General features: G+C 62.4%; 5 protein-coding genes across 10 annotated transcripts; 1 reads left to right on the plus strand and 4 right to left on the minus strand.

The window, feature by feature from the left end:
* Positions 1–553: 553 nt before the first annotated feature.
* On the minus strand, positions 554–15,968 carry PWWP2B (PWWP domain containing 2B). The gene is made up of 3 exons (XM_062214234.1): positions 15,844–15,968; positions 10,003–11,634; positions 554–1,317 (listed from the first exon to the last, which is right to left on the minus strand). Exons 1-2 carry the CDS (start codon positions 15,966–15,968, stop codon positions 10,014–10,016), a joined length of 1,746 nt encoding a protein of 581 aa, XP_062070218.1. The 3' UTR covers positions 554–1,317; positions 10,003–10,013.
* Positions 15,969–23,936: 7,968 nt separating this feature from the next.
* On the minus strand, positions 23,937–63,586 carry LRRC27 (leucine rich repeat containing 27). Its single transcript, XM_062215154.1, has 10 exons — positions 63,377–63,586; positions 62,388–62,518; positions 59,128–59,186; positions 50,789–50,947; positions 42,430–42,796; positions 38,377–38,574; positions 37,763–37,853; positions 32,909–33,027; positions 31,883–31,934; positions 23,937–24,110 (listed from the first exon to the last, which is right to left on the minus strand). The coding sequence occupies exons 1-10, from the start codon at positions 63,584–63,586 to the stop codon at positions 23,937–23,939; spliced, it is 1,560 nt and encodes a 519-aa protein (XP_062071138.1).
* Positions 63,587–65,472: 1,886 nt separating this feature from the next.
* STK32C (serine/threonine kinase 32C) lies at positions 65,473–135,350 on the plus strand. Of its 6 annotated transcripts, none has more exons than XM_062214052.1 (15): positions 65,473–65,548; positions 65,651–65,754; positions 67,874–67,927; positions 78,927–79,001; positions 113,296–113,351; positions 125,797–125,948; positions 127,998–128,171; positions 128,504–128,541; positions 128,635–128,724; positions 129,069–129,172; positions 129,552–129,668; positions 130,679–130,804; positions 130,886–131,017; positions 134,336–134,403; positions 134,797–135,350. In XM_062214052.1, exons 6-15 carry the CDS (start codon positions 125,830–125,832, stop codon positions 134,939–134,941), a joined length of 1,113 nt encoding a protein of 370 aa, XP_062070036.1. In that variant the 5' UTR covers positions 65,473–65,548; positions 65,651–65,754; positions 67,874–67,927; positions 78,927–79,001; positions 113,296–113,351; positions 125,797–125,829; the 3' UTR covers positions 134,942–135,350. The 6 variants fall into 6 exon arrangements, with proteins under 6 accessions (XP_062070036.1, XP_062070037.1, XP_062070035.1 ...); XM_062214053.1 differs by adding an exon at positions 68,781–68,866 and having other exon boundaries at positions 65,534–65,754; XM_062214051.1 differs by having other exon boundaries at positions 65,534–65,754.
* Positions 135,351–135,786: 436 nt separating this feature from the next.
* Positions 135,787–146,803, minus strand: DPYSL4 (dihydropyrimidinase like 4). Its single transcript, XM_062214198.1, has 14 exons — positions 146,731–146,803; positions 143,949–144,037; positions 143,295–143,479; positions 142,561–142,725; positions 141,440–141,501; positions 141,272–141,352; positions 140,319–140,387; positions 139,967–140,087; positions 139,191–139,347; positions 138,868–139,009; positions 138,405–138,575; positions 137,904–138,083; positions 136,493–136,658; positions 135,787–136,071 (listed from the first exon to the last, which is right to left on the minus strand). The coding sequence occupies exons 1-14, from the start codon at positions 146,767–146,769 to the stop codon at positions 135,980–135,982; spliced, it is 1,719 nt and encodes a 572-aa protein (XP_062070182.1). The 5' UTR covers positions 146,770–146,803; the 3' UTR covers positions 135,787–135,979.
* Positions 146,804–165,670: 18,867 nt separating this feature from the next.
* Positions 165,671–221,220, minus strand: JAKMIP3 (Janus kinase and microtubule interacting protein 3). The gene is made up of 22 exons (XM_062214034.1): positions 221,086–221,220; positions 212,048–212,545; positions 205,334–205,549; positions 204,025–204,144; positions 192,422–192,568; positions 191,939–192,070; positions 190,817–190,852; positions 190,057–190,116; positions 187,116–187,244; positions 186,408–186,536; positions 184,144–184,227; positions 182,693–182,755; positions 182,283–182,381; positions 180,651–180,749; positions 180,515–180,568; positions 177,872–177,937; positions 177,233–177,301; positions 177,068–177,145; positions 168,562–168,765; positions 167,781–167,846; positions 166,245–166,317; positions 165,671–165,727 (listed from the first exon to the last, which is right to left on the minus strand). The coding sequence occupies exons 1-21, from the start codon at positions 221,218–221,220 to the stop codon at positions 166,267–166,269; spliced, it is 2,535 nt and encodes an 844-aa protein (XP_062070018.1). The 3' UTR covers positions 165,671–165,727; positions 166,245–166,266.
* Positions 221,221–279,582: the final 58,362 nt, after the last annotated feature.

The following is a 279,582-nucleotide window of genomic DNA, read 5'->3' on the forward strand; positions in this document are numbered from 1 at the left end:
CGGTGGCCCAGAACCCAGAATATTCCGGTAAAGTCAGGAACGAGCAAAGCCACGCCACCACCAGGGTTCACTGCCAGCGTTCTGTGGGAGACAGGAGGGCTCAGCGGTGGGAGGGAGGGGCCAGCACCCTCCACGGCAGAGGCCTGGCCCCTTCCCCGGAAACTAGCAGGGCGGCCCCTCTGCAGCTCTGCAACCTGAGCGACCCCCAGCACAGCAGCAATAGCAGGGTACCCGGCCCTGTGCCCTCCCACGTCACCCACGGGCCCCGGGTGGTGACAACAGGGTGCCCGGCCCTGTGCCCTCCCATGTCACCCATGGGCCCTGGGTAGTGACAGCAGGGTGCCCGGCCCTGTGCCCTCCCATGTCACCCATGGGCCCCGGGTGGTGACAACAGGGTGCCCGGCCCTGTGCCCTCCCACGTCACCCACGGGCCCTGGGTGGTGACAACAGGGTGCCTGGCCCTGTGCCCTCCCATGTCACCCATGGGCCCCGGGTGGTGACAACAGGGTGCCTGGCCCTGTGCCCTCCCATGTCACCCATGGGCCCCGGGTGGTGACAACAGGGTGCTTGGCCCTGTGCCCTCCCACGTCACCCACGGGCCCCAGGTGGTGACAACAGGGTGCCCGGCCCTGTCCCTCCCGCGTCACCCATGGGCCCTGGGTGGTGACAGCAGGGTGCCCGGCCCTGTCCCTCCCGCGTCACCCATGGGCCCCGGGTGGTGACAGGAGTGCCTGGCCCTGTCCCTCCCACGTCACCCACAGGCCCTGGCTCCGCCTTCATGCCACTGCCTTTTATTCTTCACATCGGAGCAAAGAGCCGAAGATTGATTTCCTTCTTCTCTTTTCTTCCTTCTTCTCTTTTCTTTTTGGTCTTTCAAGTGACAAAAGGGGGAAGATGGTGCTGTCAGAAAGCCCGCGTCACCCCCGCACGGTACTGGTCACCTGTAGCAGCGTCTCGGGGACAGGGTGGCCTTGAAGGCGGGGACCGGGGGCTGTGCTCTGCGATGGGTGTGGCGGGGAGGCGGGGAGGGCCCCCCAGGCGCAGCTGGGTCTCCTGCAGCCTGCGGGGTGGCCTGAGTGGAGCAGCTGTGACGGCCGTGCCCGGGGGGACGCTCCATGCTGGGCGAGCGGGGCGGAGCAGCTTCCCCGGGAGGACAGCAACAGCCTGAGTCAGAGGACAGCCGTGTGTGTGCCCTGGGCGTGGCCCTACCTGGGCCACACCCATCCTCCGGGCCTTGCGCCAGGCCAGGAGGGTATGGGGTCCTCGCACAGAAGCCAGGGCTCCAGGAGAGCTGCGGCACCCCTCATCCTCGGTGACCTGTGGACAGAAAGAGGCAGAGGTTACCGTGGGTCAACTGTGGTGCATCCAGCGCCGAGGACCACAGCATCCCGGCATCCTCTGAGCCGCTTCCCTCGGGGCTGGGGATGGGGGACCCCCTTAGCTGCGCCTTCCCTCGGGAAGAGGATCTCAGTGGCTGTCACAGCCAACACCCAGCAGTGTCCAGGACCTAGATGCGGTGCAGAGGACCTGGTGGGCGAGCCCTCGCGAGCCACTGCCACCCCTCTGGGCAGCTGAGCCTGGGCCCACCCTCTCCAGGGCACACAGCCCTGGCCCAGGAGGTAGAGTGGACCCTGAGAACGGAGGCGGGGGCAGCCAGTGAGGGCAGTCCCCAGGACGTGGCCAGAGCACACGGTGGGAGGTGACACTTCAGCCCTGTCCCCAGCCACTGTGTGGGGGCTCTGCCGGCACGGCCACGGCAGCAGCAGGGTCTGCGGGCACGGAGCGGGGGGCTTCGTGCCCAGGGCCGCTGTGAGCAGGCATCGAGGCTGCAAAGCCGCTCTGACCGCATAGAAAGTACGGCCCGGACCCGGCAGGGAACACAGGGCTGGGTGGGAGCTCAGGGACACTGCGGTCACCGCCACTGCCACGGAGGCCGGCTGAGGTGTGTGGGGAGGAAGCGCCCGCAGCAAGGACAGAGACACCGATCAAACCAGGTCACGAGGGGCTGGGCCGGGACACCTCAGCTGTCCCCAAGGACGGCCTCTTCCCCCTGCACCCACGGAACCCTGCACTTGCAGCTGCTGGCAGACACAGGGGCCGTCGGGTCCGGGTTGCCTGACGTCAGCCCAGCAGCCGCTCAGGGGCCTCCGGCAGATGGCGGGAGGAGCAGCCCCCTGCAGAGGACAGCCTGGCCCAGGCCTTCAACCCGAGGCCAGGCTGGTGACCGGACGGCCAGGCAGGGGGCAGGCACGGGTGGTGCTGCCTGTCGGGCTCCTCGGGGGCCCGGAGCAGACCCTGGGCAGGACAAGTGAGGAAGGTCAGTGCCACTTCCTGGAACGTCCACCGTCCTAGGTGCTGCTTGGTCCGAGAGCCCTGGCAGAGGTGGGCGGGGTGTCGGTGCCTGCTTGTCCACACAGGTCAGGTCTCCCGCCCAGAAAGGCCCACAGGCCACAGCTACAGCCGGGCACACTCAGGCTTAGGACCCTCACTTGGAGACCACCAGCCTTGGGTTTCTCAGAGCCAGGAGCTGGGACCGGGGACACAGGAAATCCTCCCGCCCAGCTCCCAGCCTGGAGCAGCCCCCGGCCCGACCCTGCACTGCCAGCAGAGGCAGCATGTGCTCGGCCGTCTCCCGAGGGACCCACACTGGGGACACGGGGGCCGAGGGGCCGGCCCTCACCCCACACAGCAGAGCAGACATCACGAGGGGACACAGAGGGGACCACTGACCCCGGAGCGTTGGAGGCCCAGGATGATGGGCGGGTCCCTCAGGACACCGCATCTGGGGCCTGCAGGGGCTGGGCCCACCCCCATTGCTCAGGAGCCCGCAGCTGGGTGGCCGCAGGGTTTCCTGGGACACAGCTCACTGTCTGCATAGAAAAAACTCCAATAGCAGAAAACCCTCAGCCTTGGTCTCAAATCCCAGGCTGAGAGCCTGCACCAGGGGCGCTGTCCCAGACGCTGTAGGCTCCTTCCCTCTGCAGGGCCAGGACGGGTGGACACATCGGTGCTGCCTGGGGCACTCCCTCCATGCCCCCAGGGCAGGCAAGGTTCGGACACACAGAGCTGGTAGTGCCTCAAGCTGTCCAGGTGCCCACAGAGCGCAGGGAGGGGCACGAGACTGGGGTGTCCAGCTCCACAGGTGCAAGAGCAGGGATGTCCAGTCCTGGGGGCCCAGGGAAAGCTGGAGACAAGGCCATGGCCATGCTGGACCCAGGGGAGCCGCTCTGTCAGAAGGGCCAAGCCCGGCCCAGCCTGAGAACAGGACCCCACGAGGCTGGTGGGAGCGAGGGTCCACCCAGTGTCGCCCTGGACAGTGCCTGGGCACCAGGGGAGGTGCCTGGAGTGGCCAGGATCCGCTGCTGATCTGCCTCAGCCCACACCTGACCCCACTGCCCACAGATGGCCGGGGCTGCGGATGCCTGGGTAGGTGAGGGCCGAGGCCTGGAGCACGCCCGGCTGCCCACGCACCCCACGCGCCCCACACACTGCTTTCTGTCCCTGTGCCGACCGACCTGGACTGAGCTCCCCTGGGTTGAGGGCGTGACCGGCGGTGCCCTCCCCGAGTGCACCTGATCTGTGGGGGCTGCAGGGACTCCTGGAGCAGAAGCCGCGGCTGGGACCTGCCTGTCCTCAGCCTGGGCCCCTCCGGCCCCTGCAGCTGGGGATGGGTGTGGGCGGGGCTGCGGCAGCCCGGCAGCAGGACCTGAGGCTCCCCTGGCCCCTCTGCAATGACACCCAGGGCCGTGACACCCCACAGACAGTAGGGCAGCCTGGACCCACACGGGGGAAGATGCACTGGGACGGGAGCCCAGGCCTGGCCCCCTGCCAGGGCCTGGGCCGGGGGCTTCCATCTACGGCCGCTCACGCCCAGCTCCCGAGACCCGTACATGTGCGTGCATGTCCAAATTTCCCTCATCTTACAGGGGCCCCACTTGGCAGCTCGGATCCGCCTGTAAGGACCTGGTTTTCCAGGCACTGTCGTGTCCACTGAAGTTCTCGGGGGACAGTTCAGGCCACGACTGCTCCCAAGATGGGACAAGGGCAGGTTGCACAGGCGGACTTGTGCCCAAGGCCCAGGACTGCATCACAAGCCAGCGCCTGACAGGTGACGGGTGCACGTGCGTGTGCCAACGTGTGGGCGTGCTTGTGTGCACAGGAGTGTCCCTGTGCCCTGTGAGCATCAGTGTGTGGTCAGGGCTCCACAGAACGGAGGACTTTGCTCCCTGGGTCCCCAAAGGTGTGCGAGGGTCGGAGGCAGCACTAAGCCCACCGTCCACTCTGACCTCCCACGTGGCTGGGCCTGTCTCTGGAACCAGAGCCGGGGCCCAGCACACAGCATCCACGCAGCCCCTCAGGGCCCACGCACCTACAATCCCCACGCAGGCAGACAGGGCCCCAGCAGACACCCTGCTCGGCCTGGCCCACCTGCCTCTGCTGGGGCAGACGGAGCAGACCTGGGGGTGGCAGGGAGCCTCTCTGCGCCCTGGTGCCTGCAGAGGGTCCCCTCCAACTGTCCGAGAGACCCTCGGGGCTGCCAGCAAGGCCTGGCCGCAGGCTCGGTGCCAGCCACACCGGGACCCGCCCTTTCCAGCCCAGCATTTGGGATCAAAGACACCCACCCTGCACGCGGACCTGGCCAAGGGGGACACCGGCCAAGCCCCTCGCCAGCCACTCACAGCCCGGCTTCAGAGGTATTGCTGGGCACCTGTCGGCCCCCACGTGCTGTGGGAAACGCCCCCTGCCCCAGCAACGGTGGCCTCCCAAGATGCCCTCTTACCCCAGTCCACAGCCTTGGGGCACTGTGGGGCCCTCCCCACCTAGCAGACCCGGGGACCCCGCTGGAGCAGGGTCAACCCTCAGACCTGCCCCTCCGCTGCACACCACTGTCCCCTGTGGGACCACACCTTCTCAGCAGAGAGCTGGCAGCTCACACCCTCCAGGGGCAGCTCTTCCTGGAAGACTGGAGCCGCTCAGAGCCCGTGGAGGGTGTCGGGTGCAGCCACAGCGTACAGTGGGGAGGGCCGAGCTGTCCCCGAGCTACCCGGCCCCTCAGCCAGACGTGGACCCAGGGAGGGAAGGGCAGGCAGCCCAGTGACAGTGTCTAGAGAATCAGAAAACACTACCGGATCCCCCAAAGCCGGGAATCTCTAAATGGGAAACAGGAGACAAAGGAACCCAGGCTCTGTGTGCAGAGAGAAGAGCTTGGCGGAGCCTGGGCCCACTCTGCAGGGAACCAGGAACCGGTCCTGAAGCTGCCACACTGTACCACATTGCAGTAGGGGAGTAGCAGCAGGTGTGTGTGACGTGCATGTGCTTAACCTCCACACCCTCAAAATCAGCAATTATGTTCACATCACTAAGACCCAAGACTTTGGCAAAAGAAAAAGTAACAAACAACTCGGAAACAGCAGCAAAGCCTGAGCCAGGAGCACCAGTAGGGCCCGGTGGGCAGCAGCTGCGCCCCGGGCAAGGCCCCCAGCGGCCATCGCAGGGCTCAGGCCGAGGGCCGGACGCGCTGGCAGCGGGCCGGGGTGGAGGGCGGCGTTTGTCTCGGGGCAGAGCCGCTTCCTTCGTGGCACGCGTTCCTCGTGCTCTCTGCAGACCCCAAGCGCGTGCATCTGCAAGGGGCACGCGCTCAGAGTGGCGCTCAGGGGAGCCCAGCAGACACCCCTACCCCAGCCTCTCGCCATCGGCCTGGGTCTGTGAGCGACGCTTCCTTCTGGAGGAACCCCAGCGAGGAGGTGAAGGAAGCCGGTCAGCAGGCCGGCCCCTACTGAGTCTGCCCCGGTGGTGGGCAGAACCCGGCGTAGAAGCTGGGGACCTCGACGGCTCAGCCTGGACCCCGGCCTGCCCGGCATCACCAGGACAGGGTGGCCGCCCGAAGGCCTACGGGGGAGCTGTGGACGGGGGTCCCACCTGAGGGCTCTGGGCCGGGGACTGGGGTAGCTGACCCGCGGGGTGGGAGACGGGGAACTCAGGACGACACAGGGGGTCGGCAAAGCGCGTCTTAGGGAGGGCCTGGAAGGCTAGGGACCGACTCTCCACGAAGGGCGGCCACAGACCTGCCCCCCTTGTCCTGCTTGGTGCCGAGCTGGGGCCTGCGCGAGTCAGGCGCAGAGCCCCAGGCCGTGGCTTCCACAGGACAAAACAAAGATGATGACGGCCTTCCTGGAAGCCAGACGCCGAGAGGCACGCACTCACTTGGAGCCGGAGACACAGAAGCGCCGGCTTGGGGCACGCGGCTCGGCAGTGCCAATCCGCAGGGATGTGATGGACACCCGGACACAGGTGAGCAGCCGGCGCCACAGGCACAGGAAGTGGGGAGGCGCCTGCTGGACGTGCCAGCGCCGGCGACGGTGAAGGTTTCCCGAGGAGTGGAGAGAAAGCCACCCCACGAGGCTGGCAGCTGGAGGGGCCCTGGTGCCTTTGAGATCCCCAGCTCAAACACAGCCCCCCCCCCCCCCCCAAAGCAGATCTTCCTGGAACAAGGGCTCCTCCTTCGCTCACAAACCCAAGGCCCAGGGCGGGTGCAGCTTCCCCTGCGGCTGACCCTGTGGCCCTGGCCCCAGCCTTGGGTCAGGCGGGGGGCCGGGCGTGGCCTCAGCATGGCCCCTGGGGAGTGGGAGGATGACTCAGTCCTAACCCCAGAACCTTCCATGGCGACGTCTGCCCAAACATGTCTGGGGTGACCCTCCACGACCAGTGAGCCCCAAAGGCTATCGCAGGGCTTCGGCAGGGGAAGGGCCACCAAGGACCAGGGGCGGCCACGGGGCCACACAGCAAGGGATGCCCCGACCACCAGAAGCCAGAGGGGCAGGCAGGATCCACCCAGAGCCCTGGTGGGAAGTATGGCCAGAGCACGGCCCTGCCAACACTCAGGTTCTGACCTTGACCCTGGAAACGAGGGAAGAACATCCTGTCTGACCCCGGATGGCTGTGTTTGCTACGGAGCAGCAGGAACCAGGCGAGGGGCTGCCGTGGGGATGCTGATGGCATCGGCAAGCAGAGGTCCAGAGCTGGGAGCTGCAGTGCCAGGGGCCGGCTGAATGCACCCCCCCCCCCAGGAAGGCCCCAACCAGTCAGCAGCCCAGCCACTCACCAAGGGAGGGAGGGAGGCAGCCAGGGCCCCCGACTCCACAGGAGGCAGGACCCTGCCCGCTCCTGCGGTTGGGGGCTGTGAAGTTCCCCATGGGCCTGAGGGCTGGGACTCCAGGGCCACTCCAGCTGTCCTCCAGGGAGGTTCTGCCACTTCAGCGTCCGTGGCAGCCAAGCCCGACACCCTGGCCACAGGGCTCTGCCCCAAGGGGGATTCAAGGCTCCAGGACATGGGCAGGCCCGCGGTGCCACTCTGGCTGACCCTAGGCAGCCCCTGGCCATTCTGATCAGCCCTCACCCCTTTCTGTGGTGCTGGGGGACAGGCAGGCAAGATGCTGTCTCCCCAGCGTCGGTCCTGTGGCCTCCCCTCCGGTCCCCGGGGCTGGCTGGCTGACCCCTCCAGCCCCACCCTCCTCTGCCCCCTGCCACCACCCGCCTCCTACCTCCCACACTGCCACTCCACTGGCTGCTGCAGAACAGCCACCCCTCCCCCACGGTCCTCATCCCAAATGCTCCACTCAGGCCTCCAGCACCAGGGGCTCTGAGACCTGGGCTCCCAACCCTGAGCTGCCTTCAGCCAAGTCCCAGCAGCCCCCACTGCCCAGGAGGCCTAGTGGGGCTGCCCAAGGCCCCTTCCAGTTCCTCGCTGGTGGGGCAGGGGTGGTTAATCTCCGCACAAGCAGGACCTGGAGGTCACCATGGTCCCTCTCCCTACCCCTGCAGCATGCCCTGCAGTACTGACCCACGGCCATGCTGCCTCCCCCAGGAAGCCCTCCTGGGTCCCGGGCCTTGTCAGGGTCACCCCTTCCTTCTCAGCCCTGTGATAAGTCACTGCCTGGAACTGTGAGTCACTGTAGTCGGCCCCTACCTCTGCCCCACCTCCGGCCCCACCCAGCAGAGCGTCTGGCCTGAGTGGGTGGAGGGAGGGGCCAGGACAGCAGAAGCCAGGACTTGGGGCTCCAACCAACCCTCCAGGGACAGTTGCTGTTCCGTTTCAGGCACAGCTGGCCAGGGTGCTGTGTGGGGGGCAGGGCCCCGCGTTGTGGGGAACCCTGGTCCACACCTGGGACATAGCCTGGCCACTCTGCTGCTGCCGGCCCTGGCCTTCCAACCAACCATGGCCAGCCACGTGCAGAAAGCACCTAGCAAAGGGACCTCCAGGAGCCCGGCCTCACAGCCCACGGCACCCATGCCCTGCCACGTGCCCCCTGCAGGGGCCCTGGCAAATAGCCCTGCTGGGAGCCAGGGGTGAGGGTCACTCACAAGCCCCTAGGGTTTCCCATGTGTGTGGCTCACAAACAAAGCAGGTGGCACTGGCACGGCCATGACAGTGGAGGACACTGGGGCCACGGCAGCTGTGAGCCATGGTCAGGACCCACAGGGGAAGCACGCTGTCCACAGGGGTGGACACTGCATCACTGGCAGCTCACTGGTGCCTCTGGCCGCCGTGCCCAGCTTGTCACCTGCTGGTCAGCGGGATGTCCACGTGGAGCTACCTCTCAGCTGTGGCCACATCACCTGGCAAGACCCTCCAGCAAGGGCCCTGGAGAGCGAGATACCATGCCTGTTGGCGCCCCTGAGGGCAGGGACACCTGGCTGACCAGAGCCGAGGGCAGCACAGGCACAGCCGCCACACAGCCACACTGCAGCTGCAGGGCTGGCCTGGGCCGGGCAGGGCAGCCGGACCCTGCGGACAACTGCTGGGCCCCATGCCGGCCCCCTCCTCCCAGGAGCAGCCCATGTGCCAGCGGTTACGCCCTGCTCTGGGCAGCACTGCCCACCCAGCTTCTGCCGGCCCCCAGGTTCTCCTGCGAAGAGCAGGCCTTGCGACCACCCCCAATAGCAAAGCCGACCCCTCCAGGGAGCTGGACCCACACAGCACCAGGACCCCTCTCCCTGACCACAGCTGGCAGATCAACCTCTTACATCCTTAGGAAACAAAACCTGAAAGCAAACCGTGCAGCTACCATGCGGGGGCCTGCCGCCGGAAGGCTCCGGCACCCACACTTCGGGCTGTGCCTGTGTCAGGCTCGGCCCCACGGGCAAGCAGCAGCCTGTTGGGTGGCACAGCCCCCTGCACGGGCAAACCCGTCTGGTGAGATTTTTCCTCTGCTTCCGGATAAACACAGCCAGCCCAGAACATGCAAGGATGCTTGCTCCCAGAGTGGGGCTGTCGAGCCTCCAGGGTCCAAGCGTCCACCTGGGCACACCCCATGGCTCACAGCCCTAGAGACCCAGTGACCGGAAATCCAAGGTCACTGCACAAGGCCAGAGCCTGGGGCCTCTCTAAACCCCTCCCCGCTGGGCAGCCTGGGGCGGGAGAGGCCAGGCCAGGGCAGGAGACTCTCTGAACCCCTCCCCCTTGGAGTCTGCTGCCTGCCCCACGTAGGGTCCAAACGCTGGTAACCCCTCCCCCCATGGTGATGGAAATGACTGGTTCTGTGGCAAACAGTTTGCCCCTGGTCTTGGAACGGTCAGAGCCTTGGTGCCCAGCTCGGGGCAGCCCCTCATCACCACTTCCTCTCCCCTGGGACCCCCAATGCATGTGGCTCAGCAACGACCCCTCCCCAGCCAAGTGTCAGCTGGAGCTGCTGAGCCCAAAGGCACGTGACCAGGAAACCCTGATGCCAGGCCACAAGGTCACTGAAGGTCACCATGACCAAGGCAGAGGCCCAGCTGGGGGTGGACAGCAGCAGAAGACAGAGCCCACCCCCCAGCTCCCTCCCCGGGTGGCCAAACTGTCCCCTGCCCCCCAAGGGAGGCTCTCGCCCCAGCTCCTCACAACCAGGAATGCTGAAGGCAGAGCCTGTGAGGCTATCAGGCAGCACAGCCGAGTCCCTGTGGCCCCTGCAGGCAGGGGCGCCGAGCATGGGGCCCAGGGCACAGCCGCAGGCCCACACTCACCTGGCGCCGAGCTACGTCTCAAACTGCGTCAGGAGCTCCCGGATCTCGGGGGCCACGTGCTGTGCGGCGTTCGCGGCCTCGGTGATGGCCTTCCGATACATCCCCTTCTTCTTCCGGTTAAAGCGCAGTTTGAAAAACTCCGAGAAGGGGGCCAGCTTGGAGATGGACAGGAATGACGTCGTCGGGGAGCCAAACCACGAGACTTTGGCTTCTCGCCAGAAGGGCTCCCCATCCTCCTTCCGGCCCAGGCTGAGGTCGAGCACGCGCGCCGGCCACCAGGGAAAACCATGGATCTTGCCCCACACGATGTCCCCCACAGCCACCGTCCTCCCATCCTCGGTGACGCACTTGGACACGCTCTGCGTGTGCAGCCTGACCGTCAGCGGCGGCACCGTCTGGCCCGCGGCTCTGGAAGAGGAAGGCAGGGGGGCCCCATCGCCCGACGACAGGTCTCCCGTGTCTGCCGAAGTCACCTCCGAGCTGGACGACTTGGACTCGTCCAGGCTGTCGCTGCTACAGATGGACTCGCTGGCGCAGTCCATGGTGCCCGGAGCGCAGCTGACCAGGAAGGCCAGGCCCCCTCGGCCCTGCTGGCCCCGGGGGCAGCCCTGGCAGTCTTCGTCCTCGCCCGAGCTTCCCGAAGACAGGCCCCCCAGCCCGTGGGCAGAGCCATCCGCAGAGAGCGTGGGCGAGCCGGCGCGGGGGCCTCGCTGCTGGCTGTCCAGTGCCCCCACCAGCTCCGCCCGGTACAGGGGCCCGCGCTCGCCAGCTCCCCGGCGGGGCCGCAGGCGGATCTTGGGGGGTGGCAGGTCCGGGCCGGGTGGCCCTGGCCGCGTCAGCTTCAGTTTGGGCAGCTTGTCCTCGCCAGCACCGGGCTCAGTGTCCTGGGGGAGCTCAGTGTCAGGGCTGCTGTCCTGCGAGACCCACGGCGGGCAGAAGGGCTCCAGGGAGCCGTGCACCCGGGAGGGGATCTTGACCACTTCGCCCTTGCCCTGGGGTGTGCTGTAGGAGATCCTGATGACAGGGCTGCGTGGCACCTGCCCCCCTGGGGGCCTGGTCTCCTCCAGCCGCTCCCGCTTGCTCCTCCGCGGAGTGGCTGGGGCGCTGGGCTCACTGTCCCCTGGCCCCTCAGGCCTGCGCTGCTCCTGGTCGGGGCCGCTGCCCAGCCTCCGGCGGGCCCTGGGGGGTGCTGGGGGGCCGGGGCTGGCCTGCTGGGGGCTCAAGGTGCTCTTGCACTTCTCACAGAGGACTTGGCGCGGCCGCAGCCGGATCGTGCTGATGGTGAGCCGACCAGGGTCTCGGTTGCGTGAGAGCCGCCGCCGAGTCCTCTTGATGCTGCGGGGAGGCGGCTGCGGCACCCACTGCTGGTAGGAGCTGCGCAGCCACAGCGGGTGGGGGAAGGGGGCCCCCTCGAAGTAGGGCGGGTATGGGGGCAGGCTCCCAGCGGGCAGCGGCGGCATGAGGGGCGGAGGCGGCTCAGGGCCAGCACTCTTGGGAGGAGGCGGGGAGCCCGCCCCCGGCGTCGCTGCCTGGCTGTGTCCCTCCTCTGGGGCCTGGTCAGGGCAGTGGCTGGCAGGGGGCTCATCGGCGGGAGGTGGTGGAGCCCACGGGGGCAGCCCGAAGAGGCCAGACCTGGAGGGAGAGACAGAAAGTGGCAGTGAGGACAGGGAGATGGCCCAGCCACCTCCCCCCTAACTCTGTCCAGGGAGGCACCTCTGGACCTTAAGCAGGTGGACACCCTGTGTGGAGACACACACTCAACAGTCATAGGACGGAGTCTCGGGGCCACCGGGTGGGCTTCTAGCTGGACCTGACGGCAGGACCTGTGGCCTGAGCCCCAGGCCCCTGCTCACCCGTTCCCTCCCCTCCTCTCTGAGGGCAGCACCCAGAGGGGTTGGGGAAGATCCCCAGGGGGGTTCCAGGTAAGCATCCCAATGCCCCAAGGGTGCCCCCAGAGGGTCCAGGGTCCCAGGTGTCTGTGTCTGGGGTAGGGGCTGCACGGGGCCAGGCCTGGAGAGGACAGAGGAGGCCGTCCTGCCAATCCACTCCAGGCCGGGACTCCTGGAGGCCCAGGGTCCCGTGGGAGGCCCTTGCTGCTCAGTTGCCTCCTTGAGGCAGGGGTGGGTGGTGGGGATGGGGGCATCTCCAGCCTCAGGGAAGACCCCACAGGACGGAGGGAAGTGACCAGAGTCTGGCTAGCCTCTGGGCTGCCGCTGGACCGACCCCACTCAGGGTGAGGACGTAGCAGAGCAGGTCAACCTTGGAAGCAGCCTGGGCCTTGTATGAGCTGGCCGGGCTACCAGCCGCCCACCAGCCACAGAGCCCAGGGACCGGAACCGCCAGTGTTCTGGCACAGCCACACTTCCTTCCTCCTCGGCCACACCCACCACTCGCCTGGTGGGTAAACATGGGACCAGGTCACCCCCAGGCAGGGACCCAGTCTGGGTGCTGCCAGGACCAACAGCAGTGGCCAGGCTGCTGGGACTGTGCTGTTAGCTACGGCTCACACAGACCATGGCCACACACCTCACTCAGAGAGGCAGGCTAAGCAGGACCCCAAGTCCCGAGGGTGCTGGTGAGGCGGGTGTGCTGCTTCCGGGAGTGGAGGTGGCAGCCCCCTGCTGCTGCCCAGGGCCCTGGGTCCCATGTGCGGCCCTTCAAAAACATGGAACACACCTCTGCCACCCACGGCTACCCTCGAGGCCTGCCCCTTAGCGACGCCTGTCCCCAGAGGCCTGGCAGAGCCCCAAGGTGACGCCGTCAGCCTGGAGCCAGGGTGAGTCAGCCAGGGTACACCCTGCACCCAGACACTCATAGGGGCTCAGCCTAGGGGTTGCCAGGGCCTAGGACAAAGGACCTTTGCTGTGGGGAGACACAGGCAGGAACGTGCTGCCCAGGAGGCTCGGCAGGGGCCAGGCACAGAAGCATCGCACCCACAGGAGGTCCTGAGGACACAGTGGCCACGCCCCAACTCACCCGTCGCCAGGGTCTCACCTTGGGGCCCTGGCCTGGCCGCCCACCCTGAGCAGCCCAGGCCCAAGGCTGGCCCACGGCCAGGAGGAGCCAGCCCTGTCTCCTCAGACACAACCCCCAGGGCTTCCCTTCCTCCCTCACCCTGTGCTGCCCCCCCCCCCCCCCGGGAAGGAGGTGAGGAAGCATGACTCCACGGGCTCTGAGCTGCTGGGAGCCGGCTGCCCACCCGGGGCTGGTGTAGGCAAAGGCACCGTCCTTCCCGCAGCCCTGCAGACAGCTGGCCACCCGGGGCAGGTGCCGCACAGGAGGCATCCCGGGAGCGCCTGTGCTCTGGAGCCTGGGCCCAGGCCAGGGGGGAGCAGCAGCCTGGACCTGGCAGCCCCTCCTCCAGGGCACCAGGGCACGCGACAGCAGCTGCCCCACTCCTATGGGCACTGACCCCGGGCCTCCCCAGCATCCTGGACCCAGAGATGGTCAGCCGGTGCCTCCCTGAGCCTTCAGCGTCCCCCCAACAGCATGGGGCTGGCCTCACGCTGTGCCCCCTCCCCGGGCACCGAGTCCTTGGAGAAGCTCTCAAGCCCACCAGTGCAGCCAGGGCCCTGTGCACCGGCCTGCGCCTCCGTGGGCCCCTCAGTCCCTCCAGGTCACTACTGCTGCCTCTGGACCAGGTGCTCGTCCTCGGTCAGCGAGCTGGGGTCTGGGTTAGGGAGGACGGCACGCTGACCCTTCCAGCAGGTGGGTCCCGGGTCTGTGTGGCAAAGGTACCCCAGGCCATTTGCAGCTGGGAAGTCTCAAAAGCACAAGTGTAGAGGCTGAGACTAGAGGCCTTGATCCAGCCCCCAGCATGCCCCTGTACAGGGCTACCCAGCCCGGGTCCTCCATCAGAGGTGCACCCCGAGTCACTCCCAAATGTGGCCCACTCCCACGTTATTGTTTTGGGGCGTGGCCAGGCCTGCCACAAGGAGCCACAGCAGCAGGGGTGGGCCCCACGCTCCTGAGGGTCACACTCTGGGCTCCAGGGCCCCGGGCAGTGTGCAGGGCTGCAGGGGCACAGCCCAACATCCCAGGACCCTTCTGGCTTGGGTCATCACCACCCCTGGACCTCCACTCACTCACAGAGACCGGGCGCCCTGGGGTTCCTCTGGCCTCGTGAACAGGGAGGAGGTGCAGGGCGCTCGCCATTCCTGACATCGGCCCGGCACTGACAGCCGGGCCCCTCGTGCAGCCCCCGACCTGAGCTGGCCTGCACAGGCCTGAGCCATCACTTCCACCCCAGCAGCAGGAACAGTGCACTGCCCGTTAACAGCAGGGGGGAGCTGGGCCACCAGGGAGAGTCAGGGGGGCAGGTGCCGACAGCTGCCAGCACTGCCCGCAGACGCACTCAGGGGCTGTGGCCGGGTCGCACGCAGCACAACAGCACCCGCAGCACGGGCAGGTGTCAAGCACCAAGGAGAAAGGTGGCACCCAGGGAGGGCGGTGCCCCTGGCCCCTGTGACAGCCTGGCCAGTGCCTGAGCTCCCACCGCACCCTGCCCAGCAGCAGAGCTGTAGACTTCAGCGCCGTGACTGCTGACACAGTGGCTGAGACCTGCAGATGGACCCAGGGAGCCAAGCGCAGGGAAGACTCGCGCAGCCCGAGCAGGGCAGCGTCTGCACCACACCTGGCAGAGCAGGGGTGGGGGGCAGGCGTAGTTCAGGGTCCCTGAAGGGCCCAGGGTCAGCCTGAGGCTGCAGAGCAGAGCTGTGCCCCTCAGGGCCGGCTCCTGGTTCCCTGGCGGCCCTAGTTATGGCGGAACGTGGCCATGGCCGAAGGATGCCCACGGCCTGCACCTGCCAGGGAGCCTGGCAGGCCTGCTCCTAGCCGGCACGGAGGGGAGGGGTGTGGCCTTGCACACCTGGCTGGCACCCACTGAAGGCCTCTGCAGACTCCCGGGCACCTCGGGCCACAGGCAGGGGATGCCCGCCGCTGCCAGTGCCTGCAGTCAGGGAGCCCGGGAGAGACTTCTCCAGGGAGACCCCGGCCCAACCAGAGGAAGGAGGGGTCCCAGGAGGTGCCCCTGAGTGTCCCCAGCCGCCGGGCACTGCCCGCAGCAGCCAGCACGGAGCAGGGCAAGTCATCGGGGAGGCCATATGTTACATCACATGACCGTGCATAAATGGCTTCTGGCAGCGAGAAGCGCCGAGCAGAGAGTGTCACAGGGTGACTGCGGAGGACGCGCCCCCTACTTGCTGGGGCGCCAGGGGGGAAGTTGGGCCTCGGAGCCAGCGCTCTCCTCCTGCGCGCTCCTTAACCAAGGCCCGCAGGAGCGCTGAGCGCCAGCTCAGGGCCCGAGGGGCGACGCCGGCTGCCTGCCACGGGGGTCCCCGCGGGTGCGCAGGGGCGGCCCGCAGCCCGGGATCCCCCGGGTCAGGCTCCCGCAACTCGGGTCCTCCCGCCCCTCCGCGGGGCTCCCGGCGAACGGAGCTAGCATACCCGACCCTCGAGCCCGGGGGCTGCGGCCCCAGGCGGGCGACCCCGCGCGCGACTGCGTGGCAGGGCAAGGCCGCCGCGCACCTGCCCGCGGGGGTCTTGCCGGCGGGCGGGCTCCGCCGCGCGTCCGAACAAAGAGCAGCGCGTCCAGGGTGCGGACGCGCGGAGTTGGGGTCCCGGCCCCGCGCCCCGCGCCCCCGCCGGGCCGGCGCCGCTCTCCCGCCCCGAAAAGTCGCGGCGACTTCGGGAGCCACTTGGGCCGCGCGCCCCGAGCCCCAGTCCGGCGGAAACCGAAAGCGGGCGCCGGGCGGCGCCGCCCCGCCCCGCCCCGCGCCGGTCCCGGGCACCGGCGGGCGGGGCGCCCCGGGGGCGCGGGGTCCCGGCCCGCGCCGCGCTCACTTTTTCGTGCAGTCCAGCAGGACCCCGGCGAAGCTGCGCTCGCCGCAGCTCACGGTGACGAGTAGCGCGCCGTTGACGACCTGCTCCACGCGCACGGGCAGCCGGCAGCCGGCCCGCGGCTCCATGTCCCGGCCCCGCCGCGGCCGGCGCGTGACGCCGCCCGCCGTGACGTCACGGAGCTCGCGGCCGGCGGCCGGGGGCGCGCGGACCCTGTCCCGCCGGGCGGCCGGGCACCCTGCTCGGCCCGCGCCCCGCGCAGGCTCGGCGGCCGCGGGCTCTGCGGGAGGAAGTCCCCGGGCGCGCGCAGGAAGCGACCAGGCGGGCGCGCGGGACGCGGCGCCGGGCTCCCCGCAGCGGCCCCGTCCCGCCCCGCCGCGTGGGGGCGCAGGGCAGCCTTTTGGGCCGGCGCCTGCAGGCGGCCTGGGGGAACGCGCCCTGGGGGAGGCACCGGGGGCGCGGGGGTGGCGGAGTCCGCAGGCCCTGGCCACGACCCCTCGACTTTTGGTGAAGGAACCGTCTCCCGCGGGCGGACGCGGACGCCGGGCCGGGGATCCCCGTCTTTTCCCCGCCCCGCGCGGACGCCCGGGGCGCTCCTGGCCGCTCGGCGCCGCCGCCCCCAGCCCCCGCCCTGGCGCCGCCAGGACAGTCGGGGCCGCCGCGGCGCCGCTCGTCCTCGCCCTCGGGCGGCCGCGCGGGGAGAGGCCACGCCGGGCCGGGCGGAGCCTGGAGCGCCTGCAGTCCCGGGTCGCCCTGAGGGTCCGAGGCCGAGACCCCAGCAGACGCCGGCCCGCGCTCCGCCGGGACTCGGGGGTGCCGACGTCCGCCTGGTCCAGGGTCGGCGGGGCGGACTTTGGGGCAGCTGAGCGGACGCTGCTGCCCACCGGATCAGCGCGGGGACCGGCGGGCACCCCTCCCTGGGCGCTGGGGACGGCCGCGAAGCTCTCAGGGCCCTCGGGTTTCCTCCGCTGCGGGGCGGGGGTCGATGCGCAGGGGCTGCGGGGCAGCGCGGGGCCCAGGCGGGCAGAGCTGAGCGGGGACACCAAGGCGATGTGTGGGGGCACCCCTCCCCGCAGGAGCTCTCCAGGGTGGGGGAGCGAGGGGCACAGCTGCCGAGTGCTGGGCTCCCGGGCACAGCGGATGCGCCTTTGCTGGCTGCGCACGGGAAGGAAGCAGCACGCGGCCCGTGGTCCTGTGGTGCCCGTGTCCTAAGGGAAGTTGGAAGCCGTGACCACCGCCGAGAGCCAGCAGGCCGCGGCCAGATGGAAGCCGTGCCATCCTGGCCGGCGCACGGCTCCCCGTGCCTCCTCCTCCCCCACCTGCTGGTCTCCGGAAGGCCGTGGGTGTCTCAAGTCCGGACTAAGATGCAGTTGTCCTAGCGCTGACCTGAGCTGGACGGCCGGGACCTGGTCCTGCCCATCAGCAAGGTCCAGCTGGCCCTGGGAAGCCCCGCCCCATGCTGCAGCCTGCTGTGGGCTGGAGGGTGCCCCCAGCAGGGCGGTGGGAGAGGAGCCTCTTCGCCAGGCCATGGTGCAGAGCCAAGCTCTGGAGCCCGCAGTGCCCGGGCACAGGCACCACGGCCGCAGCCAGGCCTTGGAAGCACCAGAGCCCTCACCGGGCTGAGCTGGGGTGCCAGCAGGCTGCTGGAGGAGGCGGCCAGGAGGGAGGAAGGCAGCCCACCCCCACCCCCACCCCCGGCCCGGTCTCTGTGCCGTCCTCCAAGGAGCCCCACGAACACTCTCACTCATGCTTCTGCAGGCCCCGGCCTACGTGGCCCGTTTTCCTGCCCCCTGGTCCCAAACTGCCAGCACCATCCCCATCCCCACCCCCAGGGTCGCTCGCCCACACTCCCTGCCTGGGCCCTTGATGGCCTCACTCACAGGCCTCGCCCTGGCGCCGACGGCTGCCCGGGCTGATGCTCACCCAGGCCTGCAGCATGCCCTGGCTCCGCCAAAGCAGGTGCTTCTGCGAGGGGGCAAAGGTGCCCGGTCAGGTGGAGGTCTCGCAGGCCGCAGCCGTGAGTCAGAGGCCATGGGACACCAGTGGAGGGGACGGGCCCTGATGTTGGGCCCAGGCTGGCTTGGGCAGGTCTCATGCTCTGCAACTGTGGGGTGGGTACAGGAGGAGGCCCTAGAGAGCGAGGGCCATTACCACGTGGTGGCACGCGGCACGGGTGCAGGGGAGAGTGGGGGTGAGCGTGGAAGGGAGTCCAGGCTTGCTCGGGGCCAGCCTCCAGCTCTCTGGTGGAGATCTGTGAGGCAGGGGCTCGGGGAGTCTAGCCGGGGGCCTGCTGCAAGTCACAGGCCTCCAGGAAGCTTCTGTTTTGTTCTCTTACAACCCGAAAGGGACAGGTGGATCTGCAAGACCGGTTGTGTCCTGTCTGACCACCTTGCAGAGCCTGGTCTGGGGCTCTCTCCCTGCCCAGCGGATCACCAGGAAGACGACAGGGCCCCAGGAGGAAACAGCTTGAGCTCGGGGCTATCTGTTCCGGAGCAGACCTCAGCTGGGGACCGCTGGAGGTGGTGCAGAGAGCTGGCCAAGAACTTGGACCCCAGGGCCAGACCACTGGGGTGCTGCTCTGCAAGCCGGGTAAGAGCGCCTGGCCTCCCCTGCAGAGTGGGAATCATGGCACTGCCTACACATAGGCTGGTGGTGCAGACTGAGGTAATATACGCGAAATACTTGGGATAGCACTCTAAGGATCCTGAGTCAGCTACCATTACCACCACCACCACCGTCACCACCTGCCATGATTGCCTGACCACCACCACCACCACCACCACCACCACCACCATCTCCACCACCATCTCCATCACCATCTCCATCACCATCTCCACCACCACCACCACCTGCCATGACTGCCGTCACCACCACCACCACCGTTACCACCTGCCATGACTGCCTGACCACCACCACCACCACCACCACCACCACCATCATCACCACCATCTCCACCACCATCTCCATCACCATCACCATCATCATCTCCACCACCACCACCACCTGCCATGACTGCCGTGACCACCACCACCACCGTTACCACCTGCCATGACTGCCTGACCACCATCACCACCGTCACCACCTGCCATGACTACCATGACCACCATCACCGCCATCACCACCACCATCACCATCACCACCACCCCACCACCACCATCTCCATCACCATCATCATCCTCTCCACCACCACCGTCACCACCTGCCATGACTGCCTGACCACCATCACCACCACCACCACCTGCCATGACTGCCTGACCACCATCACCACCACCACCACCTGCCATGACTACCATGACCACCATCACCGCCACCACTACCATCACCACCACCCCACCACCACCATCTCCATCACCATCACCATCATCATCATCCTCTCCACCACCACCGTCACCACCTGCCATGACTGCCTGACCACCATCACCACCACCATCACCATCACCACCACCCCACCACCACCATCTCCATCACCATCATCATCATCATCATCCTCTCCACCACCACCGTCACCACCTGCCATGACTACCATGACCACCATCACCACCATCACCACCACCACCACCTGCCATGACTACCATGACCACCATGACCACCACCCCACCACCACCATCTCCATCACCATCACCATCATCATCATCATCATCATCCACCACCACCGTCACCACCTGCCATGACTGCCGTGACCACCATCACCACCACCAACGCCATCACATCGGTCACCTTTTTGCTGCTACGACAAAATACCTGAACAACCCCACTTTCCGAGAACAAAGGTTTATTTAGTTCACAGTCCTGGAGGCTCATGGTCCGGGCTCAGACAGTCCCACACAGAGAGAGACAGGGAGCACACGTCTGTCTACACCTGTGTGGCCTCCTTAAAGCCACAAGGATTCAATCATGGGGCTCCACCCAACAGCGCAGCCACCTCCCAAAGGCCCTGCCTCCAACACCTGACTGCGTGGCGTGTCCAGAGGGTCAGGTGGGCCGCGGGCAGGGCGGCACCGGCCGTGCTCCCACCTGCAGCAGAGTGGAAACCTGGGGCTGGCCTCCCAGCCGGCATAGACCCCCTGGGGGCCACCCTGCAGCCCCCCCCCCCCAACCACAGGCTCCTGTGCTGGAACCTGAGTCCCTCGGCATGGGGCATGGTGACGATGGTGACGATGGTGAGTGTCAGGCCGGCTTCCTACCTGCTCTCCTAGCCTGGAAGGAAGCCAGGATGACAGCTGAGTGCTGGGGGCTGGTGCTCCCCGGACTGCAGGCTATGCAGGGCCACTGGCAGCTCTCCTCCACCATGAGTGTGCCTCCCTGGGCACCTGGGAGAATGCAGGCTTGTAACATCCAGCCCCGCCCAGGCCCGAGCCCAGGGAGGCCTTACTTCCGCACCTGCGACTCCGGCTGACAGTACCAGGGAACGGCACAAGTGCCCAGTGTCTGCCCAGCCACAGGAGGGGAGGCCAGGCGCCTCCAGAGCTATAGGCCCTGCACTGGCGGAGCATCTGTGGCCAGCGTGTGGGTCCACCCAGGGTCCCTGGGCCCCATTGCCACCCTACATGCCCAGGCCCCACTGTGGGTCTTCCTGGTGCTGGGAGGGAGCTGCAGGGGGCTCTGAGCAGCCCTGGCTGGTTCTGGCCGTGGCATTGCTGGTGCCGGACTCAGAGGAATCCAAGAACAGAGCACCAGCGAGGCCTCCCTGCTGAGGCAGAGCACGGCCCCTTCTGCTGAGCAGTTTTGTCTGCCTGGACGTTGCCTGGATGTTGCTTGAGGCGCTGGCTGGCCTGCACGGCGGCCCAGGTGTGCCCCGTGGTGCTGGGCAGCTCTGCCTGTCCACACCACGGCCGGCCTGGAGGCGCCACCTGCAGGGGAACTTGGGTTGCGAGGCTGGCGGCTCCCACAGGCAGGTCCACTCTGCTCTGGCCGCTTCTGCCGGCCACCTGGCTGTCTTGGAGGAACGTCGCTCAGGCTGTGTCCCTGGGGGCCCTGCCCCCCCCCCCCACTTCCCAAGGCAGCTGGGCTGCTGCTAAGGCAGGAGGAAGACAATACGAGGGGGCCCAGCCCGGCCCAGGTGGGCGTCTCCACAGCAGGAATTACCCAGGTGGCCATCCTGAGCAGGGCCTCTGGGGCCAGCAGAGCCAGGCAGGCGTGCTGAGGGCCAAGGAAGAGCTGGCGGTCAGAGGGGCAGGGCGTGAGGGTCCTGCTTTGGTGGTCGTGGAGAGCGAGTGTGTGGAAGCAGCCTGCAGAAGGCGACAGGCAGGCATCGCGTGCCCCATGCTGTGCCGCACCCGCTGCCACCTCAGCTGGGAGCCGCACTGGCCCGAGTCTCCTAGGAGACGCTGTCTCCTGCACCTGCTCAGCCTCTCCACAAAGCTGCCTGCGCCACGGGCTTTGATTCCACGTCCTAATCGGCCTGGTGGGGCCCAGGGCCCTTCAGCCAGCACGGGGTACGCGCTGCACTTCAGATTACCGTAAGAAACATGAACAAGATGGGCAACGAGTCCCCAGCCGGAGCCCAGCGGGTGAACATCCGATAACAAACAGGGAGTCCACGAGGTCAGGGACGCGGTAGCCCCGAGAGGCCGAGCCCCCGGCCACCCCCGCCGGAGAAGGGGACAGGGCCCTGGGAGCAGAGCTTGGGGGGCAGCGACGCACCTGCGAGCCACAGGTGTGCAAAGGCCCTCACAACCTCCACCAGAGCTCAGGACGACACACTGTCCTTAGGAGACAAAAGTCTTCCCTTGAAAGCCAAAGGTGCAACTGTAACAATGAAAGTTGAATTTTTAAAAAAGTTATTTATTTATTGGAAAGGCAGAGTTATGGGGGTGGGGGAAGGCAGGGAGAGGTCACTTCCTAAATGGCCACAACAGCCAGGGCTGGGCCAGACTGAAGCCAGGAGCCAGGGCCTCCATCCCAGTCTCCCACGTGGGTGCAGGGCCCAAACACGTGGGCCATCTTCAGCTGCCCCAGTGCATCAGCAGGGAGCTGGATAGGAAGTGGAGCAGCCGGGTCTTGAACTGGCGCCCACACGGGCTGCCGGCTCTGCAGGCGGCAGTTTAGCAGTGCTGGCCCCGAGAGCTGAATTTTTAACAACTCACAGGAGCTAGCGGACAGCGGAATCAGGCCTCCCAGCTGCACCCTAGAATTCCATCTTCAGCAGAAATAAACGGGAGTGGAATTTAGCTCCAGACAAAAATGGAGCCGACTTATTGCTGGTTTTGGGACCGGTACTGTGGTCTGCAGTGCTGGCATCCCATATGGGCTCTGGTTGGATTCCCGACTGCTCCACTTCCAATCCAGCTCCCTGCTAGTGCACCTGGGAAAGCAGCAGAGGATGGGCCAAGTGCTTGGGTCCTGCACCGATGTGGGCAACCCAGAAGAAGTTCCTGGCTCCTGGCTTCAGCCTGGCCCAGCCCCAGCCCCAGCCACTGAGGCCATCTGGGGAGTGAACCAGTGGATAGAAGACCTCTATCTGTGTCTGCCTCACTCTCTGTAATTCTTCCAAATAAATAAGTAAATCTTAAAAGGGGGGTGGGGTAGCAAATGCTAACCAAAGCAGCAGTGGGAACCCACATTAAACCAGACAAGACGTAATGAGTTCAGCAGGAAAACAGGACAACCCTCCATTTGCAGGCGTCTGCTAAGGTAGCTCTAAAATACACAGCGAGTGAACTCTGACATAACAGCGCTAATACACAAGTCCACGATCGACGCTGGAAACATTAACACAGCTCTCCCAGTAACGGATAGAACGCGCTTGAATCAGTAAGGCCGTGCAGACGTGAGTGGCACACACGTGTTGTCCCACGGCTGCAAAGCACATTCTTCTCAGGTGTGCTCGGGCCGTGGACTGTGGCCCAGCTGTCCTCTGGGTGGCCACCTGTAGGGCAGTGCAGATGCAGGCCCTCCAGCCCCGGCCAACGGCCCGACCCCAATCCACGAGAGACCCCAGCAGAAGCCGCAGCTGAGCACCCCGTAATCCCAGCCCCTCAGAGACCGCGTGAGGTTGTCCCGGCTCGGGCACACAGCAAGAGAAACCAGTCCACTTCCCAGCCTCTGCTAACACGCGGCTTACAAGTCGTCACGGTCTCTCTAAGCGCTGATTCAACTCAGAGAAAGCAGAAGGAGGGAGAGGAGTGTGAACACACACTGAGGGGGGAGTGCAGCAAACTCTGAGGATCCACGGTGGACTGAGCACAGAGAGAGGGAGCTCCCACAGGAGCAAGGTCGGGAGCGTGGGGTTGGCGCTGTGCTGGGGTTAAGCTGCGCTGGTTCGAGTCCCGGCTGCTCCACTTCTGACCCACATGCCTGCTGACATCCTGGGAGGCAGCAGTGATGGCCCAGGCGCTGCCCACATGGGAGACCCAGGAGAAGCTCCTGGCTCCTGGCTCCAGCCGGGTCCAGCCCTGGGCGCTGCAGCCATTTGCGGAGTGAACCAGCAGATGGAGGGCCTCTCTCTCTCTCTGCCCCCCCCCCCACCTCTCCCTCTCCCCCTCTCTCTGTAACTCTTTCAAATAACTAAGTAACCCTTTAAAGAAAGAATGAGACATTATTATAACCAGCAGAAAGAGGACACTACAAAGACTTCCACAAGAGTGAGCGATGAGCTGGGTGAGACAGAAACATCGACTGAAAACTGACACCGAAAGAAACCAGATTCCGCGTGTCCTAGGTCTCAGAAAGAAACCACGCCAGGTGGAGCCGAGACGCGGCGGTGCCCTCCCTGCAGGACACTCTGCCCCCCAGAACCTGGGGAGCCCCAGAGCCAGGAAGGGCCAAGGCCACGGAACACAAGGGCTGGGCGGGCAGCAGGGTGGACGGTGGCCTCCCCCACGCTGAAGCTACTGAGCGTGCAGCTCAGTCTAGGGCTGAAGGCGTTGTGGAGCCAGACGGGCCGGTGGGGACAGAAACGGGGACACAGGAAGAGGATGCGGCGTGTGTGCAGCATATCCTCCTTTTAATGCAGCTCAGACCTTTTCCAGACTCAGAAGAGAATGGATTCTTCAAAACCAACAGGCTGTCTGAGGGGTAAACCCCAAGAGTAACCCGGATTGCAACTGCCCCTCCACGGCCACACTGGGGCGGCGTCGGCACAGTCGCCATTGTCATTAGTATCCGTAACCATTTCCCGATTCTTCGTATTTCGTGTTAAAAAATATATTTTGCGGCTGGGCGGCTGGAGGGTGGAGGGAGAGGTTTCCCGAGAGGGCTGAGAGCCGGCGCTCTTTGCTCAAGGTGGACCCCAGCTTCAGCTTCATCACCTCGTCCTGCAGCTTTCTGGCCTGCGGACAGGAGGGGAGGGGCCGAGGTCAGAGCGGCTGCAGCACTGGGGCGGCGATGGGCCCAGCAGCTCCCCATGTCTCAGGCACCCGCCAGGGCTGCACTCAGCGTGGCCCCCTGTGGGGCCCCCACAGGCCCTGCCAGGCACCGGGTGCAACTGTTGGGGTCTGCCTGAGAGGCAGAGGAGCCGCCTTCCCACCCTCCCACCACGCTCACAGCAGGGGAGGGAAACAGCCCAGCCTGCTCCCCGGTCCCAGTCCCGCCTTCCCAGCCACCCCACTGGCCAAACAGGCCCCAGGCAGGATGAGGCCCTGGCAGCCACCTCTGCCCAGTGGACCCTTGCTGTGCCCACCTCCCTGTCTCCGGGTCCTCCCTGCCTCTCCCCCTCCCTCCATTCCAGCTCCCCAGGGCGGCAGCCGGGCCTCCACCCCCAGCCCAGGCAAGGCCGGGCAGCGACGGAGCTGGGGCTCCCGGGGGTAATGAGTGCTGACTCCGTGTGCCTGCTGTTGTCCATGGCACTGCCAGCCGCCTCCCTCTCCGAGCTGCTCCTTGCTGTCAGCGTTCCTATCACGCAGCCTCCCGCACGGCACTGCCTGACTGCTCCGGGCCTCAGCACGCGGCCTGGGCTCTGATCCCCGGGGCACCTGCCCTGTCCACGGGAGCCCGAGGAGGGAGAGGTCCTGAGAATGTCTGAGAATGTCTTTCTTCTGCATGACCCCGACACTGACCCGAGGGATCTGAGGGTGGCGCTGGTGGGTTGCTGGCAGCAGGGCTCCTGCGCACTGAGCCCTGCTCTGCCCTCGGACCCTCCCTCCCAGCCCCCTGCGGTCCTTGCCCGTCCGGGTCCAGGATGCCAGGGCCAGTAGGGGCCATGGTGGTCACTGGACTCAGACGCAGGTGTTGGTGGAGCTTGTGTCTCTGTTCCCTCCTGATGACTCCGCCTCTCGGGTGCCCTGCGATGCTGTTCGCTATGTCAAACCTCCTGTCTCAGCCCGAGGTGTCTTTTCAATCTCGCCTCGCTCCATTTTCCATCTCTCCTTTCCTGTCTGCTCTGCTTCCTAGGGGATTTAGATTAGAATTTGTGAGAGTCCTTTGGCCACGTTCTCGGCTCGCCTGCCAGGCTCCCGTGGCCCACGTGTGCCTTCACAACAGCTCGCGTGCACAGTGGGAGCCGCGTCTCCCGTTGTCGCCGGGGCTTTGGTTCAGCCTTGCTCCCAACAGTCCCTGGCACTCTGCTCACCTTTCTGTCGCTTTGCTGGTGCTTCTCCTCCCTGCTGGGGCCCCTCGAGGCTCCCCATGACCCTTAGGACGATGACTGGACACTGTGGGCGTCCCCACGGAGGCTGCTTAGCTGGGAGATGCCCACTTGCCCTTAGGCTGGGTCAGCTGACTCCCCCGAGAGCACTCGTCCATGTCAGCGCCCGGAGGCCACGCCCCAGGCCTTCTGCCCATGGGGTCTGCAGCCCCAGCACCCTCAGGAGGGGACCCAGGGACCTGGCTTTGTCTGGCATAGACCAGTTTTCATATCCCATGTTCTCTGGGCTCTGTGGAGGGAGCCATCTTCATCTGGCTGCATCTCCCTCGGCCCGTGTTCTCACGAGCCCACGCCAGTCTCCGCTGCTGTGCCCCAGGCCCAGAGGACCACAGCTGATAATCCAGCTGGGGACCGGGATTCTCTCACAGACCTGCGGCTCGGGGCCTGACACAGCTGCCCCAGCTCCCGCGATCACGTGTGATTCCAGCCAGAATGGCTTGGAGGACAAAGCTCAGGATGTCTGCACTTGTCTGCTCGCGCCCTGCGGCCAGACGCAGTCACGTGCTTTTGTCCGACTGCAAGGGAGGCTGGGAAATGTGGTCTTGAGGGGGTGGTCCGTGCCCAGCAGACACTGAGGACTCTCGAGGGAAAGAGCAGGGGCGAGGTCTGCTCCCGGTCCTCTGCCCCGAGGAGTTGCTGCTGGTCTTCTCCCCGCAGCGACCCCGGGGAGGACTAAGCCGTGGTCCAGGCAGGCCAGGCCGCCTGGTTCATTTCCGACGCTCCCGTCCATCCGCCTGGACTCTCTTCGGCTCTCTCTGCTGCTCCATCCACTCCAGCCCTGCAATCTACTGGCAGCTCCCGGCCAAGGGGCCACCGCCAGCCCCTCCGCTTGCTGTCCAGCTTCTCCCAGTGGCTGTGTCGCGTGGGGCCGAGAACGCCGCTGCCTCTGAGGCTGCTGGGAGCCTGCACCTCTCTCTCTCCCTTGGCCGTGCAAGCTGTGCGCCACCCACCGCGTGCTCGCCTCGGGCCGCAGCAGGCCAGCCTGCCGAGGGGGCAGTGCTGCTCCACGCGTGCAGGTGCTGCTGCCCTGCCCAGCACAGGACAGTCAGCTCCGGTTGCTGGAGGCCGAAGGAGGGACTCTCTCCACAAGGGGCCGGGGACACTTCCTGCAGGCAGGCCGGGACTGCACACACAGGTTCACGACCGCGCCCGGAGAACATGGCACTTTCCTTCCTGTGAGTGGACCTGGTGGACACTAAGTGGGCAGCTTAGGAAGTGGTGGTCGTCTGAGATGCACTGGGCTCAGGAAACTCAGGTCCTTGGAGAAAACGTTCTCATTTCAGAAAAATGCCGTAAGAGCTGCTCTTCTAAGGAAGCCACAGGCAGCACTGCCACGCCGGCCGCCCCGTTCAGGGAGCCCCAGACCCCACCTGGCAGCCAGGCCCCCGAGGAGGAGCCGGGCGCCAGCCACCGCCTGCACACCACAGCCATTGTGGGCACAGAGGAAGGGGCAGGGGCGTGAAGCAGCCACGTCCATCCGGTCACAGCATGAGAATCTTCCGGGCATGACGGAGGCGGGCCGGCAGCTGGAGCGCTGAGGCCAGCCAGGGCTGTGGTCAGAGCAGCCGGGCACTCGTCCCCAGCTCCGCCTCTACATCCAGCACTGACTCTGAGCCGGGCCTGGCACAGCCCAGTGGCGCTGGCTGGAGCTGCATGTGGAGTTTGCAAACCGCACACAACACAGAGGTGCGGATCCGAGCACGGAGCAAACGCCGGGTGGCCCGGCCCTGGAGGCCATCCTCACTCCCTGGGTCCTGGCCTACTGACCCGTGGGACGAGACAGCACCACCCCCTCCTGAGGCACTAGAGGAGCCGACAGAGAGGCCTCTGGGCTGGGACCGGTGCTGGCACTGCCCGTGTGGTCCTTTCGGTCACTCTCTTTTGGGAAGGGGACACGAGAGAACACAGAGCCCAAGTCCAGCTCTGAGACGCAGACTTTGTGGTTGACAACAGCGTCCCCTGTGGACGCCCATATCACATCCTCACCAGCATCCAGTGCCCAGAGCAGGGGGCTCCGGGGGTGGGGGCAATCTGTGGTTTACAGAGAAACCACAGTGGGCACCAGTGTCCTGGGGGCCTCCCTGCCCTCGCTGCCTCTGTGCTCTGCTGCCTCACCCTCTTCTCCAGACCCTGCAAACATGGTGGCCACTGCTTCGCAATTTTCCAGAAGGTGCTGTGGTCGGGGTCTCACAGCCTCTTCAGACGGGCTGATTCCATCTGGTGACACGCAGCTCTGCATGTCTGCGTGGCTCCTTTAAGATTTATTTATTTGAAAAGCAGAGAGAGAGAGAGAGAGAGAGAGATCTGCTGGTTCACTCTTAATGGTCACATGAGCTGGGGCTGAGCCAGGTTGAAGGCAGGAGCCAGGAACTCCATCCAGGTCTCCCACGTGGGCAGTAGGAACTCAAGTACTTGAGCCCCATCGCTGCTTCCAGGGCAGAGAGCTGGACCAGAAGCAGAGCCACTGGGGGGTCGGCCAAGAGGGAGTGCAGCCCGCCGTGCCCTCACCGTTGATGCTGTCGTGTTCATTTTCATCTACTTATTTGAACAACAAAGAGAAGGAGACAGAGATCTCTCCCAAAGCTGGTTCACCCTCCAGATGCCCACAGCAGGCAGGGCTGGGCCAGGCCAAAGCCTGGGGCCAGGAGCTCCATGTAGGCAGGGAACCGAGTACCAGCGACACCACCAGCTCCAGTCAGGGTGCAGATTGACAATGGCTCGACGGCACCTTTCCCTGCGCTTGTCCGCTCGCCCCCGAAGGGCATCTTGCCGGCTTCTACCCTCTGATGCCTATGAACAATGCCGAGAGAAACCCTGTGTGCTGTGTGGGAAGACCCACGGCGTGGCTGCTGGATCTGTGAGACAGGACGTTCAGCTCAGTCAGGAGCCGCCTTGGTCCTCCGGAGCGGCTGAGCCGCGTCACAACTGCAGCAGGGGACGGGCGCTCCGGCGTGGTGGCCAGGGAGCGCGAGGCCGCGGCTGCTCCGCTGAGCTGCTGAGTCCTCTGGGCTGAGATCCGCTCACGTCGTTGGCCTGTTTGTCAGTCAGCCATTCATGTTCTCATGGTTGTTTAAGACTTCTTTGTGTGTCTTAGAGAACAGTCCGTTGCCAGGTAAGGGTTTTGCAAACACTGTTCCCAGTCTGTGACTTACTTTCCCATCCCTTTCAATCACTTTCACAGAGCAGACATTTCTAATTTTTTTTTTTAAAGATTTATTTATGCTGGCGCCGTGGCTTAACAGGTTAATCCTCCACCTTGCGGCGCCGGCACACCGGGTTCTAATCCCGGTTGGGGCGCCAGATTCTATCCCGGTTGCCCCTCTTCCAGGCCAGCTCTCTGCTATGGCCCGGGAAGGCAGTGGAGGATGGCCCAAGTCCTTGGGCCCTGCACCCCATGGGAGACCAGGAGAAGCACCTGGCTCCTGGCTTCGGATCAGCGAGATGCGCCGGCCACAGCGGCCATTGGAGGGTGAACCAACGGCAAAAAGGAAGACCTTTCTCTCTGTCTCTCTCTCTCTCTATCCACTCTGCCTCTCAAAAAAAAAAAAAAAGATTTATTTATCTATTTGAGAGGTGGAGTTACAGAGAGAAAGAGAAGGAGAGACAGAGAGAAAGGTCTCCCATTCCCTGGTTCACTCCCCAGATGGCTGCAATGGCTGGAGCTGGGCCAATCAGCAGCTCGAAGCCAGGAGCTTCATCCGGGTCTCCCATGTGAGTGCAGGGCCCAAGCACTTGGGCCATTTTCCACTGCTTTCCCAGGCCATTAGCTGGATCGAGGTGTAGCAGCTGGGACTCAAACCAGCGTCCACACGGGATGCTGGTGCCAAAGGTAAAGGCTTAGCCTACTGAGCCACAGCACTGCCCACGGAAGTTTCTAATTGTAATGAAGCTCCACCCTCCAGTTCTTCCTGCTATGAACCGTGCTTTAGTGTTAGACCTGGGGCTCCGGCCAAACCCCAGGCTGCCGGGTTCTGTCCTGTGTTACCTCCTGGGAGCCATAACCTCGCATTTTAAATTTAGGTCTCTCTTGAGTTTTGAGTGAGTTTTTGTGCGCATGCTAGGTCCGAGGCTGAAGTATAAACTGTTGCTTTTTGCAGTTACTCCAGCACCATTTGTTGACCGAGGGTACTCTCCACAGACGCCCGTGCCTCCGTGAACGCGCCCTGGGGCAGGGTGGTCCGCTCTGGGTCTCTAGCCAGTATCCAGTGTCTGTTCTTTGGCCACGCCACGCTGTCTCCTCTGCAGTAGGGACCGGGGGTGGGAGGATCACCCGTGGCTCTCTCCTTCCCCTTCAACGTGGGCTGGGCATCCTGTGTCTCCTATGTCTGCACACAGACTTTAGAAACCACGGTGAACAGCCACGGACTAGCCGGGATTTTGACTGGGTTTCTGTTGAACCTAAGGATCGCATTGCAAAGGTCTTCAATCTCAACAGTGCTGAGCCTTCAGACCCACGGATACGGAGTATTCATCCATTATTTAGCTCTTCTTCAATCTCTTCACTAGAGCTTCAAAAAGTTTCCTGTTACGGACAATTTGTAACCTTTTGTTAGACTGACGCCTCGCACCACTTTATTTTTTGGTGCTAAGTCTTTAATCTCAAATCCCACTTATTAACAGGTGCTGGACGTCTTGTGTCCTAAGTCCTTTCCATAGTCACTTCCTGGTTCCAGGAACTTCTGGGTCGATGACTCGGGGTTTTCCACACAGGACGTGATCCGGGAGCACAGCGTGTCTCCTTCCGTCCCAGCCCAAGCGGCTTTTCTCTCCTTGTCTTGCTCACTGCGGGAGCTGACGTCCGGCGTGAGGGGCCAGGTTCTTGCCGCTGTTCCACCAGCAGCTGTAGCTTTTTCGTAAATGTTCTTGATCAAGCTGACGAAGTTTCCCCGTATTCCCGGTTTCTGTTTTTATTATGACAGGTGTCCCGTTTTGCCTTCTGTGCATCTTCTGACAGCCAGGCGATGTTGCTCCTCCAGCCTGCTGGTGTGACGGATCCCATTGGCTGATTTTTGAATCGTGAGCCAGCCTTGCAAACCCTGAAGAGACCCCACGTGGTTCTGGTGTGTAATTTTTATAGACTGCTGCACGCGACTGTTGAGGATTTCTGTGTCTGTATTCACGAGAGAAGATCTTTCTGGTGACGTCTTCATGTGGCTTTGGTGTCAGGGCAGTCCCGGCCTCACAGGGCGGTCAGGAAGTGTCCCCTCCGTGTCTGTCACCTGGAGACCCTGCAGGGAACCTGCGCGGCGCCTTCCTGAAGCAGAGCTCACCCGCGAGCCCACCTCGCCGGTGCTTTCTGCTTGTTTTTGGGTTAATTATAGATTCAGTTCTGGAGTGAATACAGGCACACCCAGACGATCTATTTTTCCTTGAGGGAGTTTTGTTAGATGTTGTCTTTCAAAGAACTCACTCATTTCAGCAAAGTGATCAGATCTGTGGGCACAGAGCTGTTCACGATTCCAGATGGGCTTCTGAGCCCAGTCTGAAGCCCTGGGGGGACACGGGTGCTCTGAAGCCCCATCCACAGGACAAGGCCACACCCACAGCAATGCAGTCAGACAGCACACAGGCTCAGGTGAGGGCCCATACAAATTCTCTGGGGAGGAGAGCCTGGGAAGAGGGACAAATCAGCCTGGGTGAGGGTCTCCGTGGAGGGCCCCCACCCACCTTCCTCGCTCTCTCTCCCACCCGCCCCAGGCTCCCGGAGAGGAGAAGCTGGGATGGAGCCCATGAGAGGCTGGGAGGGAGAGCAGGGAGCTCCTGCCCCGTGATGGTGCTGCTTGCTCTGGGGGCAGCCTGGACACAGCCAGAGACAAGGTCGGGGCGCACTCGAGCGCAGAGGTCCTGGGCGGACAGGAAATGTTTCCGAGGCTGGGACAAGGGCGGGGACAGAGGTTTCCAGGTGTTTGTGAAGGAGGGCAGCTGCTGCCTTCACCCACGGCCCCGCGGGCCATACTCCAGCAGGGCGGGGCCCGGCAGGGCCTCTCTCAGCTCTGCACCGTTTGCACAGTCTGCGGCATCGCCAGGCAGAAGCAGGCACTAAGCAGATTTGTGGAAGGGACAGACGCCGGCAGGAGATGGTAGCCATGCAGAGCAGCCCCCCAACAGCAGCACCTGGGCCCCCAGGCACATCGCCCTCACGTGCTGGCCGGGGCCCTACAGACTCGGGGTGCACTGGTCCTTGTTCCCCATCCCCAGCTGCCGCGCTTACCCTCAGACAGGGCTGGGGAGCCAGGGTGCTGTCAGCTGAGGGCTCCCACCTCTTACCACCTGAGCGCCCCGGCACGGCACACGGTGCTCAAGCTCCCACAGCTTTTGAGACCACATGCCCCGAGACGGTGAGCGCGTCCCCTGTGGGGTATAGCAGGTGGCATCTCCTGAGTGCCCAAGCCCCGGCCCCCTCCTCTCCATCGGCGTGGTCCCGCCCCGCCCCGCCCCGCCCCACCCCCGCTCACGCACCTGCTGGGTGTGCTGCTTTATCCTCTCTTCCAGATTCATCCCTCGGGAGGTGCTGCGCAGGGAAATGATGTCATAATGATGTCACACGCCACGTCCCCGCCTGTCCCCTCCCCCACCCCTTCCTCGGTACTTTAGAAGCCATTGACCCCCTGCACTTTAAAGTCCTCAAGTTCAGCTCCAAGGCGGCACCGTGGGGCCCCGAGCATGGTGCCCCGTGAGGGAGAACGCGTGTCTTGTTTGCACACAGCACACATGGTTTCGCCCGACCCCAACAGTCTGGAAACTGTGCTACCCGAGGCTGGCACACGTGCTGCCTGCGAGCACTGGGGCTGCGGCTGACGCCAGATGGCAGAGGCCGGGGGCACAGTCCACCGCGGTGCAGCCCGGGTGTGGGGCCACCTCGGGCGCCAGCTACACGCTCCCCCTCAGACTCCCAGAAATCGCCCAGCCCAGCAGCAGGGTTTGTCCTGGTTCTGTCTGCGTGACACAACCCTGCAGAACAAGACCAGAGTCAGGGTACCGGTGCTGCCTCGGCTCTCAGCCTGGCTCTTGGTTGTGCCTGGGCGACAGTGGCCGCTTTGGTCGGCCAACGACAGTAGGATGCAGGAGATTCGGATGCTGCCGGCTTGAACCTAAACTGTTCTCACACGACTGGAACTCAATCCAACCCGCAGGGCCTCGTGAATTCCCCAGAATGTTCCAGGCCTCAGCAGGACCACGGGAACAGAACGTGGCATTGGCTGTGTGACCCCGCACCATGGCACCACAGCACCACAGTAACCCTTCTGCAGGCTCTCAAATTGCATGGGGCTCCGGGGCCATTAATAGAGGGGGTGCGCAGGCCGGGCAGCTGGGCCACGGCCGCCCACAGTGGGCCTGAGTGGGGGGTGGCCAGGGAGGAGGGGCTGACCCCTTGACCACCCTGTGCTTCCCCGGCACACCCGGGAGGTGCCCAGAGGAGCAAGGTGGAGCGCCGGTGGTGGCCGACAGAGCCCAGAGGAGCCAACCTCAACCCCCGTCACCAACCTGGAGTCTCCGGTGGCTTGCAATGATTTCTCTTTGCCTTGTCTCATTTTCCCGAATGGATTCAGGGTCATTTTCCTATGATCGGTTACATCTGTGGCAAAGGGCATCTTTGATGGGACCTAGGAAAACACAAGTTGTTTTTAGGAAACCAAGAACTTACTCCTTTGCACACAGAATGTGCGTGCCCGGTGCGTCAGCCTGGCCAGGGGGTGTTCCTCACACACTGGCCACCACCCTGGGGCCTTGGCTCCCTCTGGCTCCCACCTCTGGTCTTGGTTTGGACGGGCGGAGGGAAAGGGGCAGAGCCAGGGGCCCGGGGCTCAGAGCTGCTGCCGTCCACGGAGACAGTGAGGCCAAGCACAGCATGCAATGCGGACCCGGCCCCTCACACACGGACAGCGAGAGCACCGCCTAAACCAGGCCAAGACCTCCACAAAGATGTGACTGTAATTTAATGACCGCGTTTCACACTAGCACATCCGTGCCGAGACAACAAAGTGAGAAAACAGGAGGGGCCTCGCAGTCAGAAAACCTGTCCACGACGCCCACTGGCCCTGGATCCGTGGCATGATTAACCGGCACAAAGTGGAAGCGCACACGGAGGGTGTCTGTGCGTCTTCGGGCGAGCACCACCGCGGTGTCGAGGGAAGCCAGTCCCCGCCTCCCTAACAACGCCGGAGCCACTGCTGACTGATTTCTCATGGATCCCGGGCACCCTCGGGCCACAACAGGTCTACACCGCCGGCTGCATTTCAACCCCCCGTTACAGGTGCTCCTGTAACCCTTCACACCAGGCCTGTGAGTCAGGCGGACGTCACAGATGTCCCTGGTGAGGCAGGCACCAGGAGGGGCAGATGTCCGGGAGGGGACTGGGGCACCGGCAGGGGAAGGCACTGGAGACAGGCGCCCCGCAGAGCCACTGTCACTCGGGAGAGCCCACGGGGCTCCGGGCCCACGGAGGAGACACAGGCGCCCCGCAGAGCCACTGTCACTCGGGAGAACCCACAGAGCACCTTGCTCATAGGTGGCGGGTGCCCCTGGACTCGGTCCTGTGTGGCTCCTCCACCCTCACTGTCTCTAGACAGCTGTGCCACCAGCGCCTTTCTGGTCACGGTGTGGGGCCGTGCCTGATCCCTTCCCTGGCGGCCCCTACCCTGCGACCCCATCCCTGCTCAGGGGTCACGTGGACACCTGCTTGCACCCTTTGCTCCTTGCCGTCTCTGGCCCCCACACCCCGGAGCGGGTGTGGGCCCCTGGTTCCGGGTCAGTCCCTCGCCGTGACCTGCGTGTGCCGTGCGCCCAGCTGTCCTTGCTCTGCTCCCTGTGTCCCTGGGGCTCCCAACTCCTGCAGCACCAGCCAGGGACCAAGGTTGCTCGCTGCTGCCCCCAGTGGCTGAATCTGGGACAGACGGACTCCCTTGGACCTCTGACCAGAGCTGTTGGCCCGTGTGTGTGTGTGTGTGTGTGTGTCAGTGCACACTAGCACTGACACATGTACATGCTTATGCATGCGTGCACGTGAGCTGTGTACACACCTGTGTGTGTGTGTGTGTATTGAGGGTTGTCAGGAATCCCAGGATGACTCCAACAGTGTGGCACTGGGAGGTGGGGAGGCAGGCGGGGTGACCTCCTTCCAGGCTCCTCCTGCAGCCAATCTACCTGCTATTATCTGCCGCTCTTCCTCTAAGTGGATTAGGCTGAGAGCCGCCTGTGTGCCGTATCGGTTTAACCCCTGCCACGCTGGACACTGCGAAGGCACTCAACAATCAGGGAAGAAGATGTGTGGGAGGGGCAGAAGACCCCCAAACTTTTCCCTGTAAACCCCCCCACACAACAGACTCCAATCTGTTTGCTGAGAGCTGGTGCAAACGCAGGATTCTCCTCATGAATTAATCCAACAGGAAGAAAACCAAAAACGCAAAACCTAGTAGGTCGCTTTCCCTTATGAAAGTCAAACATTTAATTTTAATCCTTAAAAACATAGGCCAGCGCCGCAACTCAATAGGCTAGTCCTCTGCCTGCGGCGCCGGCATCCCAGGTTCTAGTCCCGTTCGGGGCACCGGATTCTGTCCCGGTTGCCCCTCTTCCAGGCCAGCTCTCTGCTGTGGCCCGGGAAGGCAGTGGAGGATGGCCCAAGTGCTTGGGCCCTGCACCCGCGTGGGAGACCAGGAGAAGCACCTGGCTCCTGGCTTCGGATCAGCGCGGTGCGCCAGCCGCAGCGGCCATTGGAGGGTGAACCAATGGCAAAGGAAGACCTTTCTCTCTGTCTCTCTCTCTCTCTCTCACTGTCCACTCTGCCTGTCAAAAAATAAAACAAAAAACAAAACATTAGCAGTGTGTATCTGGAAAGACGCCCACTTGGCCACATCTGATCACAAAACGCGGAGCAGGAATCACGGATCCCCAGTTCTGTCTGCTCCAGAACCGGTCCTACTCGCGGAACACACACCCCTGTGATGAAGGTAACTGCAGTGCACGCGAGGTGTGAGCGTGGGCTCCCGCCACGGTCCACACGCTGAGCAGCAGAGACGCCACGGGTCTAGAGGTCAGAACTTGGAGGCCGCGGGTGCCGCAGCTCGCCCAGGGCTCCACGGGAAGCAGGGGTGGAGTCAGGGCCTGTGGGTCCTGTCCGTCTGTCCTGCAGCTGCTCCGGCGCTCAGATGGACCTGAGGGCCACCTGGTTGGCTGAAGCCTGCCGCAGTCCTGTGACTCCCCAGGCCAGGGCCGTGCATGGGGCCAGGGCCGTGCATGGGGCCAGGGCGCCCCCTCCTGTCCTCTCGCCCTACTGCAGGGAGCGGGCGTGGACAGCACCCCCCTCCCCCCTCCCCGGCTGCTCCCCTCAGCTCACAGCAGGGAGCCACTTTCTGTCATAGTATTTCCCCATCACTGACTCTGACCACAGTATTTTGGGCCCCACGAGGTGTTTTCCCGGGTCTGAGTGTGGTCCAGGCCTCATGGCTTCCACACGCCCCGCTGCTGCTGCCTGGCCCCTGTGGCCCCTCAACTCCCACACGTGGGCAGAGGCCAGGCCCTCAGTGCTCACTGACTGTACTCGCGCATGGTCCATGAATCTAGAAAACGCAGGGATGGCGCGCAGGGGTGAGGAGCACGCGCCCCTCCCCCAGGCCGCCAGCATGGTACACGGTTTTGGAGGCCGGCAGTTTTGGGGTGCTGTTCTGCGGCTTGTGTGGTCCTAAGTTTAGGTCATTTCTGCTCATGTCAGCAGGCATTGGGTCTGCGGCCACGTGGGTGCCCGCGGCTTAGGGCTAATCATTTATTTGGCCTTTTCCATCTCTCGACAGATGGGCTCAGAGTTCTGTCTGTTTGCTGTGACAATTCTCTGAGAGTGTCCTTAAGATCGCCCGATCGTGCGAGCTTTTGCTCCTGAATGCGTTGAAACTTTCTTGGATTTTTAAGTATCTGGGGAGAAGCGGAGGGGAGGTGACAGCAAAAGGAGCCTGGCCCATCGGAGGGCGCCCAGGGAGCAGCGACCAGCGCCGTCGGGGAGACTAGAAGGTAGGCCACCCCGTTTCCACACCCAAAGACAGCGAAAGCTCAAAGCTCCGGGGTCCAGAGCACCTGGGAGAGGACGAGGTGTGCGACCACATCTCCAGGGGATGGTTCCTCTCCTAAGAGGCACATGTGGCACGAACAAGCAGAACCAAGTCCCCGGGCTCGGCCATCCCAGGACGGGGCCGCACGCCCCCTCCTTCAGCCCGGGGCCCCACCTGGGCCACTCCTATCCCAGGCTCCGCCCCGAGGCACGGACTGGGCACCGGGGAAGAGCAAGTGCAGGACAGAGCCCAGTGGGCAGGGCCGAGGCCGGTGCAGAGCGGACACCAGGCGTGCAGGGTGCAGGGGCCAGACGCTGCTGTGGAGGTGTCCTGGGTGCAGGAGGCGAGAGACAAAGCCAGCCGGAGAGACGGTCCCCACAGGGCAGACACAGAGCTCCGGAGGACCGGTGGGGCAGGCTGGCAGAGGCCGACCGTAATCGGTTCCCACCACGGCACCCTGTGAGGTGTAGCGAGTGCGGGAAGCTGGGTGGGGCCACATCAATGCTCTGGACTCCCGCGCTGTCCAAGTGGCCTCGCCCTCGGGCCAGCGTTCAGCACGCCTGTGGGAGGCAGGGGCACACGCAGGACATCTCTTAAAGGGAGGAGATGGACACCTGTGGCCGCAGTGGACAGCACGCACGCCTGTGCTCTCAGGGCCGGGCCGACCGGGCACGCGTGGTGTAGGGGCAGCCTGCCTCGTGCCTGCACCCTTACCCGCCCCGCCCTGCAGCCCTCGTCCTGTGCCTGGCTGCACTAAAACCCCCAAACGGCTCAGCGGGAACAGGAAGGGGGCTGCTCTCAGGTGCCCCGGGCCACACAGCTGAGCGCGCAGCTCCTTGGCTTCTGGGGTGACAGCCCCCCGGGGGGGCAGGGGAGGGCGTGCAGAGCCAGGGAGATGCGTGGGCACACCTCCCCCTGCTCAGCGGGTTTTCTATTTCAGTCTGTTCACCTCGATGCCCTTTCTCTCCTCCCACCTTCAGAACCTGGCTCCTAAGACAGAAATCCAAACAGGGGCCGAGGGCGGCACTACAGGCTGAGGCTGGTGCTGCCTGGCCTCCCCCTGCCTGGCAGTAGACAGCTGATCTGCTCCAGCTCCAGCCCCAGCCCCAGCCCACCCGGTCAGCAGCTCTCAGTCCTCCACTGGTGCACTGGCCATGCGTGGCGCCCACCTGTTCCGCAGGGTTGCCCCGGGCCAGGCGTGCAAGCACCACTCAGGTGCTCAAGCATGGCTAGTGACCCCCGGCCCTGGTGCCTGCCTCCCCCCTCCAGATGGCCCCGGCACCCTCCCCCCACATCATACCAGGTTCCTCTGTGGGGACAGCAGCTGGCTGAGCCGGTCCCTGGCCAGCACCTGGGCCCGCGCCCTCCACTCCTGCAGCACTTTCTTGTCTCTGGGGAGAACAGGGGGCATCAGGGTCACATGGTCAGAGCAGCTCCAAGCACAGCTCACCAGCAGCCCAGCACAGGGGACAGCCCGTGGTCAGGGCAGACACTGCTGACAGGCCCGAGGGGCTTGGACAGTGAGTGACACCATGGTCCCATGGGCGTGGCCTCGGCTGGTGTGGCCAGCGACACGAGAGTGGACACTACCGATGACCACATTCTTTCTAAATCATACTCCTTAGATACACCTGCAGGTCAAGTGATGGCCAGGCCAGGAGGAAGGGTTAAGGACGAACAGATCGTCAGAGCAGATGAGACTGAGGGCAGGTGTGAGCAGGCCAGGCCGGAGACCGGCAGAGGCCCCACAGGGAGGTGGCCTCGGGGGCTATGGGGCAGGAGAGCCCAGGCCAGCTGGCTCGCCGATGCCGGAGAAGCAGATCCTGCCGGCAGCAGCAGGCAAGGGTGTCACTGGGGCCGCTGGCCGAGACCCCTGGCCGAGACCCCTGGCCGAGGCCGCTGGCCGACACCTACCGCCTGCACTGCTGCTCCAGCAGTGCCTGCCTGTCCCGCAGCTCTCTGAGGGCCAAGGCTCGGCTCTCCTCACGCCGCCTGCCCGCCGCCTCCGCCGGGTGGGATGAGGAAGACGGGAGGCTGGGGAGCAGCCCCGGGAAGGAGGGCGCCTTCCTCCGCACGTCACACAGTGCTTTCGGCTGGGTGCTCGCAGGGCCTCTGGGGGGACAAAACGCGAGACCGGCGCTTATGGCCGCACGGCAGCGGGGATCGGCCGCACAGGGCAGCGGCCTCAGGGGCACGCCCTCGGCCACCCAGCGTCCACCCGCACCAACTCCAGAAAATGCAGTGGGCGGGGGGACTGTGGACACCGCGCCCCAGGCGGCACCGCGAGCGCCAGCTGCTGTCTCAGAAAAACCACTCCCTGGGGTCCCCGCTCAGCAGCAGCTGCAGCTCCGACAGCGGCCCCCAAGCAGGCCCGGGCCCTGTGGGCGCTGTGGGCCCCCAAGCAGGCCCGGGCCCTGTGGGCGCTGTGGGTCCCCAAGCAGGCCCGGGCCCTGTGGGCGCTGTGGGCCCCAAAGCAAGCCCGGGCCCTGTGGGCGCTGTGGGCCCCCAAGCAGGCCCGGGCCCCTGTGGGTGCTGTGGGCCCCCAAGCAGGCCCGGGCCCTGTGGGCGCTGTGGGCCCCCAAGCAGGCCCGGGCCCTGTGGGCGCTGTGGGCCCCAAAGCAAGCCTGGGCGCCTGTGGGCCCCTGTGGGTGCCTGTGCCGCCATCCCGGCCGTCCTGGTTGAGGCAGAGCGGACCGCAGGGAGGACGGCCTGGCCAGCAGCTCCGGTGGGCTCGCCGCAGGGCTTTGGCGGGTCAGAAATCTCTTGGCAGGGGGGTTGTGGACAGGGACATGAAGGATGCATGAAGGATGGCTTCTGTCACACACACAGGTGGCGTCAGCTACCCAGAGGGAAGGGAGCAAGGCTCCCAGGAAGGCGCGGGCTGGCCAGGCCACAGTGGGTCTCCCAGGGCTGGGGGCACAACCCACTGTCCCCTCTCTGAAAACAGCTGTTGATGCCCAGGCGGAAGTGGCAACTCCGAGCTACGTGAGCCACGAGAGCCGGCCACGGGCAGGAAAGACAAGGTGTTCTCAGCACGACCGTGCCACGCACGAGCAGCTGGAGCTGCCGTCCCCTCTGAAATGAAACCAGGCCCAGCCCACTCTGCAGCCTCAAAGTCTCAGAGCAGCCGCACTGGCGGGAGGTCACACCCTGGGGGCCCTGTCCAGGCGGCTGTGGCCCCCCCTCCAGGTCTGCACACCGCTGGCAGAGCAGGGACGGCAGAGGCAGCTCCAGTTCTCCGGAGACAGCGTCAGAGCGCTGAGCCGGGGGGAGGAGCCGGCCAGCCGCCCTGGGTGAGAATCCCCCACAGGGACACCCATCACGCGAGCGCCACGTCCGACGTGCTCAGATGGCTCGCCCCCTGCTCCAGCGCAGCGCGGGGCTCAGTGGTCCCCCTTTCCGTGAGGTGCTTTGACGCCCGCGCTCCTGACCCACGCCAGCCTGTGGCGTCGGACACACCCTCGAGAGCCGACTGCGTCCCCAGGGATGAGAGTGTGTGAGGTGTACTCACAGGGGTTATGAGGTCACAGAGACCCCGTGCACACGCACACCACACCATCACATACACACACTAAATACCAGCACCACACATGCATGCACACACCACACACCAGTGGCCAAGGACACTTTCCTGAGAGCGCGCGCTGCGGCGCTGCCAAGCCCATGCTCCTCTGCGCTCTGCGCAGCAGCGGCGAGCGGCTGGGGAGGGGCCCCGGGGGCCGCAAGCTCCTCCCTCACAACTCGAGCGGAGCGGTCACGTCTGTCCAGCAGGCACGGGGAGGACGTCTGGGTGGCCAGCCCACCTTTCATTATTCAGGCCCCTTGGCTTCCCAAGGCCTTCCCTGAATCCAAGGGACGCCTGAGAGGACAGGAGGCCAGCTTCTGGGGGGGGGGGGTGGAGCCAGACGAGTGACCTCCTGTTCCCTGTGCCCCCTGCCCCTTGGCCAGAGGCCTGGAGCAGCACTGGCCTCCCCACGTCCACACCAGGAAGGGCTCTGTGAATGACGAGCACTGGCGGGGGCGGGGCTGAGGCACAGAGGGGCTTCCCACAGGCAGTGGGAAGCCAGGGCCCCACGGGCCACAGGACACGGTCTCAGTCTGGGTGCCCTGCCGGGGCTCTCCTTCTCTGCCCCAGCTTTCCAGGACGCCCAAACACATCTTCGAAGCCAGGGCTGGTGCACTGACAAAACCGATGTCCTAGTAATGGCCCGCCACAGCACCCCGGGTCACGGCCGCTCACAGCGACACACGGCAGGAAGAGAGAGGGAGGCGGACTGTCCCTCACGCGGCTGGGAGACGGCTGTGAGCTCTGCAGGGCTCAGACCACAGGGCACCGACCACGTGTCCCACCTGCTGTCAGCGCGCCCACTCAGCTTCCTCAGACAGAAATCCCCACGGCCTGCACGGCCTCCCCACAGCCTGACGGGGCTGCCCACGGCCTGCACGGCCTCCCCACAGCCTGACGGGGCTGCCCACGGCCTGCACGGGGCTCCCCACGGCCTGCACGGCCTCCCCACGGCCTGCACGGGGCTCCCCACAGCCTGCACGGCCTCCCCACAGCCTGACAGGGCTGCCCACGGCCTGCACGGCCTCCCCACAGCCTGACGGGGCTGCCCAAGGCCTGACGGGGCTGCCCACGGCCTGCACGGGGCTCCCCATGGCCTGCACGGCCTCCCCACGGCCTGACGGGGCTGCCCACGGCCTGCACGGGGCTCCCCACGGCCTACACGGCCTCCCCACGGCCTGACGGGGCTGCCCACGGCCTGCACGGGGCTCCCCACGGCCTGCACGGCCTCCCCACGGCCTGACGGGGCTGCCCACGGCCTGCACGGCCTCCCCACAGCCTGACGGGGCTGCCCACGGCCTGCACAGCCTCCCCACGGCCTGATGGGGCTCCCCACGGCCTGCACGGGGCTCCCCACGGCCTGCACGGGGCTCCCCACGGCCTGCACAGGTCGCCCACGGCCTGCACGGGGCTGCCCACGGCCCGCACGGCCTCCCCACGGCCTGACGGGGCTGCCCACGGCCTGCACGGCCTCCCCACGGCCTGACGGGGCTGCCCACGGCCTGCACGGGGCTCCCCAAGGCCTGCACGGCCTCCCCACGGCCTGCACGGCCTCCCCACGGCCTGCACGGGGCTCCCCACGGCCTGCACGGCCTCCCCACGGCCTGCACAGGGCTCCCCACGGCCTGCACGGGGCTGCCCACGGCCTGCACGGGGCTCCCCATGGCCTGCACGGGGCTCCCCACGGCCTGCACAGGTCGCCCACAGCCTGCACGGGGCTCCCCACAGCCTGCATGGGGCTGCCCACGGCCTGCACGGGGCTCCCCATGGCCTGCACGGCCTCCCCACGGCCTCCCCACGGCCTGCACGGCCTCCCCACGGCCTGCACGGGGCGCCCCACGGCCTGCACGGCCTCCCCACGGCCTGCACGGGGCTGCCCACGGCCTGCACGGCCTCCCCACGGCCTGCACGGCCTCCCCACGGCCTGCACGGCCTCCCCACGGCCTGCACGGGGCTGCAACCAGGCTCATGGCACCTGGGGCCTGCTGTGCTTTGCAACCTCCGAGGTTTTCACCCTCGAGAGCCGACTGCGTCCCCAGGGATGAGAGTGTGTGAGGTGTACTCACAGGGGTTACGAGGTCACACACACACTACACCATCACATACACACACTAAATACCAGACACCACACATGCATGCACACACCACACACCAGACACATGCACCACACACGCTCCCCATACATGTAGCATACACATAGCAGACACACATATACTTCATACACACAGCACACACCACACCACACACACACTCACCGTGAGTGGAGTTTTTCTCTCGTAGCCTCTCCCCCGAGCTCGTGTTTGGGCCCCCATCCTGGGAGCTGGCGCCCACGGTGACACAGCCACGTGGGGGAGGTGACTGCCCGCCGAGCCCAGGACAAGCCACACCGCTGCCAGCCTTACCTGGCCACAGGCCCCAGCCTGGCACGGCCCCGGCCCTTGCCGGCCAGCGCGGCCCTGAGGTGCGGGGGCAGCTCCACGGGCAGCAGCTGGTTGGCGAGAGCGTCCGCTTTCTCGTTCTCCACGATTTCCTGCCTCAGCTTCCAGAAGCGCTGCAGCTCCTCGTCGCTGGGCCAGTGCTCCGAGGAGTCGGTGGACCTGCTGGGGTCGCTCAGGTCCAGCCTCTCGATGGGCGGGAAGGCGTCCGCCCGCGCCCTCAGCAGGGCCGCCCTCGGCCCCTGCGCCACCATCATGGCGGCTCCCGGGAACACAGAGTCTTCCGGCAAATCCAGGGCGGGATTCAGAGACGTTTTCTTAACCGGTGAGCTCTCTAGAACGAAACGGCATTCCTGGGGAGGGCCTTGTGCACGCCCCCCCCCCCAATGACTCCTCACCCAGCAGTCGCCACGTCCAGTTGTGTTTAATCTACATTTCTGCCCCCACCCCCAGCCCTCAGAATCTTTGCAACTGGTGGCTTTGGGCTGTCCACTGCTGGACACGGAAGTTCTAGCTCCAGCTAAATTCTCTGAGAGCAAATTGGCTCTTAAGGTCTCCCCATGCTGTGTCTGGAGCTGCACACGGCCCACAAACACTCAGGACCAGTAGCAGCCATGGGAGGCTCGGGGGCCCTGCCGGGTGGGGTGGGGGCTGGCGTGTGTGTGGCCGATGCGTGTCCCACTCGAGACACGGCCTGCCTTCTGTTCAAACCTGAGCGACCCTGACCAGCAGAAGTTGCCTTTGTGAACAGCACAGCCAGGCTTTCAGCTCTCCACGTAGCTGCCCATGGAGCGCCCCGAGCCGCCGTCTCCTTCTCAGAAACCAACGGTGGGGCCGGGGCTGCGGCGCAGCGGGTAAAGCCCGGGCCTGCGGTTTGAGTCCTGGCTGTTCCACTCCCAATCCAGCTCCCTGCTAATGGCCTGGGAGAGCAGCAGAAGATGGCCCAAGCGCTTGGGCTCCTGTACCCGCATGGGAGGCCCGGAGGAAGCGCCTGGCTCCTGATTGGCTTAGCTCTGGCTGTTGTGGCCATCTGGGGAGTGAACCAGTGGAAGGAAGCCCTCTCTCTGCTTCTACCTCTCTCTGTGACTCTTTCAAATAAATAAAATAAATCTTAAAAAAAATAAGAAGGAAATGTCAATGGCCTGACTGTGGTCAAGAAAGAGCACTGATAATCCTCTGTCATTTGCACGTGGAAACACCGAGTCCTCGGGGCGGCCTTGTGGCCACAGGTTAAGCTGCTCTCGCAAGGCCAGCATCCCACAGCAGAGCGCCAGTTCAAGTCCCGGCTGCACCGCTTCTGAGCCAGCTCCCTGCTAATGCCCCTGGGAAAGCAGAGGATGGCCTGAGTGCTTGAGCCTTTGCCACTCACTTGGGAGACCCAGATGAGGTTCCTGCTCCTGGCTTGGGCCCAGATGAGCCCTGGCCATTTAGGCCATTTGGGGGGTGAACCAGCATGCTCCTTTTCACTCTGCTTTTTAAATAAACTAATATAAAAAATAATAAATTCTAAAAAATATTTTTCAATCAGTGGTTTGGCAAATTTCTTTGTCTTCAAGTAGAAGCCGTTCTCTAAACACAGCATCAGGAGGACACCAAACTCCAGGTTAGGGCTGTCACCAGTGGACCTGCCCAGAGCCCAGGGCTGTCACCAGTGGACCTGCCCAGAGCCCAGGGCTGTCACCAGTGGACCCGCCCAGAAGCCAGGCTGTCACCAGTGGACCCGCCCAGAGCCCAGGGCTGTCACCAATGGACCTGCCCAGAAGCCAGGCTGTCACCAGTGGACCTGCCCAGAAGCCAGGCTGTCACCAGTGGACCTGCCCAGAGCCCAGGGCTGTCACCAGTGGACCCGCCCAGAGCCCAGGGCTGTCACCAGCGGGCCTGCCCAGAAGCCAGGCTGTCACCAGCGGACCTGCCCAGAGCCCAGGGCTGTCACCAGTGGGCCTGCCCAGAACCCAGGGCCGTCACCAGTGGACCTGCCCAGAGCCCAGGGCTGTCACCAGTGGACCCGCCCAGAGCCCAGGGCTGTCACCAGCGGGCCTGCCCAGAACCCAGGGCTGTCACCAATGGACCTGCCCAGAAGCCAGGCTGTCACCAATGGACCTGCCCAGAAGCCAGGCTGTCACCAATGGACCCGCCCAGAGCCCGGGGCCGTCACCAGTGGGCCTGCCCAGAGCCCGGGGCCGTCACCAGTGGGCCTGCCCAGAGCCCGGGGCCGTCACCAGTGGGCCTGCCCAGACCCTGCGCCTGCTCTCCCCTGGTAAACCCAAGCATCAGCACAGGCCCCTGATGCAGGCACAGGTGCGTGGGACAGCAGGTCAGGTGACAGAAACGTGTGTGTCTGACCAGGCTGCTTGTGGACAACTGACTGGGCCAGAGAGAAACAGAAATAGGGAAGATGTCGCTGAGCAGGAAGAGGGCAAGACGCCAGGATGCATACAGCTGCCCAGGTCACTTCCCGTGGCCTGGACACGTGGACATCTGAAGTCAGGCACACGCATTCCGGGTGATTCCCGGCGCTGCCAACGTCCTGCTCTGAAACGGCCGCAGCCTCACAGCACGGTCACCCCGCCTGAACCCCAGAGGCCGCTGCTGGGCTGTCCCCCGCTCTGTCTCTGAACACCAGAGAGGAAGCCAGGCACCGCCCTCCACCCTCAGATCAATGGCGCTCCCCAGCCAGGAGCCACATGGAGACCCTGGCCCCACCACGGCCCCTCCTCCTGTGCCCCCAAGGCCTACAGCGCCCTCCCTGCGGGGCCAGTGCAGGATGGGGCAGCTCGGGCGGCCTCAGCCCCCACCCCTGGGGCGCTCAGGCACGGCCCAGCAGCTGCTGTCCCCGCCCTGGCTCGGTACACCTCCCTGCTTCTGCGGGACACTCCCTGCCTCCACGCTACCACCAAGGGCTGCTCTGCTTTTTCTGTCCTTTCCTGAGCCTGGGCAGCCTCCCCCGTGCTCCCGGCTTCCTGCGTCCCAGGCATGAAGGGCCCACCCCGCCCGGGGCGCCAGCCGCCCTCACGGCTCTGAGCAAACTGGGTGGCCTTGGAAGTGCAAGCCCTGACCCAGCGACAGGGCCGGGTCTCAGGGACTGGGGTGACAAGAAAGGGCTGGCAGGAGGACGCGCCAGCTGCCCTCCCCCCAGCCAGCCCCGTGGCTTCCCCCGTGTCCCGGCCACCTGCCTCCCTGTCTCAGAGCCGCTCCTGGGGACTCACACCCGCCTGAGGATGTGGCCGTTCAGAATCGAGCATCCTGGTGCCGCGTGGTCAGGGCTAACTCCTCACTTCTGAGCACTTCACGTCTTTAAACATGCTGTCTATTTTTAAATTCCTACAGTTTTTATTTATTTGAGGGGGAGGAAAGCAGGGAGAGAGATCTTCCATGCTTTGGTTCACTCCCCGAATACCCGCAACAGCCAGGGCTGGACCAGGCCAAAGCCAGGGGCCTGGAACTCCATCCAGGCCTCCCATGTGGTGGCAGGGACACAGGCACTTGGGCCATCACTGCTGCCTCCCAGGTGCACATGAGCCGGAAGCTGGAGACCTGAACGGAGCTGGGACTTGAACCCAAGCCCCTGGATGCTACGGAGGAAGGTGTCCCAATGGCGTCCTAACGGCCGGGGCCATTGCTCACTCCCCTGATAGCTTCCACGGGGGCTTCCGGATGTCACCCACTTCCTCCCCCCAGCCCCCTCTCTTTCTTCCACTTTCCCTTGAGCTCTGGTCTCTCTGCAGCCTATCAGCCTAGTGCACTGCCCCTCGGGGCAGCAAACAACAGTCACCAGGGTCGGGGCAGGTGTGGGCTGGGGGCAGGTGTGGGCTGTGGGGCAGGTGTGGGCTGTGGGGCAGGTGTGGACTGTGGGGCAGGTGTGGCCTGTGCGGGAGGTGTAGCCTGTGAGGGAGGTGTGGGCTGTGTGGGAGATGTGGGCTGTGGGGCAGGTGTGGATTGTGGGGCAGGTGTGGGCTACGGGGCAGGTGTGGGCTGGGGGCAGGTGTGGGATCTGTGGGGCAGGTGTGGGCTCTGTGGGGCAGGTCTAGCTGTCTGGGCAGGTGTGGGCTGTGGAGCAGGTGTGGACTGTGTGGGAGGTATGGGCTGTGTGGGGCAGGTGTGGGCTGTGGGGCAGGTGTGGGCTCTGTGGGGCAGGTGTGGGCTGGGGCAGGTGTGGGCTGTGTGGGGCAGGTGTGGGCTGTGGGGCAGGTGTGGGCTGGGGGCAGGTGTGGGTTGTGGGGCAGGTGTGGGCAGTGTGGGGCAGGTGTGGCTGTCTAGGCAGGTGTGGACTGTGTGGGAGGTGTGGGCTGGGGGCAGGTGTGGGCTATGGGCAGGTGTGGACTGTGGGGCAGGTGTGGGCTGGGGGCAGGTGTGGGCTGTGTGGGAGGTGTGGACTGTGTGGGAGGTGTGGGCTGTGGGGCAGGTGTAGCTGTCTGGGCAGGTGTGGCTGTCTGGGCAGGTGTGGCTGTCTAGGCAGGTGTGGACTGTGTGGGAGGTGTGGGCTGGGGGCAGGTGTGGGCTATGGGCAGGTGTGGACTGTGGGGCAGGTGTGGGCTGTAGGCAGGTGTGGACTGTGGGGCAGGTGCGGGCTGTGGGGCAGGTGTGGGATGGGGGCAGGTGTGGGCTGTGTGGGAGGTGTGGGCTGGGGGCAGGTGTGGGCTATGGGCAGGTGTGGACTGTGGGGCAGGTGTGGGCTGTAGGCAGGTGTGGACTGTGGGGCAGGTGTGGGCTGTGGGCAGGTGCGGGCTGTGGGCAGGTGTGGGCTGTGTGGGAGGTGTGGGCTGGGGGCAGGTGTGGGCTATGGGCAGGTGTGGACTGTGGGGCAGGTGTGGGCTGTGGGCAGGTGCGGGCTGTGGGGCAGGTGTGGGCTGGGGGCAGGTGTGGGCTGTGTGGGAGGTGTGGGCTGGGGGCAGGTGTGGGCTATGGGCAGGTGTGGACTGTGGGGCAGGTGTGGGCTGTAGGCAGGTGTGGACTGTGGGGCAGGTGTGGGCTGTAGGCAGGTGTGGACTGTGGGGCAGGTGTGGGCTGTGGGCAGGTGCGGGCTGTGGGGCAGGTGAGGGCTGGGGGCAGGTGTGGGCTGTGTGGGAGGTGTGGACTGTGTGGGAGGTGTGGGCTATGGGCAGGTGTGGACTGTGGGGCAGGTGTGGGCTGGGGGCAGGTGTGGGCTGGGGGCAGGTGTGGGCTATGGGCAGGTGTGGCTGTCTAGGCAGGTGTGGGCTATGATCAGGTGTGGGGTGTGGGGCAGGTGTGGGCAGTGTGGGGCAGGTGTGGCTGTCTAGGCAGGTGTGGACTGTGTGGGAGGTGTGGGCTGGGGGCAGGTGTGGGTTATGGGCAGGTGTGGACTGTGGGGCAGGTGTGGGCTGGGGGCAGGTGTGGGCTGTGTGGGAGGTGTGGACTGTGTGGGAGGTGTGGGCTGTGGGGCAGGTGTAGCTGTCTGGGCAGGTGTGGCTGTCTGGGCAGGTGTGGCTGTCTAGGCAGGTGTGGACTGTGTGGGAGGTGTGGGCTGGGGGCAGGTGTGGGCTATGGGCAGGTGTGGACTGTGGGGCAGGTGTGGGCTGTAGGCAGGTGTGGACTGTGGGGCAGGTGTGGGCTGTGGGCGGGTGCGGGCTGTGGGGCAGGTGTGGGATGGGGGCAGGTGTGGGCTGTGTGGGAGGTGTGGGCTGGGGGCAGGTGTGGGCTATGGGCAGGTGTGGACTGTGGGGCAGGTGTGGGCTGTAGGCAGGTGTGGACTGTGGGGCAGGTGTGGGCTGTGGGCAGGTGCGGGCTGTGGGCAGGTGTGGGCTGTGTGGGAGGTGTGGGCTGGGGGCAGGTGTGGGCTATGGGCAGGTGTGGACTGTGGGGCAGGTGTGGGCTGTGGGCAGGTGCGGGCTGTGGGGCAGGTGTGGGCTGGGGGCAGGTGTGGGCTGTGTGGGAGGTGTGGGCTGGGGGCAGGTGTGGGCTATGGGCAGGTGTGGACTGTGGGGCAGGTGTGGGCTGTAGGCAGGTGTGGACTGTGGGGCAGGTGTGGGCTGTAGGCAGGTGTGGACTGTGGGGCAGGTGTGGGCTGTGGGCAGGTGCGGGCTGTGGGGCAGGTGAGGGCTGGGGGCAGGTGTGGGCTGTGTGGGAGGTGTGGACTGTGTGGGAGGTGTGGGCTATGGGCAGGTGTGGACTGTGGGGCAGGTGTGGGCTGGGGGCAGGTGTGGGCTGGGGGCAGGTGTGGGCTATGGGCAGGTGTGGCTGTCTAGGCAGGTGTGGGCTATGGGACAGGTGTGGGGTGTGGGGCAGGTGTGGGCTGGGGACAGGTGTGGGCTGTGGGGCAGGTGTGGGCTGTGGGGCAGGTGTGGGCTCTGTGGGGCAGGTGTAGCTGTCTGGGCAGGTGTGGGCTGTGGGGCAGGTATGGGCTGTGTGGGGCAGGTGTGGGCTGTGGGGCAGGTGTGGGCTCTGTGGGGCAGGTGTAGCTGTCTGGGCAGGTGTGGCTGTCTGGGCAGGTGTGGCTGTCTGGGCAGGTGGGGTGCAGGGGTTAAGCTGGGACGTGCGATGCCCACATCCTACACCCGAGCGCTGGTCTGCGTCTTGGCCACTTGGCTTCCTGTCCAGCTCCCTGCTAATGCACTTGGGAAGCAGCAGTGGTGGCTCCAGCGCCTGTTCCTCTGCCACCTGCCTGGGCGACCCGGACGGAGCTCCTAGCTCCTGACTCCCGCCTGGCCCAGTTCTGGATGTTGGGACCACCTGGGGGTGACCCTCAGAAGGAAGGAAGCTCTCTCTGTCTCTGTACAGGGCCACACGTTACCGACACGTAGGTAACTGTGTGTTTTGATCTCCCGTGTACCAGTGTCTGCCCTCTCCGGCTGCTGCAGGTGCTCCAGGCCGAGGCTGCAGCCCGTCGCTCCGGGCGCCTCCTTTATCCTCACTTCACTCCGCCCTGATGCAGACGATGCCTGTTCACCCCCAGAACATCAGAGCGCGTGCACGGACTGGACACCCCCCAAAGGGCACTGACACACACGTCTATAAGGACATGAGACAGCCTCGACTGTGGAATTCCAAACTTAGCAGCGACACTCGACGGGCAGGGAATGTTCCCACCCACTGGTTCCGTCCCAACTGCCTGGGAGCCAGGAACTCATGCAGGTTTCCCATGTGGGTGGCAGGGACCCCGCTACAGAGCCATCCCTGCCACCTCCCCGGGCGCCTGCTGGCGGGAAGCCGGGACCAGGAGCAGAGCCAGGACTTGAACTCAGCACTGGGGTGTGGGCGCAGGTGTCCCCAGGCCACACGCTGGCCTGGAGCCATCGTCACGCCACTTTCTTGTGCCGACTTAGAAATACTTCACTGCTGCTGCTGCTGCTGCTTCTTCTTCTTCTTCTTCTTCTTCTTCTTCTTTTTTTTTTTTTTTTTTTTTTTTTGACAGGCAGAGTTAGACAGTGAGAGAGAGAGACAGAGACAGAGAGAAAGGTCTTCCTTCCATTGGTTCACCCCACAAATGGCCGCTATGGCCGACACCCTGCGTCGATCCAAAGCCAGGAGCCAGGTGCTTCTCCTGGTCTCCCATGCGGGTGCAGGGCCCAAGCACTTGGGCCATCCTCCACTGCCCTCCTGGGCCTCAGCAGAGAGCTGGACTGGAAGAGGAGCAACCAGGACAGAATCCGGTGCCCCGACCGGGACTAGAACCTGGGGTGCCAGTGCCACAGGCAGAGGATTAGCCTAGTGAGCCGTGGCGCCGGCCCACTGCTTCTTTCAAACAGACCTCAAGGGACCCCTGGGGCAGTGGCCTGCTGGTGGCCTGGAGGCAGTGACTTTTGATTGCTTTATCCCAGTGAATTTTTTTCTTTTTTCAAAATCCTCCCTGGACAGGCTCTGTGACAACACTGAGGATGTAAACCCATGAGCATGGAGCCAGGAACAGGCCCTGCTGTGACGGGGGCAGCGGGAGGCCTGCGTGTGCCACAGTCAGCTCTGTGTTCCTCATGACATCACTAAGATCAGAGCGCCTGGGGGCAGCGTGCTGGTGCAGTCGGCGAAGCTGCTGCCTGCCATGGCGTCACCCATATGGGTGCCGGTTCATGGCCCGGCTGCTCCACTTCCCATCCAGCTCCCTGCGGTAGCCTGGGAAAGCGCTGGAAGACGGCCCAGGAGCTTGGGCCCCTGCACCCATGTCGGGGACCTGGAGGAGGCTCCTGGCCCCTGGCTTTGGTCTGGATTTGTGGCTGTTTGCAGAGTGAAGCAGCGAGTGGAAGACCTCTTTTACTGGCTCTCTTTATATCTCTCCCTCTCTCAGTAACTCTGACTTTGAAATAAATAGATAAAAAAGAAAGAGCAGACAGGCGGTGCCATTTCACGCCCGGCCTTCGGAATCACGAGCACAAACCTTGCGACGCCGACGCCGACGCCCCGGGGAAGGAGTGCTCCGTGGCGCAGATCCGCAGGAACGTCAGGATGGCCGCCAGCCCCCGCTGCACGATCAGCTGTGGGGGGAACTCCAGTGGACAGTGCCTCAGGTTCAGTGCTCTCAGCGTCGTCACGCGCCCTGCAGGGGACAGTCAGCACCCACGTCCACGCCCTGCCCCACAGGGTGGACACGGGGACACAGCACCCACGTCAATGCCCTGTCCCACAGGGTGGACACGGGGACACAGCACCCACATCCACGCCCTGCCCCACAGGGTGGACACGGGGACACAGCACCCACATCCATGCCCTGTCCCACAGGGTGGACACACGGACAGTGCCTCAGGTTCAGCGCTCTCAGCATCATCACGTGCCCTGCAGGGGACAGTCAGCACCCACGTCCACACCCTGCCCACGGGGTGGACACGGGGACAGAGTCAGCATCCCACGTCCACATCCCATCCCATGGGATGACACGGGGACAGAGTCTCAGGTCAGCGCTCTCAGCATCTTCATGCGCCCTGCAAGGGGACAGTCCGCACCCAAGTCCATGTCCTGTCCCACGGGGTGGACACGGGGACAGAGTCAGCACCCCACATCCACGTCCTGCTCCATGGGATGACATGGGGACACAGTCAGCACCCCATGTCCACGTCCTGCCCCATGGGGTGGATACAGGGACAGAGTCAGCACCCAGGTCCACGCCCTGCCCCACGGGGTGGATACAGGGACAGAGTCAGCACCCACGTCCACGCCCTGCCCCACGGGGTGGATACAGGGAGTCAGCACCCACGTCCACGTCCTGCCCCACGGGGTAGATACAGGGACACAGCACCCACGTCCACGTCCTGCCCCGCGGGGTGGATACAGGGACAGAGTCAGCACCCACGTCCACGTCCTGCCCCGCGGGGTGGATACAGGGACAGAGTCAGCACCCACGTCCACGCCCTGCCCCACGGGGTGGATACAGGGACAGAGTCAGCACCCACGTCCACGCCCTGCCCCACGGGGTGGATACAGGGACAGAGTCAGCACCCACGTCCACGCCCTGCCCCACGGGGTGGATACAGGGACAGAGTCAGCACCCACGTCCACGCCCTGCCCCACGGGGTGGATACAGGGACAGAGTCAGCACCCACGTCCTCGTCCTGCCCCACGGGGTGGATACAGGGACAGAGTCAGCACCCACGTCCACGTCCTGCTCCATGGGATGACATGGGGACACAGTCAGCACCCCATGTCCACGTCCTGCCCCATGGGGTGGATACAGGGACAGAGTCAGCACCCAGGTCCACGCCCTGCCCCACGGGGTGGATACAGGGACAGAGTCAGCACCCACGTCCACGCCCTGTCCCACGGGGTGGATACAGGGACAGAGTCAGCACCCACGTCCACGCCCTGCCCCACGGGGTGGATACAGGGACACAGTCAGCACCCACGTCCACGCCCTGCCCCACGGGGTGGATACAGGGACAGAGTCAGCACCCACGTCCACGCCCTGCCCCACGGGGTGGATACAGGGACAGAGTCAGCACCCACGTCCACGCCCTGCCCCACGGGGTGGATACGGGGACAGAGTCAGCACCCACGTCCACGCCCTGCCCCACGGGGTGGATACGGGGACAGAGTCAGCACCCACGTCCACGTCCTGCCCCACGGGGTGGATACAGGGACAGAGTCAGCACCCACGTCCACGCCCTGCCCCACGGGGTGGATACAGGGACAGAGTCAGCACCCACGTCCACGCCCTGCCCCACGGGGTGGACATGAGGAAGGAAACAGACGATCCCGCTCAGTGCCTGAGGCAGATGACACAACGAACGTCTGGATTTGCTTTAAAAAATCCGCAGGGAGACAATTCTGCAGATTCCAACCAACCAACCAACCAACCAATCAAAAACACAGCAAACAGAGGCAGCAGAAGCCACCACCTCCAGGTAGAGTTCAGGATACGTCACTACAGCACAGGACAGGAAAACCACAGCAGGCAGAGAAAGGGAAACGCAGTCCACGCTCAGCAAACCAGCCGCCCACGGGGCCATCTCTGTGGGCCCAGATGTGGAGACAGCAACGTCTCCCACGTGACCGCTGTTGTGTGACCGCTGTTGTGTGGCCGCTGTTGTGTGACCACTGTTGTGTGACCGCTGCTGTGTGGCTGCTGCTGTGTGACCGCTGTTGTGTGACCGCTGTTGTGTGGCCGCTGCTGTGTGACCGCTGTTGTGTGACCGCTGTTGTGTGACCGCTGTTGTGTGACCACTGTTGTGTGGCCGCTGTTGTGTGACCACTGTTGTGTGGCCGCTGTTGTGTGACCACTGTTGTGTCGCCGCTGCTGTGTGACCGCTGTTGTGTGACCGCTGTTGTGTGACCGCTGTTGTGTGCCCACGGAAGTGAAGAGCACGTGCGGGCGCAGAGGCGAGCACCAGGAACGTCAACAGAGGTGGGAATTACACAGAAGTCCCCAGTGCTCCTAGAGCTGGAACTCAGAAAGATAAACCAGATGGGCGCGACAGCAGCGTGCAGGGGAAGCAGACAGGGAGCTTGAAGACGGAGCCGTGACGATCACTCAGGCTGAGCGTCACACAGTAGAAAGACGGAACAGCAGCAGAGCCCAGGGACTTGTGGGACGACACATGTGCCGGCACATGCGTACAGAGCAGGAGAAACACCCGAGGAGACCAGGGCAAGACACCCAAGGGAGAGGGTAAGCGTTAACCTACGCATCTAAGAAGTAACACGCCCCAAGGGAATCGCACTGAGACACAGCACCGGCAACCGAGGGATGACAAGGAGGGGTCCTGCAGACAGCAAGGTGCCGGGTGCACGACAGCCAGATGGGCGGCTGATGGCTGTGAACACAGCCAGAGGACGGCAGAGGGCAGAGAGCCGGCGCCCCAGTGCCCCGCATGCAGCCACGCCATCCTCCTGGAGCAAGGATGGGGCAGAGGCACCCCACGCTGACGCACAAGAACATGGCGCCTGGCCCAGCAACTTCCAAAGTGTCATAACTAGAAGCCTCCTTTCCCTGCCGAAACCGTGAGGCTGAAGGGCTGGGTCGGACAGCAGGCGGGCTGGACACGCTGAAGACAGAGCTTGGGAGCCCAGAGGCAGGGCAGCAGGACACAACAGGCAGAGCAGGGAGAGCGGCGCACAGGCGCGGAACAGTCAACAGCGCGACACCCCTGGAGCCCCAGACCCAGCAGGGCGACAGCGCAGCGTCAGAAGTAACGTCAAGGACCGGGAACGTTCCAGATCCAACCCGAGGCGCCAGAGAGCAGACACGAGTTCACCAGGACCTCGGCCTCACGGCCCAGCTGGAGAAGGGCGTCAGGAGAATGCCTGGAAAGCAGAGGGAGGACGAATCGTCAGCAAAGGAAACGTGACGGCCGGCCGCCGGGTCCCACGGAAGGGACACAGCCGGAAGGCCCGAGGACGATATTTATTAAGTGGGGAAAATTCCTGAGATCTAGGATTCTATACTCAGCCAAAAATATCCTTCACAACAAAAGAAAAATAAAGGCCTTAGAAAGAAGTCATGGGGAATGTGGGGCAGAGGGCTAGGACCCGAGCTGCCGCCCCCGTGTCAGAGCTGCCGCCCCCCACCATAGCTCCTCCATATCAGAGCTGCCGCCCCCACCATAGCCCCATCAGAGCTGCCGCCCCCCCATAGCCCCCCCAGAGCTGCCGCCCCCCACCATAGACCCCCATATCAGAGCTGCCGCCCCCCCTGTAGCCCCCCCATCAGAGCTGCCGCCCCCACCATAGACCCCCATATCAGAGCTGCCGCCCCCCACCATAGACCCCCATATCAGAGCTGCCGCCCCCCCTGTAGCCCCCCCATCAGAGCTGCCGCCCCCACCATAGACCCCCATATCAGAGCTGCCGCCCCCCCATAGCCCCCCCAGAGCTGCTGCCCCCCACCATAGACCCCCATATCAGAGCTGCCGCCCCCCACCATAGACCCCCATATCAGAGCTGCCGCCCCCACCATAGCCCCATCAGAGCTGCCGCCCCCCACCATAGCTCCTCCATATCAGAGCTGCCGCCCCCACCATAGCCCCATCAGAGCTGCCGCCCCCCACCATAGACCCCCATATCAGAGCTGCTGCCCCCCTGTAGCCCCCCCATCAGAGCTGCCGCCCCCACCATAGACCCCCATATCAGAGCTGCCGCCCCCCACCATAGACCCCCATATCAGAGCTGCCGCCCCCCCTATAGCCCCCCCATCAGAGCTGCTGCCCCCCACCATAGACCCCCATATCAGAGCTGCCGCCCCCCACCATAGACCCCCATATCAGAGCTGCTGCTCCCACCATAGCCCCATTAGAGCTGCCGCCCCCACCGTAGCCCCCCATCAGAGCTGCCACCCCCCACCATAGTCCCCCCATCAGAGCTGCCACCCCCCACCATAGACCCCCATATCAGAGCTGCCGCCCCCACCGTAGCCCCCATCAGAGCTGCCACCTCCCCCATAGCCCCCTCATCAGAGCTGCCGCCCCCCACCATAGACCCCCATATCAGAGCTGCTGCCCCCACCATAGCCCCCCATCAGAGCTGCCGCCCCCCCACCATAGCCCCCCCATCAGAGCTGCCGCCCCCCACCATAGACCCCCATATCAGAGCTGCCGCCCCCCACCATAGACCCCCATATCAGAGCTGCCGCCCCCACCATAGACCCCCATATCAGAGCTGCCGCCTCCCACCATAGACCCCCATATCAGAGCTGCCGGCCCCCTCCATAGCCCCCTCATCAGAGCTGCTGCTCCTGTATCAGAGCTGCAGGCCATGTGGGGAGGGAACCAGCAAACAGGAAGATCTCACTCTGTCTCTGTTTCTCTCTGAAACTCTGACTTTCAAGTGAGTAAATGTATCTTTTTAAAAAAAAAAAAAAAGCATCCATTGGATTCATGAAAATAGTAGCAAAAAATGTAAGGAGGAATGGAGCTAAAAGTTGGTGAGGTTCCTCTGCTCCAGACTGGTTAAAGTACTCATTTCAAAGAAAATGTAACAAACCCAGGATGCAGTCTCCAGGCCCATCACTAAGTAACCATTGTTGAACTTCTGCTCCCAGGAGTGCTGCAGCAGCTCCGCGCCAGGAGAGCAGCGGGAGTCAGGCGGGCTGGGGGGCGACAGCTGCAGGGGATGCTGGGTCGAGGTCAGGGCAGCGGTGGCCCAGAAGGAAGCCGGCGGGGCCTCATGGGCCCAAAGGCTACAGCACAGGCACAGAGGCACTGCAACAGCCGGGGCGCAGGGGGAGAGCCAGGAGGCCACAGTGGTAGGAGGCACAGAAATCCCACATGCAAATCTTTGGCTGAGGCCTGAACCCCATAGACCCAGGACAGACTGCAGAGGCCCAGGCACGGCTGCAGGAGCTGGTGGGGATCCCCGATGTCTCTTGTGCCCACGGCAGCAGGAGAGTGTGAACTCTGTCCTGTGAGTCTAGCTACTTTTCTTTGTTAGATGAGGACTATCACAGAACCCAGCATCTCCACGACGTCTCTGTGACGATGTCCAGGACACAAACCACAATCACTACACACAGAAGAAACCCAAGGATGCTCCCACAGTGAGAGGAAGGGAAAGCCACGAGACCCCGAGACAACACGGACAGACAGACGCTGCCCCCGCCGGAAGCCCACACGCTGGGGAGAACGTGCCTCCGCCCAATAGGGCACGAACTCCCAGCACAGAAACAGAAACCACTTAAGATGCGCAGGAAAAGCTTAGGACTAAAACTCAATATCTGACCAAAAAACACTAGGTCGGGAGCCAGCTCCATGGCACAGTAGGTTAATCCTCCACCTAAGGCATCGGCATCCCATATGGGCGCCGGTTCTAGTCCCGCCTGCTCCACTTCCGATCGAGCTCTCTGCTGTGGCCTGGGAAAGCAGTGGAGGATGGCCCAAGTCCTTGGGCCCCTGCACCCACATGGGAGACCTGGAAGAAGCTCCTGGCTCCTGGCTTCGGATCGGCACAGCTCCGGCCGTTGCAGCCATCTGGGGAGTGAACCAGAGGATAGAAGACCTCTCTGTCTCTCCCTCTCACTGTCTGTAACTCTACCTCGCAAATAAATAAATAAAATCTTTAAAAAAAAATACTAAGTGGGCTTCGTAGGCCATTGGAGATGCAGGGAGAAAGAGGCTCGGTGACCGTGGAGACGGCCGCCTAAGAACAGAAAGGTGGTTCCTGAAGACGTGCAGGCCTCGGTGAGTGGCTCCTGAAGACGTGCAGGCCTCGGTGAGTGCGGGGAGGGGACAGAGGCCCGGCGCGCAGCAGAGGGGAGGAGACAGACTGGAGCAGTGATGACGGGAAGCGTCTCGAGCGGGGGCGAGGCAGGACTGTACCGCTGAGTGAGCTCAGCAAATTCTAAGCAGACCAAGCATGAAGGAAAGCACAGCTGGGCGTCTCCGCCCGAAACAGACAAATCCTGGAGGGCGCCCATGGTGAGCAACACGCCCCCCACGGCAGGACAGAGCCAGCAGGCACGCGGCGACGGCCCGGGGCACGGCGTCGGCTGAGAAAACCCACCCCACCCACGGCTCCCTCCAAAGGGACATCATTGCGGCTGAGAACCGAAACCACGTGGCCTGGGGCATTGCAGAAGGCAGCAGCGGGGAGCTGGCTGGTTGTGGGAGCCCTGAGGGAGCTCTTCAGCCAGACAGAAAGCAGGGGTCGCCAGCGGGCCGGACACTGCTCTCGACTGAAGGCGAGAAGTGTAACAGCGCGCTGCGGGCTCACACGGTACGCAGACAGAACGCACGGGCCAAGCACGTGTGAAGGAGTGTGGCTCAGTGTGACCCCGGGACCACGGGTGAGCGGTAGAACCCCCATGGCAGCCACTGCGCTGCTAGGGGAGCAGGAGCTACACCTGCAGCTACTCCTACAGCTACACCTGCAGCTACACCTGGAGCCACACCTACAGCTACACCCAGAGCCACACCTACAACTATACCTACAGCTACACCTGCAGCTACACCTGGAGCTATACCTGGAGCTACACCTGTAGCTACACCAGGAGCTACACCTACTACTACACCTGCAGTGACACCTGGAGTGACACCTACAGCTACACCTGGAGCAACACCTACAGCTATACCCGGAGCTACACCTGCAGCTATACCTGCAGCTACACCCGGAGCTACACCTGCAGCTGAAATGGGAGTGTCAATACGCATTCAACACACACTGAACTGGAAAGTAACAGTGAAACTGGCCCTGGCAAGACACCCAGAGAACCAGCAGTGACGGGCGACCTCAGTCGCTCCCGCCGACACGCTGCTAAACGTGGGGGCCTGAGCGCCCCCAAGAAAAGGCAGAGACTGCCAGCCTGGATGTAGCGATGGACCGTGACTCCAGACGGCTCGGGTACAGAGAGGTCACAGGGCAGACGGGAAAACGTCTTCTCTGCACATAATGAGCACAAGATGGTTGGCACAGCCACGCTGTCCTCAGCGAATGATCCCTGAGCACGTGGCCAAGCCACTAAAACCACCATCAGCCACTAACACCACACAGAGGCGCTGCCACGTCACCAGAAATGCAGGGGCGGGGCTGTGGGCGGAAGGTAACAGGTGCAGCCGCCCCGAGGAGCTGCAGGGACCACGGCATGTTCACTCCTGGGTACCTACGTGCAGGACATGAAAACGTCCACACGTGACAGCGACAGTCGGACAGAAAGCCAAACCCACAACATGAAGACTGAGAGGTGGCCCAGCTGTGAGGGACAATCAGGCACAGGGAACAGCACGCGCAAAGGCCGCAAACGGGACTTGGCCTCAGCCATACAGACAGACGAGGCGGCGCCAGGCAAACGCGTACCAGAGGAGCGGAGCTCACAGCGGCAGGAGGAAACCAAGCAAGCAACGTTCGGTTCAGCCAGCGACTTGGTGCCAGATTCCATGGGAACTCCTGTTCCCCCAACAGCGCAGTGCCGAGTACACGAAGCAAAATCTACAGGTGTAAAAGGAGGGTCGACAAATCCACAATCACGCGGGAAGACTTCAACACAGTTCTTGGTTACTGACGCCAGAAAGAGGACGGTATCAGGACTGGAGGTAAATCCAGAGAAACGCTAAGTGAACTCTGCCCGAAACCCAGACCATCACTCCAGCCACGACTGCGCTGGGTGCCGAGCGCCTGCTCCCTCCCCCGCCCCCACCGTCACCACGCTGTGCGGCACCTGTTCCGCCTGACAGCCGAGACCCCTGTGCTACCCCCAGCCCCTCCCAGCACGGCCCATGGCCCCCTCCCCAGGTCTGCTGGCTTCCAGGGGCAGCACTTAAACCTCACCACCTCCAAGGATTTTGTGGTTCCCACACTCACCCAGCTCCACCGGCAACATCTTGATAGGGTTTCTCTCTAAGAGCAAAGTTTTCAAGTGCCTTAAAAACAAACAAAACAGTTACTTAGGCAGCAGAAAAGCAGTGGCCCCCCAAGTTCACAACTCTCGCTTTTCTGCTCTTTCTGGGTGACATCTGCAGCCGGGCACGCTGCAGCCAACGGGGCTCTGGGTGTGAGGATCCGGGCCAGGCTCTGGCACTAGGACCAGCAGGCTGGCACTCCCAGCTCTGCAGGGCACCCAGTTGCATCCCCGGCCTCTCCCCACCTCAAGCCAGTGGCCCTGCCCCATCCCCCCGTGGTGACAGTCACAAATGTCCTCAGACACCACCAACAGCCTCCCGGGGACAAACCACTGTCCTGGGTTCCAGCTTCCTGAGAAGCCAGGATCAAGGGCCTGCAGCTTTCTGTGCAGGACACTGCCCCTCTCAGACAGGACCCAGCGCCGGGGCTTGGGGAGGTTTCAGAGTCAGGAAAAGGCCAAGGCACATTTCTGGAATGTTCGTGACACCTATCAATCACAGACAAGCAAAAGCTTCAAATCAAACCCTCTCGCACCTCTCACTGGACTGTGGTCCTTGGGTCTCACCGGTGATCTCAAGGTTACTTCGTGTGTGTGTGTGTGACCCATCTGCCCCTCTCCCTGTTCTGTCTCCCAGCTGAGCCCGGCACGCAGGGGGCGCCGTCCTCCTGCTCCTCTGCTGCCCCCGGCTGCTCCTGCCATGGGCTCGGCTCACCCAGCCACTGCCCCACTCAGATGTCAGGGCGCAGGGACGCTGGGGATCCCGGTCACAGGTGCCTGCCACCAGGAGACAGCCCCGCAGCCGCAGCAGCCCAGGCCCGGGAGAGCCTGCGCCTGCCTCCTCGCTTGCTGCAGCGTTGCCAACGCCACGCCCAGCAGGCAGGAGCAGTCTCGGGGGAGCGCCTGGCGGGGCCGACTCCAGGCTCACACCTGCAGCTCTCCTTCCGCACCGCGGCTTCTCAGTGACCAGCGCTTTGGAGGTCCTCATCGGGGCCACCAGGGTCCCCACAGCTTCCCAGATACGAAATGAGACTGCCGGCGTTTCACGAGAGTTCGACTGATTGGCAACGACCCCGAAGGAAATGGGGCTTCCTTTCCCCAGTGCTGGGGGCCAGGCCGGTGGGATGGGCCAGGCGGGGGTGGGCTGGCAGCCAGGGGCTGCTCCACCTCTGACCCCAGGCTCAAAGACTCTCTGGAACGTTCACCACCACCAGGGCTCACCGTGCTGAGCTGAGCTGGCCCTGCCGGCGAGCAGACGCACCGGCTCCTCGGCTGCCCGTCTCTGCCGGCAGCCTGCGCGCCCCAGACACGGAGAAGGCCCGCGCTAACGCTGCCATTGTCTTAATTACACTTTCTGAGCATTTTAAGGCTTTTTAATAAGCCCATAATTACTTAAACTTTCTAATTAATATGTTTCAGCTCTGCACTAAGCTGATCTAATTTTAAAGCTGTAATAGGTTATAAATCATAGGCAAAATTATATCGTAAACAACATGAAGCAGCTGGCTTTGACTGGCAAAATCAAAGCATTCCAAAAGTTGAGCACGGCGCGCTTGCTCCGGAAGCAGAGCACCCCCGGGAGCAGGCCGCGGCCGACTGTGCCCGGCCCGCGCGGCCACTCGCAGCACCGAGGCCAAAACCTCTTGTGGAGGAGAAGCACCCAGTCACCCTGAACGCTGCACGCCCCTGTGAAGGAGGTGGCCCCGGAGGGACGGAGGCAGCCCTGCCGCGGGGCCCTGTCACCCAGCCAGCGGCCGGGCGGGCACGCTGCCCTCTTCCCCAGACTCCGTCCAGGACCCGCCCTGCCCCTCTCAAAGCCACCAGAGGCCCTCCCTGGCCAGCCTCGTCCAGGTGTGATGGCCCCTTGTGTGCACAGCTGCGGCTCCTCAGCCGCCTGCCAGTCCCACCCCTCACAATGAAGCCAGGCCAGTCCCACCCTCCCCACTCGCGCAGCCTGGGACTTCCTGTCTCTTTCCAAGTAAAAGTCCGGGATGCGACCGAGTCCCACGGGTGACCCTTGAACCCTGCCTCTCAGCACAGCCCTGCCGTGTCCTCACTCAGCCCCCCGCCACCCCTCGGCCTTGGTGGGAGCTCTGTCTCCCCATGGGACACGTGGGATGCGGCCTAGCGCTTCCCCAGAGGCTGCAACAGGAGCCAGTGGCCTGCAGGAGAAGCTCAGGAACGCCATGCTGCTCCTGGAGGGGGGGGGGGGGGGGGCTCAGGCAGGTGTTCCAACCAAGGGGGCGGGGGCTCGGGCAGGTGTTCCAACCAAGGGGGGCGGCTCGGGCAGGTGTCCCAACCACGGTGGGGGGGCTCGGGCAGGTGTTCCAACCACGGGGGGGGGGGGGCTCGGGCAGGTGTTCCAACCACGGGGGGGGCTCGGGCAGGTGTTCCAACCACGGGGGGGGGGGCTCGGGCAGGTGTCCCAACCACGGTGGGGGGGCTCGGGCAGGTGTTCCAACCACGGGGGGGGGGCTCGGGCAGGTGTTCCAACCACGGGGGGGGGCTCGGGCAGGTGTTCCAACCAAGGGGGGGGGGCTCGGGCAGGGTCCCAACCACGGTGGGGGGGCTCGGGCAGGTGTTCCAACCACGGGGGGGGGCTCGGGCAGGTGTTCCAACCACGGGGGGGGCTCGGGCAGGTGTTCCAACCACGGGGGGGGGCTCAGGCAGGTGTTCCAACCACGGGGGGGGGGGCTCGGGCAGGTGTTCCAACCACGGGGGGGGGGGGCTCGGGCAGGTGTTCCAACCACGGGGGGGGCTCGGGCAGGTGTTCCAACCACGGGGGGGGGGGCTCGGGCAGGTGTTCCAACCACGGTGGGGGGGCTCGGGCAGGTGTTCCAACCACGGGGGGGGGGGGCTCGGGCAGGTGTTCCAACCACGGGGGGGGCTCGGGCAGGTGTTCCAACCACGGGGGGGGGGGGCTCGGGCAGGTGTTCCAACCACGGGGGGGGGGGGCTCGGGCAGGTGTTCCAACCACGGGGGGGGGGGGGGCTCGGGCAGGTGTTCCAACCATGGGGGGGGCTCGGGCAGGTGTTCCAACCACGGGGCGGGGCTCGGGCAGGTGTGCGTGGGGAGAGCCGCTTCCGTGTCTCTTAGGTGGCTTTGGAAACGCTGTTAAATGCTTGTGTTCCGAAGTAAACATGCAGTGAGGAACGGGAGCCGAGCGTCAAAGGCACAGACCCACGTTTTAAGAGGGAACTTCTGGGAACAGACACACACTTACTTGTGAGCCCCGATCCCGGAGGGCAGCGCCTTGATCCTGTTGTACCGGAGGTCGAGCCAGGTGAGGTTGGGCAGCAGCTGGAAGAAGTCCTTGGGGATGGCGCAGAGGGCGTTCCTCTGCAGGTGCAGTTGCTTCCCAGGAAGAGGGGAGAGGCACAGGCCGTCACCAAGCACAGCCATGCACGCCCGGGCCGGAAACTCCCCGGCGCTTTACCCCTCAGGAACCTGGGCAGCACACGGCAGGATCGGCAAGGGCAGAGCCAGGGCTCCCGCCTCCCTCGGGGCTGGCAGAGCGGCGGCCGTGGAGCAGAGCCGGGCTCGCAGCAGCCCCTCTCTCAAGCAGCCTTTCACACCAAACGCAATCCCGGGGTTGTCACAGGTCACCTCCTCCTTCCTGGCCCCCCACTCACTGGCCCAGCACCCACTGCCACACCGGGCTCTCCTGCAGCCCCGGGACGAGGGCCAGGTGCGCTCCCAGCAGCTGGGCACAAACTCAGACAGAGGCACCAGGACCGGAGCCGTGCCCGCCTACGGCACAGCGGCCGCCATCGGGAGCACCAGCTGGGGGCAGACGAGACACAGGGGGTAGTTCAAAAAGTTCATGGAAAGTGGAGGCGAAAGGTGCATTCAGTTCGGTGTGAAAGTTACAACTATCTGGATGCTGACTTCAGCCGTGCAAAACAGAGACACACCAGTGTTGTGGTCAGGACAAGACCATGTCACCAGGGCCGGCCTGCGCACGGTAAACCCAGTGTGCATCACTGGCAAAGGGGCCGGCGAGAAGAACCTCTCTCCACAGCCCCAGTACTGCCTGGGCGTCCCGGCAGGCGAGCCCACCACGTTCGGCACTACCGCTGCGACCTGAACTTCCCACCCAGCCGTGATCGACCTCGTGAAGCCACAAGTCGGCCCCCCTCCCTTGGCCCCAGAACCCACGACTTGAGCAGGGACGGAAGCCTGCAAGGTGAGCTGGGCTGAGCCCCCGCTTACCTGCAGGCTGGGGATCTTAAAGAGCTCCCCCAGGTGGCGCAGGCCACTCTGACTCAAGTCCAGCACGGGCGAGGAGCAGGAGAGGACCCCCTCCAGCCCCCGGCAGACATCCTGGGAGAGGGGCTCGGGCAGGTCCTGTGCCGGGGTGGCCGTCTCCTTAGGGCCCTCAGCTGCAGCCGAGGGGGCTCTGTGGGAGGGGCTTCCCTCCATCTGTCCTCCCCCGGGGGCCGCAGAGCATCCCCCTCGGTCTGGAGTCACCTGGAATACAGCAAGGGCAGAAGTGGCACCGGGCAGCACAGCTGTTTAAGAAGTTTAAGAACAGTTTAAGAAGCCATCATGGGGCCGGCGCTGCGGCACAGCGGGTAAAGCCGCCGCCTGCAGTGCCAGCACCCCATAAGGGAGCTGGTTTGAGCCCCTGCTGTTCCACTTCCCATCCAGCTCCCCGCCATGGCCTGGGAAAGCCGTGGGAGATGGTCCAAGTCCTTGGGACCCTGCACCCACGAGGGAGTTCCTGGCTTCTCTCTGGCCCAACTCTGGCCGTTGAGGCCATCTGGGGACTGAACCAGAGGATGGGAGACTCTCTGTGTCTCTCTGTAACCCTGCCTTTCAAATAAAATAAATAATAAATCTCTTTAAAAATCTCGACTTCCGAGTAAAAACTGGAATACAAGAAGGTTCCCACTGCCACCCTCCACCCTCCCTCTGAACCACGGAGCTCCAGGACGTGACTGTCACCTCCCGGAACACACAGGAGCACGGCAGGAGCGGTGACGTTGGGGGCCAGCGGGGACCCTGCTGTGAGCCGGTGGGGGCCTCCTGGCTCCCCTAAACCCGCTGGGTCTGCAGCGCCACTGGGTCCGGCCAGCACATTGGGCCCTGGGGAGAAGTCGAGACGTCAGGATCCGAACTCGGCCTGCCTAGCCATCCCGGGGCCACCGAGTCCCTGAGGCACAGGCCACCTGCACTCCAGAGGTTCGCCCAGGCAAGCAACGGGCCAGCGGTGTACACGTGTGTGGTGCGTGTATGAGCACGTGTGTGTATACGTGTTATAGGCACCCGGGTGTTATGAATGCACACCCCCAGGTGTGTGTACCCATGTGCAGCACCTGTACACATGATAGGTGCATGTGTGTTGTGTGCACACACTGCAGGGTGTGGTGCATGTATGTGTCATAGGTTCCTGTGTTATGTGCACACACTACGGGGCATGTACACATGTTATGGGTGCATGTGTGTTATGTGTGCACCCGTGTGGGGCCCGTGTACGCGTGTTATAGGCACACGCGTGTTATGTGCCCACACCACGGGGCTGTATACATGTTACGGGTGCATGTATGTTATTGTGCATCCGTGTGGGGTGCATGTACCTGTATTATATGCACACACGTGTTATGTGCCCACACCACGGGCGTGTACGCGAGTGCCTGCTCCACAGCCCGGCCAGGTCGACCCAGGACACAGTCAAGGGGCCGGGGGCTCCCAGCCACTGTGACGCCGAGCGGTCCCCTTGCGCCCGCGTTCCACGGGGACCCCGGCCCCAACCTTCCCCAGCCCGGGCCAGGGTTGGGCTTGGCCACTGTCGCTTCCCGCCCCCGCCCAGGGCCCTGCTCCGCGGATCCCGGTTCTCCGCAGCCCCGACCCCAGCCGGTCTCGCGCGCCTCACCTGCGGGCCGGCGGCTGACAGACACGGCCGGCAGCGGCGGGGGCGCCCGCGCGGTTGCCATGGAGACGACGCGCTACGGGAAGCCGCAGGCGCCAGGCGACCTCGGCGCGCGGGGCTGACGGGCGCCTGCGCAGGAGGCGCCGGCCGGCCCGCTCCTGGGCGCGGACTGTGGACAGCGGCTGCTTCCTGCGCGGGTGGCCGGAGCTGCGTCCTGCGCACCGGCCGGGACCTGAGGGCGGGAGTGCGCGGGGGCGGCCGCCGCGGGGACGCCCTCCGGAGCCCCCACAGCCCTGCAAACTCGGTCCGGCGGGAGGTGACAGCGAGCGACACTACGACAGCCACTGAGGAGTTCAGGATGCTTTTAAACAATGTTCCTTCTGAGAGCGAGTTTCCGTCGGTGCGCTCACGGCCGAAGGCCTGCGCCGCCGGGGCTGGTGGAGCCACAGCCGGGAGCCGGGAGCCGGGAGCCGGGAGCCGGAGCTGCTCGGCCTTCGCCGCAGCCTTCCAGGGTGCGCACTGGTAGGAGGCTGGAGTCGGGTCAGACCTCGCACCCCGGCGCGGTGTGGACCGCAGGACGCCGCCAACGCCTACACCTGTCGTTTCTGAACCAGGCTCACCTTGGGAGACAGCTCTGGGTGTGGCCACTCGCATCTGCCCGCCCGCTGAAACCCGGCAGCAGAGGCCCCAGCCCCAAGGCGGCCAGGACTCCAGAAGGGTGAGCTTGGCTGTGGGGTCGCCTTCCCCCAGAACCACCCCGTGTCTAAAAGCGCTCAGAGCCTCAGCTGCCCAGCGAACTCCCCGCAGACCGATACCCAAAGAGCTAAGGCCTCATCCTGAGGCCACCCAAGGAGAGGCAGGGGCTGGGCTCCACCGAGGAGTCTAGGAAAGAGCAAGCCCTTGGGTCCGGAAGCTCAGTCAGATCCCGTTGAGCCGGGATTGCCCTGGGGTGACCTGGGGCTCGGAGCTCTTGTCACTGCCTTCTGGGGAGGCGGGAAGTGTCTGGGGTCATACCCACGCTGTGTTGTGTGTCAGTGTGTGGCACACGCGGGACGGCAGGAACACCTAATCAGGTCTGGGAGAAACACCCGGAAGCGGAAGCCGACGCTGGGAGGACCCAGATACAGAAGTGGGCAGTTTATGTGTAAATAACGCATTTATATTAAATAACGGGCAGTTTAATTATGCTGAACAGTGTAGGCAGTGAGGCAAGATTGACACCGGGGACTTGGAAAGGACCGACTGAAAGGCCAGAACTGAAAGCTGCGATAACAAATCTGAAGTCAGTGGGGTTGGTCTACCAGCAGATCGCTTAGAACTGGAGGGAGAAGGCAACGCCAGCAAGCCAGAGGTGGAGGTCAGAGAGTGCAGGGGGGACGGGGAGCGAGCGTAACACACGCGGCCGGCGCTGCTGCAGGGTGCCGGCAGCCCTAGGTTGCTGAGCGCCTCTCTGTGCGGCCGTAGGTGAAAACTACTGACAGAGGCTCCCACGGGGTGTTGGGGAGGCGGGAGAGAAAGAGGGCTGTTGGTGACTGACAGCACGTGCACGTACAGGGGGTCTTCAGAAAGTTCATGGAAAGTGCCAGTTGTGGGAGAATGACTTGGAATTTGTTTATACGTTTATCTCCATCTACTTGAATGAATCAGAAAGAGATCTTCCACCCACTGGTTCACTTCCCCAAATGCCCACAACAGCCATGGCTGGGCCAGGCTGAAGCCAGGAGCCTGGAACCCAATGCAGGTCTCCCCCGGGGGTGGCAGGGCCCCAGGTACTCGCATCATCGCCTGCTGCACATAGCAAGAAGCTGGAAATGGAGGCAGAGCTGGGACTCCAACCCAGGGACTGTGTGCGGTGTCTGCTGGGTCTTAACTGCTGCACGAGACACTTCTGAGGGGCGGCGCTGAGGCGAGGGGGTTAAAGCACTGGCCTGCAGTGCCGGCATCCCATACGGGCACCGGTTCGAGTCCCAGCTGCTCCTCTTCCAATCCAGCTCCCTGCTAATGCTCCTGGGAAAGCAGCAGAAGATGGCGCAGGTGCTTGGGCCCCTGCACCTGCGTGGGAGGCCTGGAAGAAGCTCCTGGCTCCTGGCTTCAGACCGGCCCTAGCGGCCATTTGGGGGAGTGAACCGGTGGGTGGAAGATCTCTCCCTGTCACTCTGTCTCTACCTCTCTCTGTTACTCTGTCCTTCAAGTAAATAAATCTCTTTAAAAAGACGCTTCTGAACCCAGATGAGGCCTGCACTGAGGACAACAGCAACGAAGTGGGGAGGCAGTGAGTAAGCCAAGGGCATGGAGGTCCCTGGAAAGGCTGTGTTGCTGCTCTTCTCTCTTAACAGAGGCTGACTCCTCCCAATTCAACTCCCCCACCTACAGGCAAATCTGAGCCAGGTCAGAGGGCAAGAGACGTTTTTGAGAAGGAAATGTTTTTAAAAGGAAAAGAGGGGCCTGTGCTGTGGCACAGCAGGTTAAGTGCCGCCTGCAGTGCCGGCATCCCATATGGGCACCAGTTCCAGTCCCGGCTGCTCCACTTCTGATCCAGGTCCCTGCTGATGCTCCTGGGAAAGCAGCGGAAGATGGCCCAGGTGCTTGGGGGACCCAGATGAAGCTCCTGGCTCCTGGTTTCTGTCTGGCCCAGCCCTGGCTGTTGTAGCCATTTGGGAGTGAACTAGCAGATGGAAGACTTTCTCTCTCTCTCTCTCTCTCTCTCTCTGCCTCTCCTTCTCTGTAACTGACTTTCAAAAAAATAAATCTAAAAGAAAGAAAAGTGATGGGTGAGTATTGCGCCAGTTGACTGGTAAGATGCCTTCAAGCCTTGTTTTTCACTTTAATTACTACAGATGAGGAAACCCACGCTCAGAGAGCGCCAGGAACTCGCCAAGGCCACCCAGCTGGTAAGTGACCGGGTGAGGCCCTGCACCGACCTGCACTGAGACAGCTGGGAGCCCCACGCAGACCCTTTATAAATCACCCAAGACAGGGTCTGGGGGCTCATCCAGCCACGGAGTGGTTCCCATGTGGCAGGCAGGTGGCCTGGGGCGCGTGTCTATCCGTACCCTAACTGCGTGGCCACATCAGATGCCTGACGCCCTCCCGGTCGTCCTGGGCCGTCTTGTGGTTCTGTCCCGGGCGGTTCCGTCTGGCCTGCTGCGCAGCTGTGACGCAAGCTCAGGCACAAGCAGCCCGTGGCAGCTCTGCACGCTTCGTGATCCCTTGTCAGCAGCCGGCGCCCTGGGGACCAGGGGTGCCTGTGGCCTCTGGGCTCCTCCTCAGCCCTCTGGCACCTGCGTTTTGCCTCTGTGCTGGGCATACGCTGTTCCCATCTTGGAATGAGCTCCACCCAGCCCCAGGTGCTCTCAGTCCCCCACCGCGCAGTTTCCTCCATCCCGTGGTGACACGTCCTTGCCTTCCTGTGGGTGGGCCCAGGCGCCAGCTGCTCACCTCCGCTGCTGTCCAGCTACCGTACGCTGTGTGGGTCCGTCAGCAACTTCAGGCCTGTCTGCTCATCGCAGGCCGGGGCGTGGGCCGCGGGTGTGGCTGGCCTACCCTTGGGTAGTCTCTGGCCGTCCCCATCACGCGTTTGCATTTTTTCACTCCCAAGAGCATTTTCATTTCGCAGGGGAGGTGTCCAGGATTCCATGGAGCAGAGCGAGCCACGTGATTGGCCAGCGGGATGTTGCGGGGGGGGGGGACGGGACAGCAGAGCGAGTTCTGGACGCCTGCAGTCACCCCCTTGCACCTCTGCAGGTGCTCGGGAAGCACAGGGTGGCCTGCTGGTCCCAGAAGAACGAGAGACCCACAGTCAGACCTGAACTGAACCCAGGCCTGGCCAGGTGAGCCACACACAGCCAACCTATGAGACGCAAGCATTTGGTGCTAAGTTAGGGTGATTCCTTGCACAGATTTTGTGGAACTGTCCAGTAGATATTGTTCCCTGTACCCAGAAATTGCCCTCTGGGAGAAGCCCCAAGATACCGCAAGACTGGCTCCCTCTGGAGGTCCCCAGCTGGCCCCAGGCACACGTGGGCCTTTGTCTACCAGCATAGCCACTTCACTCCCCTTCTCTCCTGTAATCTCTTAACTTTCTCTTGAGTTGCAGTGTGTGAGTTGTATGGTGTGGTGTGGTGTGGTGTGGTACAGTATGGTATGATATAGTGTGGTGTGGTGCTGTATAGTGTGGTATAGTATAATATAGTATAGTGTAGTACAGTGTAGTATGGAGTAATGTAGTATGGTGTAGTGCAGTATGGTATACTATAGTATGGTATAACATGGTATAGTACAGCATAGTATGGGGTACTATAGTAGGTGTAGTACAGTATAGTATGGTGTAGTGCTGTAGAGTATAGCAGGGTATAGTACACTATGGTATACTGTATGGTACACAGTATGGCATGCTATAGTGTGGTGTAGTACAGTATGGTGTACTGTGTGGTGCACTGTATGGTGTACACTATGGTGCACTGTATGGTATACACTATGATGTACTGTATGGTGTACACTATGGTATACTGTATGGTACACAGTATGGTATGCTATAGTGTGGTGTAGTACACTATGGTGTACCGTATGGCATACACTATGGTATACTGTATGGTACACAGTATGGTATACTATAGTGTGGTGTAGTACAGTATGGTGTACTGTATGGTGTACACTCTGGTGTACTGTATGGTATACACTATGGTGTACTGTATGGTACACAGTATGGTGTACTATAGTGTGGTGTAGTACAGTATGGTGTACTGTATGGTGTACACTCTGGTGTACAGTATGGTGTACTATATGGTGTACACTATGATGTACTGTATGGTGTACTGTATGGTATACACTATGATGTGCTGTATGGTGTACTGTATGGTATGCACTATGGTATACTGTATGGTACACAGTATGGTATACTATAGTGTGGTGTAGTACAGTATGGTGTACTGTATGGTGTACACTCTGGTTCACTGTATGGTGTACACTATGGTGTACTGTATGGCATACACTATGGTATACTCTAGTGTAGCACCTTGATCCTCAACAGAGAAGTCAAGGTGACAGGAGGGAGGACAGCACAGGCCTGATCACAGCCACTCATGAAGATTCTGCTCAGTGGCTCCAGGGCACTCCTGCCAGCCCTGTGTCCCCGAGTCAGACAGTCCTGTCCCCACCCACCCCTGGGGAAGACTGACCTCCTTCCTGTCCCTCTACCAGATGTCCCCTTCTGGAAGTTTTCACAAATGCAGGTGTGCAATTTGTTGTCTTTGCTTCTGCCTTCATTTGTTTTTAGAGTGAACTCGAGGCCCAGCCGTGTCGTAGCAGTGTCAGCATTTCACTGCTCTCTGTCTCTGACTGGTCCTCCATGGCGTGGGGGCGCTGTTAGCACATCCGTCTGCCGGAGCCAGACGTTCTGACCACGTGCACTTCGGGGGGCTGATGGAGTCACGTGGCTATTCTGTGCGTGTCTGGGTTGGCATACACTTCGTCCTTGGGCAGACTCCTGGGAGGGGAACTTCTATCGCGCTTCCCTCAGCAGGGTCTGAGTGCCAGCCCGGCCCACCTGGCGCTCGGGGCTCCTGCTGAGCCGCCCAGCGCGCGCGGGTACCTCCCTGTCCACCTGTGCTGCTCAAGCTCTGTGTGAGAGCCCGCGGCTGCGTTCGGGGGAGCTGCCTCCCAGGCCCGGGCCCGCGGCCGTGTTCGGGGGGAGCTGCCTCCCAGACCCGGGCCCGCGGCCGTGTTCGGGGGGAGCTGCCTCCCAGGCCCGGGCCCGTGGCCGTGTTCGGGGGGAGCTGCCTCCCAGGCCCGGGCCCGCGGCCGTGTTCGGGGGGAGCTGCCTCCCAGGCCCGGCCTCCCTAGCTGAGCCCTAGAGTTCTTTGCATGCTCTGGTGTTAGTCCCTTGCCACAGCCACCCTTGGCAACATCTTCCCCAGTCTGTCTTGTCCTTTCGCTCTCGTGATGTTTTTCAAAGCATCCCCGGTTTTCACTTCAGTTAAGGACAACGTATGACATTGTTTCTGGCTTGTTATTTTGTTGTCACAGCTGGCAACTTTTTGTCTAACCAGACACCTGCAGCCTCCCCTGTTTTCTCCTGGAAGTTCTGCCTGTTGGCTCTCACGTGTGGGTTCCTGCCGAGGTTCCCACAGGGGCTGTTTACCGTCCCCATGGAAACGCTCACCTGCCCGGCACCGCCAGCTTCTTTTGTGGAGGAGCTTTTACTTGCAAATTCAATTCTTTTTTTTATTTTTAAATGTTTTTTAAATTTTTTAAAATATTTATTTATTTGAAAGTCAGAGTTACACAGAGAGAGAAGGAGAGGCAGAGAGAGAGAGAGAGAGAGAGAGAGAGGTCTTCCGTCCGATGGTTCCACCCCTAGTTGGCCACAACAGCCGGAGCTGCGCTGATCTGAAGCCAGGAGCCAGGAGCTTCTTCCGGGTCTCCCACGTGGGTGCAGGGCCCAGGACTTGGCCGTCCTCCACTGCCCTCCCAGGCCACAGCAGAGAGCTGGATCAGAAGTGGAGCAGCCGGGACTAGAACCAGCGCCCACATATAAGGAATGCTGGCACTGCGGTGGCAGCTTTACCCACTGCGCTGCAGCACCGGCCCCAGCTGTACTAACTGAAGGGGCCGGCGGTGTGCAGTGTGGACGTCTCCTGGCCGTTTCCCTGGTCTGAGACGGGGGCTGCGGTGCTGAGGCCCACCCCTCCTCTCCTTTCTACTCAGATGTTCAAACTGCGCTGCTTCACTCTCTGCTACTTTGACTCAGTGATTTTAAAGTCTGTAACTTAGTATTATTTATCACATTTTAACTGAAAATTGTGTACATTTATGGTGTACTTGTTTTGAAATATGCATACCTTGTCAGATTTATTTTTTATTTTTATTTTTTAGCTTTTTAAGACAGAACTTATGGGGGCAGCGCCGTGGCTCACTTGGTTAATCCTCTGCCTGCGGCACCAGCATCCCATATGGGCGCCGGGTTCTAGTCCCAGCTGCTCCTCTTCCAGTCCAGCTCTCTGCTGTGGCCCAGGAGGGCAGTGGAGGATGGCCCAAGTGCTTGGGCCCTGCACCCGCATGGGAGACCAGGAGGAAGCACCTGGCTCCTGGCTTCAGATCAGCGCAGCGCCGGCTGCAGTGGCCATTTGGGGGTGAACCAACGGAATGAAAACCTTTCACTCTGTCTCTCTCTCTCTCTCTCTCTCTCTCTCTCACTGTCTAACTCTATCTGTCAAAAAAAAAACAAAAACAGAACTTAGGTCACTGATTTTAAAATTCCTTTTCCTCTCTCATCTAAGCATTCAAAACTAGCTTCATTCCTCACATTTTATTGTGCTGGTTTTCAGAATCACCCCACTTAAAATCTTTCCTCATTCCGCTTGTGATTTTGTTACTCAGTCCATGGGTTGTTCAGACACCTGGTGGTTACTCTCCACGTGCTGGAGTATCTCTTACTGTTGCTGTCTGGTTTTGTTGTGCTCAGACGATACATTACGTAGGACTCCCTCCCTGGAGACACTGAAATCCGGTGTTCTGCTGTCCCAGGACAGGGCTTGTGCTGGTGACTGGGGACAGAGCCGTGGATGTGACTGGGCCAGGATGCTCAGTAGGTGGTCCAGACCTCCAGAACCAGGACTTGTTTTTCAGCTCCTGAGATGAGAATGGTAAAGTCCCTTCCTGTGACAGTGAGTTTGTCTGTTGCTGGGGGCATTGTCAAGCCTTGCTTCATGCAGCTTGGAGGTTTCTTGTTGGGTGCACACACTTTTGCTATGCATTGTTTTCTTTCTTTTTTTTTTTAAGATTTATTTATTTTATTTGAAAGAGTTACAGAGAGGCAGAGGCAGGGAGAGAGAGAGAGGTCTTCCATCCACTGGTTCACTCCCCAGATGGCTGCAATGGCTGGAGCTGTGTTGATCCAAAGCCAGGAGCCAGGAGTGTCTTCTGGGTCTCTCATGCAGGTACAGGGGCCCAAGAGCTTGGGCCATCTTCTACTGCTTTGCCAGGCCATAGCAGGGAGTTGGATTGGAAGAGGAGTAGCTGGGACTCGAACCTGCGCCCATATGGGATGATGGCACCGCAGGTGGTGGATTTACCCGCTATGCCACAGCGCTGACCCCAAGGTATACCTTTTAAAACCAGCATATATTAGGGTCTTGTCTTTGTTTCTAGCATGATGGTCTGTACCTTTTATAGAAAAATAAAATTTAGGGGCTGGTGCTGTGGCGTAGCAGGCTAAGCCTCCACCTGTGGTACCAGTATCCCCTATGGGCGCTGGTTTGTGTCATAGCTGCTCCTCTTCCAGTCCAGCTCTTGTTAATGGCCCAGGAAAGCAGTGGAGGATGGCCCAGGTGCTTGGGCCCCTGCACCCACATGCAAGACCTGGAGGAAGCTCCTGGCTTCAGATAAGCCATTTGGGGAGTGAACCAGAGGATGGAAGATCTCTCTCTGTCTCTCCCTCTCTCTCTAACTCTACCTTTCAGATAAGTAAAGAAAACCTTACAAATATTTTACTTACGTGAAAGAGTTTCAGAGAGAGGGAGGGAGGGAGGGAGGGAGGGAGGGAGCTCTTCCATCTGCCGCTTCACCCCAGGGGGCTGCAGTCTTCAGGGCTGAGCCAGGCCGGAGCCAGGAGCAGGAGCAGGAGCTCCATCCTGGTGCAGGGTCCAGGCACCTGGGCCTCCTCTGCTGCTCTCCCAGTCATCATCAGGAAGGCGGATGGGAAGTGGAGCAGCGAGGCCTCTAACCGGTGTCCACATGGGATGCCAGTGTCGCAGGCAGCGGCCTAGCCCGCTACACCACAATGCTGGCCCTGGTCTCTACCTTTTAATTCTTTACTGGGATATTGTTGACGTGGCTCTACCCCTCTGCCTTCACTTTCCATGGGTCTGTTTGTCCTGTGTGCTGTGTTTTCCATCTTCTGTTAGGCGTTGGGGTTAACAGCGTTTTAGTGTTACACTTCATCCTCTTTGTTTGCACTTTAGCTGGGCTCCCTTTGAAGGTGGCAGCTCGGGCTAGGAGAGTTCCCCCGGCACCGCTCCGGGACTTCCTGCTCTCCCCAGTCTGTGCTGTCGGCACGCGTCTTACTTGCACATGAGCCACATTCTCAGGCCAGTGTTAGTGGTGTTTTTCTTGGGACGATCATCTATCTGTTAAAGACATAAAAGCTTTTCCTTTACGGATGTGCAAGTTTCCAAATGGCACAGCGTCCTTCTCCCTGAAGCACCCCCGCGTCTCCTCGTGGCGGGGACCTGCCCGTGTCGGCCTCGCAGTGTCCTTTACCTTAGAGTGTCTACGAGTGCCTTCTTGTCTGGAGGACATTCTCCCTCCACACCGGGTCGGTTTCTCTCTGCGTGGGTTGAAGGCTCAGGCGTGGTTCATGTGTGGGTCCTGTGTGGTTCATGCATGGTTCCCATGTGGTTCCTGTGTGGTTTGCATGTGGTTTGTGTGGTCCATGTGTGGTTCCAGTGGGGTTCATGTGTGGTTCATACATGGTTCCCATGTGGTTCCAGTATGGCTAGCGTGTGGTTCATGCGTGGTTCCCGTGGGGTTCCCGTGGGGTTAGCATGTGGTCCCCCTGCCTTCAGGCTCTCTTCTGCTGAGAGCTGGTGCCGTTTGCCACTTCTCAAGCCTGTTTTATTCCAGCTTTCCCCGTGTGTCCTTGATGACTTCCGTCGCCTGTCCTGCGTCTTCACTGCTTCTCCCTTGTCCGGGGCGTCCCTGAGGCCGTGTGTTCTTCCTGATGCCGTATTCTCCGCGCTGGCCTCTCCGTGCGCCTGGTTTTCAGTCTCCTTCTGCCCTGCAGTCGGCTCTCTCCACATGCTGTGACCCTCTTTTCCCGTGACTTCGGACCCGTGTGGCACAGTTGAGGTCCTCCTCGCCCACCCACGTGGTCTGTCTGCGAGCCTGCTTCTGAGGACGTTCCCCTCCTTTTAAACAAGTATTTGTCCATTTATTTAAAGGCAGAGAGGGAGAGACAGGGAGAGAAACAGGAACAGAGACCCTCCACGGGGCTCAGTCTCCCAACACCCACTGCAGCCAGGGCTGGGCCGGGCCAGAGCTCTCTCCGGTCCCTGTGTGGGTGGCACTCGGCCGTTTGCTGCTGCTGCATCAGCAGGGAGCCGGGCTGGAGCGTCGTAGCCAGGACTGGCCTGGCGCTGCGGCGTGGGTCGCAGGCCTTGCACGTGGCGGCTAAAGCTGCGGTGCCTCAAGTCGGCCCCTGAGCGGTTTAAGCTGAGCCACAGGGCTGCACACCGCTGTGGGGAAGGCCGGCCGCCCTGACGACTCTCCCCAGAGAAACCCTGTTTGGCGTGGTGCTGGACGTAAGACTGGGTCAGTCGCCCACGTCACGAGCCCTGCGCAGGTGCTGCAGCTCCTCCCGCCGGGCCATGTTGGGAACTCGCCGGAAGCCTTTCGAGAAGGCTGCAGCCATTAGGGTTAGGGTTAGCGGGGCCTGGGAGGGAGCTGGCTCCCTGGGAGACCTCGCCTGAGTCAGAGAGTGAGTCTGCTCGGGGACGTCCAATCCTAGGTCAGCAAAGTGAGAGGAAGGGAAGGGAGGCAGAGACTAGGCAGCCATGTGAGGCGATTCGCTGCCGTGCCGGCCCGGGCTCCCGGCCACAGGGACTGGCTCGGCCGTGTAGGACGTCTCCAGGTGGGTGTCTCCTTGCAGCTCCCTGGGGACGGAGGAGGCGAGGCGCTTCACCCACTGGCCAAGCTCACCGCACGGGTACTTAGGGGACCCACTCAGGCAGCTCACGTTCAGGCCGCGCTGGAGCCAGTGCCATGATCCTGTCTCTCTGCTCCTTGGGCCCTGCTCCGGCCAGAGTCCTTGCCTTCGGCTCAGGCGTGCATTGCCGTCCCTTCCCGGGGTTAGGTGCTGCTCTGGCTGCAGTCTTGGCAGGGCCTTGCACACCTGTTGCCTTGACCTTCAGCTGCCCCGGTGGGGTCGCCTTGCTCTTGCTCTGTGGAGGGCCGGGGGCCACGGTCTCATGTGTGGTGGAGGGTGTCAGCAGCCAGAAACCCACGTGCCCAGATTGGGCCACTCAGGGCGTTTTATAAAATCAGGCAGAGGGCCGTGTCCTGGGGGCAGCTCATGGGGGTGGGTGGGCAGGGGTGTGGGAGACCCTCCTTCCAGGGCCTTGCTGACCGATGTTCTGAGACCAGGGAACAACCCACAGGGTGGTGTGTGGCTCATGAGACCCACCTTGTGACCGCCTTGAGCTGTCACTCAACCTGCAAAATCCCTGGCTGCCAGCACTCCCGTGGCGGCGTGCTGGGTCTCTGGGAGACTGTCAGGGTCTGACAGTCCCTGGTCCGGTCAGCGGGCAGATGGGATCCACGGTGCACACCTGGGCTGCACAGCCAGGCTCTCATCACAAGGCAGCAGCGAGCTGTGAACCGGCTCCAACCTGGGAAATGGGGAGGAGGCTGCCGGTCCTCGTGCCACAGGTAGCTCTCTGTAAGCACATCCATTGCCAAGCCCCTCTCTGGGCACCTGGGTTGCCGCAGGTCCCTGTGGGGCAGCCGTCTGATTGCAGCTCTGTCCTGAGCCGCTGGCGTTGGCCTTGTCACTGTCAGATGGCAACTGCACCTGAGCCTCCCTTAGGGATCACTGTTCCCCTGAGGTCAGGGAGCCCAGGCCCCTGCAGACCTGTGGTCCTCTCCAGTCTGCAGGGGACAGAGGCGTGGCCGTCCAGATGCTGGGGGAGCAGGGGTGGAGAGGGCGCCCATCCCCCACTTCTGCCTCCCTGAGCCTGTAGCCCTCTCCCCCTCTGGGGGTGCCTCTCAGCCACTGCTGAGTCCAGCCTTGCCGTTACACACCTGGCCGATGACCAGCCCCCTACAGGTGCACCACGCCCTGGTGTGGCCTGTGGAATCCCCTCCCGGGCCTGCTCCTTGCTTTGGAGAGGTGGGGTCTGCTACCTCTTTTGGCACAGAGGCTCGCTCCCCCCATCTCCTGAGCCTGTTTTGTGCTCTGTGGCCATCTGGTCATGTGACTCATCTGGGCCTGGAGGTGATGAGGGTGTCAGAGGTGGCCCTGGCTCGAGTCGCACCTGCCCCGGATGCCGTCACGGAAGGCTATTCTGCAAGGGCAGGCCCATCCCTGCGGGAGACCTGGGGTCCACCCAGACGCCTCCCTCGCGTCCCCTCACTGCTTCCTCACACGGTGGAGGAGTCTAGGTACGGATGTGCGGGTATTTTGTGAATGTGGCTAAAGCTACAGTCAGGTACCCTGAAGTAGAGAGGACCCTCGTCCAAACGGCCAGAAGGCCTGGAGGACAGGGGTTGTAGCAGCATGGGCCCAGATGGGGCTTCTGGGGAGGGCTGAGTCGGAACTGAGTGCTGTCAGGACCGGGAGGAAAGGTCGCCACCCAGTGATGAGGCAGCAGGAGACAGGCCTGGAGGGCCCCGCCTCGGTGAGCAGCGGCTGGAGGGCTGGCCCAGCCCCAGCTGCAGGTGCGTCTGCGGGCTGCTGCTCTCGGCGGGAGCCAGGAAGACGTTAGGCCAAGTGCCCGTCCCTGCACAAAGGACACCCTGGCTCTGAAACCGCCAGGAAAGCCGTTTCCAGAGGGGGGTGCAGGGAGCCCAGGCAGGTGACTCACGTGGCCCCCTGACCACGGCAGCAGCTGGCGGAAAAGGTCTCTGGCCACACGGACCCCTCTGCACACTGAGCAGCCCCAGGGCTCTGTGGGAACCCCATCAGCAGCTACATTGCCGGCGTTGGCTGAGAGGGACAGATTCAGGACCGGCGGGAGGGGGGGTGGAGGCTGGCAGACTTCCCAAATTCCACAGCAAGGAACCCGGACAGGAGCACTGAGCTGCAAGCCTGTGCTGCCCCCACGCGACGGGATGAGGCTTGGACGGCCCAGCAGCCGGCAGCCTCCATGGGCCCAGAGGAGCCGGTGGGGATCCTGCTGGGCTGAGACTTCCGTCTGGGCTCCTTTATCCCCCGCATTCGCATTCTCCCTTTGGGGAGGGGAACTTGCTGCAGTGTGGAAGCCAAGAACATGTTCTGCAGTTCACAGGTCCGGAGGCCAAGTCCCACCCCCAGGGGACGCCTGGCACCAAGGGCAGTACAACCCTGGGAGCAGAGCTGTGTTCATATACACGTGTGCACCCAGACACCTCACGCCTGCACACACGCGTGCACGGTGAGCGCCTTCTCGTTAGCCAAGCACTTAGCACACGCCGGGGCTGTTGCAGTTTGAGGTGTGACAGCAAAACCAGCGTGAGTTCCGTTTCCTTTCTCCAGTTTCTGATTGGTGCTCGCTGTAGGGCTCAGGACCCACGTTTCCCTTTCAGCACTAGGTCAGCGCTGCCTCCGCTTCCCACGGCAGCCCCCGTCTGGCCTCGCCCAGTGGCCAGCGTCACTGCCCTCGCCCAGTGGGGCTGTTACCAAGTCACAGGAGGGCACAGGGACACAGGGTCTGGGAGGCTGTGCAGCCGATCTGATAAGACAGAAGGGCGTGGACACGGCGTGGACGCACCAGGTGCAGGGCCGGCTCGTGTCCCAGGTGGGATGGAGCCATCTGTGAGCTTTCACCCTGCTGCTCGGACGGAACAATTCAGAACTTACACATGGGGGCGGGGGGGGGGGGATGCCCACGTCTCATATTAGGGTGCCTGGGCTCCAGTCCCAGTTCTGTTTCCGATTCCAGCTTCCTGCTACTGTGGGCCCTGGGAGGCAGCAGGTAGTGGCTCGAGTGCTTGAGCCCCTACCCATCCATGTGGAAAACGAATGGAGCTCCAGGCACCTGGCTTCGGCCCGGCCCAGCCCCAGCTGTTCCAGGCATTTGGGAAGTGAACTAGGGGATTGGAGACTTCCTTGTCTGTCGCTGTCTCTCTTTGCCTTTCAAGTAAATAACATATTAAACTTACGAATTGTTTCTGGAATTTTCCATTTATTTCTTTCAGATCTTGGTTGATATAGGTCACTAAGACCCAGGGAAGGCACAGTGGGGCTACAGCAGGGCTCTGCATCTGACTCAGGTGAGACTGGCACTTTGGCCTGAGAGTTCATGCTTTTGGGGATGCTGGGGTGTGGAGAGCAGGGGTTTTGGGGGCCAGACAGTGGACCCCATCCACCAAGCTAGCAGACCTGGACCTGAGTGACCGTGTTCAGGAAAGGGCTTTGTGGACGTGCTGCTCTTGCTTGCCGTGGTCCCGCTCATGACAAGGGGTGGGGAGCAGAGAGGACACTGATGTGTGTCAGGTCAGGGGCTGGGTGGACGCCCAGGGGGCCGGGGACCGCCAGGACCAGAGAGGGCTGGGGCCACATCCTCAGGAGCCAGCCCTGCCGCCGAAGCCCTGCCAGGCCAAACACCTGCTGTTAGAAGCCACCACATTCGTGATTTGCCACAGCCACTCTGGGAACCGGTGTGCAGCTCGGGCTCCCACCCCAGTCGTCAAACCCTGGGGCTCAGCCTCCAGGCTCTCTGGAGCCTTGGCCGCCACACGCACACGCCTGCATCCTCTGGGGTGGCTCCGATGGCCCCACAGGCAGGGACGCCAGCTTCCCTTCCTGCGGGAGGCCAGGTGTGGGCAAGGTCAGCCTCACCTGTGTCTCGGCCTCTTCCTGAGACCCCAGCCTCGTGTTCTGACCCCTTTCCTGCCACTCGTGGAGGCCGCCTGCCTGGGAGGACTCCCAGGCTCCGGCCGGCTGAGTCAGTGCCCGTGGCTCCCGCACCAGCGGAACGCGGGGCTGCTCCTCCGAGGCGTTCGGCACGTCAGGGGCTCTCACCTGCTTCTGGGTGTTCATGGAGGGCTGGGAGCCCAGTGGGGGCTGGGAACCCACGCCATGTGGGTGCAGTCCATCCTGAGACATGCACAGGTGAGCCTGGGGGAGGGTTCCTGCGAGTCCCGGTCCCAGAAGCTCAGCACCGGGGCAGATTCCTCCTGTTCCCCCGGCCAAGCAGCTGGGCAGGGGCTTCCAGTCATTGCATCCCCCAGTGATGGGGAAGCCGACCCAGCTGTTGGGGAGGGCGGCGGGGGAGGGGAGGGCCTCCGGGGCAGGCACGGACCAGCAAGGCAGGTGTGGGAATCTGCCTTGGCGGGGGAGGGCGGCGGAAGACCCGCTCAGGGAACAAAGGGCCCGGCCGCTTGACAGCAGGGCCTGGGGAGGCCAAAACTGATCCTCGGCGACACGGCAGACGCGGGAAGCTGCGCTCCCAGGCGATCAGGGCGCAGGGGCTGGAGGTCAGGCCGCGCCCCGCAGCTCGCAGTGCAAAGCCTTCTGTCGGATACTGCGAGGCCAGAGGACCCGGCCGACTTGCGCCCCCCACCTCAGTCAGGCCTCGGGCGCGGACCTGCGCGGGAGCCTCCCTTGGGAACCGCGCTCGTCGCCGCCCGGGTCCGTGAGCGCGCCTGCGTGTGCGCGCGTTCGCGGCCTCGCCCCGCGCGGGCCGCAGCCGCAGGGCGGGACCGCGTCCTGAGCCAACCCTACGCCGCTGCCTTGGCTACCCCGGGCTGGCCTCGAGGAACGCAAGGCCGCGGACTCCCAATTCGGGCGGCAGAAGCCGCAGGCGGCTCTTCTCGGAGGCTAGGAAGGCACAAAAGGACCCCCGAAGCCCCGCTGGCCACGTCGGCGAGGGGTCCCCAAAGGTGCCGACCAGCGTCGCTCCCGCCTCCGAGACCCCTGTCTTTCGGGGCACAGCCGAGAGGACTCTCACCTGTCTTCCTCGCTCCTGGGCGGCCGCGCGGTCGGAGCGCCCCAGGCCCCCAGCCCGCATCCGGGCGGCAAGCACCGGGCACCGGGCACCGAGCAACGCGCTAAGCTCCGCGCAAGGCTCCGCGCAGGCCCCGCCCCGACCCCGCCCCGGCGCCCCCGCTCGCTCGCAGCTGCGGGGCGGGCTCGGCCGCCTGCGAGCCACGAGAACCCGGGCTGGGCGCACGGCGGCGCTGCCGGCCCCTCGGCTCCCGCGCCCGCCGGCCCCGGGGCCGGCCATGCTCCGGCCTGCGGCCGCGGCGCACACCCCGGGCCGGCCATGAGGAGCGGCGCCGAGCGCAGAGGCAGCAGCGCCGCGGCGCCCCCGGGCTCGCCGCCCCCTGGCCGCGCGCGAGCCCTCGGCCCCGACGCGCCCCTCGCCCAGCCGCTGCCCGCCGGCGGCCAGCCCCGGGCCCGGGACGCCGGCGATGCCCGCGCGCAGCCGCGCCCCCTGTTCTCGTGGAGCAAGTGGAGGAAGAGGATGGGGTCGTCCGTGTCGGCGGCCGCGGCGCGCAGGCCGGTGTTTGACGACAAGGAGGACGGTGAGCGCGGCGCCGGGTCGGCTGGGGTCCGCGGTTCGGGTTCCCCTGGGGGCCGCGCGCGGGAAGCGAGACGCCCGCCCACAGGTGGCGCGGGGCCGGCGGAGCTGGAGGGGCCTCGTCTTGGTGCGCGAGGCCCGCGGTTCTGGGAGCCGGTGTGGCTTGAGGTCCCGCATGGGTCTTGGAGGGTCCGGCTCGGACCCGCGCACGGCGGCCGGGCAGTGCCCGCCGTGGCTGTGGTCACGGAGCCGCGGCCAGCGCGGAGCTCTTTCCCCGGAGCCACAGGGAGAATTGTAGATGGCACTGCGGTGACACACAGGATGGTCCTGGCGTTTCCTTCGAGTGGCTGAAATGTGCGGGTTTGGCTTGCGGCGGGAGCGCTTTCGGGACTTCAGAGCGCGGCTCCTTGTCACTCAGCACCAAGGGGTTACGTCCTGGCACCTCGCCCGCACTCCTCGTGGGCGTGCGGGGGCGGGCCAGGTCGGCACCGGCACGGGGAGCCCTGCGTGAGTGCGGGCTTCCCGCGCAGAGGGACTGGGCTAACCCAGGACCGTCTGAGCTGTGCCAGCCGCAGGCTGAGATGCGATTCTGGCGCTGGCTGGTGCCCGCCCGGAGCTGGCAGCTGCCCCGTGTCCTGGTTCGGTCTCCAAGGCAGCGCCCGGCGCCTCCAGCTGGTGAAGAGGGATTTTCCTGCATGCCGCTGAGGTCCCAACACCCCAGCACCTTGTAAAGGGGCAGAGTCTGCCCGTGGTGGCCCTGTCCCTCGTGCCTGGGGTGGTCCTGGCTGGCTTTGGCTCAGAGGTGCTGGTGGAGGGAGGCGTGTCACCATGGCAGGCACCGCCCCTGCTGGATGCTCCCAAGGGACCTCCTGGGTGGCCTGAGGCAGGAGGCCAGCCCCAAGGCCACGCTGCCCCAGGGCCCAGGGGCTGAGGCTGATGTTGGGGTGGGCAGTGGTGGCCAGGCCAGGGCTTGAGTCCCAGCGAGCGTGGAGGGTCGGCTGAGGGGTATCTGGGTGAAGACCCTGAGGTTCCCGGGAAGGGGGAGGGGTCTTTTGGGAAGGGGCGTGGCCGCCCCCCACAGCGCTAGCGTGAAGAGGTGGCTATGGCGCTGCTGACTCGCATTTACCGGCACTGCACAGTTGCTACAGCAACGGGAGACCTTCTGATGAATCTTTTAGATTAAAGCACCTAATTAATATTTCAAATTTGGTTTTTAGAGAAAGGATGAAAAGAAACTAAGAGGGCAGTTTAACAAAGTGCCCGGTAGATTTCAGCTCCGAGTACCGGCCTGCATTGCGAGCCTGGGTGCCCCGGGACCCTTTCCTTGCTCAGCAGTGGTCTGGGGCACACCCCCACCCAACGGCCCCTGCAGTGGTCCGGGGCACATCCCCTCCCCATGTCCCCTTTGTGGGTCTGGGGCACACCCCCTCCCCACGGCCCCTGCAGGGGTCTCGGGCACAACCCCTCCCCATGTCCCCTTTGTGGGTCTGGGGCACACCCCCTCCCCACGGCCCCTGCAGGGGTCTCGGGCACATCCCCTCCCCATGTCCCCTTTGTGGGTCTGGGGCACACCCCCTCCCCACGGCCCCTGCAGGGGTCTCGGGCACATCCCCTCCCCATGTCCCCTTTGTGGGTCTGGGGCACACCCCCTCCCCACGGCCCCTGCAGGGGTCTTGGGCACATCCCCTCCCCATGTCCCCTTTGTGGGTCTGGGGCACACCCCCTCCCCACAGCCCCTGCAGGGGTCTCGGGCACATCCCCTCCCCATGTCCCATTTGTGGGTCTGGAGCACACCCCCTCCCCACGGCCCCTGCAGGGGTCTCGGGCACAACCCCTCCCCATGGCAGAGCCAAAGCTCGTTCTGTGAGATTCACCGTGAAGGCTGAACTTGTAAGGGGGCTGCAGAGCTGCCTTGGTCCCTGGGGGATCGAGAGGCGTCCCCAGCACCTCGCACTGAGAACCAGCCTACCCCTCTCACCCCATGTGGGGCTAGCATGCCAGGAAGGAACCCCCTTTGCTGAGAAGGTTTGGTTTTGGCGGGGGGGCCCTTGCAGGAGGGGAGAGACTCGCTCCAGGAGCCACGGGTGGACTGGCACCAAGGCAGGTAGGGGCTCCCAGAGTCTCTAGTTACTGCTTTGAAATCTCAGTGACCTGAACTCTAGTTTCAACAGCATCGAGGTATAAATTTCAGAAAATATTGCACCTCAGTGGGAGGCCCCGGCAAGCATCCGTGCACCCCGTGTGCGTGTGCCCAGCCTTGCAGGAGTGGTCACCCATGCAGCTGGGAGGCACCTCTGGTTGGCTCAGTGGCTGTGCTGGGTCCTCACCCGCAGTGTGTATTAAGCTCGATGGACACTGCCTGATAGAGCTGCCCGGCCTTGTGGGAAGGGGTGGGGTTGTGTGGGGGATGGGCTCGGGCGCCTGTGTTTTAAGCCCCTGCTTGGCAGCCCTGCTCTGGCAGGGTGGACGGTACTTCACTTCCTCTGCTGGACATCATGGTGAAGTTTTTCCATTTGTAAAAATCATTGAAAATTCAGCTATGGACCTCATCGCGTACTCTCCCCTCTACGCTGGGCATTGCTTCCTTGGGACTTGTCTCAAGGCATGATGTTGCGACCCAAGGGTCTCCGTGCAAGATAAGCCCCACACTTAGTGGCTCAGGGAGATAGGAGCCGGTCCCTCTGAGCCAGTGGCCATCCTGCTGCCCTGGTCTTCCCAGACATTGGGGGCATGGGTGGCTGGCACTGGAATCAGCGCTGCAAGTAGGGAGCTCTGTGTCACACGGAGCCGGGCTGGGAAGGGAAGGTTCATCTCCTGGAATCCTCCCCAACTCCCTGAGCGACCGTGCTTCTGCCAATCCCACAGGTAAAACAATGGCCTAACACTGTTCCCTCCCTCTCCCTCTCCCCCTCTCCCCCTCTCCCTCCTCTGCCTCCTCTCCCTCTCCCTCCTCTCTCCCCTCTCCCTCTACCCTCCTCTCCCCTCTCCCTCCTCTCTCCCCTCTTCCTCTCCCCTCTTCCTCTCCCCTCTTCCCCCCTCCCTCCCTCCCTCCCTCCCCCCTCTTGCCTTCTCCCTTCCTCTCTCTCCCTCCCTCTCTCCCTCTCCCTCCTCTCCCTTTCCCTCCTTCTCTGCCTTCTGTCCAGTTTCTCTCAATTCTTTATATATAAAGCGTAACCTTTCACAGCCTCCCACCCGTGTCATTTGTCCCGTAATGCCGCCGTTATTTTTGGTGCGGATGTGGTTAATATCCGTGTGGTCAGCTTCAGCCGTCTGCGCCGTCAGCTCGGCCGTGAGCGTGCGCCTGTGCTTTCTGCTCCGGTCTCTGTGGTTTCACGTTCACCTCGAACCCTTCAAGCCGGCTCGGAAAGTTTCCCTCTTGTGGGTCCTGCACTTCCTGGAGGATATTTCTGAGTTTGAAGTCCTGGCGCTGGCTGCCCCCAACTGCAAGCTGGACTGCGTTTTCACACAGGCGCACGCTGGCATGAGGGGCATCATGGCTAGGACTCTCGCTGGCTCACAGTTCCCGGTCACTTTTGGGGCTTTCTGGGTCTGTGGCATCACCTATGTGCAATGCATGGCCCCGGGTCTCCAGCCATGCATGATGCATGACGCCGGGTCCCCGGCCGTGTGCAGGGACGCGTGGCCCCAGGTCCCCGGCCGTGCACAGGGTCGCGTGGCCCCAGATCCCCGGCTGTGCGCAGGGTCGCGTGGCCCCAGGTCCCCGGCCGTGTGCAGGCATGCATGGCCCCAGGTCCCCGCCGTGTGCAGGTATGCATGGCCCCAGGTTCCTGGTCGTGTGCACAGACACATGGCCCCAGGTCCCCGGCCGAGCTTCTGCTCTGCTCATTCCCTGTGTTACTGCCGAGAGCACGGGGAGCCGAGTGGCAGCTCCTCATTTCAGAGCCGCGTGGGGGGTGGATTTGAGTTTCAGTCGATGCCTTTGTCCTTGTCTCCTGACCTGGAGGGGGTGGGGGCAGTGGCTCACAGCCCTCCCCCACCCACAGGGACTTTGGGGGCCAAGGTGCTGGCTACAGATGACTGGGGCTCTGCCAGTGGGCGTGGGAGTCTGGGGTCCACTTGGGCAGGGGGCGTGTGGCCCTAGCCCACCGCACAGCTTTCCTTGTGTGTTCCTTCAGGGCCGCCTGGGTTCCAGGCCAGCACTGTGGGTCCCGGGCAGGCCTCTGGGCAGCCATGGCGCTGGACACATTGTCACCCCACCCCCACCCCCAGCCGCCAAGGCTGCTGCAGGACGGACTTGGGACCAACTGTGGGACTTTTTTATGTAACAAATGTCAGCTCCGCGTGTCTATCCATCTGGTTGTACATTTTACAGTGCTAAAAATAAGCTGGCTTTTCTTTTAAAAATTTAACCACCCAGCTTTCTGGTTGAGAAGTAAATGGGAAAAGGCATCAGAGGCAATTTTTATCCTCTGTGCGGATGAAGCCTGCAGAGACTCCGAGACGGTCGGAGGGGCCGAGCTGCGGGGAGCAGGCGCTCGTGTCCTGGAACCGTCCTGGCAGCTCCTCACTGTGGCTGGCTCCCCGCTCCCAGGGAGCTCGGAATATGCAGACTGTGAAGGGGAGGCCTGGGACTCTGCATTTCCAGCCACAATGTCGGGGCCGCTGGTGCTCAGATGCATTAAGTGGACAGTGGTGCCCATGGCTAAGTAAGGCTGGGAACCCCCCAGAGCCAGCGGCCCCGTGCTGGGCACTGCCGGGAGTGGCAGCCATTCCTGGCTGTCGGAGGGACCTGGGGCTTGTATAAAGTTGCCGGATAGTAGCCTGGCGTGGCACATTGAGCCGGGTGCTGCACCTGTGTAACTGCTTTGTTTTCTGGGTTGGGTGTGGCCAGCTTAGTGTCCTGCACTGTCCCAGGCGCCAAGGCCTGAACCTGTCCTTAAAGCTGGCATCCATGGCCGGTGCTGTGGCTCAACAGGCTAATCCTCCGCCTGCGGCGCCGGCACACCAGGTTCTAGTCCTGGTCACCCCTCTTCCTGTCCAGCTCTCTGCTGTGGCCCAGGAGTGCAGTGGAGGATGGCCCAAGTGCTTGGGCCCTGCACCGCATGGGAGACCAGGAGAAGCACCTGGCTCCTGGTTTCGGATCAGCGCGATGCACTGGCCGCAGCGCGCCGGCCGCGGTGGCCATTAGAGGGTGAACCAACGGCAAAGGAAGACCTTTCTCTCTGTCTCTCTCTCTCACTGTCCACTCTGCCTGTCAAAAAAAAAAAAAAAGCTGGCATCCTCTGACTCCCATCCAGGTGCACGGGTGCCAGCGGCTCTGGCAGGGGGCGTGGCTCACCCTTCTGGGAGCTGAGTCCCTTGTCCCAGAGCCACTGCTGGAGGGGCTCGGCTTCCCTGGCCCTGTTTGCTTCCTCCTTGGGAAGCCCGGAGCTGAATTCGGGGTCACCTGGTGTCATTCGCCTGAGCGCGGTGGAGCTGAGTCACCACTGTTGCTCTGGTGACGGACACTGGCAAGTGGCGGGCCCTGGCGTTCCCAGCCCCTCCCCCTAGGGGGCGCACAGCCTGCCTGGTGCCTGCCCTTGGAGCCCCCCCATGGGTGCCCCCTTCCTGCCCTGGATGGGTGTGCCCCCAGCCACCCCTCCTTCCAAAGCAGACGGAGCCCAACCCACTGGGTGATTATGATGGTCAAAATCTGAGACAAATCGGGAGAATTATTGTAATTAATGAAATGACGGTTATTTTGAAAAGCTGAGATGCCTGCTTCATCAGAAAACAACTTTACCGCGGACTTGGAGCCTGTTGTCTCGCAGAGCAGCTGCGGGGGCGTGAGGCCCGCCGGGGCCCCTCCGTCCAGCTGAGCGCCGCCCCCCACGCCCATCTCCCATTTCCCCGGGCGCTGAGACAGCCTCCTTCCCAGCTCTGCTGCGCTCGTGAAAACCCAGCTCGGTGTCGTTGAAGTTCTGAAGCCAAGGAGATGGTGTAGGTGGGTGCTGGTGTCGCCCCCAATTCATTAAAAATAGGAGCCGAGCACATTGCATTTCTCACAGATCTGCCCCTTGGCTTGCGCTCGCCAGCGGGTAACCATGGCAACAGCTAGGTGCGCCCCTGGCCTGGGGGACCTTGTTCTGAGTTTGCTGGGGGCATGGGGATCTCTCAGCACCCTTGGAGGTGTGGCATGGGCTCCGCCCCACGCCAGGGACACTCTGGCAGCTGCGCCTCTCCTTGGGCCTCCCCTGCTTGGTTTTGGGGCCTGGCACCGCCTTTCTGCCCAGGCCCTCTCTGTGCCCAGGGGTCCTGCAGTCCTGTCCCCTGTTGCTGGTGATGCACCACGCCCAAGCTTAGCGACAGTCTGGGTCTGCCACCGCGTGGTCCCGCCGTCGTGGGTCTCTGGGCACGTGGGGCCTCTGTGGCATAGAGCTCCCGGTGGCTTTCTCGCCCCTGTGCGGGGCTCAGAGGCCGGAGGCCAGGGCCCTGGGTATCCAGCATTGCCTAATGAGACGCTCGGAAGTTTGCTGCTCGCGGCCGTGACCGCAGTCTCGGCGTGTCCACCACAGGCACGGCGGAGTCACATGGCTCCCGTGGCTCCCGCTGCCAAGCGCTTCCTGGGGCCGCGAGCCCTGTGTGGTCAGCGTGCCAGGCGGCTTCTCACTGTAGGCCTCAGCCCCGCCAGTCCGGAGCCCCTGTCCAGTGGCTCAAGTGATAAGAAGCCACAAGGCCAGCTCCCACCGGGGCAGGGACGAGGCCCCCGCCTGGAGGGAGTGCCTCAGGCTCCGCGGCTGCCCATGGCCTCTGTGGCCTCCGTGGTGGCCAGGCCTCCCTACAGGTGCCCAGGCCTTGAGGAATCCAGGTGTGGGAGGTGCCAGGCCCTCTCCCTGGCATAGGGTCACCTCGTCACTCTCAGCCAAGAGCAAATTCAGGTGGGCTGGGGGTGGGGCAGAGCAGACACCTGGGGATGATGGGGCCTGTGCTGCCTGACCAGAAGCGCTGGACGAGCTGAGGTCTACACTGCCCCGAGGGCCTGCCCCATCCACCTTCCCTTTGCTCACATTCCCCTGGGCCAGCTCGGACCCCAGGCCAGGCAGGACATCAGTTTGGCTGAGTTGGCCCTGCTCCAGCCAGCACACTGGGCAGTCGGCTCCCGGCCCAAAAGCCCCAGGGAGATGGAGAGCAGTGGGTGTGGGAAGGCAGCAGCCCTGGGGGATGGGGGGAGCAGGGGGCATGAGGCGCTGCCACCAATGTCATGGTCAGGCCCTGGCCCCGCTGACCAGGGCTCGTCCGGGAAACTGCAGCTTCCTGGGCTGGGCCTTCCCTGGGTTGTGGGTTTTGCCCCCAGCTTTTTCCTTCTTTTTCTTCTGGAAGCCAAGGTCATCCACGAGTCTGAATTCAGGTTTTCTCTCTGTAGGCAGAAAAGTTACTTTGTAAATGCATTGGGAGGGTGGGGTGGGGGGTGGCAGGGGAAGTTAAGAAGATGTGGAGAGAAGCAGGCAGCAGGACCTGTGAGCTGGAGTCGCTGGGCCCCGGAGCCCATGCTGTGACCCTGCCTGGCTGGCTTGGCCCCCGGGGCCCAAGCAGGCCCGTCCAGCAGCGGTGGGCAGGCCACTGGGCACACAGGGACAGTCCCGGGGAAGGGGGTGCCAGGCGTGCCTCTCAGACGGTACAGGCCTGTGGTTGGGTCCTGGAGCCTCTGCAGTGAGGACAGGCAGGAGGGGACGGGCTGGCTGGGTGGAGTCAGCGTGGGGCTCCCTGGGGAGTTGCTTGTGAGGGGCATTAAGTGGCAGAGGGGGCGGCTGTGGGTGGAAGCCATGCTCAGGACTTGGTCTCACCCATGCCTTCTGCCTCCAGCCGCCCCTCTGCCAGCCCCTGGCCCAGCAGTCCTCCCCAGGGTCAGGGGAGCAGGTGGGAGCCCGCCAGTCCCTGTCCTCAGTGGCCACCCAGGGCGCCGCTGACCTGGCATGGCTATTAATAGTGTCCCCTTTCGCTCACGCTGGTGTCCTGGTTGGATGATGGATTACCGGGGCCCCACCAACGCCGGGCGCTGCTTCCAGAATGATCTTTCTCCCTTTGTAGCGTTCTGTTATGTAATGGAGGTGGCAAGGAGCGATGCTAAGACACCAGCTCATGCATTCGTGGTTCCTCGGGCCACCTCCCGTTCTCACTCGAACGCACCCAGGGAGTACACGTGGCTTCCAGTTTTTCTGGGGAAGCGGCTGAGGTCTGAGTGACAGCAAGGAGGGTGGCGCCGAGCCCGTCCGGTGCATCCATCAGAACCGGGACCGATGGTGGCGCCACCTAGGCCGGCACCGAGCCTCAGGCCCCTGTGGGACCCTGGGCTGGGCTGTGTTCCCTTTTCTTTGGTTTTGCTGACCCGAGGACACAGCTCAGCCAGGTTTCTCTGACTCTGACGTGTGGGGTGGCGTGTGCGTGTGCGTGTGCCGTGAGAAACGCAGCCTGCTCCGCTGTTCCGGGGCACTGTGCCTCTGTGCCCGCGGCACCTCGGAACTTTGGGGCAGGTGTTGCCTGCACGTTGTGTCCCCCCTAAAAACTGGGCGAGGGGAGAGGGTGGGGACCGGGCTCTGGGGGCTCTTGGACAGCTCCAGACGGTGGGCGTGGTCAGCCTCATGTCCCTCCTGCCTCTCACGAGAAGGCTCCAGGACACAGCAGCCGACCTCAGCGGGGGACCCACCAGGTCCTGCCCCCAGGAGAGCGTGGGGTTCAGCTGAGTCAGACTCCGACCAGCAGCTCCCCCCTTCCTGTAGGGCTGCTTTCAACAGGTGGGAGGGGCCGTGGCCTTGGGCTGGGCACAGGGCGGCCCCCCCCCCCCCCCCCGGGCAGGAGGAGCCCGGGGCCCCTGAGTGCTGCTGCCTGGGCCTGCAGACCCAGCCTCGCCTCCCCTGAGGGCCGTGTCTTCCGTTCCAGCTGTCGGGAGTGGTCGGGGCTGCAGCGGAGAGGAATCGTACAGGCCACGGGGGAGCAGCTGGAGGGGTGGCGGTGCCTGCGGGCTGGACGAGGTGGGGGCGTCGTGGCAGCGGCAGACACAGCTGCCCGGGAGCCCCCTCTGCACCAGGTGGGAGCTGCGTGTGGTCTGCTTACGAAACCGACAGCAGACCCAACCTGAACGTCTGGCTCGGTGCACCGGGCCAGCGGCCTCTCTCTAGGTGGTTCTGGCAGCTCCTGGGCTGTGCCTGGGGCGGCTCTAACTGCAGGGTCCCTGACTTCCACCGGCTGAGTCAGGGTAGAGCCTGGACAGAGGGGCCACCCCAGCTGCCTGGGCCCCATGCCGTCTCCGCCTGGGCTGGCTCAGCCTCAGCCCAGGGGTCCCGGGGTGGGGGGGCTTCCCTGTGAAGTGTGGGGCTCCAGTCCCTGCATGCCAGTGACCACTGGGCCTGCTTGTCAACATGGCCACCTGTTACCCCCAAGAGCCCTGCTCTGGCCAGTGAGGACCCCAAGGCTGGCTTTTCTGCAGCTGTGGGGAGGGGGTGCGGTCAGGCCATGGCTGAGGGTCAGGGGAATGGATGCTGCCTCCTGAGCCTGGGCCGGAGCTGGGGGCCCGGGTGGGGCCTCTCAGCTGTGGAGGAGCCTGCAGAGCCTGGCCAGGACAGGGACCAGGGCTCCCAGGGCCCAGGCTTCACGGCCGCGTGCTGCAGGCTGCCCTCACCTGGCCGTGCCTTTGGGACACCTGGGCCGTCCCTGGGGGTCTGCAGGTCCCCCTGTGTGTGCGGGAATGACCTGCAGGCTTGGGTGTGTGCTTGCATGGATGCGTTTACATGCACCTGTGTTTCCTTGAGTGTCTGTGCCTGTGTCTGAGTGTGCATGTGTGGGAGCTGTGAGTGTGTGGACAGATGCAGACCCGGCCTCTGAGGCCCTGAGCCTCTGCCAGGGACCTGTGTGTGACTGACGGGCGCCTCTGGGGAGCACCCCACGCGGTGATGTCCTGATGTCTCCTCCCATGGAGGAGCCTGTGTGGCGCTGGGTGTCCAGGGCGGCAGCTGCTCTATGTGTTACTAAGAAGTAGCTGCAGGCCGGCGACGTGGCTTAACAGGCTAATCCTCCACCTTGCGGCACTGGCACACCGGGTTCTAGTCCCGGTTGGGGCGCCGGATTCTATCCCGGTTGCCCCTCTTCCAGGCCAGCTCTCTGCTATGGCCCGGGAAGGCAGTGGAGGATGGCCCAAGTGCTTGGGCCCTGCACCCGCATAGGAGACCAGGAGAAGCGCCTGGCTCCTGGCTTCGGATCAGCGAGATGCGCTGGCCACAGCGGCCATTGGAGGGTGAACCAACGGCAAAAAGGAAGACCTTTCTCTCTGTCTCTCTCTCACTATCCACTCTGCCTGTCAAAAAAAAAGAAAAAAAAAAAAAAAAAAAGAAGTAGCTGCAGAGTTGGGGCCTGCAGCACTGGGGTTGAGGCCAGGCCTGCAAGGTGCCGCATCCGTGTAAGGCCTGTGGTCCCGGGGAGCCTTCTGGTCTAGAGAGACTGCTGCTGTGGAGGGGAGCAGGCTGGGACTCGGGGCGCACGGGGCTCATGGCTGTGCTCGGCCTTCCCTGTGTGTCTGAGATGGAGTGGGGGCCTCGCCAGGGCTGGTTAGCTGGCCATTCACACACTGGTGTGCAGGGGTGTCAGAGCCGGGGCCAAGGTGGGGTCTCTGGGCACCTGGAGCCCAGGAGCTCCTGCCGCAGTGATGTCTTCGCCCTGCTGTTGGGAAGGGGGCTCCTGAGTTAGCTGATCCCTGAGGCTGGATGTGCACCTGTCGCTCTGCCGGCCTGGGGCTGCCCAGCACGAGGGACAGCTGACCAGGTGGGAGTTGTGCTGCTCTGAGCAAAGCTCGTCCCTGGCATCCATGTGGGAGGCTAAGGACACTGAGGGGCAGGAGGTGCCCGGTGCACAGTCGGACTCAGGCTAGCGGGGGCCTCAGCAGGCCCCAGGACTCCCCAGCAGCTGCTGGCTGGAGTCTCGGGGCCACAGCCCCCTCCTGCCCTGGTGACCCACCCTCAGGCACACTGCTGAGCCATGGGCTTGGTTCAGTGCAACCTCCCAATGGCGACAAGAACGGCATCCTGTCTCATGGGCTCCTGGCCCCACCCTCTCGCCAGCACACGCCTTGAGTCCCCCCGGGCCAGAGCGTTGTGGCTGAGAGACCACAGGGACAGTGGCCCCCAGAGCCAGGCAGGGCCGTCCTGGCTCGGGACCTACGTCCGTGTTCCCAGTGGGCCTCAGTGCAGAGGAATTTCGTGAAACCTTTTCCCAAAATGAACTTGAGATGCTTCTAATTAAAAAAAAAAAAAAAGTGCTGCCCCAGAGGACGTGAGCCGGCTCATCTGCAGAGTGGAGTAATTGGAGTTTCTGTTAATTACACCTGCCATCCAGCGCACCTGCCGTCCAGCGGCGGCTTCTTTCGGCCGCCTCTCCCCGTAGTGTGGTGAGCGGCCTGGCTGAGGGAGTCTGTGTCAGATGGAGGAGCGAGGAGCAGGCGTGTGGTGAGAGCAGGGGACACGCAGCCTTTGTAGACCGCTCCTGCTCTGCTGTGCTGCTCCACTGGGGTCGCCCTGTGAATGGTGGCCGAGCCGTGGACCCACGGGGCAGCAGTGTCCAGTGTCTCAGGACATAGATGCTGGGTGTGCGTGTGGCCTTCGGCACCCTCCTGATGACTCCTGGGGTCTTTTGGTTCCTTGTTGGGCTCTGGGAAGCCACGGTCACAAATATCAAAACGGGCAGTCCAGCCTTGAGATTCTGGCTTCTGTTTGGAGTTAATACTCTCACGTGCACACTCAAGTCATGTCCGTACTCACAGCCACGTGCACACTTGTGTGTGCACAATCACAGTCATGTCTGTACTCACAGCCACGTGCACACTCGTGTGTGCACAATCACAGTCATGTCTGTACTCACAGCCACGTGCACATTCGTGTGTGCACACTCACAGTCATGTCTGTACTCACAGCCACGTGCACACTTGTGTGTGCACACTCAGTCATGTCTACTCACAGCCACGTGTGCACTCACATGTGTGTACATGCACACACAGAGCCACGTGTGCACTCACATGTGTGTACATGCACACACAGAGCCAAAGTGCACACTCACATGTGTGTACATGCACACACAGAGCCAAAGTGCACACTCACAGTCATGTCCATACTCACAGCCACGTGCACACTCACATGTGTGCTTGCACAGAGCCACGTGCACACACAGCCACGTGCACACCGTGGGCACACTCACGGCCACGTATCCTCAGCCACGTGCACACTCACATGTGCACACAGCCACGTGCACACCGTGGGCACACTCACAGCCATGTATCCTCACAGCCACATGCACACTCACATGTGCACACACTCGGCCACGTGCACACCGTGGGCACACTCACGGCCATGTATCCTCAGCCATGTGCACACTCACAGGTGCACACACTTGGCCACGTGCACACCGTGGGCACACTCACGGCCACGTGCACACCGTGGGCACACATCCTGGAACAGGGACCGGTCTGCCTCCCGTGCTGAGGAAGCCTCAGGTGGGGGCGGGTCAGGTTTGCTCTGCTCTGGATCCCACACAGCCTTGCCCTGTGGGTTCGGGAGCTGCCTGTTGGGTTTCAGTAAGCTGGGCATAAAGAGACAGTGGGCAAACCCAGTGTGGACAGGGCCCATGAGGGCGGCCTGGGGTCTCTCTTGTCTTTCCTCATATCGGTGACCCCACTTGACTCTTGGTTCTTGTTAGCTTTACAGTAAGACTTAACGTCTTCATTCTCCAAAATTGTGTTGGCACTTGTAGGTCCTGTGTATTTCTCTACCAATTTTGAATCAGCTTGTCAATTTCTATTAAAAAAAAAGCCTGGGTTTTGGGGGTGGTTGTGTTCAGTCACTTTTGGGGGTCCTGGGTATTCGGCCAGGGAGCCATCCCGTCGGAGCCCATGGCATGGCTGTCCATTTGCTGGGGTCAGCTGTCGGTCTCAGGCCTCAGGGTACAGGCATTAAACATCTCTTGTTAAATCTCGCGGAGCGCTCTGCGTGTCCGATGCTGTAATAATGGCATAATTTTAGAATTCTACTTAAAAGTTTTTGTTGCTGGTATGTAGAAACACCGGTTGTGCCAAAGATCAATTTAACGCAATTCACCCCGTTAGGTGGGGTTGACAACGCACTTCGTTGGGAACCATCCCTGCCTCGGGCTCCCCTGGGAGCTGCTCCGGTCGGCAGCTTGTGCCGGCGCTGGGTCCGCCTGTGCGTGGCGCTCTCCACGGCCCTTCAGGGGAGGAGTTTGCCATCTCGGTGGCGTTCAGGGGTTTCTGTCAGTTACTCCCTCTGCTGCGCTCTCTGAGACGTCTCTGCCCGACTTGGCGTCAGGAAGACCCCTGCTGGGCTTCGCGCCAGTTCTGCAGCCGTGAGATCCCACACAGGCTGTGTGGGCACCCAGGGTGGGGTTCCCGTGAGTCCCTCCTTACTCCCCCATCTCCTCCTCCTCCTCTCTGCAGGGTGGATGTTTGTTGAAATGTCAGATTACCACTGGAGTTGTGGCAGGGTCCCTGGACGTCGTCCTGACCCCTGCTCTGTGTCTGTCCCCATGCCGACCGTGGCCTGTGGTTGTGGCCTTGTCCCTGGTCATCACCCTGATCCCTCATGGGTCTGTCCTGCGCCGACCGTGGCAGCTCTACAAGTATCTGCAGATGCTGTGGCCTTCCAGCCCTGCTCTCTGGAGATGGCTGGGCCACGCCACGTGCTCTCTGTTCACACTGGCTGCCGGGGCTGTGGGCAGTGGACATCATGTGCGGTGATCTAAGGGAGATGTTGTTTGGGATTTTTATGCCAGTCGTCTGGTTTTCCTCAGTGTTGTGTGCGTGTTGTCACGTATTTTTGTCTAGAAAAATCCTTCGCTGTAGACCAACCCAGTGACCCACGGTCTCATGGACTCACTTCCCAGGGTGTCGCTCACAGAGGTGCCACGGTCACCTCGCCTGTGAGCCACGTCCTCCTTGGCTCTTCCTCGGTGACACGGGCTGCATCCCAGCGGCGGGCGCATGCGAGTGCGATGCCAGGTCGGCCCTCCCAGGCGCCGTGCACTGCCCGCCTGGCACGGCTCCTGTCTCCTCAGCTCGCTGAGGCTTCTGTTTGCCACCATCCGTGGATTTCCTGAGTCCGTGGAGGTGGTCGTGGCTTTTCCTCCGTTACTCTGGCCGTGCGGGGGTCGCACTGCTTGGTTTGGGGTGTGGCACCAGCCTGGCGTTTCTGGGTTGGTTTTAGGCTGCTGGGGTCAGGCTGGAAACATGCCACTCCCGGTGTTTACCTCTGTGTTCACTGTGGCTCTGCACGGCGGGGCTTGTGTCGCTCCAGAGTTCATGTTGGAAATCTGTAGTTCAGGTGAGGTGAAGAGGTCAGGCCGTTCACAGGGCACACAGTCATGAGGGCCTGGCCTTCCAAAAAATATTGATTCATTTATTTGAAAGGCAGAGTGACAGAGAGAGAGAGAGGGAGAGAGACAGAGATAAACAGAGGTCTTCCATCTGCTGGCTCAGTTCCCAGATACCTGCAGCAGCCACTCTGGGCCAGGTTGAAGCCAGGAGCCAGGAGCTTCCTCTGGGTCTCCCCCGTGGGTGCAGGGGCCCAAGCACGTGGGCCGTCCTCTGCTGCTTTCCCAGGCTGAGAGCAGGGAGCTGGATCGGAAGTGGAGCAGCCAGGACTTGACCTTGCGCTCTGACTTGGGATGCTGGTGTCACGGGTGCGGTGAACCGCTTGCACCACAGTGCCCCAGGGCCTGGCCTTTGTGCATGAGGCCACACGCTCCGGTAGGCCCCTTGCTGCCCTTACACTCGGGGGCCCTTGCCAAACCTGCCTCTGCTGGTGCCGTGGCCTCGGGCTGCCTGCCTCAATGGCTGTGGGAAGTAAACCTCTGGTCCTAACAGGTGACCCAGCTTCAGGCGCCGGACTGGCACAGGCTGGAGATACAGGGTGCTGGTTTGCTTTTGCCACCTGCTGTGTTTTGGTGTCAGCTTGCCATGGTCCCCAGGGAGCTGGGGGTCCCCTCCTCTCTGGGAGGTTAGGGTCCTGTGCCTGTTGGGGGGTCCTCTCCTCCCTCTCTCTGGGAGGTTGGGGTCCTGTGCCTGCTGGGGGGTCCTCTCCTCTCTCTGGGAGGTTGGGGTCCTGTGCCTGCTGGGGGGGTCCTCTCCTCCCTCTCTCTGGGAGGTTGGGGTCCTGTGCCTGCTGGGGGGGTCCTCTCCTCCCTCTCTCTGGGAGGTTGGGGTCCTGTGCCTGCTGGGGGGGTCCTCTCCTCCCTCTCTCTGGGAGGTTGGGGTCCTGTGCCTGCTGGGGGGGTCCTCTCCTCCCTCTCTGGGAGGTTGGGGTCCCGTGCCTGCTGGGGGCCCCCTGCTCTCTGGGAGGTTGGGGTCCTGTGCCTGCTGGGGGGGTCCTCTCCTCCCTCTCTCTGGGAGGTTGGGGTCCTGTGCCTGCTGGGGGGGTCCTCTCCTCCCTCTCTGGGAGGTTGGGGTCCCGTGCCTGCTGGGGGCCCCCTGCTCTCTGGGAGGTTAGGGTCCTGTGCCTGTTGGGGGGTCCTCTCCTCCCTCTCTCTGGGAGGTTGGGGTCCTGTGCCTGCTGGGGGGTCCTCTCCTCTCTCTGGGAGGTTGGGGTCCTGTGCCTGCTGGGGGGGTCCTCTCCTCCCTCTCTCTGGGAGGTTGGGGTCCTGTGCCTGCTGGGGGCCCCCTGCTCTCTGGGAGGTTGGGGTCCTGTGCCTGCTGGGGGGGTCCTCTCCTCCCTCTCTCTGGGAGGTTGGGGTCCTGTGCCTGCTGGGGGGGTCCTCTCCTCCCTCTCTCTGGGAGGTTGGGGTCCTGTGCCTGCTGGGGGGGTCCTCTCCTCCCTCTCTCTGGGAGGTTGGGGTCCTGTGCCTGCTGGGGGGGTCCTCTCCTCCCTCTCTGGGAGGTTGGGGTCCCGTGCCTGCTGGGGGCCCCCTGCTCTCTGGGAGGTTGGGGTCCTGTGCCTGCTGGGGGCCCCCTGCTCTCTGGGAGGTTGGGGTCCTGTGCCTGCTGGGGGGGTCCTCTCCTCCCTCTCTCTGGGAGGTTGGGGTCCTGTGCCTGCTGGGATTCGCCAGGAAGCCGTCTGAGCAGTTTTCTTTTGGGGAGGATGTCCACTGCACATTCAGTTTCACAGACACGGGATTAGCCAGCTTTCCCGTTTCTCCCGTGTTAGTTTTGCTGATCTCGCCTTTCCAGGAATGGGGTTTGCCCGCTTCACCTGCGTTGCTGTTTGTTGGTGTAAAGTTATTTGTGGCGGTGGTGCGGGTTTCGCTCCCCATAGCCGCGTGCACCGTCGTGTGGCACCCGTGCCTGGGGCTGCGGCTGCTTCTCGCCCTATCTGCCCATCCCGGGAACGTGTGGGTCTGGGGCGGGAACTTCTCTGAGGGAGGGGAACCTCCCGTCAGGCGACTTCCGGGGCCCCGAGCCCACGTGGTGCTTTCTCGCCTCGACCTGGGCAGCGCGACGGTTAGAATCGCCGCCTGGCCGAGCCTTGTCCAGTGGGAAGGGGACTCCCACTCCTGGGCTGTGGTCACTGCTGCTCTTTCCTGTCCTCACTGGCACCCGAGGTCCCCTGGCAGCACGGAGCGCTCTTGGGCGGTGTTTCCTCCCTGGGCACCTCACCCCCGAGCGCCACGCCTGAGGCTGGGCTGCAGGCACCTCGGGGCGTCCGGCTCTCTGGGGCGACTTCCTCTCACCAGACCTGGGTCTGCCTGGGTCTCACCTGGGCTGCCTCCCCTCACCTTTCTGGGCTGTGCCAGGGCCCCTGCAGGCCTTGCTGGCTCAGCCCCAGAGCTGCGTGGCTCTGGGACTGTGACCGGTAGACTCTGTCCCGAGCCTGTGCCCCGGGCTAGGGCTGCAGTGTGCAGCTGCGACCCTCGGTGAAACACGTCAGCCGTGAGTGGCTGAAGGCACGGCCACAGTGGGCGAGCTGGCACCCAGGGCCACCCCCTGCATCAGCCCCCCAGGGAACGGCGTGAGAATGACACCAAGGAGCCGTGCAGAGGATGTGGGCAGGTGCAGGGGTGCAGCGGGCGAGGCTGCCACTTGGGGCACCTACGACGCAGTGCCAGGGTGCGTGGCTGCTTTCTTCCCGGCTCCCTGCTGATGCACCGCGAGGCAGCAGTGATGGCCACGGGCTTGGGCCCCTCCCTTGCTGCCCACGTGGGACCTGCGTGGAGTCCAGGCTCCTGGGCCAGGGCAGCCCTGGGTGTTCTGGGGAGCGAACCAGCAGGTGGCAGATATTCTTTCTCCTCCCCGCTCCCCTCCCCTCCCCCTCCCTCCCTTTCCCCCTCCTCCTCCCCCCTCCCCTCCCCCCTCCCCCTCCCCCTCCCGTTTCCCTTTCCCTCTCTCCATCCTCTCCCACTCCCTCCCTTCTCCCTCCCTCTCCCCCTCCCCCTCTCCTTTTCCCTCTCTGTCCCTTTCAAACAAAAAACATTTATTTTAAAGAGGACTTGGCTGGGTTTTGAGCTGGCCACTCCTGAGCCCTGGGAAAGGTGATGCGGGCCATGGTGGGCTGGGCAGCAGCAGGTCCTCTCTGGCGGGCAGTGGGCAGTGAGCTCTGTGAAGTCCCAGCAGCACCAGCTCTCTGAGGTCACGCATCTCAGCTCTGCTCCCCCACTGGGCAGGCAGGCCAGACCCTGAGTCCCCTAGGCTGGCCACTCTGCAGTGTGATGGACAGGTGCTCCCTGACCCAGCCGTCCTCACGTGGACTCTCGGAGGGACAGACTCTCAGCTGCACCCCAGCTGCCTTCTCTCTCTCAGCTGCCGCCCCACTCCCGGCCACCCCCTTAGCTGCCCCCACCCCCACCCTCCTGCGCGAGGCTCAGGAAGCAGCCTGCACACCCAGAGAGCCTGCTGCACCAAAGCCTCGCCCCTGCCAGGGGGGGTCAGGGCCAAGCCATTTCCCTGCAGGCTGTTGTGGGGGAGGGGGTCCCGGGTGGGCGGGTCATCCAGGCTCAGGGCTCAGTGACAGCATGGGGGTTGGGCCAGGCTGGCTCCTGAGGTCTCTCCACAGAGGACTGGGCCTGCTCAGATTGGCGGCACCAGTGCTGAGGTGCAGGTCCAGGCCCAGAGGTGGGGGTTCAGGCACCAGGGTGGGGGTCTGGGCCCTGGAGTGGGGGTCTGGGCACCAGGGTGGGGGTCTGGGCCCAGGGTGGTCCTGTTACCCTGCTCATGGCATGAGTGGTGCTGGCACCCAGTTCTGTGGCCTCTGCTGGCCTGGTCTCAAGGAGCCTCACCTCGTCGTCCAGCCAACACACTCGTCCTGGGAACCGGGAACTTGAGCTCCCACGGGAACACAGGCCCTCCCAGCCGCACTGGGATCTTCTGCTTTGTGTCTGGAAACATAAAAGAGACGCCTGCCACTCTGTCCCATTCAGATGCACAAAAATAGACAAAAATAGGTGCCTGCCGTCTCCTGGGGGGCGGGGGGGGGGCTGCTCCCTGCAGACCTGCAGACGGGGCGGGCCAGGCCTGGGGTGGGGTGGGGGTGGCCTCAGGCTGCTCCCTGCAGACCGGCCAGGCCAGGCCTCAGGTGTCGGGCACCCGTGCTGGCTCTGCAGTGGGGTCCCCGAGGCTGGGCCTGCTCCCCAGGAAGGCTGCTGTGTGTGTGCTCAGCGGAGACGGTGGCTCCGGGCAGATTCCTGGGTGCTCTTCCTGTGTTCCTACAGACGTGCAGGGCCCCGTTTGTTTAGTTTAAAAACTCATTTATTTATCTTACTTATCTGAAAGGAAGAGAGAGGTCTTCTGTGCACTGGTTCATTTTCCAAATGCCCCCTGAGAGCCAGGGCTGGGCCAGGATGAACCCAGGAGCCCAGAACTCCCTCTGGGTCTCCCGCATGAGTGGCAGGGACCTGCTGCCTCCCACAGTGGCGTCTGGTTGGGGCTGATGGTGCTCTAAGGCTGGGCAGACGGCAGCAGCCCGAGGAGGCGGCGCGGGCGCCCGGCAGCGGGGCGGTCGTGTGATCTGCAGCCGCGTGCGGAGGAGGGAGAGCCGCAGTGGGCTCTCGTGTCAGGAGACACACGGAAGTAGGGGCGGTGCTCCTTACAGCTCCCAGGGTGCACGGCCTGCTGGGTGCCACACGTGTCCCAAGGCCAAGAGACTGCACTCAAGGTCCTCAGGCCAGGGCCTTCCCCAGGCAGCTTTCCCGTGGTGACTGCGGAGCAGCAGGCAGAGGTGTGAGAAGTCCCTGTGGGTATCTGCACATCCATGCAGGGTGTAGGGGCAGTGGGGCCAGCCCAGGAGCCTGTGTCCAGCTGTCCGTGGGAGGAGTCACCAGGAGGTGGCTGTTGCTGGCAGGTGCCTGAGGGACCAGGGGAGGGGGCAGATGGACCCTGCCCCTGCCTAACAACGGCCTGCTCCTATCCAGAGTGGACGCCGGGGACGAAGGCTGGGGTCAGTAGGAGGAAGCCTGGGAGAGCGGGTGAGGAAGATGGGGCTGCATTGTGGTGTCTGCTGCAGGGGTGTCACGCACCAGAGCAGTGGCTCCACTTCCCATCCAGCTCCTTGCCGATGCACCCGGGACAGCAGGAAAAGGTGCCCAAGTGCTCGGGTCACTGCAGCCATGTGGGAGACCCACATGGATCTACTGGCTTCAGCCTTTCCTAGCCCTGGCTGTTGGGGGCATTTGAGGATAGAAAATTCCTCCCTCTCTTCCTCCCTCCATCCCTCCCTCCATCCATCTCTCCCTCTCCCTCTCCCCCTCCCTCCCTCCCTCCCTCTCTCTCTCACCTCTCCCTCACCCTCACCCTCTTCCTCACCCTCTCCCTCTATCCCTTCCTCTCTCTCCCTCCCTCTCTCTCTCACCCTCTCCCTCTCCCTCCCTCTCTCCCTCTCTCTCTCCCTTCCTCTCTCTCTCACCCTCTCCCTCACCCTCTTCCTCACCCTCTCCCTCTCTCCCTTCCTCTCTCTCCCTCCCTCTCTCTCTCACCCTCTCCCTCTCCCTCCCCCTCCCTCTCTCCCTCTCTCTCTCCCTCCCTCTCTCTCTCACCTCTCCCTCACCCTCACCCTCTTCCTCACCCTCTCCCTCTCTCCCTTCCTCTCTCTCCCTCCCTCTCTCTCTCACCTCTCCCTCACCCTCACCCTCTTCCTCACCCTCTCCCTCTCTCCCTTCCTCTCTCTCCCTCCCTCTCTCTCTCACCCTCTCCCTCTCCCTCCCTCTCTCCCTCTCTCTCTCCCTCCCTCTCTCTCTCACCCTCTCCCTCACCCTCACCCTCTCCCTCTCTCTCTCCCTCCTTCTCTCTCTCACCCTCTCCCTCACCCTCACCCTCTCCCTCTCTCTCTCCCTCTCCCTCCCTCTCTCCCTCTCTCCCTCTCCCTCTCCTTCCCTCTCTCCCTCTCTCCCTCTCTCCCTCTCTCCCTCTCTCCCTCTCACCCTTTCTCTCCTGTTCCTTCTTTCTTTCACTCTCTGGGAACAAAAAAGAAAAAAATTGACTTCACTGATTTGGAGTAAAATCATGGGACACCGTGGGCTTTCCCGTTGCTCAGATTCCAAGAAAGGGGCCTGGTTCTTGCCCTTTGTCCACGGCTCTGACTCTGGGCAGACAGAGCGAGTTCACCTGCCCCTCCCTGCTCCACGGGCCCTTCTGGCCCAGCCTTGTTGCTGCTTCACCCCCTGCTCCTGGGGGCAGTGTCTTGGCCCTGCCATCCTGTGGGACTGTGTGGTGGGTGTGGGTGCCTGGTGAAGGCCGACGTCATCCAGACACCATGCAGCCTGTGGACTTGGACCGGCCACCATCACTGCCAGAGCCGTCAGCACCAGGGACAGCTCCCAAGGTCCTGGCTCACTCTAGGCTTCTGGAGGGAGTGTCCTTAGCTCCTCTCAGCAGATCCACCCCTGGGGTGGGGATGGGGGGCGCCTGCTGCACACACCGAGGCCCTGTTGGTCATGGCTGTGGGTCCTCGGGGGTGGGGCCCTGTCTTGGCTCCCACCTTCCACGTTGCCTCCTCTGGCATGGGGATGTCCCCCAGGGAGCCTCTTTCACTCCTGGGGATGACTCCGTCCCAGCCAGTGTCCCTGGAGAGGAAGTGGCCACCTGTGCTGACCCCACGCTGCGGATGACCAAGCTTCCAGGGCCCTGCTGCTGAGGTGCCCTGCACTGCAGGTGCCCCAGGCCTGTGCAGCCTGCAGCCCGGGAACCTTGGTTCGCACTCGCCAGGCTCGCTCTGCAGTCACACCTGTGCAGGGGTTGAGGCAGGTGAAGGGCTCAGCCTTGGCTCCTGCCCAGAGGCCCTGTCCACACACATTTCCCACAAAAAAACAGCTGCATGGTTTGCTAATCTTCAAATATCGGCGTTTCATCAAAAGTCTATGCAAATTTCTTTGCAAAGAAACAGTCAGAAATAAAACCATGCACTTACTGGAATTTAAAATAGCAGTTCTGCCTTAACCGTGCTGGGTTGCTTCTATTTATCCCCTTTTGGCGTGGGTGTGGTGCTGGGCTGAGGTGCCACGTGGCTCTCGCCTGAGCCCTGTCTCGGGACTGGGCTGTCAGCCACTCCCCAGGCAGGCAGAGGCCCCCTGCCAGGTGGGCTGGCCCTTGCCTGGGGTCCTGGGAGGACCAAACCTCCCTCTCCGTGGGTCCCTGCGTGGCTGTACCCAGGAACCGGCTGGCAGCTGCTCTGAGGTGTGGGAGTCCCTGTCCGCCACACCTCTGCCCATGGGTCCTGAAGCCACGCAGGAGGGGACTGTCCTGGTCCTGTGTGGTGACCCCTGGGTGTCTGCAGGCCAGTCGCTGACTACAGCCCTGGTTTCCAGCCTGAACACTCTGATGTCTTCAGCATTTAAAGTCGTTGTGTGATGTCAGCATCCTGTGGAGCTTAATAAACCCACAAGCAAGACTTTGCGTCCTGGACGTGGGGATTGGGCCAGGAGTAAGGGGCCTGGGTGGCAGCACAGGCCTGGTCAGCTGGGGCTGGGTCAACACTTGCCACTCACTCACTGTCTGTTGGGCAGGGCCTGTGTCGGGGAGAGCAGGCGTCTTGCTGAGCCTCCTGGACGGCACCTGCAGTCCCCCAGCCTGGCCCTGGCGGGATTTGGAGCCAGCACTGCCCCCTGAGTGGGTCTTTAATGAACACAGCCGCTGCAAAGGCAGCACCCACCGCAGGGCCGTCAGTGGCCATCTTGGAGACGGTGGGGACTGGGATGCCCGAGCAGAGGCCTGGCCTGCGGCTGCCACTCACTCCACACCAGCCTCCAGGGTCTCGGGGTGCGTGGTGTCAGCGGGGCCTGCTGCCTCCACATGGTTGGGAGAGGACCCGTTCCTTGCCACCCAGCGTTCCTCCTGGCCCTGGCTCCCCCACCCTCAGAGTCCCCTCACAGCCCCCTCGGCTTCAGCTTCTGTCTCCACGGCGTGGTCCTGGGCGGTGTCTTCCAGCAGGCCCACCTGGGTAACCAGGGACACTCCCCTTCCCATGATCCTCCACTCAGTCACATCTGTGAGTCCCCTTGCCTGTGCACACCCTTGGGTGTTGTCCACCTGGCCCTGGGCTGAGAGAGGCCCTTCCTGGTGGCACGGTGTTGCCTCATTCCCTGCTGGGTCACTGAGGTCAGTTTAAACCTACTTGGCTGCCTGGTGACTGTGAGAACAAACAGACAGGGGTTGGTGGCCTGGCTCAGAGGACAGCTGGTCCCAGGAGGAAGAGGCCGCCTTCGGGCATCAGCTGGCTTGGACTTGACTGACTAGATTCTCACTCTACCTCCCCTTCCCAGCACCCACCCCCAGAGGCTTGGGAAAGCCTCCTGCCTGCAGCTGGAGCCACACTCAAACGGGTGCCAGGGCCACCCCATCTCTGCAAGGGGGGGCCGGCATTCCAAATGCCCCCAGGGGTGTGTGAGTGAGACAGCTGGGGTCTGACTGCAGGAGCAGCCTGGGCTGTGGGGATAGGTGAGCTCGCTGAGGCCCAGGGAGGCGGTGGCAGCTCTGAGCAGTGCCGTGCTGGTGATAATCGGCTGCAGAGCCCGTTCCTGCCTGAACTTGCTTTTCCCAAGCACCCCCCAAGGCAACTCGTAGCCTAGGAGGGGCCCGGAGTTCTCCAGGGAAGGGTGGCTCAGCCGACAGGGTCTCCCCTTTCCACCTCAGCATAGTACCGGGTCCAGCAGGATGTGTCAGATGAGGCCAGGTGTGCGGTGGACACACCTGAGAGACCCCTGTGCAGGACTGGGGTGCGGTGGACACCCCTGAGAGACCCCTGTGCGGGACCTGTGTGCGGTGGACGCAACCTGAGAGACCCCTGTGCAGGACTGGGGTGCGGTGGACGCAGCCTGAGAGACCCCTGTGCGGGACCAGGGTGCCTCTGTACCATATAAGCACACACACATGCAGCCACATGCGTGCACACAGTGACTGAGCTACACCTGCACACACCCACATGTGCACACTCAGGTGCATGTGTGTATGCACAGACACCTGCACAGGCATGGAGCTGCATCCACACACATGCACACACACACATGTACTGAGCAATGCTGACATGCACCAACATGCACACACGTGTGTGTGCACAGAGGCATCTGCACAGGCACAGAGCTGCACACACACTTGCATGTGCACTGAGCTGTGCCCACAGGTACCCACAGGCACACGTGTGTGTGCACAGACACCTGCACAGGCACAGAGCTGCCCCCTGGGCAGATGCACAGGTGTGATCTGAGGTGCACAAATGAAAGTGCCTGCATTGTCCCCCAGGGAGGTCAGTGCCCCGTGCTGAGCACCCAGCTTCTAACCAGGGTCCCTGTGCAGCCGGGTCACTCTGCACTGACTGACCCAGGGCTGAGACGCCGGGGGCAGAGCAGACACGGGGGCGAGGGCTAGGGGAGCCTGGGACGGGCTCTCAGGGCGAGTGTCCCCTGCAGCTCCACAAAGGGCCCACGGTGTGTGCTGAGTGTGCTGTCGGGGGCGCCAGACGGGTGGGTTTGACAAGCAGGCACCGTTCTGGAAGGTTCCGTCTTGCTGTGTTCCGGGCATCCCCTCTGCACCCCGAGAGGGAGAACAGGTGCTGACTCTATCGCCGATTCTCGAGCTTACGCAGGTGGAACTGCACGGTGCCTGCCCTGTGAACTCTGCTGCTTCAGGGGACCTGACGCCGGCACGTGCCACCCAGCACGTGTCACACACAGAACAGTCATGCAAGCACACGTCACGGCACACACAAGACATGTCACAGCATGTGTCACACATAGCACAGATCACATATCATACACAGAACACGTCACACACAGCACACATCACATGCATGTCACACATAGCACAGGTCACACAGCACATGCCACCCAGCACATGTCATACACAGCTGCCACATACAGTACACATCACACACACAAGCACATGTCACACATGTCGCACACACACAGGTTAGCAGCATCCAGGCACTGTGTGCTGCTGTGGACAGGGTCACGGGTTCGGGACCTGCATCAAAGCCACTCCAGAAGTGTCCTCAGTGGAGGCCACGCCCTCCTTCCCGCTGGGCAACTCGGCCCCTGCTTGGCCACCGCCCACCCAGGGGAGGCGCCCAGGTCCCACCCACAGAACGCAGCCACAGCTCAGGACGACGGTGACTCCTTGCAGGCCGGCTCGGGAGACAGGACAGGATGTGGCATCACTGCCCGTGAGGAGGGTCAGGCGGCACCGTCCGTGCCCACAGCCAAGCCAGGCCCACGTCTGCTGCCACCTCTGGTGTGCAGGGGACCAAGCACCCCCACCCCCTCCCACAGACACACGGGGCTCTCTCAGGAGGCCAAGGCTCCCACCCACCGCGTCCTAGGCCCGACCACCTGGCCACCCGGCCCTCGGCCCCCCCCCCCCCCCCCGGAGCACGGGATCAGCTCCACAGCCGTCCACACAGCAGGAGCCACCAGAAACCCAAGAGGCCACGGCTCTACCCAGCGCCCAGGGCACCCCACACAGTGCGCGGCCACGTAACCAGCCCCAAGGCAGGTGGACGCTCAGATGCAAGAGAAGGGAGGTGAGGAAGGCACTGGTCAGTCCTAGTGCCGAGAAGGTCGGCCCACCTCTGGGCTGAGGCTTTTGGTTCACGGAGGACGCACAGCAAGCGGCCAGGCCTCATTCACGCTCAGCCTCGGTCTAAAGCCGGTTCAGGGCAGCTTTGCATCCCCTGACCCTCACAGACTGAGAGGCAGGGAAGGCGTCCAGAGCCGACATGACCACCAGGGCCTTCAGGGAGGGGCGGTAGGGAGAAAGGCCAGGCTCTGTTGAGGGAGTGACCCCCACGTGCCCCAGGCCCACAGCCCTGCAGACTGACCGGTCCCAGCGTGCCAGGCCCCCAGCCCTGCAGACTGACCGGTCCCAGCGTGCCAGGCCCACAGCCCTGCAGACTGACCGGTCCCAGCGTGCCAGGCCCCCAGCCCTGCAGACTGACCGGTCCCAGCGTGCCAGGCCCCCAGCCCTGCAGACTGACCGGTCCCAGCGTGCCAGGCCCACAAGCCTGCAGACTGACCGGTCCAGCATGCCTGTCCTGGGTCTCCTGCGCTCCTTCCCTCCTCTCCAGGGACCCAGGCCTTGGGCGTCATGGAGTCTCGTCTGTTTCCTGTTGCTCACAGCCGACACCGCAGTGAGTCATGAAGAGACGGCTGTTGCTGGCTCAGGGCTCTGAGGTCTGGGGCCGGTGGTGACAGCATTCTGGGCGGCAGAGTCCCGGGGCAGCTCAGGGTGTGCATGGCACGTGTGCATCTCCCGCCTCTGGTCTCGCTCCCTGTTCAGGGACAGCTTGCCTGGGCTCGCAGCAGCTGCTCAGAGCCCCGGCAAGCTGGGCTGGGCCGGCTGCGTCCTGAGCTGGGCTCCTGCCCACCGACTGGCTAGTCTGCCCAGGCTGTGGGTGGACACTGCTGTCCTGTCTTCAGGGTGGACAGTCCCGCGGGGCTGTGGGGGTCAGCCCTGGGGAGGAAGCCTACAGGATGCCCGTGGGGAGGAGTCAGGGGTAGCTTTGGAGGCTGACAGCTGCCTGGGAGACCCTGCCCCAGCGATGTGTCTGGCCCTGGGTCTCTGTATTCAGGCCAAGCCAGCTCGGGGGCATGCAGGTGGGGGAGGTGCCCCACGCCCCAGGGGGGCCTCCCGTGGGCCCCTGCTGCTGTGGCTTGGAGTAGAGGCTTGGAGCTCACACTTGCACTGTTCACTGTGGCCTGTTAGGCAGGCAGGCATGGGCTGCCGCGTCCTGGTGCTGCGGGGCCTGGGACGAGGTTGTGGGGTCCTTGCTGGCCCCCGTGTCCCTCCTGAGTGGGAAGGGCAGAGAGAGACTGGGCCCCCAGGCCCCTTTCCAGGGACAGCTCGGATGCCAGAGAATAGGCTGTGTGGACCGTGGCCGGCACAGGGGCCTGAGGAGGGACGGGGGCTGTGCCTGTCCCCTGGCCTGTGGCAGCGAAGGAGGCTGTGGTCTGCATGGTGCCACGGGCTGTGCCTGCTGTGTGGCCACCATGGCCTTCCCAGGCGGCTGCACAAGGTGCACAATGGAGCTTGGAGAGGCCTGGGAGCCCCCAGCCTGCGGGGCAGAGGAGACCCCTGCCCAGTCCTGCGATGGGGCCTTGAGGGCATCACAGGTAGCCGGAGGGCTCTGGGGAGCAGGGCTTGGCTGTGGGCCCCTCCTGGGGAACAGAGGGGCCTGGCTGGGGGGACATGGGGGTCAGCCTGCTGCTCGTGGCTCTCAGTGTTGTGAGGGTACAGAGGGCCCTGGTGTCAGGGGTGAAGTTGGTCTGTGCCAGGACCCCACACTTCTGTCATGGCTGCCCCCTTGCTTCCCAGGGAGCCCGGGGTGGGGGTGTTTCCCACCAGGCATGCCGGCCCGAGGGGGTAGTGGTCACCTGTTCTCCCCCTGCCCAGCGGCCTGGCTCCTGTGGGTCCTGTCCGGCCGCAGGCCCGGGCCCCACTTCCTGCAAGTTCTGCTGCTTTCTGCCTTGCTCTGCAGGACACAGTTCCAGGGCCTTGGTGGGCCCAGCCATTGGCCTGGACACACTGACCCCTGGGCTTCTCGGGGAGTGTCCTCCCACCCCGGCTGCCAGGTCCTGCACGCTGTGGGCGCTGGGTGGTGCAGGTGCAGCTGCCTGTCCTCGCCCCAGCCTGAGCCTCTCGCTGGCAGCCTGCCGCGGTGCTGAGGACGGGCTCGGTGTGGTCCACAGGGTGGGGGGCATCACTGGCAGTGGGGTCTGGCGAGGCCTTGGCCGGTGAGCAGGGCCACCTGGGGCAGAGGGAAGGTCCTTCTCTTCTCGGGCTGGCCCCAGCAACTGTACCCCTGGGCTCTGTCAGGCAGCTGGGCACTCCCACCGCCTTGTCTGGTGCCCAGCCTGGAAATGCCCACTTGAAATCCATCCCTTCTGGCTTGGGGATCTCAGTGCTGGACAGCCTGGAACAGCACCTCAGATGGCTGGTGAGGTCTGGGGGAGTGGGGACTTGGCCAAGGACAGTGGGGGACTGGCAGGCACGGGCAGCTGGAGGCCTACGTCCAGGGGGAGACTAGTGCTAGCACAGGCCAGGCCAGGCACCGTGGGGACCCTCTGTCCTGGGACGTGGTGCCAGGGTCTCTCTCCTGGGGGAGGGGCTGAGTCACAAGAGGCAGGTGCCCCAGACCCCACCTTTCGTCCATTAGTGCTGCCACCCCTCCCCCAGCCCCTACCCGTGTCCTGGGTCTGCACAGCTGGGCTGGGAGCCCTCAGGGGAGGTGGGGGCTGAGCGACCTTTGGGTCCCCAATCTGTCCCTGGTGGCTCACGGCGTGGCTGCTCAGTCCATGGGGGAGGCACTGTCCCCACAGCTCTGGGAAGAGCTGGAGCCCTGGCCGCTGCCCTCCCCCCACCGGCCCGAGGAGCAGGCGGCGGCCGCAGAGGCTGCACCGATTTGGCTTCTGCCTCATCAGTGGCCATGGAAGCTTCTGGCGCTGTCTGAGGATGGCCTTAGGAAGCGCGGCACCCAGTGCCAGATGGTTCCGGGCGAGGCAGGAGAGGGTCACAGTGGCCACTCAGCAAAGCTGGGGGAGGGGACGGAGGATGCTGCCGGGACCCCTGGCTCTGGGTGTGAGGAGCCAGGACCATTCTGGAGCTCAGGGGCCCTGGCGGCCCTGGCTCTGGCCCGAGCCACAGCCTGGTTTTGGGAAGAGCCCACTGTCGCTGGGAGGGGCTGCCCACAGGGCTGCAGGGAGCCGGGCAGGGCGCTGAGTGCTCCCGAGGTGGCCATAGCGTCCTGTGGGGCTGTCCTGCATAGGAAGCAGCTGTGGGGCCGGTTCCTGAGCACCCGGCACTTTCACGGGTTCCATGCTCGCAGAGTGGCACGCACACCGGGGCGGGGTGGGGACCTTCCTCATCCCAAGTGCTGTCTGGGTGGTGGGTCGCGTGACAGAGCTGAACCAACCTTTGCAAGAATTCCAGCGCCTGGTGATGCTGGATTTATCATGAAAGCTCTCCAAGGAATTCCCACCCCGGTGTGGACGAGGTCAGGGCCTGTCCTGGGGTCAGCTGTGGGCCGCTGTCTCTACAGGCTGCTCCCTGGGCGGCGCGGGCAGAGCTGCTCTGCGGAGGGCGGTGGTAGGCATTGTCTCCATAACAATGGATGTGACTCACAGCTGGGTCACGGCTCTATTTTTACCCTCCCAGGGCAGATCTGCTCTCCCTGCAGGGTGTGTGTGCACATGTGTGCATGTTTGTATACTCGTGTACACGTACACACGTGTGCGTGCTGTGCATGTGTGTGCATGTATGTGTTCGTGTGTGTTGTGCACATACGTGCATTCATGCACATGTGTACACGTGTGTGCGTGTTCATGGATGCCAGGTGGCCACAGAAGGAAGATCTTTGTTCTCAGGGCAGGAAGTGCTCAGTGCCCATCGTCACCTGACGTTTCTGCTTGGATTTTGTGGTAGCTGTGTTGCTGTCTCACTCCATGCCGTTAACCAAGGCAGTTAACCAGGTTCAGCTGTTTGCCAGCCAAGTGTGCCAAGGACTCTGACTTCACAACACACCTGTTCTTGGCACAAATAACCGGAAGTGTAACCGGGGGAGCGAGGCTGGTGCTGTGGCGTAGCAGGTAAAGCCACCGCCTGCAGCACCGGCATCCCATATGGGCACTGGTTCCATCCAGCTCCCTGCAAATGGCCTGGGAAAGCAGTGGGGGATGGACCAAGTGCTTGGGCCCTGCACCCGCATGGGAGACCAGGAGGAAGTAACTGGCTTCAGCCTGGCCCAGTCCCGGCCTTTGTGGCCATTTGGAGGGTGAACCAGCAAGTGGAAGCCCTCTCTGTCTCTCCTTTCTCTCTGTTTCTCTGCCTTAAATATAAATAAATAATCTTAAAAAAAAAGAGGGGGGGGTCGCCAGGCAGCAGAATGGTGGGCGTGAGGCAGGGGGAGGCGCGGCCACTTCTGGAGTCCTGCCCCTCTTCCTCTGTTGTTCTGCCTGTGCTGCTGGGGAGATGGGATTGGGTGCGACGCTCGCTGAGAACAGGGTCAGATGCCACGCTGGGGAGGACAGGTGTCCAGGCCCTCGTCACCAGGGCCTCAGACACGCACACCGGGGGGAGGGGGGGCGTGCAGAGGGTGGAACTGAGGCCTTGGTGGGGGAGGCAGCCAGGAGGGGGCGCCAGGCAGAGGGGCGCTGGGGCCCTGAGCCCCTCAGCGGGAAGTGGGGGGCAGGGATCCCTGGAGCCGCTGGGTTTGCGTGCGTGACAGGGTGGGCTGGGCCTGGCTGTCCGTGTTACTGGGGCAGGGGCGAGGTCAGAGGCCGTTTTGTTTCCCACACAAGGAAGCCTCTGTGTGGTCACTGGGCAGATGCTGTCCTGGCAGGGTCTCCTGGAGTGGAGCACGTCGACCCCAGCCCTGGGGGTGCCTGCAAAGTGGGGGTGGTCCTCTGCCATTTGCTGCCCGCCCCGAGCTGCCGTGCACCTGCTGCTTCTCCACTGCTGAGCCCGGCTGCAGCCGCTGCCCCAGCGGCCGCCTCACTGCACGGCTCCCTTCTGCAGACGGGGAAACTGAGGCGTGTGGCGCTGGCCTGTGGGTGGCAGTCCCAGGGTCCCACACGCAAGGGTTTGTTTCCCACGCTCTGGGAGGAGCCTCCCTCCAGCTCAGAGCCCTCCCTCCTCGGGACCTGCCCATGAGGGCGTAGGACTGTGGCCCCCAGGCACCCCCAGCCTTGCCTCCACACCCACTCCCCCCAGTCCTGTCTGCCGCCCCTCCTGAGCACAGCGCAGCATCTCCCGTTCTCGCCCGCAGCCCCTTGGGGGTATCAGACCACCTGCCAGGCAGGGCCCTGCTGCAGGCCCAGCTGTCCTTGCTGAGACCCAGCCTGGCCGGCCACCCCCACTCCACACACTCTGCTCTCCCTGAGCTACCCCAGCCAAGCCTGGCTCCCGTGTGCCTGGCTGAGGCTTCTGCCTGGAGCTCCTGGCAGGCCCAGGTAGATGCCGCTTCGTCCAGAAAGCCCCGGCTGCTCTCCCTGGTCAGTCTCACCCAAGGGAGAACCATCCTTGCCTTCGTGCGTTTGCCGCCTGGCCACGCCCCCGCTGGGTTGGTGGATGTTGCTGACGGGGAGGGTGGACTCAGCCGTGGACGTGGTGATCTGACTTGTGTGCCCTGGGCCCTCCCCTGTGCAGAGGCCCTGGCGCTCCTGAGGCCCCATGTTTGGGGAATGTGAGACCCTCGGCTGCCCCAGGCCAGAGTGGACTGCACAGGCACGGCCACCTGGCTCTGGTCCCGGGTGTCATGGGCATTGAGGCCCCTGGGACCAGTCCCCGCTGGTGCACTCTCTTCCCTCGCTGCTCAGCTGCCGAAAATGGGGCCTCTGGCAGGGAGGGTGGCTGTAGGAGGCCCCGGCCCCCAGGGTGTGGCCTGGAGGCCCTCATGGAGCGGGGCAGGGGCAGGGCTGGGTCTGCAGCTCTGCCCGCCCTGGCCTGGGCCTAGTCGGAGGCCTGCAGGTGGCATCAGGACGAGTGTTCTGGGGTCAGACGGGAGCCCTGGCATCAGGCTGGGACCACGACTCCTTGCACCTGGGTTGTTGGGGACACAGCTGTCACCCTGCAGCCTCTCTCTGGTGGCTTCTAGGGCCCCAGAGCCCCGTGAAGTTGGCCAGGCCCAGGCCACCAAAAGGATTGGACTGTGCAGGTCTCCCCGTGTCTGGCACTCCCAACTGTCCCCGTGGCCGTGCCAGGGGCCACTGTCAGGCTGCCCAACCGCGAGGCTGTCCGCCTGCTTAGTGAAGGAAGCTGGGGTGGCAGTGCTCAAAGCCACAGGTACCACTCGGGAAGCCAAGGCCAGCGCGAGCCGCAGGCGGGGGTCCCGGCCTTGCTGCCCCTGGCTCAGCGCCCCAGCAGATGGTGGAGGGGCCCTTTCACCCTGAGGACCCGGATGAAGGCACCTGCTTCACGGCTGTGTGCGCTGTGGGGAGGGAGTTAGTGGGAGGCCCCCACGTTTCTGACCTGGCTTTTAACGTCTCTTACTTCCTGCCTCTGCCTCTCGGCTGGGCGCTTGGTAGCTCTTGGCCCTAGGGGCCCCGCCTGGAGCGACATCCGAGTCCCGCCCTCAGGGTGGAGGCTCCCCAGGGTCGTGGGGTGCACTGCACGGGGAGGGGTGGGGGGCTCACGAGGAAATCAGCAGAAACGGGGCCTTCAGTTTCCCACAGGCCCGTGGGCTGCTCCAAGGCCGCAAGTGGTCACTGTGGCTGGCCATGGTCCTGGGCCTCATACCCTTGTGAACCTCGGGGCCGACTGCAGGACACCCAGGCTTGTCCAGCACGTGCCCGGCTTCCCCCAAGGCTCCGGCCGCCTGTGGAAGCTCTTCGGGGCTGGTGGTGGCTCTCAGTGTGGGCTCGCTGGACACCGGGGCTGAGGCCGTGTGTCCGGCGCTCTGGGTGCCCTGTTTGCTGCTGCTCGCTCTGTCCCTTGGTGGGCCTGGTGCAGTGACCTGACTGGAGGTGCTGTGGCCCCCGCTGTCTGCCAGGGCTCAGCCAGGCCTGCTGTACCGCATGTCAGCCCTGCACCACCCACTACGGGCCCACTCCCAGGGAGAAGGGGGGCCCACAGGGAGAGGTCTGCTCACGGCAGCTAATCCTGGGCCCTGGGCCTTCCTGCCACCTCACCTGGCGTCTCTTTCTTTCCGCAGTGAACTTCGACCACTTCCAGATCCTGCGTGCCATCGGGAAGGGCAGCTTTGGCAAGGTAAGGCCAGGCCCTGGGTAAGGCGGGAGGGCGCTGGAGTGGCCCTCGGCCACCTGCTGCCCTTGCCTCTGCGGATGCTGGCACACCCAGCGGCAGGCTCAGTCTGGGTGCACGGTGTGGGCAGGCTGGCACACGGGGGCTCTGAGCTGTCGGCGGAGCCCCCGACCACCTTTCGGTTGGGGTCTCGTGGCTCTCGTGGCTCCGTGGGGGGCCGAGGCTGATGATGATGAAGCTGCTTTGTCACATGGGGGCCACAGGCGTGACCCCTTGCCCTCCTAACTCCGAGGCCCAGAGTGTGGCCGGAGCCCGGGGATGGCCTTAGAGCAAAGCCCGGTGTCCGGGACCTGCTCGTTGTGACGGCAGCGGCGACTGCCCAGGAGCACTGAGGCCAGGCTGTGCCCGCACCTCTTCCTCCGCGGGCAGTGGCCCGGCGTGCACGTGCGTCTGTCCCCGCCCTGGCCTGGTCCAGGGCAGCCGAGCCCCGGGTGCTCCAGGCTTCCTTCTCTGCTGGCCTCTCGTCCCCTCTTGGCCACACCCGACTTCCTGCCGTGTGGCCCCTCAGGTCTGGCGATTGTGAGGCCTCGCGCATGCTCTGGGAGGGTGGGATTGGCCTGACTGGGCGGTGCTGGGGGCGAGCAGGTGGCTCCTGAACGGCGGCTCTCTCCAGCCACCTGGCACAGCGTGGGTGGGCTCCACGAGCCCCTCACAGGGGCTGCTCTGCCACTCGTGCCTGTCACACGGGGCCTCCCTCCGAGCCCGGGGCGTTTAGGGACAAGCAAGTCCCTCTGCAGGGATTTGCTGGGATGCTCTGAGGACCCTGGGGGACCCTGCTTAGAAATCTCCGGGCATCAGGAGGAGCTGCAGGACCTCTGCTGTCTGTTGACCCCGGGGGAGGCCGGCTGGGACAGCCTCCGCCTGCTGCTCCTGGGGTCACCCCCACGGGCAGCAGAGGACAGCTGTGTGGGCGGGACACACAGATCCCAGCGTCACCAGGAATTCACAAGTCAGGCTGGCGTGTGCCAAGCGGGGGAGCTCCGAGGGGCGCAGGTGCTGTCTCCTGGGGCCTGCCCCACCCTGTACCCAGCCCCACTGCCCTCCCTGCCTCCATGGCTCTTGCCCCCCTGCCTGGCTCTGCAGAGCCATGGAGCACCGGCCCCTCTGGCGTGTGGCTCTGCAGAGCCGGCTGGCGGGGTGGGGGCCTGTGCTGGCTGAGGGAGCCCGGGGTGGGGGGTTGTTTTCACACACGTTAGTGGTGTAGCTGAGGGATCCTTCCTGCCACCCCCTTAGCCCCCAGGGGTCTCCGGGCTCCCAGCTGCTTCTGCTGCCCAGGGCAGCGCCCGCGCCATGAGCGGCAGGACGGGGGAAGGCAGCTCCAAGACCGGCCAAGCTGGGCCGCCTCTGCTTGCTTGTGGCCATAGCCCAGGGTCCCGGCGCTGACCCCGCCCCCCCGCAGAGTGCATGGCCTGGCTGCCTGGGCACCCCCAGAACGCTGCTCTCCACCCACGTCAGCCACTGGTGTCTGAGGGGCCTGTGGGACCCGTGGCTGCTCCAGCTTTGGGGGCCGGACACGGATCTGCGCTCAGGCAGCTTCCCGTGAGTGGTGGCGGCGTCAGCTCTGTGCACAGTGCCGTGCAGCCGTCCCCAGGGGTTCCTCATGTGTCAGAACTGAAATTCGGCCCCCTTAATGCGCCCCTCGCCCCTGCCCCCAGCCTGGTGACCACCGTTCTACTTCCTGTCTGTGCGTTTCTCGTCCTCGGGAGCCCAGCTGCTGTGACAGGCACACTGCAGACCGCAGGGCTCGGACAGGAAACGTTGGCTTCTCCCAGCTCCTGGGAGCCCAAGGCCAGATGGTGTGGGGCCTGGAGGGGCCTGGTCCTCGAGTGGCAGGGACAGGGCGGGAGGGCGCTGAGGACATCATGGGTCCTTACCCCCACCTGACCCCAGGCACTGGGACGCATCCCCCAGAGGGAAGGGTCAGTACCCTTCCTTCACGCGGGGCTCGCCCTGTGCGCCTGGCTCAGTTCACGGGGGCTCGCCTCGTGCGCCTGGCTCGGTTCACGGGGGCTCTCCTCATGTGCCTGGCTCAGTTCACGGGGGCTCGCCTCGTGTGCCTGGCTCAGTTCACGGGGGCTCGCCTCGTGTGCCTGGCTCGGTTCACGGGGGCTCGCCCCGTACGCCTGGCTCGGTTCACAGGGGCTCGCCCCGTGCGCCTAGCTCGGTTTATGCGGGGCTCACCCTGTGCGCCTGGCTCGGTTCACGGGGGCTCGCCTCATGTGCCTGGCTCAGTTCACGGGGGCTCGCCCCATACGCCTGGCTCAGTTCACGGGGGCTCGCCCCGTACGCCTGGCTCGGTTCACAGGGGCTCGCCTCGTGTGTCTGGCTCGGTTCACGGGGGCTCGCCCCGTGCGCCTGGCTCGCTTCACGCGGAGCTCGCCCTGTGCGCCTGGCTCGGTTCATGGGGGCTCGCCTCGTGTGCCTGGCTTGGTTCACAGGGGCTCGCCTCGTGTGTCTGGCTCGGTTCACGGGGGCTCGCCTCGTGTGCCTGGCTCAGTTCACCGGGGCTCGCCTCGTGTGTCTGGCTCGCTTCACGCGGAGCTCGCCCTGTGCGCCTGGCTCGGTTCACGGGGGCTCGCCCCGTGCGCCTGGCTCACTTCACGCGGGGCTTACCTCGTGTGCCCGGCTTGGTTCACGGGGGCTTGCCTCGTGTGTCTGGCTCGGTTCACAGGGGCTCGCCTCGTGTGCCTGGCTCGCTTCACGCGGAGCTCGCCCTGTGCACCTGGCTCGGTTCACGGGGGCTCGCCTTGTGCGCCTGGCTTGGTTCACAGGGGCTCACCTCGTGTGTCTGGCTCGGTTCACGGGGGGCTCGCCTCGTGTGCCTGGCTCAGTTCACAGGGGCTCACCTCGTGTGTCTGGCTCGGTTCACGGGGGGCTCGCCTCGTGTGCCTGGCTCAGTTCACAGGGGCTCGCCTCGTGCGCCTGGCTCGGTTCACGGGGGCTCGCCTCGTGTGCCTGGCTCACTTCACGCGGAGCTCGCCCCGTGCGCCTGGCTCGCTTCACGCGGAGCTCGCCCTGTGCGCCTGGCTCGGTTCATGGGGGCTCGCCTCGTGTGCCTGGCTTGGCTCACAGAGCCCAACGTCCCCATAGTTTGATCTCCAGCGTGTGTTGAGCTGTCTGCCCCCTCCCCTTCCTTGGAGAGAGAGAGGGAGAACCGGTTGGTTCTCCAGAGGCCCTCAGTGGCCTCAGCCAGAAGCCGTGCGCTCAGCCCAGGGCTCCCGTGTGAGCGGCGGGAACAGCAGGGTGGAACCGTCACCTGCTGCTCCCAGGCACGCTAGGCAGGAAGCTGGGATCGGAAGCCAGGACAGGTGCCGAGCCCAGAGCTCTGGTGTGGGATCGGGTGTCCTGGCTGGCGGCTCAGCCGCCCGGCCAGACACTCTCCTTGAAGTGGAACAAGGTTCTGACGTTTGTAGACGACGCTTTGCTTAGACGTTGTCCTCCCGTGGACACCCGGGCTGCCTCCACCCTCTGGCTGCCGTGAACAGGGTGTGCACCTGTCTCTCGGAGGCCCCGTTCAGTTCCTCCCCAGGCCGTGGGGTTGCTGCTCCTGACAGTGATGCGGGCTTGGCTCCCCGGGCAGCCCCTGCCGTCGTCCTCAGCGGCTGCACTGTTCACACCAGAGCGGCACTCAGGGCTTCTGGTTCCTCCCATTCTCACCAGTGCTTGTGCTGGGTTTTCCCTGGACGGCAGCCCCAGAGCAGGGAGGTGGCGTCTCACGCTGGCCTGTCTCCCTGCTGGTTATGAAGTTGGTCTCGGCCCCCTTGGTGGGCTCCTCATAGCTAGAGAGGAGCCACGTGGGCGCAGGGCTCGAGCTCAGCGAGGAGCAAGGTCCTGGGGGCTCCTCGGGGCTGACTTTGAGAAGCCGGATTCGCTGAGAGCAGAAGCGGAGGGCCGAGTCCTCAGGGAGGAAGTGTGTTCAGGCCGCGGGGCAGGAGCTCAGACCCGGTCGGAGATGCAGAACCGGGACGGTGAGCAGGAGGCGACCAGCGGGAGGGTGAGGGTGGAAGCCAGAAACACCTGTGGGACAAAGCCCCAGCCCAGGTCCTGGTCAGACGGCCTCAGCGCTGACTGGCGCCGGAGGCTCCCTCGGAGCCTGGCTGTTCCAGCCGGTGCTCGGCGAGCAGGGGCTGGGATGTGGAGCCCGGCTGTCTTCGCCAGCCACGGCTCCGGCCACAGCCCCACGGGAAGCTGTCACCTGCTGGCGGAGCCGATGGGTGGCCATGCAGCATGTGGAGAGGAGGGCTCCCGGGCAGGGGGCTTTGGTCCCACGGCGCAGGGGAGCTGCTGGTGGTCCTGGGCCGTGTTTGGAGTCGTGAGAATACAGTCTCCCCACCCCGGCTGGGACAGAGCAGGACTTTGCCCTGGGTCTTCTGGAATGGCGTGGTTCTCTGTCCATGCTGGGAGGTGGCCAGGAGGGCGTGGTGCTGCCACGTCCCACCCCGTCTGCAGCCTGGGCCTGGTGCCAGCCCTCCCTGTGCCTAGGTGGTGTGAGCCCTCACGGGCCTCCCTCAAACTGGAGGCCACCTCCAGGATCCAGCCTCAGGCCTGGGGCCCGCGTGCACCTGCTTCCCAGATTGGGGGGGAGGTCTTCCCAGGCAGCACAGGGCTTTGTTCTCTGTCGTGTCCGGCTGACATCCGAGGAGTGACGCGGCCACAGTCAGTTCTAGGTGGGAGTGACGAAGCTTGGAGAAGATCCATCCGCTTTTCTCTCCATGTGGATGTCGTCCATCCTGGATCTCTCTCCCCTCGCCCTCTGCCCTCCCTGGTTGAACATGGAGCCCTCCTGCTCCAGCCAAGCGGTGACTGTCACGGGGCTGTGGGCGGGAGGGGCCGGCCCCGCCCTACTACAGGAGAGACACAGCGGCCAGGACACAGCAGGAGTGAGGGGTGCAGATCTGTGAGCGTTTAGTGCTGCCTGCGCAGGAGGGGGAGGGGCGACAGGAGAGATGAGTGTGCCCTCGGGGGGCGTGAGTGGAGATGGCCACAAATGCCCTGGGTGGAGGGTCTGGCTTTGGCAGGTGAGGGGCAGCTCCTCCAGGTGGGATCAGGACTGCAAAGCTGCGCATCTCACGCCGTACCCCACCCTGCCCATTCCCTCCTCCTGCTGTCCCCCTTCCTGGGGTCCAGTCCCAAGCGGGTCCTGCACAGGCTGCCCCCAGCACTCAGCTCCAAGGCTTCTCTGGGAGGCCATGGGCGCAGTGACAAGGTCACAGCTGGACACGCCTAAGCCCACCGCGTGCGGCCTGTGGTCCGTGAGCATCGTGTGTATGGCAGCCCCTCCCCTCTGCTCCCCTCCCCTCCGCTCCCCTCCGCGCCCCTCCCCCTGCCTGTCTGCTGTTCTCATTTGTGTCTCCAGTTGAGCTCTTGAGTAAATCTGGTCGAGACCACAAGTAAACGGGGCGGGGTCACCCTCCCAGGCAGCTGGCGTGTTCCACAGGAATCTGTCACCAGAGCTCAGTGTATTGTGTGTTGTCCCTGCAGCTACTGCGTGGTTATGTGAAACCCCTGCCGCCGTGCACACGGCCGCTCTGCCCTTCCAGTTTTAGAACCAAGTGGCTTTGTGCGTGAACCAGGCTGCCCCTCCCCCACCTCCCATCCCTGGAGCCCCCCCCCCCCCCATGGCCATGCCTGGGGCCCTGGGAGTTGCACCCCACCCCTGCTGTGGCCCCTCTGTGCGACTGGCTGTGGCCAGGTGATCCTGGCTAGGAGCGGTAAGACCCACTCTGGGCTTCAGCGGGGCCACCGTGTGGCCCGGCAGGTGGTGCGCTGACCCCGTTCAGTCTCCCACTGGTGCCCGGGGGTCCTGCAGATGCCCCAGACACAGGGCCCCCGCCCAGACAGCCATGGGAGCACCAAGACACACACGTGGGGGCTGGGCCCAGCCTGTGGAGGCACAGCATGGCCTCCGCATGGCCCTGGCCCTGCTGGGTCAGGTGTGGTTTGGAACCCGAGCAGCAGTGCCCAGCCAGCCCGCTCGGCCCTGCAGGCCTGGCTCCTTCCCCTACTGCTCTCTAGCGCCCTCCCCTGGCTGGCCTCCTGCTGCTCCGGTGTCCCCGGAACCTGCTCCACAGGTGGCCGCAGCCCCTCGGGCTCCTGAGGGCACCGTCGGCAGCCGGTTTTGGGTGCGATGTGCATGGCCACTTCCTGCCTTCCCCAGCCTGGCTGTCAGCGGTGGGGGGGCTTCTCCAGCTGGGCCGGCCCCTTGGTGTGGGGGTCCCGCAGGAGGGTCTGCTGGCCGGTTGTGGGGGGCGGGGGACAGCAGGGCCAGTCCTCGGGGTCTGGCACGTTCTGCAGTGGGCAGGGGAGGAACTGAGATCACAGATGCTGTGGACACTGCGTCCTCCGCTGGACCCTGGCGCGACAAAAGTGTCCACAGTGACCAGGCCCAGTCCCGGGCTCTCTCGCTGGGTGCTGCCCCCAGGAATGCCCCACACCCCCTCCCCTGCACTGCCCTCGGGCAGCAGACAGCACTTGTGGTTGCCATGGCAACGCTCCGAGCCCAGCACCGCCGCCGCCAGCCGTGTGGCTGTGCTGCGTGGGCTGGGCCTGGGCCTCCTCGTGAGACGCAGTGGGGAGAGCAGCTGTGGCCCCCAGGAGCTCGGGGCTCTGGGTGCTGGTGTGGCCTAGCCTGGGGCCATGGGGCTGCTGGACACAGCTCTGCCTGTAGCCTTCGCTCAGCCGGTAAGGGTGCCCTACGGGGCCCGGTGCCCTCACAGTGCCGGGGTCAGCAGCTCCGTTGGAAGGCAGCCTGGGCAGTTCAGGTGGGCAGGTGGGTCCGTTTGTTCTCACTTGCGGCCCGCAGGGTGCAGGCTGGACATGCCAGTGGCTGTCTGGGTGACGCCCGTGGCCAGTGCTGTGGGTGCCCTCTCGTCTCATCCGGCCACTTCTCCGGAGACACCCAGCCCTGGAACCTGGGTGGTGCCTATGTGCTGAGTGTGGGGACCGTGGCTCATGGTCCTGTCACACCTGGCCACCTCGGACAGAGTGGTAGCCTTGCTGAGGCGTGGCTGAGGGCAAACCCGCGAAGCCACCAGAGCTCGGGCTGTGCAGCAGCATCCGTGGAGGCTCCACAGACCACCGGCCTGGCGCCTGCCTGCCCGGGGCCTGGGCTGCTGCCTCACCCGGTTCTGCCCAGGATGTGGTCCCCTGGCTCTGCACATCACACGCTCTGGCCCCTGCTCCGACCCTGTCCCACTCACGGCCACCCAGCTGCCCGCCTCAGCCGCCAGGCCAGGGCGAGTCCTCGGGTGCGGTTGCCATGAGGCGGGAACGGCCCTGGTGCCTGTGGGCAGTGGTGCCCTCCGTGGGCGGTGGTGCCCTCTGTGGGCAGTGGTGCCCTTGACCCCTTGCTCGGCCGGGGGGGTTGGGTGGAGACTGCTATCTGGGTTTTGCTGATTTTGCTGATCTTGTGTGTGCACGTGTACATGTGTGTGCATGTGTACATGTGTATGTGTACATGTGTGTGCGTGTGTACGTGTGTGTACGTGTGTGTACATGTGTGCGTGTGTTTGGATATGCATGCACATGTGTACGCCTAAGTGGGCGTGTGGGTATTCCGTGATCTGTGTGCATGTGTCGGTGTGCACATGCATGTGTATTGTGATTATGTGTGTGCACTGTGGGTGTTTGCATGTGTGTGTGGGTGTAGGGGTATGTGTGCATGTGTGTGTGGGTGTCTTGTGCATTCATGTGTGTGGACATCTGCATGTGTGCATGTGTGTGGATGTGTGCATGTGTGTGACTGCATGTGTCTGGACATGTGTGGATACATGGATGTGTGTGTGGATATATGCATGTGTATGCATGTGGGTGTGTGTGCATGTGGATATATGCATGTGTGTGGATGTGTGCTGATATGTGCACATGTGTGTGCATGTATGTATGTGCGTGAATGTATGTGGAGGTGTACACACACACAGGTGTGCTCCCTCCTGCAGGACCAGGTGCTGGCACTGCGCTGAGCTGAGCCCTGCCCCATGGGGGCTGCAGGAGCTCATTGCTGATCCGGGACCCCAGGGAGAGGCATGGGTCCCCTGTAGGCTGGGGCTGGGGTCTCAGGATGCCCAGGGAGAGACCCCAGCCCCAAGGGCTCCATGGCTCCTTCCTGACCCAGAGCTCCTCCCCTACACCCAGTCTGAAGCTATGTAAATCCCGAGAGTGAATCTGGGTCTTTGCCGGCTGGGACTGTGATGGGCAGTTTGGTCTCTGGGTGCTCGGCCCCCCCTGCTACCCCCAGGAGTCTGGGTCCTGTCCTGCCCAGATGGCGGGGCTGTCCATCTCGGGGCTGCTGGCTACTCCAGTCCCTGCCCACTCAGCCCCCTGCACAGGGGCCCCCTCCACGGCCTTTGCTCCAGGAAAGTTGGGAAGCAGGGGAGTGCTGGGCCTCCCAGAGCGATCTCGGGGGCAGTGGGGTGGGGTGAAGGCGGCCACCGAGAGCCTGGGAGCCCGGCTGTGGGCAGGCGCAGCAGGAGGACTCCTGAGGGGGCAGCGGGTCAGAGCCCAGCAGGAAGGGCCTGGCTGGGCGGCAGGGCCCCCTCCCAGCTGCCCCCGCTCAGCCCGCCTGCCCACTCTGCTGCCACTGCAGGAGCAGACAGCTGGGCCCGGTGGCCTCGCCAGGGCAGCGTTGTCCAAGCCGCCTCCACGCGCTCCAAAACGGGCTGAGGCTCCGCGTGAGCGTGCAGCCCGCTCTCTGGGTCACCGAGGCTGCCCATCCGGCCTTAAAATAGCCGCTTCCCTCGTGACTGCCCCGGGCGGGAGCCTGCATCGCCCTGCTCTCGCTGGCTGCCCTGACCGCGGGAGTGACCGCGACCTCGCATGGGAGCCTCGTGGAGGCTGAGGCCAGGGCCAGTGTCGACAGGGGGCCTGCCCGGCCTCCACTCGGGGTTTCCACTGCCCCTTGTGGGAGCTGTGTGTCCCCTTACAAAGGCCACGGGCAGTCAGCCCTCAGCTCCCCCAAAAGGTGAGAACCGGGCCTCCCTATGGAGTCCAGAGCCCAGGTACCAGTGCTGGCCAGCACCCCTCTGCTGACCCCCACCCGCTAACCAGCCACTCCCTCTCTGCCACGGGGGCAGCAGACAGAGGTCCGTCCTGTGCCCCTGACCAAGGCCCAGAGCTCAGGCTTTGGGGCCTCAGATGTTCCCTTTTTTAATTTTAAAAACGTGCGGCCTGCGCATCGGCAGAGGGAGGCGTGCGCGGGACTAAACTCACAGAGACCCCTCCCCCACCACTGAACTCCAGGCAGTGGTCAGCCCACGGGTCAGCGCTTCAGTCTGGACGGTTCTGCCTCTCATAGAAGTCATTCTCAACGATCCCGCACGCCGGCAGGTGCCCCCGGGCACAGGCGAGGCCCCGGCCGGCGGCCCTGCTGCCATCCATCCTGAGTGAGGCGTCGGGGGCCCGGCTGCTCTTGCTCTGTGCCTTTTCCTTGTCACTTGTGGGGTCCAGGCTGAGTCCTGCAGACTCCTTCCTGGAAGTGGGCACCTAGGCTGCAGGCCGGGGCAGGTGGACGATGCTAGATGTGGCAGTGTCCCCCCGTCCCCCGCCAGGTGTGGAGCCGCGCTGCCCGCCTGTGGCGCCAATGCCCGCGCGTGTCTTAGGGAAGCGAGGCGGGTGTCCCTGTCGCTGGCCGGTTTTTCTCTTGGGCTCTTGGTCCCTTTGGTTCCCAGAGACTCAGTCTGTCTGAAAACCGGTGTTAACCTTCGGTCTCTGTCTTTTAAGTTTGTGTTTTCCTGGGGAGGGTGCTTTCACTGCTGTGTGTCCGGGCCTCTCCCTCTCCCTCTCGGAGCCTGTCCATCTAATCCATCACCTTACATCTCGAGCCCTGGGGCTGGTCCAGCTGTGGTGTTGCCGAGGGATCGGGTGTGACCTGGAGTTTGGATCCTCAGCCGTGCCAGCACCGCCCACAGCAGGCCGCCCCCACATCCACGGTGCCTGCGTGCACTTGGCGAGCCGTGCCCATGCCGTGGGCTGGCCTGTGCCCACTGTGTGCCGAGCGGCGCCGCTTCCTGTGTCCCACGTGCCACAGCTCCCAGGACTTGGAGCTCCCTCTCATCTCTTCCAGGTTTTGTTTTGATGGCTATTTTGCTTGATTTTTTAAAGATTTACTTATTCTACTTGAGAGGCAGAATTAGAGAGCGATCTTCTATCTGCTGGTTCACTCCCCAGATGGCTACAATGACTGAGGCTGGGCCAGGCCAAAGCCAGGAGCCAGGAGCTGCTCCCAGGTCTCTGACATGGGTTCCAGAGCCCAAGCACTTGGGCCGTCCTCCACTGCTTCCCTAGGCCATAGCAGGGAGCTGGACTGGAAGTGGACAGGCTGCACCTGCTACGCCACGGCGCACCCCTCACTTTGTTTCTGTTAAAGGTTTTCTCTCGGGCTGGCCTGGGCCAGCAGTGGGGGTGCCGGGCCTCCTGCAGCAGGCTGTCAGGAGGCCGGGGCTCAGAGGACGTGGGCTGCTCGGGGATATTTGGCAAGTGGCCAGGTCGGCAGGTGCATGGGTGCAGGCCCAGCAGGTGGCCTCAGGAAGCCGAAGGGGGGTTAAGTGTCTTCAATGTTGGAGTTGTTCTCTCGCAGGCTGGGGCCAGAGCCTGGGTCCCAGCAGCGCTCCGCCTCCCAGCCGTCTGCATCTGGTGGCTGTGGACGACCCTTAGCTTAGCTTCTTGGCAGTCCATTCCCCAGACGGGGAAGCAGAGGCCATGGCACAAGGCCCTCCCTGGGGAAGGCACCTGTGTGGCTGCTCAGTGGCCAGGGGGGATGGGGTATCTGCAGTCAGAGGTCCCAGGGCTGAGGGCGCCCTGGCCGGTGCACACGGCTCCAGGCTGCCTGGGGTTCTGGCCCCTGCTTGAGAGAGGTGTGGTCCAGGGGGGAGTGCCCAGCAGGAGGGCGACAGCGTGTCTGCCAGTGCCTCCTCACCTGGCACAAATGCACCGTCGTCCCCTGCCCCGAGGGCTGGCGGCTGGGGCAGGGTGGGCAAGCCCGGAGTGCTTCCCCCTGCACCCGAGGGGCAGTGTCTGTTCTCCAGAGACCCCCAGTAACAGTGAGCCAGAAAGGAGTGGGTCAGGTAGGTGGCACAGAAGGGACAGAAATAGCCCAGGCCCAGGGCCTCAGACCCTGCAGGTGGCTACAGCACAGCCTGCTGGGGGCCCTGCTGCTCTGCCTGCCAGCACGGGGAGCTCCTTGGTGCCCTCTCCTCGGGACCTGGCCAGCAAGAGTGCACCTTCCGGAACCTTCCATGCCAGCTGCCGTGCCTAGGGTGGGCTGTGCCTCCTGTGACCGGGGTTGGGGGGCGCCTCTGCAGCTGAGGTCAGATTTCTGTCTCCACGTGCTCGGGTGTTTGTGGTGACAGGCGCCGGGGCCCAGCTTCGCTGCCGATGGACAGGCCGGGCATGGCGCGGTGGCCAGGGTCAGCCTGAGCTGAGCCGCGCGTGCCGGGGACCCGCTTGTTTTCCCGCTGCCGTCTTCCAGATCGCACCTCGAAAACGCAGCGGGGGAAGCAGACGACTCAGGACGTGTCGGGGTCTCCGAGGGCCCCGTGGACTCGGGCCACGCTGGCTCCCTCTCCGTGGCTCCCGGCGTCTCTGTGGCCTGCAGGCTGGGCCCGGCTGTCCTCCTCCTGGCAGGGCGCCCGCTCCGTGGAGAGGCCACACTGGGAGCCGTGGTCCAGACCACCCACCTTGTCCTCTGCCGGTGTTGCAGGCTGTCCCTGAAGCTCGTCAAACACTTCCTGTCAGGCCAGCCCCTGGGTTAGGTGCTCCTCTCGTCCCCTGTGGGCGTCGGCCCCGGGCCCCGTACTCAGCCGCAGCTGCTGAGGGCTGCTTGGGGCCCCGGCTGCCAACTAGCCGGTCGGGATGTGACGAGAGCCTGGGTCCTTGCCGACCAAGCGGGGGCCAGGGCGGGTGGAGGTAAAGACCCCGGAAGGGGCCTCGGAACGCAGGTGTCTCTGGGGATGGGAGGGGCCGGGAAGGGACCCCACAGCCTCCAGCAGGAACCAGGCTCGGTTTTGCCTGCACCCACATCGGCCTCTGCACGTGGACCCGTCTGCTCTCTGTCACTTTAATTCAGGACCCTGAAGGGAGCTTCTTGGGGTGGGGTGGGGGGCTGATTTCAGCTCAGGGTACAGAGGTTACAGGTCCAGGTCGGGCAGCCCTGTGGTCTGGCACCTGTCAGGGCGGGGCAGTCATGTGCCGCAATGGGAGGCACAGCGGGGAGCCACCCTCCGGGCCCATCAGCCTCGGGGGTCAGGGAGCCAAGCCCTGCTCTGCCCCAGAACGTGGTCGTCCACAGCCGTGTGCCACCACAGCCTGGAGCCCGGGGCTTGCTCGGAGCCGTGTCTGTGGCCGCGGGGCGGGGCCGGGCCGGGGCCCTGCTGAGGCGCGGCCGTCCGTCCGGCAGGTGTGCATCGTGCAGAAGCGGGACACGGAGAAGATGTACGCCATGAAGTACATGAGCAAGCAGCAGTGCATCGAGCGGGACGAGGTCCGCAACGTCTTCCGCGAGCTGCAGATCCTGCAGGGGCTGGAGCACGTCTTCCTGGTCAACCTCTGGTGAGGCCTCGGCCGCTGCGGGGAGGGCGGGCGGCGGGCCAGACCCGCGTGTCCCCTGCAGACAGCGGGAGGCTCGCCTCTTCCTCTCCAGCGTCCTCCGGCCTCTGCCGGTGGGCTCTGCTCTGGGGTGCACGCACGGTGGGGTGTTCCCGAGGGGCCCCGGCCAGCGGCTCCTGGAAGATGCCCTTCACTCCCCTGCCTGCGCCCTGTCGCAAACTGGACGTGGTGGGGAGTAGGGCAGGCGGATCTAAGGCCGGGTGTTCCAGGGACCCATCAGAACCCACACCTGGGCCCTGCCAGCCACCTGGGCGCACCCGACAGGAAGGGGCTTCCGGGTGCGTGGTGGCCACATCCAGAAGCCCCATGTGGCTCTTGAACGCTGCCAATGGCTCCCTCCACGGCAACAAGGCGCTCACCCTTCCTGGGCTCCATGTGGACATGGGGGTGCTGGAGCACACGGAGCAGGCAGCAGCCCCACCCCCCTCATGACCTCATCCTGTCCATCCCTCACAGTGCCCTGGCTCCCTCGTGGCCCCCCGGTCCCCAGGGGACAGCATGCATCTCGCTGGACAGTGGTTCCACAGTTAGGGGCACTCCCTTCAACCTGTCCCACTGCTGGGCGGCCAGAAGGGCAGGGCTGGGCCAGACCCTCCCTGCAATTGCCGGGCTGGGGTGCCGCAGGCACGGCGCCCTCCGTGACGGACGCTTGGCTTCCTGCACAGAAGGAGGACCCAGATTTCCTCTTCCGGGGCCTCGGAGCAGCCCCGGCCCTGCCGGCCTCACTAGGAGGCGAGGCGACCTTGCAGGCAGACGCAAGAGCTTCTGGGTGGATCCTGTCCTCCACTGTCCCCAGGCCCCTGCTCCGAGGGTGGATCCTAGAACCACCTGCATCAGGGTGTGTCTGTGGGCCAAGCACCCGCACAGGCAGACTTGGGCTGTTGTGGCTCACAGCTGTCCCTCTCTGCTGTAGCCGGCACCCCACCCCCACCCCCACCCCAGCCTGCTGGGGATGTCGGCTGCCATCCCAGGTCCACGCAGGGCAGGGCCACCCTAGCCCACCTGCAGGTGTGGGGGCCACCCGCCATTGTCCACTGCTCACCCGGAGCCCAGCACCCTGGTTCCCTTTGCTCCGTGGCTCTGATCTCCACCTTCCTCCCCTCCACTGAGGACGAGGACCGTGGCTCCTGTAGGCAGGCCAAGGGATGTCCTTTGTAGCTTTACTCTCAAAAGGACCAGCTGATTAACAATTAGAGTTTCTCTAAGAGCTAAAAAAACACTTGCAAAGTAGATGACTTTAAGATGTTTGCTGTCACCACCACCATCATCTTCAGTGACATTATCATGACCCTCACCACCATCACCATCATCATGGTCACCATCGTCATGGTCACCACCAGCAACACTAGAATATTCACCATCACCACCACCACCATTGTCACCACCACCACCATTGTCACCACCAGCACCACCATTGTCACCATCACCATCACCACCATCACCACTGTCACCATCATCATCACCATTGTCACCACCATCACCACCATCCTATCACCATCACCATTGTCACCACCACCATCACCACTGTCACCATCACCATTGTCACCACCACCATCACCAGCATCAATGATCTTCACTGCCATCACCAACACCACTGCCATGGCACCAGCACCGTGGCTGTTGCTTGCTCCGTGGCAGCCCCCGCCCGCACTGTGCCAGACGTCTCGCCCGTGCCGTCTCGTTGTCGCTAACATCCCTCCATGGCAGTGGCTCCTGTGCCTGTTTCACAGAAGCCAGGGCAACCGGGAGCAAGCGGAGGCAGACGTTGCGTCTGCTCTCCATGTGTCCCTTGCAAGCGGCTCTGGCCCCTGCCAGGCCACCTCCAGGACAGACTGCTCCATTGTCTCCCAGGTGGTGGCCCAGAGCAGCTCTGAGCAGGGGTAGAACCCGTGCTGTGGACAGGACCCTGCGCCTGGGACTCCCCCGTGGGGGCGGTGGTCCGTCTGTGGGGGTGTGGCAGGTGCACACCAGGTGCTGCCTTGGCGCCCACAGGTACTCCTTCCAGGATGAGGAGGACATGTTCATGGTGGTGGACCTGCTTCTGGGAGGGGACCTGCGCTACCACCTGCAGCAGAACGTGCAGTTCTCCGAGGACACCGTGAGGCTGTACATCTGCGAGATGGCGCTGGCCCTCGACTACCTGCGCAGCCAGCGCATCATCCACAGGTGTGCGCCTGCCCGGCCTGCGCCCGGCCCACCCCAGCCCTGCACAGGTTGATGCTGGCTCCACAGTGGCACCCCGGTGTCCGCCTAGGGCAGGCCCTGTCCAGCGGCTGAGGCTGGGCTCTGGCTGCTGGCTGGCATGGGTGGACCACAGACCCGGCTGCTCTGGGGGTCAGAAGGTGGGGGTGCTGGTGATGACCCACCCTGGGGCAGAGAGGCTCGGACCCCACACAAGGGTGTTAGGTCCCAGCATCGGCAAGGGCTGAGCCGCGGGAGGGGCCGCGTCCTGGGGAAGGTCCAGGATGGCTCCTGGAGCTGCCTTCCCCTCCATGCAGGGACGTCAAACCCGACAACATTCTGCTGGATGAGCAAGGTGAGCCGGGGCAGGGGTGCCGGGCAGGGGCACCGGGCGGCGGCGGGCAGGCGGGGGAGGGGCTGTCCCTGTGCCTGTGTCCCCGCCTCACAGGACACGCCCACCTGACCGACTTCAACATCGCTACCATCGTGAAGGATGGGGAGAGGGCGACAGCGCTGGCTGGCACCAAGCCCTACATGGGTAAGCCCACGGCTGCTCAGCCGGCGCCCGCCCCCGTCCCGGCCTCCCCTGCCCTCGGCTGTCTGGGGTCCCCCATGTGGAGCCTGGCCCTGAATGATAGGAGCTCTGGGGCCGTGCTGGACGCGTGCAGAGGGGTCGGGGCGTCCAGGAAGCCAGGCCGAGTGCCTTGCCGCGGAGCCAGCAGTCTGGCTTCTCGCCCAGGCCCCCTGCCGTGGGTGGTGCAGGAGGGAGCTGGCCCCCGGGTGGGGCCGGGAGGCCCAGTTTTGTAGGGCCTGGCCCGGAGGTGCCCTGGGCCGCAGGTCGGGGTGCCAGCACCCAAGAGCCCCGCTCTCCTCTCTGCAAAGCCCCAGAGATCTTCTCTTCCTTCGTCAACGGAGGGACGGGCTACTCGTTCGAAGTGGACTGGTGGTCGGTGGGGGTGATGGCCTACGAGCTGCTGCGAGGATGGGTATGGCGCCTGGGGGCCATGGCGTGGGCCCACCCCGGCTGGCTGCTTCCCAGGGTGTGGCGGGGACCCGTGCCGGGAAGGCAGGTGCTGCCCTCAGCCCGAGGGCTCCCCCTTTAAAGGTGTGTGGGCCGATGGCTGAGTGAGCAGATAAGGGGGACAGACTCCCCGGGGATTTCCCGGGGCCCCTGGGGGATGCCCAGCAGAGGGAGGCCCGGGCACTGGTGTCACCGCCTCCCCCCCCACCTCCCACCCTGGGGGCTCCTTTGCTGACTGTGCCCTTGCCGGGGTGGGGCGGGGAAGGGTGGGGGTGCTCACCCTGGCACCATCCTGGGCGCCGTGGGGTCGGAAGTGCCCGGCACAGCTGCCCGCCTGCCCACAGAGGCCCTACGACATCCACTCGAGCAACGCCGTGGAGTCCCTGGTGCAGCTGTTCGGCACCGTGAGCGTGCAGTACGTGCCCTCCTGGTCCAAGGAGATGGTGGCCCTGCTGCGAAAGGTGAGCCCCGGCCCCCCGGCTTCCTCCTGAGCTCCTGCCACTCGGGGACCCTACCCCATCTCGGGGAGGGCGAGGTTGGCTCTAGTTCTGCCTGTGAGCAGCCTGGCTGACCCCGAGCCCAATCCCTGGGCTCTGTCATCTGATGTCCCCCAGCGATGGGTGCCAGTCATCAGCCCACTTCACACGTCCTGATGCCAGGCCACCTGCAGCCCCTCAGGGTGGGGGTGCTGGCCAGGTGCAGGCCCAGGCAGTGCCCTGGGCTCCTCTGGCCTTGCTCGTCCCTTGGAGGCAGGCAGCCCTGCCCACTACCAGTGCCAGGGGACAGGCAGAAAAGAGGCCGGACCCGAGCGCCTCCCAGGGCCCACGGACGCCGCCTGCAGGGACCCCGTGTGGCCCTCAGCAGCTGAGGTCAGGTCTGGGCTGGGGACAGCTCTTTGATGGCCGGCACGCTTCACCACGCCGGTGGCTGTGTCCCAAAGTGGGGGGTCCCAGAGCCTGGGGTCGCCTGTGCACGGGAGGCCAGGTCAGGCCCCATGAGGGCCTCCTGACTCCCCGAGGGGGTCCCCAGTGGGAGTTTGGCTCCAGAGGCCCTGAGTGGACAGAGGGGACAACCCAGACAAGCCCCACGCCCAGCACCTCACACAGGGCCTGCAGCGTTCTGGCTGCCGTGAGCCTGGCAAGAGGCGCTGGCGGCTGGGACGCTGCTGCCCACGGTCCTGAGGTTCCACCTTGTGTTGGAAGTAGCTTCGCCTTCGTGACCCCCTGCTGCCCCCAGTGTCCAGGGAAGGAGTCGTCAGACAGGCCTCCACTGCCACCTGCTGGTGGGCCCGGCAGAGCCCCTCGGCTGTCCCTGGCTGTGGGGGACTGTCCCTCTGGCCGCGTGGCTGAGCTGACCGCATTGCTCTGCCTGAAGTCGGTGCCTCCTCCCTTTCTGCGCCCCGAGAGCCTGCACTTCCTCCCCTGGCCTCGCGGTGGCCCCCGGGCCCGGCCCAGCTGCCTGTCTCCCGCAGCTCCTCACCGTGAACCCCGAGCACCGGTGCTCCAGCCTCCAGGACATGCAGGCGGCGCCCGCCCTGGCCGACGTGCCTTGGGCTGACCTGAGCGAGAAGAAGGTGGAGCCAGGCTTCGTGCCCAACGTAAGCTGTGGCGGTGCCCGGGCGGGGCCCCGGGCCGGGCGGACCACCCCTGCAGCCGGCTCAGCACCGGTGCCTCCACAGAAAGGCCGCCTGCACTGCGACCCCACCTTCGAGCTGGAGGAGATGATCCTGGAGTCGAGGCCCCTGCACAAGAAGAAGAAGCGGCTGGCCAAGAACAAGTCGCGGGACAACAGCAGGGACGGCTCCCAGTCGGTGAGCGCCGGGCTCCTGTCCCTTCCTACGCGGGGACGGCCCCTGGGGAGTGCCGGGCTCCTGTCCCTCCCTATGGGGGGACGGCCCCTGGGGAGTGCCGGGCTCCTGTCCCCTGTGCAGGGACGGCCCCTGGGGAGTGCCAGGCTCCTGTCCCTTCCTATGCGGGGACGGCCCCTGGGGAGTGCCGGGCTCCTGTCCCTTCCTACGCGGGGACGGCCCCTGGGGAGCGCCGGGCTCCTGTCCCTTCCTACGCGGGGATGGCCCCTGGGGAGCGCCGGGCTCCTGTCCCTCCCTACGCGGGGACGGCCCCTGGGGAGTGCCGGGCTCCTGTCCCTCCCTACGCGGGGATGGCCCCTGGGGAGTGCCGGGCTCCTGTCCCTCACCCCCTGTGCGGGGATGGCCCCTGGGGAGTGCCGGGCTCCTGTCCCTCCCTACGCGGGGACGGCCCCTGGGGAGTGCCGGGCTCCTGTCCCCTGTGCGGGGACGGCCCCTGGGGAGTGCCGGGCTCCTGTCCCCTGTGCGGGGATGGCCCCTGGGGAGTGCCGGGCTCCTGTCCCTCCCTATGGGGGGACGGCCCCTGGGGAGTGCCGGGCTCCTGTCCCCTGTGCAGGGACGGCCCCTGGGGAGTGCCAGGCTCCTGTCCCTTCCTATGCGGGGACGGCCCCTGGGGAGTGCCGGGCTCCTGTCCCTTCCTACGCGGGGACGGCCCCTGGGGAGTGCTGGGCTCCTGTCCCCGTTCAGGGTGTGCTGAGGTCTCCTGCGGTGTTGTACATGGCCAAGGCGGGCAGCCGGTCTCCCTGAAGTCCTGAGGAAGCCCACGCCCCTACCCTCACACAGCCCCTCTGAGCCCATTGCTCACTGGGAGCGCAGGCTGTGAGCACGCACAGGAATCGTGTATGGGAAGACCTCAGCGTCCAGGTGTGCTAATGGCTACGTGCGTGTGCCTGGGTGTGTCACCTCCCAGGTGCACTAGGGCCCAGGTGTGCTAGGTTTGACTCCCCAGATGCACTAGGACCCAGGTGTGCCAGGTGTGACTTCCCAGGTGTGTGACTCCCCAGATGCACTAGGGCCCAGGAGTGCCATGTATGACTTCCCAGGTGTGTGACACCCAGATGCACTAGGGCCCAGGTGTGCCAGCTGTGACTTCCCAGGTGTGTGACTTCCCAGGTGCACTAGGGCCCAGGTGTGCCAGGTGTGACTTCCCAGGTGTGTGACTCCCCAGGTGCACCAGGGCCCAGGTGTGCCAGGTGTGACTTCCCAGGTATGTGACTCCCCAGGTGCACTAGGGCCCAGGTGTGCTAGGTTTGACTCCCCAGGTGCACTAGGGCCCAGGTGTGCTAGGTGTGACTCCCCAGGTGTGTGACTCCCCAGGTGCACTAGGGCCCAGGTGTGCTAGGTGTGACTCCCCAGGTGTGTGACTCCCCAGGTGCACTAGGGCCCAGGTGTGCTAGGTGTGACTCCCCAGGTGCACTAGGGCCCAGGTGTGCTAGGTGTGACTCCCCAGGTGCACTAGGGCCCAGGTGTGCTAGGTGTGACTCCCCAGGTGCACTAGGGCCCAGGTGTGCTAGGTGTGACTCCCCAGGTGCACTAGGGCCCCGGTGTGACAGGTGTGACTCCCCAGGTGCACTTGCACCCTGGGGCTGCTCTAAGAAGTCGCCGAGGGTGGCTGGGGCAGCAGACACGTGCTCTGGAGAGTCCAGCTTGAGGTACTGGCCCAGCCGAGCCCCTCCCAGGGAATCGGTGTGCACGGCTTCCGGCTCCTGACGGTGGCTGGCCGAGGCATCGCTCCATCCCATCTCTGCCGCCGGGGCCCAGAGGCCACCGGCCCCTGCTCTCATGGGAATGACTGGCGCTGGACTCGAGCTCCCTCGACTGTTCCTGGCAAGGCAGATGTCCCACGAGTGAAGCCCCTCCACGTTTGTGTTCTGGGAGCTCTGGATGCAGCCCGGGCTGACTGCGCTGTCCTGGCGCCACCCCTGGGGTTCTACAAGCGGGGCTTTCTCCCCTCTGGCCTCCTCCGAGATTTCCTGTCCTGGGCTCTCAGCCACCTGGCTGTGCCTGGGCGTGGTCTCAGCCTCCCGGGTCTGTGGATTGGAAACTCCCACCCCCTCCTCGCCCTCCTGCTGGTTGTGGCCCCACTGTGCGGTGTGTGACGTCCTTTGGAACTGTCTGGCGTGAAAGGCAGAGTGACGGGGCTGGGGAGACAGGTAGGAGGTAGACAGATCTTCCATCCGCTGGTCCACTCATCAAATGCCTGCGACAGCCAGCACGGGGCCAGGCCAGGCCTGGAGCCAGGCACCCATCCAGGGCCCCCACCTGGGTGGCAGGGCCCCCAGCTCTTGAGGCGTCACTGCGGCCTCGCGGGTGCATTAAACGTAAGTGTCCTGGAGGCAGGGCGGCTCCGCCCTGGGCACTGACGTGGGGTGCAGGCGCCTCGGCTTAGCTCTCAGCACAACATCCACCCCCAGCGCTTCTCTGCGTGCTGCTGCTGTCTGCGCCCACTCTGGGGGCTTCTGAGGCCGTCCCTGTGCTGCCCCCCCCCCCCAGGAGCCATCGAGGGCAGCCGCAGCGCCACGTCTCGCTCCCTCCTGTTCTGTCTCGGGGTCCCTGTCACTCTGCCCGCCCCCTCTGGCTCGGGGCGCAGGTGTCCCCACCCCCAGGTGACAGGCGCTCGCTCTGTGCCGCACGCGGGTCTCACGGCGCCGTGTGCTGTACGCCCACCGTTCCTCCTCCCTCTTGCTGGGCCTCCTGACTTCTGTTGCGAGCTGCGTGGGTGGGCCTGGGCCTCTGTGCTGTGTCCACAGTCACTGAGGGCGTGGAGGCTTCGCGTCCCTCCGGGGCCCTTGTTTCTGCCCCTCGGCTGTGTCCCCGCCTTTACGCTGGGGTGGGGGTGGGGTGCTGTAGACTGTGAGGCCCTCCCAGCCTCCCCCAGGGCCCTGGCTCAGTGGCCAAGGGAGGGCCCGAGGGGGCGGAGCCAGACAAGCACCTTTCCCCCATGGGGGGGGGTTCCCCTGGAGAGCAAACTCTCCACGTGGTGGGGAGCAGGGTGGGGCGGGGCTGCCCCTGGTGACAGCTCCCCCCTTCCAGAGCCACAGGCTCCCTGCAGATGCCAGCCCTGGGCCACTCTGCTGTCCCCTCCCTGGCTGAGGCCATCCGGGAGCTGACCTTGGGGGCGGTGCTCGTCCAGGGCCACAGGCACAGCCCCCAGGACCCACTGGCTGGGCGCGCCTCCTCCGCAGCCCCCAGCAGCTGACCCCAGTGCCCGGGAGCAGGGCCTGGCTGCCCTCTGTGGGCTCAGCAGTGCCACTCTGCCCGCAGGAGAACGACTACCTGCAGGACTGCCTGGACGCGATCCAGCAAGACTTCGTGATCTTCAACAGGGAAAGGTGAGTGTGGGGCCTGGGTGGCCCTGGGCAGGGGGCCTTGCTCAGGTCAGGGCTGACGGCCCCCTGGGGTCCCCACCCCTCAGCTGCTCGCTCAGCACCCGTCCTGGGTAGAGGGGCCAAGGTGGGCCACACACAGTGCACACCTGCTGCCCTGGGGGTCTGGGAGGGCTTCCTGGAGGAGGAAGGACGTGCAGGGAGGGGGTGGAGACTCCGTCCCTTGTTGCTGACACAGAGCCTGCAGGAGTCCAGGGCTCCTCCCGGCCAGACGTGGGCTGTGCTCTGCCCCTTCCACCCCAGCCTCCCCGCTGTGCTGTGTGTCCTGCAGCAGGGAGCCTGGGTCCGCGTGGGCCCCAAGGAGTGGAGCACAACCCCCACCCCATTTCTCTCTCCCAGGCTGAAGAGGAGCCAGGACCTCATGAACGAGCCACCCCCCATCCCCGAGCCCGCGGCCGCGGCGGAGTCCGGGGCCGACGGTGAGGCGGAGCCCTCCGCTCTGCCCATGTGTGGCTCCCTCTGCCCCTCGGCTGGGAGCAGCTAGGCCACAGGCCGGCACCATGGGGACAGCTGACTCTCGGACACTATGGAGGCTCGGACCAGCCGTGGGAGGTGCAGCAGGAGGCCCAGCACCCAGATGCCTGGCAAGGAGCCCAGGCCATGTCTTGCACCCACGGTGCAGGGCGACACTGGCGCTGGGGGGAGCTGTGGGTGCCTGCGCAGTGCCACCTGGGCCCCAGCCCCTTGCGGCGTGCAGGGAGCCACCTCGCCCCAGCCGCCCTCCGCCCGCTGGCTGGCATGTCGGGAGCACTGGGCCCTCAGACTCAGCAGGACGCTGCCCCGCCACCCACACGTTCACTGCCCGGGGCCGAGGGAGGGAAGGGGAAGAACGTTTTCTACTGAAGCCGAGTGCCCGGCATCTGTAGTTCCCGCCGCAGACATTACAGCGTGAGAACCATCAGGGTCGGCGCCGCGTGTTCTCTGTGCCGGGGCTGGGCAGCCCCACCACGCTCCAGGCCGTGGGCGCCCGGCCCCCAGGTGACAGCTGCCGAGGCGAGGGGAGAAGTCAGGGCTCCGCACGCACAGCGGCCTCTGAGCAGACACCTTTAATGCACCCCTGGCCCCAGACAGCTGCCTGGGCTTCCTCCCCCCAGGGGCCAGCGCGGTTCCCTGCAGACTGGGGCTGGGAGGGCGTGGTCCCGGTGGATCCCTGACATCACACTGCGCCCAGGGCAGGCAGGAGAGCTGGGGCCCATTCCTCCCGCGGGGGCAGCGCCTCGGCTGGGACAGGCGGGAGCACCAGGGCTCCATGGGCAGTGATGAATGCGGGGAGGCCTCCAGGCTGAGGCCCCCTCCTCACCTGCCTCCCTGCAGGTCACAAAGCACCTGGTGGGCCGGGGCCCGGGGCTGCCTCGCCCTGGCAGTGAAATCCAGCCCCCTGCTCCCAGGACCAGACCAGGGTCCCCCAGGGCAGCGCCTGTGGGGGCAGGGTGGGGCGGTGGAGCACCTTTCAAGGTAATTCTAAGAGGGAAGAGCTAGCTGGCAGGCGGCACCCACCCAGGGCCCCTCTGAGTCCTGAGGTCTATGAGAGGGAGGTGATGTTGGAGCGGCCACCAGGGGGTGCCATGATCTTCTGCGCTGTGCGCCTGGCAATGTGGTCGTCGGCCTGGGACCCTGGAGAGAGAGCAGGGTGGGTGTGGGAAGGGGTGAGCAGCAGGGGCTGCTTCTGTGCGCCCAGGAGGGCAGCACCCCTGCCATGCCACGCCACACGCAGGTTCGCTCCCCGAGGCTGTGGTGCACAGCCCAGTACCCGGGAGGCCCTAAGATCTGTGGGGATTGCAGGGTGACCCAGCAGGAAGCCTCCCCTGGAGGGAGGGCCAGGTCCTTCCTGTGGGCCCCTGTGAGGGCAGGGTGCCAGGGGGTGGCAGGGACCACCCTCACCTCCCAGGCAGGACAGCGGGCGAGGGTCAGCTGTGGTTTGCTGGGGGCCCAGTTGTGCCACCTGCCTCCAGCGTCCCCGAGGACGTCTGTGTGCAGCCCAGGTCCCACCCCCCGATGCTCCAGAGCCCAGGGCCCCTCCCCCAGCTCAACTCACCAGAGAGGCTGAATCCCGACTGGTGCAGGTTGCGTACGGGTGGCACAGAGATCTTGCCAGGGCAGGATGCCCGGGCCTGGGCACCGCCCCCCGGCTTGGCGGGCACCGGCGCCTCGTGCACTGGCCCATCATAGAGGCCTCGGGGCACACCGTGGATCTCGGCCAGCTGCAGCCAAGGGGGCTGGTGTGAGGGCTGGGCCGGCCCACCCCCTCGAGCCCCCCACCCCGTGTGCACACACCTGCCATGCGTGTGCAGGAAGCTTCACACACACATGCCTTCCTCCAGGCTCCCCCGCCCCCGGCTGCACAGGGGCTCCTTTGGGAGACGGAACTCAGCCCCAACAAAGTCACCGCCACCTCAGGGCCCAGCGCCCGTGGCCAGCTCGCCCCACCTGACCCTGGGAGGGCCCGACAGGCAGTCCTGGGCCCTCACGGCCCCGGAAACGGCCACAAGGGCGGCGGCACTTCCCAGGAGCCCCTGCAGCCTCCAACCATGGACCCCCGGTTTGCAGGTGCCACCAGCCGGCCCCTCCCTCAGGACTCCCGGTCACAGTCACGGGGGGGGGGGGGAGTAAGTCGGGAACACCAGGCCCCAAGGGCTCTGGTGGCTCCGCCACCTCCCACTCTGCTCACGTGGACCCGGGCTGCGTCTGAGCTGCAGGCTCCCATCTTGACTGCCACAGCCTAGCCCCCACCCCACCCCTGACCTGGGCCTGGGCCGCCCCTCAGCATCCCTGGGGAAGAGGGGTGGTGCTCCTGGGTGAGAGCCCCACTCAGCCTCCAAACACCCAGCCCATCCTGGACAGCACCCTCCCCGCTCAGCACGTGTGTGTGCGGTGTGGGAGTGTGCACACGCGTGCTCACGTGTGTGTGCACATGCTCACCTGTGCCTGTGCCGTGTGTGCTGTGTGGTAACCGTGTGCGAGTGCCAACATCTGTGCTCGTGTGTGCATTCACGTGTCCTGTGAGCATGTGCAGTGACCATGCAGCTGAGTGAACTTACACGTGTTTTGCGTGTGCTCTTGTGTGCATGTGGCCCTGTGTTGTATGTACTAAAGAGCGTACATACTGTGCCTGCGTTGTGGCTATGTGCACAGGAGCACCTGTCGGGTGTGGCTGATGGTGGACGTGGCTGGTGACCCCAGGAGCCAGGGAAGGCTGTGGACAGTGCCCACAACCCCCAAGTTCACTGTGAAGACACCTGCGTCCAAGCTGTGCACAGCATGTCTCTTGGGGGAAACCCCTGGGGTCTACACTGCGGGCTCAGGGGCTTCCTCCCGGAGGTGCCCCCAGTGAGCTATTTCTATCCCGATTTCCCGGAACAGCCCCGGTTACTCAGTGACAAAATACAAAAACCATGGCCCAGCAGGGGGCGCGATCCCGCGCACACGCACACAGCCCCAGGCCTCACCCGGTTGCGGGCTTTTATCCGCTTGTAGACGAAGTCGGGGAAGCTCTTCCGGGGGATGAAGCGGCCGGCGCCGGGGGTGACGGTCACGCTCCCGCCCTCCAGCACCACGCGGCCCTGGCTCACGACCACCACGGGGGCGCCTCGGCACTCCAGCCCCTCAAACACGTTGTACTCCACGTTCTGGGGGGACAGGCATGCGCCCAGCGCCCTCGACCCCTGGTTCCAACCAGGGCCCATCTGGGCCGGCCAGTGGGGTGGGGTCTCGGACGTGCCTGGTGCGGAGGGAGCCAGCCCGCGGCGACTGGCGGATCTTCAAAGGACAAAGGGACCACCAGGGAGCGGGCACTAAGCTTGCTCTTCCCCAGCCGGGCAGACACACAGCACAGCTCTGCCTCAGTCTCCCCACCTGTGCGAGGGGGCACCCACCCTGCAGGGTCAGCAGCAGGAGGAGGGGGGCAGGCCCGGGACCCTCCCGGGGAAGCTGCCTGGGGATCCCCGTACCAGATGGTGGCTCTTGGCAGAGATGACCTGGGTGGCCTTGGGGTTCCAGACAACCAGGTCGGCGTCGGAGCCCACGGCCACGCGCCCTTTCCGGGGGTAGAGGTTGAAGATTTTGGCAGCGTTTGTACTGGTCACGGCCACGAACTCGTTCTCATCCATTTTCCCTGTGGCCTGCAAGGCAGGGGCCACAGCTGGGGCATGGTCCCCGGCACCCCGGGGCAGTCCCTGGAGGCCCAGGCAGCCCGGCCCCGGGGGGAGGGGCGCTGCTCTCTCAGACCCACTCCAGGATGAAGGAGCCCGATTTCTAGGCGCAGCTGGGGGTCAAGGCTGTGGCTTCCTCCACAACACCATGTCCCCTGAGGACCCGAGGTGGCGAGGGGGCAGGCGGCTGGGGTCTCACTCACAGGGGCCCTGGACGGCAGGGCTGTTGGGGTGGGGGTCTGACCCGGGGGGCGGCACTCACCACGCAGGTCTCCCAGACCACGGCCAGGCGCTCCTCCACGCCGTTGGTGCCCTCGGGAATCAGCGTGAAGTTGTCTTTGCCCACAGCCTTCTGGGCGGTGGTGAAGGTGCAGTGGGCGCTGCCCGTCACCTGGAGGTCCCCGCTGTGGACGGGGCGGGGTCAGGGGAGCTGAGGGCCCGCCCCCCCGAATGGGCAGGGCCAGAGTGACCTCCAGACGAGGGGTCCTCGGGGCAGGGATGGAGCACGAATGGGTGTGAGGGGCCCCCCAGGGCTCCAGCTCCGCCCCGTGCCTGTGTGCAGCCAAGGCCCGGCAGGGAGCTCACCTGGACAGCAAGGAGGCCAGGTGGCCTGCAGTGGTGGGGTCCGGGCTGATGGGGGGTGAGGTGACGAAGGCCGCGGCCTTTGCCCAGTTCTTGCTCCAGTAGTGAGAGCCGTCGGTGCCCAGGCTGGCCGTGATGGGCTCCCCGAACACAACCACTCCTGCAGTGGGCGGGGCCGGGCACATGGGCCTGGCACTGCCGCCCCGACACCCCCACTGGTGCCTCCTTTTCCTGGCCTCACGCAGCTGGCCCCCATCTGGGCAGACACCTCAGTCCTGAGTGGACATGGGTAGCCCTGGGGGTCCCTTGGGGAGGGGCCTGCAGCAGCCGACAGAGGGTCTTCTCCATGCCCAAGCCCCCCAGTGGCTGCGGCACACAACCCTGCAGGTCCCTGATAGTCCTCACCATGGGCCCCGCCAGAGGGCAGCATGACGGATGGCCCCCCCAGGCCACCAGGCGGGTCCCGTCTGACCCTCGGTGCACCCCTCCCGCCAAGGCTGAGTGAGGGCGATGCCCCTGGACACACAGGCTCAGCACAGCTCTGCCCGGGTACCTGGGGCTTGGGGTGACAGGGGCTCTGGGGCCCCTAGGGGGCAGCAGCTGCTCCAAGGCTAGGGACCTGGGTCCAGCCCCTCCCTGCCGGCACTCAGGGCACCTGCGTCTCCGCTGGGCCTCACTCCCAGACACAGCCTGGGCAGCAGCACCCTCACACAAAGGCCAGGTAGCACCAAGGCCACCTTCCCCCTTGGCACCGCGGCCAGCAAGGGCTGGGCACTGACCTCTGCGCTTGGCCTGGGCGATCACGTCGGCCGCGCCCTTGCTCATCACCTTGGTGACGTACAGGGGGCAGTTGGCCTGCTTGGCGATGGTGATGGCTCGGAACACAGCCTCGGTCTCCACCTGGGGACGGAGGAGGATCCAGGCCCTGGAGAGCGTGGCGGGGGGCCCAGGGCCTGCGGGGACACGCCTCCTGGGGTGAGGCCTCAGCCTGGGGCTGTGCCCAGGGCCCGAGGCAAAGGCGGCAGAGTGCCCAGGGGCCCAGGGCCTGGGCCCGGCGGGGAGGGGCCGCCAGTTCACCAAGCTTCGCCCGGGGAGGGGTGGCTGGGGGACGCTGGGCAGGAGGGTGCTCACCTCCTCCGGGTGGCTGAGCACGTGGCCCTCGGGGCCGGTGATGCCGAGATCCAGTAACCGCTTCTGCTCCTGCACAAACCAGAGCCGCCCAGAGCTGTCCACCACGGGGCCAGGGACAGGGCCCACTGTTCCCCAGGTCACCCCAGGGACAGCTGGCTCGGGGCTCCTGACCGATGGGCCACTCAGCCGCCAGCCCCACCAGTGAGGCTGTGTCCCCATGGGGTACACAGGGCCAGAGCCCAGGGTGACCACGCCTCCCACCTCCCACACTGTATGTGGCGCTGGGGTGAGCAGCACCAGGGAGACCCCCACAGCCAGACTCGGGCACCGGGGCCTCTGGCCGAGCTGCGCCTCCTGCCTGGGCGCTGTGCTCAGCTTGGCCTTGATGTCCTCGTGAGCACTGCGGGGTGGGCGCAGCGCCCTGCTGGCCCGCAGCTGACCGGCAGACAAGGACCCCACGGGCACCTCCTTCCTGTGGAGCTCGGGCATGGAGGCCTGGCCTGCCCAGGACTTGCCTTTGGGTGTGACCCCCACCCCCCACTGCAGTCCTAGGGGCCGTCCTGCCCGGAGCCTGAGGGCATGGGTGGTGCTGGCCCCTTCCAGGTGCTATCTGGGATGTGCTGGGTGGGTGCAGTTGGGTGAGACTCCCCATGGGGGCTGTGACCCTCGGGGCTGAGACTGGCTTCCAGGAAACCACCAATCCCAGCCCTTCGGGGACATTTTAAGATGGGGGTATTTTTGATACCAGGTGGGGTGATCCCAGGAAAAGCTGTATCACGACATCACAGACCCCCAAGCTCCCTCACTCCCCCAACCCTGTTTGACCTTTGACCCAGGACAAGCTATCTAAGGCAGCACACTTAGCGTTCCCTCCCCCTCGGCCGCCACGGGACCTGGCGCTCGCTCTGGGCGTCACCGAGGTCCCCCTCTGCCCCCAGCCCGGCCCTCAGCACCTCCTCCACGATGTCCCCGTTCTCGGCGTGCACTTGGGCCAGGGCGCCCAGGTCCCTGACGATGCTGAAGATCTCGTACATCTGGTGGGGGGGGGGGGTGGAGTCAGGGGCCACTCCAGCGGCGCCCCAGGACTTCCTCCCGGCCCCCCTCCCTGCACCTGCCCTCACCTGGCCGTCCGTGCACTGGCACCTGTCCTTGTACGCCATGAAGACCAGAAAGGAGTTCACACCTGCGGGAGGGCGTCAGGCAGGTAACACCCAGGGAGGCCCCTGCTCCCCACGTCCGGAGGGGCCGCGGCCGGGGAGGACAGCAGCAAGCAGGACCCAAGTGACCTGCTCCTCCTGGGTCCAGGGCGAGGGTCACCGAGCGCCCGCAGTGACAGAGCCCCTGCACCTGGGCCTGCACCCTCCATGCCACCTGCTCTCTGCAGAAGCAGGGTCGGGGCCCAGCACGTGCGGGCCTCACTTTGCCACAGGGTAGGGCCTGCAGGGCCACAGAGGCACCCACGGAGGGGACACGAGCTCTCTCAAGTCTTTCAAGAGCTCGGGCGAGCGAGACCCCCAGAGGGCGCGCCGGCGTGAGGGCTGTGTCAGGGACCACAGGAAGTGGCCGTCACGAACTCCCGACAGGGCCGCGGCCCCTCCACCGGTGCCAGAGCCCTGTGCCCTCCCTGGCCCGGCCGGCACAGCCTCACGCCAGGCCGCGGCTGCAGATGACCCCGGAGCCCAGCGATGAGAACCCAACGCTTCCAGGGCTGCCCGGGGAGTGGCAGAGAACCAGAGCTCTCGGCTCCTGAGGGGTCCGGGGCCCCAGGAGGCAGGGCCGCCTTTCCTGGGAGAGCGATGGTGTGGGAGTCTGACAGATGGGGGGGGGGGGGGTCCTGTCCCGATCTCTCAGCAGCAAAGGAAAATCATCTTTGAGTGACTCCTAGCCGCTCTGCTCACCCTTGGCCACCTGCCCTTGGTCAGGAGAGGCCAGCAGCAGCGGGGTCTGAGAGGGGGCCCCCCCGCCCCCAGGGCTGCTCACCCTCGGCCACCTGCCCTTGGTCAGGAGAGGCCAGCAGCAGCGGGGTCTGAGAGGGGGCCCCCCTGCCCCCAGGGCTGCTCACCCTCGGCCACCTGCCCTTGGTCAGGAGAGGCCAGCAGCAGCGGGGTCTGAGAGGGGGCCCCCCTGCCCCCAGGGCTGCTCACCCTCGGCCACCTGCCCTTGGTCAGGAGAGGCCAGCAGCAGCGGGGTCTGAGAGGGGGCCCCTCTCACTGCCTCTCCCCCCACCCCCAGGGCCACTCACCCTTGTCCCTGACCAGGGCCTCCAGCTCCTCCTTGATGCTCTCGTGCCAGCGAGGGACGTCCATGTGCAGGGAGTAGTCGCAGCAGGCCGTGCTGTCCGCCCGCTCCCGCCACTGCTCGTAGGCTGCCAGCAGGCTCACCCCCACATCGGGGAACACGTGGTCCACTGTGGGGGCAGCCGGTCAGCCAGGGCCCCCCACTGCCTCCCAGGGCACAGGAACGCGTGTTTGAGGGAGAGAAGCCAGTGGAAGCCTTCTCCTTCCGCTGTGCACAGCCAGCTCCCCCAAAGCCTGAGTTCAAGCCACCCCACTCCCAAGGGACCCGACGCCCCAGGAGTGAGTGGCAGCAGGGGGCCATGCCCGCTCCAGCCCAGGTGAGGAGCTGGGTGCTGTCCATGGTGCTGGCGCCTCCCCAGAACAGCCCAGGACCTTTGAGCACAGAGGACCCTCCCTCCCCACCACGTCCACTGCACTGTCGCCTTCACCAACCCCGCCACACCCACACCCTGTCCCAGTGGGCACCTGCTCCACCTCACGGGGACCCCTGGGCTCCGGTTGGAGGCAGGTGACAGGCGGTGCGGGAGCCGGGGCAGCGGGGACCGGAGACGGCCCGCCCGCTCCACGGAGCGACAAGGCGCTCCCCGCCCAGCACGGGCTTTTCTTCAGGCCCCAGCTGAGCAGCGCTGGCCAGGCAGTGACCAGGCGGTGGCTGCCACCTCGGAGCCGCCCCACTCACGGATCATGGTGGTGCCTCCCGCGAGGGCCGCCTTGGTGCCCTGACAGAAGTCGTCGGCCGGGGCCATGCCCAGGGCGGGTGCCTGCAGCCTCGTGTGGACGTCGATGGCGCCCGGCAGCACCAGGAGGCCGTGGGCGTCCACGGTCCTGACGCCCTCTGGGACGGTGAGGTTCTCTCCAATCTGCCTGAGGGCGGCAAGGAGCGAGGTCACCGGGGCGGACAGCTCGGGCTGTGCTGCGACACGGGGGCCGCCGGGGGAGGGGGCAGCCAGTCGGGGAGGCCCCCCCGCCCCCCCCCCCGAGCCCCGGGGGCGGTGAGCTGAGTCTCCCATGGCCCAGGACACGGAACACGGAGCTGCGCTGACGTCTGTCGCCCTCAGCTCCCGGGAGCTCCCACGCGCTGCTGGTTGAGTGACAGAGCAGAGGAGCGGCGACTCTGTGCTGCCGCTGGGAGTGACAGCCGCCGCTCCACTTCCAAGGCCTCAGGACGGCTCACTGGACGCAGCCGCTCCCCTGAGGGGCCGGGCCCCCCAGCAGCCCCCACCCACCACTTCCGGGGAGCAGAGTTCGCAAGGGCTGCCCACGTGCACCCAGATTTCGCCCAGAAGCCCACGGGCTGCAGAGCGCGAGCCCGGCGCCCCGGGCAGGGACTCACTTTATCAAGCCGTCCTCGGCGTACACGTCGGCGTAGAAGGACTGGTCATCGTTCACGACCCTGCCGCCTCGGATCAGCAGGCCGTCAGTCTGGCAGAGGCAAAGCGCCGGCCATGTTCCAAACCGAGTGTCTCAACAACGCCGCCTGCACCCCCTGCCTCCGGGAGGTGCCCGGGCCCCAGGCCCAGCACAGGAGACCACAGCTCCCACTACAGCCCACGCGGGCAGACGTCAGCCAGAGGTGACCCGAGCGGCCCCCAGGCCAGGCAGCCTGGGCTCAGGGACGACCGGGTGGTGCCGGCAGTGGTGGAAGTGCAGCCGCATGGCGGACCACAACCACATCTCCAGACTGACCGTCCATCCGGCCCGTTCCACCTGAGCCCCGTCGGCCTGTGGCGGTGCCAGAGGCTGGGGGACAGAGCAGCGCCCAGCAGGCATGGCCCCCACTCCAGGAGGCAGATCAGGCTGTGACGGCCACTGTGACAGGGAGGGGCGAGGCCACCTCGGAGGGGACGGGAAGCAGCCCGTGCAAAGGCCCAGAGGCAGGAAGACCTGGAGAGGCGGCTGGGGGCTGGAAGCCTGTGAGGGAGGGGGCTCTGGGCAGGGGTTCGGAGGGGTCTGGTTGATGGGCGTCAGCTGGCTTTGATTACGGTTTGACTGGTGTTTTACAGAGATCGCCTGGGCTGCTGGGTGGGGTGGGGAGTGGGGTCGCTCATCCAGGTGGGACGAATGGTTGGGGGCCACAGGTGTAGGGCGATGAGGGGTTGGGCAGACAGCGGCCACTGCCGTGGGATGAGCAGAGGCTGGGGGGCCAGGCCAGTGCCTCTTGGGTACGTGGCATCAGGCAGGGGCAACGCCAAGGCTTGACAGACGCAAGACCAAGTCCAACAATCCCACCAGTGTGGGAGGCAGGAAGTGGGTGTCCCCAGGGCCCCTCTGCAGGCCCCAAGAACAGTGGAGAGAAACAGAGGGGCAGAGCAGCAGGGCCGCCCCACCCTCCAGGGACCTGGCCTGGCGGGAGGGGTCTGCGCTAGCCCAGGGCTGCCCCACCCTCCTGGGACTGGCCTGGCGGGAGGGGTCTGCGCTAGCCCAAGCCTCCCGGCTCTTCCCACACAGCCAGCCTCATGACGACACCTGTCACTGGGGCTGCGAGCAGCTGTGGGGCCTGCACCTTGGGAATCTGCTGAGACGGCACCCACCTGCGCTCTGCAGAAAGGGGCAGAGCACCCACAGCCCCGGCCCCCCCACAGCCCCGGCCCCCCACAGCCCCTGCCCCCCCACAGCCCCTGCCCCCCCACAGCCCCATCCCCCCACAGGCCCTGCCCCCCCACAGCCCCGGCCCCCCGACAGCCCCGGCCCCCCCACAGCCCCTGCCCCCAAAGGCCCCATCCCCCCACAGCCCCTGCCCCCAAAGGCCCCATCCCCCCACAGCCCCGGCCCCCCCACAGCCCCGGCCCCCCCACAGCCCCGGCCCCCCAAGGCCCCATCCCCCCACAGGCCCCGCAGCCGCCCCCCCAGAGTCAAGAGTATTTCAGAGCCGGTGAAAAGCGTCTGAATTTCACACTTTGGGACTGACAGATAAACACAGCCTTGGCCAAACAGCCCAGGCCGGTGCGCCCAGCAGGGCCGAGCAGCTGAAAATACTTTCTGGCGCGTGGTGAGGGAAACCTGCTGACCCCAGGACCACCTCGCCCCACGGCGCCCTGCACCTGCTCACTGCCACTCCGAGCTCAGCACCGGCCGGCACCGGCCCATGCTCGGCCTGGCTTCTGCAGCCAGAGTGGAGGCCAAGGCCACCAGCCCCTCCCACTGGAGCAGCTCCTTCCCAAACCCAACCCCGGGAGGGGCTGTGGGCTCCAGGTGGAGCCCTGCTCACCTCTGGGGGTGGGGGTGGGCAGGATTTCAGCACCCAAGTTCTGGGGACCTTCTGGGGTTCAGAGCTAGAGGGCCACGCACTGTGCTGTGTGGGCTCAACCCACCGCTGTTCTCCCAGGTCCACCTGGAACCCGGCGCTGGCCCAGCCAGCTGGGCAGGAGGCCCTGCGTGGGCAGGGGAGGGCTCAGGAAGCAGCCCCCAGGCTCCACTGCCTGGGCCAGGTCTCCGGCGAGTCCAAGCCCCCTCCCCCTCCCTTCTGCTCCTGGCCGCCTCCGTGGAGAGAGGGGCTTGTTTCCACGCAGGCCCAGGTCAGCCTGACCACTCGGTGCCTCGACCGGGCCTTCCTTCCCCACGGCTGGAGCTGCCAGGTGGGCGACCAGCAGGTGCTCGCCTCTCCTCCCTCAGGGTCTCGGAACCCCAGCTTCGCGGTGGGGTCGGGGGTCCCGTGGGTCTGGGCCCAGCGGCCACGGCTAAATGGCTTTGTCTTGGACAAAGAGCTCCAGCGGCGGCCGCGGCTGCGCGTCCAGGGGGCGGGCGGCCCCCCAGGCTGCTCCGGGAACCGCACCTCCGAGCGCCGGGCACGGGCTGGCCTGCCCAATCAGGGCCGCGTCCGGTCACGCCGCGGGCAGGGACCCGAAGCCGGTCCGCCGGGAGGAAGGCGCCCTGCACCACGGAACCGCCGCTCGCGGTCCAGGCCCCCAAAGCCGGCCGGCACGGGGGCGCGCTTCCCGCTCCGCGACCCAGCCGGCGCTCGCGGGGCCGCGGGGATTCTCGGCCCCAGGCACACTGAGGCGCCAGCACCCCACGGGGGTCGCCCGGGGGCGAGACCTAAAGGCAGGGGCCAGGAGGGTCCAGCCGGGGCCCCGGCCCCGCTCTGGGGTGGGGGCAGGGACCGGGCCCGCGCTCACCGTGGTCCGGGGGACGCTCTTCCTGCCCTGCAAGGACATCTTGCTCCGGGACCCGCTCCGAGCGGCGGCGGCGGCGGCGGACTCAGGCGGGCGACGCGCGGAGCCGAGCGTGCGCGTGGGTCGCGGGGCGTGCGAGTGCGAGCGCGCGAGAAACAAGGCTCCGGGCCCCGCCCGCCCCGCCGGGCCCCGCCCCGCCCCCGGCGAGGCCCCGCCCCGGCCCTGTCCACGCCCCCAGACTCCGCAGCCCAGCGCCCCCCGCGGCCCCAGGCTGCGATCGCTGCTCGCGAATGGTGGCGGGCGCTGGGGGAGGGCGCCCCGCCGCGCCCGGGGGAAGGGGTGGGAGGGCAAAGTCCGGCCAGCCCCGCCTGCCTGGTCTTGGGCCTAAACAGGACTCCTTCGAGGATGGCCGCGCCCTCCCGGCGGTGCGGCCGCCTCTCCGCGAAGCTAGGGCGGCAGGCAGAGACCGCGCGGGGCGGTGATGGCGCGTGGGGCTGGGGGGCGGGGGTTGGTGGGTGGCAAAGCCCAGGCCGGTGGGCAGGGAGGCCTGACCGGAGTCCTGAGCCAGCGGCCTGGGTCTTGCGACCACAACCTGCTGAGGCCATAGGACTGTCCAGGCCGGGCAGCGTCTTGTTCCCCGCCGAGCCTGGGCCGAGCCGGGGGTCTCGCGGCCTCTCAGCCTCCTGCAGGAGGGTAGGTTACCCTGACGCGGCGGACAGGGGGCCTCGCTCTGTCCCTGTCCCCAGCCGGGTCGCAGAGGGAGCTGTCCACGCCGCGGGTGCTGAACATGGCCCGTCTTCCTCGCGCACGCGTGGGCTCCACAAGCGCAGGGCGCACTGGAGACACCGCAGGGAGGGGACCCACACACGCCGGCCGCTCCCGTAGAGTCGAGCCAAGGCAGGGGCTTGTGCGCCCGCGGGCGACGCTTCTAGAGGGGAACGTTCCTCTGCCACGGTGGCGCAGCCGCGTCTCCGAGGCCGGGCGTACTGGCCGGCACAGGCCACGCGCTCACCCGCCCCGCCCCGCCCGGATCTGTGTGGGCAGCCCGGCGCCCCCCTGCTCTTCCCTGCGTGATCGTGATCGCTGGAATTCCAGGCTCAGGCTGAGGAACAGCCACGGGAGCCGCCCTGCCCGGTGCCCTCGGGTGGCTGAGCCCCTCCCCCGCGAGGAGAAGCTCCAGGCTCCCTGCTGGCGTCCGCGGGTTCAAGCCTGGCTAGAACCTTGGGGTGAAGGTTGATCTCCGATTGAAAACGATTTTTATTAAAACTGTACAGTAATTTACAAACGTGTAAAAATTCTCTGGTATATATCATAGGAATCACAATACAAAAATAGGTGTAAAATCTGTGGTTGGTCACCATACAAACCTATCCCAGGCCGGGGCGCCGGAGTGTGGAGCGTGGTTGTTCAAGGGGCTGCCCCAGGAACACAGACGCCGCCGGCACCTCACTGAGCAACGAGCCCTGGCCGTGTTCGCGTAAATTTACAATAAAGCTTTTTAAAAAACATACCGGTAACAAATATAGACGCGATACACATATTCACAAGGAGATTTTCCTGAGCCTAAACTGAAGTCCCTGGCTGGGTGGCAACACACAGCCCTCGCTGGCTTCCACGCCCACCCCCACTCTCCGCGCACCCCTTCCCGACGGCGCTGGTGCTCGGAGCCGTGTAAGGCACTCAGGGATCCTGAAGGCGCAGGTTCCGGGCACAGAGGCGTCCTGCACTCTGGACGGTGGAGACGCACACAGCACGCCGTGTCAGCTGGGAGTCTTCGTGGAGTCTCGGTTCAGACAAACGGAAACATTTACGCTGCTGCTGTCACCCCCAGGCTTCGTCCAGGCTCCACGCAGACGCTTCCGGCAACAGCTCAGGGTCTTTCCTCTTGCTTCGGGGGGGGACGGCCTCCCCCATGTGAGGAGCAGCAGAAGCAGGGGCCCAGACCGGCAGAAACCGGTTCAGTGTACCAGCTCGGGAAACAGAGAGGCATGACCTGGGATTGAGGAAATGCACCTTGTTTTAGCCTTGAACCCCTCAGGTGCTCTGGGCCGGCAGGAACCAGGCACTGTGCTCGCCCTGGCCTCTCCCTAAGCGCGGTTCTGAAAGGCTGGATGTGCAGCCAGCAGAGGAGGTGCCCGGGACACACGGATGATGGCGATGGCATCGGATGTGGAAGCCGGTGCCAGCTCCATGTGCTTCCAGGAGTCACATGGACACTCACGGGGCCACGGGGCCCTCCCCACTAACACTGTATGAACAACAGCCCCACAGGCACCGGGACCTGGTCACACGTCCCCTTCCTGCAGCTCGCCTTTTGAAAGATCATTTAGAACCGTGTCTGAGAGAGGCTGCAACGGGGAGCAGGTACTTTGCAGGGGCCCCAGACACGGACACGACATGCAAGCCCCTCACAGGCCAAATCCACACGGCGCTGTGGGTCTGGGCGTGTTCCTAACGCCCGTCTCCAGATTCCTGGCAGCTTCCCACGCAGGTACAGGCTGGGGCCACCCCGAGATCGCCGGGTGAGCAGGGAGCTGCGTGAGCCATGTCCCTGGCTGCCTGCACAACACAGCCCGGGGCAGCTCACGTGCCAAGAGGATGCCGTCATTAAAAGGAGACGAACGCGCACAGGAGAGCAGAGACCCGGATCCCAGACGCAAGAGAGACCCTGACATCGGGCCTAGCAGCCAGGGCCTTGGGGAAGCGAATCTTGGCAGAAATCCTGCACCCCCCCCCCCCCAGGCAGACAGACATGCCTGTCTGGGCCCATGGTGTCTGCCGAGGAGACTGTGCCTGGTCCCTGCCACTCTCACCTGCCCCAGCGCTGACAGCTTGGCCACCTTCCCTCCCTCAGCTGCTGGGCTTGTCTTTCAAACAAGGATGTGTGCTGCACCCCTCACCACCCACTGTGCCCCCTTCTCGGTGCCTCAAAAGAGCTGAAGTTCATGCGCTGTCTCTGGCTGAGCAAGCACACACATGAACACATGTGTTCACAGCACCATGAATGACTTTACACCACCAAGGGCGTGACATCAGCGGAAGCGCCATCTCCAACCACTGGGCCAGACTGTCGCCATGCTGGGACCTTCCCAGGTCATGGCCTGGACCACTCAGCAGCAGTGAAACCCCTGGAAGCTGTCATCGTCCACGCACTGTGCTCTCTCTGGAAAAGAAGGGGACGACACCTGTTAGCCTGTGGGAGACACTGGGGGATGCGTGCTCTGCGGGGCAACACCGCGGGCGGGAAGATGAGCAGCACACGGGCCAGGGCTCTGGCCAGCGCCCGCTCACACAGGACAGCTGCCTTCCTGGGCCCAGCCCCAGCCGCCGAGCCACGTCTCAAGCTGCACAGGTATTCCTGGGGACAGCACTCTCACCCCTGGGGATGGCACCCACCCCCTGGGACAGCGCTCACCCCCCGGGGACAGCACTCGCCCCCTGGGGACAGTGCTCAGCCCCGGCAGCGGTGCTCACCAGGCCGTGTGCTGCCTGCAGCAGTACCCAGGGTCCTTTGTGACCCCGTTCTCACTCCTCATTGCTTTCACAGTGGCCTCGGCTCAGGTCCTTCCCTTATTCTCCCAGAGTTCTGTTTTTGAACAAGTTCTAAAGGACCTGCTAGGTTCCCTGTTCACAAAGAGGGCAGGCCTTGGATCAGCCCAAGGCCAAAGCAGCCTCCTGGGGCAGGTGGGGCTGGAACTGCTGGGGCCACGCATGGCAGGACACCCCCCCCCACACACACACACTTATTATTCTGAGGGAGGCTGGGGAGCTTTTAGTCTTTTTTTTTTAAACCTAACTTCTAAGTAGGGCATTCCTATTCTCAGCAGAATAACAAATCAACTTTGTCACAGGTAAGCTTGTTTTTACCAAGTTACCATCTTAGCCACTAAAGTTATTTATCTTTATTTGAATATTTGAAATATTTCACTTTACTTGAAAGACAGAGACAGAGACCTTCCTCCATGGGTTCACTCCCTAAATGCCCCCAACAGCAGGGCTGGGCCAGGCCAAACCCAGGATCCTGGAGCTCCATGCAGGTCCCACGTGTGGGCTCCCAGGCCCTTAGGCCACTGCCTGTTGCCCCCAGAGCACACACCCGCAGGAAGCTGGAGTCAGCAGTCGGCACTTGAACCCAGGCCCTGCAGTCCCTGAAGCCAGGGTCCCAGCAGCACCCTAACTGAACACTGGCCCCACAGGCTTGCTCCTTCCACGTGCGCGTCACACACTGCAGCAGGGAGCTCAGCAGCACTTAGAACGCCACAGCTCCTTGTGCTGGAATCCGATGCGTCTCTGAGCAGGCTGCTGTCACACCACCCGACGGCAGAGCATTAAAACGAGGGCCCCAGCCCATCCCCCTCATGTTGCACATGGAAAAGCTGAAGCCCCAAGAGAAAAAGGGCTTTCCCAGGGGACAGGCTGACCAGACCCCAGGGGTCCTGACCACCTGCCCTGAGCCCTCCCTCCCACCATTGCCACTCTAAGCTCTGTGGTCGCTGCCAGGCGTGAACTACACCCTGCAAACGCAGAGCAGGAATCTCATCGAGAACAACTTGCAGAATTCTAAGTCACTGCCCAAACGAAACAGACAAGACAAGGGCACCTGGTGACCTGGGGCCACCCTGCCTTGCTACACTCAGCCTGTTTCAGGAGAGGACTTCCTGCCCTCGGCCACGATGGCAACACAGACATTGCATGTGCACACCCACACAGAACATGCATGCACATGTACACCCCTGCAACGTGTACTCAGCCACATGTGCAAACCACACTGCACACACACTTCACATGCACTGTGCACACACCCACATCGCATGTGTGTGCCAACACACCCTGCACACATATACACACACTGCACATACACGTATACATGCTGCATACATACACTGCACACACATGTCCCACAGTTGCTGTGCACTGTACGGTAGGAAATGCAGGTTGTGTGAAGTGCCGATGGCACATAGTGAGGCTGGAGGAGAGGACGTGTCCTGGCACACATGTGATGTGTCTCGGCCAGTGCGAGCACCAGCCACAGCCTTTGTTTCAGACAGGGAGAGCCTGGCTGAGTGCTGACTGTGTGCCAGTGAGCTGGGGTTCAGTCAGAGTCCTCTGCCGAGTCCCAACCTGGTGTTCTCCACGACACCAAGATGAACGGAGCAGGCAGAGGACAACAGGGGTCCCTGACCAGCTGACGGGATGGAGACGCTGCACCCTGCCTGGAAGCTGCCTACACAGCGCTCCCAGAGACCCCGGGGGTTGGACACATGGACCAGGAACCACATCTCCGCCATCCGTGTCCTGCTAGGAATTTGCACGGGGAAACGTAAAGCTGAGACCAGCCCCTTCCTGGGCACCTAAGGGCCCCGCCCAGATCAGAACCAACCGCAGACGCGAGTCCAACCAGCAAGCTGCAGGCCTGCCACGTTTCCAGAGCGTGCACAAGGCAAGCAAACCTGGGCTCCCCGTGGGGCGTCTGCTGGCAGGGCGAGACCCTGTGCCCAGCTCCCCCGAAAGTGACCCACACCGATCTAGATTGCCAGCTTACAGAGCCCAAAACAGGCTTCTCCCCATAAGCTCTGTTTATCCAGGAAACTTGAGCCAAACATTTCCAAACCCAATGGAAACCATCGTGGCCACAAACCCTGCTTGGAGCCAAGACCTTTTACCATCACAGCTCGTCTGGGGGGAGTACCAAGAAGTGGACGGCTTTGCCCAGCCCCAGGCTCAGCTCCCCCACCCCCATCTTCCCCCTTGCCCTCTGCCAGTCTCCCTGTCAACCCCCAGCCACACACCAGGGCCACCTCTGCAGTGTCTGGCCACGGTCCCTGCAGGCCAGGTGCCGCTCAGCACGCTGACTGCAGACGGCACAAGGGCCGAGGGCCAAAGGAAGCAGAGGCCACTTCCAGGGAGCACACGGCCTGGCGCTCCTCGGGGACAGCGGGACTGGGCCACGGGCGCCCAGACACTTGGACAACATTATTCAGGTGTGTCTGGACGAGTGACTGCCATCGGGAGATGGGCCACCTGGAATTCCCCTCCAGGCCACTGACCAGAACAAGGGCCGGGTGAGGGGCGCTGCCCCCTGCTGGGCACTGGTGTCCTCCAGAACTCAGAGCTGCACGTCGGCTCCCTGCGGGCCCCCCCGCGGATTCTGGGCGGTGTCAGTGAGCTCCTATGGTAAATCAGTCAGTCCTGTCTCTACACACACACACACACACACACACAATGAGGCAGTCTTCCAAAGTTCTGGAAACTATGTGTTATGAAACAGGTGCACAGGTTTCATTTCCGCACCAAAATATTTTTAGGTCCTATTTTCCATGAACTCTTGGGACCTCCTATGTGTGTGTGCCCACATCTGATTGGTTCTGAGCCTTGACAATGACGGAGGCGGCTCCTTTTTTGAGCAGCGACTGGGTGGACACAGGTGGCATCAGGCCACAGGGCTCAGAGACGGAGTCAGGACCTGGCCCCGGCCTGTGGGGCTCTCAGCACCTCTGGCTCTCCACACACAGCACCACCCACCACGGGGAGAAAGCATTGCAGAAGCAGCTGCTGCCTGGGGCGTTAAACCTACAACCGCTGTGGTTGCTGGGCCTGCAGACTTGCTCTCCCGTCACAGCGACTGATGCGATGCTGACGAGTTCAAACAGAAATAAACCCCGTGTTTTAACCAGCATCAAAAGGGGTCTCCTCTCGAACCCCAAGCCCAGGAGAGAAGTCCCTCCCACTAGGGGCCCTCAGCTCTCCGAGTGGGGTCCCAGGGAACTGTGGGACCCTTCCCCAGAGGCAGCCTCCAGGTGAGACTGGAGTCTGGGAGCTCAGCAGCTCACACCTGCAGGGAGGTCCCCAAGGGCAGGGTACCGGGAAAATGTTTTGGAGCCCACCTGGGGGTGCCTGGGACTTGGGGAGGAGACTCCCCGGGAGGGGCTGTCTGCAGCCCCACAGCGAGCGGGGCCCTGAGGCCTGAGCCGCCAGGAGCCCTGCCCTCCCTTTCTCCTAGAGAGGGCTGGCGAGTGCGGCTGGGTCTCTCCCAGCTCAGAAGCAGGGCTCAGGGGTCAGAGGCCACTCCCTTGCAGTGCGGCCATGAGCAGGGATGCTCTGTGGGAGGGTGCATCTTCACTCTGATGACCAGGCTCCTGGGCTGGGCTGGCTGTCCCTGTGGGCCCCCACCCCCGCCGCTTCTCCTGTCCGCTCCTCTGCCTCACCGCCCCTTGGTGGCTCCTCCTTTACAACGCCCTAACCGCCTCTGCGGGAAGACAGGGGCTCGGGCCCCTCCCTGCTGCCAGGGCTGAGCGCAATCTGCTCAGGCCCCAGCCCTGCTCGGCTGGTCAGCTGCAGGGGGCAGGGTGGGCTCTCCTCCGGTCCCGACCCGGATGGAGGCAGGGCCCTGGGAGGTGCAGGAAGTCTGTTTGCAGGATTGGCCCCAGGGTGAACATGCTGGGCGGGGGTTCCCAGAGAAAAGCTCCAAATCCCTCAATCTGTCCTGTGACCCCCACCCAGCCTGGCCCCCACGGGCAGGAAGACCACAGCCCTGCCCCGCCCCCACATATGAGAAAGGAATGATCGGGGCAGTCAAGCCTGCTGCAGAGCCCCAAGGAAGCTCTGCTGGGCTGTCCACAGGGCCGGGGAGGAGGCCAGGACACCTGTGGGCCAAGGCCCCACATGCAACAGATGTGACACATGGGTGCACTCACCCACATGTACGTGTGACCATGCATGGGTGCCCTCTCATACATGTACATGTGACTACACAAGAACACACATGTACACTGCACATGACCACATGGGGGCACAAATGTACACATGTGACCATGGCTGCACTCACACACATGTATGCTGCAAGTTACTACACGGGTACACATGGGTACATGTACACACGTGAGAACACAGGTATACCCACACATGTGTACATTGCGTGTGATCACATGTGCGTTCACACACGTGCACTGAACATGACTACATGGGTGTGCTCATATGTAATGTGACCACACAGCTATGGTCACATGCACACTGCACATGTACAGTGCACATGACCAAATGCAGATACATGTGGTCCAAGGCCCAATGCACAGGTGTAGACACACACGTGTACACCTGCGCCCACACCCCCAGCAATGCAGAGGCCCTGGTGCACACACCGTGTGCCTGCCTCCCATCTGGGTCACAGCAGCTGCTCAGCCCTGGGTGGGGGTGCCGGGCCATCTTCTTGGAAAATGACATCTTATTAATGGCTTCACAGACAGGCTAGTAAAAGAACCCATTATTGCTTCAACAGAGATGGTTACGGAGACAGCTGGCCCCCAGGCCGTTAAGCCTGGATGAAAAGAATACATTAGAGAGGGGGCAGCACACGGGGGAGGGGAGACCCTGGTGTCCAGCTAGCGACGCAGTTTCTGAGTGATTCACTGCCAGCAGCCGAGAAGCGGCTGTGCCACAGGGGAAACAGGAAGACTCTCAACAAGGAACAGTCACAGCTCTGCAGCCAGAGTGGCCGTGCCTCTAAAGCAGACGCTGGCGTTGGGGCACCAGGAGCAGCTCCTGCACCTGCTGGTGCCTTGGAGACCTTAGGAGAATGTTCAGGAAGCACCACTCATGAAAGCCAGCCCCTGGGTGGACCTGGCGTCCCCCAGTGAGTCCCAGGTCGCACCAGTGGACAAGTGGACGAGTGTCCAGTATATCTCAGCACGGTGACAGCAAGTACAGAAAGCTCGTCCCCTAGCTTCTTTTAAACAAACACTGACAGCCAGTAGAAGCCACACCTCTCGGGAACATCTGTGTCTCCCCAAACAGTGCCCCCAGCTGTGGGAGCTGCATCTGTGGAGGTCACAGGGCAAAGGGACGAAATGACAGAGGGGGATGTTTGGAGGCCATGGGCCAGCAGGAGGCAGCCCCACAACCAGAATGAAGGTAACTCTGTGCTTCAAGAAAGCCATTCAGGACCTGGGGAGGGGGGAGAGCGCCAGCATGGGCCCCCAGGCCAGTGACGACAGCTGCACACGACAGACAGGTGCAGCTCCTCTTCCCCATCAGATGAACGTGTGCTGTCTGTGGACTCGGCCTCTCCCTGAGCCCAGGCTGACGACGTGGCCCCGGCTGGACTGGTGGTCCAGGGGCAGCTCCTTGGGGAGCACCTAGGAGACCCCTACCATCTCAGGCTCCTTGCCCAGATGCTCGGATGACAGGTGGCCCATGTGTGCCCCCCAGGAGGCACACATGTGTCATGAGCTCAGACACAGCCCCATGTGGGGGGCACGGTTTCCAAACAGCTCCCATTTCGATCCCTTCCACACACACACAGATGCAGTACAGAGAACTGTGCTTCGGTTCCGATACAGAGGTCCCTGCTGGTCCTGCCCTGTGCTCACCAAGTGGGGTGCACGCTGAGCGAGGGCAGCACGTCTCTGGCCCCAAAGCCGCCGTGCAGCCGCGCTGTCTGGGCTGCCACAGTGGATGTCGTCTGTGACCAAGCCCGGGGCAGTGCAGCTCATTGGCATTCAGACGCCCGCTCTGCGATGGGCCGTAAATCCAAGTGTGCTGACAGCCAATTTAACACTTCTCACGCGTCCAGAACCCAGCTGGAAGAGGCAAGGTCCCTGGAGACCCAGCCTGCCCCTCCCCCAGGCCCAGATGGGGACCGGCAGTGCCTGGCTCACTGCTGGAGGCGGCCAGCAGCAGGAGCAGGGGGCAGGGGCCCAGCCATGCCGGCCAGAGCGAGCTGGCCTCGAAGCTGGCGCTGGGTTCAGCCAGCAGAAGGGGATCTGACCAGCAAGGGCAGGGGCCAGGCACCCACATAAACGCTGCAACCCACGCTGTGCCCCACGGCAGAAACGTCGAGATGCGTCATCAGCGCTTTAGGTGTAAGACAAAAGCCAAAAACTTCTAGGGAGACGGGGAGGAGCGTCTGTGACTCGAGTCGTGCCGTTATTTCCTTTGTTCTAGTACCGACAAGCAGTCATTAAAAAATCAAAACGGGCTTCACTGGGCTGGAGAACTCCTGCTCCCAGAAGACGTTCTTAAAATAACAGGAAGAGGAATGAGGCTGGAGAGAGCCCCTTGGTGCCGTGCACCTGACGAACACGTGTCAGCGCGGAGGAAGCAGCCTCAGAACACAAGGACAAAGGCCCCAGCGAGAGGGGCGGGGGCTCCGATCGCCCTCCACCAGGAAGGACTCGCAGCCCCGTGTCCCCGGGGCCGTCTGCGAGGCGCAAGGTCAAAGCCACAGCAGACACCGCCGCACCCCTGCAGGCAGGGAACAAACCCCACAAACCAGCACCAAGACCGGCAGCACAGGAACTCCAGGCTGGCGATGGGAATGCAACAGCACAGCCACTGTGGACGACACTCACCCTGGATCCAGCAGCCCTCGTTCTACCCATGAGGTGAAAATTCACACTCACGGGGACATTTGCAGCACTCCTGCTCCCAACTGCCAGTCCCCGGAAACCGCGCCAGTGTCTCCCGTCCCCGGGGCACGGGGCTGCTTGACTGGTGCTGCGGCTGTGGAAGGGAAGCAAGCTCGCAGCACAAACCCAGAGACACAGCTGCACACGCACTGCCCCCACGGCGCACACTCCGCACATACACTGCACACAAACTACACACGCCACACCACACGGCACACACCACACACACACGGCACACAGCCGCACACAGACTACACACAGCTGTACCACACACTGCACCACACGGCACACACCACACACACACGGCACACAGCCGCACAGACTACACACAGCTGTACCACACACTGCACCACACGGCACACACCACACACACACGGCACACAGCCGCACAGACTACACACAGCTGTACCACACACTGCACCACACCACACACACACGGCACACAGCCGCACAGACTACACACAGCTGTACCACACACCGCACCACACAGCACACACACACGGCACACAGCTGCACACACACTGTACATACACTCCACACAGCTGCACACACACAGCACACCCACTGCACACACTGTACAACACCCACAGCAGAGAAACCTGGGAACAACAGCTCTAACACAGGATCCTAACTGGTGACAAATCAATGCCATAAACACCTGCGGCGGGGAAGAGACAGTAACTAAGCTCAGTGATTTTGGAAAACAGCATGTGCTCATCTGGATGCTGCAAGTACAGGCCAGCACTGCACTCTGGGGAGGGTGTCTGTTCCTTGCAGGTGTGGGTTAGCAGTGCTGCAACAACAGTGCGTGTCCTAACAAGGCGGGGCAAATATGCAAATAGACTGTGACAGCCACATGACCCCCTGCCAGAGAGAAAAGTGACAAATGGGCAGAAGTGGAGGAGGGACTGAGCTCAGCATCCTTGACTTACGATTGGGCAAACAGGAACTCACGGTCTTGTGATGGGGTGGGGAGAGGAGAGGGAGGGAGGGCAGACGGGCGGATGGTCAGACGGACAGACGACGGCAGACAGATGACGGGCGGATGGTCAGACGGACAGACGGCGGCAGACAGATGACGGGCGGATGGTCAGACGGACAGACGACGGCAGACAGATGACGGGCGGATGGTCAGACGGACAGACGACGGCAGACAGATGACGGGCGGATGGTCAGACGGACAGACGACGGCAGACAGATGACGGGCGGATGGTCAGACGGACAGACGACGGCAGACAGATGACGGGCGGATGGTCAGACGGACAGACGACGGCAGACAGATGACGGGCGGATGGTCAGACGGACAGACGACGGCAGACAGATGACGGGCGGATGGTCAGACGGACAGACGACGGCAGACAGATGACGGGCGGATGGTCAGACGGACAGACGACGGCAGACAGATGACGGGCGGATGGTCAGACGGACAGACGACGGCAGACAGATGACGGGCGGATGGTCAGACGGACAGACGACGGCAGACAGATGACGGGCGGATGGTCAGACGGACAGACGACGGCAGACAGATGACGGGCGGATGGTCAGACGGACAGACGACGGCAGACAGATGACGGGCGGATGGTCAGACGGACAGACGACGGCAGACAGATGACGGGCGGATGGTCAGACGGACAGACGACGGCAGACAGATGACGGGCGGATGGTCAGACGGACAGACGACGGCAGACAGATGACGGGCGGATGGTCAGACGGACAGACGACGGCAGACAGATGACGGGCGGATGGTCAGACGGACAGACGACGGCAGACAGATGACGGGCGGATGGTCAGACGGACAGACGACGGCAGACAGATGACGGGCGGATGGCTAGACGGACAGATGATGGCAGACAGATAGACAGACGGATGGGAGCAGTTTTGCAGAGGCTTTGCACACGCATGCACTTCGGAGCTCCCTCTCGGGGTCAGAAGCAAACTCACTCCAGCACTGCTGGACACACGGAGGACAGACAGCGGCTTCCTAAACATCAGCCTCCGACAAGAGGAACGGTTGGCTCCAGAGCCGGAGCAGGGACAACACACAGGAGCCTGGGACACCTTGTGGCGACAGAGTAAAAGAGGGGGGAGTTTAACCGCCACCTGCAGCAGCCAACTTAGGCCCCTTGTCTGGCTGCTCCACTTCTGATCCAGCTCCCTGCTGTGGCCTGGGGAGGCAGCAGAGGACGGCCAAGTGCTTGGGCCCGTGCATCCACCTGGAAACCTGAAGAAGCTCCTGGCTCCGGCCTGGCCCAGCCCTGGCCATCCTGGCCATCGGAGGAGTGAATCAGTGGATGGAAGATCTCTCCTCTGTCTCTCCTTCTACTCTGCCTTTCAAATAAATAAATAAATCTCTTTAAAAAAAAAAAAAGTAGGTACACTGAATGGACACAGAGGCCAGCCCACTCAATGGCTTCAGCTGGAGCCACTTGAGCAAGAAAATAATTGCTGACGATTCTGGATTATGAGCTAAGAGCTACGAGCCCATGTGGACAGGACGCACTGGATAGAGGGACGGAGAGGAGAGAGCGTCTTTACAGACATCTCACTAAGGACCAGGAAGAGCAGGAGCAGCACAGCCGCAGCGGCAGGGAGGCCTGGGAAGGGAGGGGAGGGAGGGGAGGGAGGGGGCGCAGGCGGCAGTTAGCAGAAACAGGACACCTGAGCAGCCCAGGTACCGCCCCTCGTCCACTCGACTCACAAAGGCCACCTCCTAGTCAGAGCAGACAGGCACCACCCCCAAAATGGCCAAGACTGAGGTCACAGCAGTAAAACAGGGTGCCTGGGGACACCTGCTGTGACACAAGGTCCCACGGGCATTTCCCACAGCCTCAGTGGGACCCCAGAGCACAGCGGGCAGCTCAACCTGGGAGGCAAAAGCCTCGGCCAGTTCTGGTCACGCGCCCGGGTCAAGAAGGACGAAGAGGGGCCGGTGCTGTGGCGTAGCAGGTAAAGCCGCCAACTGCAGTGCTGGCATCCCATATGGGCACCGGTTCTAGTCCTGGCTGCTCCTCTTCCAATCCAACTATCTGCTATGGCCTAGGAAAGCAGTGGAAGATGGCCCAAGTGCTTGGGCCCCTATACCCACAAGGGAGACCCAGAAGCTCCTGGCTCCTGGCTTCAGATCAGCCCAGCTCCAGCCGCTGTGGCCAACTGGGGAGTGAACCAGTGGATGGAAAACCTCTCTCTCCCTGCCTCTCTCTCTGTGTAACACTGACTTTCAAGTAAATAAATTAATCTCAAAAAAAAAAAAAAAAAAAAAGGATGAAGAAGGACAAAGGCCCCAGCACCCGCGACAGTAGGGACTGAGACATGAGACAGAACATGCCCTGGGGCCTGGGCACAGGGAGGGGCCTGTGCCAGGAGGGGGAGGGGGAGTGCCAGATGCCGGCAGCAGGGAGCCGGGGGAGGGGCGCACAAGAACGCCTGTACTATCTTTGCAACTAAATGGATTCAGAAATAAAAAGATTTTAAGAAGCTAATTTGGGTGGAAGGAGATGCTTGCTCAGACATGGCAGCGGGCTGCCAGCCCCTCCCTGAGGGGCCACTCACAATGAGGGTGGGGTTCCCGGCACAAGAGCCCCCGTGCTCCGTGCTGGCTCAGATGCCAGTCACAGCTGACCTCTTTCGCACCCAGGCTGGGGGAGAGCACAGAACGCTGGGGAGACCCCCCAGGTCAGATCACAGCTGCCGTCCTTGTGGCCACAGCCCGGGCGCCCAGCAGGTGTCACATCCTCCTCTCACTCGACTGAGCACACACCAAGGGGCACCGGCACCACACAGCCGGAGCCTGGGCTCCTGGGGCTGCCAGGGACAGGCCTCCGCCACCGCCCGGCTGGAGGTCAGCACTGGGCCGTAACGACCCTCTCTGGCCGTCCACCTGGTGGAGGAAGTCGGCCTCTCACAGTTCTTCCTACTGCAGCTGGTGTCTGGAGTTCTCCCTCGATCCTGAGGCGCTGGGGCTGCTCAGGGGACAACGAGCTTATCCTGTGACTGAGAGCGTCCGACCCGGCCCTGGGCTGCCCTGTGTTGTGCCTACCCCGTGCCCTGCAGCTGTGGGCACAAAGCACAGCTGGGCTCCTCTGGGACCCCTGCTCTGATGACAGTGTGGCCACGCAGGGGAGCACCGAGGGGGAGGGCACGGTGCAAGCCACCACTGGGTCCAGGGCCCACGGAATCTCCACCCAGGAAGTCATCCATCATGCCCAGGTCCTCACGGCTGCCACGGTCCAGGCCCCTCCCTGTGTCCCCAGTCCTCTGACCTGGCCCTGGCTCCCTTCCATGTGTGGGACTTGCCCAGGGCTCAGGTATGGAGTAGCCTTCCACACCCTGGGCAGTCTACCCACCTGCACTCGGGGAGGGAGCCCCTGGCCACCAGGGGCTGAGGGACGCAGTAGAGGGGCAGGGCCACCCTGCTGTCCTGGCACACAGCCCCACAGAAGCAGGGGTCACCGCGCTGCACAGGGCTAACCTGCAGCTCAAGCATCCCAGGCTGTGACTGCTCCCCACCCCCAGGCAATCACAGAGCCAGCTCCCACAGCTCCTGCACACACTGAGCATAGCCACGGAGAGCTCAGGACCGAACTCCTCGGCAAGGCAGCCCTGAAGGCCGGGGAGACAGGACGCCACATCCGGGAGGGCCTGCTGGGCTGCTGCGCCCTCTTGTGGCCATCTCTGTGCACGTCCAGGACGGCGCCGCGCCAGACACCCCCTTACATTGGGGTCCACACTCCCTGTAGCGACAGCATCATTATGCAAGACACAGCCCTAAGAAGGGGCACCCAGACCATGACAAGGTGGTGGAGGACGCGGCCCGTGGCCCCTTCTGAGCAGGCAGGAGCGGCTGGCTCCCTCCTTTCCCATTGCTACAGATGCCATCCTGGAGTCCCAGAGCCTTGTGGGGGAGGAGCTCACTGAGCATCCCTGGGGTGCCCACCCCTGCCCACCCTCCATGGGGCAAACAAACCACATGTCTCCAGACCCCTCACTCAGGAAATCCCACTTGTAAAGAGAATTCAACAACAGAACACTTGCTCCTGTCCTCAGCCTCATTCCCTGCTGAGGGTCCCACCAGAGCAAGACATGGAGCAGGCGATACACGGAAGACAGAATATGCACACATACGGGACAGACAGACACAGAGCACTCACACACGGGGCAGACAGACACAGAACACGCACACACGGGGCAGACAGACACAGAACACGCACACACACGGAGCAGACAGACACAGAACACGCACACATACAAGACAGACACAGAACACGCACACACGGGGCAGACAGACACAGAACACACACACGTGGGGCAGACAGACACAGAACACACACACATACAAGACAGACACAGAACACGCACACATACAAGACAGACACAGAACACGCACACATGGGGCAGACAGACACAGAACACACACACATACAAGACAGACACAGAACACGCACACATACAAGACACAGAACACGCACACATGGGGCAGACAGACACAGAACACTCACACATACAAGACAGACACAGAACACGCACACATACAAGACAGACACAGAACACGCACACACGGGGCAGACAGACACAGAACACGCACACATACAAGACAGACACAGAACACGCACACATGGGGCAGACAGACACAGAACACTCACACATACAAGACAGACACAGAACACGCACACACGGGGCAGACAGACACAGAACACACACACACGGGGCAGACAGACACAGAACACGCACACACGGAGCAGACACAGAACATGCACACACATGGGGCAGACACACAGAACACACACACATATAGGACAGACACAGAACACGCACACATACAGGACACAGAACACACACATGGGGCAGACAGACACAGAACACTCACACACATGGAGCAGACCAGAACATGCACACAAACATGGGGCAGACACACAGAACACACACACACACACACACGAGGAAGACAGACACAGAACACACACACATATAGGACAGACACAGAACACGCACACATACAGGACACAGAACATGCACACAAACAGGACACAGAACACGCACACACATGGAGCAGACAGAACACACACACGGGGCAGACACAGTACACACACATGGGGCAGGCAGACACAGAACACACACACATGGGGCAGACAGCACACACACACACACACATGGGGCAGACACAGAACACGCACACATACAGGACAGAACACACACACACATAGAACACACACACATAGCAGACAAACACAGAACATGCGCACACACAGAACACAGAACACGCACACATACAGGACATAGAACACGCACACACATGGAGCAGACACAGAACACACACATACATGACACAGAACACACACACGCATGGGGCAGACAGACACAGAACACGCACACACATGGAGCAAACACAGAACACACACACATAGCAGACAAACACAGAACATGCACACACGTGGAACAGACACACACAGAACACACAGGGCAGACAACACACAGGAACAGAGGACACACAGAGCAGATACACTCAAGAGCAGACACAGAACACGCACACACCCGTGGAGCAGGCAGACACAGTGCAGCTGGACATGGGCAGTGGGCACCACAGGCACCAGGCCAGGCGCGTGCCAAGAGCCTTCACAGGAACAAGGACTGACCAGTCTTACTGGGTCAGAAGGGGTCTCTCCTTTTCCGCAGGTGGGGGGACACTCATCTGTGACACTGAGGGGGCTGTTCCGTGTCCCCGCAGTGCTGGTGCACCCAGCTCCTGCCCCCACATGCTGTGCACCCCCACCCCCCAGCAGGGGTTCCTCCCATACCCACGGGATGCCCCCAGGCTGTGGCCGTGCAGAGGCAGGAGAGAGCCTCACAGGGCAGCCTGCTGCCCCGCCGTGGAGGTCCCTCTTCCACTCCGGGGCTCCTGGGACCTCTATGCTGACCCGCACATGCCCAGGCCCCTTCTGCACCTGTACCCCTGAAGAGGGCAGCGCAGACGACCTCACACCCCTCCGCCCCTCCCCTAAGTGGGTGAGTGGGCCTGGAAAGCTGACCCGGCAGTGTTCTGCAGAGGGGGCACACGTCAATCAGATGCTCCACCCCTCAGACAGAAGGGACAGAGGCCTCAGGGGGGCTTCAAGAAGTCTCTTGTCTCCTCTCCCCATGAGGCCCCTGGCCCGGGCCAGGTCTCTCCCCTGTGCCCAGGACCCCTAAGCCACCCCGTTACGAGCACCTGCCCTGACTTCACACACCAGGTGTGCTTCAGGGGGAAATGGCTGGTTTTGTGCTAACTGTAGCTGAGGGCCCCTGACCCTGGGGAAGCCCCTACTACCTGGGGGGCTCAAAACCACAGGACACCACGGGGAGGTTCTCGGCAGAGGGGGGAAGGGGCCAGAGCCATGCAGATGGAAGTTGCTAGAAATGGCCGGTCCTGGAGGAGAGACAAGCTCAGGGCAGTTCCCCAAAGGACACTCACAGGTGTCCAGGGTCTGAGCTCAGGCTCAGTGTGGGTCGGCAGGTGGAGCCGCAGGTGTGCAGCCCCCTCCAGCTGCTCTGAGTAGGCACCCAGGCTCCCTGGGCCCGTATCAGATAGGGCAGCACCGGACTGCAGGATCAGCAGGCCTGGAGGTGGTGTGCCAGCCCCGGGGCCACCCAACGAGGAGGAAGGTGGACGGACGCCACTCCTTACCCAAAGCTGCGTGGACCCGGCTCCTTCTCACGGCCGCGCAAGTGCAGGTGCATCTGTGCCTCTCAGCTGGGTGCTGCTCCTCGCGTGCAGAGGCTCGGGACGGGCCAGCGGTGGGCACTCTGGCTGTCACCCGCCAGGGCGCTTTCAGGGCCTGTGGTTTCTGGGGTTGCCCTGTTGTGCCCAGGCTCTGGGGGGGCCTCTCCCCGCTGGCGCTGGCCCGCCTCACCCCGTCATCTTGCCGCCGCTTCCTCCTGCAGGCCCACATGACCCTGGCCAGTGTCCGGGACAGGGTGTCTGCCTTCCTGTCTCGGGTGGGGTGGCACTCGCCTGCCCCCGTGGTGGCGACGATACAGCAGAACAAGGGCGGGCACGGCTCTGCCGGCCGGTCGGTGCCCAGGACTCCAGCGTGTGAGTCACAGCGTCATCCGGTGACCCACAGTGCCACAGGGAACCCTCCTCGCTCCCGAGTGGGGGTCATCTCTGAGGGCACAGCCCTCGTCTCGTCCCCGAGGAGCCGGCGTAGCTCCCGCACCTCCCTGCAGACACGCGGCAGTTACTGTGAGGACCAAGAGGGCCGGCCTGGCCCTGGGCTTAGGCTCCTGCTGAGGCGGTGCTCGCCCCTGCTTGGCAGGGAGCACCACACCGGGAAGGGGGCTGCTGGCGGGCAGGAGGCCCCCAGAGTCCAGCAGCCAGGGCCAGGCCTCTCCCACAGAGGCTCCTGGTGGCAGAACTAGTCCTTATTCCGGCTCGTTCCCAGGGGGGAGCAGCCCTGACTCAGGGGCACTCAGACCACTCAGGGCCACCCCAGATGCCTCTTTCCCCTCGTCCTCCATAGCACAGGTGCGCAGGGACCAAGTCCTCGTGAGTCTTCGAGGGTGAGAGGCGACATCGCACCCGGTTCTGGTCCCGCTGGGGCAAAGGGGCCTGGCTCCTCGGGAAGCTGGAAGTACAGAGACCCAGAGAACAGAAGTCAGGGGGCCGCACCGGCTCGGCCGCGGGGACGAGGCGCTGCAGGGAAGGTGACCGGTGCCTACAGGAAGTGCTCCCTTGGGGCATCTGCAGGCTCCATCCTGGGCCCTCTTGTCTGTGTGCCCTGGTCTGCAGGTAGGGCTGGGGCCCTCCAGGCCAGCGCAGTCACTGTCGGCAGCGCCAGGCCCTCCCGACCATAGGAAAGCCATGACACAAACTTGCCCAGCACTGCCGGCCACGGAGCCACCGAGACTGAAAAGAGAAGTCCTTGACTCTGGTTCACAGCATGTTTCTCATGCCCAGTGCTACCTGGGGGCCCCTTCTGCTTCCTCCCCCGTGGGGGCAGCTGCACCTTGCGGCCCTCAGGGGGAGACTGATCTGACTCTAGGGCGGGACTTGTGGCTCTGGAAGGGCACCCCTGGGGTGGCCCCTGCTCCTCCAGCAGAGAGCAGACCCTCCCCGGAAGGCTCTGCCAGTGAAATACTCACCGCCTCGGGGTGCCGAGATGCACTATGACCAGAGAATGAACGCTAGGGAGAAAAATAAGAACAAAAATAGAAACTGAAAGGGAGGGGAGGGTGGAGGAACGGAAGGAGAGAGAGAGAGAGAGAGAAGAGTTTGTCTTGTTTCTGACAAGAAACCCCGAGTGACCACAGACAGGACAGGCAGGGCTGGAGGCTTCGGGCAGCAGATGTAGCTCAGGGGTCCGTGCGAATTCCCGAGGGACACACGGGGAGCTGGGCTGTAAGCACTAGTCGGGGGTCCCCAGCTCCATGAGGCGAGGCCTCAGGGCTCAGTTCCCCCCTGGGGTAGAACCACCCCCTCCTCCACCTGGCTTGGGATGGATGGCGAGAGACACTCCAGGTACCCAGTGGCCACAAGCACTCGGAGACAGTACTTTGTTCTTGGTCTCATTATAAGGGGTGAAATACAACCTCGGCCCTGGACAAACACCACGCGGGCGTGGGGCTGGGCCAGGAGACACGGAGGAGAGAATCTGGCAGTGGAGCCACAATGGAAGGAAGGGTGGCTGTGAAAACACAATCGATGCCTCACTTAAGTTGTTCTGTTCGGAACAAAGGCCCTCAGGTGAAGACGTAAAACAAGACCCTGGAGTTCGGGGAGATGTGGAGGCTGAAGCCCAAGAGCTGTGGCCCCTCCCCACTTGACCAGTGCCCAGAGGGCAGACGGATCCGGCTGGGAATCCAACTGTGCCCAGCTCCTGGGCTCATTCCTTGAGGCGCTCTGAATAGATTTTCCCAGCAGAGGGCACTAAAGAGGCTAGCAGACGGGGGGAGGGGGTTCGGTCATGGCCAAGGAGGACTGGGGCAGGGCTGGTGTGGGCATGGGGAGGGAGAGAGACCAGTTGTATGAGAATTGTCCAAGAGCCGTGGCTGGTTCCTCCCAAGGCCAAGGTCAAGGACATGTGCACCACAGAAGTGTCCTGTGCAAGCATCAGCTTCCTGTTCTCTCCTTGAGAGACAAGACAGGGAGGGGGGTGGGGGCCGCCAGCCAGCTCACTCAGAGCTCCACGGCGGCTGGCCACGTCGCCGACACCTGTCACAGGACTCACGAGAGCCAAGCAAGCAGTGACCCCAGAATCACTGAAGCAGGTGCAAACCCTGAGAAGGGGTGGCCCTAAGGTAAGCCAGACCCCGCAGGAGACTAGGATGCTGTCCGGTGACTCCAGCATGTGGACCGGGCAGCACCATGTCTGTCAACATGCTCAGAGGCAGCCAGACGGCCCTCCCCAGCCTTGGGCCTGTGGCCCTGACCCAGGGGTTCTGGACCTGCAGGCGACTGCCTTACGGAGCAGAATGGAGGGCAGCCCCCAGCGAGAAGGCTGGACCAGCAGGGGTGGTGCACGCACGGAGGTGCCAGGCACAGCAGCACGGCTCAGGGCGTCAGCACCGAGAGGGACTCCAGGCCCCAGGGCCACGGGCTGACACCTGCTTCTGCTTGGCTCCACCTGGTCGGCAGGTGGGGCTGCCCCGAGTAGAGATCTTCAAACCTATGTGTGTTACCTTCTCCTCCAGCTCCTTAATTTGCCGCTTCTGAGTTTCTATTCTCTCTTCTAACTCCTTAATTCTCTGCAAGGTTAAAAGAGGATATATTCAGTACTTTCAGAATATTTGAGGAGCCAAGTGGGAAAAAGCCTTCACAATTCGCCCCCATTGATGGGTGGCAGTCACGGGGTGGGAAGGGGTCCGTCCCACCCTTCCACTTGGCTTCGAATCAGGAAATCCCGATGTGCAGGGACAGCGAGGGCCTCCCCAAGTCACCAGGGCAAAGCACGGCCAGAGGCTCCCGACGGCCACACCTGCGCCTGCGCCTGGGCCCTGGAAGCAGCTCAAAGGTGCTCATGGTTCACCTGAAGGGAGCACGCGGTCTGCCAGTAGCCGTCCCCCCCCCCCCCACTGCCCCAGAGACCAAAAGGGTCCACGGGGCAGCACTGGAGCAAGCCCTCTGCCAGACACCAGCAGATGGGCCTGCTGCGTCCCAGTCCACCTGAACCTTGTGCGTGAGGCGTGCTCTTGGAACATGTCCATAACCCATTTGCAAGCCAGCTGGGCACACGCACAGCAGGGCTGTCCTCGCCTCCCACTAGGATGCAACTGATGCATTGCTGAGGTCCCAGGGAAGACCAGGGGCTGCCACCTGCTGGCCAGCTGTGGGCCCCGGGCAATGCCCTCGGGCATGGCCCCTGGAAGCAAGGCCGTCGGATGGCTCTGCCACAGGAAGCCAGCCTGGGTTGGCCCTTCCGCCTCATTCTCGGCTGCCCCCCGAAGCCACCAGCCCACGCACCTGCTGTGCCAGCTGCAGCAGCTCCATGCGCTCCCGCAGGATCTGCGCATCCCGCTCACGCAGCTCGCTCATGACCTGGCGCTTCCACTGCTCCACGGCCACCTTGAGCTTCTCGCGCTCCTCCTCCGTCAGCAGCGTGGCCACTTTGGCCCCTGCCTCCTGCTGCAGGGCGTCATACAGCATGGCTTCCAGCTCCAGGATGTGCTGAGGGTCAAGCAGAGGCAGGCTGGTCCTCCCTCCTCCCGGGATGCACCTGCCGCACCCAGGGCTGCTCAGCTCAGCTGCTGAGAAGAGCAACCGGAGGCCGGGCCAGCCGCCATGGGAGAGGGCAAGGTGGAGTGTGCCACAGCTGGGAACCACAGTGCTCCTGTGGGTTTCTGGGGAAGGCCCTGGAACCCCAGACACTCCCATCTACAAGAAGACCCTCACATAGAAGCCCCCCGGATCAGGGACCGATGTTGGATACAGAGGCTGGGAAAGACCAGAGTCTGTGGAGCCAGCGTGGGAGCTGGGGGTGGGGTGACCAGGAAGGGTGGAGCAGGGGCGGCCCCTCCGCTGCACAACCCCTGTGCGCGTGAGAAAGCACCACGGCGGGTGAGAAGCGATGCCCTTGCTAGGAGGCACACAGCAGTTACAAACCCCCGGGGGCTACCCGTTCCGTCTGGAGAACTACAAACGCCATCTTTGGGGAACTGTAATCTTGGAGAGAAACAAATTCTCAGTTACAGAATTCCTTTGCCCCCATCAAAAATGTGGCATCTTCAGAAGTGAACGCTTCCTTTCCCACGGGCAAAGCGACTCTGAAACTCCTGTTGCCAGCAGAAATTCCACAAAATAAAAGCCCTTTTGGCCACACTTACATCTTATCGTTCTTGACAGGCACACAACAAACTGTCCCCAGCTATCACAACCCTCCCACGCTCCCACGTCAGCTGTCACTTCTAGGAGCTGAAGAACTGGGTGCACCTAAGAGACCACGCTCTAAAAATCACCAGCGGAGCCTGGACCAGGAATTAGCAATGGTCTCCGGGAGCCAGCAGATATTTCCCCTGCTCTGCTGGGGACATCCCCAAAGAAGGCCACCTGGAGGAGGCCACTCCATGGTCTCCCCCGGCCTCTGCCCAGGCCACCCGAGGAAGCAGCCTTTCTCCTTCAGCACCTCGGGTGCTCAGCTCAGAGCAGCCAGTGTAGGAAAACCCTGTGGGTGCCGTGGGCTAGGTCGTGTCGCCCTCAAAGCAGACAGGAAGCTGTAGCGCAGAAGCAAACATGCAATGAGTTATATAAGACTCAGGGGATAAAACACACAATGGTGGCACAACAAACAGGGCAGGTTCTGTGTGGGAAGAACTACAGGGAGACCCCCCGCCCGCAGCACCCCACAGAAGACTCAATAACACCAAACGGAGCAGCCAGTCCCACACAGGGAGACCCCTCCACCTGCACAGGCCACACAGCAACACAGCAAAGACCCACAACACTGCACAGGAAGACACAGGATCACATAGGAAAACCCCTCAGAGTACCACCCAGAACCTGCCCCCCCACAGCAACACGCAAAACACTCCTGATAGCGCCACACAGGAAGGCACCCCCACCACACAGGAAGTGACCCCGGAGCACCACAGAGGTCAACACCCTCCAAAGCATCACAGAGGAAGACCCAAGTATCACACAGGAAGATCCCTCACAGCACCAAACAGGAAGTTCCCCCCAAAGAACCACTTAGGAAAATGCCTCTCACAGGGCCACCCAGGAAGTGTCCTCACAACTCCACACAGGAAGTGTCCTCACTGCCCACACAGGAAGTGTCCCCACAACTCCACACAGGAAGTGTCCTCACTGCCCACACAGGAAGTGTCCCCACAACTCCACACAGGAAGTGTCCTCACAGCCCACACAGGAAGTGTCCTCACAACTCCACACAGGAAGTGTCCTCACTGCCCACACAGGAAGTGTCCTCACAACTCCACACAGGAAGTGTCCTCACAGCCCACACAGGAAGTGTCCTCACAACTCCACACAGGAAGTGTCCTCACTGCCCACACAGGAAGTGTCCTCACAACTCCACACAGGAAGTGTCCTCACTGCCCACACAGGAAGTGTCCTCACAACTCCACACAGGAAGTGTCCTCACAGCCCACACAGGAAGTGTCCCCACAACTCCACACAGGAAGTGTCCTTACTGCCCACACAGGAAGTGACCTCACAACTCCACACAGGAAGTGTCCTCACAGCCCACACAGGAAGTGTCCTCACAGCCCACACAGGAAGTGTCCTCACAGCCCACACAGGAATGACCTCATAATTCAACACAGGAAGTGTCCTCACAACTCCACACAGGAAGTGACCTCACAACTCCACACAGGAAGTGACTCACAACTCCACACAGGAATTGTCCTCACAACTCCACACAGGAAGTGTCCTCACAACTCCACACAGGAAGTGTCCTCACAACTCCACACAGGAAGTGTCCTCACAGCCCACACAAGAAGTGTCCTCACAGCCCACACAGGAAGTGTCCCCACAACTCCACACAGGAAGTGTCCTCACAACTCCACACAGGAAGTGTCCTCACTGCCCACACAAGAAGTGTCCCCACAACTCCACACAGGAAGTGTCCTCACAGCCCACACAGGAAGTGTCCTCACAACTCCACACAGGAAGTGTCCTCACAGCCCACACAGGAAGTGTCCTCACAACTCCACACAGGAAGTGTCCTCACAGCCCACACAGGAAGTGTCCTCACAGCCCACACAGGAAGTGTCCTCACAACTCCACACAGGAAGTGTCCTCACAGCCCACAAAGGAAGTGTCCTCACTGCCCACACAGGAAGTGTCCTCACAGCCCACACAGGAAGTGTCCTCACAGCCCACACAGGAAGTGTCCTCACAACTCCACACAGGAAGTGTCCCCACAACTCCACACAGGAAGTGTCCTCACAGCCCACACAGGAAGTGTCCTCACAGCCCACACAGGAAGTGTCCTCACAACTCCACACAGGAAGTGTCCTCACAGCCCACACAGGAAGTGTCCTCACAGCCCACACAGGAAGTGACCTCACAACTCCACACAGGAAGTGACCTCACAGCCCACACAGGAAGTGTCCTCACAGCCCACACAGGAAGTGTCCTCACAGCCCACACAGGAAGTGTCCTCACTGCCCACACAGGAAGTGACCTCACAGCCCCCACAGGAAGTCTCCCCACAGCCCCCACAGGAAGTGTCCCCACAGCCCACACAGGAAGTGTCCTCACAGCCCACACAGGAAGTGTCCCCACAACTCCACACAGGAAGTGTCCTTACTGCCCACACAGGAAGTGACCTCACAACTCCACACAGGAAGTGTCCTCACAGCCCACACAGGAAGTGTCCTCACAGCCCACACAGGAAGTGTCCTCACAGCCCACACAGGAATGACCTCATAATTCAACACAGGAAGTGTCCTCACAACTCCACACAGGAAGTGACCTCACAACTCCACACAGGAAGTGACTCACAACTCCACACAGGAATTGTCCTCACAACTCCACACAGGAAGTGTCCTCACAACTCCACACAGGAAGTGTCCTCACAACTCCACACAGGAAGTGTCCTCACAGCCCACACAAGAAGTGTCCTCACAGCCCACACAGGAAGTGTCCCCACAACTCCACACAGGAAGTGTCCTCACAACTCCACACAGGAAGTGTCCCCACAACTCCACACAGGAAGTGTCCTCACAACTCCACACAGGAAGTGTCCTCACAACTCCACACAGGAAGTGTCCTCACTGCCCACACAAGAAGTGTCCCCACAACTCCACACAGGAAGTGTCCTCACAGCCCACACAGGAAGTGTCCTCACAACTCCACACAGGAAGTGTCCTCACAGCCCACACAGGAAGTGTCCTCACAACTCCACACAGGAAGTGTCCTCACAGCCCACACAGGAAGTGTCCTCACAGCCCACACAGGAAGTGTCCTCACAACTCCACACAGGAAGTGTCCTCACAGCCCACAAAGGAAGTGTCCTCACTGCCCACACAGGAAGTGTCCTCACAGCCCACACAGGAAGTGTCCTCACAGCCCACACAGGAAGTGTCCTCACAACTCCACACAGGAAGTGTCCCCACAACTCCACACAGGAAGTGTCCTCACAGCCCACACAGGAAGTGTCCTCACAGCCCACACAGGAAGTGTCCTCACAACTCCACACAGGAAGTGTCCTCACAGCCCACACAGGAAGTGTCCTCACAGCCCACACAGGAAGTGACCTCACAACTCCACACAGGAAGTGACCTCACAGCCCACACAGGAAGTGTCCTCACAGCCCACACAGGAAGTGTCCTCACAGCCCACACAGGAAGTGTCCTCACTGCCCACACAGGAAGTGACCTCACAGCCCCCACAGGAAGTCTCCCCACAGCCCCCACAGGAAGTGTCCCCACAGCCCACACAGGAAGTGTCCTCACAGCCCACACAGGAAGTGACCTCACAGCCCACACAGGAAGTATCCCCACAACTCCACACAGGAAGTGTCCTCACAACTCCACACAGGAAGTGTCCTCACAGCACATGAAGACCTCACAGCCTTTACAGGAAGAGGCTTTTCTGAAAGCATCACACAGCATCTGGAGTCCTGTGAGCTACCTTGCTGCTCCACAGTGGCCTTTTTGGTAGGGCTGGGCTGACTGAGGCACTGACCCTCTGCTGTGCTTGACAGCATAGGTGCAGCCTCCATGGAGGTGACACAGCTGACCCCTGGGAATGCTGAGGTGGCTCTGACTGGACCTTTTGGAAGTTCTATGGATGCTGAATTTCCAGCCACGTGAGGTCCATGATCATTAGAACCCACGGGCAGTGGGCCAGCGTGTGCAGTTTGGGCCTACTCACCAATTCAGCCTGTGTTCCGTCATGCCACTCACGGGATAACCCTCCTACCTCCAGAGGGATTCTGCCTGAGATGGAGTCTCTCTCCCAAGTGAGGGCTCTTAAGTGACATCAGAGCAGAAAGGGAGGGAGTTGAAGACATGCTGTCAGAGGCCGGCCATCATCTGGGAGCTGAGTGAAGCTCAAGTTCCTCTTAATATCTCACCCCACCTTCACCCCAGTAATGCAGACAGAAAGCATTGGAAATTTTTTGGTATAACCTTGGGAAGGAAATTTCCAGAACTATAAATCATGAAATCTAGAGGCCACCAACCTTGTAAATATTACAAAAATCTGCTCGGCCCCCAAAACAGCAGTCAAACTCTGGGAGAAATATCCACAGCGGACAACAGGCTGTTGCCTTGCGTACCAAGAGTTCTGACAGGTCTGTGAGAAGGCCGACCACACAACACAAAGCGGGAAGAGGGTGTGAGCTGAACGAAGGGTGAGAACAGACACGGCGCAGTCCAATCCAACGGACTCCACATCGACCTTCCTAGGAGACACCTCTCGGAGTCAGCTTTCCAAAACCTCCCACATCAACGTTTGCTTACACGGAGTTTGGGGGACAACTGTGCCGAGTACACAGGGACAAAAGCGAGGCTTCCTACCGACGGCTTCAGTGCTGCCCTCTCAGCCAGGCCGAAGAACCTTTCCCACAGAGAGAGACGCTCACACTGCACACAAGACTGGGCACTGTGGACGGCGAACACCGGGACACAACCCAACATCCACAGCCTGGGACAAAGGACCACGTGAGCTGTGCTCACAGCTGGGGACTGCCCTCCCCGTCGACAGTGGTGTGAAAAAGCCACCGGCATCTGTGGGTGCAGTTGCTGCTGCTCAGGTGTTAAGGATGCCTGTGGGAAAGCACGCATGTCACGGGGACCCCAGCATCTCCTGGAAGACGCCACGGGCTGCTGCGAGGTGTGCCCTGTCACCGGGGGTCCCGGGGGTGCGGAGCAGGGGGTGCAGGGAGGCATCCTCTTGCACGTCCAGAGCACTCCATGATGACTACTCTAAGGACTTCCAGAGAGCAGGCTCAAAGTAAGTGTAAGACGAGCCAATCTTGTCAGGTGGTGAGAGCACACAGGTACCTGTCCTCAAGGAGTCCCGAGAGCAGCGGAGAAAGCGGAATTCCGGTCTTGCTCTGGATGCTGGGCACGGGATGAACTTCTCCTTGTCCCTCTTATTTTTTTGTGTACGTAGAACAGTTGTCTGTTGACTACCCCTTCCACTCAGAGAACAACCAACACGAAAGAAGCGACGCCTTTCTCTCTCCTCCCTCTCCGGCTTTCACAGCCCTCACCTTACCGACCTCAGCCTGCGCCTTTCCTCCTTCAGCCACGCAGCACCGCTACGCACCTGTTGCTTGCCAGGCATCGCACAGGCCTGGAAGACAAGCTGGTGGCAGTGGGCACGGCCCTGCCTGCCTGTCAGGGGGAGGCTGCCCCATCTGTGTTTTGCTCAGGGCGTCCAGCAGAGGGCTAGAGAAGGCTTCCTGCAGCAGTGATGGGCTAACACTGGAAGGCAGCAGGGATAGGCAGGAAAAGGCGTCCCGGGGGAAGAGCGGGAGCAGCGGCCAGGCCTGTCCCACAGCCTCGTGCAGCGCCAGCACTGCAGCAGAAATGCCACCTGCACAGGGATCCCAGGTCCCAGCCCGAGACTCATGCAGGCACGCGGGCCTTGACAGCGGCAGATCGCTGTTCTAGAGGGTTCTTTGCCATCCAGCAGAGGAGCCTGTCTGTGCCAGGAAGTCACACAGACAGAAGGTTATCACCACCACCATGACCACCATCAGCCACTCTGAGAGCTCTCAGCCTGTGCTGGGACCTGAGAATGAGCATTTTCAGCCCAGCCAGCCTCGCTGTGTTTAAGTAGCTCAAGCAGATCTTCTCGCAGGCGTAAGGGCCAGGGCCCCGACTACTGGCTGGGTGCCCTGCTGAATGTCTTGGTGGTGACCCTTGTCCATCCATCACCACAAGCCTGAGCAGTTCCGGAGATACCTTCCTGCACGTGGGACACAGACATTGCTGTGTCACCAGAACGCTGGGACGGTGACTGTGGTGGGGAGTCAGGGGCACCTGCCAGCTCCCACCTGGAGAACCCTGTTCTCAAATCTGGTTTTCAAGCTAGAAACGCACCATGCTCATCCCACAATAACGATGCAGGGGCCTCCTGGAGCTGCTTTGTACCTGCCACACACGAAGCTGCTGCAGCCTGCGGATGGTCACACGGGTCACTGCAACACCTTGTGTCGCGTGGGCAAGGGAGGCCCCAGTGACCACGGCTCCCCATTCCTGCCCTCGTCTCACTTGTCCCCAGGAGGTGCCCCCACCCCAGGGAGCACAGCCTCTCTGGCTTCATAAGCCACAGTGGCACAGCAAGAACAGCAAGCTGCCAGCCTCCAAGCTGGGCAGCCACAGCCACTGCTGATTAAGCCACCGTGACCTACCATCCACACGATCATCCTCCTCACAACCCCAGAAGGTGGGAATCAGTCTCTCTGTCAGGTCTCGTGGCTGGCGGCCAGCCAAGACCAGAGCATCGGGCAGCAGCCCCACCTGCTCCCCACAGCTCCTCAGGCCAGCCTGAGCCGCTGGCAACATGGCCTGGCGTCTGCCTTTAAGGATCCAGCCTGCAAGCTGACATTAACAAACGGCTGTGGCTGATGGCCAGAGAGGAAGCCCTCTGGGAGGCCTCCCAGCTGTCCGCGAGTGCCGGCTTGCAGAGCTGTGATGCAAAGGCTCACAGAGCACAAAATTTCTTTTCGTGTTCACAAAGGGATTTCAGTGGGTACAAGGCAGCTGGCAGAAGCCAGTGCTGCTACATCCTGCAGTGGTTCAGGCCCTGGGAGCTAGGCCCAGTGTGGTGGTGTAGAGGTGGAGCCCACGGGAGGTGCCTTGGTCACCGGAAGGGATGAACGCAGTTCTCACCGGACCACGGTTGGGCCTGAAGCGGGAGCCTGCATCCCCCGGCTCCCTGTCCGGCAGGGAAAGCTGCTATCAAAGAGGGAGCCTGCATCCCCCCGGCTCCCCGTCCAGCCCACAACCCCTGTGTGTGCGTCCTTGCTTCTTTACACCTTTTCCAGCTAGCACTGCGCATTCTGTCACAGCCACAGGAAACGGATTAACTCAAGTGTCCACACAGAATCCCAGAGACATCGGCAGGAAGCACAAAGGCTTGTGGTGGGAGCAATGGCTTCCCGAGGGGCAGGCAAGAGCATGGCCCAGATAAGACTCGCAGGGCTCCGCCTACTATCACTTAGGAACTTCCCCCTGTGCTCAGTTAGCTCACAAAAGCACGGCTTCCTATCCCCTCACCGCACACACTCACTGAGTTCTGCCTGTGGGCGCACACTCCTGAAGTTCAGCATTTACTGATGGGGCAGGAACATGTCCCCCAGCATCCACCATGCAGGAGCGAGGGGTCTTCATGGGGAGAAGGCAGAGAGCGCCCCACAGCGAGCCCGCAGCCTCCCAGCAGGACTCAGCCTCGGTGCACCCCGGCACCTGGACACGCCCCTGGGCACTGAACAACTTCACCTGTTTGTCCCACACCTCCCCACTCTGGGGTTCCACAGCCTTCTCTCCCCTACCTTGTGGGCTTGGTCCAATGACTGCTTCCTGTAGTCCAGCTCCTCGTCCAGGTAGCCCTTCTGTTTGCTGAACAGCTCCTGAACACAAGAGGACCCGTGTCGGTCTCTGGCGCCTGACCAGACAGCACTGCGCACACTCCAGGGCCACAGGGGAAGCCCGCCCACCTTCTCCTGCTCCAGGTCCGCCATCTTCCGCTGCAGAGCCACCTCCGTCTCCTCGATCTGCTGCAGCCACTGGGCAAACAGAAGGCAGGTGCTACCAGGGGCCACTCGTCCTCCGGCCCACGTGGGTCTGATTCCACCCCCTCCGGGTCCCCTGGGCACAGCCTGGGGCAGGGGGAGGTCCTTGCTGGGGGTCAGGGCTGGCTGGCACCGTGAATGCAGCCTGAGCACTCACCCGCGCTTCCCTGGGCGAGCAGGGACACTGGCATGGGGAGCAGGGCTCTGCCAGGAAGGGCAGAGGTGTGGCCTGGTCCCCTAATTGCCAGGGCACTCCCCCTGGTGGCTGGGCAGGATCCCCAGGAGGGTCTTGTGGGTCTCTGGGTCAAGCAGAAAATGCTAACGGTTTCAGGCCCTTTCCCCCTCTGGGAGGAAATGGAGGCAGAGTTGGTGACTTGACAAGGTCTGGCAAGGATGCATGTATGTACCATTTGACTTGTCTGTGCCAGATCCCCTGAGGCAGCCAGGACTCAGTGGGTCCCCTCTGCCCTACAGCCCCCTCCTCCCAGAAAGGGGTCTTCCGAGCTGAGCCGGGGGACCCAAGGCACTCAGCCCTGTCCTGAGCGTCTGTACAGCTGCTGTTACCTTCTCAGCCAAGGTCAGGACTGTCCTGGCTTGAATGACAACCACCTGCTCCTCGTTGGTCAGGTTCTACAGGGAGCAGCAGAGCATGGGTGAGGTCAGAGGCTGCCCCAGGGCGGGGTGGGTGCTGAATGACAGATGCAGGTGAGTATGATGGGGAGGGGCTACGGCGCAAGATGCTTGGACTGAAACCCCCTTCCCACCCCCTTCACTTGCTCTCTCTGGGGCTCTGTTCATTTCATCTTCTTCAGGATGGTCCGTCAGCAGCTAGGCCACCTAACGGGTGGGGGCCACACCCAGTAACCAGCACTTCCTGTCTCCCCCGCCCCCAGCCCTGTTTGAAGCCAGGCCTCTGCAGACACAGCGCAGGGAGGAGAGGCAGCACTCCTGGCTGTGGAACGGCGCCGGTCCCTGGCAGTTTTGTCTTCCTCTGCATGTTCATTCACGCTTCATCTCAAGGGCCCACTGGTGTCCTGCCTGGCAGGGCGTCCCTCTGGAGCCCAGTGAGCATCCCTGGGCAATGCAGGCACCTCATATGCTGAGCCCTGGCTGCCACCTGCACCAGGCCTAGGCCTGCCCGGCCCCAACTCACGGGACAGCCCGGAGCAGGAGAGGGCATGAGGAGCAGAGGCTGCAGCAGGGAGGGGCCTGCCTGGGCCCACTGCTGCAGAGGAAGTCCCACTGCCCCTAGAGCCTCCCTGGGTCAGGACCGGGCCACTCAGAAAACCCTGCATGTGCGATTCTCTCCCCAGACAGTGGCTCCCTGAGAGTGGCCATCTCTTGCTGTCCATGAGCCCTCAAAGTCAGCATGAGGTCTCCTACTCTGAGAGCTGATGACCAACGACTACACACACAGAGGCAGACTACCCACGGGACAAGTGCACCCCCAAAGTGGATGGCATTGTATTCGAGCCCCATCTTGTTGGGGATGGCAACCACGGGGCTGGGAGGAGCCCTACATGAGGACTGAGCAGAGCTGGGCTTACCCTGACTCTGCCACTACATTGGCTCTGTGGCCTAGGCAGTGCCTTCTGGAATGTGTCTCTCAAGCTGTGAATCTGGGGGCTGCCCAATATGGTTCTCAAGAGCCTGTGATGGGGCTGTGTCTAGGGCTGCTGCTGCCTATGTCACCACCAGCATCCTTGCTGGGGGGTGCTTCTGCCACCTGTGGCCAGAAGAAGCCACTAGGTGAGTGCGGGGCAGACAGAAGAGCTCCCCTGCTGGAAGCCTTGCTCTGCTCTGCTCCTACAGATCCCTAGGTGAGGAGCAGGCAAGTGAGGAAGTGGCTCCTGTCAACACAAGACCCTGTGCTGAGGGCACAGAAGAGGTCAAGTGCGGGCAACTGGATGGAGGATGGACAGGTGGCTGCATGAAAGATGATATATGGGTGGGTAACGCATGAGTGGGCGACAGATGAGGGTGGGTGGGTGGGTGGAGGACAGAGGAGGCATGATGGGTGGATGCACGGATGGAGAGATGGGTGCATGCATGGGTGGAGAGATAGGTGGGTGGGTGGGTGGAGAGATGGGTGGATGGGTGGGTGGGTGGGTGGATGGGTGGGTGGGTGGATGGGTGGATGGATGGGTGGGTGGGTGGATGGATGGGTGGGTGGAGAGATGGGTGGATGGGTGGGTGGGTGGATGGGTGGATGGGTGGGTGGGTGGATGGGGGGAGAGTTGGGTAAGCGGATGATGGATGGACAGAGGATGGGTGCAAGGATGGAGGGATGGGTGCACGCGTGGGTGGAGAGATGGGTGGGTGGGTGGGTGGGTGGAGAGTTGGGTAAGTGGATGATAGATGGGTGGGTGGAGAGATGGGTGAATGGGTGGGTGGAGAGATGGGTGGATGGGTGGGGGGGTGGATGGGTGGAGAGTTCGGTAAGTGGATGATGGATGGACAGAGGATGGGTGCAAGGATGGAGGGATGGGCAGAGGAAGGGAGGGTGGAAGGATGGAGGATGACAATGACAGATGAAGATGGAAAGGTGGATGGACAGAGGACGCATGGTGGACACATGGCTGGATGGAGAACACATGGACAGACTGATGGATAGGCGAGTGGAGGAATGGACAGAGGACACAGATGCATGATGGATGGAGAATGAGCAGCTGGGTGGATGGGTATCTGGATGGGGGATGGATGGATGGAGGATAGCTGGATGGCAGACAGAGACAGAATGGAAGGACTTGGGAATGAAGGGAAGTTATTTCACCCACTTGGCAATTCATTTTCTTTTGAGGCATTTTTCACAGAAATTGGAACTCTGATTCAGTGGTTGTCTGGGGACTCTGCTTCTTCCCCAAAACCAAGGGAGTGGGAGCCCTCAGGGAGCCATACACAGCAGCCCCCTCCCCACCGAGGGTGTGGAGGAGCTGACAGACTGACAGGGGTTCAGACAGAGAGCACGCGTCCAGGGGTCGCAGGCTGGAGGGCCAGGTGGGCACTGCAGAGGCCCTGCCGGGCACTCGAGCAGTAAGACAGCAGCAGGTCTCTGCCAAACGTGGGGCCCACTCCAAGCAGAGAGTGGGCCATGGGAGGGTCCTGTGGCGCACTGCAGAGGGGCTCACAGGGGCGCTGGGCCCCAGGGGGCTGGGGCAGGGGCGGCATGAGAGGCATGCACAAGTCAGGAGAGCAACATACACTTACGGCGTTATCCCCCAGGATGTCCAGCTTCTTCATCAGCTCCGGGACCACGATGTCCTGGGAGGCAAAGGGACAGGCAGGCGGTGAGCCACAGGGGGCGGGGCAGGCGGGGCGGGGTGGGGCAGGGACAGGGCTTTACCGTCACGCCTTCGGCCTCACAGTACACCTGCAGGGGGCTCTTCCCATCCACAAAGGGCGTGTGGTGGAAGGTGATGGCCGGCGACTTCCTCTCCCTCTCCTAAGACAGAGCAAAGGCTGGGCAGTGGACATTCCCTTCGCATCCCCCACCTCCGCAGAGCCATGCCAGGGCCCAGGGCCACCAAGAGAGAGGTCAACAGGTGGTAGTGGCAGAAACCTCACTGTCCCTAAAGACTGCCCCAGTGTGCTCACTGGCCCAGCTGGGCCATGTGACGTCCGGCTCCACACTGTCCCAGCCGAGTGGCGCTGAGCAGGCCCATCCCCACCAGGACCGGTGAACCCACGATGCTTCGGAAGAGTCAGGGCAAGTGGTGCCCACGGCCCCCTGGTGACACCGGCTGCTGGTCCTGCCTGGTCCTCGCAGGAGCCCAGGAACCCGGTGGGAGTGGCTGCTCCCCCACAAGGAGGCTGACAGGAGGGCTCTGAGAGGTAGCTCCATCTGGATCCGGAGTGGGCTTCATCCCGCTGCATGGAGGCAGAGGTGCTGGTGGGAGGGGAGGGGTGGTGCTGACCAGTGGGGTGACACCTGTGTAGCCACTTCCTCTTGGCCTTGTGCTGCACACGCTACAGTGACACCGTAGCACAGTGACATAGCTATGCACACCCGGCCAGTCCATCACGGCAGCGTGCTTATCCCCTGCCCTCCCTCTACAGGTCATGGCCGGGGTGGAGAGCAGAGGCAGAATCGGTGTCTGCCGGGCCGACTCTGGGGGCACCGTCCTTGCCACTCACCGCCACTGCCACAGCTGCCACCCCTGGCCTCACCATCCTGCCCCCGGCCTGTGCTCAGACGGCCTGGCCTCCAAAACCCACGCCAAGACCTTGCTGTGTAACAGCGCTGGGCGGGACCTGGGCCGGCGTCTGGCACACTGAGACGCTGCCTCGTATGTCTGTCGGAGTGCCCGGGGTGGTCTCGGCTCTGGCTCCCGACTCCACCTTCCTGCTAACGTGGCCCCTGGGAAACAGCGGGCAATGGCTCAGGTGCTTGACCCCCTGCCATTCCACAAGTGGGACCTGGACTGAGTTCCCAGGTCCTGGCTTTGACTTAGCCCAGCCCCATAAGCAGTCAAGCAGGTGGGGGCTCCCTCTGTCTGCTTCTTTCAAATAGAGATGAAAGGAGAAATGAATGAGGCCTCTGACGGGGCAAGATGGCTCTGCCCTCGTGGTGGGCCTGGGGCTCTTCCTGCTTCCTGCCCCCTTGCCTCTGCCGTGGGGTGATGCAGCCTGGCGGGGTGCCGCACCTTGGTTCTGGCTCCCCAGCCTCGAGATGCGCTCTCTGTACACGACCCAGCCTGGGCGTCGCCACTGCAGCACCGAGCGGCTAAGCCGCGGCCCCGCAGTGCTCCTTTCCCTCTCACGACACCAGGTCCCAGGGTGCCCGGCCCGCCCGGGTGACGGCCATTCTGCTCGGCTGGCCAGTCCCCGGTGGGCCTCTAGCACCCCATCCCTGTCCTTTGCAGCCTGGACTTTGGGCTATCTGTTCAAAGGCTCAGGTGACTCAGGAGGACCCAGGGCTCAGCCCTGAGCCTGGGGGTGGCCACAGGGTGGGTGCTGGGACCCCACAGCCCCCCACCTCAAGCTCCAGGACCCTGAACTCCAGCAGCTCGTTCTGGTCCTTGGCATCCTGCACCTCGTGTTTCAGCCGAGCCTCTTCCGCCTCCATTTGCTTAATCTGTGAGAGAAGACGATGAGGTGAGACAGTCACTGCTCTCTTGCCAGGTCAACTCCTGGCCTGCTGCCCGGCTGCTGGCTGCCGGCTGCCCAGGGGCTGGCTCCTCCGCCAGCACCCAGCCTAGAGCGCTCAGTCGGCAGCCGCACTCCCTCAGCAGTCAGCGGGCTGGGCAGGCCTCTGCTGTGGTCGGCCAGGGCCATGTGGTGGGCCCACCGCCCTTGGGGGCCCTGCACCCCCCACGTGAGCACATAGCAAGTTGTACCAGCTTGCGGAGGGGAGGGGAATGGTTGGGGGAGGGGGTTGGGCCATACCTTTTCTACCAGTTCTTGATTTCTCCGATACAGTGCTTGCTTCTCTTCAATCCACTTCATATCCTGGAAAAGGAAATGGTAAAGCCAAACAGAAAATCGTGAACAGAGACTGCCCCCTCAGGGCGTGGCTCCGGCTGCGGAGGTGAGTGTTTAGGTCCCACTGATGATGGAGACCATTTCCTTGGAAGGTCCTGGATGAGGGAGATGGAACAGCCTAGCCCCGGGAGCACCGCTTGGGGACGCTGCCCCTCGTGGACAGCACCCTAGGCTCAGTGAACAGGCCAGGTACTAAGGAGCACCTGGCTTGGTGTGGTGCCCCAGGTGCAGGGGACCCTGAGCCAGGGCTCACTGGCAGAGGTCCCTCAGGGTGCAGTTCCTCTCACTCCACACTCAGGACCCCGGCTCTGTGCTGCTTCCAGCACAGGACGTGTAGAAGCCTCACTGAGCTCAGCTCAAGGCCCGGGCTGGGAGGACGCCTGCTGTCAGCACACTCACACCGGCCTTGGGGGCTGGAGCCCTGCTGGGGGAAGCCGGAGGGCACAGGCCCTGGACTTCACTCGGGTTCCGTCTCTGCAAGGTGTGCACAGAGCCCTTGTCGAGTTCGAAGGGCTCACTTCTGCAGACAGAGGAAGTGGGCTTCTCCTCCTTCCCCTCCCCTCCCCGTCCCCCGAGGGTCACTTCCAACGGCACAGCCTGTGCAACACGCTTGAGGGGCCTTGGGTGCCTCACTGTGACACGGGCTGTCAGTCCACAAGGGCTGCCACACCCACAGGCTTGAGTGCACGCGGCCCTGGGTGTGGGCAGCAGTTTGGTACATACCAGCTGAACAGTCACAGGTGGTGCAGCACTGAATTCTGGGAGGCTGACAGTGCAGCACAGTGGAGCTTGCATTGTCCCCTTTCCTGACCACAGTCAAGGACCACAAGGGCCAGGACAGGCGGCTGGAGCCAGGGAAGCATGTCCTTGCTCCCAGAGCAGCCACACACTTGCCCCACTCATCACGGACGCCCACCAGTCTCAGCTGGGCTCCAGCGGGGCAGAAGGAGGTGCCCAGACCCCAGGAGCAGTGGGATGATGGCCGTGTGGTATCTGAAGAGCACAGAGGTGGTGGTACTTTAGGGACAAGCACCCACTGCATCTAGCGCAAACTTTACCACCTGGAGGATGGGTTTCCGGGAGAAAATCAGACAGAGGTGGCCCCGGTACTTTCCTCTGAGGCTGGACAGGGGCCACAGGGTCTGAAGGCCCGGCCCTGACTCAAACAACTGAAAGGATCTTCCCAGGCCAAGCCAGGGGCCTGCCAAGGTCAAGACCAGGAGAGGCCTGTCCAGCAGGCAGGCTTACTCCTGCCTTGTCCAGGCAAGAGCTCCTCCCAGATTTGAGGACTCTGCTGCCACGTGATATGTACAAGCCTGGCCCCTCCAGGCCACCTGCCCCCTGGGGACGCTCACCTGCCCTTGCTCGGCCAGCGCCTTCTCCAGGTCCTCCACCTGTGCCTGGGCTCTCTGCACATCGGCCTGCAGCTGCTCCCGGGTCTGAAGAATGGGAGGAGTCCCAGACATCAACTCTCACAGCTGGGGTGGAGTCCCAGACATCAACTCTCACAGCTGGGGTGGACGGACCCACAGGTGGCCCTTACTGACCGACCCCTGGCCTCGGACTGATTGGACTAAGAAGCCACTGCCCCCTCCTCCAGAAAGGACACAAAAGGGAGGCTCTGAGGGCTGCTTCGGAGCCAGTGGTCTCGCATTACAAGGAGCACCTGTGGTTGACTGCAGGGATTCTTGGTGGAATCCTTGTTGACAGCAGAGAGCAGCCAATGAGGCATTAGGGTGCTGGCCAGAGGGCCCCCTGAGCCTCCTTTGCTGACAACAGCCCCCACAGGGGCTTGGAAGTGGTTGGCCACAAAGCCCAAGGGCGCCTTCTGCTGTCCTGGCTCTGCACTGGGGCCACCTCCCCAAGAGCTGCCCCTGGTTTGGAGGTGAACCCGTGCTTCAGGAGTCAGCTCCTGGCTTGCGAGGCCACAGCCCTCTCCCCAGGGCCACCTGCGCCTCCACCGAGCCCAGCCACTCTCCTGGGCGTGGACCCCCCTGCTGCCTCCAGGTCCAGCCTCCAGGGACAACGGACAGGACCTTTGCAGGCAGCCAGGCTCAGGGCCCAAGGTCTATCACCTGGGCCTGGGGGTCGGGGCGGCCTGCTCACCGAGCTCTGGGTCCCTTTCTGGTCACTTGAGCAGGTTCCGGCTCTCCTTCCCCCACTCTGACCCCTCCCCCGCCCTCCCCCTCACAACTTCTCTCCCTTAGGGGTCCCTGGGGGCAGACTAGGAATTCTGGTGAGTCCTGTGTCTCTAGAGGGAGGGACTCTGTCGCAGGCCGCCAGCCACCCACACGCGTGCGGCCAGACAAGGGGCAGCCCCTGTCTGTGTCTTCACAGGGGGCTCCCTCCATGGCCCTGCAGGGGGGAGGGTGGCAGTGCCCTGGCCCACAGCGTGGGACCCTGTGGGGCCCAGGGCAGTCCGCCTCCTTCATCAAGCTTGTCTGTTGCCAATTCTCTGCCTCACGTTTTCCTCCGAGTCCAAATGTCAGTCAACAGTCTCCAGATGTGGGCTGGGCATCTGCACGAGCAGCCACACCTCCTGAGCTCTGTGACTGCAGGGCGCACAGGCCCCGGGCATAGGGCAGGGAGAGGAAGCGCTCTCCAGCTCCCAGCACTCAGTGGGCCCAGCCGGCAGGTGTATGTCCAGTGCAGCCACCCTGCCCAGCCAGTCACGCCCCGGCTACCTTGGGCCCTGGGCGTCAGGATCTGACCAGACTCATGCACAGGTCAAGTCGAAAGGTCAAAGAGGGAAGGTTTCCCCGTTGTGCAGATGAACTTTCCCCTTTCACCTCTGCTGCTCCGGCCAGAAAGAGGGAAACGGCCTCTGTGGATGGACGGGTGGGTCTTAGCCACCCTGCCCAGAGCGACTGTTGGGCACAGCGAGGCAAGGCCTGTGCCAATGGATTCTTCACCCCGGGCGGTCAGGGTGATGAGGGGGAGACCTGAGGCTCCTAGGGCAGCAGGGGGGAGCGTGGGGGAGGGTGCTCTGCTGTCCCCGTCCCCTCGTCTCCAGAGGCCGTCCTCGGCCCAGCCCCTGACCTGCGGTACCTCTCGGGCTGTGGGGTGGTTGAGGCAGTGGGACCCAGAGAAGCCCCGGGCCGCCACCCAGTGCTCCAGCTATAGCTGCCACGTCAGCTGCCCCTGGGAAGTGGGGGTTCAGGCTGGGCCAGCAACCTCCCTGAAGCCTGGAGCCTGTGCCGTCTCCAGTGGCCAGCAGAGGGGGCCTGCCAGCCCCATGATGGGCAGGAGGCCAGCACGCTTGCCCAGCAGCGCAGGATACAGCAGGCAGCGTCTGCTAGCCCTGGCAGGATGGGGACACCCTCAGCAACTTTCCAGGGCAAATCCGTGCTGCCCCTCCCTGATCCGGGACTCCAAGAGCCCCGTGGCAGCAGCTTCAGCGGGAAGGTGGCCCCATGACCATGCCACGGCCCCCAGCGGGGAGAAACACATGCCCAGCTGGGGCACACCCAGCTCAGGCCCCACAGCGGCTATGGCAAGTGTCACCCAGGACCGAGGGCAGCTGCGGGGGGGAGGGCCCAGCCCTGAGGATTTGCTGATGTGGACATCCCGGCCAGGGCAACGGGCAAGCAGGAAGGGACAGAATAGAAGCCACTTAGACCTTAACTTCTCGCTCTGCGTCCAGCGTCCCTCCGACCTGCTCCTGTAGCAGCGCATATGCTCGCTGCAGCGCCTGGTACTCCATGGTCAGCTGCCGGAACCGCAGCTCCGTCTCCTCCTTGGCCACACCCTGGAGGGGCGCAGGCGTCAGCACAGGCCACTGCTGGCCAAGGCCCTGGTTCTCCCCAGTGAAGACCCTCGGAGGGGTCCTGCTTGCAGCCTGAGGGAGTGGTGACCGCCTGGGGACCCCATGCTATTTGGAAAGGTCGCCTGGAAGGCAAACCCTGAGCCCCTGCGGTAGACGGCTGGGCCAGGGAGTGCCCTGTGGGCAGGTGGCTGGGCCGGGGCTCGGCTGGGGCTCCCACATGCTGGCCAGGCTCCCTGGACACAGCGGCCCCTCGGTTACTGATGGGGCTCATGCGTGGCCCCACTCTGAGCCATGTCCCAGAGGAGAGCTGGGCTCTGTGGAAGGTGCAAAGCCTCCAGGGACTCCTCCCCCCAGGACCACCCACCCTGGGCTCGGTCCTGTGGTCACCTGGATGTGACCTCTCTGCAGTGGCACCTGCTGGCCTAGGGACAAGGCACGGGCAGCTGGGTCTGCTGCTGCCTTAGAGGGCCCCGTGGACCCCTAGGGCAGTGGGTGCCGTGTTTAGGAAACTCCAAGCCCAGCAACTGTGACCTGGCCCCACCCTCAGTGTCCCCCACTCACCTCCTCCAGGTCATCATCTGGGGTGCACGGGGTCTGGTCTGTCCTGTCAGTTTGGTAAGAGATGGAGGAGCCATCAGATTCCAGGGATGCTTCTTCATCGTATCCAAAGAAGGTCTCCACGATGACCGGCTTCGGGGCGAAGGTACTATGTTAGCACACCCCTGCTGCGGGGACCAGGGCCGTGGGCCACCTAGCCACGTGGCCCCACCCCATACCCCCGTCTGTCACCACTCCCCCCGGGAGGGCACTCCTGCCTGGGGAGCCGGCACACGGAGCGGGGAGCAGGGAGGGGCCGTCTGTAGGACGATGTCACACGGGGGAGCGGGCACCAGCCCTGGGGTGTGGCCACTTTGCAGTCACACGAATCTGGCATGATTTAAAGTACTGATGCCTCCAGGAGGGAACAGAAGCAGGAGAGGGTCCTCGCTGGTGTGAGACCCTGCCTCCAGGGACCCCAGCTCGCCTCATGCCCGTCCCCAGAGACCTTAGGGCTTCCTCCTCTGGGTTTTAGAAACAATGCAAGATCCAAGAGCTGACCCCTCCTCTCAGTCCCTCAGACCCCTTCTTCCCCCCACTGAGAACCGCCACTGGCCATGAGCCCTTGGGGGAGTCCTCCTGGGAGCCTCCTCCCTGGACCACACAGCTGCCCCAGGCCCCTCCTGGTCCCCCCCAGTCTCCAGGCTCCCACTCTCAGCTGAGCTCAGCCCCTCAGGGAAAAGCTCTCTCCCTATCCTCCCCACAGAAGCGTCCAGAGAACAGCCACTCAAGGCTCCAGCATGAGTTCTTCACTGAGCAGCCGGCCCCTCTGGTCGCTGCCTGTCCAGAACCTACAGCGGCCCGACTCCCTCAGTCACATGGGTCACCCGGGTCCAGTCCGTCCTGGGCACACCTAAGGTGTAGTGTGCGCCTCCTGGAGCTGCCTCCAGGCTGAGTCACTCTTCCTGAACATCGGCCCTGCAGCTCTGACCTGCTAACCCGAGGGATAAAGTAACAGCGGCCCCACAAACGGCCTCCTAACTGCCTCGCCGAACCAGGGTTAGAGTAGGGAAGGACAAAGGACGGGCTCGGCGCCTGCCCTGGCAAATAAACTGACTTCCTCTGGAAGGCGCCGGGCCCTTTGGTTTCTTTGTCTTTGCCCCTAACGCCCTGAACCCCACCTGTCACCCATCTCCACTCCTGTCCTCACCCCCACCTGTCACCCATCTCCACTCCTGTCCTCACCCCACTTGTCCCCCATATCCACTTCTGTCCTGACCCCTACCTGTCCCCCATACCCACTCCCTGTCCTCACCTCCACCTGTCCCCCAGGTCCTCTCCTGTCCTCACCCCCACCTGTCCCCCAGGGCCACTCCTGTCCTGACCTCCACCTGTCCCCCATACCCACTCCTGTCCTGACCCCAACCTGTCCCCAGGTCCTCTCCTGTCCTCACCCTCACCTGTCCCCCAGGTCCTCTCCTGTCCTCACCCCCACCTGTCCCCCAGGGCCACTCCTGTCCTGACCTCCACCTGTCCCCCATACCCACTCCTGTCCTGACCCCAACCTGTCCCCAGGTCCTCTCCTGTCCTCACCCTCACCTGTCCCCCAGGTCCTCTCCTGTCCTCACCCCCACCTGTCCCCCAGGTCCTCTCCTGTCCTCACCCCACCTGTCACCCATATCCACTCCTGACCTCATCCCCACCTGTCACCCATACTCACTCCCTGTCCTCATCCTCACCTGTCCCCCAGGTCCTCTCCTGTCCTCACCCCCACTTGTCCCCCAGGGCCACTCCTGTTCTGACCCCCACTTGTCCCCCATACCCACTCCTGTCCTCACCCCACCTGTCCCCCAGGGCCACTCCTGTCCTCACCCCACCTGTCCCCCAGGTCCTCTCCTGACCTCATCCCCACCTGTCACCCATACTCACTCCCTGTCCTCACCCTCACCTGTCCCCCAGGTCCTCTCCTGTCCTCACCCCCACCTGTCCCCCAGGGCCACTCCTGTTCTGACCCCCACTTGTCCCCCATACCCACTCCTGTCCTGACCCCCACTTGTCACCCATACCCACTCCCTGTCCTCACTCCCACCTGTCTCCCAGGTCCTCTCCTGTCCTCACCCCACCTGTCCCCCAGGTCCTCTCCTGTGCTGACCTCCACCTGCCACCCATATCCACTCCTGTCCTGACCCCTACATGTCACCCATCTGTCCTCACCCGCGCCTGTCGCCCAGGTCCACTCTTGTCCTGATCCCTGCTCACTGGCCCTTCATGTTCTGGTCCGTGGGCCTGGCTGGCCCCCAGGCTGGATTCCCCTGTGGCCCAGTGTTCTCCCTCTCTGTACCAGGGCCTTGAGTGAATCTGGCTCATGTGACTCCCGGGTCTCTGTCTACTCGCTCGGCTTCCCCCACTCCCTCCTCAGGGGAGCACTGGACACCTGGGGACTACGGGAAACCAGCGGCCTCCAGGTAAGTTCTGAACTGCAAAGATCCCGAGGAGAGAGGCCCTCTGTCACCTCCTCCTGCCCAAGCCCTGAGGCTGAGGAACAGCCAGTGGCTGGTGGAGGGCCCACAGACGTGTGTTTCACAGGAGCAGGAGAGCTCAGGACTCCAAGTTCCCAGGGACACAGCTCGGCCACGTAGGGCTGCAGCAGCGGCAAACACGGCTGGGACAAGGGTGCATGGCCCCCACCCAGTGAGGGTCAGGAATGCAGACAGCGACACCCAGGCTGCCCGCCAGTGTCCCACACAGAGAAGCAGGGGCCCCGCGTCCCTGCCGTGCCCCTTGCTACCGTCACCGTGACTTCCTGTATCCCCTTGAGGATTCCAAAGAAGCAAGGTTGGCTTCTGAATTTAATGCTGTGACCTGTTTGGGTCATCTGGTAGGAACACGTGAGCGATGACGAAAGCACTGCTTTCCACATGCAGGGGGCGTGTCCCCCACGCCGAGGGCGCTTGTGCCCCCATACCTTGGGGAGTTTCGCCATCTTCTTCCTTTGCTTCCGCAACCTTAAGAGCTTATCGCGTTCCTGCAAAGCCCAGCGGAGAGACTTCCTGAGGAGCTGATCCTCGGCACCCTCACACACGCAGCTCAGGATTTCTGTCCCCCACGCAAGTCGGCGTCCACTGTGCTGTGCACACCACCTGGCCCTGGCATTGCCCAGACAGCACGGATGCTCCCGTGCTCTCCAGGCCTGGCCAAGGGCCCACGGCTGGTGGGGTGGGGGCCTCTGAGCTCAGGCGCCACCAGCTGTCCTTCAGGGACAGTGTAGGGGCAGGTGATGGGAGGGGCCCCTCCTACTCTGCATCCACCCCTGTGTGGACACTGCCTCCCCATCCAGGAAGCGTTGCTGTACTTTCAGGGCCCCAGAGGGGACCAGCCAGGCCGAGACTGCCCATCGGTGCTGGCCAGGGAGAAACCCATGCAGCAGTGGACTCCAGGCAACAGAGAGCAAAAAGGACAATTGTTGGAGCAGGTGCTGTCTCCCTGGGGCAGCAGTGCCCCCACCTCCCCCCCAGCACTGACCTCCTCCCGCCCCTGGACAGCGCCTTCTTCCCGGCTCCTGTCCGACCCTAAGCCCTGGTTCTTGGGAGCCACGAAAAGGACTAGGCAGTGGGTCAGCGAGTCCACCCCAAAGGCTTCAACGGCCACCTAGGAGCCTCGGCACAGAAGAGGCCTGGGACACCTGGGCTGGGAAGGGGGCGTGGGGGGCAGGGACTGGTACTTACTAACACGCTCTTCACGTAGCCAGCTGTCTCGAGGGTCTAGGAAAGAAAAGGCAGGGCGTGGGCCCGCTGGGGATCCTGCTCCCAGTCCCTGCCCTCCTCTACAAACCCAGAGCCCTCAAGACCACGCAGCCTCGGCCCTGAGCAGGCGGCTTCACCCTAAGTTCCCAGGGGCCCCAAGGGCCTCTGCTCGCTGGTCAGCAGGTGAACCTGGAATGAGGTACACTGGTAACTGACCAGGACTTCATCCTTTTCTCTTGCAAATTTCCACAGTGGGTGTGAAATCAGATGGGGGAGGGACGGCTCCAGGTGGGGGGTTCCCTCCAGCTCACCTGGCTTTGCAGGCAGCCCCACTCACTGACAAAGAGGCCACCACTTGCTGGCCACACTGCTCAGTGACAGAGGGGACACCGATGCCCTTCAGAGGTCACAGGATGAGAAAGTCTTCCAAAATGACCTCCCGTGGAGGCTGCTGAACCCCAACAAGAAGCAGAAGGGGCCCAGGTCAGGGAAACTGGGAAAACTGCCGGGGGAGGGTACAGGACAGGACAGCCACTGGCCTCACAGTGCCCCAAACTGAACAACTAACCCCTGAGGCCATGAACGGGATGGATTTGGAAATGGGTCCTTAGGAGGCCGAGACAAGATGGCTCTGGGTGAGGGTGGGGTCCTATACCCCATGTCGGGGCCCTGTAAGGAAAGAGGAGGGTCAGATGGAAGAGGGAGTGGCCAGGGGGAAACAGAGGTGCAGGTTGGGGTGAGGTGGTAGCAACCAAGGAGCCAACAGGGGTTTCCCGGGGGAAAAAGAATGGCTAGAACCTCCCCAGAGCGTCTGGAGGGAGTGTGGTCCCACAGACTCCTCCATTGTGGAGCTGTGGCTTCCGAACTGGGAGAGACAGACGTGGCTGGGGTGTCGTGAGCCCCGTGGGGGACAGCAGATGTGGCAGGGGTGTCGTGAGCCTCAAGTGCAGTCATGTGTGGCAGGCCACATGAGGAGATGCAGGGAGCAGAGGTGGGGTAGCCAGGACCACTCTGGGTCACAGGTGCTGCCCACCCTCTCCTGCCCCTCCCGCCGGGCACGCACTGGCAAAGCTCCCGGTGCTGAGCAAACCGCGGCCGCCTCACCTTGGAGAGCTCGTCGATGAGGCTCTGCTGCTCGGCAATCTGCACTTTCAAGAAGTCGACTTCTCTCTCGTCCTGGCTTTGGTCAAGGTCGTTTAAAGAGCTGGGTCTTCGTATGATGCCGGCTCGCTGTCTCTGAAACCAGCAGATGGCACACGTGGGTGGGGAGGCAGCCCCCTGGCACAGAGAGCTGGGGGACCCCTCACTCAGCCTGCAGGGGACTGGGCAGCTCACAACACCCCCAGAAAGCCTGGCCATGACAGCGACCATGCAGGCCCCTGGGGGTGGGGGCTGCTGGAGCTCCTATCCTACCTGGGGCTTGCGGTGGAGAGGGCGCCCCCACATTGCTGCCAGAAGCAGCACACAGGGCACTGGCCCCCACCCTGTGGTCTGGCTCAGTGGCCACGACAGGAGTACAGCTTCCACCCCCTGCCACGGTAGAGCTGTGGATGGACTGGGGCCGCCCCAGCCCTCACAGGCCCCTACCATCTCGAGGTTCTCTTGGGTGATGAACTTCAACTTGTTCTCCATTCGCCGCAGAGCATGAGACAAGTCTTCATTTTTTCGGGTCAGGCGTTTGTTTTTGTCCAGGAGTGGCTTGTACTGACTCTCAGCTTCTCGTAAACGCTTTAGCTGAAAGACAAGGCTCATTACGCGTGGCCTCTTTTTTAAGAAACAGACTCAGCAAGTGGACGGCTCAGCTCCTGACACAGGAAGGGAGAAAGCGCGGCTCGAGCCCAGGTGGGCCCCAGCCGGCCACTGCCCTCCACGCACCAGGGGGAACTGGGGCCAGGCAGCTGGGCTCAGCATCCTGGGGCCGAGTGCCACCCCATCCGCAGACAAGGAGCAAGTTAAAGGCCAGCAGCCTGGGCTCCATGCTCCATTTACCAAGAGGAACTGTGGGCAGAGAAACCGCCCAGCTCACCAACACTCTCAGCTGCCCACCGGCCCCTGCCTCGAATCCGACTCCCAGGAAACGTCAAAGCCCGGCTCTCTGGAAAGGCACGGTCGCCACGCCTCCCGTATCAGGGGCAGCTCTGAAGGTGCCTCCCAGACACGGAGCAGGGATCAGCCAAGCAGCGCCTGGGGGCCCGACCTACCCATCACGTTTCTGTTACTTAAGTTCTACTGGTACACAACCCAAAGCCCCAGGCGCAAGGCCAGCCCCACTCACGGTCACTCCTCCACGCACAGGAAGCCCCCACGGTCACTCCTCCACACACAGGAAGCCCCCACGGTCACTCCTCCACGCTCACGGTCACTCCTCCACACACAGGAAGCCCCCACGGTCACTCCTCCACGCTCTCGGTCACTCCTCCACGCACAGGAAGCCCCCACGGTCACTCCTCCACGCACAGGAAGCCCCCACGGTCACTCCTCCACGCACAGGAAGCCCACACGGTCACTCCTCCACACACAGGAAGCCCCCACGGTCACTCCTCCACGCTCACGGTCACTCCTCCACGCTCACGGTCACTCCTCCACGCTCAGGAAGCCCCCACGGTCACTCCTCCACGCACAGGAAGCCCCCACGGTCACTCCTCCACGCTCACGGTCACTCCTCCACGCACAGGAAGCCCCCACGGTCACTCCTCCACGCTCACGGTCACTCCTCCATGCACAGGAAGCCCCCACGGTCACTCCTCCACGCTCAGGAAGCCCCCACGGTCACTCCTCCACGCTCACGGTCACTCCTCCACACACAGGAAGCCCCCACGGTCACTCCTCCACGCACGGGAAGCCCCCACGGTCACTACTCCATGCACAGGAGGCCCCCACGGTCACTCCTCCATGCTCACGGTCACTCCTCCACGCACAGGAAGCCCCCACGGTCACTCCTCCACGCTCACGGTCACTCCTCCACGCACAGGAAGCCCCCACGGTCACTCCTCCACGCACAGGAGGCCCCCACGGTCACTCCTCCACGCTCACGGTCACTCCTCCACGCACAGGAAGCCCCCACGGTCACTCCTCCACGCACAGGAAGCCCCCACGGTCACTCCTCCACGCTCACGGTCACTCCTTCACACACAGGAAGCCCCCACGGTCACTCCTCCACGCTCAGGAAGTCCCCACGGTCACTCCTCCACGCACAGGAAGCCCCCACGGTCACTCCTCCACGCTCACGGTCACTCCTCCACGCACAGGAAGCCCCCACGGTCACTCCTCCACGCTCACGGTCACTCCTCCACGCACAGGAAGCCCCCACGGTCACTCCTCCACGCACAGGAAGCCCCCACGGTCACTCCTCCACGCTCACGGTCACTCCTTCACACACAGGAAGCCCCCACGGTCACTCCTCCACGCACAGGAAGCCCCCACGGTCACTCCTCCACGCACGGGAAGCCCCCACGGTCACTCCTCCACGCTCACGGTCACTCCTCCACGCACAGGAAGCCCCCACGGTCACTCCTCCACGCACGGGAAGCCCCCACGGTCACTACTCCATGCACGGGAAGCCCCCACGGTCACTCCTCCACGCTCACGGTCACTCCTCCACGCACAGGAAGCCCCCACGGTCACTCCTCCACGCACAGGAAGCCCCCACAGTCACTCCTCCACGCTCACGGTCACTCCTCCACGCACAGGAAGCCCCCACGGTCACTCCTCCACGCACGGGAAGCCCCCACGGTCACTCCTCCACACACAGGAGGCCCCCACGGTCACTCCTCCACGCTCACGGTCACTCCTCCACGCACAGGAAGCCCCCACGGTCACTCCTCCACGCTCACGGTCACTCCTCCACGCTCAGGAAGCCCCCACGGTCACTCCTCCACGCACAGGAGGCCCCCACGGTCACTCCTCCACGCTCACGGTCACTCCTCCACGCACAAGAAGCCCCCACGGTCACTCCTCCACGCTCACGGTCACTCCTCCACGCACAGGAAGCCCCCACAGTCACTCCTCCACGCACAGGAGGCCCCCACGGTCACTCCTCCATGCTCACGGTCACTCCTCCACGCACAGGAGGCCCCCACGGTCACTCCTCCACGCTCACGGTCACTCCTCCACGCACAGGAAGCCCCCACGGTCACTCCTCCACGCACAGGAAGCCCCCACGGTCACTCCTCCACGCTCAGGAAGCCCCCACGGTCACTACTCCACGCACAGGAAGCCCCCACGGTCACTCCTCCATGCACAGGAGGCCCCCACGGTCACTCCTCCACGCACAGGAAGCCCCCACGGTCACTCCTCCATGCACAGGAGGCCCCCACGGTCACTCCTCCACGCACAGGAAGCCCCCACGGTCACTCCTCCACGCTCACGGTCACTCCTCCACGCACAGGAAGCCCCCACGGTCACTCCTCCACGCACAGGAGGCCCCCACGGTCACTCCTCCATGCACAGGAAGCCCCCACGGTCACTCCTCCACACACAGGAAGCCCCCACGGTCACTCCTCCACGCTCACGGTCACTCCTCCACGCACAGGAAGCCCCCACGGTCACTCCTCCACGCACGGGAAGCCCCCACGGTCACTCCTCCACGCACAGGAAGCCCCCACGGTCACTCCTCCACGCTCACGGTCACTCCTCCACGCACAGGAAGCCCCCCCGGTCACTCCTCCATGCTCACGGTCACTCCTCCACGCACAGGAAGCCCCCACGGTCACTCCTCCACGCTCACGGTCACTCCTCCACGCACAGGAAGCCCCCACGGTCACTCCTCCACGCACAGGAAGCCCCCACGGTCACTCCTCCACGCTCAGGAAGCCCCCACGGTCACTGCTCCACGCACAGGAAGCCCCCACGGTCACTCCTCCACGCACAGGAGGCCCCCACGGTCACTCCTCCACGCTCACGGTCTCTCCTCCACGCACAGGAAGCCCCCACGGTCACTCCTCCACGCACAGGAAGCCCCCACGGTCACTCCTCCACACACAGGAAGCCCCCACGGTCACTACTCCATGCACGGGAAGCCCCCACGGTCACTCCTCCACGCTCACGGTCACTCCTCCACGCACAGGAAGCCCCCACGGTCACTCCTCCACGCACAGGAAGCCCCCACAGTCACTCCTCCACGCTCACGGTCACTCCTCCACGCACAGGAAGCCCCCACGGTCACTCCTCCACGCACGGGAAGCCCCCACGGTCACTCCTCCACACACAGGAGGCCCCCACGGTCACTCCTCCACGCTCACGGTCACTCCTCCACGCACAGGAAGCCCCCACGGTCACTCCTCCACGCTCACGGTCACTCCTCCACGCTCAGGAAGCCCCCACGGTCACTCCTCCACGCACAGGAGGCCCCCACGGTCACTCCTCCACGCTCACGGTCACTCCTCCACGCACAAGAAGCCCCCACGGTCACTCCTCCACGCTCACGGTCACTCCTCCACGCACAGGAAGCCCCCACAGTCACTCCTCCACGCACAGGAGGCCCCCACGGTCACTCCTCCATGCTCACGGTCACTCCTCCACGCACAGGAGGCCCCCACGGTCACTCCTCCACGCACAGGAAGCCCCCACGGTCACTCCTCCACGCTCACGGTCACTCCTTCACACACAGGAAGCCCCCACGGTCACTCCTCCACGCACAGGAAGCCCCCACGGTCACTCCTCCACGCACGGGAAGCCCCCACGGTCACTCCTCCACGCTCACGGTCACTCCTCCACGCACAGGAAGCCCCCACGGTCACTCCTCCACGCACGGGAAGCCCCCACGGTCACTACTCCATGCACGGGAAGCCCCCACGGTCACTCCTCCACGCTCACGGTCACTCCTCCACGCACAGGAAGCCCCCACGGTCACTCCTCCACGCACAGGAAGCCCCCACAGTCACTCCTCCACGCTCACGGTCACTCCTCCACGCACAGGAAGCCCCCACGGTCACTCCTCCACGCACGGGAAGCCCCCACGGTCACTCCTCCACACACAGGAGGCCCCCACGGTCACTCCTCCACGCTCACGGTCACTCCTCCACGCACAGGAAGCCCCCACGGTCACTCCTCCACGCTCAGGAAGCCCCCACGGTCACTCCTCCACGCTCACGGTCACTCCTCCACACACAGGAAGCCCCCACGGTCACTCCTCCACGCACGGGAAGCCCCCACGGTCACTACTCCATGCACAGGAGGCCCCCACGGTCACTCCTCCATGCTCACGGTCACTCCTCCACGCACAGGAAGCCCCCACGGTCACTCCTCCACGCTCACGGTCACTCCTCCACGCACAGGAAGCCCCCACGGTCACTCCTCCACGCACAGGAGGCCCCCACGGTCACTCCTCCACGCTCACGGTCACTCCTCCACGCACAGGAAGCCCCCACGGTCACTCCTCCACGCACAGGAAGCCCCCACGGTCACTCCTCCACGCTCACGGTCACTCCTTCACACACAGGAAGCCCCCACGGTCACTCCTCCACGCACAGGAAGCCCCCACGGTCACTCCTCCACGCACGGGAAGCCCCCACGGTCACTCCTCCACGCTCACGGTCACTCCTCCACGCACAGGAAGCCCCCACGGTCACTCCTCCACGCACGGGAAGCCCCCACGGTCACTACTCCACGCACGGGAAGCCCCCACGGTCACTCCTCCACGCTCACGGTCACTCCTCCACGCACAGGAAGCCCCCACGGTCACTCCTCCACGCTCACGGTCACTCCTCCATGCACAGGAAGCCCCCACGGTCACTCCTCCACGCACGGGAAGCCCCCACGGTCACTACTCCATGCACAGGAGGCCCCCACGGTCACTCCTCCACGCTCACGGTCACTCCTCCACGCACAGGAAGCCCCCACGGTCACTCCTCCACGCTCACGGTCACTCCTCCATGCACAGGAAGCCCCCACGGTCACTCCTCCACGCTCACGGTCACTCCTCCACGCTCACGGTCACTCCTCCACGCTCAGGAAGTCCCCACGGTCACTCCTCCACGCACAGGAAGCCCCCACGGTCACTCCTCCACGCTCACGGTCACTCCTCCACGCACAGGAAGCCCCCACGGTCACTCCTCCACGCTCACGGTCACTCCTCCACGCACAGGAAGCCCCCACGGTCACTCCTCCACGCACAGGAAGCCCCCACGGTCACTCCTCCACGCTCACGGTCACTCCTTCACACACAGGAAGCCCCCACGGTCACTCCTCCACGCACAGGAAGCCCCCACGGTCACTCCTCCACGCACGGGAAGCCCCCACGGTCACTCCTCCACGCTCACGGTCACTCCTCCACGCACAGGAAGCCCCCACGGTCACTCCTCCACGCACGGGAAGCCCCCACGGTCACTACTCCATGCACGGGAAGCCCCCACGGTCACTCCTCCACGCTCACGGTCACTCCTCCACGCACAGGAAGCCCCCACGGTCACTCCTCCACGCACAGGAAGCCCCCACAGTCACTCCTCCACGCTCACGGTCACTCCTCCACGCACAGGAAGCCCCCACGGTCACTCCTCCACGCACGGGAAGCCCCCACGGTCACTCCTCCACACACAGGAGGCCCCCACGGTCACTCCTCCACGCTCACGGTCACTCCTCCACGCACAGGAAGCCCCCACGGTCACTCCTCCACGCTCACGGTCACTCCTCCACGCTCAGGAAGCCCCCATGGTCACTCCTCCACGCACAGGAGGCCCCCACGGTCACTCCTCCACGCTCACGGTCACTCCTCCACGCACAAGAAGCCCCCACGGTCACTCCTCCACGCTCACGGTCACTCCTCCACGCACAGGAAGCCCCCACAGTCACTCCTCCACGCACAGGAGGCCCCCACGGTCACTCCTCCATGCTCACGGTCACTCCTCCACGCACAGGAGGCCCCCACGGTCACTCCTCCACGCTCACGGTCACTCCTCCACGCACAGGAAGCCCCCACGGTCACTCCTCCACGCACAGGAAGCCCCCACGGTCACTCCTCCACGCTCAGGAAGCCCCCACGGTCACTACTCCACGCACAGGAAGCCCCCACGGTCACTCCTCCATGCACAGGAGGCCCCCACGGTCACTCCTCCACGCACAGGAAGCCCCCACGGTCACTCCTCCATGCACAGGAGGCCCCCACGGTCACTCCTCCACGCACAGGAAGCCCCCACGGTCACTCCTCCACGCACGGGAAGCCCCCACGGTCACTACTCCACGCACGGGAAGCCCCCACGGTCACTCCTCCACGCTCACGGTCACTCCTCCACGCACAGGAAGCCCCCACGGTCACTCCTCCACGCTCACGGTCACTCCTCCATGCACAGGAAGCCCCCACGGTCACTCCTCCACGCACGGGAAGCCCCCACGGTCACTCCTCCACGCTCACGGTCACTCCTCCACGCACAGGAAGCCCCCACGGTCACTCCTCCACGCACGGGAAGCCCCCACGGTCACTACTCCATGCACGGGAAGCCCCCACGGTCACTCCTCCACGCTCACGGTCACTCCTCCACGCACAGGAAGCCCCCACGGTCACTCCTCCACGCACGGGAAGCCCCCACGGTCACTCCTCCACACACAGGAGGCCCCCACGGTCACTCCTCCACGCTCACGGTCACTCCTCCACGCACAGGAAGCCCCCACGGTCACTCCTCCACGCTCAGGAAGCCCCCACGGTCACTCCTCCACGCTCACGGTCACTCCTCCACACACAGGAAGCCCCCACGGTCACTCCTCCACGCACGGGAAGCCCCCACGGTCACTACTCCATGCACAGGAGGCCCCCACGGTCACTCCTCCATGCTCACGGTCACTCCTCCACGCACAGGAAGCCCCCACGGTCACTCCTCCACGCTCACGGTCACTCCTCCACGCACAGGAAGCCCCCACGGTCACTCCTCCACGCACAGGAGGCCCCCACGGTCACTCCTCCACGCTCACGGTCACTCCTCCACGCACAGGAAGCCCCCACGGTCACTCCTCCACGCACAGGAAGCCCCCACGGTCACTCCTCCACGCTCACGGTCACTCCTTCACACACAGGAAGCCCCCACGGTCACTCCTCCACGCACAGGAAGCCCCCACGGTCACTCCTCCACGCACGGGAAGCCCCCACGGTCACTCCTCCACGCTCACGGTCACTCCTCCACGCACAGGAAGCCCCCACGGTCACTCCTCCACGCACGGGAAGCCCCCACGGTCACTACTCCACGCACGGGAAGCCCCCACGGTCACTCCTCCACGCTCACGGTCACTCCTCCACGCACAGGAAGCCCCCACGGTCACTCCTCCACGCTCACGGTCACTCCTCCATGCACAGGAAGCCCCCACGGTCACTCCTCCACGCACGGGAAGCCCCCACGGTCACTACTCCATGCACAGGAGGCCCCCACGGTCACTCCTCCACGCTCACGGTCACTCCTCCACGCACAGGAAGCCCCCACGGTCACTCCTCCACGCTCACGGTCACTCCTCCATGCACAGGAAGCCCCCACGGTCACTCCTCCACGCTCACGGTCACTCCTCCACGCTCACGGTCACTCCTCCACGCTCAGGAAGTCCCCACGGTCACTCCTCCACGCACAGGAAGCCCCCACGGTCACTCCTCCACGCTCACGGTCACTCCTCCACGCACAGGAAGCCCCCACGGTCACTCCTCCACGCTCACGGTCACTCCTCCACGCTCAGGAAGCCCCCACGGTCACTCCTCCACGCACAGGAGGCCCCCACGGTCACTCCTCCACGCTCACGGTCACTCCTCCACGCACAAGAAGCCCCCACGGTCACTCCTCCACGCTCACGGTCACTCCTCCACGCACAGGAAGCCCCCACAGTCACTCCTCCACGCACAGGAGGCCCCCACGGTCACTCCTCCATGCTCACGGTCACTCCTCCACGCACAGGAGGCCCCCACGGTCACTCCTCCACGCACAGGAAGCCCCCACGGTCACTCCTCCACGCTCACGGTCACTCCTTCACACACAGGAAGCCCCCACGGTCACTCCTCCACGCACAGGAAGCCCCCACGGTCACTCCTCCACGCACGGGAAGCCCCCACGGTCACTCCTCCACGCTCACGGTCACTCCTCCACGCACAGGAAGCCCCCACGGTCACTCCTCCACGCACGGGAAGCCCCCACGGTCACTACTCCATGCACGGGAAGCCCCCACGGTCACTCCTCCACGCTCACGGTCACTCCTCCACGCACAGGAAGCCCCCACGGTCACTCCTCCACGCACGGGAAGCCCCCACGGTCACTCCTCCACACACAGGAGGCCCCCACGGTCACTCCTCCACGCTCACGGTCACTCCTCCACGCACAGGAAGCCCCCACGGTCACTCCTCCACGCTCAGGAAGCCCCCACGGTCACTCCTCCACGCTCACGGTCACTCCTCCACACACAGGAAGCCCCCACGGTCACTCCTCCACGCACGGGAAGCCCCCACGGTCACTACTCCATGCACAGGAGGCCCCCACGGTCACTCCTCCATGCTCACGGTCACTCCTCCACGCACAGGAAGCCCCCACGGTCACTCCTCCACGCTCACGGTCACTCCTCCACGCACAGGAAGCCCCCACGGTCACTCCTCCACGCACAGGAGGCCCCCACGGTCACTCCTCCACGCTCACGGTCACTCCTCCACGCACAGGAAGCCCCCACGGTCACTCCTCCACGCACAGGAAGCCCCCACGGTCACTCCTCCACGCTCACGGTCACTCCTTCACACACAGGAAGCCCCCACGGTCACTCCTCCACGCACAGGAAGCCCCCACGGTCACTCCTCCACGCACGGGAAGCCCCCACGGTCACTCCTCCACGCTCACGGTCACTCCTCCACGCACAGGAAGCCCCCACGGTCACTCCTCCACGCACGGGAAGCCCCCACGGTCACTACTCCACGCACGGGAAGCCCCCACGGTCACTCCTCCACGCTCACGGTCACTCCTCCACGCACAGGAAGCCCCCACGGTCACTCCTCCACGCTCACGGTCACTCCTCCATGCACAGGAAGCCCCCACGGTCACTCCTCCACGCACGGGAAGCCCCCACGGTCACTACTCCATGCACAGGAGGCCCCCACGGTCACTCCTCCACGCTCACGGTCACTCCTCCACGCACAGGAAGCCCCCACGGTCACTCCTCCACGCTCACGGTCACTCCTCCATGCACAGGAAGCCCCCACGGTCACTCCTCCACGCTCACGGTCACTCCTCCACGCTCACGGTCACTCCTCCACGCTCAGGAAGTCCCCACGGTCACTCCTCCACGCACAGGAAGCCCCCACGGTCACTCCTCCACGCTCACGGTCACTCCTCCACGCACAGGAAGCCCCCACGGTCACTCCTCCACGCTCACGGTCACTCCTCCACGCACAGGAAGCCCCCACGGTCACTCCTCCACGCACAGGAAGCCCCCACGGTCACTCCTCCACGCTCACGGTCACTCCTTCACACACAGGAAGCCCCCACGGTCACTCCTCCACGCACAGGAAGCCCCCACGGTCACTCCTCCACGCACGGGAAGCCCCCACGGTCACTCCTCCACGCTCACGGTCACTCCTCCACGCACAGGAAGCCCCCACGGTCACTCCTCCACGCACGGGAAGCCCCCACGGTCACTACTCCATGCACGGGAAGCCCCCACGGTCACTCCTCCACGCTCACGGTCACTCCTCCACGCACAGGAAGCCCCCACGGTCACTCCTCCACGCACAGGAAGCCCCCACAGTCACTCCTCCACGCTCACGGTCACTCCTCCACGCACAGGAAGCCCCCACGGTCACTCCTCCACGCACGGGAAGCCCCCACGGTCACTCCTCCACACACAGGAGGCCCCCACGGTCACTCCTCCACGCTCACGGTCACTCCTCCACGCACAGGAAGCCCCCACGGTCACTCCTCCACGCTCACGGTCACTCCTCCACGCTCAGGAAGCCCCCACGGTCACTCCTCCACGCACAGGAGGCCCCCACGGTCACTCCTCCACGCTCACGGTCACTCCTCCACGCACAAGAAGCCCCCACGGTCACTCCTCCACGCTCACGGTCACTCCTCCACGCACAGGAAGCCCCCACAGTCACTCCTCCACGCACAGGAGGCCCCCACGGTCACTCCTCCATGCTCACGGTCACTCCTCCACGCACAGGAGGCCCCCACGGTCACTCCTCCACGCTCACGGTCACTCCTCCACGCACAGGAAGCCCCCACGGTCACTCCTCCACGCACAGGAAGCCCCCACGGTCACTCCTCCACGCTCAGGAAGCCCCCACGGTCACTACTCCACGCACAGGAAGCCCCCACGGTCACTCCTCCATGCACAGGAGGCCCCCACGGTCACTCCTCCACGCACAGGAAGCCCCCACGGTCACTCCTCCATGCACAGGAGGCCCCCACGGTCACTCCTCCACGCACAGGAAGCCCCCACGGTCACTCCTCCACGCTCACGGTCACTCCTCCACGCACAGGAAGCCCCCACGGTCACTCCTCCACGCACAGGAGGCCCCCACGGTCACTCCTCCATGCACAGGAAGCCCCCACGGTCACTCCTCCACACACAGGAAGCCCCCACGGTCACTCCTCCACGCTCACGGTCACTCCTCCACGCACAGGAAGCCCCCACGGTCACTCCTCCACGCACGGGAAGCCCCCACGGTCACTCCTCCACGCACAGGAAGCCCCCACGGTCACTCCTCCACTCTCACGGTCACTCCTCCACGCACAGGAAGCCCCCCCGGTCACTCCTCCATGCTCACGGTCACTCCTCCACGCACAGGAAGCCCCCACGGTCACTCCTCCACGCTCACGGTCACTCCTCCACGCACAGGAAGCCCCCACGGTCACTCCTCCACGCACAGGAAGCCCCCACGGTCACTCCTCCACGCTCAGGAAGCCCCCACGGTCACTGCTCCACGCACAGGAAGCCCCCACGGTCACTCCTCCACGCACAGGAGGCCCCCACGGTCACTCCTCCACGCTCACGGTCTCTCCTCCACGCACAGGAAGCCCCCACGGTCACTCCTCCACGCACAGGAAGCCCCCACGGTCACTCCTCCACGCTCACGGTTACTACTCCACGCACAGGAAGCCCCCACGGTCACTACTCCACGCACAGGAGGCCCCCACGGTCACTCCTCCACACACAGGAAGCCCCCACGGTCACTCCTCCATGCACAGGAGGCCCCCACGGTCACTCCTCCACGCACAGGAAGGCCGCTCGGCCGCGCTCACCAGCTCGTTCCTCTCCTCCGACAACAAGGCATTGCGGTCCTCCAGCTTGCGGATGATGGCGCTCAGCTCCGCGATTTTAAGCTGGAAGCGCCGGGCGTCCTTTTCATCTAACTGCTGTTCCTAAAACAAAGATCAACTGCAAAGAACTGCTCCCGTGCCCACACGTGGACGCTCTGCGATCCCAGCATCACCGACACCGAGACACGCCCACTCCGGCCCTGGCTTCCCAGTGGCTGCTGGGTGGGTGAGGGTCCCTGGGGAGTGCCCTGCCTGGAACGGCGTGCGTGGCACCCACACTCCAGGACGGGGACAGCAGGAGCGGAATGTGCGGGGGTATGCAGATGTGGAGGGCGGGGGGTGCGAGTATGGGGGCCACCCGCCATACACCTGGACTGGCTCTGTGCCCTCCTGTGCCACCACTGGGCTGCACCTTCCAGGAAGGGTCTGGGTGTACGCGGAGCACAGGGAAAGACACTTGTCACAGACCACATGAGCTCAAGGGGCGTGCTCCCTCAGGAGTCTCTGAAGGTCACTGGGACTCCACCCAAAAAGCGGGGAACACAATTTCCATGCAGCTACATCTCGCTGTAGAGCAGGAGGGGCTGGGTTAGGCCAGCTAGGATGGTTACAGAATGTCATTCTCTGTTCTCCAAATGTCACTGGCCTAGGGCTGGCTCAGCTCAAACATAGGTTTGTTCTCAAAGCAAACCAGCAGGTGTCTAGGAAGGCACTGGACACGGCTCGAGTTCCTCATTCAACAGGTGCAGGAGAGGCTAGGGACCCAAGACCCAGAGGGACCTGCACCGAGGGGATGATGAGCGTAGGTCCCCCGGATAGTCTAGAACCGCAGAGGAATGTGGACGAGGAGTGGTGATGAGGAGACAGGCAGCCGCCCAGCCCGTGCCACTGCCGGCAGACCCCATGCTGGCATGCGCAGCCCGAGGAGCAGCAGAAGGGACACGGTCTCACGCAAAGCAGGTGGGGGGTGACTGTGACACAGGTGCAGAGGGGAGCCAGCAGGCAGCGGCTGGTGCGTGTGGAGGTGGAGTCATGGGAGCTCATGCATGGGAGCAGGTGCGTCACCCAGCAGCCCGGGGCCGAGGGCACTTAGCCTTCAGGGAGGCCACAGCAGAGGTGGTGCTGGTGAGGGAACAGGACCTGGGGCTCTTCAGCTATCTGGCCAGAGTGCGCCACGCTGAGGGCCCCAGGGTCTGGCCAGAGGGTGACCCTGGGACAGGGGCTTGGGCTGCGCTTGGCTCTGGGGGGTCTCACAGCCTGGGACGGCCGGCCGAGGCCTGGGGGTGCTTACAGGGCTTCCCGGGTGGTCTGAGGCGTCTCCTGCACCGCTTGCATAAGGAAGTTCCCGTCTGGGGCTGCCCAGGTGCCGATCGGCCTCTCTGACCTGGGAGAGCCGCTCATCTAAAGCCTCCTTCTGCAGCTGCAGCCTCTGAGCGTGCCCGGCTTGCGCCCCTAACTCTCTCTCCAGCACGAAGACTGCTCTGTCCTTAAATCTTATCTCCTCCATCTACAAGGAGAACAGAACACAGTCACACACGCAAGCAAGGATGGTCCTGCAGTTACCACAGAAACGAGAGAGGGCATCAGGCGGGGACTCCAGGAGGGAGCCCGGTCTGCGTCTTGGGCATGGAGCTCCTCCCTGATGGGCCCCAGGCTCTGAGTATCCCTGCACAGCCAGCCTGGGCTGTCCAGCAGGACCCCACCCGCCCCCCCAGCCCCCTGTCAGGACCCCCAGTGTCCATGGGGGCTGGTGGTGTCTGGATGGCTGAGAGGAGCGTTGAACAGAGCAGGGGGACCCCGAGTGCCCACACCTGACACCTATGGACAGAACTGATAGGTGGGCTGAGCATGGTGAAGGGGACCCCCACCCTGGGCCCTGCACCTGCCCCTGAGGTAACAGTTAGGCAGGTCAGGGCAGTGCAGGGGCCACCACACCCTCCTTCTACCACTCCCTGCTCCGAGGCCACAAAGCCAAATGCCCCACAGCTGTCTTCAAGTGAGGCTGCATTTCTCCATCACTCTCACTGGGAGCCAAGGCTTAGGGGTGGGGTCCCCTGGACCAGCAGGCCGCAGAGGCAGAGATGGTGCCCTGTGTGTCCACTCTGGCCTGGCCTCTCCACCCTCCCTGGAACGCAATGCCCTGTGCTGAGCCTATGAACCACAGAGAGGAGCCACCACGCCCAGCCGCCATGCCCACGCATCCCAGGCACCCACATGGCCAGAGGTGGCACTGTACATGGAAGGGAGGCAGAGAGGACCCAGCAAAAGGTGCCACACATACCAGACCATGAGTTTGAGGACAGTTTTAAGCAGATTTTTAATAAACAGGGCAGAGTGGGGTACTGTGCTGCTCTACTTGCTCATTAAAGTGAAAATAAGCTTAGGATGTCTAATCAGCCCAGATCGCAGAACCACGACCAAACAAACTCAGAATTTTCACTGCTAAGTTCCCACTGGCCGGAGGACTCAGAAGTGCTAGAGGCAGCCCCCCGTTATCAGAGAAAACAGAGACGGTGAAAACCGAATCACAGGCAATGGCCTGGCATCTCCAGCTCACACGCAGACACTCTAGCACACTCTGTTCCTTTCACCAGGAAACCAGCAGGCAAGGCCTCGCACACAGACCCCTCCCCGGGCTTGTCCAGCAGGCGGGGAGGCAGGGGACCTGCCCTGCAGGTGCTACCGCATAGGCCAAGGGAGCTCCCTCGGGAGTGGGGACCAGAATGTCTGTAGACCCCCGTCCCGCCTGTCAGCCAGAGGCCCATGGGGGAAGGAAGACCTGAAACTCAGGACACCAGGCACACCCAGGTCCAGAGGAGCCCTGTCCGGGGTGTGGCCTGTACACCCCCACCCCTCTGGGGTCACTGGCAGCTGTGGCCACCCTGCCTGGGCTGACGAGGCCCCTGTCAGCTCACAGCAAGGGCCCTGACCCAGGCCTCCCGAGGAAGACGACACACAGAGGGACCTTCACCACCACTCTTGAGCGCACAGAACAGGAGTCGGCGGGTTGGGCTGTGTTAAAATGAAGACTGTGTTCACTGAAAGGCATCCCTGGGGAGATGTCTGCGTGAGGCGGAGGCGTGGAGAAGACAGGTGCAAGATGTGCATCTGACAAAAGCCTGCGTCAGGAATACAGAGAATTCAGAAGTCACTAAGGGGAGGACAAGGGACCCACGGCACAATTGGGCAAGAGATGTGAAGACACGCAGACGGCCACCAGGAGGGTGAGGCTGCAAACAGGTGGCCGGCCTGTAACGTGAGGGGGACGCGGCTGCTGGGGCCGGGGTGGGTGCAGGCATTCACTCTAGGGCACTGGCAGACAGGCTCAGCACCTGGCCTCCTGCCGGCCATTCTCGCAGACACGGGAACACCCAGGGGGCAACGGTGCACACAGCCACACGGAGACGTGACAGCAACGCCCACAGTGGGGGACAAACCCACCACGGCGGACGTGTGTACCGTGCCGCCTGGCCGTGCCCCCAGGGAGCATCGCCCAGGGAAGGGGTCAGCATCCGCACCACGGCAGTGAGCACGGGCTCTCCCTCAGATGTTACCACTTGGCTTTCCCAAAACTGTCAGAAACCCGGACGTGACGCATGCCTGGGCTTCAGCCTCCTGAACCCCAGCTTTGGGGCCTCGGTGCATGGGGAGTCTAAAAGCTCCCAGTTTTCCCAAGCAATACGGTCAGTGGTTGTCCAGCCCAGGAACTGGTGGAAGTTACTCCTGGAGGGCCAGGCCTCCGGCCATGAACAGCGCAGGGGGCACCTCCTCCTCTGCCTCTACCCCTCCCCCACCTCACCAGTGCAGGGGGCACCTCGTCCTCCACCCCTGCCCCTCCCCCACCTCACCAGTGCAGGGGGCACCTTGTCCTCCACCCCTGCCCCTCCCCTACCTCACCAGTGCAGGGGGCACCTCGTCCTCCACCCCTGCCCCTCCCCCACCTCACCAGTGCAGGGGGCACCTCCTCCTCTGCCTCTACCCCTCCCCCACCTCACCAGTGCAGAGCAATCACCTAAAGCAGCCAATGATTTGGCCTGGTAGATGTGGGTGCCTTGAACTCATGTCATCCCTGGTGTCTGGGGAAACTGCAGCACTCCTCTGGATCTGGCCACGGCCCCTTGACCAAGTTTCTGCTGCCCAAGTGTGAAACGGAAGCCTGGCAGGGCTCCGCAAGTCCCCCAGTGACAAACGGCCCCACCTGTTGCTGCCTCTCACTGGAGGCAAATCTGCCCTTAAAGCTGAAACGCTCAAACATAAGGGCAGGCGCCACGTGTAATCACTCTGTGACTTGCATTCTGCTCCACTTCAGCCGCTGCCTACACGCCTGGGGACGGGGACGTGGGGTCATATCACACATCACAGTAAGAGAGACAGGATACTGGCTTCTGTCTGCAATTCTTTGGCTTCACAGAATGTTTTAAATGGACTTATTTATATATTTGAAAGGCAGAGAAAGACAGAGATAGAGAGAGAATCTTCCACCTGCTGGTTTGCTCCCCAAATGGCCACAACAGCTGGGGTTGGGCCAGGCCAAAGCCAGCCTCCTGGGACTCCATTTGGGACTTCCACGGGGCCGTTCTCTGCTGCCTTCCCAGGAGCCTTGGCAGGATCTCGACTGGAAGTGGGGCACCAGGACGTGAGCCGGAGCCCACACGGGACGCCAGTGTCGCAGGCAGTGGATTCACCTGCAGTTTCTAGTCACAGCGTGAGCTCTGAGCGTGTAGGGCTGCATCTCCACAGACCTCTCCCAGGTTGGTAGCAGGAGGCATCAGTGCGCCCACAGCTGCTCCTAGAGGCCAGGCACGGCCCTGACGTCACCAAGGGTCCCCCTGGGCAGGCTGGTGAGGGTTGGGAGACGGGCGTCTCTGCATGAGCTCACAGAGGGTCGTGTTGGGGGCAGCCCTTAGCAGTCTGTGGCATGGCTTCAAAGGGAGGGGAGACAGACCTGTCTGGACATAGCACCCTGTCCTGCCACGTGGTGTCCTATGCCAGCACCAAGGCCATCACCAGATGCAGCCCCAGGCCTTGTAGCTCCAGGAACCACCTTCTTTCTTTATGAAGTTAGCCTGCCTCACATAATTCAAATGGCAACGAAAAGATGACACAGTGGTATGGAGACACAGGACTGACGGCTATGTACTGATCTTGAATCCTGAGCTGACACGATCAGATACAGAAATACAACCATTGGCTAGGTATTGACCTTGCATCCTGAAGCTTTGCTGAACTGATTGAACGCCACTGCTCCCTTTAAAGTTAATTCCTTAGGATGCTTTGCGTCCAGAATCAGGCCGTCAGCAGACAGAAGTTCCCACTCCTTTTCCATCCAGTGCCTTTCATTTTTTTCTCCTGCCTTTTCCTACCAACTCCAATGCCTCTTTGGGGAAAGATTAAAATAGAGAAAAAGGAGAAAAAGTCCCCAACCAGATGGCAGAGTTTCTGCCTGCTCTCTGTGCGTGGTGAGGCCTCTGCCCTCCCAGAGCCCCTGGTTAGTGACCCCAGCTGGGGGCCTGCATGAGGAAAACCCTCCAACCCGACAGAGAGCAGCCAGAGGGAACTGGTGTGAGGGGCGAGGGAAGGAGCAGGAAAACCTTGCAGAAGCAGCGCAGAGCAATGGCCACCTTCACGGGGGGAGCTGAGAGCTTGATTCAGACTCAGAAAACACACTGTGGAGAGTCAGACGGGAGCTGGCACAAAGAGAAACGTCCAACACAGAGGTTAAAAGAGGAAGCTGAAGACGTTGTCTAGAAACGAGGACAACAGGGGCTGGTGCTGTGGCGTAGCGGGTAAAGCTCTGCCTGCAACACCAGCATCCCAAACGGGCACCGGCTCGAGCCCCGGCTGCTCCACCTCCGATCCAGCTCCCTGCTGATGGCCTGAGGAAGCAGTGAGATGGCCCAAGTGCGTGGAGACCTGGAAGAAGCTCCTGCCTCCTGGCTTCAGCATGGCACAGCCCTGGTCATTGTGGCCACTTGGGGGAGTGAACTAGTGGGATGGAGGATCTCTCTCTCTCCCTCCCTCTCTCTGTAACTCTGCCTTCAAATAAATAATAAAGCTTAAAAAAGAAAGAAAGAAAGAAAGAAGAAACGAGGACAAGACGCTGAGGCTGGTGGGAAAACCAGCACTTTGGGGCCTGAGGTCTGAGAACAGGGGTTCTGGGAGGAGAGGGGGAAGAAGTGCTGGTTGAGGGACAGGACCTCGGGCTGAATGGGCTCCTGGCCGCCACGCGTACAGAACAGGGGAATGAGGCAGCAGGCTCCGGGCTCCCGTGATCCTGGGCGTGGGGTGTAAGACCAGGAACGGGAAGATCAACAAAGCTAACGGCAGCTCTGAAGTCAGGCGACAGCTCCAGCGGCCGCCACGCAGCACCACACCCCGGGAGGTGTGCATCTGGGAAGAAAACATCACACACACAGGCTCTCCCAGAGCTAGTCCCCAAAACGAGAGGCCACACAACCCCCGGAGGTGTGGAATGGAGGCCTCTGGGGACCTGGGGGGCTGGTTTTGGGGTGCACAGTCAGGACAAGACAGGGTTCCCTGGGGCCAGACAGCTCCAAAACAGAAACTGTGACGGGCCTGTGGAGACTCGGGTGAACGCCGACAGACACTTAGGAACTAAAGTGCATGAGAAAACTCCAGAAGAACCAGCAGGGGGAGGAAGGTGGTAACGTCGCCACGGCCCGGTGTGAGCCTCTGATGGCCGCCCCCAGTCAAGCTCTGAGGGCTGCCTCAGTTTCTCTTTTTGGCCTCTCGACCTGCTCTCTGCCCTCCTCCTCAGGCACTGTGGCCCCAGGATCACACCCACACCTGCCACCCCCTGCCGCCACCTGCCGCCCAGCCTCTGCTGAGTTTGGCCTAGGGGAGGCAGATATTGGCCCACTCAGCCCCCAGGCTGCACTGGAGTTGGTGGCGGCCGAGGCTGGCTCACGGCAGCCGTGCTCCTGGCCCCACGGTTGCCCTTCTCCAAAGTCTCCCCTCAGGCCTCCTGCTGAGACAGGGCCCCCCACAACCCAGGGAAGGTGGGGGGCTGACCTAGGGAGGGAGGGGCTGCCTGCCGTGGCACAAACACTTGGTTGAGGCAGGGAAATCCACAAACAGAAGTTGAAGACTTAGGGGGCCAGCGCTGCGGCATAGCAGGTAAAGTCGCCGCCTGCAGTGCTGGCATCCCATATGGGTGCCAGGTCCACTTCCAACCCAACTCTCTGCTATGGCCTAAGAAAGCAGAAGATGGCCCAAGTGTTTGGGCCCCTGCAACCGTGAAGAGACAAGGCCACTGTCTAGAGGAAGGCCAAGCCCAACCATGGAAAGTGAAAGGCCACAGCGAGTGCTGCCGCCCCCTCCACCCTCCCAGGGTGGTCTCACAGCAGGGGCACTGGCCCACGTCCTCACGTCGCATCACACCTGAAACCGGGGGCAGACCTGGGGTTGCTGAGGGTGGCCCTGCACACGAGCTCTGGATGGATGGGGTGGGGAGGACGGGACCATCAGGGAGGGAAGATCTGGGGTCCCCACGGGCAAAGGTGTTTGCCAAGGACTTCCCTGGTGGTGGCAGGGACAGACACTTGCTCTGGCAGAGTGGCTGGGCGGCAGACGTTGGAGCCCGAGTGCAGCCATGCTGGCTGGAAAGATTGTTGCCCACCTGCCCAGGGCGCCTCGGTGCCCGGGGGCTCTGGGTGCCGGAGTGGGGGCGGCCTCGGAGGCAGAGCTGCGTCCCCACAGCAGGGGGAGAATCGGCTGTGGCCAACCTCCAGGACCCCTGCAGGCCCTCCGCTCCTAACACTGGGGCTCTGGGACAGTCAGGTTCGCCCAGCAAAGCTGCTGTGGTCTGACCACACTGGCCCTGAAACCATCTCCTGGGGGCCCCGTCTAGGAGCAGCGCCCTCGCGGGTGGCAGCACTCGCAGTACTGTGGGTGCTGGACTGTGTGACCACGTGGTCTCACGTTCCAGTGTGTGAGGCGGGCGTGCCGAGCAGGGATGACCAGAGCCCGCCCGCGCCCCACGTACCAGCCTGCGGATCTCGCGCTCGCACTCCTTCTTGATACGGCTGATCTCCTCCTGGTGCAGGTGGTACACGCTCCGGATCTCCGCGGCCTTGATCTTGTCGGCCTGGATAACCAGTGTCAGTGCCTCCTCCACCTGCTTCTTGGCCCCCTTCAGCTCCGAGATCTCCTGCTGCATTTTCACCTTCTCCACCTCGAAGCCCTTCTTGGCCTCCTCCTTGGCTTCGCACAGCAGCACGGTCTTGACCTTGTCAGGCGCGCCGTCCCGCAGCGCGTGCAGCAGCGCCTGCAGCCGCTGGTTCTCGTTGTCCTTGATCTTGATGACCCTGAGCAGCTCGGCCTCGTGCTGCCGCAGCAGCGTCTCCCGCACGGCCTGCAGCTCCTTCATCTTGTCCTCGTGCAGCTTGGCCTTGAGCTCCGTGAGCAGGACCGCGCTCTTGTGCTGCTCGTGCTCACGCACCTGCCGCAGCTCCTGGTTCTTCTCCCGCTCCACCTTGCTCACCTGCAACAGACACCAGCGCTCCTGAGACCCGCAGGCACGCTGGGCAAGGACTCAGCTGTTCGTCTGCAAACAGCTAGCGTGTTCACCCTGAGAAGTGTGGCTGAAATCCAAAGTCAAACCTAATCGTGCATAAGCGGGGTGCTTCGCAGAGGAGCTCACAGCTGGGGCCCGGGAAGTGAGCGGAGGACACATGCGTCCACCTGAGAACAGGACAGGCATGGAAGGCAAACCCAAGGCCCTGGATGACTGCCCTGGGGAACAGGGGCAGCTTTCCCCTTGGACACAGCCCCAGGGCAGGGTGCACCCTGGTGGGGGACTCTCAAGCCAGCTTCATCCCCTGCCTTCCGCCCCATCTTCCCCCAGCCGAATCTCAGCGGTGCTGTGTTCACAGCCATGAGGCTGGATGGAGGGTGGCTACTCTCCAGGTGTCGGGGACACCAAGGCTTCACTTGACAATTTGTTTCCCTCAGCTGCTCAAGCCATCGGCTGCATGATCACCCCATGATCTGCAGAATTACAGAGCAGCTGAAATCTAGATTCACCCTAGGAAATCAGGACAGTGCCCCGTGGTCACACGGAGGTCACCCTGGCTGCCTCTCCCACATCAGGGCCCTGGCTCCAACCCTGAGTAGCTGGGCTCCCATGGTACCATGGTCTTAGATGCATGGGAATTTCCTGCCCTCAGCAGCACCCAAGACAGTGCTGACACCCTCCCCCACGCCGCCATGAGATGTCAGCCTCCTGTCCTCCACAGCTCCTCCCCTACTCACCGCTCTCCCAGGTGATGAGCCATGAGCGCTGTCCAGGTGCTGACAGGACCCTGAGAAGGATGGCCACCCAGGGCCCTCTCTCATTCAGCCACAACTCCATGGCCTCCCACAGCTCCACGGCTGCACATCCAACTCCCTGTCCCAGGGCTGTGAGATCTCTCACCTCACCTCCTGTTCACTGCCACCTCCCCTGCAGCCTACTCTACACAGGAGACCTCACCCCTCCTCATCCCGCTACCCAGTCCACTCTGCACAGGAAACCTCTACCTCCCCTCACTCCCCCTGCAGACCACGCTGCACAGGAGAGACCTCTCACCTCCCCTCACTCCCCCTGTAGACCACGCTGCACAGGAGAGACCTCTCACCTCCCCTCACTCCCCCTGTAGACCACACTGCACAGGAGAGACCTCTCACCTCCCCTCACTCCCCCTGCAGACCACTCTGCACAGGAAACCTCTACCTCCCCTCACTCCGCCTGCAGACCACGCTGCACAGGAGAGACCTCTACCTACCCTCACTCCCCCTGTAGACCACTCTGCACAGGAAACCTCTACCTCCCCTCACTCCCCCCTGCAGACCACGCTGCACAGGAGAGACCTCTCACCTCCCCTCACTCCCCCTGCAGACCACACTGCACAGGAGAGACCTCTCACCTCCCCTCACTCCCCCTGCAGACCACGCTGCACAGGAGAGACCTCTCACCTCCCCTCACTCCCCCTGAAGACCACTCTGCACAGGAAACCTCTACTCCCCTCACTCCCCCCTGCAGACCACGCTGCACAAGAGAGACCTCTCACCTCCCCTCACTCCCCCCTGCAGACCACGCTGCACAGGAGAGACCTCTCACCTCCCCTCACTCCCCCTGTAGACCACTCTGCACAGGAGAGACCTCTCACCTCCCCTCACTCCCCCTGCAGACCACTCTGCACAGGAAACCTCTACCTCCCCTCCCTCCCCCTGCAGACCACTCTGCACAGGAGAGACCTCTCACCTCTCTTCACTGCTCCCCCCGCCATGGTCCACTCTGCACAGGAGACCTTTAGAAGCACAATGCCCATGGCTTGGGTCCCAGGCACCCCCCACCCCGAGTGGCTCTGGAGCCTCTTAGATCATAGCAGGGGCTTCCAGGGTACAGGGAACTGGGTCTCAGCCCCTCCTGCTCCCGGCCCAGGAGTTCTGTTCCTGGCATCGTGTTCTTCCCTCAGCTGTCCAAGCTCTGATTCCACAGAGCCTGGGCACCCCCGGCCTCTGCAGACTCCCAGGGCCCCTCCTCGGTGGTCAGCCCAGCCGGCTCTTCTGGGGCTGCACACCCTGGAACATGCTCACAAAGACTGCCTGGCTCATTCATCCGCTGTGGCTGTCCTGTCCCCTCCCATGCTGGACATGTTTTCTTAGCAGCCTCATTTGCTGTGACTTCCCCATGACGACACTGGCCATCCTCTTCTCCTGGGGGTCAGCCCTCAGGCTGCTCCTCAGGAGTCTCCCAGCCATTTATTGCAGAGAAATTCCAGTCCCTGAGCCCCCAAAGTGCAGGAAGCAGGGCCTCACTCACTGCTGGGGTGCGTGGACTCCGGCAGAGCAGGGGCAGCTGCCCCCGCACCAAGGGCAGCCTTGTCCTCCAGGTAAAGCTGAGCTCCAACAGAAGACCCAGCCTCGTCCGTGTGTGTTTCTTGGCCATGGGGTGGCTCACACAGAGTCCAGGGAGGAGGGGGGTCTGGGGACAGCAGTCACACAGCTGGGCATGGCAGAGCCCATGGGACTGGCCTTCCCAGGAGCCCCTGAGAGGGAGCCGCCAGCAAGGGAGGGAGAACTGGGCAGGGCCAAGGGCCAGATTCCTGGCCAGTGCCCAGGTCACAGCACACAGCATGGAGGGCTGGGCTGGGCGCAAGACCTTCCCCTCCTGCCTCTCCTATGGAGACAGGCTGGGAACCCCGAGGAGTGCCTGCCAGTGCCCCAAAAGTCCCCTTTAGGAGACACCTGATGTGGTGGCACTGCAGGTTAAGCACTGCCTGGGGCCTGCATCCTAGGTTTGAGTGCCTGCTTAGAGGGCCAGCAACTCCATGTGTCAGATCCAGCTTCCAGCTACTGTGCCCACCAGGATGGGGCCTGGCCCCTGCCACCCACACAGGAGACCCTGATGAAGTTCCTGCCTCCTGGCTTCAGTCTGGCTCAGACCTGGCCATTGTGAGCACTTGAGGGTGTGAACCAGTCAGCGGGTAGAAGAACTCTCCCTCCCTTCTTCACTCTGTCTTTCAAATAAATAAATCTTAAAAAAAAAAAAAAAAAAGATGCCCAAGACAGAGTCCCTCACACCCCAGGGTGAGCTCTCACTGCACGCCTGGCACCGTCTGACCTCTCAGACAAGCATCTAACGTGGGGCGTGCATCAGGCTCGGCTGCCCAGCACTGCAGTCTCAAGTCCAGACAATGCACGCGGTGCCTCCATTCCTTCTTTCACAGGGAGTCAGGGGCGGGGGAACCCCCAGCCCCCTGGGAGTCTGCTGAGGTCAGCAAGTGTCAGGAGGCCCCAGCACACCAGGATCAGGCTGGTCCCGGCCCAGCTGCCTCCCCTGTGACCCTGCGGCTCCTGAATCATCACCAGCACGGATGCTGTCACACGCCGTGGCCGTGCTCTGTTCCTGCACCTGCTAGCCCCTCCCTGCACAGGAAAGTCCCCACTTGGGCCCTTTTCCACAGCAGCCTCATGTCCCCCAAGTGCGGCTCCCTGGCGCTCCACTAGGTGCACCTGCTGCCCGCTACGGACTCCGCTGTCAGACACTCTGTTTCCAGTCTTTTCACGTGTTTCTTCTCCTTACAGATTTAAAAACTTTCCAAGTAATCAAACCCGTGAGTCCTTTCTTTGTAGTTCCCACCTCGTGGCTTTTATGAGGGGACTCCAGGGTCTGAGGGAATGGGATTGGCATGGCACTTTCGTCGCACGTCTCTGAGCCTTCTGAAGACCCCTCACTAAGTTTTTGATCTACATGGAAACCATATTGGAGTCAGTCGTGAACAAATAAGCTTTGAATCAGAGATCCGCCAGGCGTCCCAGTTCCATTCACAGCACAACCCACCCTTCCTCTACTTCTCTGAAAACTACTTTTACTCACCAAGGTTCAGACACAAAAACGTCACCACGACAGGGATTCAACACAGCCCATTTAAAATGCGGGACTAAAACCAGAAGGCAGGACAGAGGCAGGGGCTGGGGTGCTGGACGCCACAGCCCACAAATCAGCTGCTGACCCAGCTTTCTGCTGACGCACCTGGGAGCCCCTGCCACCCACATGGAAGACCAGGATGGAGCTCCTGGCTTTGCCCGCACCCAGCCCCAGGTGCTGCATCTGTTTGGAGAGTGGACCAGCAGATGGAAGACCTCTCCTCCTCTGTCTCTGTGTCTTCCCAGTAAAACTAGCTACTAAATAAACCAATCTCCTAGAAAGGCAGAACCGAAGGAGCTGGCTGGGGTGGGGAGGGTATTTCAAAGCCTGGTAGTGTAGGTGACCTCTGACCTGGAAATCTGAGCTGTTTGTTATGGGGAAGGCTGAGGAGATGGAGGGAGGGGATGCAAGCAGGGCAGGAGAGGCACTGCAGACACAGGGCAGACCCATGCCCCAGGCCCCAGGCTCTGCCCCGGCTCCTGGTGGGAAATGTCCTCCTCCCGGCACAGCCCTCCAACGGAAGGCAGACTTCCCTCTCTTTAAAATTCCAGACCCAGGGCGTTGCAGACAAAAGGGCTGAAAAAGAACACAAGTGAGCACAATGAAGAGCCAGGGAAAAGGAGCCTGCCCCTAAAGCCCACAACCTGGAAGACAGGCCGGTGGAGCCTTCCGGAAGCTGCTGCACTGTGGCTGCCCTGCTGGCCCTCCTTGGCCTTCTGGATAAATACCTAAATGCCCCACACGACACTTTGCACTCTCCCCTAGGTCACGTCCCCTGCTACTACCTCAGGACCCACATCCAGGGCTCAGTGCTCCCGAGACACAGCAGACCCTTGCTCAGCCGCCCACCTGGTGACCTCTGTTCAACTGCCCATGGTGGGTCTCTGGGGTGAGACCCTCATAGCACAGCCCCCTCATGAGGCTCCCCGCCCAGGCCCCACTCAGTAAAGGCAGCCCCATCCATCCACATCAGGCCTCGGGTCCTCCCAGCATGACCCAGCATCTTGCCTGTGTCTGTCCATGGCTGCCACCATTAGCCAGGCATGGGGACCTCAGAGATGCCCCAGCCGCTCACTCTGCTTCTCCCTCCCCTCCCCCGACAGCCAACTGGTATATTTAACATCAGCATAGTTGAAAATGACAATAAACAAATCTTTAAAGGGTGGGGGGGACAGCACTATGGTATAGTGGATAAAGCCGCTGTCCGCAATACCATACGGGTGCCGGTTCAAGTCCCTGCTGCTCCACTTCTTATCCAGTTCTCTGCTATGGCCTGGGAGTGCAGTAGAAGATGGTCCAAGTCCTTGGGCCCCTGCACCCACGTGGTAAGACCTGGAAGAAGCTCCTGGCTCCTAGCTTCAGATTGGTACAGCTCCAGCCGTTGAGGCCAACTGGGGAGTGAACCAGTGGATGGAAGACCTCTGCCTCTCTTTCTCTCTCTGTGTAGCTCTTACTTTCAAATAAATAAATAAATAAATCTTTTAAAAAAAAAAAAAAGACAAGCAGATTTTAAAGTACATGCTTATACCCTGGATCACATATGGATGCAAAGTATGCATTTATGCCCCTCACAGAGAGAGATCCCCCAGCTATACAGTGTAATTTATACCTTACCTGTTATAGCTACAAAGTATACATTTATGCCCCTCACAGAGAGAGATCCCCCAGCTACACAGTGTAATTTATACCTTACCTGTTATAGCTACAAAGTATACATTTATGCCCCTCACAGAGAGAGATCCCCCAGCTACACAGTGTAATTTATACCTTACCTGTTATAGCTACAATGTATGCATTTATACCCATTCACACAACTATGAACTGGATCCTGGCCAGCGCCTAAGCCTCCCAGCTCTGGAGCAGGCCCAGCTGCCCACTGCACCTCCAGAGCTGTGGATGTTGAGCCTTGCTGTGCTGGGGTCCTCCGGGGCCACCAGCACCTTCCCCACCCAGCAAGGATGCCGAGCTTCCTCTGGGGGCACCAGCGCCTGCTGAAGGTCCCGGGGTTGGCCATTGTCAAGGGTCAGCAATTCTACCTGCGAGAACCTGTCCTGCACACGTTTCACACGGGTGTGCACACATGCGGGCCCAGACACACAAGGCTGCTGCATTCACTGAGAATGGGGAGCAGCCCAAATGCCATCAGCAGGCCAAGTACCCCACAGCTCGGGAGAGAAGCGAGACACCCTCATGCCTCTCCACAGCTCACACAGAACCACGTCCATTACCCTTGTGCTGGTGAGGCCCAAGGCAGCTGCAGAGCCCGGCAAGGGGCAGCAGGTCATGTGTGCACACGCGTGTGCACACACACACAGAGCCCCGCTGCGAGGGGTCTGGGGACGCAGAGGTCAGAGGGGCTTTTCCTCAGTGGTCCTTCTGTTCCGTGAGCTTGTACCAAGAAGGCAAGCAGGTCACCGCCTCCACACACACACACATGGTGTCGCCGCCCAGAGGAGCAGCCACAGCCCCAGGAGCCGTGAGCCCTGGCCAGGCCCTGCCAAAGACCTGGCTGGGTGAGGCGTGCACCCTGGGGACACAGGGGACAGATGGGCGTTGACAAAGCTGCTGCAGTCGGACGCACAGGGCAGCTGCTCTGCTTCCACCCAAAACGACGCCGGTTTCATAGCCTCGTGTGTTAACAAGCCGTCTCCTGGGGGTGCGCACGCCGTGTGACCCCTCTGATCCCCTGACACAGCCCAGGGCCTGGCCCCTAACCGTGCGCCCCAGCCAGGCAGCACGTCGGGGCCTTTCGGTGCTGTCGTCTGCTGTTCTGTGGATGTGCAGCTCAGCTGGGATCTGGGCAAGCATCTGCTGACACGGGTCCTTCCAGCAGGCAGCCCCCCGCCCCGGCAGCACGCGTGTGCATGTCGTCTCTACACCAATTGCCTTCCAGGAAGAGAGAAGGGGCTGTGCTTGCTGCAGCCATGGCCTGGAGCCTCAGAAGCACAGCCCCATGGCAAAGCCACGAGGTGGGGGCCGTCCGTGTCCGCTGTCAGGGAGAAGGGGTCCCGGGCACGAGGTGGGGGCCGTCCGTGTCCGCTGTCAGGGAGAAGGGGTCCCGGGCACGAGGTGGGGGCCGTCCGTGTCCGCTGTCAGGGAGAAGGGGTCCCGAGCACGAGGTGGGGGCCGTCCTTGTCCGCTGTCAGGGAGAAGGGGTCCCGGGCACGAGGTGGGGGCCGTCCTTGTCCGCTGTCAGGGAGAAGGGGTCCCGGGCACGAGGTGGGGGCCGTCCGTGTCCGCTGTCAGGGAGAAGGGGTCCCGGGCACGAGGTGGGGGCCGTCCGTGTCCGCTGTCAGGGAGAAGGGGTCCCGGGCACGAGGTGGGGGCCGTCCGTGTCCGCTGTCAGGGAGAAGGGGTCCCGGGCACGAGGTGGGGGCCGTCCGTGTCCGCTGTCAGGGAGAAGGGGTCCCGGGCACGAGGTGGGGGCCGTCCGTGTCCGCTGTCAGGGAGAAGGGGTCCCGGGCACGAGGTGGGGGCCGTCCGTGTCCGCTGTCAGGGAGAAGGGGTCCCGGGCACGAGGTGGGGGCCGTCCGTGTCCGCTGTCAGGGAGAAGGGGTCCCGGGCACGAGGTGGGGGCCGTCCGTGTCCGCTGTCAGGGAGAAGGGGTCCAGGGCACGAGGTGGGGGCCGTCCGTGTCCGCTATCAGGGAGAAGGGGTCCTGAGCACGAGGTGGGGGCCGTCCGTGTCCGCTGTCAGGGAGAAGGGGTCCTGGGCACGAGGTGGGGGCCGTCCTTGTCCACTGTCAGGGAGAAGGGGTCCCAGGCACGAGGTGGGGGCCCAGGGCAGGCCTCAGCTTTTCTGCAGAGGGTTCCACAGACCGTGAAATGGGTGGGTGTGCATCCCACAGAGCTTGATTTACAGAAAGATCCTCACGTGTCCCAAACTGGGCTCTCCTTCCCATGTAAGCAGGAGGGTGAGCAGCACCGGGCTGGGGGGCTAGGGAGCTCGGAAGTGAAGCAACCTGACTCCCCTGCTCCCCTGGGCCACGTGGCCTCCACCGGACACAGAGGCAGGGAGAAAATCGCAGCCAGAGCTGGGAAGACCCCTACCTGACATCCCAGCTCCTTCCAAAGTCCCCGACAGACACTGACCTCCAGATACTGCCTTTTCTGCCTCCTCTTCCCGGGGAACCATGCCCACCGCCCACTGGCTCCCCGGGTGGGACAAGAGAAGGCAAAGGTCATGCCCCAGATGGCAGGAGATCTGGTCGGCCTCTCCCCTGCTCCCCCAGAGGCCCACCCTCAGGCCCCAGCACAGCCTCACAGCCAGCACATCCGGCTGGGGCCCCCGGGCTCTTTGGGCGTCTCCCGGCACCGGGGGTTTGGTCACGGTGCCGTCCCTCCACATCAGGACTTTCTGGGCTCACTGGTCCACTGGTCAGTTCCCGGGAGACCCTCAGTGGCAAAGCCCCCAGGGTCCACACACACATCTGGAGTTCCTTTCTGCACACTCACCGTGGGGTGGGGGCCGCCATCATGGCTGCCACCTTGAGGCCCTCATGTCTCCCCTGCTGCCCACTGCCCCCTCCCCAGAGCCATCATCCAGAGGCCCCAGGACTGGGTGGGGGCCTGTGCGACCTGGCCATGCCCTCCCAGGCGCCCTGGGCCCACCTTGCTCTTCTCCTGCTGCAGCTCGATCTGGATGTCCGTGAGCTTGGCTCGCAGCTCCTCGTTGGCGGCCTGCAGTGCGGTGAGAGCCTCCCCCTTGTCCCCCTTGGCCCGGCTGCCCGCGCCCTTCTTGGACATGTTGAGGCTGATGGCCGGAGGGATGTCCCAGGCACGGTGCTGCGTCTGGGCTGGGTGTCCAGGCCAAGCTCTCGGCAGGGGTGGCCGTGGCTGCCGCTCGGCTACATCTTCTCACTCACCTGGGGGAAAGCACACCTGGTGAGCAGACTGTCCCGGGCAACCAGCCCCCCTCGCCAGGCAGGGGCTCCCGTGCCTGTGGCAGGCCCCTCACCCACGCCCACCCCCAGCATGGAGGACACAGCCCACCATGTGCAACTGCTTCAGGCCACAGTGTCATCTGCCTCCACCGTGCAGCTCCCCCTAGTGGGGTGCACGCCCAGAGCATCCATTCTCTTCCCTTTGGCCCAGGAATGGCCGCGCAGGCACCCAACTTGCAGCCCAGAATCACACTGAGGCATGAGGCAGCACAGTGGAACGGTGGCCGTGAGCCACGGACATCGGACAGGGAGCAGAAGGCCATGGCCCCGGCTCTTCCCAGGACCCAGCAAACTCCACACAATTGAAAGAGGCTCACCCTCAGCCCAACCGGGGTTTCCACTGGGCGCTTCCCTCCACCAAGGCCGTGCAGGCCCGAAGGAGCCTTTGCTGGGAAAACGTGTCCAGAGAAAGAGGACCTCCATGCCTCGCTCCACTCCTACTCGTGTGTAAAGAGACCCCGTGGGGCGCCTGCACCCTGGCTGGGTCCTGGCTCACAGACGCCACGGAGTGGCCTGCAGTGAGGACACCCTGCCCCCTCCCCGCCACTGCCATTGTCGCTCTGACCAACAGCTTCCCGGGACCCCAAGCTCTGCCCCAGCCCCCACCCCGGTCAAGGCAGCTCTGGGCATGAACGGTCCCAGGGTATGGGACGGTCAGGCCGTGCCCCACTTCCCATAGCCTGTCCATCCCCAGGAGACGGAGGCAGGCTGGAGGAGACGGACAGGCCATGGAGGGCGAAACCCAGCTGCTGTGTCACCCAGAAACCCCTCCTCAGTTTGCTGGGCCCTCAGCCACGTGGGGACTCGGCCAGCCCACGCCAAGGGGCAAACCTTGCACTCGGTCCTGGGCTGAGGGCGCACCTTGTCCTGTAGTTGCCCACAAGGATGAAACAGCCCCGGGGTCAGCTGGGGGCTGTCCAGCTGCACAGAGGAGGACAGGTTAGAGGTCACGGGGGGGGGGGGACACCGTTCCCACAGGGACCACAGTCCATACTGCTGGATCCTCACACACAGGCTCGGTCCTGAGGGGTGAGATGGAGTCACACACAGGCAGGCAGCACCACGGACAGCGAGTGGGGGCTGAGGGGTGGCAGCCAGGGGACGGCCACTGATAGCGACTATTTCAGTGTCCACAAGTTGCACTGCTCACGCAGTCAGCGCTGAGAATTTGCTGAGTTGAATCTAACCACAGGAAAAGAGCCCAGGACCTTCTGGGAAGACCCAGCTGTGTCCAGCATGGGAGGGGTCTCCAGGCCTTTCCCAGCACTCACAGGGTGTGTCCTCCTAGGGGTGGCCCAAGGGCCAGCTTTTTTGTTTTTATAAAAGATGTGTTCATTTATTTGAAAGTCAGAGTTACAGAAAGGGAGTGACACGTAGAGAGATCTTGCGTCTGCTGGTTCACTCCCTAGATGGCCACCATGGCCAGGATTGGGTCAGGCTGAAGCTAGGAGCCAAGAGCTTCCTCCAGGTCTCCCTCATGGGTGCAGGGATCCAGGCACTTGGGCCATCTTCCACTGCTTTTCCCAGGCCAATAGCAAGGAGCTGGAATGGAAGAGGAGCAGCCAGGACTGGAATCAGCGCCCATATGAGATGCCGGCATCACAGGTGGTGGCTTTACCCGCTATGCCACAGCGCTGACCCTGAGGGGCAGCTTCTGCCGCCAACGTGAGGACAGGCCTGCATCTGGGTCCTAGCACTGCAGAAGCCACTGAGGTAACAGCACACAGCCGGCAGACGGCCCCCGAGGAGGCGTAAACCACACTGCACTTCCCAATCCTCTCCCGAAGCCCTCGTTGGAGGTGCTGGGGCTGGTCCCGTTGTGAAGGGTTGGTGTGCACGGGGCCTCAGGGTGCCTGTGTGTCCCCCTGGGTTGAGCACCCCGGCAGGAGACTGCGGGTGCTCCTGACCACGGGGCCAGTGTGATGAGGGCAGTTGGCCTCCAGTGCGTGGCCAGCATCTGGATCTGAGCCATCGCTGGAGGACACTGAGAGGCCAGGGACCCCTCGGCACCCACGTGTCCTTCCGAGTGACCATGGGGAGACCCAGTCCATCCGGATTGCAGACATGGCGTTCGGGCCCTCCTGGCCATCTATCTGCGGAGAAGGCGAGGGCTCGTGATTCGTTTCCACAGGAATCCGAGGCACAGGTGGAGGGGTCTGGGGAGGGCCACAGACCCCCATGCAGCCCCACAGGGAGTGGAGGGCGTGGGCCCATGTTCGGGGCTGTGCTCCCCCAACGGGTCACAATCTGACAAAGGCCCAGCAGAAAGGACAGAGACGCACAGCGTGGGGTCAGGCGGTGCTGTGCTGTATCAGTGAGAGAACAGCCGTCAAGGGTGTCACTGCACACGACTGAGGGAGGCCGCTCCGTACCTGCCCTAAGCACCGACTGCACCGTGGGCCTGCTTCTGTCAGGGTCAGACGGTCCCTGAGACGCCTCAGAAAGCTGCGGTCGGCTCAGCACCATGAGCCCCGGCGGGGGCTGCCCAGGCCTACCGCTGCCCTGGGCCGTGTATGAAGCACAGAGGGTCGAGAAGAACGAAGGCCCTGGCGGCAGAGGACTGACGCTCCCCACGCCAGGACCTCGGCAGGGGAGGTCAGCACAGATGGGGGCACGGGGACAAGCACAGCCCATCGTCCAAGGAATGGGCCAGAGCTCGAGAAGAGCCCAGCAGCTGTGCAGCCGCTGACCTGCGACTGAGCGAAGACGGCCTCTTCACCTGACCGTGCAGAGTCCAGGGCACAGCCCCAGGAAGACATCCAGCCCCTACTATAGGCGGCAAAACATTTCCAAGGGACTGCGTGACCGGTGCAGCGATAACCCTCAGAAAGCCCTCAGCCGAGGCAAAGCTTCCCTGAGTAGCACACAGACGGCACCAACTGTGCATCCCGGGCTGCACCTCACCAGGCTGCAGAGGAGGGCGGCACGGAGAGCCCCCCGGCCGCCAGGGCCACTCCCAGATGTCCCCCCTCGGGGCTCACAGCTCTGCACTGCTGACACTTAATGCTGAGGGCAGTGGCTTCTCTGTGTTGCTGCCAGCTCTCACACCACTTCGCAAGCTCAGCAGGTGCTCTGTGCAACCAGACACACATTGAGCACTGAAAACCTTTTTCATTCTGCAGTTCGAGGTTAATTATGAGAATTCTGTTGGACAGTGAGAAAAGATGTGTGTGTCCTTTTGAGAACTATGTTAGCTTGAACACATGGGGTTGGGGCTGGTGCCATGGCACCATGGTACAGTAGGTCAATCCTCCACCTGTGGTGCTAGCATCCCATGTGGGCGCCAGTTCTAGTCCCGGCTGCTCCTCTTCCGGTCCAGCTCTGCTGTGTCCTGGGAGGGCAGTGGAGGACGCCCGGGTGCTTGGCCCTGCACCCACGTACCCACGTGGGATTCTGAGAAGAAGCTCCTGCCCCTGGCCTTCGGATGAGCTCAGCTCTGGCTGTTGCGGCCATGTGGGGAGTGAACCAATGGAGGGAAGACCTTTCTCTCTGTCTCCCTCGCACTGTCTGTAACTCTACTCTCAAATAAATAAATAAAATCTTAAAAAAAAAAAAAAACGAACAAACACACAGGGTAGGCAAGCAGGGTTTTGGTGGAAAATTGAAATGGGACGGGACGAGCAACCACAGCACAGGGGGTCAGGGTCTGTGGCCCAGGGGTTCCATGGGACAGAGGGACTGCCACTCTGTGGATGACGGCCTGATGCAGGCAGACCGGGGTTGACTCCACCCCGATCTAGAGCTTTACTCCTGGAGTAACTCTCCAGGGAAAAGGGATCTTTCCCAGGATGGCACTGCAAACAGCGGCTGACGACGGACAGATCCTGACAGAACATCCCGGGAGCCAGAGGTCCACGTATAGGTGCTAAGGCACGCATCCTGCCCCACCCAGAAAGGCCGGCTGTGTCAGAGGCAGGACCAGTAGCTCCCAAAGCGCAATGACACAATGACATGGGCTGCTGACCCCTTCAAAATCTACTCTGGAGTTCAAGTTGGATTCTGTCTCAGGCTAGCACATCCTGTGTAGCTGTCATACAAAAGGTGCTTAGAGCTCTAAAGTGCTTTTACAGGAAAGCAATGTTGTTGCTGAGTGTGGGCACCAAGTCCTGGGGTGAAGACACCTGTCTGGTCCCCCACATCCCAAACGCCTGGGTTCGAGTTCCGGTTTAGCTCCGACTCTGCCTTCCTGCTGACATACACCCTGGAAAGCAGCAGCCACAGCTCAAGTCCTTGGGTTCCTGCCCATCTACTCCAGAGACACAGATTGAATTTCTGGCTCCTGGCTTTGGCCCTAGTCCATCCCTGACTGCTGTGGGCTTTTGGTGAATGAACCAGCAGATGGAAGCTCTCTGTCTGCCTTCCTCTCTCTCAAACAAGAAATTATTTTTTAAAAATCACAAACATCGTTATTGTAAATCTAAAATATCCAGTATCATACCATTTTGTCCATGAAAACCTAGAGTATTTTTAAAATCACATTAAGAACACCAGTGTGCTGATCCAGCAGCAGAGGCCGGGTCACCTTAGGGAGAGGGCGGTCATGCTCTGAGCACCCAGGGACGGCCGGGAAATGTTCTGAGCAGGAGTGGACGGAGGCTTCCCAGCATGCCAGTGCTGACCCCGGGACCAGGCCACGGACACCACAAAGGGACCCTGCGAGAGGAAGGAGCAGCGGGACCTGTGGCTGGGGGAGGGGCAGGACTAGCCTGGCTGGACAGGTGCCCAGTCCAACAGCAGGAGTCCTACAGAGTAGGGGATGTCTCCCTGCTGGGCCAGAGCCATGCACTCGAAGGACCTGCGGCCCTGAGCACGGAAGGACGCGGTCCTGGGACAGAGTCCAGCGCCAGTGGATGCCGGGCACGGCCCCCAGCCAGCCAAGCAAGAAAACAGGGATTTCTTCAAAACTGGTCACAACGCTGCAGCCAAACAGTCGGTGGGACAGAAATCCCAGGAATAGACACACACTCATAGGCCCATGGGAGCAGGTGGGCTCGGGCTCGGGTAAAAACCTGCCACCAGGGACCGGCGCTGTGGCGTAGTGGTTTGGGCTGCTGCCTGTAATGCCGGCATCCCATAGGGAGCCTATTTGAGTCCTGGCTGCTCCTCTTCCAGTCCAGCTTTCTGCTGTGTCCTGGGAAGGCAGTGGAGGATGGCCCAGGTGCTTGGGCCCCTGCACCCACGTGGGAGACCTCAAGGAGGCTCCAGGCTCCTGGCTTCCAATCAGTCCAGCTCTGCCACTGCGGCCACTGGGGAAGTGAACCAGCAGATGGAAGCCTCTCTCTCTCTCTGTAACTGCCTTCCAAATAAATAAATAAATCTTAAAAAAAAAAAAGAAAAAAAACCCTGCCCCCACCATTCAGAGGGAAATGCCGTCTGCTCAACCATTCACATGCAGGGGAGTAGAGCTGCACCCTCACCTCTCACCACTGACAAAAAGTAACTCGAAATGAGTGGGGGTCCCAAGCCCATGCCGTAAAACTCTCAGAAGAAAATAAAGGCAAACGCCCACGGCGTCCTGTGGCTTGCTGACGACTCCATGGCTGTGTCACCAAAGCACCAGAAGCCACAGGAAGAGAAAAACTGTTTGACAGCAAAATGAACAGCGAAAGTCACCAGAGCATCAAGCCAAGCACCTGACAAGGGTGATGCCCAGACCATGCAGGAGTCCCTGTGACTCAGGTAACTCAAATCAAAGATGGGCCAAGGGTTTGAGAGACGTCTCCAAGGAAGCTGCGCACGACCGGCGTCATCGATATCAGGAAAACCCACACTGACAGAAGAAGCCGGGCACTACGAGTGGTCGGGGGAGGAACGTCTACGCCATGCGTGTTACACAAGTGAAATAAAATCCAAAGACTGGCTGCACATGCCTACTACACGCCACAGCCCACACTACACGCCACAACCCACGCCACAGCCCACACTACACGCCACAACCCATGCCACACACCACAGCCCATGCTATACCCTACAACCTATGCCACAAGCCACAGCCTGCGTACACGCCATAGTCTGTGTAGACACCACAGTCCATGTACATGCCACAGCCTGCGTATACGCCTCAGCCCATGCACACGCCACAGCCCCATCATCCTTTGTGGCTCAGTTTCCACTCTGGTCACAGTGCAGCCAATGGTGGTCCTGTGTGTTTGGATTAAAAACTGAAACTAGGCCGGCGCCATGGCTCAATCCGCCTTGCGGTGCCGGCACACCGGGTTCTAGTCCCGGTCGGGGCCCCGGATTCTGTCCCGGTTGCCCCTCTTCCAGGCCAGCTCTCTGCTGTGGCCCGGGAGTGCAGTGGAGGATGGCCCAAGTGCTTGGGCCCTGCACCCCATGGGAGACCAGGAGAAGCACCTGGCTCCTGGCTTCGGATCAGTGCGGTGCGCTGGCTGCAGTGCGCTGGCTGCAGTGTGCCATTGGAGGGTGAACCAACGGCAAAGGAAGACCTTTCTCTCTCTCACTATCCACTCTGCCTGTCAAAAATAAAAAAATAAAAAAAATTTAAAAAAAAACCTGAAACTAAACATGAACTTCAGTCCTAGGACAGGGAGGAGGTCAATTCTAACTTCTCACACCTGCAAGAAACAGGAACACGGCTGGCCAGCACCGTGATGTCAGCCCTGCCTCAGAACCCCAAGGCAGCACACAGTCGTGGCCAGCATTCTCTCCAGCTGGTCAGCATGGCCATGTGTCCACGGGCAGCACAGTGAAGGGACATGGGCCTTAGTGCCAGAGGTGCGGCTCCGAGTGCGAGGTGGGGCTGCGTGACTGCATGGGCACAGGGCCTGCAGGTGGCACTGGGGACTCCCTAAGGAGCACAGGTCTGGGCAGGAGGGAGGAGGCAGTGGAGCAGCGGCCAGGGCACAAGGCCTCTTCCTCTTCCATTTCCTTGTGCCTGTAGGGCTGCTCCCGCTCTGGGCGTGTCCAGCTTTATGGCCCAGCCCCAGTGGACGGCAGACACATGATGGCCACAGTTACTGTGGCCAATCCTTCAGCGTCCACTGAGACCCTGCAGGGAGGCATGGCGAGCACCCTGAGAGGCCTGCGCTGGGTGGGGGAGGGGACAGAGAGGCTGTGACAACACAGCCTTGCTAAACAAGCTCAAGAACGGCCGCCTGGCCGGAGACCACGTGGCCCAGAGCAGGCCCAGCCTGGCGTCTGAGGAGCGGGGGAAGGGGAAGAACGTCACTCTCCAGGACCGGGTTGGCTGGCTGCTAACTGCAAGAAAAATGAGGCCACGGAACATGGATTAGAGAGACTCAAAGTGGAAAAAATCAAAGCTGTAGAAGCCCTGGGAACAGTGAAGTGAGCATTTATCACCTCTCTGGAGAGAACGGCTCCAGGCCTCAAAGACAGAGAGAACCCACGAGAGGAACGATCAGTCGGGTCCCCCTCGGAGGGCCCCGCGTCCACGCAGATGTGTGCTGCCACAGGGCACTGGCAGCCACCTGAAGTCCCACTTGCATCAGGGACACGGCAGATACTGCGACCACACAAACGAAGACTGTGAAGGGGACGGTAAGAGCAAGTAAGCTGGCAGCTATCAGACGAGGTCATTTAGGAAAAAGGAGAACAAAGGATTTTAAAGAACATGAGAAAATCCTCTCTGGCTCCGATGCAGACCAAGAGGAAGGTGAGCCCCACCTGCCAGCGAGAGAGCGCCTGTGGGCAGGATCCGCCCTCCCCTGAGCCCTGCAGGGAGCCGAAGGCACCCAGGGCGGCAAACCCTGTGCAGGCCACGGAGGGCCCGGGTCTGTGTGGATCGCAGTGGGGCAGCCCGAGCTCCTCTCCAGGAAGCCTGTGCTTGGGCCCCCAGCAAAGAGCTAGGGGACTTGACGGCCCTGGCCCAGGAGCCAGAACGGCCGTGGCCCTGGGGTATCGGGCGCCCCTCACTTCCCAGAGTCCTTTTTTCAAAGCAACGTCTGTGAGTCCCGGGGAAGGGGGACAAACCCTCTCCTCCTAAGGATCCCGAGGAGGGGGCGAGAGCCTAGGAGCTGAGGATCAGGTCTTCTCGGGCAGGAGCAGAAACCACTGCACCTGCCCCCATGGGAGGCGCACCTGCAGGGCTCAGGACCAGGCAAGGCCAGGCAGGGGCAAGAGTTGCGCCTGTGTGCCAGTGGGGATGGAAGCTGGTGCAGCTGCTCAGAAAACAGCCTGGGACCCCTCACAGACACATGGCTAGACATGGAAATGTCACACACCCATCCAATCTGAAATGGGTACAGGAATGTCCGCCATGGCTGAAACACGGGACAACCCAATGTCCACCAGGAGACACAGCCGTGTCCCACAGAGGAATATTCCTCAGCCCTGAAAGAAACGGGCACCTGACAGATGTCACAAAGCCCATGAGCCACGGAGGCCTTGCACTGGGGATTCCAGGCTCATGTCCAGAACAGGCGGCCTGTGGGGGAGGGACACAGAGGGGTGGCCACCGGGGACCAGGGCAGGATCAGTGGGCAGTGACCAACACACAGTCTCTCTTGGGGTCTTGGAAATGTTCCATTTGTGGTGACAGCTGCAGCGCTCTGAGTGGGCCCCGATCCCACTCCTTGTCATGTGGAGCAGTGAGCTCTGGGGCAGGCACTTGAGCTGCTGCTCCCGACACCCATGTCCCACGGCAGGACGCCTGGGTGCAGGTCCCAGCTCCACTTGTGATTCTTATGCCGTGTTCTACTCTGGTTCCTCTAGATATGTTACGAACTCCACAACGACTGTTCCTAGTTTTGCTTTGAATAACCTGGTCTCTTTCAAAAGGATTAAAAATGAGAAGGCTGGTGTTCAGCGCAGTGGTGGCGACACTGCTTGGGACGGCTGCACCCCGTCAGAGTCCCTGGGCTGTCCCTGAACTGCTAATGCACCTGGAGTGGCAGCAGTGACGACTCCAGCGCTCGGGCCCCTGCAGCCGGAGGAGCCCCCGAGGGAGCTCCTGGCTTCAGCCCAGCTGCAGCCATTGGGGAGTGAGCCAGCGGATGGGAGAGCATCGCTCGCTTGCTCTAATGCTGCCTTTCAAATCAAATAAATAAATATCTATAGTCAGGGGAAGGCTGAAGCAATTGTATTAATGGTGGACAATGAGGATCTCAGAGCAAGGAACATTGCCAGGGGTAAGAAGAGACACTGCTCAATGACAGGGAGTGAGGACATCAGGAGACACAGCAATGCCAGATACACACATCCACTGACAGAGCTCCAAAACACAACAAACCAACCGACACAGAAGGAGGAATGGGAATATTCACAATTACAACCAGAGGCACTGAAAATTACAAAGAATATAAAATATCACAACAACATTGACTAACTTGACCTGACATCTTAGCATGCACCACCCAACAGGGCAGGATCTAGAGTGTTTTCAAATGTGCATAAAACATTCAAGACAGACTATATGCAGGAAATATTAAAAATCTCAACAATCTTTTAAAAATTTAAATTCTCCAGTCTAAAAGAAATTGAAGCAAAAATACAAAATAGAGATATCAAGAAAAAAAATCTATAAATTTAAAAACATAATTAAATAACCCATCAATGAAAAAGGAAATTAGAAAAATATTTTGAGCTGAATTAAGATAGAAGCACAATATATCAAAATTTATGGGACACAACTAAAGTGGTATAAAGAGTGCAAATTACGAAAACAAATGTTTATATTGGAATATAATGATGTTTTTTAATTATAACTATTCCCAGGCTACACTTCCATTTTAAAATCACAGAAAAAAGACAGTAAATGCAAGCTAAACGAAACAGAGATAAAGATATTAGCAAAAGTCAATACATTTTAAACAGAAAAATGGTAATCTAAAAATAGAACCAGAAGATGCATCTTAAAGATGTCCGTGACACTGACAGAGGTCTGGAGAGGAGGCACAAGCTACAGTGACGGGAACACAAAGGGGCCACCCCCACAGGTCCTACAGACACTCAGGAGACAGCAGAGATGCAGGGGACACGCTCACCCCCAGCACAGACCCTCTCCCTGGTGAGCTCCACATTCAAGGATGGGATTAACTCCTCCAGAAAAACACACCATTTTATGAGACCAACACAGTAGGGATCAAAACTAGGCCAAGCTACTACAGGACGGGCGGACGCCGTGGCACCGTGGGCCGAGCCATTGCCTGGCACACCCACACCCCACACTGGAGCGCCAGGTCAATCCCGGCTTCCTGCTGTTGTCTGCGAAGCAGCAGATCAGGGCTCAAGCACTCGCATCCCTGCCACCCGTGCGGGAAACCTGTATGGAGCCCTGGGTCCTGGCTACGGCCTGGCCCAGCCCTGGCCATTTGGGGAGTGAACAATCAGATGTGTATGTTCCTCTGCCTTTCAAATAAATCTTTAAAGAAACAGTGCTAACCACCACATGATAGTGAGAAACCTATGCTAACACTGCCAGTGAAAAATTTTCCAACATAGGAACATCTATTCTCACCACTTTTGGTCAACATTGTATTAAAAAAAAAAAAAACACTCAAAACTGAAAGGTACACCAAACATAAATGTGCAGTAAATCATTTTTATTCAAATATTAAGATTTCAAAGAATCTACCCCATAACAAACAAGTGGATTTAGCAAATTAAAAGGATTATATACTGAAGTGATCTTCTGTATATAAAGAGAATTGGAAATGAAAAAAAAAAAAAAAACAAAAAAACAACCTGGTGTTAAAATGGAAACGGCATAGAAAATTAATTATTTTGAAAAAAAAAATTATGTGGGATCTCTGTCTTTAATGTGCTGTACATTGCTATTTAATGTTATAATTAGTAATCCAATGGTAGTTTTTTCACTCGATGTTGCTATGGGGGCAAAATGTTGAAACCTTTACCTAATATATACTAAATTGATCTTCTGTATACAAAGAGAATTGAAAATGAATCTTTACATGAATGGAAGGGGAGGGGGAGCGGGAGGGGGGAGGGTTGCGGGCGGGAGGGAAGTTGTGGGAGGGGGGAAGCCATTGTAACCCACAAGCTATACTTTGGAAATTTATATTCATTAAATAAAAGTTTAATAAAAAAAAAAAAGGATTATAAGTCAAAAAACTTCTAATATCAATTATTTTTCTGCATACTAGGAACAATTTCATTCCTTTTTTTTTTTTTCAAAGATTTATTTACTTATTTGAAAGGCAGAGTTAGAGAGGCAGAGAGAGACAGAGAAAGGTCTTCCATCCACTGGTTCACTCCCAAGATGGCCACAACGGCCAGAGCTGGGCTGATCCAAAGCCAGGAGCCTGGACCTTCTTTCAGGTCTCCCATGCAGGTGCAGGGGCCCAAGCAATTGGGCCATCTTCTACTGCTTTCCCAGGCCATAGCAGAGAGCTGGATTGGAAGTGGAGCAGCCAGGACTTGAACCAGCACCCACATGGGATGCCAGCATTGCAGGCAGCGGTTTTACCCATTATGCCACAGCGTCAGACCCAATTTTCTTTCAGAAGGATACCATTTATAATATCACTAAGATAATATGAAACAGAAATAAATCTGATAAAATGTTTATAATATTTGCACACTTTTATGCCACACACATTCACAACAGAAAATCACAAATGACTAAAATAAATAGGGAGGGGGGCTGGCACTGTGGCGCAGCCAGTAAAGCCACCATCTGTAGCACTGGCATCCCATATGGGCACTGGTTCAAGTCCTGGCTGCTCCACTTCTGATCCAGCTCTCTGCTATGGCCTGGAAAAGCAGTGAAGGATAAGTGAAATCCTTTGGCTCCTGCACCCACATGGGAGACCCGGAAGAAGCTCCTGGCTCCTGGTTTCAGATTGGCCTAGCTCTGGCTGTTGTGGCCATTCGGGGAGCAAACCAGCAGACAGAAGAACTCTCTCTCTGTCTCTCTCTGCAACTCTACCTCTCGAATAAATAAATAAATCTAAAAAAAAAAAAAAAAAAGGAAGGAAGGAAGGAAGGGAGAGAGAGAGAGAGAGAGAGAGAGAGAGAGAAAACTCCTGACATGTCCAACCACATGGACAAGTCTCAAAATAATTATGAGTGAAAGAAACCAGCCCTTAAAAATGCCTATAGTTGGCCGGCACCATGGCTCACTTGGCTAATCCTCTGCCTGCGGTGCCAGCACCCCGGGTTCTAGTTCCAGTTGGGGTGCCGGGTACTAGTCCCGGTTGCTCATCTTCCAGTCCAACTCTCTGCTGTGGCCCGGGAGGGCAGTGGAGTATGGCCCAAGTGCTTGGGCGCCTGCACCCACGTGTGAGACCAGGAGGAAGCACCTGGCTCCTGGCTTTGGATCGGTGCAGCATGCCAGCCGTAGTGGCCATTTGGGGGGTGAACCAACAGAAGGAAGACCTTTCTCTCTTTCACTGTCTGTAACTCTCTCTCTCTGTCTCTCTCTCTCACTGTCTAACTCTGTTTGGCAAAAAATAAAAATAAAAAATGCCTACAGTACGATTCCATTTATAGCAAGTCTAGAAAACAGAACTCCATGGGGACAGAAGCAGATCCATGTGCACCTGGGGACGGCGTGTTGCCAGGGAGAGCAGGAAGCAAGAGTTACAGAGGAATGAAAACACTTGTCCAAACCTGCAGTGTGATGCTATTTATATGTTATTTATATCAGTGGAAAACCTGGAAACAACCTAAATAATTAAGTTTCTGCACAGTGAAGCGCTGTGCAAAATGATACTTAAGGCAAATTTACTCTAAAAATCAAGGCTGGTGACACAAGGGGAAAAGGCAGAAAACAAAACTGATAGAATGATTTTAATCATGCCAAAAACAAAGAAAAATAAAGAGGGGACTATTCCCAAATTTTAATAATTTATTGTATGGGTACTGGAAGAATGTAATTTTTTTTCATCTCCTTTCCTTGATTTCTAAAATCTTCCATGAGAAAGAAAATATGAGGGACTTCAAAAAGTACATAGACAATGGAATTAAAAAATAAGTCTATTTTGGTGCAAAAAGTATATGAATCCCTGCACAGCTTTTCACAACATGCATCTCCCAAGGAGTTTCTGAGGGTCCCTGACACAGCCACGTGACAGGAAGGGGCGAGTGTTGTGGTGCATCTCGCAGCCGCTCATGACCCCAGGACCCACGCTGGGGTGCCGGCTGCAGTCTGGCACGCTCAGCCTCCAGGCCCCTCCTGCCGATATTCCCGGGAAGGTGGTGAATGGCCGAGTGCTTAGGTCTCTGCCTCCCATGTGGGAGACCCAGACAGAATCCCGTACCCTGGTTTCAGCCTGGTCCAACCCCAGCCATTGCAGCCATCTGGGGAGTGAGCGAGCAGTTGGGGCTACCTTTCCCTCCCAAATAAACAAATAGCTCTGTGAAAACAGGAAACACACCAAGGACCGCTGTCCCACCAGCGCCCCGAGAAGACCCCTGCGTGGCTGGGGCTGCTGGGGAGTCTCAGAGAAGCTGGGGATCGGGTGTCTGTCTCCAAGCCCATCCCCTGTGCGCAGACACCAGCTCTTCTTTCTGGATTTGTCCAGAATCATTCCAACTGCCCCAGCACTGCAGCAGGGGGGCCCTCGGGACAAGACGGTCAGCAGGCGCCTCAGGGGCTCTTTAAGAACCAGGAGACCAGACTGCTCTTTAGTTAAACACGGGCCAACACGGGAAGGCAGGTGCTAGGCTGCTCCAGAAACGACTCCGCTGGCCTGTGGACTCACAGGAAAAAATTTGCACACACACATACACGCATGCAGGCATACACGTATGTACACAGACACATGCGTTCACACGTGTGTAAATGTGTAGACATGCGTGCATACTCAGACGTGTTCATGATGCGATGCATACCTGGTGCACACACATACATGTGTGCATACACACATGCAGAAAGGGAACATGGAAAGACCTAGAGACAAGCTGGGTCTGCTCCACACGGACACCACGTGGTAAGTCATAATTTGAAGACTTCAGAAGCGGCAGATTAAGAAGCGCTTTGAGAGGGAGGACGGACGTCCAGAGGTGGACCTGAGCACAGCTGCCTGGAGTGGGTGCTGAGACCCCGCAGGGCACCAGCGTGGCGGATACCTCACCCTGTGCTGTGCCCCCACGGCCCACTCAGGTGCAGGACGCCCCAGGCGGGTTTGGCCGAGGCCCAGGTATGTTCTTGGGCAGCCGATGCACTGACTGCCACTCTGGGGCTCAGCGAGCACTTGCCGACCACACACAGCAGCCATGGGCTTGGGAAAGCACCGGGCCGCCAACCCCTCGGCCCAGCACCACCACAGCCTCGCTTTCTGGTCAGGGTTCCTCTTCCTCCGCTCTGAGAGCACACCCGGTGCAGGCCACCCAGGCTGTGCAGGGGCAGACTGTGCTTTTTAACAAAGTTGAAATGGACGCGCCAGCTGGCTGCAGCAGGGGGCCAGCCACGGACACCTGTGGCAGCAGCAGGACGAGGGTGGATTCACCCAGGGCTGTGCCCCGCATCCCATGAGCCTCAGGGACAGTCTGAGTTCTAACTCCTCCCGATGAGAGCCCCCCTAGATAGCCGACAGGGGACCACACACAGAGGGGAGGGCTCAAGGTCCTTCCTGCTTTTTTTTTTAAAGATTGATTTTATTTATTTGAAAGACAGTTACAAAGAGAGGTAGAGCCAGAGAGAGAGAAAAGTGTTCTATCCGCTGGTTCACCCCCCAAATGCAATGGCCAGAGCTGAGCTGATACAATGCCAGGAGCCAGGAGCTTCTTCTGGGTCTCCCAAGTGGGTTCAGGGGCCCAAGCTCTGCTTTCCCAGGCCATAGCAGAGAGCTGGATCGGAAGAGGAGCAGCCGGGACTCGAACTGGCTCCCATATGGATGCAGGCACTGCAGGCCAGGGCTTTAACTTGCTGTGCCACAGTGCCAGCCCTTCCTTCCTGCTTTGACACCCTCCCAACCATCAAGATCTTGCTGCATCTCAGCACCACCACCACCACCACCACTATGCTAGCTTCCTCATATATGTGTTTGTGTGCTTGTGTATATGTGTGTATATGGATGCATATGTGTATATATACCACCATCATCTCTACCACCATCACCACCACCACCACCACCATCTCTACTACCACCATCTCTACCACCATCACCACCACTACCATCTCTACCACCAACACCACCACCACCATCTCCACCACCTTCTCCACCACCACCCCAACATGGGCCTGGGAGACCTGGGTGTAGCATGGACAGAAGGTTCCAGCCTCTGCTCTGGACCTCTGACTCCACCTCCCAGGCAGCTTCCCCATGACTGCCCACCCCAACCAGGACCCATACGGGGTTCTGCAGGCAGGAAGGCCCTGGGTCCTCAGTCAGAAGGGGACAGCTGCCCGCCAGGCGAGACTGACCCAGGACGAGCAGCAGGGAGCCCCAGGCAGACAGCACGGCTGGGGTGGGGTTCCTGGTCCCACGGAACTCCATGTCCCACCTGTCAGCTAGAGGTCCAAGCTCCACGTCTTCCATATGCTCTGCATGGGACTAACCAATCTGCAGAGGCCTTGGTCTTGGACTGTCAACCCTCCGCAAGTCAAATCCTAGACAGAACCATGGGATTCCTTTCACTGGGTTCAGATCCTGGACAGGTTTTGCCAGGGATCCATCCCCTGTGACACTACTGCCAGCTGAGCCCATCTGGGTACCAGCCCCAGAAGTTCCTGAGGCACAGGCAAGCACTGGGTCCCCTCCAAGCACCTTCCAGCAGAATGCCACGGGACACACACCTGGCCCCACCCTCTACAAGGCACCTGGTGCTGCGAGGTGGACAGGAGCAGGTGGTCTACGCCCCAAGGGACATCTCATGCCACCCAGGGTGTGGGTGCTGGGTGGCAGACCAAGAGGGCCAAGTCCAGGATAAGAACCCGCCCAAGAGGTCATGTGGGAGGACCAGGGGCTGCCATCACCATAGCTCCCTGGACTTCCCACCTGTGCTAACCAGGCCACCCCAGGAAAACACCACCGCCAGGAGCTCATCGCCTGGCATGTCCGGAAACCAGAGGGAAGGAAATGCCACCTGTCCAGAGGAGTCCCCCGTCCACACCGCCCGTGGCCAAGATGACCTTCGAAGAACCGTCACGGTGCCTGCTCTGCTCTTGCAGCCGCCAGCCCAGCCTGCCGTGAGCTCTTGCTGTGGGGACACCCAGCAGCCCAGAGGCTGTGTGGACTGCTGGGGGAGCCAGCTCGGCGACAGGAACTCAGGGCGCGCTGCCATGCCGCACCCCTCAGACAGATCAGAGACATCACAAAAGGGACTCTCGCTACAAACACGCACCCATGGGACAAACACGCACCCTCGCTACAAACACGCACCCATGGGACAAACACGCACCCTCGCTACAAACACGGACCCATGGGACAAACACGCACCCTCGCTACAAACACGCACCCATGGGACAAACACGCACCCTCGCTACAAACACGGACCCATGGGACAAACACGCACCCTCGCTACAAACACGCACCCATGGGACAAACACGCACCCTCGCTACAAACACGCACCCGTGGGACAAACACGCACCCATGGGACAAACACGCACCCTCGCTACAAACACGCACCCATGGGACAAACACGCACCCTCGCTACAAACACGCACCCGTGGGACAAACACGCACCCATGGGACAAACACGCACCCTCGCTACAAACACGCACCCATGGGACAAACACGCACCCTCGCTACAAACATGCACCCATGGGACCCTCAACCAGACCCTCCTCCACCCTCTGACATCTCCACAGAGCACATCCAAGCGTGGACCTTTTCCTTGTCATGCTGAGGTCCCTCCACAGCCTGGCCACTCCACTGCGCTGTCCTCGGGAAGCAGGGGTTGGTCCACGCCCAACGGCTCCAGGCCTGAGAGCTGCAGATGCTCTCTCCCTCCTGCTCTGGTCCAGGCTGGAACCGGGAAAAGCTGCTTCTCCCAGGCTGTGATCCAGAAACAAAACGCACGACCACGGCAAGCACTCACAACCTCGGCTTGCAGCGTCATAACCCACCTCAGCCACGTCTTGTTAAGGCAATCTCCTAATTACCTGAAACACTGCCCAGCACAGCCCCCAGCCCCAACTGGCAGTGGAGTCTTTGAACAAGTAGGGAAACCGAGGCACGGCAAAAGAAAAGTGGTGACAGTCCCTGCACAGTAACTGCTGTCAGAGCAAACTGGTTCCTGATGGGGTTCTAATGAGATGTCGCCATCCAATCAGAAGACAGGCAGGCGCCATGCACCCGGCCATAAACGTGACCCACGTTCAAGAAGGAAAACACACCCAAGCCACCACCCCTCCCCAGGGCATCCGAGGCCTCCCAGGCTGGGCGCTGGCTCCACTGATTCTCACCAGAGCCAGTCCTGAGCAGTCACATCCTAGGGTTCCTCCACCACATGACTCCAGAAAATAAACACCCATGCTGTAAAAAAACAAAACAAAACAAAACAAAAACCCTGCCTGCTGTGGCCTCTGCCAGCAGCCGCAGGGCACGGATGGGGTGAGGGCCACCGGGCGCCAGCCCCACTGCTCTCTGCACACGAACGTGGCATCTTCTCCACACTGTTACCTGCCCGGTGACACAGTCTGCTCACCAGACAGCCACGGGTGCAGCGACCTGGGCACACACAAGACAGAGCAGCCCCGCAGCGGGGAAGCCCAGCACTGACTCCCCAGCCCCGCTCCGCTCCTCACCGGCTCTCATCCTGACCGTGGGAATCTTCCCGGCTTGGATTCCGAGCGGCTTGTGTGTGTCCGCTCCTGGCTCTATGACTCAGCACACAGCGCGGCTGCTCTCTTCAGATGGAATTTACCAGGCTACGGCTGCACCGGGGGAGGAACCATCTCCCGAGCTGGGCGCTCCTCGGCAGGGCCTTCCTTCCGCCAGGATGGCCGCTTGCTCCCCACACGGGGTGCGTGCTCGGCCCAGCGCCTCTCCCGGGCTCGGACGCCCGCTGCCGCTGTCACTGCTGCTGGATTCCGATGACTAATCCCGCCTCTGCCTGGGTCACCGCGTCCACAGCTGGGCGCAGCTCCTGGGGCTGCCTCCAGTCAGAGAAACGCACGCGGGTTCACAAGGGCACTTCCAAAGCAGGCACCAGGCCTGCACCAGAGCAAACGCGTCTTCTGGCTCCACTCCCCATGAGCTCAGCCGAGGCCAGGGGCGGGCACCCTTCCCCTCTCAGAGGCAGTTCTCATCCTAAGTGGTGTGGAGTTTCTACCCTTTAAATGCTGGGATGTGGCCATGGAGATGACAGGGGGAGTGGTGGGGGTGTGCGGCCCGCCAGACCAGCACCCTTCTGCGCAGGTGCTGAGAGCGGCTCATCCCCCCCCATCCCACTCCCACCCCCGCAGGAAGCCCCCGCTGAGCTCACTTAGCTGTCCATTAGGACACGCAGGGCCTTGAGGCTTCCAAGCAGGAGGGCACTCAGAGTCCATCTCGCAGTCTGTGAGGCTGCACCTGCGCCCGGAGCCCAGGGTGACTGTGGGTAGGTGGCCAGGGAGGATCCGATGACCCCACCTCACCCAGCCAGCTCTGCCTCTTCCAGTGGCATCCAAATGCCCTTTCACCCCAAATCTGAGACCCATGAAACCAAGAGGAGCCCACAGAGTAAACACCAATGACAGGATGTGAAATGACCACAGTGACGTGGGGAAATCAGCTGTCACTCATGTTACTGCTTCTCCAACAAACTAGAACAAATGACCAGGTCGTTCACCCTTGCTGCACCTCTGACAAGATATCCTGGTGACAGTGACAACACTGGAATGACAAACACTGCTCTATCGTCCAAGCTCTACACCAACCTGTGTGACAGCCACTGGGCAGCTGCTGTCACTGCTGACCTGTGCGATGGCCACTGGGCAGCTGCTGTCACTGCTGACCTGTGCGATGGCCACTGGGCAGCTGCCGTCACTGCTGACCTGTGCGGCGGCCACTGGGCAGCTGCCGTCACTGCTGACCTGTGTGACGGCCACTGGGCAGCTGCTGTCACTGCTGACCTGTGTGATGGCCACTGGGCAGCTGCTACCACTGCTGCCTCTGTTTCACAGGGGAGAAAACCCACTGTGCTACAATTGGGGCCACCCGCCCACGGTCACACAACTGGTAGGTGCTGGGGCCAAATTCAAATCCAGGGCCAGCAGGGAGTGCAGTGGAGAATGGCCCAAGTGCTTGGGCCCTGCACTCCATGGCTCCTGCCATCGGATCAGCGTGGTGCGCCGGCAGCAGCGTGCCTACCGCGGCGGCCATTGGAGGGTGAACCAACGGCAAAAAGGAAGACCTTTCTCTCTATCTCTCTCTCTCACTGTTCACTCTGCCTGTCAAAAAAAATAAAAATAAAAATAAATTAAAAAATTAAAAAAAAAACAAATCCAGGGCCAGGTCTCCAGCCCCCACTGAGACGCACCAGACAAGCTCCTGAAGCCTAGATGTCCACTGAGGTCAGCTGGGGGCCCCAGGCTCCACCTCGGGAGTGGGAGCTCTGTCAGTGGAAGCACCCACAGCCCCTGCTTCCAGAGCCCAAGAAATGACTCAGTAACAGCACGGGCGCCGATTCTCCTTCTGTGCCGAGTGCTGGAACCTACCCTGTGCCGGGCACAGATCTAAGAGCTTCAAATGCAACTCATTGAAGGGTGGCACGGTAATGCTGAGAGCGAGAAGCATCTTAACGCCCAGCAACAGAGCAGGGCTCCCACACTTGGACGTGGGCGGCTCACCGTCAGGTTCTGACGAGGTGGCTATGGAAGGTCCGTGTGGCGTGAGCACACGACACCTTGAAAACAAGCGTGTGCGTCGTGGTCACGGAAAAGCACATCTGCAAGTGCAAACCCCAAACCCGAAGCAGCCACAGGAGCTCAGGGTCCACCTCCCACTATGTGTCCTCCTGGACCGGTACGTGTTACATCCGTGTTCCCCTCCAAACCTCCGCACACGCCTTCATCATGCATGGCTCATGCTTGGCGAGCCGTCCTCTCGGGCTGCCTGAGGGCAAGGCGGGCACTGGGCGCACCTGGGTGGCCTCTGTTTCCAGTTATAGAACACGCTGACCGCAGAGAGCAGGGACGACAAAGGGCTAAGCACAGCCACGTGGCTGCCCAGCACTGACCTCCAGGGTGCACCGCCGGTCTCAACGCCCGCTCTTCAAGGCGTCCACGGCCAAGGCCCCATGTGCAGGCCACACAGCCACGTGTTTGCCTTCAGAGGCAGCAGGCTTGCCCATCTCATGTGGCTGGGGCTGGGTGGCCCAGGGAGTCTCCCTTCTGCCCCGCAGCCCCGGTCCTGGCTTCACTTCCCCTCGCTGAGGGCTGGCTCCGAGACCACCCCAAATGCACAGTCCCCCGCCCTCACTGCAGGCTCCCAGGCTCCACGTCCTCCCGCTGTCAGCGGCCCACGTCACGATTCCTCAGGGGCCGCTGAGACCCTGCCCCTCCCACAAAGTCCACGCTCCCTTCTCCCTCCACTCCTGACACCGTCACCCAGCAGCCACCTCAGCAGAAACCTGGCTGTCGCCTCCTCCTGCACCTCCAGGCCTTCTCCTAGCAATCAGACCCAGCTCCCAGCCACCCTCCTGACTCCTGCCAGGAGCCCGCGGAGGCCATGCCAACACCTCCAGCCTTGGACGCCCTCCCTGCCCACGGCAATCCCTCAGGTCACCCTGGTGCACAGCTCTGTGTCTGCAGCACACGGGACATGCATGCTCGGCTCTGTGCACTACACGGGACACGTGTGCTCGGCTCTGTGTACTACAGGGACACACACACAGCTCTGTGTACTACACAGACACACACACATGGCTCTGTGAACTACACAGGCACACATGCATGACTCGGCTCTGTGCACTACACGGGACACGTGTGCTCGGCTCTGTGTACTACAGGGACACACACACGGCTCTGTGCACTACACAGACACACACACATGGCTCTGTGAACTACACAGGCACACATGCATGCTCGGCTCTGTGCACTACACGGGACACGTGTGCTCGGCTCTGTGCACTACATGGACACACACACATGGCTCTGTGTACTACACGGACACACACACATGGCTCTGTGCACTACACAGGCACACATGCATGGCTCGGCTCTGTGTACTACACGGGACACGTGTGCTCGGCTCTGTGTACTACACGGACACACACACAAGGCTCTGTGCACTACACAGGCACACATGCATGGCTCGGCTCTGTGTACTACACGGGACACGTGTGCTCGGCTCTGTGCACTACACGGACACACACACACGGCTCTGTGCACTACACAGGCACACATGCATGGCTCGGCTCTGTGCACTACATGGGACACGTGTGCTCGGCTCTGGGTACTACAGGGACACACACAGCTCTGTGTACTACACAGATACACACACACGGCTCTGTGCACTACACAGGTACACACGGCTCTGTGCACCACATGGGCACACATGCATGGCTCTGTGCACCACATGGGACACGTGTGCTCGGCTCTGTGTACTACACGGACACACACACATGGCTCTGTGCACTACACAGGCACACACACATGGCTCTGTGCACTACACAGGCAAACATGCATGGCTCGGCTCTGTGCACTACACGGGACACGTGTGCTCGGCTCTGTGTACTACACGGACACACACACACGGCTCTGTGCACTACACGGACACACACACACGGCTCTGTGCACTACACAGGCACACATGCATGGCTCGGCTCTGTGCACTACATGGGACACGTGTGCTCGGCTCTGTGTACTACACGGACACACACACATGGCTCTGTGCACTACACAGGCACACACGGCTCTGTGCACTATACGGGCACACACACGGCTCTGTGCACCACATGGGCACACATGCACGGCACTGCACGCTACATGGGCACACACGCATGGCTCTGCACTACACAGGCCCATGTGCACAGCTCTGTCTGCAGTATATGGGCATGCGTGCACAACTCTGCACGGCACGGGCACACATGCACAGCTCTAGCTGCAATATACAGGCATGTGTGCACAGCTCTGGGTCTGCACCACACGGGCACGTATGCATGATTAAGCTGGTGCTCCTCGATTTTGAAAAATAACAACTGGAGCCCTACTTCAGCATCCTTTCACAACTGTCACTCCGCACGCACCCTGGTGGCGGCCCTGTTTCTGCATCCGTGACACTCCGGCCCCTCACTCCCCCTCGCTGCTCTGCATCCTGGCGCCCGGCCCCTGGCTGGTCCCGCTCAGCACTCACCTTGACCCTGGCCCTCAGGAGCTTCAGGGTCACTCACTACCCCACCTCTCCCCCGTGTCTGCCTCTTGTCCAGAACTCGGTGTGCACAGACACTGATGGAGAGTCTTCCTCAAGCTTTCATGGCTCTGCTCCCCCTCCTGGGTTCTTCTCATTGGAAAACCAAGCGTGCATTCTGCTCACAGGCCTGGGCCAGACCTCTCCTGCCTGGGGGACCCTGCCGTCCGCCCCACTGTCTGCATCAGTCAGTCTCCTCCTACAACCGTGGAGGAGACCCCAGCGTCCGAGGCCACTGCCACCTCCTGCTCTTCCGACCCAGCTGTTCCATGTCAGCCGTCGAATTCAGAGTCAGAGCCGAGCACACGTGTCCCGTGTAGTGCACAGAGCCGAGCCATGCATGTGTGCCTGTGTAGTGCACAGAGCCGTGTGTGTGTCTGTGTAGTACCAAGGGACCAAGCTGAGGCTCTCCTAACGGGAAGAGGATGCCGTCTGACACGGGGTCTCCTGCTCAGTTCTCCACTCACTCAGGGCTCTGCTGTGCCTCCCAATGGAGAAGCCAGGCTTTTAGTCTGTGAGGGTACAGTCCCCAGAGGGGCCGAGGCAGCCAAGTTTGAGTTCCCTGCAGCCAAGTTTCATTGCCTCTTCCTGGCTGCAGTGGGCATGAAAACTCAGGCCTCTGAGGGGGGCCAGCGCATAGCCCCGCCCTCAGCAGCTGAGGCCCCTCCCTCATTCCACTGAGCTGCAGAAAACCACACTCACGTTCCAGCCCACGTTCTGGGGGGCTGGTGCAGGATGGCGCTCAACTGGCCGTCTCCCCAGCAAACCAGCAGCTCCACCTGGACACACAAACGCTTCAAGTCATCCCCTGACACCCCAGCACTACTCCACGGTGACATCAGCTTTGTTCCTGGAAATCTGAACCTGTGAAGCCCCGGCCGTGGCTCCACGTCCTCCAAGCAGCAGCTCTGATACCACACCTGCCTGTCATGCAGGTGGGAGGTGCCCGCGCCACAGCGGCCCCCAAGCCCTGCGGCTGCCATGTTCCTCCCAAGAGGCTCTGACGCCTCTCTGGAGACCACATGGCCTCTGTGCAGCCCTCGAGGCTGGGCCACGCCTCTCTGGAGACCACATGGCCTCTGTGCAGCCCTCGAGGCTGGGCCTGCAGGGGACTTGTCCCCAGCACCATCTGACACTGTGGAGGCGGAGGCCAGAGGGCTGGCGGCAGGGACAGGGCAGCAGGGCCCAGCCGGCCTTTCCTCCCATACAGGGCAGCTGGGCATCCCTGATGTGGCCCTGGCTACCATGTGAAATGCCAGTTACTTAGAACTAGACAAACACTGGCATTTCCGACCCCAACTCGGGCAAGCCTATCTCTTGCACCTTTGCCCTCCATTCACAGCAAATACCAATCATGTCAGAGAGGAGCACGTACACGTGTCCTGGTGGGCACAGAGTTGATGTCGCTAAGACGTGTCACCACGATGCCCAATGCTGGCCATTCCTCCAAAAGCTGACCCTGCCTGGTGGGTGCCGACAGCCAACGGGAGCCCCCAAAGGAAGCTCCCCTGGGGAGACCAACTCCCCTTGCAGCCTGCAGGCAAGATCAGCTAACGCCAAGAAAATCTCCGCAGCCCAAGGCCCTCGAGGTGGTCCCTGCATCCCCAGGCAGAGGCAAGGTGCTCCCGAGGAGCCCGGGCGGAGAGCAAGCACAGCGCCCAGGGACGCCTGCCCTAAGGGGTCCTCGGTGCTGGGAGTACACGGCGCCCAGGCCCCTCACCCCACACCTGCAGCAGGCCTGTGGGGCTCACCCGAGCTCCACACCAAAGGCCATGAAGTGGCAGCACATGAGGCCATCTGCCCCATTTGCCTAACAGTGCTGTCCAAGAGGATACTAGTGTGTCCACGACCCCGGGTGCCCCACTGCTCCATGTAAGCAACCCCACATGCGTGTGCACTTGCACACCTGCACAAAGCCAGGGTCGCTGCCAGACCCACCTGTTTACCTGACCTCGCTGGGAGCCGCCCCCACCCCGAGGGAGCCTGGGACCAGAAGCAGGCAGGCTGGCTCCACCCTGCAGCTCCCCGCCAGCCCAAGGCACACACCAAGCAAATCGTAACGAAGCTCATTATAGCAAACATTTGCCAATGGACAGCAAGGTTTAGGTTTCGACAGAAACAAGCTGGAAAGCCTCCAGAAAGATTGGCCCTGCCTTCACAGATGTGTAACTGCTGCATTTGCTCTGTGTTACCAAGACGTACAAACGCCCCGGACTGCGAGACCTCAGCAGCTCGGTCTCTCTTTCTACTGGCCCCTCCGCTAGTCCAGAGTTTCTCCTTTTCTTACTTAAATAAAACTTTGCTTCTTCTCTCGCTGTTGTGTCAGGCTCGCAGACTGTCACCAGAACACGAACCCGGACTCATCTCACCATCTCCTCCGCTCCCTCCTGATGCTGCTCACCTGCACACCTGTGCCTGACGCACCTGTGCCTGCTCTGGGGTTGGCACGGCCAGCAGCAGGCTCCTTCTAGGATCCCTGGTAACCACAGCTTCAGAAATCTACGGCTTGGCCCGTTTTGTATTTCCATCCACGGATGCTAAAGAAGCACTTTGCCAGATGAAGGCCACCTTGTGCCAAAGGCATTGCCAACTCCGTGACAATAAACTAAGCCCCATGACCCTAATCTCTGACCCACACCACTGGCCTGGCTCCCACAGGGCCCGAGGGGCACAGCCACCCACACACAGAGCTTGCTGACCACCACTGCTGGGCAGCCCCGAGACACCTGTGGCTGGCCCTGGGTCGGCCAACAGAAGGACATGGGCCCTGGATAGGGCCCCAGCTGTGGGCACTCTTGTCTGACTCCCCCTCCACCCGCTCCCTGGCCTGTAGGCACCAGGCTGTGCTGGGCACGCAGCTCCATTATGCGCCTTGCTAATGAGCGGGCTGAATCCAAAACCATGGCGAAGAATACGCTGCATTCACGCCAGGCGGCGAGGGAGGCGGCCGCCCCGGTCTCAGCCCCTTTCACGGGGCAACATAGGACACAGCCGCCTTCTTGCCAGCCCACAAGTGCCCAGCCTTCCTGCCACACTCAGGGAAGAGCGGAGGACTGCACCTGAGAGGACGCAAAGCCCAGGGTGAGGACAGTTACAGTGGCACCTGCGAGGTGACTGAAGAGTCCCTGCCCGGGCTCACTGCTCTGTCCCACAGGGCAGGCATGTCCTGCCAGGCGTCCCTGTGTCCCACCACATATCCCTGTCTTGTCACACATCCCCGTCCTGTCACAAGTCCCTGTGTTGTGCACATCCCCGTGTCCCGCCACGTCTGTCTGCCCAGTGCAGCCACAGCCAGCTCTCCAGGGGCCTGGCCTAGGCACCTGGGTGCACCGCCCACCTGCTCAGCACTCTCTCATTCACAGCCTGGACCTGCACAGGAGCCAATGCCCTGGGGACGCCTGGCAAGCAGGGAAGGGGCCAGGACACACTATCCCCTTCTCCCTTCTGAGGCCACCACCCAGTGACCCAAGAGACACAGCCTCCTCCCCTCACTCTGCACTCAGCCTTCCAGTCCTCATTCCTGCTCCCTGGAGTCCCTTCCTGAAACATGCTCCCTGCACACAAGACCTCATCTCAGTTTGCTGGGGGCAGGGAGAGCAGCCCCCAGGTGGGATCCCAGAACCCCGGACGCTGTCGTGGATCAGCAGCCCTTGGCAGGGCTGCTCGTGTGGGGCGGCGATGCCCTGGCCTGCCTGGCATCCCGGCAGTGGGTGGGGATGTGGAGCAGGCAGAGCTGGGGACTGGGAGAGCCACCCGACGCCCAGGGCCCGTGTGGCTGTGGGGTCCACTTCAGTGGCCTGACATAAATAGAATGACAGGCTTAGCCTGCCCGGCGTCCAGCTCGGGCCACACTTCTAGAGTTCACAGCAGCAGATTAACAGCCCGTGTCCCTCAGCCACTAGCCCCAGGTCCCAGAACCAACTGTGAAGGCAGAGGAGCCACAGAGGGGACACAGTTGGTCTCTGGGGACAAAACACATGACCTGGAGACTCGGGTGGGGGCAGCCAGGTGGAAGTCCTGGGCCAGGGGAGCATCTCCTGTTGCATGCCAGGGGCAGGCAGCCCTCAACTGAGGACACTGAACACAATGTGGTAGAGGCCATCCCGAGACATCAGCCAGTCCTTCTCAAAACTCACCCCTCAACCCCACCCCAGACTGGGGACCACCATGACTACGGCAAACACAGGGACCACAGCAACAAATCCCTGCTATGGGAGGAGCCCACAGAGGCCAGGGGCCCCCACGATGAGGCAGGGTGGAGGAAGGGTGCCCTCAGGTTTGGACTGAGGGCAGAGAACCGGGCTAGAGTGGACGCTTTACTGACATGAAAATGCCCCCCACCGGATATGAGGCTTAATTAAGGTCCTGGCGAGAAAGGCCAGCTGGGGTCGCACCCACCCTGCCACAGGGACAGCCTCGGGGAGCCCAGGTGTGCAGTGCAGAGTGAGCGTGGGCCTGGAACAGCCCTGCTGCTGCTGCAGACCAGGACCTGGGATGGGCGCCCAGCACTTCCACCTGACCACGTTCCCTACAGGACCTGGAGGACAGCCCCCCTGCAGGGAACCAGCTCCCAGCATCCAGGGCAATGACAAGACTCCAGGGTGGCAGGGCCGGGCGCCCAGACTACAACTGACAATAGCCAACGACAAGAGTGGGGCCTGATGCGTGTGACCTGAGGACAGTGGATCAGATGCCTGGGGCCACCATGGAAGCCTCAGCACCCCCCACCCCATGACCACACCAAAGCCGAATCTCAGACCAGAGCCCTCAGGACAGGGGTGGCTGACCCCCTGAGGACTGACAGGACCACAGTACTGGTCACAAATGTTCCCCCAAGTCCTCCCAGGGCCACAGCCACATAGGTACCTCAGGAAGGAGATAAGCCCAGGTTTTTTGAGGTGGTGGGTCGTAGGGCCTATGGCAGCCCTGACACCAAGGGGCCCAGTGAGCATGGAGGCAGAGGCAGCCCTGGCTCCCATGGGCAGAGCTGTGACCCTCATAGCTGGCAGCACCCCTGCTCCAAGTCACAACAAGGAGCATTCAAACGGAACCCCAGAAGCCACACCCGACACCCCACAGCCCAGCCAAGCTAGCAAATCAGAGGAAACACTTTCTACACCCAGAGGAATCAGAAATTAGCACTCAACTGGGTTCACTTGAGTGGCCCCAGGAAAGAACCAACCAATGAGAGCCATGGATCAGGAGCGCCGCATACAGCCAAGCGCTGCCCCCAGTGGCAGGTGCAGCGCTGAGCGCAGCGTCTCCACCACCAACCTGCAAAGCTGGGTGCTCGGCCGTGCCCTCCCAGCCTGGCCGCTTCTCGCAGACCCCACCACGGGCATGGCCATGCAGTCCACTCCATGTGGGAGCAGACCCCACCACGGGCACGGCCATGCAGTCCACTCCGTGTGGGAGCAGACCCCACCACGGGCACATCCAGTCCACTCCGTGTGGGAGCACAGCCATCACCCAACCTGGCCCTCTGGCTCAGCATAGCGTGGACCACAGGGACCCCGGCCATCCTGGCAACCTGCAGACCAACTCGCTGGCCCAGCACTGGGAGGAGGACTCCAGTGGCGCTGTGGCTCTGTGTGCGCACAGTGGGGCAGAAGGCTGGTTCTCAGGCACCAGCACACAGCGCCTGAGGCCTGTAGGCGGCAATGGCTGCAGCTTCTCCCAACGACACACACCACGCAGACCACAAACACAACAGAAGCCACAGCAGAAGAGGGGGACCCACACATGTTACCTGACATCAACACGCCCAGGAGACAGAAGGAGAACCCATGGAGAGCCCTTCTCGACAGCTGAGGGACGGCAGAGAACACAGCCAGCACCCAGCAAGCCAACCCAGCTCCGCGCTCTGACCAATGGCCCCCGTCACATGGCCTCAGGGCAGAGCCGGGCCGTTGGACACAGGAACTCATCGTTCCTGTGCAAAGGAACATGGCGCCACTGAGCGGTCACTGCAATCCACACTGTCTGGAACCTGCGTCCCTACTGGAGGGCCGGCTCCACCTCCACCTCCAGCTCCACCTCCAGCTCCAGCTCCAGCTCCGGTTCCGGTTCCAGCTCCCTGGAAGCTGGTGCCCTGGGAGGCAGCCGGTGGTGGCTCAAACATTTGGTTCCCTGCCACCCACGTGGGAGAGCTGGATTGAGCTCCTGGCTTCGACCTAGCCCGGCTCTGAACACTGCAGGCTTTAGGACGTCAATCAGAAGAAAGCTCCCTGTTGGTCTCTCTCCCTGTGTCTGCCTTTTAAGCAAAGAAAGAAAAACAAAAATCTCATCTGTTGCCAAGTCTCCTATCGGAGAAAATCTCTGTCTCAGACCACACTGAGGACACTCAATCGCCTTCACGCAAGGTTGGGTGGAAAGCAGGAGGTGGGATGGGACAGACGGCTTCACCCTGACCTGTCTGTGGACACCCCCGCTGCCACCCCCAGCGCTGTCCTTCTCGCTTGAGCCCTTGAGGGTCTCAAGCCCTCCTCCACTTGCATGCCCCTGGACTTCCTGAGGATGAAGCTTGGGTTGGACCCATTTCTCAAACCCCCACCCGCCCTGCTAAGCACCAGATGTGCTGCACAGTGTGGGCACCAGAGACCTGCAAACCCAGGATCTGCTGGGCCACCATGAAGTCCAGGGACTTGGTGGCTCCAGGGCAGCAGGCACCAGCGTCCACTCCAAGTTGCCTCCTAAAGCCCCCAACGTGCGGTCTCCGACAGTCCCTCACTGCCAGCAGCAAGCACACAAGTGCAGACACCACTCACAGCCAAGAGCCGGCATCCCGTGGTGCTTCCCAGGCTTTCTGCAGGCTCACTCCACGGCCACGCGGAAAGACGGGCCATGGCGGCTTCCAGGCACCAACAATGGAGGACAGGACAGGGAGGTGTTGGGAACAACGGGCCCAGGCCAGGGGCAGCCATGCCGGGAAGCTTCTCCTGAAAATAGAGTCCCGGTCAGACAGCGAGGCCTCCACTTTGGGTTCCAAAGGGTTTTCCTGGGAAGAGAGAAGAGGAAGCATCGCAGCTATGGCTGGACGACGGCAACGGCAGGTGAGAGAGGAGTGAGGAGTGAGCTGCAACGGCAGGTGAGAGAGGAGCGAGGAGTGAGCTGCAACGGCAGGTGAGAGGAGTGAGGAGTGAGCTGCAACGGCAGGTGAGAGGAGTGAGGAGTGAGCTGCAATGGCAGGTGAGAGAGGAGTGAGGAGTGAGCTGCAACGGCAGGTGAGAGAGGAGTGAGGAGTGAGCTGCAATGGCAGGTGAGAGAGGAGTGAGGAGTGAGCTGCAACGGCAGGTGAGAGGAGTGAGGAGTGAGCTGCTCGGCCCCGCACGCACCAGCTGCTCCCTGCCAGCCTCCCAGCTGCCCCAGCAGAAGTGGGGCCTCGGGGGCGAAAGGGGGTGCCCATGCCTGTGCACTCAGCGGGAGCAAAGCCGGGCTGCACCGACAGCCTCTTCTAAGACGAGCTGGTGAAGAGAACAGGCAGTGAGGGTGGAGCCTGGCCAGGAGGGCGGGAGTTGGCTACACTTAGAAGAAAACTTCTAGGGGTGACACGTGTGCAGAGGTCAGGACACAGGTGGATGTTCCTCCCCAGAACACTGGGACAAGATGTGAGGGGAGACGGGGACAAAAGCCCAGGGTCCCCACGGGGAGAAGGCTGCAGATGGATCCCCAGGCATCTGACAGCACAGGGACACAGGTCCTGCTGGGGAAGAGGAAGGAGGGTGTGGCCGAAACCAGGCACCCGAGGGCCCCTCATCAGGATCCTGCTGACCAAGTTCCCAGGTTCAGGCAGGATTCTTAGAAAAATGGAGAAGAGACAGTGAGGCAGGAGCAGGCGTGGATGAAAGCCGAGGTGCTGGCTCGGCTCACCCCCAGGAGTGGCCGTGAGCGTGCAGAGGCCCCCCTGCTGCCGGGTTCCCATCCACTCCCTTCCCCAGCGAGACCGCATCATGGGCTCCAGGCCTCCCCTGTGTCCATTTCCTTCCATTCATGGAAAAGAGCCTGTGTCCTAACTCACGCATACCACTTGCTCTCGCCTGCTGTCCTCAGCGCAGCTGCCCCTGTGTGTGCCACAGGCCAGCGTGCAATGTCTGTGTACCCTGCAGGCACTGTAGGGGACGTCACTGACCCCCAGACCATCCATGGGACACCTGCCTCAGCTTTCCGGAAGAAAAGGGTCCGGGGTGCCTGAGGCCAGCATTCCCATCCCTGCCTGCCAGGGATGAGCCACACCCACTGAAAACAAGAATTCACTGCCGACCTCCTGCTAAGAGTCCAACCTTTGGAATTCCTGCTCTGGCTCCTGGAAAAACAACAGATCCCAGAAATCTGCCTACCCTGAGCCTAAGAAGCAGCGAACGCCTTCCTTATGCCAGAGGTTCCTCCAGCACTCGTGGGCACACAGGATCCCCTTCTTCCCAAGCTCCCGAGGCTGGGAGAGAGGAACTAGGACCAGGACTGGCTCAGGAGGGCTGCAGCTGCCTGGTCCCAGTCTCTGGGCGCTGTCCATGGTGCTGCTGCTCACAACTCCCTCCCCAGCACTGGCTTTCTTCGCTCTCATCTCTCCTGGTCTCATGCATCACCTGGCCTGTGGTGACCCCATCCTAATCAATGCCACCAGCCAATCCTGCTCTAGCCTTTGGCATCGCCCTGACAGGGACTGAGCCACTGGTGGGCTGCCCAGGGGGTACTGGTCTAGGCTTGTACACGTGCTGCAACTCCCCTGCCTGTCTGCCAGCCTAGCCCTGGCCTTGTCCAGGGTCTCCCAGTGCCCCTGCAGGTGGGAGGCACAGAGACGTCAACCAGAAGCCAGTCCCTGAGCTTGTTCACACAGGGAGCTACTTGGTGGTTTTCACCCACATGCGTGCAACCATGCACCCACACAGGTGCACACACATGCACATACAGTTTCACATTCCTGGTAAACAGGAGTAACCAGGGGAGAAAAGGAAGCTCAGACCCTTCCAGTCTTGTCCCTCACATCATTGGAAACTTCCCCTAGATACAGTCCACACAGGCCCTGGGACCCAAGGTCTCCCCACAGTCCACGTGGGCCCTGGGATCCGAGGTCTCCCCACAGTTCACATGGGCCCTGGGATCTGGGGTCTCTCCCCACAGTCCACGTGGGCCCTGGGATCTGAGGTCTCTCCCCACAGTCCACGTGGGCCCTGGGATCCGAGGTCTCCCCACAGTCCACATAGGCCCTGGGATCTGGGGTCTCTCCCCATAGTTCACGTGGGCCCTGGGATCCGAGGTCTCCCTATAGTTCACGTGGGCCCTGGGATCCGAGGTCTCCCCACAGTTCACATGGGCCCTGGGATCTGGGGTCTCTCCCCACAGTTCACGTGGGCCCTGGGATCCGAGGTCTCCCCACAGTCCACATAGGCCCTGGGATCCGAGGTCTCCCCACAGTTCCTGTGGGCCCTGGGATCTGGGGGTCTCTCCCCACAGTTCCTGTGGGCCCTGGGATCCGAGGTCTCCCTATAGTTCACATGGGCCCTGGGATCCGAGGTCTCCCCACAGTTCACATGGGCCCTGGGATCCAAGGTCTCCCCATAGTTCATATGGGCCCTGGGATCCAAGGTCTCCCCACAGTCCACATAGGCCCCGGGAGCTGTGCAGATTCAAAGCCAGGAGCCAGGAGCTTCTTCCAGGTCTCCCACACAAGTGCAGGGGCCCAAGGACTTGGGCCATCCTCTGCTGCTTTCGCAGGCCACGGCAGCCATCTGGGGAGTGAACCAGAGGATGGAAGACCTCTCTCTCTGCTTCTGCCTCTCTGTAGCTCTGCCTTTCAAAAAAAATTAACAAATCTTTAAAAAAAAAGAAAGAAAAAAGACCCACAGAAGCTTCTGACATTATACTCAACAAAGCTCAATCACAAAACAACAACTCTCTCCACTTGGAAATCCAGGTTTGTTTTTACAGCAGTGTTAGGTTCACAGCACAGCTCAGCATGACCCAGAACCCCCATGTGCCTCCTGCTCCACAACCTCCACTAAAAATGTTTTTTTCAAGTACAGGCATGAAAAATATGCTCACAGAGCAGAACCACAGGAAGCGATACAGAAAACTTGGATAAAAAGACAGCAAGACTGAAATTAAAAGCACAGTGGACACCTTTGCAGCAGACTGGACAACGAAAGAAAGAAGTGGTGTGTAGCAGAAGATAATTCAGAAGAATCACCCACAAAGAGACAAAGCAGTGGCGGGCCACACCTAAGGGAGGGACCCACATGCAGGACAGCACGAACAGAAGGAATGGGAGGGGACACTGGCAGAAGCAAAACCTGAAGCTCTAGTGACTGAAAATTCCTTAGAACTGATTCAGAGGCTGCAAACCTGAGACCCAGGTCTGCTGTAAGGAGGCTTGGGGAGGAGGGGCGGGCAGGGGAAACCACAGAGACTAAACCAAACTACAAAGCCTGCCAGAGAGGTCGGTGCTGTGGCGTAGCAGGTAAGGCCGCCATCTGTGGTGCCGGCATCCCATATGGGCGCTGGTTCAAGTCCCAGCTGCTCCACTTCCAATCCAGTTCTTTGCTGTGGCCTGGGAAAGCAGCAGAAGATGGCTCAAGTCCTTGGGCCCCTGCACTCACATGGGAGACCCGGAAGAAGCTCCTGGCTTCATATCAGCCCGGCTTTGGCCATTGCAGCCATTTGGGAAGTGAACCAGTGGTTGGAAGACCCGTCTCTCTTTCTCTCTTTCTCTCTCCGCCTCTCTGTAACCCTGCCTTTCAAATACATACATAAATCTGCCAGAGGAAAGCAACCACGTTCAGAGGACATTGAGGCCAACATCCGACCGCTGACAGGTGCAGGGAGGCCCGGAACACACGTAATCACTGACAAGCAAGAATTCAATCCCCAGTAAGCCCGCATTTCACCTTCATTCTGGAAGGCACAATACACAAAATGAAAGAAAGCTGGCGGACTGTGACGCTGGCGCTCATTAGTTACGTCCCAGGCAGGAGGCAGGCGACTCCCATGGAACCGCAGGGAATCAGAAGCAGCCGCACTGCTAAACATCCACGCAGCCTCTCAAGGCCAGAGCCTGTGGGAGTGCGACAGAACCTGCAGCGGTTCACAGAGACAGAAACCAACGCCAAGTCAGCAGGCAGGTCAACTGCGCTGAGTGCCCCAGGCTTCCTGGATTATCTGGGGGAAGGATTCTGGTTAACTTTAGCCGGTCATAAGTGGATTTCGCCTGCTGTTTTATGACACATGATAGAAAGGAATGCACAATGCTCAAGTAGGAAGGGGGAAAAAGGCTCAGTTAATGCAAAAGAAAGCAAAACAAGGGGAAAAGCAGGTGCCACCAACAGAAAGCACAAAACAAAGGAGACTTAAATCCAAACACATCAGTCGCACCATTAGACGGAAGTTAAGAAACAGACTTCTGGGTGGCGGCAAAGCAGCAATGGTTTCTAATTTTTCTCTTCCCAAGTTTCCTCCACACAACACAGCCACCCACAGAGGCAAACAAGCAGACAAAAACTCCCCCAGGACCGCCTCCTGCCCCTCCACTCTCATAGTAACCACCACGCTGAGCACCGGCTCGGAGCAGCCGATGTCCCACACCGGCTGGGTCGGTCAGGAGCTGGGGGACAGCTGGCAGGGGGAGACCCCGCTCTCAGTGGAGGGGCAGCAGAGGGAGCCGCCCCTCGCAGCCATCACAGGGCCAGTCCCCGCCACCATCGCCCCTGTGGCTTAGGGCACAGCGTGAGGCGCCAGCGCGGGAAAGGTGGTTTTCCAATCGACAGACCGCGTGCGCGCTCAGTGAGGCCTCCGGCGCCTTCCAGAAGTCACCACGGCCCCGCCGTGGAAGGGGAGCGGCTGGGAGCCCCACTCGCCGGCGGCGGCCGCGGGGATGTGCAGGCAGGGGCCAGCGTCCACCAGGGGCTGCCGAAGCTGGCGGAGAGGCGGACATCCGGAGATAACGCCAAAGAAGCAGGCACGAGCCACAGCATCGCCGGGAAGAGAAACGCAAACCCAGTGCGCGGACCGGCGCCAAGTCCCTCGGGGAGAAGCCCAGCTACACCTGCCCGAAATGTCCACCTGTGCCCAGCCCGGCAAACGGCCAAAGGCCTGACCGCGCTGTGGCGGCAAGGCCGCGGGGGCCACGCCCCGTCCACTGACAGGACACTGACAGGGCACAAGCTGGGGGGTGGACTCCGGCCACACGCGGCTCGGCCCTGCAGGGACGCGGGCAGAACCCAGGGCGAGGCCCCGCGGCTGACCGCCTCGGGACTAAAATGTCCGCTCACCGGAAGTGAGGCCGCGAGGGGGCTGGCCGCCTCAGAGCTGCGGATGTCCGCTCGCCGGAAGTGAGGCCACCGGAAGTGAGGCCGCAAGGGCAGCTGACTGCCTCAGAGCTGCGGATGTCCACTCGCCGGAAGTGAGGCCACCGGAAGTGAGGCCATGAGGGTGCTGACCATCTCGGGACTAAAGATGGCCATTCACCGGAAGTGAGGCCGCGAGGGCAGCTGACTGCCTCAGAGCTGCGGATGTCCGCTCGCCGGAAGTGAGGCCACCGGAAGTGAGGCCGCGAGGGGGCTGGCCGCCTCAGAGCTGTGGATGTCCGCTCGCCGGAAGTGAGGCCACCGGAAGTGAGGCCGCACCTGGACCCCACCGCCCCCCACCGGGCCCAGCGGGGCTGAGGACGGCAGAGGAGCGGCCCTCAGGCCGGCGAGCAGGGGACAGCAGGCCGTTCCTGGCGCGGCCATTGCAGGCGAGTGCGCGCTTTCTGATAAGACACACGCCTGCCTGAGACCCCGCTCCCCCGCCGGAACCACGGGAACGACCCCCGGTCCCCTCCGGCCTCCGAGCGGCCCAGATGTCCCCTGGCGTCGCAGGACCGCGAGGCCACAGCTGCAGTCGCCGGGGTAAAAAGGGCGACGCAGCGGCCGGCCGGGAGCCGGGGAGCCGGGGTGCCCGGGGCGCCCAGGGCAGCGCACAGGCCCGGCCCGGCCCTGGCCGCATGGAAGCTGCCGGGCCTGGGGTCACACGCAGCGGGCAGGGGGCCAGGTGGGCGTTCTGGTTTTTGTGGTTTGTTTTGTTTTCTAAAAAAGATTTATTTATTTATCTGAAAGGCAGAGTTACAGAGAGGGAGAGAGAGGTCTTCCTTCCACCGGTCCACTCCCCAGTTGGCCGCAACGGCCGGAACTGGGCCAATCCGAAGCCAGGGGCCAGGAGCTTCTTCCAGGTCTCCCACGCGGGTGCAGGGGCCCAAGCACTTGGCCATCTTCTGCTTTCCCAGGCCACAGCAGAGCTGGGTGGGAAGTGGAGCTGCCGGGATTCAACCCGGCTCCCATATGGGATGTCGGCACTGCATACCGGGGCTTTAACCCGGCACACCACAGCGCTGGCCCCTTGTTTGTTTAAAATGTTATTTATTTATTTATTTATTTGAAAGGCAGAGCAGGGGAGAGAGATCTTCCATCTACTGGCTCACTCCCCAGATGGCCCCAATAGCCAGGGTTGGGCCAGGCTGCGCCCGGAGCCTGGCACTCCTGGATCTCTCACTTGGGTGCAGGGACCCAAGCACTGGGCCACCTCCCGCTGCCTTGCCAGGCGCATTGGGAGGTGACAGGACTCATCCCACGCTCTGCCGGATGCTTGCCCCACAGCGCCACAGCGCCAGCCTTCGCCAGCGGAGTATTTAAAGACACAGACTCCATGTAAAGAGGCAGGAGTGGCGGAGAAGGACAGATGTCCTTTAAGAGGTCGGTCTTCAAACACAGAGCTTCACGGAGACCAGAGGCGGAAGGGGAAGGCGGGAGAGGGAGGAGGAGGCAGGCAGGGCCCTGCAGGAGAGCAGGGGGCAACAGCCAAGCACGCACAAGTACCAGCGTCATAGCAACATGCCCGGCCCCCAGAGCAGCCTTGTGGGACATCCCAGCGTCACAGATCAGAAGAGAGAGAAGCCCCCAGAAGGCTGCGGGGACGATCCGGGGACAGCAGTTCACACAGAATTGCTGGGAGTGTCTTCCCTTCTAAAAGCAATCACGAGACAGAAGCAGCCTGGTCCCCCAGAGCCAGGCAGGTCCAGGCATTGGAGGAGCGAAGCCCCAGAATCAGAGGTGCTGAAGAGAGTGGCGAGATGGGGGGGTCGGTGCAGCAGCTGAGATGCCACTTGGGACTTGGACATCCTCGTCCTATGTCGTGGTGCTGAGATCTGATCCCAGCTCTGCTTCTGCCTCCAGCTCCCTGCTAACGCAGACCCTGGGAGGCAGCAGTGACAACTCGAGTGCTTGGGTCCTTGACACACATGTGGGAGACCTGGAGGGGGCTCCTGGCTCCTGGCTTCAGGGGCCCGGTCCCAGCTGATGTAAGCATTTGGGGAGTGAACCAGCAGAAGGGAGATGCCTCTGTGTCTCTGTCTTTCAAATAGATGGAAAATGAACAAATAAAAATTTTAAATAATTGGCAAGGAGAAGTCACAAAGAAAATAACAATACATAAAGGAATATTTTCCGTAAGTTGAAAAAATCCTGAATCTACAAATTTCAAGGGTTCACCAGGTACCTAGAAAAATATATTCAGGGGCCGGCGCTGTGACGGAGCAGGTGAAGCCATCACCTGCAGCGCCGGCATCCCATATGGGCGCCAGCTCGAGTCAAGCTGCTGCATGTCCGATCCAGCTCCTTGCTAATGCACCTGGGAAAGCAGCAGAAGATGACCCAGGTGCTTGGGCCCCTGCACCCATGTGGGAGACCTAGAAGATCTAGGTTCCTGGTTTCAGATCAGCCCAGCTCCAGCCGTCGCGGCCATCTGGGGAGTGAACCAGGGGATGGAAGACCTCTCTGTCTCTCTCTGCCTCTGCCTCTAACTCTGCCTTTCAAATAAATAAATAAATCTTTTTTTTTTTTTTTTGACAGAGTGGACAGAGAGAGAGAGACAGAGAGAAAGGTCTTCCTTTTGCCATTGGTTCACCCTCCAATGGCCACCGCGGCCAGCGCGCTGTGGCCGGCGCACCGCGCTGATCCGAAGGCAGGAGCCAGGTACTTCTCCTGGTCTCCCATGGGGTGCAGGGCCCAAGCACTTGGGCCATCCTCCACTGCACTCCCGGGCCACAGCAGAGAGCTGGCCTGGAAGAGGGGCAACCGGGACAGGATCGGTGCCCGGACCGGGACTAGAACCCGGTGTGCCGGCGCCGCAAGGCGGAGGATTAGCCTATTGAGCCGCAGTGCCAGCCTAAATAAATAAATCTTTAAAAAAATAAATTCAGTCTGATTAACTTTGAAACATATGTAAAACTACCAGGTTTCAAAGCTAAAGACAAAAGCCAGAAGACCTCCAGGTAAAAAGATCAATTAATGTATAGAGTAAAAAGAATTAGACTAGCACCAGACTTTTAAAACAAACACAGAAGCAAGAAAACAGTGGAGCAACATTTTCTTTAAAACTTTGTTGAGGGGCTGACACCGTGGCATAGCGCGTAAGGCCGCCACCTATAGCACCGGTATCCCAAATGGGCACCAGTTTGAGTCCCGGCTGCTCCACTTCCAATCCAGCTCTCTGCTATGGCCTGGGAAAGCAGTAGAAGATGGCCCAAGTGCTTGGGCCCCTGCACCCACGTGGGAGACCTGGAAGAAGCTCCTGATTCCCGGCTTCGGATCAGTGTAGCTCTGGCCGTTGCAGCCAACTGGGGAGTGAACCAGCAGATGGAAGACCTCTCTCCCTCTCTCTCTGTGTAACTTTTTCAAATAAATAAATCTTTAAAAACATAAATAAAACTTAGTGGAAGAAAGCATGACCAAGGGGTGTAGAGACAGTGGAGCTCTGAGCCCTTGGCGCTGCAGGAGAGAGCATCCTGCCACAATGAGGAACACCTAAGCCCAAGGTCCAACACAGTCACAGTCACTGTACTCCCACCCACCAGCGAAATAATTACCCATGAGTCCCTGCTGATACAGACCAATAAGCAACATGAGCCACATATCCCCACCGATGTGAGTCAATAATCAGCCACCCATGTATCCCTACAGATAGGGATCGGTACTCAGTTACCCACATGTCCCTACCGATGTGAGTCAATAATCAGCCACCCATGTGTCCCTACTGATACAGATCAATAACCAGTTATCCATATGTCCTTACTATACAAGTCAGTACTCAGTTATCCACATGTCCCTACAGATAGGGATCAGTACTCAGTTACCCACATGTTCCTGATGCAAATCAGTAATCAATTATCCATGCATGCTCAATGATACGGATCAGCAATCCACATGTCCCTGCTGGTAGACACCAATGTCAATGCGTCCCTGCTGACACAGTTCAATATCACATGCGTGTTTACTGATACAATCAGCTGTCCCCATGTCCCTACCGATACAGCGCAGCCATCAATTACCCATGTGTCCCTACTGACCCAGATCAATAATCAGTTATGCACATGTCCCTGTTGATAGGCATCAATCATCCATTATCCATGCATCCTTACTGATACAAATCAGCAATCCAGGTGCCCCCGCTGACACAGCAGTAACCACGTGGACAAGCGGGCTGAAGGTGCAGCGCTGCCCACCGCCCGAGCCAGCTTCCCGTTACGGCGACGAGCAGCTCACCCAACAGGAAAGGCCTCCCTGTGCACGGCATCGGAGGCGCAGGCTGTGGCTCCGCTCGGCCCCTGGCAGGGGCAGGGCAAAGGAAGGAGAGCCCCAGCCCCTTGGCAGGTCCTCTCCACGTGGTCACCCCGAGGCAGGTCCCCAGGGACCGAAGGATCCCACCTCCAAAACACCATAGGTGGACTGTTTCCCCATGTTGCTGCTGCTGGCTGCTGGCTCTGGGGTCTCAGTCCTGCGTGAACCTGGGAGCCACAAGCAATCCCATCCAGAATTCCCCACTTCACATGATCAGGAAGGGGAATGGAAGTAGTAACACCAGGGGAACGACCGTCAACACACACAGCGACACCAGCGCTAGTGGGGAACATGTGTGCGCCACCAGCATCTCCCAGATGGCTCCAAGTGGACAGGTGTGAACAGGTGTGCGCCACCAGCATCTCCCAGATGGCTCCAAGTGGACAGGTGTGAACAGGTGTGCACCACTGGCATCTCCCAGATAGCTCCCAAGTGGACAGGTGTGAACAGGTGTGCACCACCGGCATCTCCCAGATAGCTCCCAAGTGGACAGGTGTGAACAGGTGTGCACCACCAGCATCTCCCAGATGGCTCCAAGTGGACAGGTGTGAACAGGTGTACACCACCAGCATCTCCCAGATGGCTCCAAGTGGACAGGTGTGAACAGGTGTGCACCACCGGCATCTCCCAGATGGCTCCAAGTGGACAGGTGTGAACAGGTGTGCACCACCGGCATCTCCCAGATGGCTCCAAGTGGACAGGTGTGAACAGGTGTGCACCACCGGCATCTCCCAGATGGCTCCAAGTGGACAGGTGTGAACAGGTGTGCACCACCAGCATCTCCCAGATGGCTCCAAGTGGACAGGTGTGAACAGGTGCCTCACAGAGGAAGGCACTTCAAGGTGCAGGAGCCCAGCAGGCATGACCTTGACCAAGTGGCCAGCATAGCACACTGCTGAGATATGTCGGCACCTAAGCTGCCACACACGGACACCCCAAGCTGCCACACACGGACACCCCGAGCTGCCACACACGGACACCCCGAGCTGCCACACACGGACACCCCGAGCTGCCACACATGGACACCCCAAGCTGCCACACACGGACACCCCGAGATGCCCACACATAGACACCTTGGGCTGCCGCTCACGTGGACGCCCGAGCTGCCACACACAGCACCCAGGGCCACTGTCACCTTCTGCCAGAAGCGTATAACCCATTCCAGCTGTGAGAAAATATCCTGGAACAAACTGGGGAACATTTCGCAAAAACCCAACCAGCAGAATCCACAGGGGTGGAAGCCACACAAGGGAGGGCGGCTGGGGAGAGCTGAGCAGAAGGCGGGCGTGATGGGGACCGGGACGTGTGCACACGCAGACCTGCGTCTGAGACGCCTCGCGGGCATACGGGCCCTGCAGAGTTCTGGCGAAACGGAATGAAAACATCACTTATTTGTTGCAAAAAAAAAGTTTAAAATCCATGCAGTTTTTGCAAAATATGCTTTTCCTACTTTTTGAGTGCCCCTCACCCAGGACATAAACCTTAGAAGACTCTGGAGCAGGGGCGCGTAGAATTCTACACTATTTCTGCAACTTTTCTCTAAGTGTAAAAATCAGTTGAATTCAAAGCTTTTTTTACAAAAAGAAAATGCTCCTAACAGCTTCACTTACAAGAGCCTGAAACTAAGAACAGGGTGGGGTCTGGCCCAGCAGTGAAGAAGCCCGAGGCCATGTCGCAGATCCCGGCTCTGTTCCCAGCCTGGCTCCTGGCTCCAGTTGCCTGCCACTGCAGACCCTGGGGGCAGCTGTGACGGCTGAAGTCCCTGAGTCCCCGCCACCCACGTGGGGGACCTGCCTGGCTTCCAGCTTCTGTCGCGTAGGGGGTCGGGGCAGCAGCTGTTGCAGGCAACTGCGCAGAGAGCCAGCAGTTGGGAGCCCTCGCAATTTATTTTTTTAACAAATAAAGTAGAAGCAGCCCGCATGTCCTCACAGGGGGCCCTGTGCCGGTCCACACGTGGAACGTGCTGGGCGGGGAGGGGTGAGGAGGTGACATGAGCATGTGAGGGTCAGGACACCCCACTGAGTGGCAGCAGGGGATGCCAAGAGGCCCTCGAGTGTGGGACTGGCTGGCCCATCTACCTGGACAGGGAGAGCAGCGCTGACCCCAGCGCAGGGGGGCCGGGGAGAGCCTGAGGAAGGGACCCCAGGCAGGGCCACCCCGGGCACAGCTCCGTCCGGGTTGCCAGGCAGGCGCTGACCACGGCACACGTGTAACCTGCGCTGCCTGGGAGCCCAGAGCACCCCGGGGAGCTCTGCTCCCCCCCTCCATGGACAGCAGGGCGGGCTGTCAATCTAGAGTTTACTTCCTGGCTCTGTTCCAGGGCTGTCCCCCTGAGGTTTTCATTCAGATGTTAAACAAGACAACAGGAGATATTAACCCGGATCTGCTGGGCTCTGCTCCCGCGGCCAGAGCTGGAAGGACCCTCGTGCCCGTCCCCAGTGCCCTCTCCCCGCTCCCTGGTAGCAGAGTCCAGGACGCTCCACTCGGAGCTCCTCACGTCTCAGAGACCACGCCCTGTGGACTCTCCGAGGCGAGCTTCGGGGACAGCCCCCAGCTGCGTGCACACTGGACTGTCCCTGCGGTTTTGACCAAGGACCCGACCCAGGAGAGCCAGGATGAGAAGGTTCGGGTCAGCAGTGTCCCCTGAGGATTCTGGGTAAGACACAGCAAATGCACAGGAGAACCGCCAGGAGCCTGCAGGAGCCATCAGCAGAGGGGAGCGGCCGCGGCCCCAGGAGAAACCAGTGGTCCCACAGCTGCCCTAGGAGCAGACGGCACCCACCGAGCACCGCGGCAGAGGAAACACGGGAGCAGGGGGCGGGGACAGGCTGGCGCTCAGGGACCTTGGCTCAGGTTCCCCCACCCCTGCCCCACCGGCCCTTTGTGGGCACGCCAGGCAGAATGGGGAGGGGCACAGCCTGGCCTCGCCACAGTGGACAGTGAGGAGAGGGAGAGGGAGAGGGCTCAGCCTGGGCAGGACCAGACCCAGCACCCACAGAAGCTCATGGCACAGGCCCAACCCGGGTAAGCAGGTGTTGACCTGCTGTGCTGGCCAAGGGGGAGGAGGACTGGCCAGGGAGGGCTCCACCCTGGCTGCCTTCCCACACTGTCAATCACCACCCGGAGGAGCACCTGGCCAGTCTCCGGCACAGCTGGTCGGCGTCCACGTCCAGCCTCAGGTGCCCGACCGCCTGTCCTTGAGCTGGGACACCAGCTCCTGGAGCCCAGTCCTCTGTGTCTCCTCCCCCCCTGCCACACTTGGGTCCCACTGAGACTTCCGGCACGGGGCAGGCCCTTGTCCCTGCCTCCACACAGGTCATCCTGCCCTCGTCCCTGCGCCGAGAGCCACACACACTCCCTCCACAGCCATCCCGACCCCAGCCCATTCTGTGGCTCCCAGGCCGCTGAGCCACAGGGAAGCCCCTAAAGTTAAAAGGGAATAGAAAGCCCATCGGGATGAAGAGACGGTGCGCTCCGTGGAGTACTATTCAGCCCAGAAAAGCAGGCAACTCTGCACGTGGGCACGTGCAGCAGAACAGGCCCGGTGTTGGGCATGATGGGTAACTCAGTGCGAGGCCCAACCACGGCCGCTCTGCTGGGGAAGGGGGTAGGAGCAGAGCCACAGGCCTGCAGTGGGGGCCTGGCCCGAGGGGAGGGGGCTGTGTCAGACTCCAGGGTCCTGCGCTAATTTTGGATGAGTGGAGGTGACACCTCCCCCTTGGGGGTGTGGCCTTGGAGGGGAGGGGAGGAGTCAGGTGAGGCCAGGCTGGGATGACAGACAGCCCTTGCAGGAGGAGCCGCCTGCCAGCAAGCAGGGCCCTCACCAGAACCCAGCCGGGCTGGCGCTGCCTGCAGGCTCACATCTTCTCCCTGGACATCCAGAGCAACGCTGCCCCCTCCCCAGAGTGACCAAGCCCTGATGAGCCTCCTCCCTCAGCCCCTGCAGGTGGCACGGAGGGCCCTGGCGCCCAGCTTCCCTCCCCTGCGGGCGCACCTCGGCAGGCACTGGGCTGAGCAACCAGCTGCCGCCACGAGGGGAGACCCTGTGCTGGCCCTGGGGACAGCAAGGACCAGTTCCTGCAGCGACTCACGGACCCCACGGCCAGTCCTCACCGCTTCCCCTCCACGTCCGGCGGGAACGCTCGGGATCGTGTCCACGCCACACTAATACAAACAACGTCCTGAGTGCCCAGTATGCACACTCACGCATCCGCTTCCCTGGAAGTCCTACCAGGCCAGTCGGGCCCCACTGGGGTCGTCATTGCAGACAGGTGCTGGTGGCAAGGGCCCCACGCAGTGGGCGCCAGCGGTGTGCAGGACGGTTCTCCACGGCGAGAGCACCCGCCCCCCGCCAGGCAGCCCCGGGGAGTGGGCGCCCTGGGTCCGGGGCAGTGACGCCACGAGGGAGCCACACCCACCATGTCTTCCTCCTGAAAGCCCACAGGGTGCTGGGTGGCGTTGTGGACGCCTCCTGGGGACATCCTAAGGGGAGCTGCTACTCCTCCCACCCGAGCCCACTAGGAGGTAAGCACACTCCTCGCCGTTCATGTGGGGCAGCTGTCAGGGCCGTGCCAACTCGGGGCCACAGCCAGCTCCCGGAAGGGCAGCGCAGGGGCCAGGAGGGAGGGCGGTCTGTTAATCCCAAGCCTGCTCTTGTCCATCCCCAGGTGTGGGGGGAGGGGCCAGAAAGCCTTTGCCACATAGATGAGTCACTACCACCCCACCAGCACCCCCTGCCCGGCAGGTGCGCGCCTGCAGCCGGGTCACTCCCTCCAGCCTCCGGTCCAGCAGGTGCGTGCCTGCAGCCGGGTCACCACCCGTTTCCCCGTATGCAGCAATACGCAGCAAAGCGTCACAGCACGAAGGCAACACTGCGGCGAAACCAATCACGCAGAGACCGCACCTGCTCGAGACCCCCGCGGCCAAGGTCGAGCGCCCGCGCAGGTGTTTCCAGGAGAACCGCGGCGGCGCCTGCTCAGTGACGCCTGCCTCCGCGTCAAACCCTTCATCCCCTGGCTTCCCCCAGGGTCACACCCGACAGCTCGGCGACCGTCCCCGGAAGCCGGAGCGCGTGACATTCACACACTACACGCCCTCAAAAATTAAATAGAATAAGCTGCGCCGGCTGCACCTTCCCGCAGGAGGCCCGGGCACCGGCACCTGCGCCTGCACCTGCGCGCCCGCGCGTCTCCGCCCGCCCCGGTCTGTACGCGGCGCCGCGCGGCCCGGGGATGGGGTATCGTGCGCTGGGGACGCGCCTGAGGGAGGTCGCCGGAGAGGCCCGGGGGACCCCGCCCAAGGGACCCCAATGCCCCCACGCACGCGAGCGCAGGCCCCCGGCCCCTGACGACCCGGCCCCGCGCGCCGAGAGCTAGGCCCGGCCGCTGCTCACCGAGGCTCCGGCGGCTCCTGCGGCTGCCCGGCGGCGCGTCCGACGGCCCCGCTGCGCCATGGCGGGGGGCGCGCGTCCCCGCACGCCCCTCCCGTGTTATCCCGGATGCTCGGCCTCTTCTTTTGGGAGCCCGCGCCCGCGCCCGCAGGCGGTGAGGACCACTCACCTTGTGCGCTGCGTGGGGGCGCCGGAGCCGCGGCGCGGCCGCACGTGGGCGCGCTCCCGTGCGCTGGGCGCCCGCCTCCCCGCGCCGCTTCCCACGCCACGCCCGGGGCGGGGCGGCGCCAGGGGCCGGGAGGGAGCCCGGCGGTGCCTGTGGGGCCCTCACCTGCAGGCGGCGAGCTCCGTGGGTGAAGACCCCTGGGCAGGCGCTGTTTAACCCGAGCCTGGGGTGCGCCCCTCCCCCACACCCCGCGATCGTGACTCAGCAGAGCCCGGAGTTCTGGGCCTGGATGGCAAATGTTGTTTGCGCTAAAGATTTATTTATTTATTTAAAAGGCAGAGAGAGAGAGAGAGAGAGAGAGAGAGATGGAGCGAGCTAGCGCCACCTCTGGCTCACTCCCCAATGGCTGCAATGGTCAGGACTGGGCCAGGCCCAGGCCGATGCCAGGAGCCAGGAGCTCCATCAGCGTCTCCCAGTGGGTGGCAGGGGCTGAACACCTGCCTCCTCACCACCTGCCGCCTAGGGTGGGCGTGAGCAGGGAGCTGGGCACTGCCGTGGGGCCAGGACTCCACCAGGGCGCTCCAGCTGGGAGGTGGGCGTCCCCAGCACTGTCCTAACCAAGGCACCCAACCCCGGCTCCAGCGCGTCTCGTTTTAATGGTGGAAATTACATGTTGCGATGTGCTGCCCCTCGCCTGGAGGACACTCTGGCTGCTCCCGGCCGCCAACCCCCAGAAACTACACCGGGTCTGCCGGCTGCTCTGGGGCCATGGCTGTCGTCCCCCATCCGCGGCATCCAGGATTCCTATGGCTTCCTGCTCGTCCCAGCCTAGGCGTTTGCATGGAAGGCCCCTCTGGACGAAGCCGTGGCAGACGGAGCTGGTGACGGCGTGGGGTGGCGGCAACAGAGGAAGCTCACCAAGGAGCAGGAGCCTGGGGCAGACCCGGGTCCCAGAGGAGAAGCGGCCCAACATGGAGCCAGGCACCCACTTGGGGGCCTCGCTTTGTCCTGGTGAGGAAGGCCCTGCTGTGGCTCTGCGGCCAGGGCTTCCCACGCTGGTGTCAGAGCACAGAGCGTGGGGCTTCACACCCAAAACACAGAGGCCGGACTGATTGTGTGTTCAGAAAAATACACTATCAAATCTGAACGCTCCGAGGGTTGGGAGGAGGGGCCCGAGGCTGGCGGGGGGAGGTTCCCGAGTCTCATCACAGAGCTGGCCGAGCAGAGGGTGGCTCCTCAGACAAAGTGGAGGAGCCAGGGCATCAAACAGCCATTGTCCCCACGGCCACACCCCCCCCGTTCCTGCAGAGCCCACGGCCGTGAAAGGTGACTCCTACCCAGGCCCAGAGCCCGCATCGTGCCCCACGGTGATTAGTGGGACGGAATGGTGGCTCCCTGGCCACAAGGGAGCTGGAGAAGCGGCCAGAGGAGATGGAAACACAACCTGGAGCCGAGGGCACGCCCAGCTTGCTGGAGAGGCCACGCCCGGGAGAGGGCGCCTGTCTGCCCAGGGGACTCGAGGTGGGCTCTGGCCAGTCACTGGAATTTTGCGAGACTGAGAAGCCAGAGTGATCTTGGACGGGGACAACCTGAGCAAGGTCACTTATTACAAGGATTTCATTTGTGATTCCTTCAAGATACAAAGGTTTGAAGTTGTAAATGTGCTCTGTTTTGTGACCTGACGTTACATGACTTCGCTGTCTTTGGTGGCAAATAACAAAATAACAAATAAACAAAACAAAAACCTTCATGTAAACACAAACACACAAGCGAATGCCTAACAAGAAACCGGGATGGCACAGGCCGGGTGGGGATGAAGACTGCCAGCGCACGCAGGCCCCTCTCACCCTGTCCTCATCCTGCGTCCGAGCAGCCACGCGGCACAACAAGGCTGCAGCAGCTCCACACAGCACACCCAGTGGTGGCGGTGCCCAGAGGGAGGACCAGCAGCCTCCTCCTCAGCTCTCTCCCAGGATGCCAGGAGCAGACATCCTCGCGGGCAGCCAGCCCCCCTCTGAGTTATCAACAAGAAAAGCAGAACCGGCCCGGTGGACTCAGTGGAACCGTGCAGGTAGACCGACCACTGGAAAGTCAGACATAGGATACTGCACAGGCTAAGTTTAAAACCAGAGCATACGGCCCAGGTGTGGCGTAGCGGGTTCAGATCCCGGCTGCTCCACTTCCAGTCCAGCTCCCTGCTAATGCGCCTGGGAAAGCAGCGAAGATGGCCCAAGTCCTTGGGCCCCGCACCCGCGTGGGGGACTTGGCTGGAGTTCCTGGCCTCGGCCTGGCCCAGCTCCAGCCATCACAGCCATTTGGTAGGGTGGCCCAGTGGATGGAGACCTCTCAGTCTCTCTCTAACTACCTTTCAAGTAAGGCAAACACATCTTCTCTTTAAAAAGTGCAGGATACAGGAATCACTGGGCAGCTCAGCCGTGATATTTGCTGGAGATAAACATTAGTAAGTGAATGGCCTCAGCCTCGCGTCTCCGCCGTAGCCTCCGGCTTTCGTGGGGCAGTCGCTGAGCTACAGTAGCTGGTGGGGCCGTTCCAGAAACTTCTCATCACTGGCAGGTGTGGCTAAAGACGGCCACCTCTCCCGCCTGTGTGTGGCCGTGGACACGCCTGTGGGTCAGGCAGTGGTGCTGAGTGAGCCCACGCGTGAGCCACGGCACTGCAGTCCTGGGCCTGGGAGGCTCAGAGCTCCCGTCCCTTTTTGCCTGTGGACTCGCGTGGCTCGTGTCACTCGGCCGGCTCTGCCGAGAGGTGGACACCGGCTCGCTGGTTCTGGCCTCAGTGCTGCTGTGGGCGGCCTCGCCCCTCCTTCATCCCCCACCCCGGACGGTGGGTCTGTGCAGGCTGAGGAGTTCCTAGCTGGCTCCATTCCAGGGGCGCCGCCAGCCGCCCCACACCCTTCCCTCCGCCTGGCCACTCCTCGCCACTCGTGTGGGGGTCTCAGGGCGGAACCCAGTGGGAAGCGTGGCTCGAGGGGGGGCCGTGGTTCACTCTGACTGAGGACGCACCCACCCTGGCAGAGACCCCCCAGCGGCTGCCACATTAAGCGCAGGGCCCTCGGAGGAACCTTGTCTGCTTTTGTTGATGATCTGAGCCAGCCCCGTCCCTGAGAGCAAAGCCAACACCCTCATCAAGTTCATCAAAGGAGCCACACGCCACAGCACAAGGGGCCCGGTGGGGAGGCCGCCGTGGGCGTGGGGCCTTTACCTGTCCTGGCTCACCTGGGCGAGGCTTCCGGCGGCCCAGGCTGGTGGACTGTGTGAGAGGAAGCCCTCTCCCCTCCAAACGGGGGACCCCCGGCCTGCCCTCAGGGGAAGGGGAGTCAGATGGGTGCCAGCCCCACACTAAGGGGGGTCAGGAGAGTCCCCCGGGGTGGGGGGACCCTTCCCCGAGTGGAAACAGCACCCACTGCGGTATGAGAAACCTTTCAGGGCGTTGCTGACTTCAGGGGGTCCCAGAGCACTGCCCGCCCAGGGGGCCGGGGGGAGGCCACTGTTAGGGCTCACAACCAGCCTGTCACTCTGCAGGACAGTGACAGTCCCCAGCAGGGGTCCCCAGGGTCACGTGGCAGAAGCTTGGTCCCCCGGGGTGGGGGTGTGAGGTCTGGGGCCTGGTGGGAGTCGTCCTGCCGAGAGGACCGGGGTGTCAGGGGCCCCCTGGGTTGGTGCTCACAAGAGGGGAGGGCGGCCATAGAACACGCCTGACCGCCACCCAGCCTCCGCTTCCAGCCTGCTGAGGACCCCTCTCCCACAGGCTCCTGTTGCTATGGCGCCATCGCCACGAGGCCCTCACCTGAGCGGGTACCACGGCCCTGAAGCCCCAGAACTGTGCCCTGGGTGAAGCTCTGAGAGTTACCCAGCGCCGGGTCTCTCATCATCATCGCAAAGCAGGCCGGGGCCGGTGTGGCTCAGAAAACAAGAGGGAGAGAAGGAAGGGTGTAGGAAGCAGCAGCAGGACAGGTGTGCTCCGCGCTCACACAGGTGTGGGAAGCACCACGGGGGCCGGCGCTGTGACGCAGCGGGTAAAGCCACCACCTGCAGTGCCGCCAGCGCATACGGGCGCGGGTTCACGACCCAGCTGCCCTCTCTTATCCAGCTCTCTGCTAATGCAGACCCTGGGGGCAGCAGCAAGGGCCCAGGTGCTTGGCCCCTGCACCGACGTGGGAGCGTGGGAGACCCAGAAGAAGCTCCTGGCCCCTGGCTTCGGATTGGCTCAGTGCTGGCCATTGCAGCCTTTGGGGAGAGAACCAGCGGATGGAAGACCTCTCTCTCTCCCTCTCTCTCTCTCTGCCTCTCTCTCTCTCTCTCTGCCTCTCTGTAAGTCTGCCTTTCAAATAAAATATAAATCCTAAAAAAAAGAAGCAGCACGGTGTCCTCTGAAGTTCAAGTTCCCACTCGCGGGTGTTAGGCAGCCGTGCGATCCTCAGGTGTCCAAGGTCTCAGAAGCACAGAGAAGCCCCGTGCGTGCCACCATGAGAAACTGAAAGTGAGACGGACGCTTTCCAGGTAAAGACTTTACAGGAACCTGTGAAGCAACCTGATGGAATTTCTGGGAGATGGGAAAGATGAAATATTTAAATTAGAGTCCAGGGCCGGCTCTGTGGCACGTGGGTTAAGCCACGGCCTGTGAGGCCATCGTCTCGTATCAGAGCGCTGGGTCCAGTCCCGGCTGCCCCGCTCTGATCCAGCTCCCTGCGGACGCTCTTGGGAAGGTAGCAGAAGACGCCCAAGGGCTTGGGTCCCTGCACCCACTCGGGAGACCCGGGTGAGGGCCCAGGCTCCCAGCTTCGGCTTAGCCCTGGCTATTGCAGCCATTTGAGGAGTGAACCAGCAGATGGGAGATTCTCTCTCTCTCTCTCTCTCTGTCTCTTCCTGTGACTCTGCCTTTCTAATAAATAATTGAATCTTTAAAGAAAAAAAGAATATTAGGCCCAGTAAACATAGTTTTATAGAATAAAGTGAAAAATACATATGTTTAGACCACCAAAGCTAGACATTTCCCCGCCAGAGGCCCAGAGGAAATTCTTTCAGGGGAAAATACCCAGAGAGATGTGAGGAAGGAGTTTACAGCTTGGTGAAGACAAACACAAAATTTTATCAGACAGTTACATGGGCACCTTGTGAGGGCAAAGCAACGATGAAGACACACACGGGGCCTTGTGTGCAGCAGGCTGGGCGGCTTCCTGGGTGCCCACGCCCGGCGCAGAGTGCCTGGGATGGGACAGCGAACCCATGCCAGCAACTCCGCTTCTGATCCAGCTTCCTGTTAATGCACGGGGGGGGGGGGGGGGGAGTGAGGGCTCAAGTGCTTGGGCCCCTGCCACCCACGTGGGAGAGCTGGGTGGAGCTCCTGGCTCCCACTTCAGCCTGGCCAAACCCCAGCTACTGTGGTCATTTAAGGAATGAGCCAGCAGTTGGGAGCCCCTGTCTCTCTCTCTCTCTCTCTCTCTCTCTCTCTCTCTCTCTCTCTCTCTCCCCTCCTCAAATAAATAAGTAAATTCTTAAAGAAAGGTGACAGGAACCCAACAAAATAGGGACATAAAGCACAAGTTAGGATAGCAGACTTCTTGGGCTGGCGCTGTGGCGTGGTAGGCTAAGCCTCCAATGCAGTATCTGCATCCCATATGGGCATTGGTTCAAGCCCCGGCTGCCCCTCTTCCAGTCCAGCTCTCTGCTTTGGCCTGGGAAAGCAGTGGAAGATGGCCAAAGTCCTTGGGCCCCTGCCCCCACGTCGGAGACCTGGAAGAAGCTCCTGGCTTCAGATAGACCCAGATCTGGCCATTGCAGCCATTTTGGGAGTGAACCAGATGGAAGACCTCTCTCTCTCTAACTCTGCCTCTCAAATAAGTAAATAAAACCTTGCAAAGGGAGGAAGATGGCTGGCTTCCTGCAGAGGAAGAGCGTGGCGGCAGCGCCTCGCCTCCAGAGGAACATGTCGGCAACGGCCGCTGCTGGGCTGGCCACGTCCCGTCCTGGGGTGCTTCCCAATTCCAGCTTCCTGCTCGTGTGCACCCCGGGAGACAGAGGACGGCGCTCAGCTCCAGGCCTTGCCACCCTGTGGGAGACCCGGACTGAGCTCCCAGCCCCTGGCTTCAGCCTGCTCAGTCCTAGCTTTGTAAGCATTTGAGGAGTGAACCGGTGGATGGGGGATCTTCTATCTCCTCTGTCTCTCTGCCTTTCAAATAAAGTGAAAATAAATAAGCAAAAAATTAGGAAAAACCTTTGCTCCAAATCCACTCAGAAGCGTTGGGTCCTGGCTGCCCACATGGGAGCCCTGATTGAGGTCCAGATTCCTGGATTTGGCCTGGCCCAGCCCCAGCTGCTGTGGGCCTTTCGGGAGTGAGCCACTCAACGGAAGAACTGTTTACCTTCTCCCCACCTTTCAAATAAAGCTTGCAGAAACCACAGAGGGCCGGGGAGGGGCGGGGGAGCAGCTCCTGGGTGCTCCAGGAACGAGCTGTCGGAACACCGTGTCGCAGGAGAGTCTCCAACAGCCCAAAGAATTAAAATCACAGAGCGCACGTTCCCCAACCACAGCACGGTTAGGTTAGAACCAGCCACAGACAGGTTACCAGAGGTGGCCACGTGCCGGGAAATTAACAAGCACAGCTTCCAGCAGACGACAAACCAGGGCCAACGGGAAGTGCTCTGCATGAAGCCGAGACAGAGCAGCGAACCCAGAGCAGCGAACCCGACCCCGACGCAGCCAAGCTCCGCCTCCTGTTTCAGCCGGGCCGGGCCCACGGATGGGCTGCGAAGGCAGAGACGCTCAGAGCAGCTGAGCCAGGAGGGCTTCCTCGAAGACAGCCATGCAGTCCAATCAACGCTAAAACGGGTCAGACATTGAAAATGGAAGATTCTGTGGACCTTGTGCCAAAAGCTGGCAAATCTAAGCTGACATGGATAAATTCCCAGAAACGTAATGTGACAAAATGAAGTCAGGAGACATGGATTTTCAAAGACACTGAATCAGCAGTGAAAAATCTTTCCCCAAATCCCCTGAGCACAGACGGCAGCAAGTGCGGCTGCTGCCAAACGTCCAGGGGCAGGATCCTCAGCTCGCGCACACACAGCACACGTGTGCACACGCACACGCCACGTGCACATGGTACACACACACCATGTGCACATACAGCACACATGTGCGCACACATAGCACATGTGTGCACATGCAAAGCACACATGTGCATACACCACGTGCATGCACACCACACACATATACACACACCATGTGCACGCGCACACACCATGTGCACACATGGTGCGCACACACCATGCATACACACCACACACATATGCACACACCATGCACACACCACACACAGCACACGTGTGCACACACATAGCACATGTGTTCACATGCACATGGCATGTGCACACACCATGTACACACACCACGTGCACACACACCATGCATACACACCACACACACATATACACACACCATGTGCACACACCGCACACATGTGCACACACCATGCACACACCACACACAGCACACATGTGCACACACCATGTACACACACCACGTGCACACACACCATGCATACACACCACACACACATATACACACACCATGTGCACACACCATGTGCACATACCTCAGGCACACATACCACACGAACACACACCACACACACATGCCACATGAACACACACCATACACACACCCATCCAGGTGACAGAGAGGGGATGCCACTCCCCGTGGCCGGCGTGAAGACAGTGACCCAGACCCTCGGTTCGTGTGCACACACACACTCGTCCAGGTGAGTGACCCCAGCCCCGGGGGAGGACAGTGGGAGAACGAAGGCTCCGACAGTCTTCCTCTTGCTCAGTGGGCAGGAATGAAAACACGGGACAAATATTAGTTAAATTAAACGTTGAGATGTTGTGGTACGGCGGGTTAAGCCGCTGCTCAGGACGCCAGCGGCCCACATGGGGGCACGGATTCAAGCCCTGGCTGCTCCCCTTCTGATCCAGCTCCCTGCTGCACCAGGGAAGGCAGTGGAAGACGACCCAAGTACCTAGGCCCCTGCACCCAGTGGGAGACCAGGATGGAGCTCCTGGCTCCCGGATTCAGCCGGGCCCGGGCCTGGCGGCTGTGGCCTTGGGGGAGTGAACCGGCAGGAGGGGAGCTCTTGCTCTCGGTTTCTCTCCCTCTCCCTCCAGCGCTCTACCTGTGAAAGAAACCAATAAAACTTGGAGAGAAAATTCAGCACTGGGGGCGGGCATTCGGCCTCCTGGTTGAGACTCCCACATCCCAGCTCCCAGTGCCTGTGCGCGACTCCTCGCGGGCTCCTGGCTGGAGCTTCCTCCAGCGCGCACCCGGGAGGCAGCAGCTTCCCTGAGTGTGCACCCCGGGGGGCAGCAGGGAGGGCTGGAGTGCTTGGGTCCCTGCCGCTCATGTGGGAGACCCAAGGAGCTCCTGGCTCCTGGCTTCAGCCTGGCCGAGCCCTGGCTGCTGTGGGCATCTGGGTGGTGAACCAGAGATGAGAGCTCTTGTCTGTCTCTCTCTCTGCTTCTCTGGATCTCTATCACTTGGCCTCTCCAACAAATTAGTAAAAAAATTTAAAAGTTTTTTTGTCTAAGTTTTGTGCTTATAAATCAGCTAACCTAGATTTCATACATTTTTTAAAGAATCCAACATTGATGGCCCCATTCTTTCCACTGGGATCAGACTCACTGAGATCCTTCATTTAGGTCTTCTTCTTCTTTTTTCCAGAATGTCTTGGCTTTCCATGCCTAAAATACTCTCATAGGCTCTTCAGCCAGATCCAAATGCCTTAAGGGCTGATTCTGAGGCCAGAGTGCTATTTAGGACATCTGTCATTCTATGAGTCTGCTGTGTCTCCCCCTTCCCATGTTGGATCCTTCTCTCCCTTTTTTTGGTTTTATCAGTTAGTATTAGCAGACATTAATCTTGTTTGTGTGACCCTTTGACTCTTAGATCTATCAGTGTGATCAATTGTGAACTGAAATTGATCACCTGGACTGGTGAGATGGCATTGGTACATGCCACCTTGATGAGATAGTATTGGAGTCCCCTGGCACTTTTCTAACTCCTTCATTTGGGGCAAGTCCAATTGAGCATGTCCCCAATTGTACATCTCCTCCCTCTCTTTTTCTCATTCTTATATTTAACAGGGATCACTTTTCAGTTAAGATTTAGACAGCTAAGAATAATTGTGTGTTAATTACAGAGTTCACAAAAAAATACTAAAATGGATAAAGTATTACATTGTACATCAACAGTCAGCACCAGAGCTGATCAAGTCACTGTTTCTCATAGTGTCCATTACACTTCCACAGGTTTCCCTTTGGTGCTCAGTTAGTTGTCACCGATCAGGGAAAACACATGATATTTGTCTCTTTGGGACTGGCTTAATTCACTCAGCATGATGTTGTCCAGATTGCTCCATCTTGTTGCAAATGACTGGGTTTCATTGTTCCTTACTGCTGTATAGTATTCTATAGAGTACATGTCCCATAATTTCTTTATCCAGTCTACTGTTGATGGGCATTTGGGTTGGTTCCAGGTCTTAGCTAATGTGAATTGAGCTGCAATAAACATTAATGTGCAGATGGCTTTTTTGTTTTCCAATTTAATTTCCTTTGGGTAAATTCCAAGGAGTGGGAGGGCTGGGTTGTATGGTAGGGTTATATTCAGGTTTCTGAGGAATCTCCAGACTGACTTCCATAATGGCTTAACAAGTTTGCATTCCCACCAACAGTGGGTTAGTGTCCCTTTTTCCCCACATCCTCTCCAGCATCTATTGTTGGTTGATTTCTGAATGTGAGCCATTCTAACCGGGGTGAGATGAAACCTCATTGTGGTTTTGATTTGCATTTCCCTGATTGCTAGTGATCTTGAACATTTTTTCATGTGTCTGTTGGCCATTTGGACTTCCTCTTTGGAAAGATGTCTGTTGAGGTCTTTGGCCCATCTCTTAAGTGGGTTGTTTTTTTTTTTGAATTTGTGGAGTTTCTTGATTTCTTTGTAGATTCTGGTTATCAACCCTTTATCTGTTGCATAGTTTGCAAATATTTTTTCCCATTCTGTCAGTTTCCTATTCACTTTCCTGACTGTTTCTTTTGCAGTACATTGATTCATGATTTTAAAAACAATTTTTTAAAGATCTATTTATTTGAAAGGTGGAGTTACAGAGAGGGAGAGAGAGAGAAAGACAGAGAGAGAGATCTTCCATTCACTGGTTCACAGCCCAAACGGCTGGAGCTGAGCTGATCCGAAGCCAGGAGCCAGGAGCTTCTTCCGGGTCTCCCACATGGGTGCAGGGGTCCAAGCTCTCGGGCCGTCTCCCACTGCTTTCCCAGGCCACAGCTGAGAGCTGGAGCAGAGCTGGAGCAGCTGGGTCTTGAACTGGCACCATGTGGGATGCCAGTACTGCAGGCGGCAGCTTAACCTGCTACACCACAGCGCGGGCCCCTTTAAAAATGTTCTAAGCAAACTTGGAGTAGAGAGGAACGCGGAAGGTGGTGTGGTGTCTGTATAAAAGCAAAGAAAACCTCGACGCCCCCGTGGGGCCGGATGGGAGCCGCCCTGGCCGGGCTTCTGCTCCGTGCGGCGCTGAGGTTGACGCAAAAAGGAAAAGCTGTGATGAAAGACAGATTACTGTTCAGGAGGAACATGGAGCAGCCTTCACAGGGAAGCTGTTAGAGCTGAGCGTTCTTTACCGCTGGATCAGAATCTGTCCACGGAAGCCATTTGGATGGGCAGGCATTTGGCCTGGAGGTTAAGATGCTGCCTGGGCGGCCCGCACCCCACGGTGCCGTGTTTGAGACGTGTTTGTCCTCCCAGACCCCACGGCCAGGCCCCAGCTATGTTAGGAGCCTAGAAGAAAGCAGGACCCTCCAAGAGTGTTGGGAGCCCACGGCTGAACCGCAGAGCCAGGAACGAACCAAAGAACCAAGCAGCTGGTGTCTCCAGACAGAAGCCAGTGGCACCTGGAAGGGTTCCCAGCGTTGGCAGTGCCCCAGAGCTCGGTGGATGCCAGACTCCCGACACCCACTGGCATTCCAGGTGCCCTCGCCTTTGTCCTAGCATGCTCGGCTCGTTCCACACACACGGCCCCATCCGTGCCATCACTGTGACCTCCGACACAGGTGACACAGGACTTGAAGCTTGTTCCACATACACTTCTGACACAGGTGACACACACACCTCCGACATGGGTGACACACACACCTCTGACACAGGCGACACAGGACTTGAAGCTTGTTCCACATACACTTCTGACACAGGTGACACACACACCTCCGACATGGGTGACACACACACCTCCAACTCGGGTGACACACACCTCCAACACAGGTGACACACACACCTCTGACATGGGTGACATACATACCTCTGACACGGGTGACACAGGACTTGAAGCTTGTTCCACACACACCTCAGACATGGGTGACACACACACCTCCAACACAGGTGACACAGGACTTGAAGCTTGTTCCACACACACTTCTGACATGGGTGACACACACACCTCCAACACAGGTGACACACACACCTCTGACATGGGTGACACACACACCTCCAACACAGGTGACACAGGACTTGAAGCTTGTTCCACACACACTTCTGACACGGGTGACACACACACCTCCAACACAGGTGACACACACACCTCAGACATGGGTGACATACACACCTCTGACACAGGTGACACAGGACTTGAAGCTTGTTCCACACACACTTCTGACACGGGTGACACACACACCTCCAACACGGGTGACACACACCTCCAACACAGGTGACACACACACCTCTGACATGGGTGACGTACATACCTCTGACACGGGTGACACAGGACTTGAAACTTGTTATACACACATGTCTGACACGGGTGACACACACACCTCTGACACGGGTGACACACACACCTCTGACACAGGTGACACAGGACTTGAAGCTTGTTCCACATACACTTCTGACACAGGTGACACACACACCTCCGACACGGGTGACACACACACCTCTGACACAGGTGACACAGGACTTGAAGCTTGTTACACACACACCTCTGACACGGGTGACACACACACCTCCGACATGGGTGACACACACACCTCCAACTCGGGTGACACACACCTACGACATGGGTGACACAGGACTTGACACGTTCTGCTGCTGCCTTTGCTCTTTCTTTCCCCGACGTGATGCCATGAAAATTTCCTAACACCCAGGACGATGAAAGACCTGCTCGTGGCCTGCGTGTGCCCGGCCTCTCACTGCCGAGACGCACCTGCTGCAGCCCTCACGTGACCGCGCTCCCCGCCACGGCCCGCCACGGCCCAGCTGTCTTCCTGCTGCTTTCTGAGTGCGCGGCGGACCTGAGCACCCACCCACCCCACCCAGAGCACAACTTGCTGCGCGCTCGCTGGATTCAGTGTCTGCAGCTTCTTTCCAGAGGGAGCAGTGACGTCATCAAGCAGGTGTCACGTGTCCCATCGTGGGTCCCCAGCCCTGTGATCAGGATGAGGATGGAACAGCTCCCCGGAGAGCTCCTGGAGGCAGCCAGGTTCAGACGGTTCTCCTCGCCCCAGCTTGGCCAGGAGCCTCACGTGCACAGGGCCGTGAGCGTGGCTGACATTCATCTCCTGGGTGAGCTCCCCGCAGTCTGTTCACCCATCCTCCTGATGGAGGGCACGGGCCAGCTGTGCAGTGAGGGTTTATGGGGAATACAATGGCTGGGAGGCAGAGCTGCCTGTCCTGGGCAGCAGGGGGCGCGGGCGAGCCAGCGAGGGGACCTGGGTGAGGGGTCTTCTCAGGCAGGGCTGATGACCTACCACACTCCACTGCCCCCTCTGCAGGAGCCCACGCACAGGCCGGAAGAGACTTAGTCAAATAGGATGGCAATTAGTCTACAGCGAGCTGCTCGGCCAGGGGGTCTTTCCTGGTGGCCAGGACTGAGGGCTTCCTGCCTGGCCAAGGAGGGCACACAGGCCAGGCTGTGACCCAGACATGGGGAGGTAGCGTGGGTGAGGCCCAGGCTTCACAGGCGCTGGCCCTAAGCCTCGGTGGGGCTCACAGGTGGAACGTGACAAGGCTGTCACCTGCCTGGTCACACGGAGGGTTCTTCCCAGCGTGCTGTGCACCTGAAGTCCCTGGAGATTCGCTGCTGGGCCCTTCCACGTCCCCACAGCTCCACGTGTCCCTCACAGGCTCCACTGGAGCTCTGTGCACCTTCCGTTCGTGTGTGTGGTCCGCGGGAAGCTCCTGGGAGAGAGCAGAGTGGGCTGGAGGGGAGGCGACCGTTCAGGCAGGTCTGATGGTCAGGGTGGAGCGGGTTCCTCACGTGTGCTTCCAGAATCATGGGAAACACTGGACAGGACACAGACTCCACACGTCCCCCACCGTCAGCACCTCTGGGGCCCCTGGAACGTGGGCTGTGCAGCCAGCGTTGGGAGGCCGCTGGTCTGGGCACCAGGAGGAGGCCAGGATGCTGAGGTCTGGAGAGACCTACAGGCTGTGCCGGGCCACCAGGAACAGGCACTGTGCCATGAGGGAGCCTTGAGCCCCGATCCCAGCGAGGCTGGTCAGGAGCGTCCTGGCCGGCTTTCCCCAAGGCTACCGACAGGACCGAGGCCAAACGTCCCCCCCAGAGCCAGGACCAGGGCTGCCTTTTGTCTTGGTCCCTCCTCCTATGTCCCGCCTACCTCCTGAAGACCAGCAGGGCTGTGCCAACACGGGGGCAGCCTGGTGACACCTGCCCTCTGG

This window comes from Lepus europaeus, chromosome 17, assembly GCF_033115175.1.
Source record: "Lepus europaeus isolate LE1 chromosome 17, mLepTim1.pri, whole genome shotgun sequence".
NCBI classification, from domain to species: Eukaryota; Metazoa; Chordata; class Mammalia; order Lagomorpha; family Leporidae; genus Lepus; species Lepus europaeus.

What these genes read in the sequence shown, in the direction of transcription:
- PWWP2B (XM_062214234.1), bottom strand. Translation starts at nt 15,968, where the DNA reads ATGGAGCCGCGGGCCGGCTGCCGGCTGCCCGTGCGCGTGGAGCAGGTC. An exon ending in CTGCTGGACTGCACGAAAAA is followed by an intron (nt 11,635 to 15,843) that starts GTGAGCGCGGCG and finishes CTCTCCCTCCAG; the next exon opens with GTCTGGCCTCTTCGGGCTGC.
- LRRC27 (XM_062215154.1), bottom strand. Translation starts at nt 63,586, where the DNA reads ATGGAGGGAAGCCCCTCCCACAGAGCCCCCTCGGCTGCAGCTGAGGGC. An exon ending in AGGCTGGGGCCTGTGGCCAG is followed by an intron (nt 38,575 to 42,429) that starts GTAAGGCTGGCA and finishes TTGTCCCCCCAG; the next exon opens with AGGCCCTGCGAGCACCCAGC. An exon ending in CTGGAGCAGCAGTGCAGGCG is followed by an intron (nt 37,854 to 38,376) that starts GTAGGTGTCGGC and finishes TGTTCTCCCCAG; the next exon opens with AGACAAGAAAGTGCTGCAGG.
- STK32C (XM_062214050.1), top strand. Translation starts at nt 80,996, where the DNA reads ATGAGGAGCGGCGCCGAGCGCAGAGGCAGCAGCGCCGCGGCGCCCCCG. An exon ending in GTCTTCCTGGTCAACCTCTG is followed by an intron (nt 125,949 to 127,997) that starts GTGAGGCCTCGG and finishes TGGCGCCCACAG; the next exon opens with GTACTCCTTCCAGGATGAGG. An exon ending in AGCCAGGCTTCGTGCCCAAC is followed by an intron (nt 130,805 to 130,885) that starts GTAAGCTGTGGC and finishes GTGCCTCCACAG; the next exon opens with AAAGGCCGCCTGCACTGCGA.
- DPYSL4 (XM_062214198.1), bottom strand. Translation starts at nt 146,769, where the DNA reads ATGTCCTTGCAGGGCAGGAAGAGCGTCCCCCGGACCACG. An exon ending in AGAGCGTCCCCCGGACCACG is followed by an intron (nt 144,038 to 146,730) that starts GTGAGCGCGGGC and finishes TGCCTCTGCCAG; the next exon opens with ACTGACGGCCTGCTGATCCG. An exon ending in CTGGCCTCCTTGCTGTCCAG is followed by an intron (nt 139,010 to 139,190) that starts GTGAGCTCCCTG and finishes CCCCGTCCACAG; the next exon opens with CGGGGACCTCCAGGTGACGG.
- JAKMIP3 (XM_062214034.1), bottom strand. Translation starts at nt 221,220, where the DNA reads ATGTCCAAGAAGGGCGCGGGCAGCCGGGCCAAGGGGGACAAGGGGGAG. An exon ending in CGCTGGCCGAGCAAGGGCAG is followed by an intron (nt 182,756 to 184,143) that starts GTGAGCGTCCCC and finishes TTCCTTTTCCAG; the next exon opens with GATATGAAGTGGATTGAAGA. An exon ending in TCAGGGTCCTGGAGCTTGAG is followed by an intron (nt 180,750 to 182,282) that starts GTGGGGGGCTGT and finishes GCTCTGTCTTAG; the next exon opens with GAGAGGGAGAGGAAGTCGCC.